Raw genomic sequence first — 280,780 nt, forward strand, 5'->3', positions numbered from 1 at the left:
TCTTGGGACAGCAAAAGAACATGTTTCTGCTTGTTATTTTTTTTCTTTTTTTCCTGTTGTTTCCACTGAGGTGCTTTCAGGTAAGTGTGGGTGGTGCTCCCAGCGTGGGAGGTGACACTCCACCACCCTGACTGGTACTCAGAGCATGCAGGGACATGAAAGGCATCTCGTCCTGTCTGTTGTGAAAGGAGTAAGGCAGGTCTGAGTAGGCAGGGTTTAGAGCCTGGTGTTCTGCTTTGTGGCAGTTCTGGTAGGATGTGTGGCTTGCTCAGAGCAGAGTCAGCTCAGTGGTAGTACCAGTCTGTCCTCTGGAAAGGCCTGTGGCAGGTCTGGTAGCTCAGGAGCATTTACCTGCCAGTCCTGCTCCAGGTGGGTGCTGTGCCTTTGTCCAGCCATGCTCCCCAGTCTCGCTCTGCTCTGATACCCTTGGATTGTGGCTGCAAAGTAAATGCCCCACTTCCAGCAGTCAGCTTAAATATTGTTTTTATAATCACCTCCATCTTGTAGACTTCAGAAGGAAACACTGTTCACATTGAGGGACACAAATGAAACTGAAGCGAGCCCCTCCTCCTCTCCTCAGGGATAAGGGAGGTGAGACATTCTCTGTCAGTGACTTGCAACAATGGAGCCCTCGAGATCCAGAAGCTGGTTAGATTGTGGAGAAGGACAGTTTCTAGCTTTGGAGAAGAGCCATAGTCCCTTCTGTGGCTGAACTCTTCAGTGTTTGCTCTGTGTGGGGTGTGGTGACTCTGTAACCTCTCTCCTTTCCCACAGGCACTGGCAGTAGGAGGCCTGGGCTCCATAATAAGAGTTCTCACAGCAAGAAAGACTGTGTAAAGACTTAACTTGGACAGAGGTGACGGTCAGGTTTGGACTCAGAAGAAGGAATGAGCTGAAATTACACTGGTCCATCTTTATTAGAGATTGCAATCTACTGAAATCCTACAGTAACCTCCTCTTGGAATGCTTTTAACCTTAAAGGTGGGGGAAGAGTAAAGGTATTCCTGCATATTCCGACTATCACATCTAGGAGCCAAGACATTCTCCTGCTCCCTTCTCTAACAGGCAGAGAGAAGGCACACTCCTGCCTCCTGTCCTGGAAGTGGGCAGGTATTTCAGATGCTGCTTTAGCCAGGGGTGGTGATACAAGCTCCCGTGTGTCCTGCTTAGTCCCAAGGTAGCTGTGTCCAGGCTGAGGTCCTGCAGCTGAGGGTGGGAGAAGGGCTCTCTGAACGGTGGCTGGGAACGTGGGGGTGAAGGACTCTTGGACTCTGGCCTTGGGTTCATGTAAAGTGAAGTGCCTGCTGCATCAATAAAGTTCTTAGATCACGTGAGTTAAATTTATTTTCAGCTAAACTGTAAGTCTGACACTTACTCCAAAGCAGGCCTGCAATAACCCAGTCCAACCCAGTGTCCACCTTTTAGGACTGCTCCTAACTCCAGCAACTTAGAGAATTTGTCCTCAAATCCAGCTCTGTCCTGGATGTAGGGAGTGAGACCAAGCTCAGCAGTCCCAATCAAGACTTAAAAGATGCAGTGAATAGAACACGTAGTAAGGACCCTGAGTTGGATTTTTATATTCTTGTCCACGCTGGAAAGTCAAGCAGATACTTCAGGACTTGTGATGTAAGTATTAGTGTGTCCTCTGCCCAGGCAGGACACACTCCTGGATCCATGGCTGTCCCCTCGTCCGTCTGGCAGGGCTCCCTGCCCTTTGGCACCAAGGAGCAGCTGCCTGGGGAGCCCCAGCTCCACCCAGTCCTCTCTTCCAGCAGCTGCTCAAAGTGCAGCAGCAGCTGGTCTGGTGGGAGGTGATTTTGGAAGCACAGTGGCACAACTCATTGTGGCACACCTCCCTGTGGGAGGCCTTGGTGGCACAGCTGGCACACCTGTCCTCACTCTGGGCAAAGGTGGGGTGTGGGTCATGGTTTAAAGGTCAATTTTAAATAGCTATAGCATCCTAAGGGAGATAACCAGAACTATAAAAACAAAGAAATCAAGATTAGGGGTTTGATCCAAAATGTATTGCACCACAAATTTCATAGTGTTTCATCATACAATCCATATTTACAGCATAGAAGGAAAGAAGTCCAATGGTGATAGAAAGGATTATGTATAACCACTGTTCTGAGACAAGGGAAAGTGCATTAGCTTTTTAATACATGTATACACACCAGTCTTGCTCTGATACCTAACGAAAACTCAACACTTAAGAAGTAGTTTATGGTAAGTTGATCCTTTATGAGCTTTGGGATCTGAAACCGAAGTTGTTAGTGAATATGTAACAGAAGATTTTACTTTGTCACTCTGTTCCAGGCTGCCTGTCCTGCTCTCCTTAGTGTTCAGCAGTAACCTTTGAAGCCAGGATCAGCATAAACCCAACAGTCATTCAGCAGGGAGCAGGGGAAGTGAGGGAGTCCTGATCCCTGGTCCCACAGAAACAGGGCAGGGCAAAGGGACATTACAAAGGAAAAGATTTCAGAGGATAAAATCCTCCCAGGGCTATTCCACCCCGCTGTATCTCAGAAGAGAAACAATTGAAATAAATGTACTTTTTGATTGTCTGTTTTCACAGCAGAGCAGGGCTGAACCCTCCCATGCTCTGTCCTGTCTGGAAGTGCCATGGATCTGGTTCCTGAAGACTGTTTGGACAAAAAAATACACTAAAGCTTTAGCATACCAAAAAATTCTGTTGGTTTTCTTAACTTCAGACAAATCCAACCTGGCTCTAAGTGAGGAGCAGCACCTGTGCCCAGTAACAGCTCCTGGCAGTACCTGTGTCAGGGGTGGGGCTGTCTGGGAGAGCAGCAGGCTCTGGATCCTCTGCATCTGCACATTCACCTCCTGCTGGAGCTCCACTGGAGAAAGCTTGAATTATCCTGAATGTATTTAACAGAAGCATCAACTTGTAAGAGATTTCCCAGAACTGCAGCATGCTCACTGAATTCCATACATGTGTAGATTTTTGGAAATAGGTCTCAGTTTTCAGGAATCAGACTTAGTGCTGCTTCCCGTGTGAATCCAGATTTTGCAGTAGTGTTAATAACTCTGGGCAAAATTGTGCTTCCAGGGAGGAAGTGCCACCTTGGTCCCCTGTCCTGATTAGGAAAACAAGCTGCTGGAACCACAACATGTTCACTAAGAGTTGAATTTTGCCCTCAAACCCCTGATGAGCAGCATTTCTTTTACTGTAATAGTCAGGACTTAACATATTCATAGCAGTTTTTAAGCATCAGTATTTGAAGTACAGAAAACCACAACCAAAGAGGCAGATCCTGGTTATAAGGATTTGTTGCTAGCACACTTGGAAGAAAAAAATGAAAAAATTAATCAAAATGTTTAGTACCAGCATTCTTCACCCTTTGTAACTAGATTTTTATTTTTTTAAATAAAAAGTATTTTTCAGTGTGGATTTACAATACCTGGAACTCAGCTTTAAAAATTTAAAATGGTTTCCTACCCCTTTTCCCACTGCTAACAACCCCTGGAACAGGCTAATGGATTAGTTGTAAAGGCGACTGAGGATTAGGTACTATAATTAAGACCATTTTAAATATTATTTTTCTTTAAGAAAAGTAAAATCAGACAACTCTAAAGTTGTGCTCTCAAATTAAATAATCATCAACATGCAGCCTTGATGGCTGCAGGCCAGGATAAATGCACCTTAAATTACACAGTGATATGAAAAAATGCCAACCATTAGTTAATGTCAGTATTAGAAGGCAAGGCAGAGTTCTTTTTTGGTTAAAGCTCCCGCTCCTGTCCTGTGAAAGGCTTTGCAAACCATTCCACTCTCAACACTGTTCTGCCAACACATGTTCCATTGCTGGCTTCCCACAGCCAGACAAGCAGCTTTCCTGTGCCCAGTCACTGGACTGCAGCACCTGCAACAGCAGCTGGAATCACCATCCCAAGAGCCTGCACTGGCAGCCCTGCTGCCAGTGAAGTGCTCAGAACCCTGTGGTGCCAGGAACCCAGGAGTGCTGGGCACAAGGAGCTGCTCCCATCACAGACACCGAGGGGTCCCCAACTCCAGCCCAGAGCTGTTCCAGCTGTAGTGAAAAGGTCTCCTTGCACAGCATTAGTTTTGTAAACAGAGCCAGAAGTTCTTGTACAAAATACTGCAATGACAGTGATTAAGACACACCTGGAGCAGTGTGTTCAGCATTCTTTTCACAGAAAGAAGTGCCTGGATACTGCCTGCCACCTTCAGGTTCCCTTAAGGCCACAGAGTCCTTGGGCTCGAGATGGACGGGCGGATGCTGCCTTTGGGGGATGGCTTTGACCCAAACCAGGACATCTAGGACACAACAGCACAGCACACGTCACACAGGGGTCACACTTCTAAGGTGTGGAAAGAAATAACATGGGACACAGCCATGTTCTCATCCTTTGATGGAAAGAGCTATTTATAAAATAATCACAATGCTCCAGACTCCAGACTGAAGAAGGGGAGGCAGCTTCACACAATCACATCTGGAAGGAACATCACTCACTTCCCACAGGTGAAAATTACTGAAGATCATACTTACATGTATTCCTTTAAAATAATTTCAAATTAGAACTCTACAGTCATTTAAACACAGTGCCTTTAGTCAATACAGCATTAGTGTTCCCTGAACCAGAGGGTGAGGAAATCTCTTCATCTGCAGACTGAACATCCCAGCTCCCTGGGTGGGCAGGGATGATGCAGGACCTGGAGCTGAGGCAGCACTCACTGTTGAACATTCCCTAACCACCACACAGCCAGGGCCATGCAGACCTCAGCCCATGGAAAGGAGACACAGATCTTGGTGTCTGAGCCCAATGTGAAAAGGACAAACCCAGAACTAGGCTCCTGCTGTTAAACACTGACCCTGGGGAAGGAGCTCCCAGCTTCTCCCTACAGATCAAGTCCACTGGGCAAAGCTGTGCTCCCAACTCCTCTGAGCACCAGAAAGCTGCTATTTCCCTCACTGAAAGGGACAATTCCTGGCATGCATGCAGCCCAGCTAACATTTTAATAATAAGTTACATTTATTACTGTAGCTAACATTTGGGAAAAAGACACTTTTCCTAATCTCCTAGCATCTAGGAATTTTCATTGTCTCATTAGAGGCCACGTATGGTACAGAACCCTTACCTTGTACTCCAGAGTTTCTTTGAGCATGTTTTCTTCCTCTTGTGAAAAATTCAGTAACACAGACACAGCTTTAATGAGATGGAATGCCTGAAAGAAACCACAGAGTTGTGTTCCAAACATGTTGCTGTCAGCAATTTTGTTTTATTGCCCCCACTGAACACTTTTTAATTGTAAAATTATGGAATTGGCATTAAGTGTCCTTAGGAGGTGACAGGTGGCAATTTCTAGAGAAAGACAGATGCAGAAAGAGAAGTAAGAGAAGTAAGTGGCACCTTTACCTCAGATTCCCTGCAGGACATGAACTTTAGTACAACATGTTTAAGGTACTCGAAGTTTATCTCCCTGGAGTCGTTCAAGTCAGAGTTGTTGGTGACAGTCACAGAAGCATTAGGCACTTCAGAATTTGCACGTAGCTCAGGTACCTCACTGTCAGGCCTTATTTTCTACAGAAAAATAAAAAATCCACAGAAGAAAAAGAGAAGTACATTGCAGATGCTGTTAGCTTGACACTGGGAGGGGTCTGGGTTCAGGATATCTAAAGAGGGTTGTACCCACAGGTGGGTACACACTGGGCATCAACAGCTCCCCATCCTTCATGGGGCCACAGCAGAGAAGTGTCTCCAGCTCTCCCTGCACTCCAGGACAGGAGCTGGTTGATGTCAGTGATCTGTGTGTGTTACCCAAACCAGCACAGAACTGCCTCCATGGTGGAAACTGTCCCCTGGTAATTTTCTCCTATCACTAACATGCTTTGAGCCTTTCAAATGTGGGCTTTCTTCAGAATAATTTTCAACATCAGAGCAAAACCAACATTTTTAAAACCTCTGTTAATTTTCTTTTAAATAGATTATTTTTTTCTTGGAGAGATAAACCATTGCAGAGGGATGCAATGGGAGTTAGCAGTCAAGCTTTTGGACTAACAGTGCAAGAACCTGCCAGTAAGTGCCATCTGAAGAGACTGAAAACACACAACCCTTACCAGCTCTTTCTGGAGAGTTTTCTTCAGTTCTGTCATTCTTTGCTGAAGTTGCTTTATCATCTGTAAGCACAGCAAAGGAGAGTTTAACACAGTACTCATTGTCAGGACCCCCAGGTATCTGGAAAAACCCAAGACAAACGAGTACTGAATGAAATAATAATTAACCAGCACTGACAGCTGTGAAGAAGCACCTGAAAGCCTTGCCTTGCCTTGCCAGCTGCACACAGCAGCAGGCATGTGACAGGACACTTGGGCTGTCCTGTGACAGCGCCATGGAGCTGAACCCAATTCACTCAGAGGGCTCTGCAGGAAAGCTGTAAATAGTATCACTGGATGCATCTTCTGCCAAAATAGATCAGGATCATGCAGCTCTTGCTGCAGTTTTTATTCATGGTTGGTAGATACTTGTGCAATCCAGAGAAAAGCATTTACTCACAGCATACTGGATTCAAATGGGACAGGCTTTTAAGGCTGCAGCACAGGCAGCACCAGCTACTTGGCTTCCTAATTAAAAAGGGAAAGACTACCAGCTGTTTCTGTTCACCTTGTTTTTCTCAGCAATTTGCTGTTCCAGCTCTCTGTTATCCTTCTGAAGTTGAACAACATCTGCAGCTGCCACCTCTCCGTTCTGTTCCACCACGGAGTTTTCTGGAGAAGGCAAATGCTCATTGCTCAAGGCCCTCGTTGATTCCTCCAGTTCTAAAACCTATAAAAATAAACATGGAGAGATATAATGACATTTGCAGCCCAAGACCATTCCCCAGGGAGAAAGGCAGACTTCTTTTTGGTTGTCCAGGCAGGACAGACCTGGGGGGCTCCTGCACACCTCCCTCTTTTTCCAGGAAGTCTGAGAATGGATTTGCAACTGCACTCACATTTTTCTCATGCTCTCTGGCCAACAGGCACTCCTGTACCTGCAGCTTCAGCTCATCAATTTCTTTTCTTGCTGTTTCCTCTATCTCCACTGCTTGGCTCTGCCTTGCTTCTATGTCCAGCTGTAGCTGATGCACCTGCAGCAAGACAGCTTCATGGTCTGGGAAAGGAGAGACCTGCTTAGTATCAGTGTTGCACATCAGATGGGAGATTCTAATCCATTTGGTCTGTCATGAAGACAGAAAGCCAGGGGAGAGACAGAAAGACAGATGAGAGACTGTCCAATTGTTAGTGCATTTTGAAAATGCTAAAAGATTAAATACGAAAGAGGAATCTAGAAAAATTACAATCTACCAGGCAAGGCCAGAACTAGAGACTCTACTTAAGTTGTCTGGGATGCAGTAGACTCATTTGGTCTAACCTTGACTGAGTTGGTTCAGTTCTTCCTTCTGTTTTAGCAGCAGATCACATTTTTCACCAATCAGCTGGTCTTTCTCCTTTACTAGGGTATTCAGATGTGAAACCTTCAAAGCAGGAAAACAATGAACAGAAGTCATTAAAGATATAAAACAGGAAGAAGGTTTTGAAAGATCCAACATCCTTCAGAGGCCCAGCAGGCATCACCTCCACAATGCTGCCCTCAGGAACAAGCACTGAAGTTATTACTGGAAGAGCTAAACCCCACTTGGCTTCTGTGCCACCATCAGATTGTCACAGCCAGCATGTGGCAGCTGCAAAAGCCTCTGAGCAAAACAGGAGATGGCCTTAAACCCCTTCCACACAGACCTGGCCCAGCAAGCACAGATCTACAGCAGTCCCAGAAGCATAAAGAAACCAAAAGATGGGACTAACTCAGTCAAACCTCCTCAGCTGACAGTTCTTACTTGAAGCAAGCACAAGCTCACATTATCCACCATTTTTTATACAGGAAGAGCAAAATAAGACTACCTAGAACTGACAGCTGGTACTGGATACAAGCTCCTCCCTGTGAGGAAATGTACAATTTCACAACTGCTCTGCTCTGGAGGAACCCAGATGGGACACAGGCACTGAAGGAACTAGCCAGAACAAACAGGTTTCTCTCAAAGAAGCTGCCAGATGTCAGAGGCTCCCCGTGGCCAGTGCACTGAGACAGTAACACCTCACAGGTGACAGGGCTCTGAAACAGTCTCAGGTTTACTGAGGCAACCACTGCTGTCTCACATGCTGTGCATAGGATTCTGACCAAGGGTCTTGAATGTTAGGATAAATACATCCAAATCTAGTCTGCTCTTTGAAAGGCTGGGATGTCTCAAATAGATTTTAAAACAGTCATCATTAACCAACCTGCTCTTGTAATTCCTCTCTCTGTTTCCTTGTTTCTTCCAATGCTTTGGCAATTTCCACACTGACAGTTTCTCTGCTGCTCATCTCATTCTGCAAAGCAGAATTAATTGAAAGGTTATGTGAGACAACTAAATCAAGTCAGTCTCTCATCTTGAACCCCAAATCTACTAGGACTACAATTAAAGTGTTCTGACACACTACAATTTCCAAATGAGTTAGGTTTGTTTTACTGACTGCTGCTTTCTGCATATGCAAAAGCAACACAGAACTGATGTAAGAACCCAAACAAACCCAATGCTAACAAGAACTTTCAGCCTGAAGCCTTTATTACAAAGAAGTAGCTCCTTGCTACAACAGATCTTTATTCCAATTGTGCATCCAGGAATAGCTATGAAAAAAATTTCAACCATCTAAAATCACAGTCAAAATTGGATAAACTGTCAACACCCAACTAATTTAGTTTAAACTTTTTGGTTAGAACACTGTGAGTGGAATCTGATGTTGACCCATTCTGTATTCACCACTGCTAACAGGATTTCCAAGCTCTTCACATCCCTGACAATATGGGAATGTATTATTTCTGCCTGATTTAGGCAGACCCAAACACTCTGGTTCAGGAAAGGGTCAGCCCTTTGTAATGCTTCTCAAACACATTTCTGCTGAGTACCAGAGATGATTTACAGCTCCAAGTACCTGCAACCTGAACAGAACAGGCCTCCAAGCACTGAATGTAACCCACTGTGCTGTTTACTGCTCCCCAGCCTCAGCTCTGTCCCAGGACAATGCCAGTTCCCATCCAGCCCTTACCTTTAGCCTGTTCAGTTCAGACTCTTGTTGTTTTAATGAACTCTCATACTCTTCTTTGCTTCCCTTGAGGTTTTCATTTTCCTTTTCCAATTGGCTCTGTAAAATAAAGAGTGTTTAAATACACAGCACAATTTTTCTAATACTTTGTTTGAACAATAACCTAATGTTTTGCTCATATTTAGTGCCTCAAAGTATGGTATCTTCTATTATAATGCCAGGAGTGCTGAATAAGAACATTCAGACAACAAGCAAGCTCTACAAGCTGTGTTGAAATCATGCTGTAAAGACTCTCACAACCCACCAGACAGTTCCTGTACTTACAATCCTGTGCTGAGTTGTTGTTTTATCCAATTCCCAAGCTTTTTCAAGAGCAGCAATCTGAGACTCCAGCCCAGTAACTTTCTCATCATACTGATGTTTTTCACTTAAAATCTGTTGCTGCAGCTGTTTTCTTTCATGCTCTAGATCAGTTTGCTTAAGAGAATAAAGAAAACCCCGTTAATAGAATGGTATTTTGACATCATTCTGACAAGATCAGACACCATTCCATGAGACACTCTCAAACTGAGGAACACTGTTCCTCTGGCAGCAGTGTCATGTACTCACAGACCAGAGTTCAGGAGACAAACAGCAAGAAAACAAACACTTGAATAACAAAACAGAGAAGTGATTGTCTCTGGGGATGCTGAAGACTGATCTGTTACTGGTCAGTGAAACATGCAGGAGACTCACCAGCTTCTGGACCTTCAGATCCTGGTCAGCAGCTGCTTCTCTGCTCTTTTTCAATGTTTCTGTTGCAATCCGTAGTTTCTCTTCCAGTTCTTTATTCTAAAATTACACCATTCATTAAATTCCTTATCCACTGGCATCTATGTTATTAAAAAAGTTTGCATAATACAGAGTGGCCCAGGAGGGGAAGGTAAACATTAAATCCAGAAGCCACAGAGATAGAGAGGCTGCCTATTTGAAACATACAGGTTTTAGAAATCCTTCCCCACAGCACTGCCCCAGCAGTGCTTGCACCTGAGTTATTTGTTTCTTACTACAGGGAGGATCTGCACAAAACCTCTGTCTTCACCTCCAGGCCCTCCTCCACCCATGGAGTGGGCAGATGTCCAGAGACACTGATCAGTTATTCTCCTTTCAAGACTAAATGTGATTAAATGTGCAGTCTCACCTTTGGCAGGGAGTGCAGTGAGGGGAGGAGGAGTAGGGCATAGAGGATGAAAAGAGTGGGAATCTGTGGTGAAATTAAAACTGCTCACCTGTGTTTCCAGCTGCTTCAGAGCCTGGCTGTGCTGTGTCCTGTCTGTCAGTACCTGCTGCCTGCTCTCCTCCAGCCTCTGCTCAAGAGCAGCTTTCTGAAGATAACATTGAGGTGAAGAACACGAGCAAGGATGGACAAAGACATAAGTTGGGGGAGTAATAAAGATTTTCCTTTTTATTTCATTTATAAGGTCAAACTAAAATGGGACAGAATGTTTTACTATCTCTAGATAACTTTAAACTGCCTTGAGTTTACTAAGCCAAGTCCTTTTGTCACAGCAACACAGGGGTGATGTGACTGTAGGCACCCTGACCAGGGAAAAGCAAACATCCCCAAGACCCATCTGGGGAAACATTGCTGATTCTGAGCAGGAGCATCAGTGCCTGAGAAAGAGATCAAGAAGCAATGAGAGAAAAGGGTTTAACCACAGTTAAGTTTCTGTTTCCAGCTGTTGTTTAGCACTTCTGAGGCTGAGGTTTCAGCATACAACATTCTGTTTGCACACCTATGTGCAAACAGTTCCCCTCCCTTGCCAAAGAACAAGGAAAAGCATTCACTGTGCTTGTGAGGATTAATTAGAAAAACTCCCAAATTGTTCCACTTCCTGTGGGGATGGCAGAAAGCTGCTCTCTTCCTTTTAAGCAGTCAGATGCAATGACCAAACAGACAATGCAGAAAGGCCAACACAGACATCTGTGCAGGACCTACACAAACAGGCTCAGTGCAGCCACCCAAATGTTCTGCCCAGCACAGTGTGCCAAAACACACTGCCAGGACAAATGTGGCTGTGTGACATCAGCAGCTTTCCTTCCATGGGTGAGAAGCAATGTAAGACCTAAAAAACCCAAAACAAACTAATACTGTACCTCTAAGCAGCCTTTAACTGTGTAATTACCTCTTTGAGCAGCTCCTGCACATGTTCATCTCCTGAGAGATTTCTTTCTAGCTTTTTCTCCAGGGAAGACACCTTTTCCTGCAGCTGTTCAGTAAGTCTATCTCTCTCAGCAAGTTCAAAAGTCATCTGTGAGAATGAGAAATCACAGCATCTTTTTTGTAATGAAGCTTTCAGCTGATCTGTTGTGGTCTGACTTTTGGAAATGCCAATAGAAAGGAAAGTCCTATTTAAAAAGACAATTTGATCCTGGAACACTTTCTGGACATCAAACTTCCAACTACACAAAGGTGTACATTACCCAAATGTGCACCCTTGTTGCACCAGAAGCAGCACATGCATCTGAAAGCACCTCACCTTTTGCTTCTGCTGCTCATACTCCACTTTCAGAGATTCATGCTCCACTTGTAACATTTCCAGTCTCTTCTCACAACCAGAACCAGCCACTCGAGCCTAAACATTTTGAGAAATTACTTACTTTGAAACCTAAATTTTCAACACCACATAACTGATATCTATTCTAACTTCTGCAGACATGGAGCTCTTTGAATCAAATCTCACTTGGCTCAAACTTACATTTTGCAAGTCTACAGAAAGCTGGTGAATGACAGTTTGTAGCTCCTGTTCTCTTAACTCCAGAGCAGTGATCTTATTTTCTGCATTTGTCTCAGCTGTCATTAGTTCATCTCTTCACAGAAAGAGAATAAAAACAAGTGACATACCATTCCAGAAAAATAATCTTTAGCAGATAATTCTGCCACTTATAAAAATGGACATCAACAAAGTTTTCTTGTCCTAAAACCAGCCACCATCATCAATCACTGCTTGATTACACATTTTCAAAAAATAGTGACAGTTAAGCATTCAAACTATGAAAAAAGGAAATAATTTACAAAAAAAGTATTACTATCATTGGCTTGGCATTTATATCCCCATGGCCATAGCAGAGGCAATAATTCAGTTCACTCACTACAAATATAAATTCTTCCAAAGAGACAGAAGTGAGCATGAAGTAAAAATACAGGGGAAACACTTCCACTGCTCCTGTGAAACACTCAGCTCCATACCTGTGAGCCTGCAGCTGGAGGAACTGCTGCTGGAGGTCCTGCAGGTCCCTGCTCAGCCCCGAGGCCTCGGCCCTGGCCTCCTGCAGCTCCACTCCAGCCTGGCTCAGCTCCCGGGCACGCGCCTCCAGCTCCTGCTCTGCTCTGCTCAGAGACTCTTCCTTTTTCAAAAGCTGAACATTAGAAGATCATCTTTGGCTTTACAGACAACCAGTAACACTGATAAACCTTTTCACTGAAACCTGCCTGTTTCACTAATTTGTGGGCTGAATTAAGTGAGATGATAGACTATGTAATATTGTGTTCAGTACCTACTGTTAGGATTTTGACACCAAATCTGTGTACAAGCATAAAGGGTGAAAAAATGTATGCTGGGATACCACTAACTTAATATCCTAGAAAAAATTTTCGGAAATAAAAAGTTTAAAATATTCTTACCATGTGTTTAACTTTGGCAATTTCCTGCTGCTGAAAGCCCTCCAGTTCATCAATTTCATCTCGTTTTTGGAAAAGATTCAAACTCTGCTCCCTCATTTCTTGTAACTGTGTTTGAAGCAATTTCTTTTCCTGATAAATGAACAGAACCAAAGGATATCAAATGATATCTGTATGCTCATGTCAGGATAATGTGAGTTCAGGCAAACTCTCTGGGAGAGAAATCTTGTCTTGCAGCCATACAGCTCCTGATTGTGCTCCATATACAACTAGAAATCCTTTCAGATTCATGTCACAATGAAAATTACCAAACTCCAAAAAACCATAAAAAGAAATCTGAATTCATTACAATGCCACCAATGACCATCTAAGCTAAACTCTTAAAAATGGACAATGTTCCACCTTACAGAAGGACCCATCGTTCTTTACCTCCCCGCTGAAAACCAAAACCAGAAAGACCTCCCCAGGCATTTGGGCTGGTAACAAAAAGCAAATGATTGGCCCCTCCCTCTGAACAAAGACCAAATAATAAAAAGGGCTAAACAGAGCTGAGTTCTGATGGAGCTGGAAGTGTGCAGGATGGTGTTTGCAAATGCACAGAGCTACCCTACACCCCCTGAGAAAAACACCCAAGGTTAATTACCTTTTCAACTTGACCAAGTTTTTCCATCCACTCCTGAACAAGGAAGAAAGAAAGGAGAAAAAAAGATATCAAAATCTATTTGCAGACTTTCAAGGACAGCAATTATGGTTAAAGAAAAAGAAGAATTTGTACTGTTAGCAGATACTAAGCTTTGGTAATGATTAAAAAATAATCAGCAGCAGTACAGTAACAGCCAGTGCTTGAATTAAGGCTGAGGAATCATTCATGCTACCCGAATACATGAGTTTTAGGCAAGTAAAATAAATGTGACAACAGGCCTACTGCCATTGAATCTTATCCAAGCACAAGCTTAACCTTTCATTAGGAATTTTTGTGGGCTCTTGTTCAAACCAGTCGGAACAGTCTGAGCAGTGACAAGTCCTGCACCACTCCTGGCGCCGAGCTCAGCACTCCCTCCTTCCCCCAGCGCTGGCACGCTCACACACAGGGCTGAACAATTATTTTAATTAATAGTAACACCTGCTTAAAACATCGGGGTCATGAGAGTCTCAATAGTCCTGCTCAAGCTCTCTTACCTTGTCCTTTTTTTCCAAGGCCAAAGCCATTCCTTCAGCCATCTTGGCTCGACTGGCCTGATGAGCTTCATTCTGCTCCTGAAACTTCCTCATGGAGGCTATCAACAGAGAACCACCAGCTATATTAAAAACTCATCTTTTAAAATTACTTCTCACTTTCCTGTAAGTTATTTATAACTTTAAAGAGCTTCTTCTGCAAGTAATTAGCCCCATCTTAACTGTAGCACTAGCGCTGTGCTCCTCATTCCCTCACACTGATTGCAGGCTGGCAAAGAGCCAAAGCTAACAGCAGACAGGAACACTGCTCCTTGCTGGATTAGAACAAAGTGCAGGTTTCCAAAAGGCTTTCCTGCATGTTAGCCCCAAATTTGGCAGAAGGAGCATAATAACAACTTCATTCAACACGCTGCTGCTGCTTTTTATACTGTAAATAAGGTAACAACTTGTGTTCTAATTGTTCACACTACAGAGGTGCACGGTTTGAAAGGGAATCATTAGCACACCTGTACACCAAACCTCTTTCCTTCCAACCACAGCAATTTTCAACTTAACTGAACAAAAAGGAAAAAAGAAAAATACGTACAATCCTGATGCTTTTCTAATGCATTTTCAAGCTTCTCTTTTATCTTCTGCAGATTTCGGATCTGATCAGCATAATCTTGTGTGAGGAGGGAGAAGAACAGACCAGGAATGGACAGACATTGGGGAAGGACATTTTTAGGGTAACACAAAAATAAAAAAGAAAAAGAAAGGAAAAAACAAAAGAAAAGAAAAAAGGATGAGTGGCAAATGACAATGATTTTCTTAATCAGAAAATCATTCCTGCTGAGGAAAACTTGGGTGACCACAACAATGAACACAAGCAAATAGCTCTGTACTGTCCACAGGGTTGGCACAAACAGAAGGGCCTGTCCCAGGGTGTCAGTCACACAGACAAGAGCAGGACCAGAGAATGAACAACTGTCCCTCCCTTTTACTTCATCCCAGACCAGGGATACATTTCACTCTGCTCAGGAAAGGTGTCTGGCACTGCAGGCTGCAGGGAAGGGTTAATTCATGGCCATTGCATCTATCTGCTCTTTGCTGCAGTCCCACAGCACTGCCCTCACCCTCGCTCTGCAGAACTGACACGGGAGGGAATATAAACCAAAGCAGAGTGGACACACACCCTGGAGAGGTTCCTGTACGATGGAGAAGAGGATTTACTCACTGGCTGCTTGCCTGCGTGAGACTCCTGGCACCCAGAGCCTCCCTCTCTTGTGTTAAGCCCCAGCCAGCACTTTTAAGTTTACCTTGTGCAAGCAGATGAGCACTTGGGCCTTTTGAATTCGATGTGAAATAATTTCTGAAGCCTGTAATTTTTTGAACTGAACAGAAGCCCAATAAGTCACCAGAATAAATCAAAACAATCCTTATCTGGCTGTAACCTTTCCTAATTTTCCAAGGCCTTCCCTGAGCTTTGGGAAGCAGCAGTGTAACACGGTTCAGCCCAGTCCCTGGTCCCCTCCCTACAACAGGGATGGGGAGCAGTGCCAGCCTTTACCACAGCCTTACAGAAAAAGGAATTAGAAAGAAAAAGTCCTCAGGACTGTTTTATGTTGAATTCTTAGTTTCTTCTTCATTTCCAAGCCCACTTCTTTAAGGATGGCACTGTGTTACTGTCAGAAAGCTCAGGCTCTATGTTAAACAAACCATACAAGTGGGGACAGATGCTGTTTGAAACATGGGACAGAAAACTATCCCAGCTGGTCCAAGCAATCACCTAAATTTATTGTTGAAATCAGCAGATACCCAGTTGCCTTCATAAAAAATTAATGATGCTGAATGCTCCCTTCTTGTCAATCAACAGGGCTGCTACAAATCAATTTTCAAAAGACCCTAACCCCACGAATTTTTAATAAATTAAACCATGTAAATTCAAAGGAAAATATTTCCTAAAATAACAAGTTTTATATGTATCACAGCACATACCAGATAGCTTCACCTCCAATTTTCTTATTTGTTCATTTCTTCTTAACAACTGGGATGAAAGATCCTCTCTGGAGCTGCTTCCATCAGAAGCCTTGGGAGAAAAGCAACACTCTGTAACTCACAAAATTCAGAAAGAGTGATCCTGCCATACATTAGGTCTGGGATAATAACCACTCTCCTGCCTAGGAACAGCACTTGTTTTTCCCACTGAGTGGAAAATTGTACTGGCACAGCAGAATGTGTTAAAAATGCTGAAAAAGAAAACCAGCAAGGGCTTAACAGTGCCAGGCTGCCTGCTCCCCAGAGCACAGGGCTTGGGAAGGAGCTGGGGCTGGGACCTGTTTGTCCCAGCTGTCACTGAGGACATGGGGCAATGGAATCACTGAGGGGGAGGAAATCAGGCTCCACAGCACAGGCACCAGGAAAGGTCAAAGAGCGAGTCCTGAAAATCAAAGCAATTAAAAGAGAAGCAGTGATACTTTTCAGGTGGGATAAACTCACCGAAGCCCTGATGCAGCAATCTGTCCACACAAAATCTGCTGCATAACTGACTGATGAGTGCTCTGGTGAGTTTTGCTCCATCAAAGCCAATAGCAAGAGCAGTTAAACGAATATTGATAAAACAAGTAACTCATGGAGGTTTTCTGAAGACCACTCAAATTCATTACTTGTTTTGCCATTTTATTATTGCATTATTTTGTTTTGCCAATTCATTATTTGTTTTCTGTTCTACAAACTTGCAAGATAGCAAACAGAATTTTGACATGAGAATTTCCTAAGTGCTAAAGAAAAAGAAAAAACTCAGAAAAACACAAAACTAATACATTTCCACTCTAACATGTATTTAAACATTAGGAGCTCCAACTTCCTGCTTAACACAACTGAAATTTCAGCTGAGCTTCAGAAATAATTATTTAAAGCCCAGCTGTGTAAACAACTTCTTCACTCTGCAGACACCAAACAGAGACTTGCTGCTGGCTCTGCAGTGGGTCCTGCTGGCTCCAGCAGTGGGGTGACACTGCCTTAATCCAGGCTTTCAGAAATGTGACAGCCAGCCATCCAGGGCAGAGGTGCCAGAGCATTCCAGGGTCTCACTTAACCCATGCGCTCCTGGAACTTTACCACTTGTTTAAACAATGCTTTATAGTGAAAGAGAGGAACTACAATGGCTTGGACTGCAACACCGCAGGCGTTTTCAGCAGAGACATATACAATGTCTCAGGTAGGAAGAGTCCCAGGAAGCCCAGAGGTAAAATGAAAACTGTTCACACGGGAATGAAAGCCTCCTGGCAACTACCATGCTTAACAAACGCTTTCTCTTCAATATTTAATTTCACTCAAGCTAATGATACATTTATGCATTAGGAGATACACTTACAAAGACACCACAGCACGTTTTCAAATCACACCCTAGACTTAAAATGGTTGTCTGCAAAACCATAATAAAAATACTGCCAGAGAAAGGAGATTTCAAAGCAAGGTGTAACTCACAAAGTCGTCTCCGGAGTCTGCTCCCACAGACGTGATCGATTCCTTGCTGACAGACCTGGGCATGCGGGCGCTTCCTCCGGGCCTGGGAGCCACCGCTGCCTCCTCGGCGATCTTCTTCTTCAATTTGGCAAACATTTTACTGCCCTACAGCCCTGAAATATCCAGGTCCTTTGGAAAGCCACGACCGCCAACGTTTAATACGCTGACACTCTTGTCTAAAGCTTCCAAACGCTGAGACTGAATTCTGAGCCTCATCCACTGGTTTACTGCATTTCCAGCGCCACTGAAGCCCTCAAGGCCTGGCAGTACCTACAAATCAAACAGAAATGGGTTCCACACCAAAAAATTCCACCGGCATGGACCATTTAAAGGTAACAGAAAGCCTTTTAACATCGCATCTGTTACAACACGTTAAAAAATCGGGTCTCCCGGAGCAGAATCCGTTAAAGTCCCAAACCAACGGCCCCAAACGGCGGCGGGGCCGGGCCCCGGGGAGCGGGCGGGTCCCCTCAGCCCGGCCCGGCCCGGCCCGCGGAAGCTGCTCTGCTCCGAGGGCCTATCACCGTCGCTCCCCCGCGGCCCCGGCCCGGCTGCCCCCTCCTCTCCAGGTCCTCCGTCCCCTCGCTCCTCACCGCTCATGCCCAGCCGGGCCTCGCCGGTCCCGCGGCCGCCGCCGCTTCCCCGGACACCGCCGACCCGGAAGCGCCGCGCGGGGCGGAAGCGGCGCCGGCCCCGCTCCGCCCCCGGCCCCGCTCCGCCCCCGGCCCCGCTCCGCCCCCGGCCGCGCTCCGCCCCCGGCCCCGCTCCGCCCCCGGCCCCGCTCCGCCCCCGGCCCCGCTCCGCCCCCGGCCCCGCTCCGCCCCCGGCCCCGCTCCGCCCCCGGCCGCGCTCCGCCTCCCGACCGCGCTCCGCCCCCGGCCGCGCTCCGCCCCCGGCCGCGCTCCGCCTCCCGACCGCGCTCCGCCCCCGGCCGCGCTCCGCCCCCGGCCCCGCTCCGCCCCCGGCCCCGCTCCTTGCCCGGCCCGGCTCGTCCCTCAGCCCCGCTCCTCCCGTTTCTCTCCCCGCCCGGCTTGTCCCTCATCGCCGCTCCTCCCGCTCCTTGCCCGGCCCGGCTCGTCCCTCAGCCCCGCTCCTCCCTCCCGCAGTCCCCGCCCGGAGCGGAGCAGGCGCCTCGGTACGAGCGTTTATCACAGTTTATTGACAGCACAGTCCGCCGGCGGGGCCGGGGCGGCGGCCGGGACAGGGACAGCGAACGGCTCGGACACGGCACAACCGCGAACACCGGGCGGGAGCGGCCCCGGCGCGGCGGGGACAAAAGCGAACGGAAATCTGCTCCAAAGTCTCTGGAAAGGCTGGAAAGGCGGTGACGAGCGGGACGCGGGGCTGGCGCCGGTCGGTGGTGCCCGGCCGGAGCGGGACAGGCGGTAGGGCCCGGCTCCATCGCGGCTTCGCTTCTCCCCGCAGTGTCCAGCAGTAACACAAACACGCTCCTTCCCTCCCCGAACAACGGCAGAGTCGCTTCTGGCATCACACTGCTTTGGCGATTACAGATCCCTTGCAAAAAAGTCCATTTGCTCCAAAAAAAGTTTATTTATATATCTCTATATATTTTAAGGAAAATATCCGTTTTTACCAAAATACGATATACAGGCACACAGCTGTAAAATAACTTTAAACCAATTCACTATAAAATTACTTTTGGTAATAAATAATTTGATTCTCAGAGAGGCAAAACGCTCCCTGTACCTCCGCAGCGGGGCTGCCCGAGGCACGGTCCCTCTGCATTCCCAGAACGCTCCCACCTGCGCTCCCCTCCTCTTCTCGCTGGGCCTGGCCCAGGGCAGAAGCCACTTGTGCTTTTCAGCCTGCATGAGGCAGAATCCTGCTCCCAACAAACCAGTTCAATGGCAGAACCATCACCAACACGTACCAAAAGCCATCTGTGAAGTCAGGGGGCAGATCCTCCCAGCAGGGTTTGTTCTGGAAGGAGCGGCTGCTGGGACCGGGCTGGTAAGATCTGTTCTGCTCTGGGGCTCCTGCAGGCCAGCCAGCTGTGCTGGGGTCTGCTCCCAGCGGGAATCAAACCAGGAACAAAACATCTGTGCGTGCCTCTGGGCAGAATTCAGAGACAGTCCTTAACCCCAAAAATTGTCAGATTCAGAAATCCTGAACTAACTCTCCTCAGTCTTGGCAATAGTTTAGACAGGAAAACAAGAAGTAGCTGTCACTCCTAAATCTGAAGGAGTTACGTGTGTCCTCTGCTCTAGTGAGCAGATCTCTATTGATCTTCAAAGCACCTGAATACATTTGGTCACAGAACAGTATTGCTCTAAAGTCCAACGTTACAAATACAGGAGAGCCCCTTCAGGAGTGTATCATCTGCTCTGCAGAGCTTAGCCCGGCTGCTCTGTCCAGTCTGACCTTACAAGGTGCACAGAGCAGTTTTCAGCTCTATTAAATTTTTTTCCCTTGTTCATATACGTGTTCCTGCCTGCAGAGCTCCCTCAGCCCCAGGAGCAGCCCCAGCCACCAGAGCAGCTCCCAGCACCACCACGACTGAGTGAGGCTCGGCTGCTCTGCACCACTGAGCTGCACTCGGACAGTTACTGAGGAATCAAACACAGGTAAAGCTTTTACAAAGAAACCTCAAGACAAAACAATTGTTCAGACAGATTCCAAGATTTTTAGCTTTGGGAAGAGCAGACTTGCAGCACAGCATGGTTACAGGACATGGGAGGCAGTGAGGCAGGGGAGATGCTTCCTAACTCATGCCAGGGTGGGCTATGGAACAGAGCACTTCCATCCCATTCTGAGGGGAGAAGCCTGACCAGAGCTACTCAAATTGTAACTTCTGAAGATGATTAATTGAAGCCAGATTTCCTGTTGCCCCCATCTATTTCCTATGATCCTTTAAAGACATCTCTGCACATCCCCCTGGGGAACAGTCTTGAGGGGTTTAGTCAGTCCTGACTTGACAGACATTATTTTGATGAACTGCTCAAAGAAAGGTCCTGCAACTTCTCAAGAAAGCACTCCAGGGAGCAAGTCCTGTTTGCGCAGCTCATGGAAGTTAGTGCTCCATTTAGCTGGTGCACTAAGCAAAATGACACATCACATCCCAGGAGGAATGAAAAAACAGAGCATTAAAGACTCATAACCCTGCATTGCCCTATCACTGTTACTTTGAGAAGTCAAAGGGGAAAAAAAGGCAACAGCATTACTTTGGCGAGATGTTCCAAAGCCAATTTGAGCAGGAGCACAAACCTACTGTGGGAGCAGGATTCATCTGAGCACACCACATGCAGGGAGCAGGGAGCCAGGCAGGAGCAGTCCTGTAAGGACACAGCTGGACCAGTTCACCTTGTCCTCTCAATGTTTTACATGCAGAATTTACCCCTTTAATTTGGCATTGCCTGGTGCTGGCAAGTCTTCTCCGCTAATATAAGCAATAAAGATACATGGAGAAAGGGAGAGCGAGACAAGAGGGAAGGCATCAGGCCTGAGAAGAAAAGGATTTGTACTCTTCTCACTTAAAAATGGTTCAGTCTTTGCTTGGCTTCCACACTGAGGACTGCGAGATACAAAACCAGATTTTCTTCAGTACACACAAGCATACACCGAGAGGTACCTACGACCATAGCACAGAGCACACAGTAGCACAAGTTCAGAATGACTTAGTTCAAACAAGACAAGCTTTTACTTGGAGGGAAAAATATCAACATTTTCATATTGAATGCAGTTCTTTGGGTGGGAAAGAAGGGGCTGGCTCAAAATCCAAGAGGAGACACTCGTCCTAGCTACAGCTAGAGCAGACAGAGGGTATGAGCCCTCTGCTTCCACAGTACAATTCCATACTCCTCCCAGCACAACAGGAGTGAAATCTTTATCTTTGAATGTCCCAGCACTGGACCTTCTAACAAAGATCAGCGGGTAAGAGGAGAATTAGGAACCTCAAAAATTAATTTTTCATTTGGACAGTCATTGCTGTTAAGTTCAGCTTCTGAACTAATTTTTAAGGCCTATATTCTCCTCCTACATTCCAACTTCTTTTAAAAAGTGCATTCTTCTCTGATGAGATCTACCTTGGCAAAAAGCAAACAGAACTTCCTCGAAGGGCTGCAAATGGTAGAAGCCTCTCAGGTCACAGCAAGGACTCCCCACTTGAGCCTGGCTAAATAAAGGTGAGGACCACCAAGGCTTTCCCAGTCAGTTCACAAGCAATGTCCCAGAGGCTCACCAGCTCACACGAGTGGAATCATCATCGTCATCATCATTATCATCACTCCTATGCTTGGAAACAACATACTCTTTTCCACAGAGATGGAACCAAAAAAGGAATAGCTTCATCAAAGCAAAAGCTAAAGCAAAGCAAAAGCATTTGGTTGGAAGACAGTGAGCTGGGGAAAACTCAATTCCTTTTTTCTATGCAAGCTGAATGCTGCTGGTAGAGGAACAGCAGGCAGGGAAACAGATAACCTGCCTCTCACTTGCTGCTGCATTAAAGGCTTCCTGCATCTTTAGCCTCCACATACAATCCCACATTTCAGCAACTGGGGACCTCCTACCAGGCAGAAAGGCCAGGATCAGCTTCACAGTAAATACAGGGATCTTATCACTGCAATACATACAGGGATACCCATGCCCTGGCTAACTAAGGGCTCCTGTACCTGCAATAATCAGTTATCAATTACTTCAAGGTCCAAGGTAAGTCCCTGGAAACAGCAAATTACAGTGGCAAAAGAGCCATAACCTTTAGTACAACCACAAATGATCTGCAGCACCTTGTGGAATCCACCCAACATGGCATATGTGTGTATATATAAATTTTGTATATAGACATCATAGTGGTTCATTCTTTTTAATACATATACAAGTACCTGTACATAGATACATATTTACAATTTACACCAGGCAGTAGATGCATGTGTACTGTACACACACACACAAACGCCGAGCACACACATGCACACACCAACACACACCCGTCAGAACAGACTCCACAGCCTGGCAGAGCAAGTCCTGCCAGGCTCCAAAGAGCAGCACCAAGGGGGGGTCTCAATGTACCAGCTTCACGACTGCTTAGGACAAACACAAGCATTCACAGGATTTTGTACACTTGGGAAATAAAGAATGGATGGTGCAAGCTTCAGCCCAGCTACAAAGAACCTTCATGCAAACTCCCCAGCTGCTATAACACCAGCTGTTCCTGCTGTTCCACACTGTGCTCCCTCAGCAGAATGGATCCACCAGGCTGCTCTGGGTGACCACATCACACCCTGGGTGATGCTCTGCACCCAGGATTGCCAGGACACTGCAACAGTCACCAAGTTCTGCACTGTTTCCACCTAAGCACACAGGCATGGCTGGGGTTAAACAAAGAGCACTGATTGGACTTGTCCTCTCACTTCTAGCAGCCCATGGAACAGTGACAACTGGCTCTTCCATTTAATAGGTAAAGTATGTCCATTCCCTCCTCCTTGCTCCCCCTGCACTGCCAGGAGCTGCCAGAGCTCCTCTAGCTCTGCAGGGCAGGCAGAGCAGTCCCAAATGAGGCAGCCAGCCCTCTTCCCAGCAGCCACAAGGGCTTCCTCCAGCCAGCCCCTTCCCAAGGGCACTGTCCTTCTGCAGACACCCATCCAGCTGAGCTCTGGGGCTGGGGAGTGATGGTGCTGCCACGTTACAGCCCCCTCGCTGCTCCTGAGGGCAGAACTGAGCCTGGGGGGGCATGGAAAACATCCAGGGGGCTCTGGCAGCTCCCACTCAGCTTCACCTGCAAGGGGAACAGCAGCACCTCCCTGGGGCTGTGGCACAGCGGGGTCAGACACACGAGGGACAGGAGGGGCTGGCACAGCACTGTCAGGCCATCCTCTGAGCTCTGCCAGGGACTGCTCATGCTGGGGGAGCACACACTCCATCCACACACCTGCTGGAAATGCTGGAATTTCTAACAGTACCTCAAACTGAAAAATGCCCCCTCCTCCTGTGGCAGGATGCCCCACGTGGCAGTGAGAGGTGGGGGCTGACCTTCAGGGTTTGCAGTTTGTTCACTACTGACCCCCTGCCCAACCAGGTCCTTGGCCAGCAGTACACAGTTCATACAGAAAACTGCTGCATCAAACTTAGAGGGAGCATTAAGTATCTTTATAAATTCACTTCAAAACACTGCTCCAAATGCCCCTTAAATTGCCCACAGTTTTGTCTCCTCACTTGCCTAAGACTGAAAAAATATATTTGTTATGAAGGAATCTGTGTTATTGCTATTGTTGGTTTGCACTGTGTGGTTCCATCTTTACCATTTCAAATCCAAACTCTTTGGGGATAAAATATTGGGTTTTTTCTGTTGATTTTTTTTCTTTCCAATTTCTTAAAATTGTATAAAAATAAAGGATTTCCACAAATGTGGGCTAAAGGTAACCAATAATACTTCTATGCTTAGGATCAGCTGTTGGAAATGTGGTTGACAGCCACAAGACCAGAAATAAACCTCTAGTGATTCTTTAGTTTAACATTTAAAAGACATGAAAACTTCTGCTTATAAAATTGACCCCATACAGAATGGAACAGCTCAACTAACAGCTGTTTATTATTACTTTTTAAAATAATGGTCCTAAATTTAAAAATAAAATCAAGTACTTCCTTTTATGATTTTCACATTATAAAACTGCACCATTCAAAATCTGTGGCCAGGGAATCCCCTTTGCAGTAAGACAGTTTCTTTTAATAGTCATCGAGTGTGTTTTCCAGGAAAACATTCCTAACATCCAGAATGGAAGCCAGCTCCAAAATGTGCTTTTGGAGGTGAGGGTTCTCCACCGTTTCATCTCTTGGCAGCTGAGGATAAGATTCGGGATAATTTCGAGTCTCCTGCTAGATGACAGTGAAAACAAAGAGAATCAGACACTCATTTCTTTCACACCCTCTAGGAAGAAGACTGCAAAAGGCCAATTTCACCCTAATCCATTCAGTATGGCACAGAGACAGAAAACATTCTAGAATTTTCACTTTGCTCTTTCCATTGATTCATAGATGGTCACAGTGGCAATACAAATGCCTGTTCATCTCAGATAGTTATTGGTATGTTCACTGAGGCTTTGCAGGAAAAAAAAAATGAAACCACTAAAAGAGGCAAAAAATATTCACCTGTACTTACCTACCAGGCTGGAGTTCATTTCTTGAAATTAGAGACATGTAAGCATCTCCAGTGGGAGATTCATCTCATCCTAAAACAAATATCTAAGACACTGGGGGCAAATCTCTCCCCACTGACACACACCTACTTCTTTTCCCTGGTATCAGAGCAGCCCAGGTAGCTGACTTAGGCTTGGGGAGCTGTTGGACATCTGCAGTTCCACAACTTAATACTGCACCTTTCAGTGCTCCAGTCCCACTTTCCCTGCAGTATTTAAAATGGAGCAGGCAGTTTGTATGCCAACACTCACATAAAATGGTGCAGATCCAGAGCAGACTTCTCTGCTGGCACAGCTTTAACCAACAGGGAGGCAAAAATACCATCTTCCTATTTAGTGTGTTCATTTACACTTCAAAGACCTTTCAAAACCCATTCACATGAACACATTCCAGAAATAATGACCCACTCCTCCCCACTTCCCTTTATATTCTTGCTCTATACCTTTTTGGCTGTGTAGAAATAATAATCTTAAGTTCTAAAGAGGAATTTTTCTAGCAGACAAGGCTGTCCAGAGTGACATAATTGAACTGGAGTGTGCCTGCTGTGTTACGTGCAGGGTGAGGCTCCTGCAAGCCAAAGGCTCCGTGCCTTTGGAGAGACACAAAGGCACAGCCTCAGTGCAGGCTGCAGGAACAGCCTGTGAGCATCAGTCCCCTTCTGAGGTCACCCTGGCCCTCCCACCTGACCAGGGCAGCTCTGCAGGCCGGGAGCTCCCCCAAAGGCACAGACATCCCTGCATACCCGGAAGATTTTGTGCATCCTCATCGTGGCCGAACAGAAGATAAATCTTGTGAGAAGCAAGCGAAGGAATTCATCCCCGAAAAACTGAAGGAAGGACTGATCTGTACAGAAGGCAAAGAAAGGCCAGTTTAGAAAGGCTCAGACCCCCGGGGGGCTGAGCTGGGCCTGGCCAGGCCATACCTATGGATCGGGAGTGGGTCAGCAGCTGGGCAATGTCCCGGTTGATTTTCCGGAGGTAATCCTGACACTTCTCCCACAGCCCTCGGCGCATGCTTGATAATCCAGAGACAAACAGGAATGCCATTAAGGGATTGTTCAGAAAGAGTGTGAAGAGGCTACCCCGCTGAGACTGATCTAAAAGGAAAAATAAATCAATAGACAAAGGGATACATTTGGCACATGAAACAGAAACGCTGTCCCTGCCACACAACGCAGTCGCTCACCCGCTAAATTCTGTCACAGAGGAGCTACTCCTGTGTGCTAGCTACACCTTCCCTCGTGCAGACCTGACCCAGGACTGGCAGTAAAGGCTTCCTGGAGACATGCCTTAACACCACGAGACCAAAACTCACTCTGCTCCCTTTCTGGGAGCAATAATGCTGCCCAGAGCTGTAACTACCGCCGTCACCCACGCTGGGCTGGCCATGCCTCAGTCTCCCTGCAGGAGAGCCTTGGCTCCAGCCCTTCTTGGAGCCATCTGCAGAAATGTCACCAGCACTGGAACAAATTATTTACCACATACACTAGCTAAACTTTATCACACTACTTCAGGGACTGGTAACCTGATTTAGGGGTTACACAGTAGTGGAAAGCTGTCTCTTCCTGAGGAATCCACGTTCTGTTTGGGGCAGATACAGGAACTGCAGCTTGTTGGGAAATGCAATACTGCACATACCTTGTAATGCTTTTGGATATGCTGTTGGAGAAAGCAAGCACACCAATGGCTGTCCAAATAAGTTTGTGAAATTCTGTAACAGATAAGAATTTTGAAGTATTGATGGTCACTTTGCTTGCCTTGAATATTCAGCAAGTCAAGGGTACAAATCATATTAATGACAGAAGACACTAATGCCCCTCACACAGCTCAGCATTGGCAATGAGCCTGACCAATTCACTTACTCAGGGATCACAGCACAGAAGGAATATAAGCAACTACATTTTAAATTAACTACAATTCTCTCATTTGATTGCTACTGATGGCAGACCCTAATTTCATGGAAATATGGCTTTCAGTACTAACACATTACTTGAAAATAAAAAAATCATGTTCTGCAGTAAAAGTGAAAGCAATTGGGTTTAACATCTTCCCTCAACACCAACTGAACTGCCCAGTCAAAACCATTTCTTTGCCCTTTTCTTTCTAGCAGGAGGAGCTATGACTGATGAAACAGCAGGGCCCAGAGAAAAGTTTTAAAGTAAGTTTCCTTTAAAGCAAGTATGTCACAACCTGGGAAAAAAAGCCAAAAATCATGCACACAACCTCATTAGCTGTCACCAGAAGAGCTTTCTTAAACAGAAGGCTTGCAAAGCTATAAAAAATGTGATTGTGCCTGCATCCTTTCAGAGCACAGACTCAAACCCTGCCTCCAGAGCATACAAGTGTCACGCACACATCTGCAGGTCAGATTCTTAAAACTGCAGTTTACAAGTGTAAGACATACAACACCACAAGCATTTGCTTGTGAAGAATCCTCAAAAAGTTATTTTTTAAATTCCTTTTGGCATCTGCATAATTCAAATGAACTTTCCCTTCCAGGCAGTATATTTCAGTTATATTAGTTTTACAGAATTAATTTGATCTAAATCTGCTAAATACTAGAGACAGAAATCTAGTCTAATCAAAATACAACATTTCCCATCTCTGACAGAGTGCTGAGTAGTGCTAGAAACCCTTCTAGCTCATTAGGAGCCCAGGGAAGACTGATAATGCTGGATACTAAGGTTTGGTCTCTAAGGAAGAAACAAAGATAACTCCCTTGCAGACAGTGACAACAGGTCAGCTCAGGAATTGCTGAAAGAAACATTTCAACCTCCAGGAGCCAGCCCAGACACTGCTGGTTTGAACTGTACACACACTGGCAAGGTTCCACCTTCTCCAGCAATGAGTGTTCTCAGTAGCAGGAGCAGACTGACCAGTTTAATGAATTCCTCCATGTGTCACTTTCCAGGCCAGCAGTGACCACAGCCCTGCAGTCCCACAGCCAAGAGCACCCCTGGGTCACCTGTGGGTCTCAGGCACTGGCTGAGGGCACTCTGGACTCTGCCCCAGCAGAGGTTAAGCCAGGAGAACCTGCCCTGCAATCCAGATGTTGACAGGAGGTCTGGCTATGGAATGCCCTACCCTTCAGTGCATGGACAACTCCAAAAAGGATAAACTCCATTTTGTTTCAAATTTGACTGGTTTTTTACTTCAGTGTTCAAGGTTTCCAACAGAAGTATTACTGATTTTTACAATGTGTGTCATGTACATCTCCTTCCAAGAAAGAACTGCCCATCATCTCCAAAAGAAGTCCCTTCACATTTAAGCTTTGCTAAGCTGAGTATTTCTACCATATCACTGACAAAGGCCTTGCATTCCCACTGGCTGGAGGTTTTGGTTTGGTTTGGTTTTAAGACTTTGCATTTCACCATGATCCTAGACAACCACAGCTACAGGAAGATATTGATTTAAAAATATTATTTCATCCACACATGCAGTGGTAACCTTCAAGAACACACAGACAGCTATATTTAAATGGAAGTGTTAAAAAAAAAATTCACGGCTTTCAGCAGATATGCTCGATTTGCAGTTATCTTCCACTTTCAGCTAAATATACAGGGGAGGAAGCTGTTCAAGTGCTGCTGATTTGACAAACTGGCAAGTCACTTCCTGGCAGGACTTACTTTCAGTCATCACCATTTAAGTCCTGCAGAGAGAGGGAGAGGATGGGGATGCGTGCAGGAGAGCAGGGACGGGCTGCAGAAAAGGATGTGTGAGCATTTGCTGTTCCTGCTGGTACTGCTGGCAGTGACATTTAAATGTCAGGAAAGCTCCTGTCCTATCAGGGAGGATCAGAGCAGCCACGGGGAAAAAAGGCAGTATTGACTTCAATTCCTCACACGGTTGCTCTTTGTTCATGCCAGCACTCGAGCCCCCAGACACCTCCCAGCCCACAGGGGACAGTCACAGGACAGTCTGTCAGGGCTCCCTGGGGACAAGGACCCCAGCACAGCCACAGGCAGGAGTGTACAAGGGCTGAAGCACTGACCTTGAGAGCTCTGCCATGAACCTTCACTGGAAAACAACACAAGAGACCTAAACCAGTCCCCTCGCACGCCTGCCTATGCTCAGTGGCAAGAGATGGGGAAGGTGAATGTCACTTCTGAAATGCTGAACATATTTCTTTGTAGGTTCCTCACAGTTCTGCCCACACTGTTCTGATCTGGGTCAGTGCTCCTAGCAGCCACTTCTATAATCCTGTCCTGAAATACTTCCCAAGCTCACATTTCTGAGCTCCTTCCACTCAGACAGAGCTGGATGCTCTCCACCAGCTGTGCTGAACAGACTGGTGGGTTTTACACCCCTGCCAGCTCACTGCAGACCAACGAAAAGAAACTCAGTGGAGGTTACAGAGTTGCTTACCGTGTGCCCACAAAACAAAGAAAACTTAATTATCAAATTTAAATGCAATACAAAAAGCAAATTCTACTGTAAACACTTGACTTTATTCTCACAAGACCTACAAATCTACGTGTGGAAATCCATTGCCCCAAACAGGTTCTTTGCTCTAAGCTTTGCACAGAACCCCAGTCTGTCCAGAGATGGAATCCTCTGCTCTCTTACAGAGCTGATCCATCTGACATCTTCTAACAATTCTGTTAGAGAGGAGGGCGGTTCAAAAACCAAAACCAAACCAAAAACCCAACACAAGCCATACCTTTTTCCCTGAAAGAAAACCAATCTTCCTGATGTTATACTGGAATGAAAGTCAGGAAAAAGCATAGGGAAATAAAACCCTTCCAAATGCTCACTTTCTCAGAAAGACAAGTAAATCACTCTAATTGTGTTTCCTTCCATTTAAATGGGGAAGTGAATTCAAGAAAAAAGCAGATTTGTTCTGAAACCAGTGCAGTGAATTTAAATAAAGTGGTGTTTTAAAGGCCCTCTGAGATACATTACACTAAAACAAACCAAAGAGCCAACAGAGAGGCCAGACCATTATCTGGCTGTCAGGCAGGAGTTCCCTGGCTCAATACAGAACTACCCTGACTCACACTGACCACTGATTTAGTACCTCTCCTTGGCCAGCACATGCTTTCAAAACAAACAGCACAGCCTGTGGACACTGAACAAGGCACAAGTTCCTCTGGCCACTAGACGTCCCTGTTCCTCCTCCGAAAGGCAGCTGTGGATGCTCCCTCCCTCACTGCACATAATGGAGCTATAAAAAGGAACACAGAAGAAGTGGCACTTTCCCCAGATATAGCACATTCTTATTACCCCATTCATGAATGAAATACATGTGTAATGCTCTCCAGATTCAACTGGCCACCACGAGTGCAATGCCTGCATCTGTATTACCCGAACTGCAGATTCCCAGAGGTGATTTGGCATGGAGCAATTCTACTGTAAGTCCAGAGCACCCTAGGAAGGAGGCTCAGTGTCCAAGCAAACACCACTCTACAGTAACACTGGATGCTAATTTGAGGCTTGTTACTTCCTTGGTTCAGACACTTTTCAGACACAGACACCCCGTGTTTTTTAAGATCAGGCTCAATGCTTTGACTCCTTTCTGTTGCTTTAAAGCAACTGAATGTTGGATGACTGGAAGAAAGAAAAGCACATTAGTTATCTCCCTCCCCCATGCACACACACCGAGATTTGTCTTTGGTATAAAACAAAAGTAAACCTCCCACCAGAGACCTTGGAAATCTTGAACCTTTTTTCCCTCCAGGAGGATTTATTACTTTCCAATGAGCGGCTGTTCATGTGCTTCTCCTTCTTGTTCCTATTCATAGGGTCAGATCCTGACTAGCATGCACAACCTCAAAAGAAAAGAAAGACTGAATACAAACTGTTTAAAAAAATAGCCTGTAAAAAGTGTAAGCTAACTAGGGGTTGGCACTGTATCCTACCACAGGAGGAACTGCCTCCAAGGGCCTTACCTTGTAGGCGACGCTGTTGGAAGAATCCACGATGATGAACAGGGGCTTTCTGGTGAAAGGGTAGAGATCTCCAGGGTGAAGGCTGCAAAGAGAAAGGGCCCCTTCAGAGCACCACAACTGCTGCACAGCTCTGACACTGCACAAGTGTCTCAGCCACAGAGCTGCCCACAGCCAGATAAAAAGCAGACAGATTTCCCATGCTGCAGTCCCCAGATTCATCCTCAGAGAGCAGCTGCACCATTGTCCATATTTGTCTATAATATGGGCTGTGGGACTTCTCATTAGTTCAAGAGAGGTTTAACTTCTTGAGAAGTCATCCACCACTGCTCTGAAGTTTGTCAGTAATCAAGAACTTATACTAACTTACATGAGTAAGGCTGAAGTGTTTAAATGATCACTTAAAGCTGCACATTCACTTCTGAGTGTTCAAGCCAATCCCCATCATGACATCCTGCACCGAGGAGTCTGAACTCCAGAGGTGTTGATGCATTTTTCCCTACTGAAGACCAGCTCCTGTGAATCTGCAGGCTGCAGCACACTCACCAGTGCATCTCCTTGTAGGACTGGTTGCGCTTGTGCAGGGCATCCCCGTTGATGATGTCGCGGTTGCTGTTGGTCAGCACGCCCCCGAAATCGTACGGACCTTCATGGGGAAAGGAAGCCCAAATCAGCAGGGGCAACTCACCTGCTGCACATTTACTGACCACGGGACAGGGAGAAGCAACAACAAACCCCAGAACACGAAGGGATTCTGAACTGCTGCACTTGTAAGGAGGGGAGAGAGCAATGTGGAGACTTCACTAACTGCATATGCCTTTTTATGCCTTTTTAGAAACTTCAGCATCTATCAAATAGGAGCAAGGAATGCAATTTCATAACTTCTAATTTAATTATTCACTATTAACCCATAAATTAATGCAAATTATCCCAATATTGGCTCTTGTTACACCACAGAGATAAAAGACTAAAACCCATTACACGTCTGATACAGGAAAATCAATACCTTTGTAGAATTACTGTATGAGTTGCATATTCCAGATTCAGAATTTGATAAAAAAATACAGTTAAATGAATCAAAAAGACTAGAACTACTACTGTCATTTGCAGCTCTAGCACTGCAAAGGGGAGAAGAGAGAACTCAGAGAATGACAAAGGGACACAATGGCTTTAACCAGATTTCAAATCTGTATCAAAGGTATTTCAAGATTTCAAAGTCAGAATTCACAATTTTCACATGCACATGCCCTGGACACGTGTTCCTACTGTAAGCTGAATATTCTGCTAAATTTGCAAAACTGAGCTACCCCCTGAGTGTCTGATGGAGAGCAAACACAAAAGCAATGGCTATAAAAAATATCAAATCCCACAGATACCAGGAAATATTTCTGCTGTTGGTATGGGTATGAAATGTCACTAACTTTAGTAAAATAAAGTATTAGAGTTTCCTCATTCTGTGATACATTTGCAGACTTGGCTGACCCACATTTGGCCACCAAATGCAATTTTTTCAGGTTTGGACACAAGGCGCCTTTCCATTTAAGGGAAGCTTTGGGGATACAAAATCAGGAACAGGACAAACATTAATTTAGCACTGTTACAAACACCTCACATGGTCTGCCAAACACACAGCTTGCAGGCAACGCGCAGTGCACCTTGCAGCTGCTCTCCCCTTTAATAAGGCAGGACTGTGTGCAGAGCACACCACCTTGTTAAAGGAATGCAGCTGTGATGGGCTCCTTGGTGAAAGCAGCACGCTGGTGAGCAGCTCCTCAGGTGACTGAGCCTGGATGCCTCTGCCACAAGCTCTTAGGCTGAAACAACACATGCAGAGAGGGGCACACACCACAGGCTCCAGAGGACACACTGCAGTTAGGACCTATCACCAAGCTGCAGCAAGAAGGAAAATGTTAAAAGCATTTTAAAAAAATCACTGCCACTGCCCAAAGCTGACAGGGATTTTTTTTTTCTTTTAACATTTTGAGAGCTCTATAAATCATGCACTGGGGTGGACAAAGCATGCATCTTATAAAGGAATGCAAGTCTCAAACAGATGAGGTTTGTTATAATATTTAGGATGTTAAAAAATTATTTTGATTTTTTTTTTTCTGGAATTATATAAACAGATCTTTGGACCGTGTTTACTCCAGCCAACCAGTTTTCAGCTTTTACATTGCAGCTGCATCCAAATATTCTGCTAGATTGAAAAGAACAGGAGGGTGAGGTGAGGGGAATTGTCAAAAATCATGAGAAGGGCTTGAATTGTCAGGTTAATGAGCGTGCAAATAGACCAGTCCCTGCAGCTGCTTGAGTCCTTCCACCACCCATGTCCTGGCCACACATTCTCCTGGTGCTGGGCCTTGGAAAGAATCACAGAGTGCCATGGAGCCATTTTATGAACTTTGTGCTGATGCATCAACTGAGCCACGTGGTCTTCAAAATTGGGAGGCTTTTAATACTTCAGATGCATCAAAAACTGGATGTGTCCTTTGAAAAGTTCTCAGGCTAATGCACACTAATTAGAACACAAAGATTTAATTATTGTTTGTGGAAAATAAAGGCTATCTTACTAAGCAGACAGGAGAATCAAATTGACTTGTCTTTTTAAAGGAGCTTTGTGACAGCTTTCTTGGTCACTTGTCCTGGAACATAAGGAGAATTCAAGCCCTGTTCATGACAGGGAGCATTCCTTTATTGTACCTTCACTATCCGAACGACCTGATGGGAACACGCCCGTGGCAGACAGGTAAATCAGCAGCACGCTGTTGGCAGGCAGCTCCTGCAATGCAAACAGGGCCACAGGGCCGAGGGAAGAAAGGTACAAGTCTATTTTAATACTGAATCATCACCTCCATAAACACACTGTCATTGTAAGTGGGCTACTCCTGCTTCTGGCTCCCCTCCACTCTGCTCTTGGTGCATGGACTGGCCCTGCCCCAGCACAGACAGCCCTTCCAACAGACCAAAATGTCACCTGATGAAACATCTGAACTTGTCTCCACACAAACCTCTAGGCTGGTATCAGAGCTCCAAGCAGCACTGACAAAGCACCTGCTTCCACACAGACTCTTTTACTATCCATGCAGATCTGAGGCTCTCCAAGACATGGGACCCAAAAGCTGCCAAGATCCACGCAGAGCCCAACTCCCAGACAATGCACAAGGGAAGCTTTGTTTACAGTTGGAATGGGATACAGGACTGGAGATTCAGTAGCTGTACAGTGCTCGAGAGCAACAATCTCCTGATGCACTTCCCCATTGTGGTTTGTGCTTGGCATGATATGAAACGAAAAAAACCTCTTAAGGTTTTTCTATTCTCCAGATCAGTGGAGACCTACATTTCATTCAGTCTCCCAAACAGTCCTGGACATATAAATTCAAATAAAGTCACCAATTTCACAAACCTTAAATGATGCTGCTAAAAATGTATATAGCTGGCTAAAAGTTGGTTTATAAAGTAGGTATTTATGGGGGTTTTCCCGCCTGGCTGGTTTCTCTGTTGACTCCTGTTAAAAGAAAGAAACAAAATTACTCAAAAAATCCCCAACAACCAGATGTTATCAAAGCAGTCTCATAACCCTCTAAATTTCTATTTATTAGAATGTTCCAACACACTACCCACACAAATGGTCTGCCCATTCTGCATTTCCTACTACATAGTAAAGCAAGATGCACAGTATTCAAACCATAACTTGGTATTATCCCTCACTGAAACTTGTGAACTAAGTCTTTCTTACTCTCAAGTATCATCCAATAAATGTGTGACAAAATTCACACTTCATCTCACCTAAATAAATGAAAAATCTTCATATTTTCTTTTGGCCCCAGATAGAAGACTTGATATTTTCTCTGAAGGGGACATTAACTTCCAGCTGACTCAGTAATCTGATGAGTCCATGGGTTTGAGCTACTCTTCACTAATTTCTAGTGGAAGTTACACCACCTTTACTAACCTGTTCTGCACAGTGACAATACTGAAGGAGTAGACTACTTAAAAGCAATCAATCAACACAAAACCCAGTTAAGATGTGCTGCCAGGTTTGTTACTGAAGTGGAACTGACCTGCATTCCAGGTTTGTTCATTTGTGATGCCAGGTTCATGGGTTCCCTCTCCAGAGCTTGCAGCATTCGGAACATGTCGATTGTCAGCTCACTGAACTTGACCTGCAAGAGAGTCACACAGTTTATTCTGCCAGATCCACATTAAACAGAATTTCTCTGGAATTATCCAGCTGAGAGACTCCACTGCACACCAGAGAGACCATTCTCTCCCAGGGATCTGTCAGTGTCATCTCTGAATCTCTGAAGAGCTGTGAAGGACTTCTAGAAGAGCTCACAGAAGACAAAGTCTATTTGTTACTGATCTGCCAGGCCAAGTCACTGCACTGCAGACTCCTGCTTCCAAATTACAGGCTTCTCTGGGATGTGGACTAATCAGGTGCTGAAATGGCTGTGTACTATGAATTCAGACAAAATCTGACAAAGACAGATGAAGTGTAGTTTAAATATAACTCCCTTGCTTACCTGAAAAGAGCTCAGAGAGAAGCCAAGAAATTTGTACAACTTCACTATCATTATAATCTAAAAACAGAACCTAGAATGTCTTTTGAAAACCTCTTACTGTTGCCACTGAAGTGTCAACAAGCTGGAGTGAGTCATATAAAAGCTCAAGTCAAGCTTTTTCTGGATGTATCTTAAAGGTCCCCCGTGCTTGAATGTTGTAACAAATAATCCAGTATATGAAAATCAATTGTGTCTACTTAATTGACATGTTGAATATAAACAATAAGAGGTCAGTAATAGAGATCTAATATCTAACATTTCATTTTGAGGTCTTATTTCTGTGAACCCTCTTCCTCTTGCTACCACTGCAACCACCACAACAAAAATATTTCAATGTTCTCCTCTGCTGGAATCTCTGTTGTACGATCAGGAGGGATGTCATGGGGGGGACTCCAAAGAAGCAAGCCCAGGTGCCCAGGATTTCCTTTACCTGGTTGTTGCAGTTCCCAATAATGAGCGCATCTGCAAGAGCAAGCTGTCCCACTATCATCCCCTGCTCCAGCAACGGAGCTCCCGTCTCAGAAAGCCTGTTAGAGGTGATTACAATGGTGTTGTCATCATTTAAAACCATGACAGGGTCTGCCTAAAAAAAGCAACCAGAATAAATCAAGAATTCAGGAAAGCATACAGATTTGCAGTCAGAGAGAAGTCCACAGGTCTCGGCACTTACAATAAACATCTCACAAATGAGGCAGACTTTTTAAATTACTTTGTCATGCATTTATTTATATATTTGTATGCAGGCTAGAGGGTAAAGCCTTCCTAGCTAGAAAAGCAAAGTTCTTAGGGACTGCAAGAAACACATGGGACAAGCACATGAAGGTACAGCAGTGAGAAAATCATACTGCCTCCAATGACATGGACTCTGCTTCAGCTTCACTGTACCTGAGGAGTCAATGTCATCAACAACCTTACAAATTCATGCAGAATAAACTAAATATGCCTACAGTCATAATCATTTTAGCTTGTTTTCTCGTTGTAGAAATTAATAGCAAAGGAGGAGAGTGAATGATAATGGTGCCACCCATTCTGGCAATGTTTAAATATTCCTGTGACCACGTGTCAGTGATTCATGGGACAGGCATCCTGTCCCTGCACTGGCACACCTGCTTCCCTCACAAATGTGGTGATACAGCAACACTTCCATCAACAAGACAGAAAACTCTGAAACAACTACAGGGGATGCTATTCTCACCTCAATAAATGCTGCCACTTCCTGAAGAACCAGGTTCCACTCCACCTGATCTTCAGTATTGAAACGATGCGTGTAGTCTTCAATTTCATCTGACAGCTCCTGATGTAAACAGTTCAGAGACAGACACAGTCACTCCTAAAACCAGACTTTAGCAGGCAGTCAGTAACCTTATATTTGGTTAGCTGTGCTGGCCTTTAAGAATAATAAATAAATAAATTCCTTGAGAACATATGCAGCACACTCCTGACTAACATGCCAGCCAAAACGCGCCCTTTCAGCAGACAGAATGCCAGTGCTACACTGAGTTCTGGCAATGCAAATTGTCTTCCACGTAGGTCCAAATGCAAAGAATATCTGGAGTTAAGTATAATTATCCCACTCACAGCTATGTCACTGGTTATTACCATAAGCTACGGATACCAGGGACTCAAATTTCAGCTTGCAAGTAACTTTAAATACCTTGAGAAAGGGGATGGTGTGGCTGGTTTAGCTGTGCTAAGTGAAGCCTGCAGTTCAAGGGAGCTGTGACACACACAGCAATGCAACCTACACAAAGCTGTCAGGCCCAGGAACTGCTTGAAGCGAGGTTGTCAGAGGGGCTGGGAAGCATATGCTGTGGGGAGCAGCTTGCTGTTCCTTTGCTGCACTTCCAGGGCACCTCCCTGTCTGGGCTGCAGCTATTGGAATATTTTTACTTGCTGTTCAAACAATGCAACCAAATCTTTTGCTCCTGAAGTGTCATTATTAAATGTCTGAATGACAGAAGGTATTCCTATGTTGGATGGCAGATCGACTAGAAAAGCAAGGATCAGCAACCTCCCACCCCTCAGCACCTTTATCCTGACTCTAGCATACCTTTACAAGGTCCTTTACAACATCCATCTTGTTGAGCAGGAGACAAACCACTATGAACCTTGCATAGTAACGCAGCTTCTTAACCACTAATTCAGGCCTAAACACAACAACAAAAACACCACAGCCAAATTTGAGATTAAAATAGAACAGAGGCAGGTAGCAGGGGTAAGGGAGAGGAGGAGTTTAAGACCACAGCAGGGCTGAACAGCTGCAGATTAAGAGTTCTGACTGAACTCATGTGGTGATGAATAGCCACCTGGCTGCTTGGAGGTTTAGTTAAAATTGAGTACAGGGACATAAAAAATAACTTAAGAAAGCAACAGCCTCCTTACTTGACGGGGCATGGGAGTCAGATATCATGGCTGGCTGTTCAAACCTTGCTGTGCTGCAGTATGAGCTGCTGTTCCCCTGAAAGGCCTGATGAGATTAACACATATTCCTCTGCTTCAGCCCAGCTGACCCATCTTCCACCCACAGCATTCCAGCTCCCAGCACTGATACTGCTCAGTATTTAAAATGACAAAACTTTGGGGCTAATAGCCTTCTATCCAGGACCAGGTAACAGAATGCTCTTCCAGTCATATAGCAAAGCTCTTATTTATCCTGCATTTTTCAATAGTGGCAGAAGGATTAAAAGAAACTTCCTTCAACAACATGGATTTTATCCTAGTTACGTTCCTAGTTTATAGCTCCCTGCTGCTTCCACACACCTTTCTAGTCTTGAAAAAACAAGGGCCTCCATTCAGACATACCTGTCTTCTTTGTTGACTTGGGAGTAGTAGGACCTCTGCCTGATGGCTGAGTAGAAGGAGAAAGCCTCGTTGAGATAGCTGGTTTCAGAGGTGCGCAGGCTGCGGGGAACAGGGGCATCAGCTCACGGCCTCACAGGGAAAGCCACACCAAACCCTCCCTTCCTGCCCCTCAGGCAGCCTGTGCCTCCCTGGCAGAGCTCCCTCCTCAAGTGCCATCCCAGGAGAGCCAGACTCTCACTGGGGGATGTGTCAGAGCGTGGATCCCATTTCAGGGAACAATCAAAGCTGCCCATCCTGCACCACACGCAAGGTGATGGGGTCACTGAACAGCAAAAAGGAACATTAAGCTCCCAAACTTGTAAATCACATTGTTCCACAACACTCCAATGCAGCACACGTGGAAGACACTTTGGAGGCAGGAGAGAAGTCCTTGGGCAGTACCAGTGGCACCGGGCTCACAGGAGCCCTTCCCTGCAGCACCCCATGCAGTCCCCAGGGCCCTCATTCACAAACAGGCACCATGACTCAGCCCAGTCACTGATTCCTCCTGACTGAGCATCCAGACATTTGGCAGGCAGCTGCCACTAACCCTGCATTGCCCACTGAATCCTCTTCTGTGCTTACTTACTAATAATGGTAATAGAGCTGCCCAATCTTGGAAGCAATTTCCCCAATTTGCCACCTCTTCAACCCATACCGATTGTCCAATACTTGTCTATGTCGCAAGAGAGAAAAGAAGGATTAAAAGGATTCCCAAATATCCCAGAACATCCCACCAGACAAGACAAAGAGCCATTGCAGGGCCAAAGTCAGCTTTCATTACTGGTGCAGCGTTGCCAGCAGCAGCCCCTCAGAGCCAGCAGCACACACACCCCACGAGAAGGGCCGTTTATCTGGCATAAACTTGCCAGAACCAGACAGAAGTGTGTTGCACAAAATACACACAACAAAAGGTCACCACTTCCCAGGAGAACACGCAGACTATGCAGCCAGAGGAAGGTGTGAAGGATCAGAGCCCACGCTGCAGCAAGAGACTTCACACCACTCCAGATTCTGCTCTGCAGAATCCATCACCTCCTCAGTAAGAAATTAAAGCACCACACACTCAGGTAGAGCAAAAGGGTTTGTTAAAAAGTCACACTGAACACTCTGCAACATTTTAATTCAATAGACTGTGAGCGCTGCAGGAAGCTGCTGTTCCCTCCCTTCATGCTTGAACAACACAGTGAAATCTCAATCTTAGCTGGGGCTCTGGGCATTCCAGAGATTAAAGCTGCACTTAAACCCACACAACACATCTGCCTACAACACTGCCTTACCGGTGCTGCTGTTGGAACTTCCAGAGCTTGGTGTAAACATCAAATGTTCGCCCAAAATAGGATTGCCACTGCTTCTGCCCATACTGAGGTAAATCCCTGCAAGAGACAGTGACAAAAGCAGAATTAGGAAGCAGAATCCAGTCAGCCCAACATGACAGGAGCACGTTTGTGTCAAAGTCAGAACTGCTTTGTTCAGGATTCATTCACATATTTTAGAATTTTGCCTGCACCCAGAACTACAAGAACCATGACTGCCAGAGTTTCTCAAAACCTGTTGTTACTGGATCTCTCCAAATAGGAAATTATCATGTAGGAACATGCAACAGGTGTTTGAAAGTATCTTTCAATTTTGCTAAAAGAGAAGTAACTATATGGTTATATGCACAGAAAGACAAATCACACTGTTAAAATATCCTAATACAGAAAAACCCTACCCAAGACCAAGCAGATGGAAATTAGCTAATACAGACTGATAAAATGTATTGTTACTGACAAAGGAAGGAATCTTTTTCAAATGGATATGGCTGTGTTTCAGAAACAGAGCCTATGGCATCACAACCAAAACCAGGGCTGCACTACCAGCAGGTCAGGCCAGCATATGGATGCTCACAGTTAGCACTCCCTGGGTTCTGCTGCACCATCACCACGTTTGTCACCCTCTCACTCACAGCTAGTGACACAACACAACCTGACAACTTCTGGTTTTTTCCTGTCAGTCTCCAGTGCTACAAGGTGAGCCAGCCACCCCAGCTCAGCTCTGCTCTCCTACCTCCCCTGGATTTCCACGCTGTGCTATATTTCCATCCCACAACTATGATGTATTCCTAAGGATTCTGGCTTTAAAGGTTCATGCTCTCAACCCTCACTCCTCCCATCTCCCAGGAGAGACCTGAATCTTGAAATAAATGCAACAGAGGGGACCAAATCCCTGAGTCCCACTGAGCACGTACTCCCTACACATCTACACCAAAGCTCATTCAGAGGAGGTGTACAGCTCTGCAAGTGGAAGTAGAGCAGCTTTTCCAAGACAGAATCCTCTTTTATTTGATTCAAGATTGATTTCCACAAGGAATGCTCTCTCAAATCACTGTGCTGGTTCATGTACCACCTTCAGCAGACAGAAAAGCAGCACATGCCACATCCAAGCCTGGAGGGGAGAGACCAAGCAAGCAGCACCTTTAGGAAACCTTGCCATGTCCTCTGAAGGAGCCAGAGAAGCAGAGCAGTACACACCATTTCAGAGCAGCGTTCTGGCCTGTTTCTGCTCATTGTAATTGCTTTAACAGCACCCGAGGTAGGAAAGGAAATTAATATTCCTCTGCTCGTCAGCCAACTGTACTTCCCACACAGCTTGAAGGGACCTAGCTCAGCTACTACAAGTAAAATTAATCCCTCACCAGCTACAGCTCTTACCAGCCTGGGAAAGCATTCCAGTACTTGGTGCTGCTATTCCATGAAGATGCCAAGGAATCTGGGCAGGATTTAACCAAATTCAAAAACAAAAAAAAATCCCTTCAAACTTGCAATGGGCTGCTCAAAATCTTGCAACGTATGTTGGTGTAGCAAGGGGTAAACAGGAATATAAATATGTGCTTCAGGGTACCAACATCTTCATTGAAATACAGCTTGATACAAACACATGCAAATTTAAAGCATTTTCTGCAAGGAACAATTCACCACCTTCTCTCGTTGTAATAGATGTAAACATTTTAGCTAAACAAAAGAAGCTAAGGCACTGTCCAAACACACACCCAAGATACAGCACAGACTCTGACACAGCAAGAGGTAGCTTTAATTTAATTTAATTAGCACACCCATAAGATTCAACGGTAAAGTATATATAAAAATATATATAATTACAAAACAACATTGAAATTGATAATTTTTTAAAAAACCATACAAATCAAAGTTCCCTGGCACTAACCTATAGAATGCTTGAATTAACAAGTTGACTTAAGAACCCCAGCCCAAGAAAGCACCCTTCTCTCAAACACCAGTACGTGCACAAACCAAGCATTAAGCAGGAAGGGTTATGGTGCAGGTATGGGCTGATGATGCCCATGCATCTATCCCTCATCAGTCAGCTAATTAACACACTCCCCTTCACCTCCCCATTCCACACCTTCCTCTGCACAAGCCTAAGCATTCCAACGCACCCTAGACACAAAGCCCAGCTGGACTCGCTGTGCTGCTCTAGATGTGAGTGGTGTTTGCAGAAGCCTCTGCCAGGGCAGTGCCCGTGTGTTTGGCACTGCTGTCTGCAGCCACTGCTGCCTGTCCACACGGATATTCCTCCTGCAGCCTGCCTGCCTAATTGCAGCTGGCATAGCTGCACAACACCATGGATTCCTCGGCTCCCCAGGGAACGGGAAGGATCTCCATGGAAACAGACAGTAGCACTTGTTCTTTTGATAGTATTCTGACATGGCTGTAATAAAACTTCATTTATGACAATACATTACTGTGCTTTCACTACAGCTTTTTGCAGACAAGAGCTGCCCTTCCTGCCATCCCTCTACTGCTCTCTGCTGAACATCACACATGCTGCTCCTGTGTACCAAGAAATTTTGCCATGAGAAGATGGGTACATAAGCAAAAGAGGACATTTAGTGCAGTTTTTTTAACAGAACATGGGGACGTGCATTATTTGGTGAGAATTAGCCCAAAAGAATCCCAAAGCCTCGGCTAATTGCAGAGTGGGCTTTTAGCACAGCTCCTCCCACCCAAGGAGACAGGGAATACATGACCCAGAAGCAATTATACACCCAACTTGAGAGCTCAAGACCTGTGTCATAGCAGGACTTATTGCTACTTCCAGATCTACAGCAGGACACCAGAGCAGTGAGGAGAGACAAAGGCAGCAGGTTTTCCTGTGGGGTGTGCCCAGCCCAGGCTGCTGGCTCAGCACTGCTCTGGCTGAACACCACTACAGGAGGGATAAAGGGGCAACCAAAGGAATCCAGACGTAGAGGAGGGACTGGAGATTTGATTTAGGACAGTACAATAGCCTGCAACAACGAGTGGAAACCATTTCCAATTCCTTGGCTTTCAGAACATTCCAAATGGGACAAGAAGACACAAACTGAGATGTTCTAGAATGATGGATTTTCACACTGGGCACACAAGACTGGCTCTCTTGCTGCACTAGTGTGGCTGGTGGATAAATTTCACAGACAGACCAGAATTTTATCCAATTCTTGCTGTACTCTTTGTCTCCACAAAGACCAGCACTACTTACGTGCTCATAATTAATTCTCTGTCAGGAGTTCATTTCAGCCATGCTGCCAGATAATACTGGCTGAAACCCAATTAAAGGTGCTGAGGTGTGCTTGGCCAGCGCCACATGGAAGTTGTCACACAGGGACATTAAAGATGCTGAGAAAGTCCCAGAGACTCAGCAGCATGCTTCAAAGAGGAAGGCTACAATAACTGTAAGTTTAACATTCAAAGCTTTAAAGACATTCACAGTTTTGACAGGTGATAAAAAGAGACAATTTCCTTTTATGTTCATGGGCTTGTAGTAGTTACAGGCTCCTGTTCCCAGAACCTGAGCAGCAGTGGGATAAAAGTGCTGTGGCACAGAGCCAGAAGGTACCTCCTGAGCCTCCTTTTCTCCAGGCTGAGCCCCCCAGCTCCCTCGGCTGCTCCTGGTGTTCCAGACCTTTCCCCAGCTTTGCTCCCATCCCTGGAAACACTCCAGCCCCTCAGTCTCTCTTGCCATGAGGGGCCCAGAACAGGACAAGTTGCCTCACCAGTGCCCAGTACAAAGGGACAATCACTTCCCTAAAATGCAGTTACTGAAAGTCTTTTAATTCCTTGAAGTTTCAGGCTTCTTTGTGATACTGAACACATTTAAGCACTTTTTAACATTTAAAAGAAAATAATAGCAGTGACAATACACCATGACAAACTGCTTCCTTACAGCCTCCCTCTTCCCAGCCTTTTTCAAGAAAAAAGCAAGTGGGAGTGGGGAAAGGGGAGAAGAGAGCCATTGCAACACACTTCATTAACAGTTTATTCTAACTTATAGCCCAGGGTAGAGACACCAGGAAGACAGCCCCCAGGGTCACCCTAGCAGGCACGGCCACAGGAGATGCTACCACTGGGAGCACCAGCACAAAGTACACTTGAGCAGCAACCTTGGCAGACCATCATATGTTTTCCTCAAATGCTGTATTTGGCATCTGCATTGGGAAGAGAGGAAGGAAATGCTACTGAAACAAAGACGTGGCAGGCTGAGCCCTTGCAATTTTTGGCAGCAGCAACAGCTAAGCAGCTGCCAACACAGCTATAGGCTCAGCTCCCTGTAGCTGAAGTGCCCAGAGGAGGTTTTGGGGAGGAAATCATTGCTCTCCTCTCCCTCCCCCACCACTTCTTTTCTATGAAAAATGGTAGGGGCCAGAGAATAGCAAAAAACACAGCAGCAAAGGCTGTCATCATCTTCAAAACAGAAGGTGTCAGGCACGAATCAAATGCATTTATTACCAAGCAAGTGGACTAAGAATTGGGATGCTTGCCAAGACATTTCCAGGTGAACTCCTCTGAGAACAAGCACTAACACAGCAGATACCTGAGAATTATAATGTTGCTTTATCCTGTCATTATGCCCATGGGAATCACAGGTCTTAGAGGTGAAATGGTGGTCAAGTGTAAGAAGTAACTGTGCCAGGTTACAGTAAGGACAGAGGTTCCTGTTCTGCAATATTCCTGTTTTCACACAGCAGCACTGGCTGCTTAATCCCATCTCTATTTTTATTTACCATACTTCATCCAAAGATATTCTCCATTTTCTTTTCATTTAGCTGGACAAGAAGGTTTCTTTCTGGAAAAGTACCATGGATACACTGAGAAACTCCATCTCTCATCTCAAAATCTTGCAGAAGCACTACATCCCTGCATGGCAAAGGAGGCACAAAATGGCTGGAGGTTCTCTGCCACCTCTCTGATCTCAACTGGAGCAGCACACAGCCACACATGAACTGCGTGCATTCCAGGCCAAAATTTCAAGCAAAACCTATCAGAAAGCCAGTGTAATGTCATATACAGTGCTGGAAATCCTGGTCTCAAGATCTCAGCCCTTTTGCTTTAGACTGTCTTTCATGGGGGGGTCAAACACAATCACCAAGAACCCCTTGTCTCCACTGCCCATTTGCCATTCAGATTTTGGAGCACAAAATGTTTGTTTTGGATTTGGTAATCAACTTCTAAAGCACATGAAAGGATTATCAATAGCGGGGGGAGGAGGAATTAAAAGCATCTTTGCTAACCATCTGTGTTTGACTAACAGCAAGCTATAAGGGCCCAAACATACAGCATTACTCAGAGACCAGGAAGAGGCTGAACTGCCAACCAGATATGAGCTCAAACCCCTGTTACTTAAGAGACTCTACAGCAAAGCTTAGAAATAAAGCAGCTTTGGATACATGCTGTTTAACTCAGCATATATTGACATAAACAGGATATCCATATTACTGTCCAAACGGGTGTTCCCCTGCAGACAAACCAGTTGGATTTTCCAGCTGTTGTTGCAGCTGCTTAGTGGATAAATGTAGATTTTACCTTTCTCCACAGTTCAGATTAAGCACTTGTTTCAGCAGACACATACAGGGTATGGTTTTGATGTTTCAGTTTATTGCTTCCTAAATTTTTTCCCCAAAGATATTCCCTCTCCTACTTTCCTCCCATCCAGAAAAATCCTCCTCATTCCTTTCTTTTTCCACAGAGACAGTAGTGGTTTGCATTTGCATGCTGTGAACTGCACACAGTCACACCTAATCCTTAACTGTGGCCCACAAAACACACCATTTCAGCAATAATCATGTCAATTTAATGGGATTTCCAAATTCTAGTTTACTATTAACTGGAACCTCTGCTCCTACAAACATTCTCACATGCATGGTTCAAAAGTACCCATACAGGGGTGCATTATTCTCTCCTAAAAAAACTTACTGCATTTGGGTTTGAAATGTTCAGTGCACTGACTTCAGCAGCACATACTGCAGTGTGTGTTCCCAGGCTTTTCTGAAGGAATACTGTCAAAAATCCACTAACCTTAAGCCATTGAAGAGCTGCTTAGATTTATCCAATAAGTAGCAAAAGTCTGTCACCGTTTTTCTCTCTGCTTGAGGAATATCATCTTCAGCTCCCCCTGATGACATGGTTTCTTTTAGGGCAAGCTCAGTCCTATGAAGATAAAAACAGCCATATTACCCAAAAATCAAGGGCTGCTATGAACTCATCCAGACTGAGATGCACGTTCAGTTCCATGGGGATGTAACACAGAGCATGCAGGTCTCCACAGGTTACCTTTCTCAAGACTCAGTTAAAAAAACAGCTGAGAATCAAGGCATGAGACTACTTATTGAACAATGCACTAGTTAACAGAGCAAAATTAAAAGTAACAGTGGTACAACAGTCACAAAATAAAATAGTTCTGAGGACTGTCTTCACAAACACAAAACTGACAATGAAAGGACTGTAGCACAAACAGCACTTGGGTTTCACACTTGGACAAAGAAATCCTCTCCAAATTTGCCTTCTGCAGAGGTATTTATCCTGCAGCTGTATTTAGAAACTAGCCTCAGTTCTCTTTACATTTCATTTTCTTCTGTTACTGCTGAAAACTGTAGCTCAATGGCTCCTATTGCTAAAAAAGGGCAAATTTAGCCAGAATGCTAAAAAGTACCCTACCATCCTTCCTCTCTGCATGCTCATGACTGTTTAATTCCATGGCCTGCATTGCTCACAAAGGTACCTGCAGATCCCTTTTTATTCTTCTTATGAGTAAAATGTTATATTGTACAATAATCACCTGAACAAAAAACTAAGATATAATGCAGCTAATTGTAGTATTGAGTAAGTAAGGGAATATGAAAGCTTACAGAGGCAGAGTGGCTTTTAAAAATCTTACTCCAAACATACACAGATATCAAATTATCCTTCTGAGCATAAAAAGATGAGCTACAGCTTTTGCAGCAGAAACAACAACAAAACATCTCTGGAAATGGCTGCTAGGTCTTCAGCTCTGCCCTGCTCAGGATTTTTGTGCAGCATAAACACACCTCTAACTGGGCACATGCAGGGCTTTTACTTCCACCAGCTTCTCTACCAGTTCTGGTGTGTTTCTGGTAAGCAACAGGTTTCCATTTGTGCAGTACCTCTGTTTGGATGCTATTTGCACAAATAATTACCTGCATGTCCCAGTGCAAGCCAGGAAATGGCAAAGCTCACTCTTTCCAGCCATCAGGAAGCACCCAGAAGCATTTCCAGCAACTGTCACAAAAAAATCCTTCACAATAACTGAAGAGGCTTCAGAAATGCTTCCCTGAACAAACACTCCATGCCTAACAAAGGCAGGAGAAACTGGCAGTTTCCACCCAGCTTCTGGGGTAAGTTAGAGGCCCATCCTGCCAACCAAGCAGTCTCATGATTCCCCAGTTTAGACAAGATGCAGCCCACACAGACTTGTTTTTACACACCCACATGACAGCCCACCAGAGCAAGGCCATGGGGGCATTGCACAAACCACTTGCTGAAGAGCTCCAGAAAAAGGTAAAAAGTGTCTCTATATTAATATAGTCAGGTAACTGCAATACAGGTGCCAGAGTCCAAAATACGGCACCCAGATGTCACAAGGTTTGGCATGAGCCTGGCAAGAAGGATGTGGAGACTGTGAGCACCAGCCTGGGCCTGAAACCTCTGAACATTCACATTTACACAGCACAGAACAAACAACACCAAGTACTTAGAGCACCAACATATGAGATTGGAGTGAACAGTGAGACCTGAAAAACAAATGTCAGAAGTAGCCAGGAGGTGATTCAGGAATTTCAGGAAGAGGGACAATACCCCAGGTCCTGTGTGCTCCACAGCAAGGGTGACCTAAATCCTGCAGCGAGCCCGAAGGTTCTGCGCTCCACCGTGGCAGTCCAGGCACTCCAGAGCAGCTTCAGACACTTGTGCAAAAATTGAGGAGCTTGCTTAAGTTGCAAAGTATGTTTCAGACAATCTAGATATCGATTTTTAATTTCATGACAGTGAATTTTATTTGACATCACCCTTAAGTTATACTACCCAACAACCCCAACCAGTGCCAACATAACCTGAGCCAGCCCTGGCACAGGCAAATAAAACCAGCTAGGCTTTGGGTTGTTTTTTAAAACCAAGTACTTCTCACATGCAAGGAGTTCATGAGACCCACTGTCAAGAGGCCATTTATGCAATCAATAAAAGATACACAAGAAAATCCATAGCCTGCCAATGTGAAAGGTATTGGAAGGCCAGAAAAATATGTGAAGCTGGCTTTTCCAGCTGACAGAGAAGGAAAATAAAGTTAGTTATTTCATGCACTGGTTTTGGCTTATCATGCTCTGGAGGGGGTGGTATTTGGTGCTGTACAAAGGAAGAGCTACTATCAGGAGCAGCTCGGGAGAGGAGGAGGTGCTCCTGCACTAAGGACTGTGTTGTAATGCAGCAGCAGTACAGACAGGAGGGAGAATTATTATTAGAACAGCAAGTGGGCACAGTAAAGGGAGGAATACAGCTCCTGACATGGCCCTTTCCTAAGGGACTGCTCAGCTCCAAATGAACAATGTAAATAAAAAGCAACCAGGAGCACATCCACAACGGGGACCCCTCCTTCCTTTGATACTAGAAGTTATCACATGGATCCTTGCTCATCTGCAGACAGACAGTTCTCCCAGTTTTGACAGCCAACTATATCAGGAATATCACCTACTTAATTTATTGTTCTCTGTTTGATGCTTTTTGCTTTCTTTCGTGCAAAAGAAACTGTTGGGATGTTTTGAATGACAATTTTTTTCTTAAGTAAAACATTAAAAAATGCTCTCCAGAGTCTGCAGAAAGAGACATTGAAACATTGGTTTAAAAGACTGTTAGAATAAGTCAGAAAATGGTGGCTTCCAGCAGAACTTATTATTCTCTCAAAGATTTTGCCAACTCCTCAGGCCATACAAGGCAGAAAGGCCGTGCTCGCCAAGCCCCACACTTGGTGTGCCAGGTTCTTCCCTACAAGCTCTCAGAACACACAATTCCAGGTTTGCTTAATGCAATACATTCCTGGATTTGACAAATTCATCCCGTTGCAGCACCCAAGGTAGCAGAGCTTCACAGACACCCCAAAGGATAAAGCTGGAGCTGAAGGGCAGCAGAGGAGGGGTATGGGACAGGGACAGAGGTTTCACAGTGCTGGACAGTATTTTTAAAGTCAGATGTCACTTACATCACACACGTCTCCACTTCCCTGTGGTTTGCTGTCTTTTGGCTAAGGTTTTCCAGGCTTAGCTGGAAGGGAAAAAGAGTGCTGAAGTTAATGGTATGCACTCCCCACTGGCCCTGCCCTGGGATTCAGGCAAGGCAGGCTTGGTGAGCCATGAGGGAATGCTCTGGGTCAGGGAAACCAAGCTGACAATGCAAGTCCAGCATGGATATGTTCAATAAGTGCATTACATCCTCCCAGATCTGCTCCCCAGCCAGCATCACTGTCAGCTGCCTGCTGGAAGGGGAGGATCACAACTGCCCACCCAAGGTGCAGGAGCAAAGGAAACCTCACACACTGAAGGTGCAGCCATGGTGTAACCTGAGGGCACAGGATGTCTGTCAGCTCATCTATCAGTGAGCACAGGCAGAATCAGGAGCAGTTTCCTGGATGTGGCACCTTGACCTCCTGACAGAGCACTTGGACAACTCAACTGCCTTTTTTTAAGCCATCACTTCTCAGTTATGGAACCTTCACTGGCTTTCAAATGCTTCCCACTCCCTGCTCAGAGGCACAAGCAGTAACCAAAAACCAAAGCAAACACACTTTGTTCATCTATCTTGTTGATATAGGATTTTCCCCAAATGAAGATGTTTCTAGATCAGCTCTCCACAGAAGCCAATGGTGGAAAACACATTCCAGTCTATCAGGATTTTAAAGCTGTCAAACCTTGAGTCAGAGACCAGCTCTCTTTCCACATTTCATCCTGACACATCTCCCACAGCATCACTGCCAAAAGGGGATGTGACACAAAGCCAGGAGCCCAGCTGGTATCTATTTCTTATCTGCAAATTACCAACACAGATAAAAGTAACCTCCTGGTCATCCATACACAAAGCCTGGAACCATCATGTCCCAAAGCTCTATCAAAAACCAGCCAATCTTACCTTCACCAAGCAGGATGCCTACCTTGGCTCCCTACTTGCCTGTCCTTTTCTTCTGCAGACTGGCACACTCGTGTCTCATGTTTTCTTTCAACGCTATACTGCACGTTTTGGGAAAACCATCTGTGTGTTTCCATGTGATCTGCTCAGAGTGCTAGTCCTGACAGAGCCTCAGACAACACAAAATGCATTAGAAACCAAATTCATTCCTCTTGCCAGAATACCTAACTCTCCATCACGAGCCACTGCCCTGAAGTTCCCAAGACACCACTCAGTTCTGCCCAAGAAACACTGAAATAAATAATTAGCAATTCCCCCAGACAGGCACTGAAAACCTCACAGCCTGCTGGAGTCAGAAATTCAGAGGGAATGGCAATGAGCAGTTATACATCAAACCATTTCTTCACAAAATGTAGGCGGGGGGGGAGGAGATTTCTTTATGATTCCAAGGTTTTTAGTAAAATTTGGAAGCGATCACAGACATTCCTCACCCCAACCACTGTTCACCTCAGGGCACGTCTGCACTGCAGTGGCTGCAGCTCTTCCAGACACATCCAGCTCCTATTCCAGCAGCTTGCTGGATGCTGCAGGAGGCATCTGGGAGCAGGCTGAGCCCACACCTGAGCTCCTGGCAAGGCTCAGTCCCGGGGGACAGCAATGCCCAGGGCCAGCTCAGAGAACAAGCGAGCGTTGTGTCCCAGCTCTGCTCAGTGCTCTTGGACATGCACAAGGAAAACGACACAGCCTGGGCTTAGGGGACACTTTTGTCTGAATGCCACAATGATAAGCAACTTTAACTTAAGAAACAGAAACAAGCAGCTGCTGTATCTAACTGATAATGTTGGTTAAATCACGTTCTCTCTGCCTGGATGTTTGTTTACTTCAAAGGGCACTAAAGAGAAATGAATTACTGACTTGATGTACAAGTTACAGCGTGGCTGACAAAATCACCTGCGAATGTAACTATGTCTAGCAACTACCTCCTATTGGGAATTCTCCAAGAAACTGGTTTTCCTACTAAAGTACACATTTTTAGAGCTAACTTGCAAAAATACTGCAACCTCTAAAGATTAGGGAATGAGGGAAGTCACTTAAAATAAATAATAAAACCACACAAACCCCAGTGAGCCCATGTAGTAACACACCCACACCCCAGTGCACGAGCAGTCAGGGCCAGCAGTTGCTCCTACAGGGACAGGGAGCCTGGTCCCACATTGATCTGGATTGATCCTTCCCTTTGCATCCCAATAAACCCAGCTCTCCCCAGCACAGGGCAAGCTGCCACTGCCCTGGGGCTCCACACGTTCTGAGGGGCTGGCCAGATGCTTCCTACAACACAACAACTTTCTTCTGTCTGTCCTTCCCTTTAATAGATGCACTGAACACATTACTTCAACTTCTTTTGAATTTTGTGAAAACTACTCACTAGATAATCTTCAGGGTTTTTCCCCTACAACAACAACAGTTACATCAGACAAGGGATTGAAAAGCTGCTTGGAGAAGAAAAAAGAGGAAGCCTGACCGTGCTACTGAATTCCTAAAAAAGGGAAAGGAGCGGGCAGGGGATAAATAAGAAAACAAGATAAACCCAGGCATGCACATTCCCCAGCTGCACACTGCTGTGGCCAGTGGAAGTGGCAGAGAGCAGGCACTCAGTTACACAAGAACTGTTATACAAGTTACACAAATTTTATTACTGCAAACTGAAAGTTTATTACCCTCACATGAATGCATCATTCCTTCCTCAGCACATCAGAGGATGAGAAGATCTGCAAGCAGCCTCACAATAAGAGCTCAGAGTTAAGGGGAGCTGCCACCTCTGCATTACCTGTGAAATCTCGTCAGGAACAGTGTCATGACTTCCTGTAGGAAAATAGGCAGCACCACAAATTCAACTCCATTCTGAGTCAAATGAGTCGGAAAATACAACATGCAGTGTCAATTCCATTCTTTTAACTTCAAGTAAGTGCTTTGTCGGTACAATCAGGCTTTACGTCTGTTTCAGACATATTCAAAAATCCTTTTATTGCTTAGAAGCACACCTGTCCGTATCCAGAACGGCAGTTTTGGCATCCTTCCTCTCCGAAACATGCGGAGGTGCTCATTAACATCATGCCATGGAAACCGTGTAGTCCCTTCCTGCCTCCTCCACTGAGATCATGGAAGCCACACCTCACCAGCAGGCTCCTCGGAATCCACTCCCTTTGAGCACAGGAGACATGATCTCACCATGGCATGCACGTGGCCTTCAATCGCCTTCAGAACACAAAACTTTCGCTTCTCTTCTTTATGCTTCTGCCACTGACAATTTGTTCCAGCTTTGTCTGTTCCGCGCCCTCTGTGATCCCTCTTTCACTGCAGTTCACGACCTTTTGTGTATAGGATGAACAAAGGGCACAGGCTAAAAATGTCATCACAGTTGGGCCTCTGCTCTTCTACTGACTTCACTGGTTTGCTATTAAAAACAGGCTCAAGCTCAAAGTCAGACCAAAGAAGAATTTCTGGGTCATCAGAGTCTAGGAATCTCCAGAAGATGGTGCAGAAGCAATGTGGAAGAGGACATAAGCGTTTCTTTTCATCCAAATTCAAATAATGAATCTGTCCTGGTGCCTGCATACCACCTACATGGCACTTAGCAGTCATTTGCTTTGTATGAAAGAGCAAGAGAAAAAAAAACCACCAGGCTGGCCCACTCTTGGCAGGGGTGGGAGGGTAGAAGGGAGACAGAAAAACACCATCAGCTGTAGCAGTGAGCTGTGTGTATTTACATTTCACAGGCTGAACTATTTAGTGGTTTATTTACACACAATGTTCTTGGAGCAGCTAAAATGCCAGTTGTGTTTTATCTCGATTTTGTGGCAATGAGCACAAGCCACAGAACCATAGCAAGAGTCTGCAAATGAGAGATGAAGCTCCTACATCTGGAAAAGCACATGAGCCACTGTGAGAAAGGAGGGAGATTTTGGGAGCACAGGCACAACGAGGGCTGAAATGCATTAGTTAGGACAAGACATCAAAATACAACCCAGGGACTCGAAAGCAACGACCCAGTCACAATGCAAGAGCTCGTGCTGCAGGGATTGCACATCCCAGGGTGACCCTCCCAGCCAAGCCAACCTACGGCACGGCACGGCAGCCTCGGGTCCCTCCGGCTGCCCCTCCATGTTAGAGTGAGGAGGGAATTGCAGTCAGCTCCATTTTATGCACATTTGATGGCAGGACGCCAACACAACTGTTGACTGAGCCAAATCTGGGCCCCCTTGAACTAAGCCATCACCTAAAGCAGGGTGGAAAAGCACATGCCTCTCGCCTTCCCAGCAGCCAAGTTCCTGAAAAGCATCCCAGTTACAAGAAAGATTTTTTTCTTTCGTCTGACAATAACTGATGTTTTAACTCTTTTATGTACACTCATTAATTTGCAATGAAACAGCTAGCATGGAGCTGCAGTGTACAGCAGTGGGATGGAGAGGCTTCCTTCCAGCCAGCCAAATGATTTACTGGCTGGCCCAAATGGCAGCTGAGGCCAGCGCCCGATCTGGAGGGCAGCTATCGTCACACTCTGCAGCCTGTTCCCATCCTCAGCCAAGGTGCCAGGGGCTGCCTTCCAACTGGAACTGAATTCTGACAAAAGGGAATGCAGGACAAGCTTGGGAAAGCTTTCTGATCCCTTCGGTTCACTTCTTCCCTCCAAACCAGCTTTGGTGGGAGCTGCCAGCACGCTTGGGAATTGCATGGAGAGCATCACCACTCTGGGAATTCACCTTCCTGGGCAAATACTGCTCCTGAGCCCTGCCTCTGCCTCACAGCAGAGAAATCCCTCTGCTGACTCCTGCTTTAATTATATTTCAAAAACTCAGCTCCTAGTCTGTGTTCCATTATATTAATAGCAATAATTAAAAATACTTCAAACAACAAGTCCTCTAAACCTGCAGATCCATCCAGGCTGTCTGGCAGCACACACTTCCTCTCCTGACTGACATCCTCAGGGAGCCAGATTGATGGTTACTCTGCTCCATCCCTGCTGCAGGGCTGTGCTGCGTTCTCTCAGCACATGTAAGCTGCAAGGTAATATTTGTGTTGGCAACTTCCTTACATACTTCACAGAACCAGACCTCCATTTGACCCTCAGCGCAGCTCCCACACACAACTTGGTCCACTCCTTTGAACTGTCTCCTCTTGCTGCAACACATGCTCCATACCATACCTCTCTTTCCAGCCTGTTTAAAAATTACACAGCCTGAACAGAGCTTTTGTGCTTCAACAGTGCACCTTAGCTATAAAAGCCAAGCCTGCAGAACGCTCTTATTCAAGAACACCAAACAAAACTATTTTATAAAATCTGTATTGGTTGCCCTTCTCCCAAGATTGCTCCGATGGAAGCAATGATTTTTATGAAAAAATGAGTACTGTGTAGAGTTCTGTGTAAAAAGACATCAACCCAGGTTTTTATGGTCAGAATCCAATAGCTGTACTGTGCTTTAGGGGACTAGTGGGGGTGTTGGGGGTTTTTGTTTAATATCAGCTCCATTGCAGCTCTTTAGGCAGTAACACCACCTCAGAACAGACTTTCACACCAGAGATCTTCCTTCCTTACCCAAAGCACACCAAGCAGAATAAAAGATAAGCCAACAAAGTAACGTGTCCAGCTAATCCAATGAATTCCCATTATCCATCTGTGCCGCAGCAGATCATCAACAGCTCCATTTAACGCCAACAGAGCTAAACCAGAATAAAAGTGATGCAAGAAGAGGAGAGATGTGAGTGGCACACGGCAGCGAGGCAGCTGCAGTGCGAGCAGGGGACTGTGCAGAGCATCATGTGACAGGAGCAGCAGCCGCGGGAGAGCTGCAGCCCCCGGCTCCCACCTCCCAAACCTGTGCCCTCCCTGCAAGGCCACGGACACCAGCACCTGATCCCAGTGCAGAACTGACTCGGGTCAGAAGCTTCTCAATGTTTTGAATCGTTACACTCCATTTTTATTACTTCCCTCCAGAAAATAAAACAGGGACACAGAAATGATTAACAATGAGCTTCATGTTCCTCCTGCTGGAATGCACTTTCAGCATCTTTATCACTTGTAGATCGACTTTCTCAAAAGAGCACAGAACATGGTATCATTCTCACACGTAGAGCAAAGCCCAACCGGACACCGTTGTGATAAAATATTCCCTTGTTTGTTAGGGACATGGATTGACGACTGAATTTTGATAGTGTATTGTAGCTACATTTCAAGACTGAACAATGATCACATTCTCCTCTGTAGAACAACAAAATATTCCCTCTCTCCATATAGTTTCTGTGAATGGATTTTCTATTTCCTGCAGTAAAGGACCTGGCCATCACATTCGTGACTGTCTGTACTGCTCTGGCAGCCCAGGATGACTGGAGAATAATGCTCTCTGCTCATGGTGAAGTGACTCACTTTCTTTCATTTAACATAAATCGTGGTCCAATTTATCCAAGCATCTTGAATAAGACTGTATTAATCTGATTTGAAAATGAAGCTTCTTTTTTCTACACATACAATCCCCAGCAGGGCACCAGGTTCCTAGAGTGCTTCCTCCACCATGCCAGGGACAGCACAACCACCACACCACAGGGTCAGGCGGGGTGAAGAGACCCCAGGCAGGAACTGCACCTGCAGATCCCACAGCAAGACCCATACCAGGATGATTTTCTACGATTTGCAAAGACTGCTACCACCACAGCAGTCCCACTGCCCGCGGGAGCAGAAGGAAGCACACACATTCTGGGAGACTCACTCACATTTTAGTCTTCATATGGTCCCACAGCGCAGCTTTGCATTAGCTGGACAAGATGCCACGAATTACAGGTTGCATTTGGATAGCTCGTGCAAAATCCAGATTAATTTTTTTTATATTAAAGGGTCCACTTTGCAGGTTGGAGGACCAGAAATTCTTGGCCCAGACAGAGCTAAATCATAGAAGCTTGGAGTCTGGTTATTAAATGAGATGTGCAACTCAGACACTGATGAAAACAGGTCCTATTCTGTGGTGGGAGATTAGATCTAGAGCTGAAAACCTGCAGTCTTGATCTTGAATGTTTTAACAGGTTGTGGACATTTTTATAAGGCAAGAAATTTGAGGGGATGACATAACATAACAACCATCCAGCTTCTGTCCCCAAGGGCATCTCATGTCACCTATTGTCCAAGACACCTCTCTGTACAAAAACAAATAAAAATTGGCGACAAGGGAACTGCTGCGATGGAAGTTTAAAATCAGAACGAACCCACGACGATTCCAGCAAACCGGCAGCTTGGATACCCAGCACTGCACAGACTGCTCCCGTAAAATCCTGCAACGTTCCATCCCGACGGGCTCGTCTGGCGATGCCGGACGCCGCTACCTGTCAGCGGCCGCTCCGCACCGACAGCCTCGCCCGCGGCGGGCGGGAAGGGAGCGGGAGCGGCGGCGGAGTTAATAACGAGGGGTCGCTCGGGTGATTATTCCGGCTAGGCTGCCAGCCCAGGCCTAAGCGTTAGACGTGTCACATCGTGTTCCGCCACTCCGTTAGCAGCAAAGACAGCGGCGAGCACGGCCCCGTGCCGCCGCCGGGCCTCGGCAGCTGCCGCCCCCGCCGCCCCTCTCCGCGGCACCGGGCACGGACCCGCCGCGCCGCCGGGGGATGCTCCGCGGGGCCCCCGCTCGCACCTGCCGCCTTACCTGGGCTCCCACGCGCGGCGGGGCTCTTCCGCCGGGCCCGGAGCTCTGCGGGGGCGAGACCGCGGTGAGGGGCGCGCCGCCGCCGGGCCTGCCCCGAGGCGCCCGCAGCCACCGCCGCTCCCGCCCGCCCCCGCCGCCGCCCCGCCCGCGTCCGCCCGCGCCGCCGCTCCGCCCCCCGCACCTGGAGGCCGGGCCGGAGCGGGGCAGGCGCTGCCGGGCGGTCCCGCTCACCGTCCGCACCCGCCGGTCCCGACCACGGTCCCGGTCCGGGCGCGGCCGCAGCGCCGCCGAGGTTCGGGGAGCGCGGCTGCCGCCTCGCGCCGGTCCGCGCCGGCCGGCCCCGCCCCCTTGCGCTCCTATTGGCCTCGCGCCCAGGCTAACGGCGAGAAGGCGTTCTGATTGGCTGTGCTGGCCGTCAATCGAGAGGCTCCGCCCTCCCGCGCGCTGCCGGTGAGGCACGGCGGCTGCTTGGATACGGTGGCGGTGGCGCCGCGGGGAGCGAGACCGGCCCGTCTGTCTTTCCGTCTGTCCGTCCGTCCCGCGCGGACGCCTGCGCGCACGGCCTTGCCCCTGCTCTTGCTCCGCGGTGGCGCGGCGGCCACTCCCGCCCCGCCCGCCATCACGTCCCCATCACTGCCGGTGTAAGAGTGCCGCACCTCGGCTAGCGTGAGAACACCGGCTGCGCTCTGACCGGGCTCCGGCGGCTGACAGAGAGCGGGGGCGGCAGCCGCAGCACCGAGCGGCTCCCGCGGGGCTGCAGCCCCAGAGCTCGGGGCCAGCCGTGCCTCCCGCCCTGCCTGTCAGCGCCCCGGCCGGGACCACCCTGCATCCCGCGGGGGGCGCGCGGCGCGCAGGCTCCTCCCCCCTCCCAGCGCGCGTTGGTACGGTCCGGCCGCGGCACCGCCCCCGTCCCTGCGCCGCTTCCGCCTTTCCGCTTCGCGCCGCCCGCCATGGTGAGAGAGCCGGGCCGCGCGTCGGGAATCCACCGGCATCCCGCGGGAACGCCACCGGGATCCACCGGCATCCCGCGGGAATGGCACTGGCATACCGCGGGAGCGCCACCCGGGCATCCACCGGCATCCCGCGGGAACGCCACCCGGGCATCCACCGGCATCCCGCGGGAACGCCACCCGGGCGTCCCCCCCGTCCCACCGGGCCCGGGAATCCCGGCAGTCCTGGGCCCGCATGTTCGCGCCGCGGGGGCTGAGGGTGGGCGGGATGCGGGCCCGGGGGTCGGGCGGGGGCACTGACGGCCTGTCCGCCGCCCGCAGGCCAAGATCAAGGCCCGAGACCTGCGCGGGAAGAAGAAGGAGGAGCTGCTGAAGCAGCTGGAGGATCTGAAGGTGGAGCTGTCGCAGCTGCGCGTGGCCAAAGTGACCGGCGGGGCCGCCTCCAAGCTGTCCAAGATGTGAGTGGGGCCGGGGGCGAGGGCAGCTGGGCAGGGGCCGCCGAGTCCCGCGGGCGCCGTGCCTGAGGGCCGCTCTCGCGGGCTGTGGTGGCTGTGTGCTGTGGAGAAGCAGCACATCTCAGTGGGCCTGGGGGCCGCTGCGTGTTTGTGCTCAGAGGAGCTGAGCCGGGCGCTGCCGGTGTTTGCTGCAGTGGGGCGCAGTGTAAGGGCTCCGGAGCACACGCGGGTTCTGCACCCCGCGTTCGGCCCCTGGAGCTGCTCCTGCACGGTGTGCTCAGATCCCTCTGTTTCCTACCTGCAGCCGTGTGGTGCGCAAATCCATCGCCAGAGTGTTGACTGTCATCAACCAGACCCAGAAGGAGAACTTGAGGAAGTTCTACAAGGTAAGGACAGGCATTTTCCGTAAGTGGCCTTTACACTCTTGCCATTAACAATTACAAAGCATGTGGGAAGGATTTCTACAGTTTACGTTCAGTTTAAAGTTCTTTGGTCATGGTCACTTTTTAAATATTAATGCAAGAGTTCTGCAAGTTTGGTGTGAGTCTGCTTTTGCAGAAGGGTCCTCTGGCAGCATCCCTTCTGTGGGGTGGGGTGGACTAGCTGGGAGACGTGGTTTGCAGAAATGCAGATACTCTTATTTTCAATTTAATCATCTCACAGGTGACCAGGAAATTCTTTAATTCTCTTTGGTTATGTAATTTTTAAAATTAGATCATATTGGGTGGGGAAAAAAGATCTTTTCAAGAGGTGCTGCATAAGTGGGGCTTGTAAGATTCGGCCTTACTTGAGCCTGAGTCAGAGCTGCTGCCAAAGTTACAATGCACTCGTGTTTCCCAGTGGAGAGGAGTCTCCTGAACTGCAGGCTGTAGTGGTAGTCCCGAGGAAAAGAGGCTGGGGAGGAGCTCAGCTCGGAGCAGTGTCTGAGCTCAGCTGCTGGGTGTCTTGGCAAACAGGGCAAGAAGTACAAGCCGCTGGACCTGCGGCCCAAGAAGACGCGAGCCATGCGGCGCAGGCTCAACAAGCACGAGGAGAACCTGAAGACCAAGAAGCAGCAGCGAAAGGAACGTTTATACCCAGCCCGGAAATTCGCCATCAAGGCATAGCCCTGGGCCAGCTGCAGGCTGGGCATGATGGCTCATTAAATGGAGTTTGCTTTGGAAGTGTCACTGGTGGTTTATTTGGGGGGGGTGGGTAAAGAGCTCACAAAGGAGTCATCAGCTTAATGGAGGGAAATGGGAGGATTCACAGAAAGTGTTTGAACTGAAACTGCTAATGAAAATACAGACCTGGCAGTTTATTTTCCTCTGAGGAACAGGCAGTGAATGGGTACAGATCTGTGAGGCTGGTTCATCCAAACATGTAAGAAGTATTTAACCTGAGATTGATGTAGAATGGAAGCTTTTCACAAATGTTCGTAGTCAGTCGATATTTATCACTAGCACAGCTTAAAATTTTATCTTGTGCCAGTGTAATAGAAATTAATTAGCTGAGGGATTTCACAGGACATCATGGAAACTTGTCAGCAGTTGGTTCAGATCCCTGGGCAGCTCAGGGGGGGATAGTGTCACACCAGGTGTTCTCTGTGTGGGTGTAGGTGCTGCTGAGGGCACGTGAGCTCCGGGTATGAAAAAGAACTGAACTCCAAGGATGGCACCTCTGAACTCCCAGGGCATCCATAGCCTCACAATTCCACACTTCTTCATACCTGCAAAGCACAGCACGGGTTAAATGGTTTGTCTTTGTCCCCCATGGAGTTCTTTGGGACTCGGAGATGGAGCTGCAATTCCAAAAGCCTTTTTTGGTCCTGATTGTGAGGAAGAGTTCCACAGTGCTGCTGGAGCGTGAGGGCTGCGGCACTCATGGTTTGTATTAGTGCAGCCAATGCATTCGAACATAAAAAAATTCCCTCTCCATTAGGGAGTTCCTAGATTGGATCCAGATTCTGTTTAGGAAAAATATCTTAATTCTGCTCCCTCAATTAAGGATTTTTAAGCCTCAAGCTAGTTTTATCCAGAGAGGCCCAATCACATGCAGTGCAGGGAATTTTCCCTACATGGTGGCATGGCGAGGGGTGGCTGTGCTGTGATGTCACCTGGGCTTTGCTGGCTTTGTCTCTGTTTGGATGGGGTGCATGGGACGTGTCTGGCAGCCAGAGGAGCGGGGCTGGCACAGTGTGGGAACGGCTGCTTGGCTGGGCTCTGCTCCCAGGCAGGCAGGCAGGGTCACAGGGGCTGTGTCTCCATGTCCGTGTGTCCTGCTGGGGCCGGCAGAGCTGCTCCAGGGGAGCATCAGCTGCTTGACCCCCAGGAGCAGGAGCACCCCCCGTGAGGATCCCAGAACTGCACACTCCTGTCCCAGGAGCCTGATGCCAGATGGAGACGGGAGAGGGGCTGGTCCCTGTGCTGGGAACGGGGCAGGCTGGGGCAGGTGGCTGCTGCCAGATCCTGCCTGGCTGCATTTGGGCTTCTCTTTGGAGAGCTGTGTGCCCTGTGCTGCCCCAGCAGCACAGCTGAGGGGAGCCTGGTGCCTCTGCCAGTGTTCCTGACAGCACAGCAAAGAAAAGACGGCCCAAACTCTGCACTGCAGAGACTGGTGAGTGTCAGGGTGTGCTCCAGGTGTCACCTTCCACCCCAGCCACAGGAGCACTGCTGAGAGAGGATCTGCTGTCTCAAGGATCCAGTCAGTACAGATCACTGGCATGCCAATCAGTAACAAGAGAGTGGGAAACACAAAAATGGGGAAAAACCCCAACTGAGCAGGCACTGATTATCCAAGAGCCATCCCCATGCTGAAGTGGGAGGCAGTACTGGAGAACAGCTCAGGCTTCAGTCTGTGCACAGCCCCCAGCAGCCATTTGAGGAGGAGGTGAACATGTTTCTGGCACTGCACTGAATCCTGGGGCTGAATTACTCCATCCACCCATAGCTGTGTGACACAACCAACCAGTCCGGCCCTTCCATCAGAACTGCCCTGTCCTGTCACAGGAGACATCCTGCAGACAAGCAGCCCTTTAAGTGACCAGGAACAACAGAGTGATTGAGAGGACACAGAGGTGAAGTGAGAACTTCCTTCAGGACACAGGTGGAGAACACTCTTGTTCCTGCTGTGAGAGCAAGGCAGAGCCTGTCCTGGCTGGGGTCTCGGTGGTCTGTGCTGGTTCCCTCTTTACCAGCCAGCCCCAGAGGGTGCCCAAGCTGCCCCAGCTCCCTGGCAGAAGCCACTGCTGTCAGGGCTGAGTGAACACTCTCTGGCCTTGCTGGTCCCCAGAGGGTGGCAGGAACCCCCAGTGAAGGGCCACCCACTCCCCAGAGCACCCCAGTGTCACACTGCCTCTGTGGGGACCACGCAGCGTGTCCCCTGTGTCCCTGCAGGCTGTGTGGCCCCTGTCCCCTGTGCTGCCTGGCTGTGGGGTCGGTGTGGGACCTCACCGTGCCGCAGCGCTGACCCCACAGCTGCCAACACCAGCCCTGGGTTAGCACCGGGGTTTGCAGAGCCTCGGAAGCTCAAACTGTTTATTTGCTCCTTGTAACTGAAGAAGTCCCTCAGCACTGGAGAGGTTTCCTGGGAAAAAACGTTCTTCAACAAATAAATAATTTCCCGGGTGGGGATGAGGACGGAGGAGCAGCTGCTGGCTGGCTGCAGGGCACGGCCCAGGGCTGGTGCTGCTGCAGAGGGAGCCCTGGCCCTGTGCCCTGGAACGCATCCAACAGGACCAGATGTTTCTGCCCAGCACAGCGGGACCGGCCCGGAGCGGATGGTGTCAGTGGGAGTTGGCAGCACCCACTCCCGGACCCGATTCTGCATCTGGGGCAGGCCTGGGGGAGGAGGGGCTGCAGAGAGGCAGAGGCAGATGTGAGCTGTATAATCACAGAGTCCTTTAGGATGGAAAACACCCTCAGACTGAGTCCAACTGTAAACCAAATATTGCCGAGGAAAGCCCAGGACCCACCTCCCTTGGCTGGCATTTGCTGCTATGGACAATCCCCAGGTCTCCTAACACTCCTGGCATTGCTCCTGTCACCACTCCTGTCACCTTCCTCCTTCAGGACAGTCCTTGGCTCCTGCCCTGAGCACTGCCACAGGGCTGGCCCTGGTTTCTGCACACAGTGGGACATGGAGGGACATGCCAAGCGCTTTGTGGGCAGGGAGCTTGGGAGCGACCACCCGGGCACACCCCGGTGCCCTCAGCCGTGCCATGCCCGGCACAGGCGTGCTGGGAGAGCTGGCCCTGCGTGGCTGCGTGCGAGCAGCGTGTCTGGTGCAGCTGGTGACCACAAGCCCCAGGCTGTGAGGCCTGGCAGGAAAATGCCGTGTCCCGCTGGCCTTGCAGATGGCCTGGGTCTGCCCGGGGCAGCGCCCGCGCCCGGCCCTGAATGCCCGTTTTGTTGGCCACGCCGGGGGAGGACTTGCCCCACGCTGCCCTGGTCCTGCTGCTCCATGAATACCAGCAGTGTCTGGACACAGGCGCAGTGCCGCAGGGCTTAGCTCCCGCCAGCCTGGGGGCTCCCAGGGCTGGGGGCTGCTGCCTGCTGGGGCTCCTGGCTCCCAGCCAGCCTGGCTGTGCATCCCTGGGGAGATGGAGAAAGCCCCTGCATCAGGCTGAGCAGAGCCCAGCCACGAGAGCTCCCCGCTCCCTGCCGTGCCGTGCCATGCCGTGCCCTGCCAGGGATGGGGTGTGTGCAGGTGCACCCTGCCAGCCCGAGGGGCTGCCATGGCAAGGCCGGGGTGCTGTGGAGCTGGTGCTGTGAGCCTGGGAAAGATTTCTGTTTCCACTGGTGAGTGAGTCAGCGGCGGCACCGCCAAGGCCCGTGGCTCCCCTCCCTTCCCTCCGGCCACCGCCACCGCCCACCACCCGCTGCCCAGCCCTTTCCCACAGCTGCTCGGGGTCGTCAGCCTTGGCACCTGTGTCCCCATGTCACACCATGTCCCCGCACCTCCCTGCAGCTCCGGGAGACTGACCAGAGGCCCTGGTGGCACCAACATTCTCCCACCAAACATGTCCCAGCATGGGCAGCAAGTGGGTGAGGGCACAGCATGAGGGCTGTGGCACTGGCACTGAGCCTTCTGCTCCCCAGGGATCACCTGGGGGCTACTGGCGTGCCTGGGCACCATGTCCTAAGTAGAGCCCTCTGCCAAGCCCCTGGTCCTGGAGCCTGGCAGTGCCCAGAGAGCTGAGCTGCAGGGGATCCAGGCGGAGGCAGCTCCTGGGGTGGAACAAGGACTGAAGTTTTGGTGCCAATAGATTGCAACCACGGGCAGGCTCTGGCCAGGTTGCCACCTGCCCACTGCACATCCTGCCCACCCAAAGACTGAGCACCCCCGGCTCAGCTCAGCTCCGAGACAGCTCAGCACCGTGGGGAGAGCAGGAGGCCAGCCTGGGCAGCAGGGCCAGGAAGGAGGCAAAACCACCACAAACAAACCAGCCCGGCCAGTAACTGAGAAGGGAGAGGGGGGATCAGGGCTCACTGCCCGGCTGCACTGAGGACAGGAGGAGATTTTGGGCACCAGAGCCACCTGCCCAGATGGCCTCAGCTGCCCTTCCCCAGGCGCCACATCGCTGTCACGGGGGCTTCGAGGACCACAGCCCCCCAGCATCCCTGTCTCAAGCTTCATTTGCTGCTTGCTGCTGAACGGAGAGATTTTAATCTCTTAATCACGTTATGAGCCGAGGTGGTGCCGGCCACGCACAGGAGGAATGTCTGGAAGTCAGCAGCTCCTGTCACAGTGGGAGCCCATCCTGCCCCCACCCACATGTCCCCACTTGGGGACCCCTGTCCTCCCCAGCCTGGCTTGTTCTGCGACTGAACTGGGACCAGGGGCAGAACATGGGACCAGAGACCGGGACCAGCCATCGGGGACCCGTGCCAGAACAAAGATCAGCTCACAAAGGGCTGCTGGGACTGAAACTCCCCACCACAGCCCGACGTAGGGCTCTGACCATGTGGGTTTCATTCCTCCCTTCCCATGTTTTCTGAGCGAGGGGAGCGGAGGGGTGTCCACAGCCCAGCCCAGCACAGCGCGGAGCCACGGCAGCCCCTGCGGAAGAACAACAAAGCCCTGGAATTAGAGATGTGCTGGGAGTTTACTTTACTACAAAAAAATGTCAGAAATCCGTATTGTTTGTACAGGGATTTGCTGGGGATCGCTAGATAAAAGCCTGGCAGGGACCAGTCGGGGGGAAAAGTCGGCCGGCTCCTTTTTGGTGGCGAGGACCCACGGCCAAGAGAGGGGGCAGTGCATGGCCAGCGCGGGGGCTCGGGGCAGAGCAGGGCAGGAGCAGAGCAGGGGCAGGGGCAGGAGCAGGGGCAGGAGCAGGGGCAGGGGCAGGGGCAGGGGCAGGGGCAGGGGCAGAAGCAGGGGCAGAAGCAGGGGCAGGGGCAGGGGCAGGGGCAGGGGCAGGGGCAGGAGCAGGAGCAGGGGCAGGAGCAGGGGCAGGGGCAGGGGCAGGGGCAGGAGCAGGAGCAGGGGCAGGGGCAGGGGCAGGGGCAGGGGCAGGGGCAGGGGCAGGAGCAGGGGCAGGGGCAGGGGCAGGGGCAGGGGCAGGAGCAGGGGCAGAAGCAGGGGCAGGGGCAGGGGTAGGGGCAGGGGCAGGAGCAGGAGCAGGGGCAGGAGCAGGGGCAGGGGTAGGGGCAGGAGCAGGGGCAGGAGCAGGAGCAGGGGCAGGAGCAGGGGCAGAAGCAGGGGCAGGGGCAGGGGCAGGGGCAGGAGCAGGGGCAGGAGCAGGGGCAGAAGCAGGGGCAGGGGCAGGGGCAGGGGCAGGGGCAGGGGCAGGAGCAGGAGCAGGGGCAGGAGCAGGGGCAGAAGCAGGGGCAGGGGCAGGGGCAGGAGCAGGGGCAGGGGCAGGGGCAGGAGCAGGAGCAGGGGCAGGGGCAGGAGCAGGGGCAGGGGCAGGGGCAGAGCAGGAGCAGGGGCAGGTGGTGCTGTGAGCCAGAGAAGGACCTGGGAGCAGCGTGGGGCCAGCAGAGGGGGAGCCAGGCTTCCCCGCGCCTGGCACCAGCTTCAGGTCTTCGCAGTGGGAAACCTTTCCGCATGCAGGGACACGGTCGGTGCCAGCTCCGCAGTACGAGGCGCCCGTGGCCAGCGGCCGGAGCGTGCGGGGCCCGGCGGGGCCGAGGGGCCGCACGCACGGACAGGAACGGGAGGGCGGTGCGGCGGGGGCTGCTCTCACCGGGACCCCCCGGCAGCTCCGCGCTTGCCAAGCTCGGAGCAGCGTCGGGGCAGCTGCTCGCCGTGCCCACGCTCAGCTGCTCCCGGCACCCGCCCCGGCTCCCTAAGGCTCCCGGCTGCAGCTCAGGCCGGACAATGCCAAAGCTGTCCCCAGGACCCGGCAGGGGCTCCTGTCCCGGCTCTGTCCCGGGACCCTCCTGCCCCTGCACTGCCGTGGCACCGTGCCGGTGCTGCTGGGAGAGCGCGGGGTGCCCGCTCTGGGCAGATGTGCCTGCAAGGTGTGCTACAGCTGCGACAGCAACCCGTGGCACACGGGGCCATGGAAGACAAGGATGGCGAGGGACAGGGACAGTGAGGGATGGGGATGGTGAGCACCCACCCTGCCCACTCCTCCCTGCCCAGCTCCAGGACAAATGACAACACACGCAGCCCGCTCTCACATCGGTTATGTTTTAGTACTGCTCATGTCTAAAATGACCAAAACCAAGCCAAGCGCTCTCAGCCCCTCACTCTGCCTCACACGGAGTGAGAGGCCCGAGGGCTGCCCTGTCCACCACTGGGTGCGGGCAGGTGAGAGGGCAGGTGAGAGGGCAGGTGAGAGGGCAGGTGAGAGGGCAGGTGTGCAGGTTGCTGTGCGGGCAGGACACCCTAGGCAGGCTCCTGCACGGCTCCAGTGAATGCATTTAAATAACAAACTCATGATCAGCCAAAGCAAAGGCATCTTAACCACACTTCCTAAAATAGCGACTGGCACCTGTTCGGGCGCCTGGCAGTGAGGGGGCCCGCCCGCCCCACGGGGCTGGGCGCAGGCGGGGCACGGGGCTGTCCCGGCCCTGGCACGGCTGGCAGCGATGGCACACCCGGTCCCGGTGGGCGTGCGGGGAGCGTGGCCGGGCTGCGGGCGGTGCGGGAGGCGCTCGGGGCGCTGCTGCAGGGCGGGCGGGCGGTGCCAGCAGCGGCAGAGGGATGCGGGGCTGGGCTCCTCTCTGTGTCCCGGGAGGGCGATGCTGGCCGAGCTGCCACGGCCCCAGGGGCCACGTTGTCACAGGGGTGTCTGCCCGCCGGGGGCTGCTCCTCCGGGCTCCCCCTGCCCTGCAGCACAGTGGGCACGGTGCAGGTGATGGCCATAGCAGATGGGGAAGGTTTTGGGGTGGAAGCCGGGCTCTTGCCACAGCCCTGTCTGGAGTTGGGGTGCCAGGGCCAGGCTGCGTCAGGGTGCCCCAGCCAGGCACGGCACAGGGTGGGTGCAGGAGTGCAGTGGGACCCGCCCGGGCACTCAGACCACGAAGCTGAGCCCGTAGGTCATCTGATGGCCGTTGTCCCAGGCATAGAGCACCTTCTCCTTGGGGTTGTAGTCGACCTGCGTGGTGAAGGAGTAGTGGTTGAGGAAGGGCAGTCGGAGCTCTGCCTCTGTGTCTGTGTGCGTGTCGAAGGCATAGGAGATCTGCCCTTCCTTCTGGCTGTAGGTGTCCACAGCATAGAGGATGCCACAGATGATGAAGCAGTTCCCGTAGGTGTTGCGCTTCAGCCCCGTCTTCCAGGTGGTTTCCTTGCGCACCGAGAGGTCCACGGGGTCCAGCCGGCTGAGGACGATCACCTCCTGCTGGGAGTAGTCATAGTCCACCGAGGGGTAGATGACCCAGAGCCCGCTCTCATCCACAGCGAAGTCGATGTCCGAGTGGCCCCTCCACTTCCAGGGCGTCGTGTCCTCGTACACCACGTCGTGGAGCTGCGCCCAGCCTGCCACGTAGCGCTCCTTCAGGTCATACTTGATGATGTTCTTGGTGAAGGCACGGTTGTAGTAGAAGGCCCCTCTGTACACCACGTGCCCCGTGCCAATCCAGTTGTAGGGCAGCTTATAGAGGTTGCTCCAGCGGCCTGCGGGTGGGTGGGAGAGGTGTTGGGACCCTCCATGGCACAGGGGTCCCATGCACGATGGCCAGAGGATGCTGGCACCAGCAGGGGCCTTGTGTCACCCTTGCTGCCCTCTGAATGCTTCCCTCAGCTGCCCACCGCCCCAGGGCCCAGCACAGCTGGTGTCACCCAGCACTGGACACCCACCTAGGAGGAGCCAGGGCCCCTGTGCCCACTCGGCTGCTTGCCCCTCACCCTGCTTGAAGCTGTCGAGGCTCCTGAACTCCACCAGGCTGTTGCCATAGTAGTAGTTGGTGACGTAGATGCGGTCATCCTTGGCTGCCGGGTCCTTCATCCAGGCCCCCTCGTTGCGCCCGTAGCTGTGGTGCTCCCTGGGGGGCTCCACGGACTCGATGGTGCCTTCGCACTCTGCCTCCTTCACTGCGTGCCAGGGGGAGGAAGAGGAAGGCTTATCCCTGCCCAGGCAGCTGAGCCCTCCCTGCTCCTTCCCCGTGGCAGATTCCTGCTGGCTTAGCTTGGCCAGGGCACTGGGAACACAGGGCTGGGTGCCCCCTGCCAGCTGCCCCCTCTCACCCACCTCTGTTCGGTGTCTCGGGGTCCCCGGTGCTGTCGGTGCCCTGCCCGAGGGCGGGGCCGGGGGGGCTGCGGGCGGTGCTGCGGGGGCCCGGGGTGGTGCTGGGCGCAGCCGTGCTGCTGGGCACGCTGGTCTCCGTCTGTGCAACAGCTTGGGCTGGGGTGCCCTCGGCTGAGGGGGGCAGGGGGCCCCTGTCCTCCTGCTGCTCTGACACAGCTGCCCCTCTCACAGGGCTCTCTGTGGGGGGACGAGCCGGGGGTCAGTGCGTTTGCAGGGGCAGGCCCTGGACCCCCCGGTGAGAGGTGCCCTCCCAGCCCCCATCCCTGCCCTGCTCCAGACTCACCGCGGCTGCCGGCTGGACCCTCCGCCGCTCCCGCCTGCCCGACCTTGTAGTATGTGATGCCTCGGACCACAGTCTGCTGCTGCGCCAGGGGCTTGGGCTTGGCCGTGGGCTGTGACCCTGCCCTGGCCTTGGTGTTCTCCTTTTTGGGCTTTTCGGGCTTCAGCGGCTTCTCCTTGGGCGCTCGGGGGCCTGCCCTGTCCCCCAGTGCCTTGCGGGTGCTGGGGTACCGTCCTGCCTCCTTCTCCTGGCCACCTGTCGTGTCCTGGGGGGCACAGCCTGGTCACACCCCCCTCCCTCCCATGCCCTCCTCTTCCCTGCCACCATGCCAGGCAGTGGGCACAGGCACCAGCCCAGGGGTTACCCCAAGGATCCTCCACAGCCTGGGGGAGCCTGGCCCTGCCTGGCAGCACCCACTGTGCCTGCATGGGGCTGGGCCCCGGGGGTACCTGTGCCTTGCTCTCGGGGATGGCAGCCGCGTCCTTCTGCAGCAGCTGGTAGCCCAGGTTGGAGATCTCCTTCTTGATGCTGATCATGATGTCAGAGTAGTTCTCGTAGCGTTTCATCTGGTCGGTGAGGTGCTGGACGCTCTCCTTCATGAAGTCATTCTCCCTGCTCAGGTTGGTCTTGATGGTCTGCAGGAGAGGAGAGGAGAGGCTGGAGCCCCATTCAGGGAGCTCTCACAGAGGGTCCTGAGCTGTGCAGTGGGGAGCACTGCGGGGATGGGGCTGCTGGAGCTCACTCACCTCCTCCAGTGTGTTCATCTGTGCCACCACCTTGCTGATGTAGGCGTGCACCTTCATCAGGTCCATGCTGTACAGCGTTCCCTCCAGCAGGTCCACCATGGCCTGCAGCTGCAGGGGGGACGCAGGGAAGGGGCCTGGGGTAAGGGCTGGGGCACGGGGAAGGGGCACGGCAGCACAGTGTGGGGAAGGGGTCTGGCCCCCAGTCCCACCACACCCCAGATACCTTGAAGAGCTCAGGGGCCTGTTTCTTCAGCTTCTCCATCTTCCACTCGTTCTCACAGGGGTTGAGCGAGGAGGGGGGTGCGGTGCAGGAGCACCTGCAGTCAGCCCCCGAGCTCACCGTCTCCACGGTGTAGAAATCCTCCACGCGCGCGCTGCCGCTCCTGACGCGGCTGCAGGCGTCCTTGCTCAGCGGCCGCAGGATGCACTTGCAGCGGCAGTCGGAGCCCTCGGACGTCATCCGGACCTGGTCCACATCACCCAGAGCCTGCGGGACACGTGATGAGCCCGGTGCCCATCCGGGTGTCCCGCAGGGCCTCGCCAACCCCAGCCGACCATCACAGCCAACTCCCTCCCTGCTGCCTGCCCAGAGATCTCCCACTGTTCCTGGGGCTCGTGGATGTGCCCAAAGGAGTGAGGCATTGCCTAGTCCAGAGCACCCTGTCCCACTGCTCTGCAGCCGGGCTGACAGTAACCAAGCCAAGGGAGCTGCTCATCCCTGCAGTGTTTGGTGGCCCAGGCACTTCAGTCTCATTTCTGTGGCTGCTTCCCAGCCTGCAGCAAGACCTCATTGAGCAGGGATGGTGGCAAGAACACCCAGCAGCGCCTCTGTGCCCCCACGGCCCGGCTCCGAGCCCACACAGGGTCTGTTGTTTGTGGTGACATGCAGCCACCTCGGGGTGAGCTCGGCCCCTCAGTCTGCCGCGATGGCCTGAGGCACAGGCTCAAGGACTCCCTTGTTTCCACACATGGCCCTGATTCACGCTGCAGAGCCCAGGGTGCTTTTCGGCTGCTTCAGCTCATTTCTCCCGCTGGGCTCAGGAACAGGGGAGCTGAGTCCCTCCCGCCCCTTGCCACTGGCTGTGCACCTGCGCGGGACCCCTGGGCTGGCAGGAGCATGGCCAGGCCGCTGTGGGTGTCCCACGGGTGGGGATGTGCCTGCTCCAAGCACCCCGGAGGGTGGGATAGCAGGGAGAGGCAGTGCGGTGACCCCGGAGGGAGAGGGCTCTGCCCACAGGGACTCTGACTCATCCTGGGAAACGGAACGGTGGCAGAGCTGGGAAACAAGTTGAGCTCTGGCTCCCGGTCCTCCCCGGACCACAGAGCAGCGTGGGAAAGGGCAGAGGCCCACGGGCTCCATGTCCTGCCCCAAGGCAGCACCCAGGGCCGCACAGGGATGGATCCTCCTTCCTGCGCCGCAGGGCTGGTGGCATCGGGCACTGCGGCTCCCTGAGCTGGGCACGGACCCCAGCTCCCCACAGCCCACACGGGCCAGGGGCTTCCTCCCCTTTCTGAAGGGCTGCAAAACTTCACACATTTTGCATTTCAAAAAACCCTCTTTCGTTCAAAGGGAAACCAGGTCCTGCTGGCTGAAGGGAAACACCAGGAAGCCAAAGGGCTGTAAATTGAGCAGAATCTAATCAAGCTCTCAGCAGGGAGCGGGGCAGGGACCCCCTCCCCAAACACCACCTCGCCAGGCTCGCACGTCCCCGCGGCCCCTGACCTCCCCCATGGCCACCGGCTCTTGTGCAAACAGGCAGGACGGTTCCCAGCCCCGCCACAGCTGCGGCCCCTCTGCACACACCCAGCTCCGGGGGAGCAGCGTCCATCCGTGCGCTGCCCGGCGAGCACACATCCCTGCGGGAATCCCGTGAGAGATCCTCCCCACTGGAGGCCCCCTTCAGTTCCGAACTGGGCTCCCCCGTTCCGGGCAGCCCCCAGAGCAGCAGCCCCGGTGAAGGTGGCACTGCTGCAGCACAGCCCGACCCCCGGCACAACTGCGACCCCGCCTGCTCCCAGCGCCTTCTGCAGGGCAGGGCTGCAGCCGCCCGCGCTGGAAGCTCGTTCTGAGCGAGCAGGGGACCCTGGGCTGTGCATCCCCTCCTGTGACACTGCACAGCGAAGAGGTGTCCGGCGCACAGAACCTCTCCCACGGCATGAAGGGTCAGCCCCTTCCCAGAGACCCGCCCGGCCCCGGCCACGTCCGTCCCGCGTGGGCAAACGCGCTGCGGGTGTCTGAACTGTGCCCGGGCCGCCGCCCACCTTCACGTGGGGCCGTAACACTAAACCTCGCTGTGCCGTCTGCCAGCTTCCCTAAACAGGAACTGCATGCTCTATTTATACAGAAAAGCCCATAAGCAAGGAAGTATTAAAACCAGGTTCCCACGCAGGGAGACTGTGAGGGTCGCCCACCGCGGCCCCTCGGCTGGTGCCCTCGGTCAGCCCCTGCCCGGCTGCGCCCGGCTCGGCAGGGGACAGCCCACACCAGGGCACACACAGAGCCCCTCCCCAGCAGCACACAGGTGGCTGGGGACGCGGGTGCAGAAGGCAGCCCGTGCTGCTCTGCTTTCTCCAGGTGGGAATCTGTGAGCTCACCAGGAAACCTGCGTGGGGAGCAGATGCAGCCCTGCAGGGGCTCTGGTGATTCGTCCCCTGGATCCCCCACTCGCTGCAGACCCCAGCCCAAGGTGCTGGCAGGTGGCTGCTGCCTCTCCTCCCGAGCGGGTCCCAGCTCCCCGGGGGCTGCACACCCATGGCTGGTGTGGGAGAGTGTCCCTGCACTTTGCTGAGGGTTTCCTCACTGCAAGTTTTATGAGCTGGGTAATTTTCCCGGTTTCCGGGACCTCTTGCAAGAGCATCCATGTGAGCACAGAGTTTGTGACATTATTTGGAGAAAGCGGGACCTTTGACAATGACCCTTGGCCAGCTTTTAAGCTGTCCCTTGGCTGCTGCCAGAGGACTCGTCTCTGAGGAAAACACGCTGTGTTGATAAGCTGCCGCACCACACGCCTCTGGCACAGCTGCTGGGAGGCATGTCCCCGTCATGGGAGGGAAACCATGTCACCCTCCTCTTCCTCCTCCTCCCAGGCTCGGCACAAGGTGTCAAACACGTCCTGCAGCTGAGGCAGAACAGTGCTGGCAGGGCTGGGCCGTGGCTGACAGCAGCCAGGCCCTGGGCGCTGGCTCTGCTCGGGTGTCCCGTGTCAGTCACGGGGACACGGCCATGCCAAGCGCTTGTGTGGCACACGCATGCCCACCGATGGGATCTCATTGAGAAAACACCTCGGAGCACAGCAGGCAGCACCTGCGGGGAGGGAGACGGCACCTCGTGGATCGCTGAGTCCTGCCAGCATCACCCCTGGCACCCTGCCGGGAAGCCAAGCAACAGGGCATTCCAGGCTTTGGATATCCATTCCAAGCTAAGTGCTGCCCGACAACAGCTGTGTTAGCGTCGTTTCCCACCAAATGTCTTGGAAAATCCTGTCTTTTTAACATTTGGTGATCCTAGCAGTAGCTGCTCCCACCATCATTCCTCTGGGCTGGGTCCCGGTGTCCCTGCTCCGGCCCCGCTACGGCCACTGACCCCATGGGAGACGTCTTCCAGCTGGAACCGAGGGCTCCTGGACGCACGGGGGAGGCTGGCTCCCCCCGCTCCCGGTCCCGCTCCCGCTCCCCATCCCCGCGGGGGAAGGCTTGTCTGGGCTGCTCTCCCTGGCACGGAGGCGCTCATTGCAGCGCCCATCACCGCAGCGCCGGGGCTTGGGCACCTTCCAACCGCTCGAACGCGCCCACAGCCGGGCTCGTTCCCTGCGCGGAACTCCGCCGCGCTGGGACCACCGGCAGCCGAACCCCGGCCCTTCCCGGGACCCGCGCTCGCTGCCCGTGCGGGCCGCGCCCCCGCCGCTGCGTCCGGGCACAGAGAGCAGCGACCGCCGGGGACATCGGGCCGGTCCCGCAGCGACGGGGCTGCCCCTGCCCGCTCCCGACCACCGCCGTGATCGCTCCCGGCCGCGATCGCGATCCCGGTCCCGAACCCAGTCGGTGCCGGTCCTTACCGTGGCGGCGCCGCGCACCGCGGCCAGCGCCGGGAGCAGGAGCGCGGGGAGCAGCAGCGCCCGCATGGCGAGAGCGGCGGTGACCGCCCGCACCGAGCGCCCGCTCCGCCCGGCCCGGCCCGTCCCGTCCCGGCGGCGGGGAGGAGCCGCCCGTCCCGTCCGCCCGTCCGTCCCGTCCCGCCCCGCCCCGTCCCGGCGGCGGCACCGGCCCCAGCAGCGGGGCCGCGGCGCGGGGGCGGCGCGTTCCCCTCGGGTGGAGCTGGCCGTGCCTGCACCGGGGCTCCCGCCGCACCGGGGCTGCCCGGTGCCCCGTGCGGGGCTGCCCGTCCCTCCCCGGGCTGGCCGGTTCCCCCCGAGGAGGAGGCGGTGTCCCCGGGCGAGCCCGCCCGGACCCTCGCCGGGGCTGTGCGGTTTCCCCGGGCTATGCCCCGTGCCCTGTGCCCGGTTTCGCCCTTGTCTCGGTGCCCCGTGCCCGGTGCCCGGTTCCCCTCTCCTGGTGCGCGATGTCGCGGGCAGCGCTCGGGGCTCGGCCGCCGGCTGCCCCCTGGCGCCCCGCCGCTCCCGGTGCACCGGCCCGGGGGAGCCCGCGGGGCGGGGCGGGCCGGGGGCTCGGGGCGGGCCGGGGGCGCGGCCGTCGGGGCCGGGCCGCGGCTCCCCGCGGGCGGCGCTCGGACTACGGCTCCCGTGGTGCCCCGGGGGGGCGGGGCGCGGCCGGCCCGGCCGAGCGCGGCGCGGCCCTGGCTGTCAGCAGCGCCCGAGCGGCCATGGGGCAGCGCGGCCGCCGGGGCCGCTGAGACCGCCGAGCCCCGGCCCGGTCCGGCCCGGCGCGGCCCCGGCGCCGCCATGGAGCTGGAGCCGCCCGCGGAGCTGCCGGAGCCCCGCGCCGCCAGCAAGGGGCCGCCCCGCAGCGGTGAGTGCAGCGCGAGGGGTCCGGGCGGGCCGGGGGCGCGGGGCCGGCGGTACCGGGGGCTCCGCCTGCCCGATGCGGGCCCGCAACTTTCCCCGGCCGCGGGGCGCAACAAAGGGCCGTGCCCGCCCTGCCCCGCTGCCCCGGGCCGGGGCCGGGACCCGCTCGGGGCTCGGGGGCACGCGGGGGTCGCCGCCCGCAGCGGGTGCCCTCGGCCGGGCCGGCGTGTCCTGCGGGTTCCGCTCGCCCCGCAGGAATCGCCTTTTCCCCGGCAGCCGCGGCGCTCCGGGGGCCCGCGGGGTGCGTGCGGCGGCGCGGGGCCGCTGCCGGCTCGGTCCGAGCGCGCCGGGGCTGCCCCACCGGTCCCGGTCCCGGCCGCCGTGTCCCGGCCGTGCCCCGCGGCTGCTCCCGGTGCCCTGCGGGTGTCTTGGCTCAGCCCCTGCGAGCCGGTCCCTGCCCGGGGTTTATGGGCACCATTTGGGACCCTTTTACACTTCCCGTATGCAGATGCCGCATCTGCACTTGAATGTCCCTGCCAATTTTTATGGTTTACAATTGCATTTTACCATCGTAAGGTACTCGGGTTCTCTACAAAGGGTTTGCTCAGACAAAAGAGGCTTTTTATCAGGCAGCATCCTCGGTTTTCGAGATACGGGCGGTACCGAAAGATAGGCAGTGTGGGAACCGCAGAAATGGGCAGTTCTGCAAGCGCCCTGATGTGTAATGTTGAGTTGTCCCTGGAAGCACTTTATTCCTCCTCACCTAATTAGATGTCCAATTGGATGAAAGACACTTAATACTCTTAGATACTTTAATAACACTCTTAATGCTTGAATATAGCCTTAATACGTTTTGAACTTTCTGGTTTAATTTGTGAAGTGTCTGTTGCTTCAGCGTCCCTAAGAACACAACAATATTAATGCTTTGTCCGCATTTGCTGTTTTTCCCACACATGTGGGATTTTGAGGGAAATCTCTTTTGATAAATCAGATTAGCTTTAAGAGTTTCTTGCATAGCTGTTTCTTGTGACAGACGTACCTGTGGCTGTGGTTAGTCTTTTGAATGGGTGATATAACAACCTTTTACTACTTTGCCTTCAAAAATGTGAAATACTGCTGCCGTGTTGAGACATTGCTTGACCTTCAGTCTTTCTAAAGCCTCTGGGGGAGGAGCAGGAAAGATTGGGCTGTTAATTCATGGTTTTATAAAATACCTGCAAATGATAATGGCAAATGAAGGCTCTGAATGTTTCGTTTTCTTAAGAACGATTCATAATACTTTTGATACCTTGAGGAACAGCATCTTAACGAAACCAGTGTAAATTGTACCAGGACAGAGGTATAAAACTCAGATTGTATTCTTGGTGTTAAAATGTTAATGTTAAAATCATTAATGAACTTAAGCTGTGCACGTGGCTTCTGTGTTACCCCGGAGTAAACTGCTGCAAGTTTATTGGCGCCTTCAGTGAGAGAAGCCTCAGGATAACTTTGAAATGCAGGGTGTAGTTTTATTTCAGCAGTTACAGGCAATTGCAGCCTCATTATTTGAGGGGACACTTGACGTTCTTAGAATATAAGATGATGGTTTTCCCTTGCCAATTTGAGTACTTCCTCTTCCATGTAAGAAACGTTTTGTCGTTGAGCAAATCAATAGCAACGCATAAAACCAGGGTTTTTTTAAAGCAATTTCATTAAGGCATTCATTTTTCCTGCAGTAGTAGCAATTATTTCTCAACAGGGTCCCATTTAAGAGCAGTCTTACTATACTTCAGTTGGCATCTTTTTCCTCTGTGAGTGAGACACGATGGCTTTTACATAGTTTTAATTATTTAATGTCTTAGCTAAAACAGGGACACAACAGATTAGCTAGAATTAAGGTAACTTTGGACACTTTGTTGTGTAGTGTGGTCTTGGAAAACAGATTTATCAGGAACTTAACAGAAAACTTGAATTTTGTGTTCCTGTAAAACTATCAGAGTTTCAGATGGGCAGATTACTGATCTGGATAAACTTCATACCAGAGAAGAGAGGAAAGTTGTCAGAGCACAAAGAATGTAAGGTTTTCAAAGAAAAGTCCCTTTGCCTGCATCCCTTCCCTTTTCCACAGCATTCCCAAACTTTACTGGCACACACTGACATTTTTAGTGGTTCTTTATGCTTGGTTGCTTTGCATCTGATGAGATAAGCCTTTGCTTAACAAAGACTATTTCATTGATATAGTTGGGTCTTAGTTTACTTGCTATAAACATTTCTTTGAAGATTTAGGAAGAAAAACAAATGGAGTTGTCGAATGGCAACGCTGCTGAAGTCAAATGTCTCTGAATAAACAAGAAGCTACAGTGTTATTTTAGCTCAGTGTTGGCTTGTTTAATGTGGATGTCTCTTGCTTTTGTAAATAATAATAGTTCAGAATCTTATGCATTATTTTCTCAGTTCTGTGATGGGAAGTGAAAGACTTGTAATTTAGGAACAACTTAATTCCTTTGTTTGATTTGATGGTAAAGATGGAAAAATACCTCTTGGTATAAAGTTGGAATTTGGTATTGATGGCTTCTGTAGATCATTAATCAGGAAAATGGGTTTATGCATGCCTTTTTGTGCTGAGCAGGACTAGTGCTGTATGTTGAGCAGATGCAGTGTGTGATGGGACACTGCAACAACAGGATTTTTTCCCCTGCTTTGCTATAAAACAATTTAAAGATATTGAGTTATAGAAAATGAGGGAACTTTCCCATCTGGGAGACTAACTCTTGATTGTTGTGAAGCAATAGCTGGCTTTCTGTCCTGCCTCTGGCAAGACCTTTGTGGTATTTCTTTTTTTGGTGGGGAAAACGTGCCAGTGGTTTATTGAATTACTGTTCAACTTCTACGTGGTAGAGCTTTGAACAGATGCATTTACACCAGCATTCTGTGAGAATGGGAGCACAGTTTATCCTGTTGATAAACTGCCTATTTAAATAAAGCCTTCAGCAGTGTAATCTGGTAATTCTAATTAAGTCATTTACATAGGGAATTGGCCCAGGGTTTCATCAGATGGCTGCTGGGGAGCTGAAATGCATTCTTTCCCTCCAGCTGTATTAAACCAGCCTTTTGATCCTGTCCTTTTTTTAGCCTTTAAGCCAAAGTGGTTATCACTGTGCAGAGTTAATTGAGAAGGGGAAGTTGGGGGACAAGGGGACCCTTCGAGCTTTAGCTTTGGTCTTAATTATTACAGTTCTAATTACATAATTAGAAGACTTCCAGATTTTATGTGTTGATAGAAATGGTTCTGTGCAGGTTTTGTTAGAAAGAGGAAATACTCCACGGAGAGGCTGGCTTCAGTGAAGTTCTTTATTGGTAAATGATTGCCAATAAGTTATCTTGGGAGCAGTATATGCCTGGGGTATCTGAGTTCTCCCCAGCACTTTGATAAGGAGGTTTCATTTACCCAGGGTGGACCTGCGTCCTTCAGAGAGCACAAGTTACATGTCCACCTTCCATTGCCTAATCATCCCAGCTGTAGCCTCGTAGAGGTGGGGAAATTTAAACTTAGGGAAATGTCTGCTCAGTGAGAAAGATTAATTTTTTAAGCCCTTTTTTCCTTTGTAAAAAAAACCCCAAAGAACAGTAAAAATCTATCACAGCTCTAATGCCAGGCTGACTGCAAACTGCTGTGATGTCCTTGTCTGGAAGTACCTCCCAGCTGAAACTTGAAGGGAAACCTTCAGGAGATTTTGTGGGAACATAATCTGGACTGTGATGTCCCTCACAGAATTCCCTGGTTGGATAAAGGCTCTGCAGCTGTCCCTGCAGGAAATGTGGGTGCAGTGTCTGCAGGTGCTCATCGTGGTGGGCTCCCTGCCCTGCTCCCCAGCCTGCAGGTGCTGTACCCCTGGGCTGTGGATGAGCACAGGGCTCCTGGCAATGCAGGGGTTATTCTGATAAACTGCTGCTCAGCAGCCCCGGGTTTACCTGTGGGAATTGCTGCAGAGCCCTCAGGTCCTGAATCCAAGTGATTGAATGATGGCTGTCGTGGTTGTAGTAAAAATTTGTAAAAGAACTCCGAGTCTCTGAACGTTCTGCCAAACACCAGCTTGTCCTCCAAAAGTCTCTTCATTCAGTCTCACAGCTGTAGTTTTATGTTGTTTGGCAATACTTACAAGGAATTATTCCTAAGTATGTTGTTTCAGATGTCTTGTGAGTGCTTTTGCCAGGAGACTCTCTATCCCCTGCCTGTTTTACCAACAGTGCTAAGGAAATGCCCTTTCTGTGGGTCTCAAGCAGGGGCTACTCACATTTATTGTGCCCGTGGTGCTGTACAATAAACAAAGCTGAAGGGAGCTGAGGAGAGGTGCCAGTGTTGGTACCAGTTTGCTGCTGTGCCAAGCTCAGGGTGTGGCTGCTCGGTGCCTCCTGTTTGCTGCTGCTTTGTGAAGCTTTTCTTTGCCCAGTTCTGTTCTCCTGCTTACCTGGCTCTGCCAGCTGGGTCCATCACCTTAACACTTGAGCTGACCTTTAGTATTTCACTTGGATTTACATAAGGCCTCTGCTCAGTGAACTGTCCCTATCACAGGATGATATCCATAAAAATGACACTTCCTAGTCTTGAAAAAAATCCCCAGGCCCATTGGAGACATGTGAAAAGGACACCCAGCAGGAAGAGAGGCCCATGGCCTGAAATATTCATCAATCATTTTCCGGCACCAGGAAACCAATCAACTCTTCTAAGGGGAGAGAGTGATCAATCACACAATGTGGGAAACAGGGACTGCCAGCCCTGCCAGAAATGTCCCTTCATGGGGACAGAGGGAAGGGGCTGTGTTGGTCCTTACTCACGAGTGGTAACTTACACCCAGCTTTTGAAAAAGGCAGTCTGTGCACACCACGGGCTGTGCTGCATCTCCAGCTCCAGCCTGCACTCAAGGTTTTGTTTTCACTAATGCTGAGTTGTTTTCTCAGATTTTTTATTCATTTACCATGAATAAAAAATCATGGCTGGTAGGTGAAGGGCTTGTTTCCTGTTCCCAAACCTCCGTGTTCTGAAGTGGCAGGTCCAGCAGCAGCATGTTTCTATCTAGAAGATCAGAATTTTAAGCTTTTGCTCTTTTTTTAATGAAACAACAAAAGTTTGAAACAGCTTCTATTGCAAACTGGTACTGGGGAAGAAATGCACCTCTGGGGGTTTGACCTCTTCTATCTTTGGGTTATGCTAAAAGAAGTATCTATAGATTGCCCAATAATAAGTGAACTGTAGTTGTCAACATCTGTAGGATATTTTATTGTAGGATAGGGATTATTTGAATTCCAGTAAGATTCGAATAATAATTTGAAATTCAAATAAGAAATACTACAAAATATTCTAGTAAGATGCTATAAATTGGGACAAGAGACCTGTTTGTAGCTTTTTTTTTTTCCCTACAAAACCTCTGCAATAGTTGCTACATAAGAAATGCCATAATCATGGCAAAATAAATGGCAGTGCCACAGCCTTTCTCATCTCCTTCAGCCCAGCAGACAGCAGATCACGCTGGGGTGATTTTTCCTGGGGACAGTGAGATGTTTCAGGCGTGGCCATGGTCCATGGCTGGGTGGGGTGCAGGGGGACCAGCCCTACCCACCACTGGCCAAGCAGAACACCACCATCTGTGGAGCACCAAAAGGAAGAATACAAATAGATTTCCTGTAGCAATGCATGTAACAATTGTAAAACTTGTAATCATGTCTTCCAAGATAGATTTTAAAAAGGACAAAACTGTGCACAGTCTTTTCATGGAAATCAGCAAACCATGAACTGCTGTATTATTTAACTTAGATTAAGAGTCAATTACGAGTCAGATTGTTCTTCAGAGCAGCAGTGTATACTAAATTCAATCCAAAATTAATTTCTCATTGAAAAGATTAGGAGCCTTCTCTTTAAAAATGTAAATATTTTTCTGCATTGAAGGTAATTTTCTAGTACAAGTGGAGACAAATATCCGAGTGTCAGGAAGGATGTTTCTATTCTGAACAGCATTTTTCTGTCTGTCAGACAGTTTCTGATGTGCTTTCTAAGATGCTTAGATGTGTTACCACAATTAAAAGCTACTAAGAGATGTGGCATCCTGCAAAATGAGATTGCAGCCATAGGCAGATGTGGCTGGCATGAGCCCCAAAGAGAAAGGGAAGTGTTTCTGGAATTGCAAGCAGCAGGAGCTAATGCGGTTTGCAAACATGGGAGACAGTAGGCACAGAGGTAGGTGGGGAGAAAGAATCCAATTTCCCCTGATGGCTGCCCTTTGGTAATCCCTGTCCCTGGGAGGCCAAATGCTCCACGTGAGCCTTTCACTGCAGCAAACCCGGGGTGCTGGTACTGCTGGGCTGAGAGGGAATGCTCCGGGCTCTGATTGCTGCAGTGCGTGAGCTGGAATCAGTGATGGAAGGGAAACCTCAACTCTCAAGGACTGGTCAGTTACTGCAGCCATAGCCAGCTCCAGGTGGCCTCACAAAGATGAGAGCCACAGCCATCTCTGTTCCCACACTGACAGGTGTCCAGCTACTGGGTGCTTCTAACCCAGTGCACTTGCCTCTGGGAATGCTGCCTAATTTGCACCACCATTTCTGCCATGTTCTGTGTATCATAACATGCTGTTATTTATCAGGAGATCAGTATTCATCTGTGTTGATGTTAACTCTTCAAAAAATGGCATCTCTTGTATAATATCAGTCAGTTCTGCGTTTTTTAATGGAGGTATTTCCAGAGCACTCTAGATGGATTTTGCTGAGGTGGTATTCCTTATGTTGGCCAACACTTTATCAGTGATCAAAAAGTCAATAAAGAATTTCCCCAGATTTACAGACTGATTATGCAATTGATCTTTCAATATTGGAGTAGGCTGGGCTGCCTGGTAGGCAAAACCCTAATAAACCAAAACGTCCTCCAGGTAGACAAGATGCAAAAATCTCATGCCCAGGGACAAAGGCAGTGTGCTTGTGGGCTGGGGTGCTGAGAGGTACTGGGTGTGAAACAGAGACATGATCACCTTCTAGGACAGGCTTTTTTCTTCATCATCATAATTTTTCTAAAAAGCATTGGTGCTTGACTGTATTTTCCCCTTTGGTAGCCTAAAAGTCTGAAATAAGATGCCAGATGTGTGTGAGTCCCCTTTAGAGGAGTGAGCTGGCTGAGAGCTGCTCTGAGTCTTGCTGTTACCACGAGCTGGCTCGGGGGGTCCTCCCTCCACAGCACCCCCTTTTCCAGGAGCAGAGCCTGCTGACCCTCTCAGGGAAGCAGCAGCTCTCCAGAAGAGCTCTGTGCCCTGTCCCAGAAATCACAGAGGCTTCTGGAAACCCATGAGGTATGTGGTCATGCTGATACCACAGCAAGATGCATCTCCTTTCTGCTTTGATTGTTGTGCCTCAGGAGGCACGTCAGGAATCCTGTGACTTTTGATGGCATCAATAAATCAGATAGCCTGCTGACAGAATTTTACTGGAATGTAAACAGGCATTTAAAATAACAGTGTTTGTAGAGACTTCATTGAAGAATACAGTGCAGGTACATGGAATATGCATCTCTCTGCAGGTTTCCTTTCGGTTTTGTTGGTAAGCAGGAACTGGGGTTGTTTTCCATGTAAATGAAAATAAGTAAAAATATTTATCAGGAGATGACCTTATTTCCCACTCCTCTGTGCAAACAGTTTGTGTTTTCAGCGCTGAGGTGAGACAAGCTCTACCCAATGTAGGGGAAAGGGGAGGAATGTCTCTGTATAGTAAAATTGAGCTGATAAGGGATAATGAATCACCTTTAGCTCAGCTCTGCTGAGTAGTAGCTGCTCTGGGGAACTGCAGGCTGGTCAGCCTTGTCTCAGCCCCTCAGTGGGAAGGGTAGGAGCAAATTCTCCCAAAAGGCATTTCCAGGCACTTGAAGGACAAGAAGGTAATTGGGAACATTCACTGTGGGTTTACCAAGGGGAGAGATCATGCCTGAGCAACCTCATTCCTTCTGTGATGAGATGGCTGGGTCCATGGATGAGGAGAGAGCAGTTCTGTCCTTAGCCTTAGCGTTGGGCAAGGCTTCTGATGCAGTCTCCCATGGCATGGGTGCAAACCTGGGCTGGTTTTTTGGGTGCAAACCTGGGTTGTTTTGTTCAGTTGAGTTCAAGCACTAACTGGTGGCCATTATGCTGGGTTTGTCCTTGGGAGTCAGTGTTGGGGCCAACACTATTGGGCCATTTCATCAACCATCAGGATGGTGGGATGGACCAACTCCTCAGGTTTGCAGATGACACCTGGCTCATTCTCTGGAGGACACAGCTGTTCAGAAGGACCTCAGTAACCTGAAGGAAAAGGTTGATTGAAACTTCAAAGTTAGAGACAGCCATCAAGTCCTGCACCTGGATAACCCCATGGCATGGTGCAGGCTGGGGAGCAGCTCAGCAGAGAGGGCCTGGGGTCCTGGAGAACCCCACACCCAGGTCAGGCTGGGCTTGTGACAGCTCATGGCCACGAGGCTGACAGGAGCACCTGGTGCCTTGTGTGGGACATGGCAGAGTCACCCTGGAGCATCCTGTCCCACACACATCTTCCTGCCTGCAGCCCCACAAACAGCACTGGGCTGTGCCACACAGATCCATGTGTGAGGCTGATCCTGGGCAGGGGGACATGGTGGCACTCCCTGAGTCAGCACCTTCTGCTGCTTCCCACCTCGGGAATCCCTGAGTGCTCAGGGTACCCTGTGCTACCTGCACTGTGTCACCTGCTGAGCTCCCCCCTGCTGGGGAGGGGGCACCACAACTCATCCTCAGAGTCCAGTGCTGAGTCCAGGTTCAGGCTAAGTTCATTTCTGGGAGTAGCCCATATACCCCTTCAATTAGCATGAACAGGGACAAGGGCAGGCAAAGGTCAAGAGAAGTTCAAAATAGCATCATCTCTTTTTGCTGGTGTTCCCAAATGTTCCTGATCCTGCAAAGCTCTCCATGCTGGCCTTGCCAGTGTGTTTACCAGACCATTGGAAAAGCCAAAGAACAAGGCCTGGCTTGATACAAGGGGAGATAGAAAGTGAGGGGTTGAGAATAGGTAGCATTGTTGCTTAAAACAGGAGAAATAATTGATTTATGTTATGGTGGCAAATTAGGCTGTAAAGTGAAAAACTCTTCAAAAGAAACCCTGTGGTTTCAAGGGAGCTTTTTGCTCTGATTCCTGCTCAGCAAATAGGGGTACCCCAATAAAAGTCATCAGCTTCATGAGCTGAATTATTAATTCCTTTCATACCACTCAGGGCTTGTAAACAGTATATAACAGAGGAAAACAATTGGCACTGTTCACTGAGTGGGCAGAGAGGTCAGGAGGTAAATACTTGTATTGGCAGCAGCAGCTCTTCAGAGCTGAGCAGGCTTCTGTCCTTTTCCTCTTTTAGAGCAATCCACTTTCCAAAATCTTAGTCTGCTTCTTAGTCCATATCTCCTCTCCCCTGGATGAATTTTTTTTAGGAATTTAATGGATTACATATAATTATGAAGATAAAAAGGGCTGGAGGGAAGGGTGGGGGATTATGGGTAAGAGAGCAAACCAGCACTGCCATGTTTCATAAACAGCTGTGTTTTTACACACAAAGAAATTTTTAAATCCATCTATTCAAGGACAGGTGTAGAATAAGCAGTTGTGCTTCTACGTACTTCAGAGTGTGATTTTGAGATTAATATGTTATAAATACCATCTGCCAGGAGCAGCACAAGACCAGAAGTGTTGCTGCTCTTGGATGCCACAGCTGTGCCGTGTTCCTGCACGGGCTGTGGGATTGCTGGGTTCCCAGCAGCACAGGGCACTGAGGGGATTCTGACTCCAACTTGAGCAGCTGGGTGGTGGTGAGCACGGTGTCTGCACTGGTGAACACACTACAAACAGTAAAACACATCATTTCAAGCATGAACTGAAATTTCCAAGTATGACTGGGAAGTAGTTACACTGCTGTTGTTTGCAGCCTGTAATGTGGCATTACAGTGAACAGTCTAAAATTTCAGGACTTGCAGAATTTGTGCTGCCTCTCTCTAAACACTTCCCACTCAGAAACCTCTCTTCAGAAGGCACATGCATTACTGAGTTGCTCTTTGAGTGATACTCGATGAGCTATTCCAGCTGTTGGCAGGTGTAGCTTACTGCCCTAAGTGCCTTTGCCCTCACAGCAGCTCCTTGAGTGCCTGCCCTGTGCCATCTGGCCAGGGCTGGGCAGTGACCCCTGTGCCAGAGCAGCAGGTAACCTCGCAGGGACCATCTGCTGGGCTGCTCCCTCAGCCTGCTGAGAGCCCCCTGTGCTCAGTGCTCACTCTGCACCTCTCTCCAGAGAGGCAGAGTAACTTCAGCCTGCACTTACTGCTTGGCTTAGCTTGGATGTATGTGAAAGCATATGTAGCTTTCAATAGGCAAAAGGACAAAACTCTTTCCAGGAACCTGAAATGGCTGTACTACATATGAAGAATGTATATATTTTTAAATTTACAAAACATGTACAGTATATGGCTTGCTACTTCTTAAGTTAGGGAGACTATAGTATTAAGGTGGAAAATAGGAAGATGCAAAATAATTTTTCTTCTCTGAGCACATCAGAGACCTGTGCAGTGTAATGCAGAGCCTGCTGGGAGGTCTGCAGCCAGCGTGTCACATGCAGCTTTCTGAGCAGTGCTGCAAGAGCCAAGCAAGATGATAAATTAATGTGTAGGTGTTCTAGGCAGTAAATGCTTTGGTAATCCAGTGGGGAGTAGGACAGGAACAAGCCAGGGCGTTGCTGAATAAATCTGTAATTGTGTTTGTTGCTGTTCTCAGCGATGGCTGGTGTTTAACAGGATGACCTAAAGCTGCTGCTTTGAGTAGCTACACCGAGGAGGCTCGGGGTGGTATCAAAGGATACCACAGGCAGCAGGATTTAGTCAGTGTGGTGCAGTGTCTGCTCTCACGTTCTGTAAAAATGGTCTGCTGAAGTGTTTACTTTTGTTTGTGGTTTGCCTAATTAGAGCAGAACTTTGCACTTTCAGTGTAAACAGTGGTCCTCAGGGAACTGCCTGCTGCCCCAGAAATGGGAATTGCAAGAATGTGAAAGGCAGGATTTGGGCTGGCAGCAAAGCCAGGCGTGGGCTGGAGTTGTGCTTCTGGGGCTATGTTCTGTGGTTAGGAATGCAAACTTGTAGTGTGCATTTATTGGGTCTTAGAGCTAAACAGGAGTTACAGAATATGTAATTATGTGGGACCTACCAGCATCAAAATCACAGAGATGGAGACTGAGCTGCTTGCTGTGGGTCTTGGTGGTGATGTGCTGAGAGGGGCTGTGGTCTTCTGAGAGAGAGCAAGCCCAAAGAATGCATCTTGGCTTTACCTAATCTTGGGTTAATACTGACCCTGTTAGTACAAGATGGTTTTCTCCTGGTTTGAGTCCTGGAAAGGTGGATCCTTTCCAAAACACAGAGGGCAATCTGGCATTTGTTTTTGATCACATTCTGACTTTGAGGGTTTTCACTGGCAGACGCAGGCAGGAAGTTCTGTTTCTTCTTTCAGCTGCTAGAAAATAAAACTTTGGAGTGTCTTGTGCTTAAAGACACTTGTTTCTGATGCTGCTCCAGATCAAATTCCAGCAGCTTGCCAGCCTTTGGAAGAGGATCTCTCTTCTGATCAGGAATCTTTTGAAGGTTCACTGGCCACAGATGGGAGATCATCATGTCCTTTCTTTCCACAGTAAGGCTCTGCATGCAGTTTGAACCTGATGTCATTTAGACTTTCTTTGTGCTGGAAGTTGCTCTGAATTGATATACTCAAACCATAACAAGTTATAAATTACTAATATGACTGCTGAGAAAAGTAGATCTACAGATAATGTGTATGACAGAAATACCTTGAGAGGGGGAAGCTGATGCTGTTAAAATTACCTGCTCCTCAGAGCAGCTTCCTCGGGTGACTGAAGACATGCGTATTCAATTTCAGTGTAAATGAAAGTTTTCAAAGTAAAACCTTCTCAGTAACATGCACATCACATCTTTCTCATTTTCACTTTCCCATTAGCTACAGATGTGGAGCAGATGAGTTCCTCCTCTCCTGTCCTCCCTGTGAACTCCGTGGGCAGTAAGTACCCCTTTTCTTGCCATGTGTGCCAAGGTAGAATTTCTCATTCTGAGGTAATCCAGAGATGTGAATTGATACTCCGTGGTAGAGACTTGGAGAAGTTTTACAGCTGATGGAAGTGGGGATTCCCATAGCTGAGAGCTGATGAGGTATTTCTCACTGAAATAGCACAGACCAGGTCTGTACATCACTATTTACACCAGCAGAATCCAGGCTCGGTAAGATCTGTTGCCACCAGAGATATCTCAGTGAAGGAGATACCTGCATGAGTGATAGAAACCCCTGAGGTGATGTAAATTATGTTGACATGGGAGTCTTTTTCTGTAGTGTTTCATTTTAACACTTGAAAATCTGTAGCCTGAAATTTCTCGTGAAACTGAGAGCAGTTGGTGAAATGCTCCTCAATTTCAGGGTAATTCTGGGCTTGTAACTTCTTGAGACTTTGAAAAGTTGAGCTGCTGGACACCTAAAAAAGTAGGAATTCAGAATTCCTTCTTAACACTCCATCTAGTGGCATTTGCTGTGCGGAGGGACCAGTCGATGGGAATCCACTAGATGGCAACAGGCCCTTGTCAGACTGGTGGGACTGGGAAACCCTGTCCTTCACAGGGCTCAGAACCCCTCACTGAGAGCAACTTTTCATCTTATTGTTTGGGAACTCTGTGGATTTTTCAAATGTGGCAGACTTTTAACTGGCAGCTCATTTCAAAGGAATGCTCAGATGTTCACAACTGCTAAAAGCCTCCCAGAGCCAGGACATGGTCCTTTCCACGTGCCTTTGTGCTGGTGGACTTGCACTTGCTTTTATTGGAGAACTGTGGTTCCCGTGTGATGGGAGTGAAAATCTGCTTCCTTCCTTTATAGTAAGAGCAGCCCTGTGGAGTGCATGCATGGTAGGCTCTGAGTTGTGAACATGTGTGCAGTTACTTGCCTGGTGATTAATAAAACACATCTTTGTTGGTATCTAGCTAGATTTTCGTGCAGTTTATCACTTTTATAAGGAAACAGGTAATTTCACATGCATATATAGAATAATTTGTCATCTAGAAACATGTATAGTTCATGATGATATATTGGCTGATGCTCTGTTGAACCTTTGTGGCCTGATATAGCTCATATTTACTCTTGTGCATTGCCAGGTATTAAAACATAACTGAGTTTCCCATAGTACTGTCCCAGCAGAATGTATCTGCAGAAAAAGGGCAGGGCTGTCCAACGGGAGCTGACTGACCCTCTCTCCCCCTTAAATAACTGTATGTTACTGCCAGTGTGCATTTGTCTAGCTACAGCTTTCATGTCTGTTATCTTTTGCTAAACTGAAAAATGCTTGTCTGTTCCCTATGAAGATATTTATATAAACTTTTGCTAAACTAAATAAACCGAGCTCCTCGAGTTCTTTTGATGTCTTCCTGTCTCTCGATCACCGCTCAGCGCTGGTGGCCACTGCTCAGTCAGCACCACGAGCCAGCCCTGTGGCCTCTGGTGGGGATGGGGGAGCCCTGGAGGGGCTGGGCAGGTCCCCACGGTCCCCAGCCCCAGCTGTCCCCTGGCTGCAGTGGCAGCACTGAGTGTGCTGGTGCTCAGTGTCACCCTGATGTGCCCCGGGGCAGGCGGATCTGTGGGGTGGTGCCTCTGCTAGGCAGCAAACAGTTGCTGACACAAACATCTGAAGCTTCCCAAGCATGGATTTAAAAACATTCTGAACGTGCCTGTCTTTCCTTAGTTTTTTCCCTTGCTGTCTTCCTTACCAAAATTAAAGCAAAAAAAAAAATTCTGGAGGATTTTTTACAGCCAAGTAGGAACCCAAATTTTAATCCTATTTGTACATGCAGAGCATTTGAGAGGTGTGGAATGTGTGCTCAAGCCTTTGGCTTGTCGTGCATTGGCAAACTGGGCTAAGGGCCCCTTTACTGTAATTTTGTCTAAATATCTTATTCAGAGTAATTGCAGTGATTATTTTCACATGTCCTTGCAGTAAAGAAGAACAACTCTGTCAGGACTTCTGTATTTTCTACTTTCATGCAGGTATACATGAGGAAAAACAGTTGGCTGAAATGTCTGTTTAAAATAACATAAAAGTGCTTTCTTGTATATCATGTAAGATGTCTCTGGAAAAAATCCAAATTGTGCACTCTCACTTCCGAATGAGTCTGCCAAGCATGCTGAAAATTTTGAGATTTCAAAGGCAGAATGTCAAACTGCATCAAAAATGAGTCATTTGTCTTGTTTTCATAATGTTAAAACAATCTGGCAGGCATGCTTTTGGGCTGGTCACTGTTCCACTGCTGTGGTAAATTCCCTGTACCAACCAGCACACTTACCCGGGCTGTCGGTGCTCACTGTGGGGGACTGAATAGGGCTCTTTGCTATCAGACCCACGGAGAGGGCACATTTTTCCTAAAATTCCACTTTTGCAAAGTTCAGTCTGTTTAGTGTGTAGCTGTTGAACTTGGGGTAGCTGTTCCTGTGTAAAATTGAACAAGTTTAAGTCTTTGAACAGAGCAAGCAGATATATTTTGAATATTCACCAAAGTTGAGTTTGGTCCTTGGTGAGTTGTTCTGACTTGAGCTGTACAGAGGGACACGGTTCCTGTGGGACAGCAGCACAGCATGTCTGAACAGGCTCCTTCAGGATAATCCTGTGAGCAACTGGAGGAGCAAACAGGGTGTAGAAGTGCTTGGAGCCTTTACTGCCCAGGGAAGTGACTGACACCACTGCTGAGCAGAGGGAGATGCACCATCCCTGCTCTGAGTGCTGTGGGGGGCCTCCTCCCTTTCCTGCCCACACTGTCCAGAGACAGGGCATTTCTGGAACAGGGATGTCATGCCAGTCATGTAGAAATACTTGGAGGGCAGCTCGAGAGGCTGCTCCTCTGTCTCAGGGCAGTGTCAGTTTGCCTGCCATGCAGAGATGTGTCTGCTGCTCCCTGCACAGCCACAGAGCAGGAAGGTCCCTGCCTGCCCCAGGCACTCAGCTCCAGCTCCTCACCTTTCCAGTAGAACTGAAGCTGGCCCTGCCCACCACAGCCCTGAAGAATGTTCTCTGCAGCAGTACCTTAAATGACTATTTTCTGCTTTGCTTCCTCCCATTCTCACCCCTGTCAATCCAAAGCCCCACAGTTCAGTCCCTTTTCATCTCTCACTGGTCACTCTGTGGGACCAGTGCTGTTCCATAGCTTGGCTGCCTCAGGAGGAAGTTTAATTTCCTATAACCTGGTAAAGCTGTAGGTTTATGCTTTACTGATAGATTTACCAACTGGGTGTCACTTTTATTAAAGCTGAACTAGTTCCTCAACTGTTGTGCTCCTTTAAAAATCCCAGTGCATTTCTTAATTAGCACTCAGATTTGCTCATGAAGGAGCTGGATGATGTCCTGAACTCCTCTGGTGGGACAATGGCTCAGTCTTACAGAGTTTTGGGAGGCAGAACTTGGACAGGGCACTTCTTTGGCAAAGGTGTCCCTTTTCCTGCTGGCCAGGCCAGCTGCCCATCAGAGTGGTGGTCCTTGGCTGGCTGGTCCGCAGTTTGCATTCATTGATCAGTGAGTTGATAGCAGTGAAAACCCACCGACAGCAATGAATGTTGATTGCAGCCATTAATGCTGAAGATGCCACAGCAAGGCGATGGTGCTGTTGCTCCAGAGCAGCCCAAGACAAAATTCCCTGGCATGTGCTTTGGGTCTTCCCTTATTTCACGGATTCTGCAGTCCCTGTACAGGCTGAACAAGTGCCCGCACCCTTGTGAAGGCACCTGCTGCCAGAGCCTGCAGTCCTGGTCAGCCAGCTGCGCTGGAGAGGGCTCCACATGGGTACCACTGAGGTGCCCAAGCCCCTGGCTTGTGTCCCTTGGAAAGGAAGGCTGTTTCCTTGCTTGCCTGGCTGCAGGGTGACAGCCTGAGCCGTGGGAGCAGCTGGACCTGCCCGGGAGGGAGCCGCTCCTCGCCCGGTGAGCAGCTGCTGAAATCAACTGCAGGTTCCTGGGAGCAAATGAACTGACATTCCAAAACTTTTTCCAGCAAAGCTCAAGTTGCCAGCCCAAATGGAAAGGTTTTCCTCCTGACCTGGCCTATATTCTGCTATTTTGAATATATACCACGCTCAGATTTGTTTCCAAGTGTCCCATATGGTGTGGATACGTTCCTGCTTTTGTGCTGCCCATACAAAACCTTCCATTGATCTCTTATACTCTGCTCTGCAGAAATTCTGTGCTAGTATAAAGCTTTAATTCTTTTTTTTTTTTTTTAAGAGAAAACAAGCATTTCTTATACACCAATTCACTTTTAGAGAAAGCAGAACTGGAAAAACTCAACCTCCGTAGCTCTTAATATAATCTGTAAATCATGACCTGCTAATGGCAACCACATGTGAAATCTCTGAAGGTTCAGGCTCTCCATTGAACAGGGGTTTGTGATAAACCTCAAGGTACAGTCAACGGTCGATGGTTTTTTCTAGTTCTCAAACTCACCGACAGCGTTGAATGTTCACTGAAGCTATCCAAAGATGGCTGTACACATGCACTGTACAGATTTTCCATGCATATGTTTTCCATAGACTGGCAGTGGAAACACTGCTGAGGACTGCACATTCTTTATTGTAAAGCCTTAAACTGCAAAGCATTTTAATTACGGAATGGAACCTCGAGGACTAATGAATTGCAGAAGTGTAACACTCTGGTTGGGGATGCTGAGTTCACTTAGTATTTCTTAAACCAGCTTTGAATATATTGGAGTTGCAGTTGTGGAAAAGCCTTTCCTCTTGTGGAGATGCATGTTCTCAACAGGAGCACTAAGGATGGTTATAATGATTCAGATTTCTTTATAAAGCTCACTTGGAAAAAAAACTGGGGGTGAGGGTTCCCCCATAGTGCTAGAACAACAGAAGTGAGAGAAGGGGATCTACTTAGTGGAGTAACAATGTCTGTATTTCCACAGCTCCCATACCCGCTCTTCTTTCCCCTAAAAAGAGGAAAAAGGGGTTTAGTCTCTTTAAATCTCTATATTGCATCTAATTATCTTCACCTTTTCCACTTGGCTTGCATGGTTCCAGAGGGATGACTTATTTGCAGTTTGTTTGTTAAAAAGTACATCTGCTGCTGTATCTGAAATAACTTTGCTATGAGTGCAGTGGAGCCTACAGAGTCAGTGGGGATAATTTACTGCTTAAATGCTGGAAACTTGCTTTAAATTCGGAGTATTTTCTCTTGTTGTAGGGTTTTAACAGTTTCTCTCAGAATATCCTGAGCTGATACATATAATTTAACAGTGAGTGTATTGTCTAATAAAGTACTTGAAGCAATCTTGCTCAGGAATACAGATTGTAGCCTGCACTTAAACTGATTGATTTTAATGGAATCATTAAACATCAGCTGATACTGAAAATCAAAAGAATTCTCCAAAAATTAGTCTCACCTTTTTCTTGCCATCATTTGGAGTAGGAGCTGGTGGAAAGAACAAAGACAGTTTGAATTAATCACAAGCAGTGCTCAGCCTGGGGTGTTAAGCCTCAGGAGTGTCCCAGTGTGAAGGGTGGCTACATGTGGTAGGTACAACATAAATCAAGGAAACTCAGTTCAAGTCAAGCATGAAATTTTGGTTTTAACAAACCAAAACAGTGTGTTTATATTTAAATGACATTGTGAGAGAGGCTTTTTTCTCAATTCACTACTTCTTCCTCCTTTATCCTTCCAGTGACCTTCGAGGTAGGAACTTTCATCTTCTTGTTTCACAATTTCAGAGCCTGAATTTCTTCTGTAAGTTAAACTGCACACGTTATTTCTATATCCTGGCTGCACACTCCTTCCCCTTTGCAAAGTTCAAAGCTCTCCATCAGATTTTTTGGACAAACTCTGAAATGATAAAATAGCTCTCTGGAAACTGTAATGGGCAATATGTGCAAGGCACACTCCAAAAGTGATGGTCTGCACTGAACCTTCAACAATACCTTCCTTTCCCTCAGACTTCTTTCACTTAGGAGGCACTGAAACTAGACCTGACAGCTGCCACCTCTATTGTAATTCCTTAATTATTAATTTTTGTTGTGAAAAAGCATGAAGTGGACCCTCCCCAGATGCTGACAGGGGTCCCAGCTCTGTTCTCTGAGTGAACACCTTTAAGCTGGGATCCCTGTAAGGCCAGCAGGCAGGAGGCAGTGACTGCTGAACAAGTTCAGTACTTCCATTCCCTTTTCTAGGAATGGAAGCACTGAGCACTGGGAGCACACGGGGGCTCATTAGATCACACTGGAGAATGGGTTGCTGTATAAAGAAAATGGTTTCCTCAAAATCTGCATACAAACTCTGAAACACAGTGGTTAACCTGTCTGGAAGAGGAAGCTGTTCAGGATTGAGTGTATTTGGTGCATGATTCTTGTGCTCTTTGTATTTATGGTGCCTGAACAATTCTTACACCCTAATCCAATCACTCTACTGGCTCCTCACAATAAGGCTTTTATGTAGCAGGGCAGGAATCCCAACAGCACTGCCCTAAAGTATCACTAAATAAATTTCACATATGCATCTGGTAGTAAAACAGCTTCCCTTTTCCCCCCACCCCTGTGCTGTAGCTGTGACTCTCATGAGGGAGGTGTGTGACCCCAGTGAAGGAAACTGGGGCCAGGATTGTCCTCAGCACATGACAGAGTCTTCCTGCCTGCCTGGAGCATCCACAGAAGTGCCATGTGCAAGCACATTTGCCTTGTCCTGGAACAAGCTTTAATTGAATTATAAAAATGTGTTTTCTTTGTTGAGGTAAATTACTTCAGCAGGGTAAGCATGCAAATACCCCTTGGGGAGACAAGAGCAAGGAATTGCTGCCAGTAATTTTACTTTTTGCTGTTTCACTGAAATTGGGGTGAGTGTTTAACTAGCAATGCCATGGCCAAACACTTCAGATTCAGCAGTCTTCTACAGTGAGCACTGGAGGTTATTTTTAACTGTCCAAAAATTCCTTGGGACTACTACTTGACAAGTCTGGGGGACAAAGTCATTAGTCTGTTCCATTTGCCCTTTTAGAACACAGTGCTGTGATGATGATCCTAGGGAAAAGAGATGCAGAGCTCTTCTGGGACCTGGGAGAAATGCTGTTAGTACCAGTTTCCAGCAATTTAGGGAGCACTGATCAAGTTCTTTTAATCTCATTCTAAGCTGACAAGCCTGCTTGTGGATGCAGCATACCCTGGACTTCTGTAAGGTGTTGACTTAATAGTGAATGACAATTTAAACTGGTATGATACAAATTTGCTGTGGCAAATGTTAAAAGGATTAACAAATGACAAATGGGGAGGTCTAAATGCAATTCCAAGTGGGAACTTGATCCAGTTGGCGCAGCCTTAGAATGACTTGGCCACGTCCTAGAGCATGGCTTTAGGCCTGGGGGAAACACAGTCTGTCCCAGATTAGCAGGTTTGGGGTTTTTAGGCAGAAGAGTGACACAGATTTGGATCTCTAGCAAAATCAAGTGCAAGTGAATGCTTTGGTGCAGCTGAATGCAAAGTTCCATGTTTGGGAACAAGGCATACAGACTGTGTGTGAGGATACAGGGCTGGGCCCATGAAGCAGTTCTTGCCACAGAGATAATTGACTGCATGTGTGTGCACAATCTGACTCCTACTACTGTGCAAACAATGAAATATTGAACAGCTGCACAGGCTGGTGCATCTGCACTTAGTTCTCCTGAAACTGCTGAAAGGATGGATGCTGTAGCCAGTTCTGGCACAGGCTGCCCTGAAGACATCACTGAGCTGAGCAGGTTTCTCAGTTTTCACTGGAGAGCAATTAAAGACTGTCACCAGGAAAATAAAGTTCTCTGAGGTCAACTAGTGAAGGTTCAGGAGTTCTGTCCTGTCTCCTGACATCTTTACCTGCACAACTGAGCCAGTTAGAGCACAGCAACCCTGCCCTGGCTTTGGGAATGGGTCTGGCTTCACAGCAGGGAAACAGAACCTTAGCAGTGGGTGTTAGCAGGGAAAAATGGTTTGAGTCTTCAGAAACTCAAGGCACCAGCTTGTGTTTCAAGAGCATATGAAAAAGTGGAAAGCTTTTTTGACCTGTTGGGATGTGATTTTGCAAGAAAATTAGACACTCAGGCTTGAAAAATGCTAGGCTAAGACTCAGCAAGTGGTAAAGTAAAATTATTTTGGTTATTATTTTTTTCCCAAAATATTTTAAAATAAGGCATTTGTGAATGAGGTACTCTGAAAGTTCTTGCAGTCTGCCATCCCAGCTTGAGTAATGTGATGCCCTGTGGTTTTTTAGGTGCTTCACCAAACTCTTCCTGAGCTATCAAAACAGTGAAATAGATGTATTTCTGAAGTGAAACTTGTTTTATGTTTCTAGAACAAACACACAAGCTCTCAGAATCAAACTCTCCATCTCCTGTGACCTCCTAAAGGAAAGAGTTGTCCAGTTTGCTTGCTGGGGGGGATGGAAGGCACAACCATGGGCAGGGGCTTCCTGGCTGACCTACTTAGCCAGGAGTGACAGAACTAGAGCCCCGTTCACTGTGCTGTCTCCAGAGTTGTGCTGTGCAAGGTGAAGGATCAGCACGTGATGTCTGCAGCCCTGCCTGTCCCCACACCCATATCCCCAAGGACTGAGCCCAGTCCCACCCAGGCAGGCTAGGGAGGGCATCAGGAGCTTCTTCAGCACTGCAGGAGCTTCCCAGCACCCCAAGGGTGGTGGCAGGGATGGGTCTGGAGGGAGCTCCATTTATGAACTGTTTGTACCTGGACTGGAACAAAGTGACCTCAGCCCAGGATGTCTCAGTAATGATGTCATCATCTTATTTCACAGAACTTCAGAAATTGTCTTTGTTGTGAAAAAACTACTTTGGATGTCTGGGACCACTACTGAATTGCAGCTGTTGGCTGCAATCAATAAAGCAGTTCTGACTCTTAAAATAAAATCAAACCAGTGGCTAATGGATGTTTGGAGAACGCTACAAGGAGGAGAAGCTTGCATATTTCCTGCTAATCATCTCCTGTCTTCCAGACGTTTTTCAACACACAGACTCCTGGAGACAGACTTCTGTGTGTTCAGTCACCAGGAATGCATCTTTCTTTTCATGAATTTGCACAGCTTCCCTGTGAACTTTTATCCCCTGTCTTTTAAGATAACATTTGTTGCCATGAGGATGATTGGCTGTGTTAGATCCATCACTTTTAATGGAGAGGAATCTCAGGTGTCCTCCTGATGGATTCCTGCAGCTGCACTATGGCTGGGCACATCTAAGGCTGGGTAAGCAGCTTTGTGAGATATAAATAACCTTGTCTTTTCCGCTGTATTAAACATGCTCACAGGTCTTCATCACTGAGGACTGCGCTGCTCCAGACCCAGGATGTGCCACACTTGTGGTGGTGGTGGTGAATTCAGGATAAGTGCTTCTTCAGAAGGTCCCCCTGTGCTGACTGCTCTTCTTGGCTGGCAGCTTTGTGTCTGTGAAGATCAAAAGATTTCCCATTAGCTGTGAATTCAGGCATAGTTCCTGTGCCTGTTTTGGGCAGGAGAGAGATGATCCTAACTGCAGATGATTCTGTTACTGGGATTGTTTTCCTCATTTTAGCTTCTTAGAAATTGCTGGCAGCATCATCAGTCTGACAGTTTTCACAAAAATTAGTTCCTGTGTGGCAGAGAATCAGAAATTAGTTCCTGTGTGGCAGCCTTGTTGTGCTGAGGTTGGAAGGAGCTGGACTTGCTGGTCTTTGCCAGGGCAGGGAGGGCAGGAGGCACCACTGGTTCTCCTGCAGCTCCCACGAGTCCAGCTGAGGTTCCCTTGTCATTGTTTCTGGGTGGATAATGGAGGTGGGTGATGTCAGAGAACCCTGGGTTTGGAGTGAAGGTCTCCTTGGCTTTGGTGGGCACTGCATTGGGCTCACCCAGCACACCTGCCCCTGGGTGTGTTTCACAGCAATCACTTTAGATGTGCCCAGAACCTGCACTTGTAATGGGCAAACATGGGGAAAATATGGTTCAAAGTACTTGGGAGAAAAATCTGAGGTCTGTTTTGTTGAGATGGCTTCCTGTGACTTCAGAGCAGGGACGTGACCCCCATGAAACTGCTGCCACGTGTCTCTGTTCACACACTGATCATACACAACTCTAAAAAAATAGAGTGTTTAAAAAAATATGCTAATTAGGACTTCTAAATTTGATTCCCTGTTTGGAATATTAGCAATTCCATATGGATAAAGCTTAGGTTATCTACTTGAGAAGCAGTATGGATGGAGAGGGATCAAATGGAGGATTTGCTTTTCATAATCATAATGTCTCCTCGTGATTTGTTGATAACTGTCCCTTTGAAGATAATTAGTTCCTGGTTTTCATCTTTATAATCCAGCAATTCTCATCTGATAGACTTCAAGATCTGAAGTTCTTCTCAGAAGAAATACCTGTATAATCTCACTTTTTGGCTCAGTTTTGGCACCTCCGGGTCAGTTTTATGCTGCCACCTTGTAAGACTCCATTTCACAATACACTCACTGCAATAAAGATTTTACTTCTAGTAACTGTATAGAACTGAAGCAAAGAAAATGACATTATGATGACATTGTAATGAGCAGGAAAATGAATCCTTAAGTGGCTTCCTCCCCATCCTCCTCACAAAGGTTATGAGACTTCTTATCCCTTGCCAACATCTGGCTTAGCTGGAAGTGTGTTCTTTGCCTGAGGAGTGTCCTCCTCGAGCTGAGTGGGTGCCCCACAGGACAAGTGCCCTGATCTCACGGAGCCTCTGCAAGGTCCTGCTCCCATCCTCTGGCCGTGGTCACTCCCAGTCAGCTCCAGCAGTACCACAAGGCCTGGATGGATGTGCTCTGGGCTGACAGGGAGACATCACACCCTCAGCACGGTCCCATCCACACCACAGATGGATTTCCACTGTGCTTCCTTGCTCTTTTTTCCCATTCTCACACCAAATTCATTCAGCTTTGTTTACTGACTGGTGGTCTGAACGTGCAGTGTTGGCTTCAGAGCTTCAGCTGTGTTTCTGTGAGACTTTCCTCCCACTGTGTGTGGCTCAGCCACAGCAGCACATCTTGAACTGCTCCTTCAGGTGTTAACATTTAAAATAGAAGTGTCTTCAAAGACTTGTAGAACTAACTGTGATTTGGGGGTAAAAAAAGAGGCTCTCTCTTCTATCTGGTTACCAGGCAAATATTCCGTTGGAAGAAAAGACTTCCTCCCCCACCTCTTATATAGTTAATTTCTTTGCTTGTGTGTGCTTTTAAATATTGGATGGATGTGAATATGACCCCCAGGTGGTCAGGACTCTGCCATTCTTCTCTGAATTATAGATTTAGCCTATTTAAATGCAGCCATCATGTGAAACAAAAAGGAGAAATTGTACTTATGTTCATTTAGAAGAATGATCTTTGGATAACGTCACCAAATATTGCAGGGTTTTATCTTGCCTATAAAATAAATTGGTCCCAGTGTGCTGTGAGATGCACATAAAAGTTTGAATATGAAAGTAGTATAAAATTCAGATGAGTTGGTAGAACTGGCTTTGGAATTTTGAAAAAATGGGAACAGATTTCCTAAGATCGATGTGTGAGGGAGGGAGGGACGTACTGCAGATTTTCATTTGTGAATCTCAACCTATTGGCATATTTTCTTTTCTGGTGCCCTTTCTCCTGATGTTTGGTTGTATGACTGCCCTTTTGTCCTGGGGTGTGATGGGAGCACAGGTGTTCCAGGTGTGCTTTGTACCCCAGCACAATAAAGCCACAGAGACTGATGAAGATGGCAGTGCTCAAATTTGGCTGGTGGTCTTTGGATTGCAAGTTCTGCAAACACTTCAAAATTCTTATAGTTTTTCTATTACACTGAGCTCACTGGTGTTTAGAAAATGGTTTCTAGCATTTTAAGATAGACCTTCTTGTCTTCCCTCTCCCCAGTACTTACTCCACCAGCACGGGGTTTGCATGGGCTCTGTTCTAGTAATTGCTTTCTACCGGAACAATTAAGAGCTGTGAGAGGAGAGGAAATTTGGCTAAAATGTTCCAAATGGAAATCTGCTTTTATGTGGTTTCAGAATGGCGACCCAGCAAGCACAGGTGGATGTACTGTGAAGTGTCAGGACTCAGACAGCGCCATCCTTATCCCCAGTAACAGGCGGGGTTGGGAGGGATGTCTGCATGTGGGCAATCCACACCAACTCTCCTCCCAGGGCATCACAAAGCCACACAGGTACACACAAAACAGCCTCACTCACATATTTCAGTACTTCCTTCTTTTCCAAAGTAGACTGCAGAAATATTGCATCTACACACTGGTTACTGAAGGCAAAAAAATGAATTAAATAGGGCAAACAAAGCTGGAGCTAAGCTATTATGTATTTCAGACTGCTTAGTATTTGGCATGTGGACCAAATGCTTTAGATTATAAGGCATAAGCCTTTCAGAACCTTAAGTTATTTTAAAATTAAATGGATGACAGGCACAGGTCTGCTGCATGGATTTGATTTTCTTTGTGTCTTAGCAGAAGTAGTAAGCAATGTCTCTAAGTATTTAATAAAGCTATTTTCTGCTATTACAGAAAGGTTTGCTATGAGAAACAGAACTGAGAAAGGATCACATTTTCAATAAAACAAATTGAACAGATTCTCAGAAATCTAGGTCACAGTAACAGATGACCTATACATGGTCCTAGTTTTTGATGCAACTGTCTAATCTGCTCTGAGAGTACTAGCCAGACATCATTCCTAATTGACCTTGATATTCAGTGAACAGAAAGAAAGCTAAAGCCACATGATATTTAAATCTTTAGCAGAAAATAATATATGGCAAACTTGAGTGTATTCTATTTTGTAACTAGGACCATTTTAATGTGAACCTTGTCTGCAAAAGTGCTGATCATCTTAACAGTCTGAATTTGAGGCTCTACCTAAAGAGATAAATCTGAGTAGGAAGAGCCACTCATCAGAGCCAGTTGCAGGGGAGGGTTTTCTGTCCATCACATAAGCACCCTCTGTACCCTGGCTGCCCTGGTGGGCTTCCCCAGCCTCCCCAGGGAGGAGCAGCCTTCTCAGAGAGGAGCAGCTCTCTCCTGGCCTGCACTGAGAGGCTCAGCTCCAGCACGAGCCCCCGGGGTACCCAGCCCTGGTTATGTAAATGGAGCTGCTGCCACTCCAGGGCACTGGCGTGCGTGCAGCTGGAAATGTAAGTAAATATGGGAGACTGGGGATTGCAGTGCATGGTGAAACCCTGACCACTTCTGCTCCCAGACCAGATGAATCCTTTTTATTCATGACACCAGACTCAAGATGTAGCACTATTTACAGAGGCACTGTGGACTTGTACATGGGAACAGAGGGATGGATGTGTGCTCTAATGCTCAAGTAATGTGTGCTCAAAGCTTGGAAAAAGCCAAGTAGAAAGCCTTGAATACTCATAAGACAAGGTACTTTCTAAGAGAACTATAAACTGATTTGGTTACCAAATTAAGAATCAGTAAATGTATTGACAGAATTTTGGGGATTGATGCCTTGCTGGACTCACTGTGTTCCAATGTGCCTGCACTGGACAAGCAGTGCCTGTGCCATGGCTGGGCTCACCCTGCCCGGGCTGGAGCCAGCCCAGGGCACACAGCCCCTGTCCCCTGCCTGGGCTGGAGCCAGCCCAGGGCACACAGCCCCTGTCCCCTGCCTGGGCTGGAGCCAGCCCAGGGCACACAGCCCCTGTCCCCTGCCTGGGCTGGAGCCAGCCCAGGGCACACAGCCCCTGTCCCCAGTGCTGCCCGTGCCCACCCATCCCACAGAGCCTGGCCTTTCTGAGGGGAGCACAGGGGAACTGCAGGGCTGAGCAAACCCAAACTGTGCAGGATCCCAAAGCTGCTACGGTGCAAAGGGATGTGCTACTGGGCAGCAGAATTCCCATTCCCTGGCTTCCTGCAATATTCATTCCCACACAACTAACTGCTAATGCAGGAGGGTTCCTGGGTTTGAGATGCAGCACTGAGCACTCAGAAATGTGCAGTTTTACCCAGGTCATTGCTGGCAGTGGGTTCATTTCTTTGTGTTATGGTACAGGGCAGCTGCAGATGGTTTGAGCTACTCTCAGGCAGAACAGGGAGGGCAGGAATGACTGAAGTCTGTTTGAAAAGGTGATGTCATCCGTCTGTAAGTCCGTGCTGCTTCTTAGGGAAACACATGCTTCCGTGTTATCCTTATATCAAAACACCCAATTGTTATCTTTTGAGTTCTTAACATTTGAAACTGTTGAGCACTATTAATCAACACTGTGGGTCTGAAACGATTACAGCATCTGCTGACTATTATTAAGATAAAATGAAATTCTTAGGATTCCACATTTTTTGTTAAATTGCCAAGTGCACTGTGAGATCTCAGCATACCTGACGCATTTTTATTGGCAACCAACCCTGTAATGCAATACCATCTATTAATGGTTGGATTATGCACGCGCTGGTCTTCTGCATCTGCTGCAACTTCCAAGGCTGTTAGTGGTTGTGACAGTGCTTCAGGCTTTATAAGCTTTCCCTCAGAATAGCTGTAGCTGGAGTTGTGCAAACTGACTTTGGAATGATCTGTTATTTCTATGTGCAGTTTAAATAAACCCTGAGCACATGAGAGGAGCCATCAGCATCCTTTTCTTATGTGCCTGATGGGATTATTGCCGTGTCCAGGCTGAGTCTGCGGATGCTGCTGGGGGCAGGCAATGCCCAGACATTCCCCTTGTGGCTGTTTCAATTCAGCAGAAGTGCTTTTTGCCTACCTATAATGGTCTGGTTTCCATTCAGAACTATGTGCTTAACAGGTACTCAAAATCTTACAACCCAATTGCAAGGACTGAATTTAACTTTTCAGCACTTTTTTTTTTTAGACAGCACTTTCAAGGAGTAGGTTTTAACACTAGCATCTGGATGAATATTAAGTACCAGCAGTCATACAGGTAACAGAAAAGGTTGCTGCACATTAAGAATACTATGGAATTTTGTCTAAAAGTGTGTTGTAGATAGAACCATCAATATCCTTAACATTTATTAAAAATAAAAATGTTTTTGTTCAAAGGCCTATTTTAGGTAGGTCCTTCTGGGCTTGTCAGTACCAGCAAGAAAAAAAAAATCAAAATAAGTGATAAGAATTGGGCTAGATTACAATCAAGTTAAGTTCTACTGAGAAGTAATACACCCAAGGCATTGTACTCCATAAGGAAGAGAATTCAAGGAAGTTATATAATTACTCAGACAAAACTGACTCCTGTGAAAAGTATTTACATTCATTCACATTTATATTTTTAATGTTCTGAAATAACAGCTGAAAATTCCATGAGCTGGCCCCTCACATGTACGAGTGCTTGTCAGTCGTACAAGAAGCACATTTTTTAGAGTTGTGTTCTTTTAGTCATCCAGCCTTTTTTTGCCCTTCTTTGCTCAGAGGACCAGTGGAAGCAGGTCCACCATGTGCCTCGTGGGCTGGTGCAGAGCCTTAGCACTGCTCTCTCAGGTGTCTCCCTGAACATGGACCTTCCCTACTTTAAAACTCTTCCCCTTTTCCTGAGCTCCACACCAGGACTGTGTTGATAAAAACATGCTTAAGGGCAGCAAAGAGCCCAACCTCTGTTTCTGTACTTTAAGACGCTTTGTAGGGCTGCAGCTCATGCCAAACACACACACGTCCCAGCTGCAGTACACAACTCTCACTTGCATTGTTTTTCCTGGGTGAAGAAGAGCCAAGTCATCCCACTCGAGCTGCAGCGAGGCTCACACCTAGAGACACCCTCACACGGCGTGCCTGGCAGAATCCTAACAGTCCAAAAACCCGCTGGACTGGGAATTTCATCTGGCTCTGAGGTGGTAGGGGAGGTAGGATTTTTGGAAAAACACAGAAAGAGAGGAGGAGCAGCCCCAAGGCTGCCGCTCTTGGGGCGAGGAGTGCCCCGAGCCCCGCGCGCGGCGCCGCGCACAGCGAGGGGCTGGCTTCTCAGCTAATAAAACCTGCTGGTTGGTTTTCTAATCTCGATAATTTCTGCTCATTGGCTCCAATCAGCAGATTAAAGCCCAGTCTCCAAGCAGTTCTCATTTTAACTCCAGACTGGGGGGAAAGTAGGGAAAATGGGAGGTACCAGACACTGAGCGGTTTGGTTTTTCTTATTTATTTTCGTGTTTGCCAAGTTGACACAACTGAACAATGTTCTTCTCCACAGCTGGTACTAGAGCTGCATGGAGTAAATTTACTGGACCTTTTAAGATGAAATAAGCTGCCCGGCCACGTCCCCTTACAGCCACCACTAAACCAAGTCCGTTAGAACACCACCCCATCTCAGGCTGGACATCAGCTGCCTCGGTAACAAATCTCAGCTTTTTTAAACACTTTGAGGTTTTTTTGTTCTCAAATTCTAATTCTTCCCCCATGCCCCCCCCCAAATTAAAATCTCCAGCCAAATCATGCTTCTGCCTTCCAGACTAGGGCAGCTGAAAAGTAACCATATGGACTTCATGATTTTATGTACTGCGACAATAAAGCTTTTATGACATTCTAGGTGGTTAAAAATGGCAGTCAGGAGCTCTTAAACATGGCACAGGCATGTTGCTGTTCTGAACCGACAGACCTGCCAACAGTGCATCAAAAGCTGTAATTTCCTGTGCAGTGAAGCCCCTATCTCTGCTGCCTCCAGCTTTGTGTCCCAGGGCTTGTGCCTGTGTGCTAACAAATCTCTATTGTCCAGCGGGGCGAATAGTGGCTGGGACCAAAGAATTGCTGTCTGGTTTCTATTCAAATCCAGGTAGTCAGAGATATGAATGGAGTTTCTGGAACAGCCATGTGAATAACCTCTGCTCTGCGTGGAGCTGCAGGCGCTGCGCGGCTGCTCTGCTCGCGCCGCGGCCGGCACGCTGCTTGGAAATACACTTTTGATGCTCCTCGTGGCTTTTAATACTTATTAACTTTTAAAACACGCTATCTCGCATTCCTGGGCAAAACAAGGAGGGCAAATCGTCCCCTTCTCAACTTGCTAAACTTGTGGAAGAATTCGACTTAGAGCTTTCATAATGGGTTGTTTTGGCTGAGGAAACGATAGGAAAAGTTTATGAAAATTATTTTCTTAGAAAATACCAGATTTTTTTTCTGTACGCTGAACATCTTTTATCATGCACAGAAGCCCAAGCACCACTGCAGAGGATTTTGGTGGAAAATAAGTTAAATTTCTTTTAGATATCGTATATACAGCCCATTACAATCGTCACAGTAAATCAGTGCAGATGGTTTGGGGGAGCAAATACATTAAATTTCTTTTAGATATTGTATTGAGTTGACTGCAATCGGCACAGCTAATCACTGTCGACAGCCTGGGAGCAAATATGTTAAATTTCTTTCAGAGCAAGTTACGTTAAAAATTCCGCGTGTGATAGAGCAAGAATTGGTGGAATACTGCACGTCGGGGCTCATTTTATTGCAGTTCTTGTATTTTTAATGATTTTGTTAATTAACATGAGGCTTATAGAACCAAGCCCTGCACGGCCACAGTACCAAACCGCCGAGACCGGGGCTGTCTCAGCCCTCCCCGACCACAACTGTCGCTAATCCGTCGCCGGTCGCGATACGGTCCGCGGGCGGGGCGGCCGAGCGCTCGCCCCCGCAGGTGCCACCGGAGCCAGACAAAAGGGGGGACCGGGGGCATCCTCTCCCTGCTCGCCGTCCCCGCCCGGGTCTCGGCGGTGCCGGGCGCTGCCGCCGCGGGGCGGGGACGGCGTGTCTGGGGCTGCCCCCCTCCTTTGTGTCCCCGTCTGGCTCAGTTCCTCCCCGCCAGCCCTCGGGCGACACGCGTGTCTGGTTACCGACCCGGACCCGCGAGCAACTTCCAGCGCCGCGGAATCGCTCGAGTTTCTCCTTCTTCTTCGGGGGAGGAGGGAATAAAGCAGGGAAGGGGGGGGGGGGTAAGGGGGAGCTGCTGCCTGTTCCCCCTCCCCCGGTACCGGCGGGGAGCGGCTGCTCCAGCTGCGTTACATTAACGGATATATATATATACACACATATATGAAAAAAAAAAAAAAGCGCTTCTGTTGGAGAACAAAGGAGCACGTGCAGAAATGAGACTGGAAAAATAAAATATAAATAATAAAAAAAAACCCAACTGGCGGCAGGTCGGGGCGCAGCGCGACCCCCGCCCCCCCGGCGGCTCCCCCCGGCCCGCCGGGACTCGGATTAACGCCTTACCTGGCGGGGCGCTCCCGGGTTCGGCTCCGCGCTGGGCTCGCTCTCCCCAAAGTTGGCGGCGGTGCGGACGGCCCGGCGGCTCCCGCCGCTGACCGACGGCCCCAGCGCGGCGCGGGCGGGGCGCGAGCGGCGGCCGGACCCGCCGAGCCCCCGCGGCCGCCGCCGCCCGCGCCCCCGCCCCGATATATAGCGCCCGCTGACGGGCGGCCGCGCGCGCCGTCACGTGCGCGCCGCCGCCGCGCCCATTGGCTGCGGCGGCGCGGGGCCGGCCGGCGATTGGGCCGCGCCCGCGCCCCGGAGGGTCCGTCCCGCCCCGGCGGCGGGCGCAGGGCCGCGGTTGTTTGGGTGCCGGGCGGGCCCGGCCCGCACCTGCCCCGCGGCCCCGCCGCCCCACCGCCCCCCCGGCCGCACCGCGGGGCCCAGCCCCGGCCGCGCCCGCAGCCGGCCGCGCCGCGGGGCTGTCACCCGGCCCCGGCGGGCGGTGGCCGGGCCTGGTCCGCCAGCCCCCGCCCGGGTTATCCCCGGGCGCTCCGGGCCACTGGGAAACTGGGTCACGGCGCGGGCCCGCCACCGGCGCGGGCAATAGCGCGGGGCCGCTTCGCGTTCGCACTTCCAGGCACCTAAAAGGTGTCGGAGAGCGGCTCCAGCGCCTTTGAGGAACGCGGTGGGCTCCTGGAAGAGCTCGGGATTGTGCCCTCGGGCGGCAGGACAGCCCCTCCGAATCCCTTCGGCTGCGTTGCCCTGAACCACACGTAGCATCGAGGAGATTTTCCACTTGTGTTTGTTTCCTTTCCATTCTTCAGCACAGTGAGAGCAGCCGTTGCCGTTTCTGTGGCAGGACAGAATAAAACACTTTAAAGCACGTTCTCAATGAGACCACCTGATGATGAATGAACTGCGCTACCTTGCCAGTTCCAGTGGTTTGACAGTGACAAAACTCAGAGCTGCTCCCACAACTGGTCTGCATCCCTTCCCTGTGCTAGGACAGTGAAACAAGACACTGGGATGTCTCTGGAGTTGCAGTAAGATGCACTAACTTTGTTTCTGTCAAGTGTTCTCAGAGGGAACCCAGGGCTGAGCAGTGGGGAGAAATCAATGTCTCTGTTTTATTTTCTCTTCTCATTCTCTTCCAGGTTTCTTAGCCTTTTTTTCTCTGTTTTTTTTTTTTTTCAGTCACTGACCTTTTCCTCTTCTCTGAGTACATTTTGAGAGGGGAGACCAAAGCCCTGGACACCCTCCTTGGAGGGAGTTTGGAGTGGGTGACTCCTGAGCTCCCTTCTGACCCACGGTCCTGTCCCACAGGACAGATTCTCATTCTCTCACACTGCACGTCTGTTCCTGCTCTGTGTTTTGCTGCTGTTAAAATGCTTTCAGTAACCACTGCAGGAACCACTGCTAGTTCTGGGTTCCTGTGCTTTGGTGGTCTGGCAGCCCCAGCACCCTGGGACAGGGCACGAGGGCAGCAGCAGGTGAGGGATGAAGGGAAGGAGCCACGGTGGTAATTCCTGCCCTTTGCTGGTCAAGTTTGTTGAGTTTTTCAGCTGTGCCATGATGTCATTAGCAAGGACACAGAGGACTGGGAGGGGTGGGTCAGAGGGCCCTTGTGGGCATTCTTGACACGGATTTCTGTAGAATTCCCCCTCAAGGGCTGGATGAATGCATAAATGGAAAATGAAAATGGAATGAGGAAACAAATGACAGTTACATGGAATTCATCCAAAAAGAAGCAATTTGGAAAGAAAAAGAAAAAAAAAAAAAAGCTTGACATGCTGCTTTAATGGTGACCCAGGCTCGTATCACTGTCATGCAGCTGCATTGATGTGGATGAAGAGGTTCCCTCCTCCCTGGCATGAGTGTGAAGGAGATAACTCCTATCTGCTGTCCATTCTGCCCACAATCACCCTTGTAGTACCTTCTCCAGCTCCCAGACAGCTTCCTGTCTGCCTCCTCTTTTGAGGATTGCCTTTCATTTCTTGAGTCATTTAGTTACACTCCTGAAGCATAGTTGATGCATTGTTAAAATATGTATTTTGGTGCTTGCTGAGGTAAGAGTGGGGTTCTGACTGAAAAGCACATAGTATCTTTGATCGTATTTATGAAAAATAAAAATTAATCCATAAGATTGTTTTTGAGGATAATATGGGCTTTACAAGGTATCTGGACAGCTGTGGAACCCATTTTAAGATTAGCAGAAATGCTGTAGAAGTCCTCAAATATGAAATGTTAGGGTCTGGAAAAGAGAGCAGGGTTTTGGCACAGTGTATAAACACAACCACATGTCAATCTCCAGGTGCCTCCTTCTGTCCCCACATCAGAGGTGATCTTCAGGTGTTTGAGTCGCTTGAATATTTTGAGGCTCGTCCTAATTATTTTGCTCTCATTCTCAAAACACTCAGTCCTGCTCAGTAGGATGAACATGGCGATTGCTAAATTAGAACCGTGTTTCACTAAATCCGTGGCAAACATCATTTCCCATTGGGAAGTGAGCTGCTGGAGCAGCCGTGGAGAGCAGGTTCCCCAGGCAAGGGTGCTGCGGCCGCTGTGCCGTGGCCGTTCCTCCGAGCCGGAGCTGGGCCCTGCAGGACCCTGTCAGTGCTGATGGGGCTGGGGGCAGGAGGTGGGGGTTGACCCACTTTGCAGCCTTTCAGCCATTTTGCAGTGCTGTCGTCAACTTTGTGTGACATTTTGCTGCTCAGAATTTACCCAAGTCGAAATGAAAAAGCGATGGAGATCCGTTGAGGCATCTAAAGGAGAGGCAATGCCAGTGCTCCCTTGTGCTTCCCCCGGTTATCCTCGAGTCTTTCTGGCAGTTCCAATCCTGAAGAAAGGCTGTGAAAAATTAGTGGAGGGACAAAGGAAGACTTCCCATGAGTCTGGTCAGATCCAATGTGCTGATCCAGACAAGCAGTACCTGGGGCAGATGGGTCTCATTTCTCTTCATACCACAAAGACCAGCAGCTGAAGAAGTGGGGACTTAAAGGACACATGTCTTTTGTCCCTCCTGTGTCATCTTTATTGAGAAATAAAGAGAAATCCAGAGTGTTAATCTGAACCTCCCCTCTTCCCCACCACCCCAATGTGGCAGGACAGAATAAAACAATTTAAAGCACGTTCTCAATGAGACTGTGCTGCTCAGACCAACTAAATTATCTTCTTATCCCTCCCAATTGCTGTTCTCTTCCTTTCCTTGGGAGACTGAGATGTGCCTATTGTCAAGTTAGTTCAGGCAAGACTATAAAGAAATTATTTAAGAAAATAGTTTGGGAAAAGTTAATTTGGGTCAAGGAGGGATTAAGTGAGGAAATTGTTTCTTTACATCCTCTGCTAAGAAGTAAGCAAGGGAAGAGATTGAAAATAAACCTTGTTGAGCCCATTTTTGGAGTTATTTTGTATGTGCCCTGTCCTTTTTGTAGCTGTCATTGCTTAAATCCATCTAACTTGATGAGGAAGGAAAGAGATTCAGCTTGAGAGCAAATTCAAAGTGAAAAGATTTGGCCAGTGACATGATGAAAGGGATAAGTGTAGGTAGAATGGGATTAAACAGAAGTATTCTTGGTATTGAACACATGGCTCAGAGGCCTCTACTCTTGGCAGCCTTATTTGTGGCCAAATTTGTATCCCTTTTGCATGAAAAAGGAAGGATAAAATTAATTTAAAAAATCAATGTGAAACTGAGTGAGATAGAAATTGTTTGATAGAATTGATAGGCATTTATGAAGCCTCACTGCAAAACATCAGGAGCAGCATCAGGGAGCAGCTGTGGCAGGAGGGACGCCTGGGTTTGGAGGGGCTGGTCCGAAGGAGCTGTGGCTGCAGCTCTGCCCAGGAGGGGCCTGGCTGCACATTCCCCCTGACAGACAGCGTGCTGCATTCCTGCTCATCCTCCTGGCTTTGAAACCTCAGAGGAACAGAGTGGCCTGTGAGAGTGGAACTCCCTGGGCCTGCTGAAGTATTGCCTTTGCTCCTGAGAGCTGTATGCACCTCAGGACAGTGGCTGGCACCACAGTGTGGCACAGGCACGCTCTGCTGGGCAAAGCCAGTTGTCCTCAGCACTCTGAGAGTGAGGGAGCAGCTCCAATTCTCTCTCCTGGGGAGTAAACACGAGGGGGAAATTAAGGCACAAGACCAAAACTGAGTAAGAAGTCAGTAGTAGAGCCAGAAACAGGGTCTGCTAACTCTGTGCAGTATTTGTTTTTTAGGGTATGCTGCCAGTATTAATAACAAAAGAATTGGCTCAGTTTCCACACTTGGGCTATGAAATATGCATGCCTGTGTTCCTGCAATCAGGGGAGCGCTGTCCTCCGAGGAGCAGCGCTGCAGGTTAGCACTCTGGCAGGGTCCCCGTGGCTGGCTGCTTCTCGGTGCCTGTCACCTTCTGTAGTCATCAAGTGGATAAAGAATTTTTGTCATGCTGCTTCATGAATGAAGCCTGTGCTCCTAAAGAGCATAAGAATTAGCTCTGAAGTGTGCATTAGCACAAAGCCGAGGATGTTGAAAATCATAAAAACTAAAATACACATGCACTCCATTTTCCCTTTCCCTTATCCTGACTCTGAGTGGGGATGGAGTCTGGGTTTAGTTTGTCACGGTTTTTTTTCACCCCGGCTGCCGCTAAAATGCTTGGGACTCTGGAGAGCTACCAGCCCTTTGCTTTTAGCATCATTCAAAAATCTTCCATTTAGAGACCATTCTGATATCTTGGTGGTTTTTTTTCTTCGTCGTCTTTTTTTAACTACTAAGGAAATTTGCATGAAAATGGAATCATTGTTTCTGAAGAGTTCCATCTGCTCCTGCTGCTTATTCTGGAGCTGAAGTCATAATCCTCCGTTTGTGAAATTTCCCATTGAAGAGATTTTTGGCTTGTTATAGTTTCAGCGCAAAATTTCAGAACAGAGGAAATAAAGATGCTTCACCTAGGAAAAAAAAATTAAAAAGAAAAAGCCTGGAGATGACATCAGAACTGCCAGCATATCTGCAGTCAATACACTGTAATTCCATAGGGACTGAGGGAGTAGGAAATAGGGCAGTACGTGAGGGGTGTGGGGCTTGGGGTGGGAAAATGCATTTCCTCACAGCATCAGAGCTTTGGCTGGGGGTAATGAAGGAATTGTAATCTTCTGGGTGGCTCAATAAATAGGATTCCTTTTGGTGGAAGTGAAAGGGCAGGAATGGTTCAGGGCAACAGGAATGCTCAGATGAGCCAGAAACGAGCAAAGTCCTTTTAAAAGAGCTTTGGCCAGAATGGCACTGCCAGGCTTCTCCCAAGGAGGATCCGTGGGATGGATGTTCACGTAGCCACTCTCACAGCCCTGTATCTACTTCCGAGGGGTATTCTGTGAACGAGAACAGGGTTTTTGTCGTTGTTCTAATTCCTTCTTTTCCTGTGTTTACTGACACTTATGTGCAACGCCTGCGTGTAAAGGCTGGGCACATCCAGTGCGAGCGCTGGGACGCGGAGAATCCCGTGGGCTGGGAGCGCCGCTTGTCCCGCCCGGACCTCTGTCGCCATGCAGAAATGCTGCGGGAAACTGGGTCAGGGCGAGCGGCGCTGGCAGCGGGCGGGGATCGCGTGCGGTGCGGTGCGGGGCTCCCTCCGCTCCCGGAGACATTCCCGCAGAGTTGTGACCTCCTTCTGCATCCTCACTTGGGGATCGTTCCCCGCACCACGCGCGGGGCTTGTGAAGAACATCGCGTAGGTATGCACCGGGCTGTGCTTAGAGCGGGTAGTACCTAGGTCTGCTCAGGAAAGGCGATTCATCTGCACTGGGCATTCCCCTGTTCATTGCATGGTGGTGTGCCCGTGTGCCCCGGCGTGCAGCGCTGTGCCCGGGAGCTGCCCCGTTAACCCTTCTCGGTGCCGGCAGTTCCCAGAAGAGCTCTCCTCCATCACTGCGGGCTGCTTTCACACACCCCTGCTGCTCCTCCGCGCTGCTGTGTCTCCTGCCCTTGTGATTCTATCACGGTGCATTCCTCCTTCTCCCGAGCACAGCTCTGGAACTCCAGCAGGAGCTGGGTCATAGAATCATGGAACAGCTCGGGTTGGAACGGACCTTAGCGATCGTCTGGCCGCATTGCTGTGGGCAGGGCTGGCACTCACCAGCCAGACCAAGGGGCGCACGGGTCCCGGCCCACCGAGCCCGCTCCCCCAGCCGGACCCCACCAGGCTGCCCCTGCACATCCCTCCCTGGCTTGTTCTCACTTCTCCCTGTCTCCTGCCTGCTGAACTCTCCCCCTTTGTAAAATCTCTTAATATACTAACCCTTCATAGGAATTGACTCCTGGAGATGTCAGCCCACAGCTCTGTCTGCAGCTCAAGCACAGCCATTAGCAGCTATTGAACTTTATACACAAATCAGAGGTATAATTTACCTCTTTAGGGACAAAGGAGGGCTGATACCAACACACCAGCTTTGAGTGCAGCCCTGCTCTGTGAGCTCCACAGGAAATACACTTAGCTAAACACAGTTGTAATTACATGCAGCTTCCAACCTCTGTTTTCTTGCTGTTGTGTAGCACAGTACTGCTCAAGTACCAGGGATTTAGGAAAGCCTGGCTATCTACACCTCATCCCAATCAGTCTTGCTCCCTTGTTGCCAGCTGCTTTATCTCCTGTCTTCTCTCTTATCTGTCCCTGGCCTTCAGAGCCTTTTAAAGAGGTAATTTTGCTGGTCAGGTAAAGCCTGCTCTCTTGTGGGGCGAGGCACTGCTCGGCTGCTCCAAGGGTCCAGGTTGGGCCAGGAGAGCCCCTCCTGCTCTGCCTAAAGGTCAGCTTTTCATCCAGGGACTCCATGGAATCCACAGTCCTGCCATCAAACCCCTCTGTGCTGGTCTCTGCCACGGTGCCTTCCGGAGCAGAGAAGCTCTGGAGCTGGGGGAAGGCACTGGGGAGGGCACCAAGCTCCTGGCTCGGGGCACAGACCCTGATATCCCAAAAATTCATTAGCTGGACACAGATTGAGATAGTAGATATTGTCAGAGGATAATAGACTGTATTCTGTTGGATATTGAATGCTTTCAGAGGAGAAGCTGGTGCTGGACTTCAAGGATAAATAAATATTGGCAAATTTATATCTATATACTGTTCTGAGAAATGTAACATCTTCAAGGGGAAAAGCCTATGCTAAAGTTTGTTATCACTTTTCATACCTTCAATTTTGAGGAAGGGTCCCTTTCACTTATCTGGCAACTGTAGGAAAACTGGCATTTTTCAGATTTGCCTGATCATTTTGCCTTTGTTTTGTGCTGCAGGTGAGGCTGTGTCACAGGCTGGTCTGGGGCTTAGCTGTCTGGCCTCCAGAGCTGCCCACAGAACTGTGTGTGAGCTGCAGTAGCATGTACATAGCATAGCTTCCAAACATAGCTGTTTGTGTTACTGCGGCATTCTACTCCTTTGTTTTTTCTTTTTAAATTAATTTCATGCTTTATTTCTGTGTGCAGAAGCACAGAGACTCACATGTATGACCCGAGCACCAATTCTGCACAGCTACAGCAAAGTTCCAAATGAGACTAGAAATTACATGTAGCTCTGTGATTTAATTTTCTCTGACATATTGAGTCTATGTTTTAGCCTACAGAACTCCACAGCTGTGCCCTAATTCTCTTTTCCTTGTGATCTCAACATCGCTGCCTTTTAAGGCATTGCTATTCTTGGATCTCAGCAGGACACCATGTTAGACTGTCACCCTGCTCGCTGTACTGCCAGTGCAGAAAGCAGCTTCTCCCTGGACTTGCAGAGAATATGTGCAAGCAAACTTTGGAGCAATTGAGTGGGTGGATGAGACTAGATCAGAGTGCTTTATATCCTGCTCGGTAGCGTGTATTGAGGTGATGGTGTACGGGTTCCTCTGGCACTGCTCTCTCAGGGCATAAGGAAAATGTTTATGTTTTGTGGCAAATAACAAGCAATAATGTAATTAGTCTTTGGGAAGACTCACACAGGAAAAGCTGGATGTCTTTTCCTTTAAAGAAGAGGGTCGCTGCCCTGTGGGTGTTTATGTTCTGTTTGGTTAAGTGACATTCATATCTCTGGAACTCCTAAGTCTAATTCCTGATTTAACCAAATACTGAGTGTGTCTAACCCCAGTGTGGCCCTTGTCTAACATCTTACGTTTGCTCCTGCAGACGTAGTGCAAGTGCAATTTGCTAAATCTGGTGTAGGAGCTCTCTCAGCGTGATTTGGGCTGTTCTGACACAGGATGAGATGTGTCTCTCACCGTGAGATCTGTGGGGCTGAGCATCCAGGGTGTCTCCTGTGAGTAGCAGGGGCTGTTTTCAGGAGTACGTGCGCTGCAAAGTCATCACAGCACAGCACAAAGAGCCCTGCAGTTTTGCTGATAAGATGCCTGGTGGTGAGCACTGGGAGTTTTCTATTTGCCTTGTTTCCAAGATGTATGATAAAAACCCTAATGCAGATTTTAATTTTTAACTCCTAAAAAAACGCGTGGGATTATCTTGGGTGAGCAGCTCAAACGTATCATGCCATTGGAATGTCAAAAATTTAATGCAGAAATCCAGGCGCTGTTGTCGGGCAGATCATTTTAATTTCAAATCTGAATCTTACATGTTTCCTCTCAAACCCTCTCACATTTCTTGCAGCACCTCTCTGTTGCAGAGGATCCCTCAGGCTAAACCCGCTGTGCTGCACTGGGGAGGATTTATGGCCGCCAGCGGGGCTGCAGAGAGCAGGGCAGCTGTCTGTCTGTCTGTCTGTCCTGCACACACAGACATGCTGTGAGTGGGGCTCTGCTGCACTGCTCCTGGGCCCCGAGAGCAAGCTGGAGAATCAGTTTGGTTTGGCCAAGCTGCCATTTCCCCTCCCAAAGCCAGGAAGAGCAGCCGTGCCGGGGTCTGGAGCTCCAGCCTGTCTCTGGAGCTGCAGTGGGAGCTGTGGCCAGGCTGGTTCCCGCAGAGAGCAGCTCAGGACAGGCTTAATGAGGGGAAATCAACCCCCCTAATTCGGGGCCGCGTCCCCAGGCAGTCAGGGGAGAGGTGGATTCCTCCAGCAGGCAATTCAGAGGCGTCTGTGAAGGACTAATCACCGTCCTAGCACGGGGCTGCTCCGAGCACGAGGTTCCTGCCCAAGGAATTAGGGCCCCGACTTGTGCTGGCAGCTGCTCCAGAGGAGATGCTGCTCTGTGCCCTGGACACAGGAGCTTGGTGCCTCTTCACACACAAGACATGAAATTTGGGAATCCCTATGGCCTTGGTTCCTTGCTGTCTGTAGCTGTTGGTGCCCTAAATCCTCCCTGTTTCAGCAGCTCCTGTGGGCATGATCTGCTCCTGCTGTTGGATGTCCTGTGGAAAACCATCACTGAAAAACCTTTCCATCACTGTGCTCCAGCACAGCATCGTCTCACACTCCTGCTGTCCCAGCAGACTGCTCTGGTCCCTTCTGTGCAGCCACGGGTCCCTTCTCTGTTTAGATGCCTTAATGAGGCCAAGGTTTGTGGTCAGGGCTGCTGACAGGAAAGGGGAAAATAAAACTGAGCATAGGGAAGTGTTGTGGGAAGAGCTTTCCACAGCATTTGTGGGATTTAATGTCCTGAGGACACAGTCAGAAGGATTCAAAGGAATAAAATCTCTATGACAAATCATAGAATTGTTGCATTGCATTTAATGTATTTTAATTGGCTCTGGTTTTGTCCCCCGTCGGTTTTATAGTGCTGTCATCTGTAAGACAAAGTGTAGAGCTGTGCTTTCCCAGCAGAGCTGTGCCTGTGTCTGCACTGGTTGGATCTAGAAGGCCAGACTTGGTGTGAGCTGGATAATTACCCTGTAAATGAACCAGAGCAAATGTAGGTTTGAGGAATCTCTTGAAATGTGAGTAAAATATTGATTAGATACCAATTAAGTGAGCACGAGGCTGGATCATTGAGAAAATAGCATGTGAAGATGTAGTTGGACTGTATAGTGAGACATACATACAACGGGATCAACTTGATATCCAAAAAATTAGTTCCACCACGTGGAAAAGTTCTTGACTCCAAAGCAGACACTTGGCACAGAGCAGATCCTCCTCTGCTTCAGCTGGGGAAGTAGCTGGTAATTAGAGGCTCATCTTCTGTGAATCACCACAAAAGAAAATGAGGGCACAGTTTTTGAATGGGCTTGATGAAAACAGAGGGATATTGGGATTAGAGACTCATGGTTTCTTCTCTGGGTTTGAAGAAGAGCGTGATTTGTCATGGGTTGCACTGTTGGTGCACCCTGCCTGATCCTCTTCCTGTCTGTTCAATTTGACTGGAGGTTGTTTGGGTTCTCTTGTGCAGGATGACCACTTTTCTCAGTTTCTCCTGCTTTCCTCCCCGTTTGTGAAATCAAGTTCCTCAGTACATAGAAAACCCCGTTTATCTTTGAGCAGCTTCCTTATGTAGAACAGTTTTATGACTATAGAAATTTCATCCTGAAAATGTGCTGCAATCCTGGGGGCTCGTGTTGTGAGCAGCCAGTTGTAGCTGTTACCACTATGCCGTGGCTTTCCTCCTCAAGTACATGATCGTATTACCGCAGATTTAAATATCTGATTTACAAAATGTCGCTGCCTGATACTCCAGCACTATCATGTAAGGCACACCACAATAGATACCGAGAGTAAAGATTGTTTTAAATGGCTTTAATACAGGCAGAGGTCAGAAAAGGCAAGATAACAGCAGAAGAGGCTATGTCAAAAAGTAATTAGAGCAGGACAAATGGATTGTGCAGGCATGTCGAAGGCTGTTATTTCTGTAGGCAGTGAGTAGGAAAGGTGTTAATGTAATGTGACAGATCTGGAGCAAAAATGAGGGTGCAGGGAAAACAAATAGGAGCTGACCAATGGAATGGTTTAAATTATGAGGTTTGCTTTAACATAATTTGATTACACATGAAAGAAATGTTTAGTGTAGTTTCTTTGAAAACCTAATTGTCTTAAATACTGCATGTTCAATTCAGTCTTTACACCCAAAGCAGCAGCCCCTGTGCTGGGGCAGCCTTGCTCCCTGTCAGGAATAGGCATGGGAATACTTTTGCCCTGTGTGGCTTCACAAATGAGAGGAGGATGGAAGATTTTTTTTCCCTCAGTGTTTGTCTAATAAAATTGGCTCTTTGCAGTCACGTACATCTTAATTTGGAACCTCGTGCTAACTGGGGTGGGTGGTATCTGGGCCTGGGAGCTGCTGGTGCAGGTGATGCATAAATTATCCAGTTTATCAGAAGGAAAGCATGAGGATCAGGTTTAGCAGGAGGAAGACAGGGAAGTAACATATGTTTTTTTCAGAATTCAGCTCTTGCCCCGCTCAAATTGGAACCAACATTAGTAGGAGGGGGGAGCAGTGCAGAAATGCCCCAGATTTCCAGGCTGCTCCAAAGCACTGAACAGGACACAAAGAACTTCCCCAGCTCCATTCTGCTGTGCAGTGTTGAGTTGAAATCACACAGCCTGGTGGACACACAAAGATTTGACCTTGCAGGCAGGACAGCCTGTGTAGCTCATGGGGGCATTTTCCTCACATTTACAACAGCAGAAACTTAAAATGATGAAAGCATTTTTCTAGAGGAGCCACAAGGATTTTTTGAATATAGGGATTTCTCCTGTGCTGTTGTCCTCAATTGCCCTTGCCTTTCTAATAAATATATTTTCCATAGATTTTGACATTTCACAATTTGATTCAAGCTTGAATTCATCTTAATAAGTAAATGTTGTTTAGGTGGTTGTAGATGGTGAATCACTCAGTCTCCAAGCTGAGGTGTTGGCAGGAGGTTCTTACAGAAGCTGGGAGTTCAGGTGATGTGAGTTTTTTTAGTGGAATATGTTGTTTTCTGCACGGATGTATTCTTGGCTGGTTACATGGGTACAAAGAGGAAGTCTGAGGATTCCTCAGATAGTTCCTCCATAATTTTGTTCCTGTTTTTGTTAATTTTGGAAGGACTTTTCAGGTCAGCTTTTCCTTTTCGTGTAAAAGAGGAAAATAGGATTGCAAACTTCAACAAGTTAAATTGAATACTTAAAGATGATTGGCAGCGGAAAGGGACATTCTAAATAGCTGCTCCTACTGACAGCACAGCTAATTGCAGGAAGACTGGACCCGAAGCTCAGCCGGTGAGCGGGGCCTTCCAGTGCGGCCCCGGGAGGGGAGGGTGCAGCGGGCTGCTCGGGCAGCGCCGGGGCCCGAGCGAGGGAACAAAAACTGCGGCTGAAACCGAGCCCGCATCGGTACCGGGCCCGCATCGGTACCGGGCCCGCATCTGTGCCGGGCCCGCATCGGTGCCGGGCCCGCATCGGTACCGGGCCCGCATCGGTGCCGGGCCCGCATCGGTGCCGTGCTCGGGCCGGCCTGGGCAGAGCCGGGTGAGACTCCGGGGGTGTCCCGGGAGGGGCCCGGCCCCGCTCCGGGTCTGTGCCCGGCCCCCTGTGTGTGCCCGGCCCCGCTCCGCTGTGCTGTCCCCGTTCCCGGTGTGCCCGGTCCTGTTCCCGGTGTGCTGTCCCGTTCCCGGTGTCCCGTTCCCGGTGTGTCCAGCCCCGTTCCCGGTGTGCTGTCCCCGTTCGCGGTGTCCCGTTCCCGGTGTGCCCAGTCCCGTTCCCGGTGTGTCCAGCCCCGTTCCCGGTGTGCTGTCCCCGTTCGCGGTGTCCCGTTCCCGGTGTGCCCAGTCCCGTTCCCGGTGTGTCCAGCCCCGTTCCCGGTGTGCTGTCCCCGTTCGCGGTGTCCCGTTCCCGGTGTGCCCAGTCCCGTTCCCGGTGTGTCCAGCCCCGTTCCCGGTGTGCCGTTCCCGGTGTGTCCAGCCCCGTTCCCGGTGTGCCGTTCCCGGTGTGTCCAGCCCCGTTCCCGGTGTGCCGTTCCCGGTGTGTCCAGCCCCGTTCCCGGTGTCCCGTTCCCGGTGTGCTGTTCCCGTTCGCGGTGTCCCGTTCCCGGTGTGCCCAGTCCCGTTCCCGGTGTGTCCAGCCCCGTTCCCGGTGTGCCGTTCCCGGTGTGTCCAGCCCCGTTCCCGGTGTCCCGTTCCCGGTGTCCCGTCCCGCCGTGCCGCCCGCCGTGTCCCCGGTCGGGTGCTGCCCTCTCCCGTCCAGCGGCGGCCGCACGGAGCGCAGGGACCCCGCACGGGGCCGGGCCCGTGTCCCCGAGCCACCGGAGCCCTGGAGCGCAGCGCGGTCACACCGGCTGTAAAGCCGTGGGCGCGGGCCCGCCGGTGTTTCCCGACACGGTCCAAGCGCTGCTCCGTGCCTGCCCAGCCCGGCTACTCGGCGTCCCGCGGGTCTCTCTGTGCTGTCACCGTGTGCCACCTCCCCGTCCCTCTGCCGAGTCTCACCGCTGCGTAAGGGGCATGGAGCAGCCGGGATGTTCCCAAGCAGGACTTTCCCCAACGCCAAAGAAACTCCCAAGCTGCTGCAGTTCCAACAACATGTTGGCTGCAGTTGTAATTCTGAAGGTTTTTCTTCTTTGTTTTGCCATCTGACCTGAAATTTGAGGAAATGTCCTCACTGTTTGTTTGTTTGTTTTTCCCTGGGCATACAAAAAGTTGCTGCTCACCAGCAAGCTGGAATTTGTAAATACTGTTCAGGACTATAGTAACTACAGTTATAATAACAAACTTGTTCTGTTGTTGCTGTTATTAAAAACACCAGCAACTGCAGCAGGCCGGTGTGTTTGTGTGGTTGCAGTTTGTGTAAGTCTGGCATAAACTCATCTTTTTCAGCTGATCATTTTAATACACAGAATTTTCCCACCTCTTCAAATCTGGGGGATACTCTCTGCCTCCTGGCCTAAAGGCCTCTGCTCTGTCCCTGCACCCTGCTGAACATCATCTTCTGCCTGGGTTTGGAGGAAGAGCTTGGGCTCATTGTGTCCACGCTGGCTGCTGGGTGCACTGGTTCTGTAGGTGGGACCCACCAGGACAAAGCCCCACTGCTGCATCACTGTGGGCTCTCAATATCGACCCCTGGCAGAAACAGCTGCCCACAGGAGGAGGTGCAAGGCTCACACCTTGCCTCGGGCCCGCTGCTGCTCCTGCCATGCAGTGCTTGGGGCTCTGTGAGGCTCTCCTGGTGCCAGGACCCAGCCCAAAGACCTCCCCGTGCTTTCCAGTGTGCTCTGAGGCTGTGTGACCTGATTTGGTTACTGGGAGCTACAGGAGATGCACTCTTAGAATGGATGGAGCCATCCCATAGGAAGGGAATGGAGCTCGATTGCCTCCTCATAGAAATGTAAAGCTTCTCCCTTTGCAATTCCCCTTTCTTGTACTTTCCCAGTAAGGCAGTAAAACCATATACTTCCCGTGCCTACAATCCCATTTGTTTTCCCTTTTTCCTCTGAAGGCGACCTCTCTGAGGAGCCCTTAACCTCCCCCCTGCCTTTCCCTCTGTTACACAGAGCTGCTCTCTGCTGTGTGTCACCCACCAAGCGAGGTGCAATGAAACGCTTCTTGTAACCACTCAGTTGTCTGGGATGGCAAATTCAGATAAAACCAGAAATTGATAGAAGCATTCAATTTACACAACAACTTATCAAACAAGTAAGAAGGAGAAAATAGTTTTATGTGCACTAAGTCACCACCTTCACTAGAATTATTAACACCACACTCCTGGTGTGTTTAACACCCGGGAGGAGAGGAATTACCTGATCTGTTGTTAAACCATTATCAAGACCAGCTCAGACATCAGGTGGATGTTTATTATCATTCCTTGCAGTTTCTTCCATAGCTCCTCTAAGCAATTTAATATTAATTTTTAATTTTTTTCTCTGAAATAGCTGCATACATAATGAGTGGAATAGATCTTTTGGGGAAAGCACACGCTGTGTTTACCTCCAACCAGCTCCCTCACTGCAGTGCCTGAAAGCAGTAATGTCCACAGTACCGAGGCTGTTGAGATGTGCTAATCTGAATTTTTATCAATTTTTCAGCCACATTTGCAAACCAGGCTGGTTCTGGCTGTGGGTGCTGGGTCTCGTTCCCCAGGTTCCTGCCGACCCGTGCAGGCTCAGGCACTGCGGAGGTGCTGCCGGCAGCACCATTGTGGATAACGTGAGAACTGAGCCGGGATCGGGTATTTCCTTAGGATCTGTTCGTTGCTTGAAATCAAATCCCCTTCGGTGTTGTCGTTTGGTCCGTGGCCGGCTCAGTGGTGTGGGGGCAGCCCTGGGTTTGTCGCCTTCAGCGCCGAGATGTGCTGGGTTTTGTTGTCACAGCCCGGACTTTGTTCCTGCCACAAAGGGGCTGATGGCTCAAACTGCGGGGACACAACAGAGCCCCGATTGTCATGAAAATGGGCAGAGCCCCTCTGCTGCACGGGGAATTATGAAACTGTGGCCGTGGGTGGGAGAGCAAGAGCTCAAGGAAGGGCTGCCCCTGTCCTGGGGCCACACAGCTCTGCCAACCCTGCTCTGCCCAGATTCGGGGTTTTCATCGAAGTTTTTGGGATTGGCTGTGGCAAGTGATGCTACTGGCAAAGAGTGTCCTGGGAGAGCTGTGCTGGCCTGGCCTGGCACTGGTCAATCCATTCTGATGGCTCATATGCCATATTTCTGAAAAAAGTCACATCTTTTGAGAATTCCTTCTCTTTGGAATGGTGATCTCATGGCACGTCACCAGGGAGCAGGGGGAGAGGGGCAGGACCTCCTCTTGCTTCCTGTGCCTGTCCCTTATGGCTTTAACATCAGGACAATAAACCCCTTGCAGGCAACAGTGCCACTTGCCCACTTTTTGGCAACACTTTTGGCTTTTACTGTTGTGAACTGGTGTCGTTGTAAATTCTTAGATGTTGGTTACAGTAAGATCAGGCTTTTCTGTCTGGGGTGGGAATTGGCTGATACAGGCTAAAATAAGAACCAGCTACTTTATTTTCCTTTTGCCCAGACTTACTGCATGGCTGTTTGGGTCAGACAACAGAACTCATTTTTCCTGTCTCTTTGCCCATTCCCAGCTGGACTGTGATTTTACAGAATAGTTTTGGATCTTTGCAATTATTTTCTGCCCGTAAGGATTTTGCTTGATAAACTGCCATGTGCATTTAGTGTGAGTTTTGAATAATTTGGAAGATTTGAGTTGTTTGGACAATTATAATTTTTCCCAGCCAGGTTTGGTCTATAATTGCAGCTTCAGAATTGGGGGGTTGTGGGAGTGGGTTTGTTTTGGGGCTTTTTTGGTGTGTCTGTGTTTTGGGTCTGAACAGCAGTTGTGGGTGCAACTTTGTGTTATCTGGAGATTAAGTTTCTTCATTTCAGCCTGCTGTGTCCACACCACGCTGCAGCTTTACAAAATAAGCACTCTGCATTCTGGTCACACTCCTCCGAGGGGTGCCGGGAGCTGGCTCAGGGCTCGCAGGGGATGAAGAATGTGGAGCTCTGGGAGCAGCACAATTGCAAACAGCTGTGTCAATAGTGCAGCCAGGGCTGCCTTACCTTGGCCATGCGCTGCCAGGGTGGTGCCAGCTCCTCAGCCAGCCTGGGTTTGGTGGCTCGGGACAAGGGGACATCAGTCCCATGAGGGTCTCACTGACACAGAATTGCACAAATGTACAGCATCAGCAAAGCTTGGAGAGTTTGCTCCTGCAAATGCACCTGCTGTGCAGAAATGCTGGGTTAAAAACAGGATTATGAGTAGAGAGAATCATGGAAGAGTTGGAGTTGGGGCTGGGGTTGGTGGCCAGATCCCTTGCCCAAGCAGGGTCAGCTGGAGCAGGGGGGCCAGGCTGCCAGGAGGACACCACTGAGCTCTGCCCTGCATGCTCACGAGGTTACTTGCATTGCTGGATGTCACCAGAAAGCAATAAAATTTCAGGCTTGGGATGGAGTGAAATATGACCTCTTTTGTTGCCTCTGAGCCTTGTTTATTCTAAGCCAGGCATTTCTCAGAGCGCAGTTGGGTGCTGCAGTCCTCAGGATGAGGAACAGAAGCAAACTGGCTTTTTTAGCAGAGACAGTTTTGAGACATCCAGACATCTGGATGACAGGTTGGATTGGGCATCAGCAGAAATGCTCTTGGGCCTTCTCTTAAACACTGTGGTGTGGTGAGCATTGGTTTGGGCTGGTCAAACACATCTGAGCACCAGGACAGTTTATTGGGCACTAAGGACACATGAGCTGCTCTGTAACCCAGGCTGAGTTCACCCCAGAGGGAGAATGAAGGGGCAGAAGAGCTTCATGAGAATATTTTCTGGTGCAGACACATGGGGCTGTGTCTGATGAAGAGCTCACCATGACCAGTGTTGCCAGTGGTACCTGTTTGGAGATGGGCAGCTAAATCAGTGATGGATTTATTGTGCTCCATTTAAACTCCAGTGTCTCACTTGTGCAGACTTGTGCAGACCTCACCTTGAACAGGTCCAGGGATGGAGCAGCTACAGCTGCTCAGAGCAACTTTTATCTTCATGCTGGGGGTCCCTGGGTTTTGTTGATGTGTGTGTCAGTGGTATCTGTTTCACACGCAGTGAACAGCTCCCAGCTTCCCTGCCGAGCTGCTGGAAGGGCTGTGCCAAGTGGTGGCCAGTAGGGATGGCTGGTGGCCAACAGCGGGTGGCCAATGGCCAGTGCTTGGTGGTCATGGCCAGTATCTGATACCTCCTGGCAACTGCCCAGGCCATGCCTCACGGCGGTGGCAGCGGTCTGTCTGTCAGTCTGTCGGTCGGAAGATCGGTCTGTCAGCCGGTCGCTCGGGCCGTCTGTTGGTCGGTCTGTCAGTCGCTCAGTCTGTCAGTCGCTCTGTCTGTCGGTCGGTCTGTCTGTCGGTCTGTCTGTCGGTCGGTCTGTCAGTCCCTCGGTCGCTCGGTCGGTCTGTCGGTCGGTCTCGGCCGATCGCTCTGTCAGTCGGTCTGTCTGTCGGTCGGTCTGTCTGTCGGTCTGTCGGTCTGTCTGTCAGTCGGTCTGTCTGTCGGTCGGTCTGTCGGTCGGTCTGTCGGTCGCTCGGTCTGTCGGTCGGTCTGTCGGTCGGTCTCGGCCGGTCGCTCAGTCGCTCTGCCGGGCGGGCGGGGGCGCGGCCCCCCCGCGGGCCGGTGCGGCGGGGGCGGCGCTGACATCACGTCGTTAGCATAGGGCCGCCCGCGGCGGCGGCGATGGCCGAGCCGGGCTGCCCGCCCGCCGCCGCCATGAGGCGGCCCTAGGAGCCGGCCGGGGATGAAGCGGGACTCGACCTGCATGGAAGGTGAGCGGGGCCGGGCCTTTGTCCGGGCGGTGCCGCCGGAGGCTGCGCGGGCCCGGGGCCGCCGCCCCCCGCCGCTACCTGGCCGGGGCCGCCCCGTCCCGGCGCCCGCGGGGTGCGGCGTGCGGGGCTCGGACCGCGGGGCTCGGACCGCCCGGGACCGCGGGGACAAGGAGCCGTGAGGGTTTTCCCCTTTTTCTGCCTTTTCACGGCTCCCGGCGCGCGGGGCCGGGCAGCGTAGCCCTGGGCTGCGAGCAGGATTATGCAATTAAAAAAAAAAAAAAGGGGGCATTAGTTTGTTTTGTGGCTTAATTTGTTTATATTTTAAACTTCCTAATCCCTCCGACCATCTGGAGGAGCTTTTTTTAGTATCGTTAATTATGGATAGTATCGGGGTCACGGAGGCGCTCGGTAGCGCCCGTCCGCCCTCCCGGGACCGGCGCTGGCCCCCGGTATTTGCAGCCTTTTTTCCCCTCTGTGACTGAAGACAGCGGTAAAGTTCACCTTCAGAGTAAGGACGAAATATTTCAGGAGAGAGCATGGCGTGTTTGGTAACACACGTTGGAGAAGTCGCTGTTCCTGTTGTGCCCAGGCCCTGCTCCCGCAGCCCGGACTGCTGGGGGTGGGGTTAGTTTCAGATTTTCTTAATTCAGCATCCTTCTCAGTGGTTGCACATCTAGACAGCTTCAGCAGGGCCAAGAGAATAGGTTTTAGGGCAGGTAAGTCAGGGCTTCATCCGAGCGCTTTGTAATGTACCAATTAAATAACCCAACCGGTGTAACGCAGTGGTTAATTCAGAGCGTGCGGCCGCGCCGGAGCCAGGGCAGGGGCCGCGAACGGAGCTTTATTTTGCTAAAATTGGATCAGCGAAAGTTGATCACTTGAGAGAGCGACTGAGCCCGGGGTCGGCCTGTGAGCATGGGCAGCGCGACCGAGACCCTCGTGCGCGTCCCCAGCTGCGGTCCCGGCCATCGGGCACATTTTGGTGTGAGGGCTTTTGTTCCAAACTCTTTGTGCAACAACTGGCTGGGGTGAAGGATCCGTCCTCTCCCCGTCCCGCACAATGGAGCGGGGCGGGGGTCCCGCAGCGCCCCGTGTCCCTCGGCAGCCCCCGCCCGCCGGGACGTGCGGTCCGTGGGGCGCGGGGCTGGGGTCGGGGCTCCCCTGCCCGGGAGAAGTTGCATTTCACAGATGAGTTTTTGATATGCAAATGGAGATGTGTCCCGGGAAGGGTGATGGGTTTCATCAGCTGCACGCTCTTGATTTATACCGAGCCGAAAAGGAGCAGCTGATGATTTCTGGGTGTTTTAATGGGGGTTTTCCTTTGATTGAACTCTGCTTGGGCGGAATAAGACTGTGAGTTCGGGATTTCATTACTGGAAAGGGAGACCAGAGATGCACTGGCCATTCCCCTAGTGCAGCATTTCTCCTCTTTTCTTTCCAGTAGTCACTTGCTGCTTTTTAAAATGAGACTGTGAGTAGAACATCTTTTTACAGTACAAGGAATAAGGTTGCAGGCTTCCTCTTTCTTTCCCCTCTATTTTTTTTTTTTTCTTTTTTACAGGAGGGTTGTCCATTTAAATTAACCTTTCTCCCAGCTGGGCAGACAAATGTTTTTGTTTTAGTTCACAGAGGGTTAATTCTATTCAGCTCTCCCCGCGACCGGCCTGATCCGGGGCAGCACAATCTGCTCTTTGAGCCGGGCTGGCCAGGCAGGACGCGGTGCCTTCGCCGCCTCCAGCGTGGGGTGGGACCCCCATCTGCGGGGTCGGTGGGGAGCACGAGAGGGACGCCCCGGCCCTTTGTGCGCCCGGCTCTGCCGTCCCGAGCAGGGGCCAACGCGCAGAAAATTTAATCCCTGTGTTCATCGATTATAAGTTAAAAAAAAAAAAAAAAAAAAAGGCCCCTGAAGCAAAGGCGCCTGGTTTGGGGGTGGGCTTGTTTGGACAATGCAGCGCTCCGCACTGAGGGGGGAGTTCCTCCAGTTCGGGGGCTTGAATTTCACAGGATGGTTTTCTTGAAACTAAAAATTGACAACGAAAAACATCGTTAGGAAAAGTAAAGGGGAAAAGAAACCCCAACACGTTTGTTTCTGTTCGAGGCATCACCAGAGGCGAGAGGAGAGTGAGATGCGGTTGGGATTTAAGTAACACATGTGTGAGATCTCCCCCTCCCCAAACAGCTGGTATTTAGCAGCTTGAGATTTAAACCCAGCTAAAGGGTGCTGCAGGGGGCTTCGAGAGGGTCAGTTAATCAAGAAACAAATAACTGGCACACAGCTGAAAAGAGGTTAAATGTATTAATGAATTGCAGTGCTGAGTGTTGCCTGTAATTTTTTTTTTTCAGCTGTAAAAGATTTTCTTAGCTGTAAATTCATGTTCTGTTATATAAATGGGAAGTTTTGCCTGTGGCAGCTTTTCTTGTTCTCCCTCTTGCTTTCTAGCCAGGCCAAATCCCAGCACTGTCTGCTCTGGGGTTTGGGTGAGGGGTTGTGCTTTCACTTTTGGCCTTACTTTTGGAAATTAGGTCTTTGTTTCTCTTCCATCGTAAAGCCCCACTGTGGAGAATCCCCCAGGCCGGCTGCACCAGCACGCTGCCAGGTTTCCAAGGTAAATCTCACAGCGAGCTGTAGTTGCTGTAGAGTTTTCAGTCGGGTCTCCAGAGCTGGGTGTGAGCCCCTGGCAGCTGGGGACCTGCAGCCAGCTCCTGGTCCCCTCTGGGAATGCGGCAGTGCCGCTCCCCACTCCCAGCACAGGGCTGGCACAGGTGGGAGCAGTGACAGGGCTGTGCTGGGTGTGTGTCCCCATGCTTTAATTCATTTGCTGTGTAGTTTAGAATCTCATCCACGTGCTGTAGTGCTTTCTGTTTGGGTCTTTGCTATGTGTTTCAGCAGGATTGTAAGATATTTCCTTTTGGAAATTCACAGGAATTTTGTTAAAAAAAATATCAAGACTGCTCATTTTGCTGAGGGCAGTTTCTTGAAAAATTTAACGTATCGCTTTTAAAATTTAATGTATTGTCTTATAAAACACACATAAGGAGAGCTTTTTTCCTCTTTTTTACTCAGTTTTCTGTGGTTCTTGTGTAACATCATCATATTCTTGGAGAATTTACATTGTATGTGGTATGAAACCTACCATGACCTCTGAAAACAATACATCCTTTAATGTGGCTTCGGGGAGGGGCTAGCGAGGGAGTAGCCATAAAAATCTTCAGGGTTCAAGATGAGGTTGAGATTTTTGTGAGTGCTTTTGTCGTAGCAGCAACTGTTTGATTTAGTGGCCCCTGCTACAATGGGTTGGGAGAACAAAGCCGGAATATCCCGTGTATGAGTTTGTTAAATGTAAGACCCGTCAGGAAAATTGGGGAGGGGGTAGAGGGAAGCTTCCTCAGCTCTCTCTCTGAAATAAAACAGGTATTTGGAAAAATTTCTTACCAATTGCTTTGTGTCCTAATCTCTGTTGTCTTGTGTAGCATTTGAAACCAGAGCAATCAGTGAGATGAGAAGTGACAGGGACAGGGAGGAGGGAGGGCTTATTCACTTAAAAATTGCTGTTCTTCTTATGTGTTTTGATATTCTAGTGAAATTTCAAGGTTAAGGGAGTTCAGAGCACCCTCAGTGCAAAACTGCTTTAGATTTGCTGGCGCTTTACCATTCCTGTGAAGTTGCCTGTGGTTCTGCCCCATCTCTCCCATCCTTCACCCACACCAGGCGCTGCATTTCGTGGGGTGAAAACTGGCAAAGGTCAGGAGCAGCAAACCCGTGGGTACAGGGCAGCAGTGTGGGCCTGGCCGTGGTCCCTGAGGATTTTTTAAAAGATCTAAATCTCCAAGACTTTCTGTAGACCATCATTTTTCATCTCCCATTTTGTTTGTGGGGAGCACGGCCACCTCTGTGGTCCCTGGGGTCTGTCTTTGTTCCCGGTGTGTGCCGCTGCTGTTTCTGGGTCTAACCTGCAAACCCAGGAGCAGTTTTTGCCGGAGGTGAGTGCAGTTCCTGTGGCCAGGGACCATTCACACCATCTCCCCTTCTGCTGGGGAGATGGAGATGGCGAGGGAAGGGTTCCGATCCCTCCTCGCTTTAATCATCCGGGCTTCCCACACTGGCTGGGTGACGGCCCTATTCTTCCCACAACAAAAAAAGCTGTGCCTGGAAATGAGCCCTCATTGACATGGTCAGCCGGGGCTGCCCGGCTGAGGAGGGAGCCCTGGGGCTGGAGCAGCCTGTGTCCTGCCTTTGGCCGTGTGTGGGAGCCGCTGCCATTCCCGGCGCTGCCCCCCGAGCCCGGGCACTGCTGCTGAGCCCGGGATTTATGGCACTGCTCTGCGAGCAGGGGGAGGGCCGCGAGTTAAGCTGAGCCTGAGCTAAGCCCTGCAGATAGAGGACTCCTCTGTCCTGGCTAATCCCCGGCCCCCTCCCCGCGTTTATCAGATTGCTGAAGGTGGAGATTATGCACTTGGTGGCTACAAAGTCATGTTTAGCTGTCTCCCTTCAGAGATGCTCAGATAGCCCCACTCTTGGTTGTACCCACATTCCTTTGGGTGCAGCACATACCTGAGGTGGTCTGTCATGTGAAACTGAGAATGTTTTGGTGCAAATCAGGAATGTTTCTTCGCTTAAAGTTTGTATTTCCTTTGTTCATCCCTTTATTTTAATGTTTTAGAACAATGAAATTTGCAGAACAGTGCAAATGTGCATGCTGTGCATAGCAAACCTTTTGGAGATTAACACAGATTGGTTCTGGTTTCTACTGGGTTTAAGCTCTAGAGAAAGCTGCTTGTGAGTAGGAGCAGCTGGTTTAGATTTTTACTTGGCTTGTGTAACTGAAAACTGGTTTAATTTCTGGTCCCAAAACATTTGGCTCATTCATTTCTCTTGCATTCACATGTGCTGCAGCAGTAAGAAGCTACACCCTGGTTTGTCAGCTTGCTTGGGCTTTATTGAGGCTGGAGAAGACTTCCCTGTGACTCTTACCTCCTGCTGCTCCAAAAATCCGTCCTGTGGATAATCACCTTTGTCTCAGAAAACTCCCTGGTCAGATCTAAATGAGGAAAATCAGCTTGGTGTTGTGCTGGAGCGAGTTTGACCCAGCTCATCTCCACAAGCCAGTGCTGCCCAGAGGCTGGGGAAGGTCTGTGTGCAGGCAGGAGCAGTGGGTGTGGGCAGCACCCCAGGCATGGCATGGGTTTGTGAGTGCCCAGTGCCAGCTCCCCGTTGGCTCCCAGTGTGGGTGGTGGGCACGGGGAGATGCTGTGCCCTGCTCCGTGCCCTGCTCTGTCCGCAGGCAGCCACAGAGCCCCTGCCACCTCCTGGGTCCTCCTGGGCCGTGGGTGTTTCTGTCCCTGTGGGCAATGGCACTGTCCTGCCTTCAGGCCAAGGAGCACCAGAGACAGCCTGGTTTAACATCCCTAGGAAGGCTGTGATGGAGTGAGAAGCAGCAGAGTTTGGTTCCTTTCTCTTCCCGGTGCCTGGCTCAGCCAGGGTGATCTAGTCACCTGGGTAATGTTTGACAGCTGGGAAAGCAGCCCCATGGAGGGTACTGGAATACTGCAGATCTGTGTGTCCCTGAATGTATTTGAATGGATCCCACCTTTGCAGTGAAGATCTGTTTGCAACTGTTGGGATTTTAGTGGGTTAAAACACGAGGTGGGGGCTGGGGCATCTTGACCTGGCATGCAAGGGGTTAACCTGTTGAGCTGTGGAACATCTGCTACAGGAAGAGCTGCTGGTGCAACTTGCTGGCATTATTTTAAGCATAGCTGACTTGGTTGAAGTGAGGTGCAGGCCTCCCTGTGCAGTAGGAGGTGATGGGATTCTGGGGGCAATACCTGGGTCTCTTCACCATCGTTTTCTTCTTCCTTTCCGTTTGACATCCCTGTCTGGACCGAGCCGAGCATCATCTCTGCTCTCTCCCTCAGGCAGTGTTACTGAATTTAATGTGACAGCTCCTGTTGTGGAGAGGCCTGAAATTTACATTTTTAGTCATCCAAAGGCTTTTCAAAGATTTGGAAAAGGACCAGTGAAATCTCGTCACTGTGGCTCAGCTGTATGATGGTTTCTGTAACGATGTTCTCTCAGGTTCTGGGATGTTCTCTCAGGTTCTGGGCGGTGGCTCATGAGGGCAGCGAGGCTTTTGAAGGCCAGAGGTGCCCCTGGAGTCTGAGATGTGGCAGGATTTCACAGTCACTGCTCTCTGCCAGGTTTCTGTATTTGCACACCCTGCTCTGGGCAGTTGAGGTGGGATGTTTCAGAAGCCTTTTTTCCCCACTGGAGTTTCTGTTCCTCTCTGCTAAGAGCAGCAGGAAGGTCGATGCAGGCTGCAGGGGAGAGCCCCAAGGGCCCTGCCTGGCAGTGGGGAAGGGAAGGATGGAGCTGTCCCTGCGGGATGGATCCTGTGGCCGCCCCTCAGTCAGAGCCGCCCGCCAGAACCCAGGCCAGGCTCTCCTCAAAGCTCCCTTTGCCTTGCAGATGAGCGGGTGGATCAGCGAACCTGCCTGATCTGCGGGGACAGGGCCACGGGGCTGCACTATGGCATCATCTCCTGCGAGGGCTGCAAGGGCTTCTTCAAGAGGAGCATCTGCAACAAGCGCGTGTACCGCTGCAGCCGCGACAAGAACTGCGTCATGTCCCGCAAGCAGCGCAACCGCTGCCAGTACTGCCGGCTGCTCAAGTGCCTGCAGATGGGCATGAACCGCAAAGGTAACGCCAGGGGCTGCCACGGGGAGCGGGGACACTGCCACCGTGGGGACTGCCATGGGGCACGGGGCACTGCCACTGTGGGGGCTGCCACGGGGAGTGGGGACACTGCCACCGTGGGGACTGCCATGGGGCACGGGGCACTGCCACTGTGGGGGCTGCCACGGGGAGTGGGGACACTGCCACCGTGGGGACTGCCATGGGGCACGGGGCACTGCCACTGTGGGGGCTGCCACGGGGAGTGGGGACACTGCCACTGTGGGGGCTGCCACGGGGAGCGGGGCACTGCCACCGTGGGACTGCCATGGGGCATGGGGACACTGCCACCGTGGGGGCTGCCACGGGGAGCGGGGACACTGCCACTGTGGGGACTGCCATGGGGAGCGGGGACACTGCCACCGTGGGGGCTGCCATGGGGCATGGGGCACTGCCACCGTGGGGGCTGCCATGGGGCACGGGGACACTGCCACTGTGGGACCCGCTGCCATGGGGCACGGGGCACTGCCACCGTGGGGGCTGCCATGGGGCACGGGGCACTGCCACCGTGGGGGCTGCCATGGGGCACGGGGCACTGCCACCGTGGGGGCTGCCACGGGGAGCGGGGACACTGCCACCGTGGGGACTGCCATGGGGCATGGGGACCCTGCCACTGTGGGGGCTGCCACGGGGAACGGGGACACTGCCACCATGGGGGCTGCCGCAGGGAGCGGGGGACACTGCCGCTGTGGGACTGCATGGCCACAGGGAGCGGGGACACTGCCACCGTGGGGACTGCCATGGGGCACGGGGCACTGCCACCGTGGGGGCTGCCATGGGGAGTGGGGACACTGCCACCATGGGGGCTGCCATGGGGCATGGGGGCACTGCCACCGTGGGACTGCCAGGGACTGCCACAGGGAACAGGGACACTGCCATGGCCATGGGGAGGCAGAGAGAGGGGACGCTGCCACCGTGGGGTCCGCCCTTCCCTTGGTTGCCATCTTGTACTGCAATTCTGCCTCCCAAACTCCCTGCAAAAAAACCCCCAAAACTTCAGCAAAATCGTGCATGGATTAAAAATTATGCACAGATACTAAGTTCTGATCTACTTCATTCCTATGTAGAGGAACAATCTGTGTTAACTGAAAGCATGTTTAAATATTTTGAGAATATTTGTATTTATGCTGAGCAAAGTGGTCTCTATTTCCATGCTTCAATCTACTAACAAGGCAAAAATTAAAGCACTTAAACAGGCTTTTAGAGTCCAAGAGATCTTACCTGTTTGCTGTCACGGGTGCTTAGACCAGCAGCTGCTGCCCACGGTGAGGTGTGAGGGTTTTCCCTGAGCACCTGCTCTGGTTGGAACAGCTGTGGTCTGGGTGAGGGACAGCCACCCCTGGTCCCTACGTGGGCACAGGTGAGGGACAGCCACCCCTGGTCCCCACGTGTGCACAGGTGAGGGAGGGACAGCCACCCCTGGTCCCCACGTGGGCACAGGTGAGGGAGGGACAGCCACCCCTGGTCCCCACGTGGGCACAGGTGAGGGAGGGACAGCCACCCCTGGTCCCCACGTGGGCACAGATGAGGGACAGCCACTCCTGATCCCCACGTGGGCACAGATGAGGGACAGCCACCCCTGGTCCCCATGTGGGCACAGGTGAGGGAGGGACAGCCGCCCCTGGTCCCCATGTGTGCCCAGGTGAGGGAGGGACAGCCACCCCTGGTGCCCACGTGTGCACAGGTGAGGGAGGGACAGCCACCCCTGGTCCCCACGTGGGCACAGGTGAGGGAGGGACAGCCACCCCTGGTGCCCACGTGGGCACAGGTGAGGGAGGGACAGCCACCCCTGGTCCCCACGTGGGCACAGGTGAGGGAATGCCGTGGTATCACTTTCAGGATGGCCAGTCTGAAGTAACTCAGAAATTAGTAATTAAAGAAGGGGCTGTGGTTGATTTCAGTGCCACATCTCTACTCCTCGCTCCAGGTTTGAGTGTGTTTAACCTCTGGAGTGGCTGTTACCTGCTAAAAGCAGCGATTCCTTGGTTTGATGGCACAGGTGGGAGCTGGCTCTGCTGCCCTGGCCGTGCAGTGACCATCCCGTTTGCCACCCCCCAGTGTCCCCACATGGTTTAGATGTGGCTGCTGCTGGCCTCTGGGCCATTGCTCATGGGAAAGCGCCTGTCAGAGGCACTGAAACTTCATAAATTCACTGCAAATCCACCGGGATCTTCCTTGGAAAACACACTGGGGCCGAGATGGGGGAGTTGGGATCAGGGGTGTGCTGTGGGTCTGGGGGCAGCGCGGGTCCCTCACCTGGGGGTCCGGGGTGTACTGGGGGTCTGGGGGGTATCAGGGGTGTGCTGTGGGTCTGGGGGTGGCTCAGAGCCCCTCACCTGGGGGTCCGGGGTGTGCTGTGGGTCTGGGGTAGGCTCAGAGCCCCTCACCTGGGGGTCCGGGGTGTGCTGTGGGTCTGGGGGTGGCTCAGAGCCCCTCACCTGGGGGTCCGGGGTGTGCTGTGGGTCTGGGGGGTATCAGGGGTGTGCTGTGGGTCTGGGGGTGGCTCAGAGCCCCTCACCTGGGGGTCCGGGGTGTGCTGGGGGTCTGGGGTAGGCTCAGAGCCCCTCACCTGGGGGTCCGGGGTGTGCTGTGGGTCTGGGGGGTATCAGGGGTGTGCTGTGGGTCTGGGGGTGGCTCAGAGCCCCTCACCTGGGGGTCCGGGGTGTGCTGTGGGTCTGGGGGTGGCTCAGAGCCCCTCACCTGGGGGTCCGGGGTGTGCTGTGGGTCTGGGGGTGGCTCAGAGCCCCTCACCTGGGGGTCCGGGGTGTGCTGTGGGTCTGGGGGTGGCTCAGAGCCCCTCACCTGGGGGTCCGGGGTGTGCTGTGGGTCTGGGGGTGGCTCAGAGCCCCTCACCTGGGGGTCCGGGGTGTGCTGTGGGTCTGGGGACAGCGCGGGTCCCTCACCTGGGGGCGGCTCTCACCTGCGGGGGCGCAGCGCCACCTGCCGGCCGCACGCCCGCCCTCCCTGTCCCCTCCTTCCCTTCCTTTTCCTCCTTTCCCCTTCCCGTCCTTTTCCTCCTTTCCTCTTATCTTAATTTTCTCCTTTCCTTTTTCTTCCTTCCCCCAACAACCGTGTACATTTCGCTCCCCACTGGTGTCTCTGCCAAGGCCCGGGGGGCTGCAGGCAGCCCTGAATGTCCTCAGTGCTGGGTTCTGGAGCTTTCTCTTCCTGCCCTGTGCCCAAGTTATGGCACTGTTGGGTTGGAAAGTCCCTTCAATATTAGGTCTAAATACAATAATTTTTAAGTTCAGATAAGGTGCAGAGCATAGCATTGGTAGGAAAGCCAGCTTTGAGGAGACTGGCTGTCATGCAACCCAGGACCAGGATGATATTCCAGAGAGTCCATCTGTATTTGGGAACCATTCTTGAGGCCTTTTTGATGGACCACCAGCAAAAACATTCCTGCATTTTGTTGCAGGTGTAAGCTATTGTCTGCTAAAATTATGCTTTGAAATCAAAATACCAAGGCAATTTGGGAAGCTTCTGAATCACAGTTAGTGGTAAAATATCTTGGAAATGTGAAAAATTCCCCCAGAATTCCTGTAATTCCAGTAAGTTAAAAAACCCTAAAGGGAGTAACAGCTAACTATGACAGCTTTTTTACATAATTTTTTTTTTTTTTTTAAAGTGAGAAGCTGATTTATTTTTAAGGGCTGTCATAGGAAATAAACAGCCAGTGCTGTGCCTTGCTCAGGTCAGTGGTTGGGGTTTGGGCAGGCACAGCTCAGGTCCTGTGGCCCTCTCCTGTGCCCTGCTGAGGCACTCCCTGAGCTGCAGGAGCAGCCTCGAGGCACACGGGGAGGATTCCAGCTGAGGATATCTCAAACCAAGCAGCAGCGGGGCTTTTCTGGGACAGAAATTTTTGCTCAAATTTTGTGTCACTTTCTGCTCTGGGAGGGCCTCCTGCAGCCCCTGTGCCAAGCAGGGTGAGGCTGTGCAGCAGCAAGGTCACCGTGCAGCTGGGCAGAGCCTCCTGCCAAGTCTGGCCAGGTCGTGGTGGGAAAGAGATCAGGCCCTGATAAACAGGGAGCAGCCTGGGAGGGGGACACGGGAGCAGGGCTGCCACTGGCCTCTGCAGGGAGAGACAGAGGGAAGAGCAAGGTACAGGAACTGCTGCAGGTTTATCCCCTTAGCTGGATTACACTGCACCTCCCTGGAAATTGATTAAAGAGCCTTAAAAATGCGGCTGAGAAATGATGCTGCCCCTCTGAAGTGCAGCTGTGCAGCTCGGGTGGTAACTTGAGTTTTAACCAGCAGCTTTGCAAGCAGCCAGCAGGGTCAGACATCTCCCCTGTGTTTTCTGTGGTGGCTGTGGGAGATGTGACCCTCTGAAGGGACAGCAGGGCAAGCAGGCAGCAGTGCAGTGCTTTGTGTCTGCGCTGGTGGCTGCACTGGGAGTGTCTCTCTGGAGCTTCACGGGGCTGTGGGTGGTGCAGTTGGGCGTGCTGGCCTCACATCTCATTTTCCAGCAGTCCTGGGCATTCACTGGGTTATTTCCAGAGGTCAGAAAGGGTTCCTTACCCTGTCCCACTTCTCAAATTATGCTGAAATCAGTTGTGATAAAGGATTGCTATTTCTTCATTGCCTGTCACTCGAGGAGCACATGGAGAAGGTAAAATCCTTGAGTAATGCTTGTAGCCCCATTGATGTGTCTGTGCCTTTTGGGGTGAGAACCATGCTGTGTGCTGCTCAAGCACTGGAGGTGTCTCTGTAAACTTCTTTAATGAAAAAAATGAATCTTTTAAGGTATAAAAACTTCTTTCAACATAAATAAGTATCTGCCTAATACCCTGCAGTAGTGTTCCTCACTAAGGTTTGGTTGTATCTTTCAGCAATCAGGGAGGATGGCATGCCAGGAGGCAGAAACAAAAGCATTGGACCTGTCCAGGTGAGCACGTGTGGCTGTCCCTCGTGGTTCCCTCCAGGTTTTGGTCTCCTGGGCTGGGCTGGGCTCACAGCACAGCAGCAGCTCAGCCAGAGCTGGGGCTGGCTTGGTTGAGCCTGCATCACCCCTGGCCGTGCCTCCTGCTGGTGTGGCAGGGCTCTGGCTCTGTCAGAAACACATCAGGAGCTGTGGACTGGTAAACAGAGCTGTGTGCTGCCTGGACACACGGACAGGCTCACTGCAGCCTGTCCTTTGTGAGCCACACAAGGACGTCTGTCCCTCCCTGACTGCCAGTAAATCCCATCTGCCTGCTGCAATGCCTTCAGCTGTGCAAGCAGGGCACCAGTCAATGTCTGTCTGATTGATGGCCCAGCTTGTCCAGAGATGCCTTGTAAAGAGCGAGGGAATTCAGCACAGCAGCTTGTGCCACAGCCTGAGGAATGATGGCCATTTCCAGCTTGCTCCTGGAAGAGAGGTCTTTTAAAAGTTTACTGTTTATTTTAGCAAAATAGAAATAACACTGAAAGCAATTTCTGTGGGTCTGAGTGCCTGGGAAGGAGCCCTCAGCCCAGCCCAAAGCGTGGGGAGCCAAGCAAGCTCTGCCCTGCTGGGTGGTGTCAGACACAGCCTGCCTGCAACCACACAAACCTCTTTCCAGCTGTTCACATTAAGGGACATACACAGAATTAAAAATAAAAAAGATGCCTCTAAATTTTTGTTGCATTTTCTGCGTTAGTGGTGGAACATTCCTCCAGTAGCATGCCCAGCACTTTCTTGAAACTTTATATTACAGTGAACTCAATTTAAAAGATTTTTACTCTATTTTAGCTTTGTATATGTTACTCTCTAGAACTGAAGTATTAGATGCTCAATTGCTACTTCAGGTGCCACCTGGTTCCTATCTGGAGGAAAATAGGGAGCACTGTCTCCCTGTAAATGCATTCCTGAATGATTTTATATGAGTCACCTTGTCTCTCTTGATTGCTTTATCAAAGCAGAGCCTGCCCCACCTCCTGTTTGCCATTCCCTCTGCCAGTCCTGAGTGATGTTCCCAATGCCCTGGCCTCAATTTCTGCCAGGTTTTTCAGGGTGTGACAGTGGCTGATTTACAGCTCGTTGCCATGTCCATCTGACATCATCTTTTCATGTGTCAGTTCCTGTCTGCTGTGCTACCCTCACTTGAACGGTGCTGCTGGAGGTCACCACGATTACCTGTAAATAGAATTTTCCCTGTGTGTTGGTAAATGCAGAGGAAGGATTTGGTACCTGCAGGGGGGCGGGAGGGCCAGCCCTGTCGGATGTGCCCACAAACAGAGGCTCTGCTGTTCTGTTCCCAACCATTGTGTCCTGTATTTGACAGATATCAGAGGAAGAGATTGAGAGAATTATGTCTGGGCAAGAATTTGAGGGAGAGGCAAACATGTCATGGAGCAACAACGGAGACAGTGACCATAGTTCCCCTGGAAATGGAGTTTCTGAGAGCAACCAGCCTTCACCTGTTTCTACTCCATCTTCAAGGTGGGAATGACCCCTGGAAGAATTTGGTGTTACAGGAATCTTGGATTTCTTTCCCTGAGTGATACTTGGGGTCAGTGTAGGGAAAACATGTGGGTGCATCTTTGTGTAAACTGCTCATGCAGCAGGTTCTTACTTCACTGATTGTGTTCTAAGACAAACAGGAACCAGGTTGAAAAGAATTGAACTGGGAAATGAGAAGTTTGTGAGCAAAGGAAGGTAATCTTGAGTTAAAATTATATTTAAAATGTACCTCAGTTTGTATTGTTTGTGTTTTCTGCAGATCTTGAGAACTTGATTGCCTTTCATTGCTCATTCTGCACAAGCTCTTTCTCTGCATTCTGCTCAGATTCTGAAAAAGAACCCATTTATGTTAGTAATTGGTGGTGTTATGTTAAAGTTGGCTGCTGTGAGTGCAAACCTCCTGATGCAGCCTTTGATTGTGAACACTGCAAGAATCTCAGACCTGGTCCCATCTACTTTCAGTTGCAGCCTAAGCTTGGCCTTGTTTGTGTTCACTGGCTGTGAGAGTACTTAATGTACAGTCCTAAATTCTGGCCCTGTGAGGAGGCCGGGGTGGAAGGGCTGGGAACAGGTGGGTTTTGGGTTTCTGCTTTGCTCCCTGAATGGCAGCTCAGCAGCAGCTCCCAGATCTCCATCACGTGGAGCCAGTGCCCAGCCAGCTGGGTGTGCAGTCACTGAACTCAGAGGCATTTCCATTCTGTTTGCTTTCCCTATTTCTGTTCACATTTCTGGTGACGCTGCACTGAATCAGGCAGAGTTTTGGGGCTGTACTGAAGAGCTTTTCCTTCTGCAGTAGGTCCGTGGAGCTGAACGGCTTCGCTGCACTCAGGGATCAGTACCTGGGCACGCCGGTGTCCACGCACTACCAGTACCTGCCGCACCTTTTCAGCTACTCGGCGCACTCGGCGCTGGTGGCGCCGCAGCCGCGCAGCCTGGAGCCGCAGTCGCAGGGCCTCATCAGCCAGCTGCTGTGTGCCGAGGACCTGGAGCCCCTCAGCACCCCCATGCTCATCGAGGACGGGTGCGTGTGACAGGGACAGCCCCGGGGCGAGCAGCAAACCTCACCAACCTCACCTGGGGCTGCGGCTGGGCTGCGTGGGCCTGGCAGGGGCTCCGGGCTGCATGCTCTGGCCAGGCTGGGTGCTGGGCAGATGGGTGACCCCAAGGGCTGTGAGGACTCCCCTCAGCCCCTGCCCGGGCTGGGTGGGTGCTGACCAGCGTGGCTCCTGTCACCAGGTGACACCTAATTCCTTTGGCATTTGCCTTGTTTCCAAGTTCCCTGTCAGATGATGTCATTCAATGGTTTTAATGGTTTTTCTGCCTTTGTACTAACTGTGCCTGCAGGTACAAAGTGACTCAGGCAGAGCTGTTTGCGTTGCTGTGTCGTCTGGCGGATGAATTGCTTTTCAGGCAGATTGCTTGGATCAAGAAGCTGCCGTTCTTCTGCGAACTCTCCATCAAGGACTATACCTGCCTGCTCAGCTCTACGTGGCAGGAGCTGATCCTGCTCTCCTCGCTGACTGTTTACAGCAAGCAGATCTTTGGTGACCTTGCAGATGTCACCTCCAAGTACTCTCCCTCTGACGACGAGCTGCACAGGTGAGATGGGCGGAGCTCAGGGTGAGACAGCGAGGTCTGGGGATGAGGAGCCATGGGAGCCCAACAGACAGATGTCCTGACCACCTCCTGGGACAGGTCACTGTACCTGTGGCCGTTGTCCCCTTCTGTTTTTTAGGGAACAGTTGTTCCAGGCTTAGAAAGTACATCATGGTTAGTCAGTGCTGGATCACAGCTCCCTTCTGCAGGGAAGGGCACGGTGATGTGTGGGGCTGTTTGAATTCCACGTGGCAATGCTGTTGTCCTCTAACAGAGCCTTACAAGCCACCTTTTTATGAGGAGGGTAAAACTGACCAGCACTTTGGGTAACCCTGACACACAGGGAAGAAAGTCTTATTTAAAAACCCTTCTGGCCAGTGGAAAGGTTGTTCACATAGCTGGTTGTCTGTATTATCAAAGTGTTCATTATTAATTGCTATTTCATTGTTTTGATTAGATAAATTTAAAGATGTTGCAACTTAGCTCTTGTTTTTTCCATGGTACAGACTATCTGATGCTCTGAGGAACCTGCCTTTCATTCATCATGTTGATCAGGGTGTTGTTTTTTGGTTTGGATATTTTCTTTTGTAGTCTTGGTGCCAGACAGATTCTTCTTTTGGTAGTAGAGTCCCAGTCTCACCATACTTTGGCAGAACAAGTAGGATTTAGAGAAAGTGCTGCCCATCCTCCCTTTAAACACCTGCCCTTTGCTCTCTGCCCTTGCTGGGCTCACAAGGCTGCCGGGGTCGCCAGGGGATGTCTGATGAGCAGAGATTTAAAACAGTGCTGTGGTCCTCGGCCATTGCAGTGTCTCATGGTTCTTGGGGCTCCTTTGTGCATCTGTTGTGACAAGCAGAGGCGCTGGCTGGCTGAGCCCACGCCGGGGAGCAGGGAGCTGGCCCCAGGTGTCTCATTTCCTGGGACAGGTTGCTCTCTGGTGCTGCTCTGCACAGCCATTCATCGTGCATCTGGTGCAGCTCCTGCGAGGAGCACTGAGGTTCATAGAAAACCACAATGACACTTGTTCTTGCATTCAGCTGTCCTTTTGTTCCTGCTGTCCTGGTCAGAGCCTCACAAGAGAAGTGTTTGTTTCATTTAGAGTTTGTGATAAATACAAGCGAGAGGTAAGACAACGAGACAAAGGAGGAATCCTCGCCCTGCAGAAACCGGCAATTCAGAGCTGGTCGCCTTGAAGGTCCTTCAGAGAAGATCTGTGCACATGGATGAAAATAGGTGTTCTTGGGAGAGGAATGCTTCTGCAGTCTCCTCTTGTGATTTAGCTTTTCAAGTGTCATTAATTGTCATTAGTAACCTGGGAGAATGCACACCCAAAAAGCCATTTGCGGGAGGCTGTGCAGATGAGGGGACTGGAGCTGTGCTGCTCCCTCCCACTGGTCTTCATGGTCCTTCAGCCATGGCTTGATTGTCTCCAGCAGCAGTGGGATAGCTCATGGGTATCAGTCTCACTGCCCAGAGCACTCGTGGAATATCTGGTCACTTTGGACTTGAGAGGGGCCGTTTTGGAGAGGTGTCCCATTTGTGGGTGTTCTCAAAGAGCCCCTGGCTCCCCTGGCATTGATCAGGAATGACTGCAAAGGGAACTTCATTAGAGCTCACACCTGGCTGGAGAAATGTCACTGAGCAGGGATGGTCTGGCACTTCAGGGTTAATTTCTGCTCTTAACAAAATGGCAAGAGCAGTGCTAAAGCATAGGTGACAAACAAAGGCATAGAATGAGCTCCCCAGCTCCTTTGTTTTAATTGCTTCTAACAACTGGCTAAATGTTCTGTTTGCCTGCTAGATCAAATGTTTTCTTTTATTGTGCTGTTTTTCTGAGGATGAATATGAAATGAATAGACTCCTGACCTCCCCCAGCACTCCTGATAGCGCTTCCCTTCCCCCTCCTCCCCAGCTGATGCCGACAACTCCCAACCAGAAACTTGCCTGGTGTAAACTGTGAGGAAAAGTGTGTGGAGGAGTCAGTCCTCGAGAAGAAATAGGGCTGTGAAAAACAGAACAGCTTTGTTTGAAAGGGGGAGGAAAGTATGTGCAGAAAAGTAAGACAGTTCAACTGCAGGAATGAGAGAAGAGCTCTCCTGGATTTATGAAGTGATGAGTGGCTGGTAAAAATGTGCATGCTCTAAAAACAATTAAACCCCACAGATGACTGAGTGGTCTTTGTGCTCATTAACTTCTTGAGCTTTGCAATCTTGCACCTGCAAGATTTTTAATGTCAACTGGAGAGCAAGAAAACTTGTACAACTTTAGATTAGCCGACAAGGCTTTCATCACTTACAATATTACTTTCTTGAAGAACTGACCTGGAGTTCAGACAGCTTGTTTTCACTTCACAGAGGTCAAACCCCACCATGCATTTTACAAATAACTTTGAAGTAAACAAACACACATGCCAAAATAAGGTATTATTCAGTGAAAAAGGTTCTATTTCTGTTCTATTCAGAGATGCCTTGCTGGCTGTGCTCTTATTCTTTGTGCTGCACAATGCCAGAGCACGCTGAAGCTTCCCGAAACACTTCTGTCCCACTTCTGAGCGCTTCTGCAATATGTGCCTGCTTTGAAGCCGGGGCTGTTGCTGTGAGATGTGTTGCCAAGAGGCTGTTCTGGCCCTGGGCAGGCATGGGATGGTCTGGAGGTGCCTGCAGACACCCACACCCTCCCACTCTGCTCTAGCCTGGTCCTTCCCCATGGCTTTTTTGTGGTGCACATGTGGGGTATTTCTCCTGATGAAGCGTGGCACCCTCTTTAGCAGGAGGACCTCATTCTGCACCCACAAAATCTCCATCAGGCAATTTTCCAGGAGGCTTTGGGGTGTTCCCTGTGCATCCCTGTGTGCCCTGTGCTGCCCATCTCTGTCACTGGCTTTGCTGCAGATTCCTGGCTCTGTGAAACCTTCTCTGCTGTTAAAACAGGCTGGTGGGGAACTGAATCACCAAGAGGTTTTTTTTTCCTAAAAATATCTGTAGATTGTGGACTCCCCATCCCTGAGCCAGACAGGGGCTCTGAGTAACATGGTCTAGTGGAAGGTGTCCCTGCCCTCGGCAAGGGAATGGGACTGGATGAGCTTTGAGGTCATTTCCACCCAAATCACTCCATGATTCTATGATTCTGCATTTGTAACTGAGACATTTTCTCCCTTATTTTTGGTGCCAGCAGACTTCAGGCAGTTTTGATCACTTTTTTTAAAAAATTCTCTTGCAAGGTGTTAAAATCTCTGAAGTTACTTTAATGAGCTCCATGCCTTCAGTGTCCAGTCCATGTGCTGATGTGGTGTCTGTCCTGCAGGTTCAGTGAAGAGGGGATGGAGGTGATGGAGCGCTTGATCTACCTCTTCCGCAAATTCAACCAGCTGAAGGTCAGCAACGAGGAGTATGCCTGCATGAAAGCCATCAACTTCCTAAACCAAGGTGAGGCAAAGAGCAGCTACCAGCCACTCTTGCTCATTTTCATGCCTCAAAGGGTGAATTTTAAGACTGGTTCCTCTCTTTTTAGAGTTTTTTAGACTCATTAAAATGTTTATATTCAGGATATATCCTTAGGTTTCTTAGCTGGGTTCCTGCTTTTTAGGTTCTATACCTAAATCTGACTCTTCCCAGTGAAAGGTAATCACAAATGAAGTATTTACATGCAGGCCATGAATTCATCCTAGGAAGGGGCTGTATCCTCCTGTTGATTAAGCAGCATATTAAAGCTGGCAGTTCAGGCTTCTCCAAGACCCTGGGCATTTCAAAATCCATGCAGAGACAAATGCTCAGTGAATAGTGTTCAGCTGTAATTTTGGAAATAAATGTCCCCCAAGTCTTTTGTACTGTGAAAGATAGTTGCAGTCTGTAAAAATGTGCTGCAGGCTCCCTCCTCCCCCGCTCATTTCCAGAGGGAGATAATGCTGACACTTCAATCTGTGCCGGGCTGAGGTTCCGGTTTGCTTCCCTGGGCAGTTTCCTGACACTGGATAATGCACTTCTCGAGCTGTCTCCATTGTTTTCCAAAATGTATTTTCATTAACTTCCTGTCTTCTTTTATTTTTAGTTGAAGTTTGCAATTTTTTATGTGAAATACCTGAGACTTATTTTTAAAAGTCAGCTTTTGGGCAGTAGATCAATGCCTCTTCCGTCAGATGGTCTCCCAGCACCGAGCCCGCTCCGCAGCTTCCTCGCTGCTGTGCTGGATCCTCCCCAGGACCCGCCAGTGCCGCTGCTCACACTGCCAGTGGGACTTCCTGCCTGTCCCCTCTTCCTTTGTGTGTGTGTTGCCTGACACTGGCAAAGCTAAATTTAAATATGAGAACTTCACAAGTTTATAAAGCTCCTGTAACATAATGCATAAGCAGACAGGGAGGAATGTGATGATATCTTTAGTTATAGAGCTGAGCGCTGTCCTCAGCCAAGATGATACACCTAAAACCAGTGTGTTCCTGTCTGAGGAGGTGTTGCACTGATCTGCTGGGAGGACCAAACCCTGACATCTGACTCTGTTGTGCCAGGCAGGGATTTCAGGTTGCTGAGGCTGTTCTCTCCAAGAGCATTCACTGAGCTGCAGGTGAGCAGTGTAGGACATTAGCTGTTCTCTTCCCAGCCTTTTGTGGAGGGAAATCCTGGATCCAGACACACATATAAAGACACATCCGTGATGCAGGCACAGCAGGAGGGGAGATGGGAATTTTAGGATTGGTCTAACGGGGAAGCCAGTCTCCAAAGCAGGGGCCCAGATCAGAGTGCCAGAAATCAGTCTGTCATGAAAAGTGGCAGTAAGTGCGAGGCTGCTGCTCTTCCGAGATGTTTTTGTTGTGTTTTCATTGCTCTGATTGTATTCCTTTGCAGATATCAGGGGTCTGACCAACGCCTCCCAGCTGGAGCAGCTGAACAAGCGGTACTGGTACGTTTGCCAGGACTTCACAGAGTACAAATACCCCCACCAGCCAAACCGCTTCCCGGATTTAATGATGTGTTTGCCAGAGATCCGCTACATTGCAGGTAACTCTGAGTGCTTCTGAAAGATACTTACCTTACTGCAGTGAAATTCTTGTGGACTTTGGTCAAGGATGTTTGTGTGGGACCATTTCCTATCAGAGCTTCTGCCCATCTTTAAGCCCATCCCGTTGCCCTGAGCTCATCCAGTCTGAGGGGCTCTTGCCAAGGTGTCTTGGTGATGCTGGTGGGCACAGGGTTAGTCCCACTTGCAGAAGAGGTGCCTTGCTTCAACCTGACACCCTTTAAGTACATTGTTCAGTCTCCCCTTATTCTTCTTTCACTCCCAGATGGGGTGTATTTTGTCTCAAAAGGGTGTAATCCTGGTTTGAGTAGTTATCTCGTCAGAGTTAGGGAGATCCCTGAGCAGAAAGTGATCAGCAGAGTTCAACCAGAGCAGTGTAACCCTCAGGGTTCCTCATCTGGACCTCGGAAATCCGCAGGTGAATTCTCAGCTGCAGTTGCATTGCTAATTAGATCTCCAAGGCCTAGTGTTACTAAAACTGTTCCTGAATGTTGTGGCAAAGGGAGATGCTTGCCTCCCTGTGTCAAGGCTTCATATGCTTCATCCTACTCTGTCATAATGAATTAGATAATAATCTCAGAGTAGCTCTTGTAATTTACTCACGTAGATCAACAAGGGGCTTTGAGGTGAGATGGGATTTAGCCTTTCTCACTTTCTATAAATACTTCTCCATTGTGGAGAAATCATTTTCATCTGACTTTGCCCATTTATTTTGCTTTCTATTCAGTAAATAAATCATATTGTGTCCAAATGCATATCAAATGTCTAATGTAGCTGCAGGATGATTAACTGTTTCTGTGAAAGGTTCAAGGTAAAACCGTCTCCAGTGCTGCTGGCTTAGGTGTCTCTGAAATCTGATTCAGATGTGGCTGCTAATTCTGGTTTCTTTCTTACCAGGAAAAATGGTGAATGTCCCTCTGGAGCAGCTGCCTCTCCTTTTTAAGGCCGTTCTACATTCCTGCAAGACGAGTGTGAGCAAAGAGTGAGCGCAGCTGGCCCCGGCCGGTGCCATACGCTGAGCCTGGGGCTGGGCCCGGCTCACCCGGGAGAGGGGCAAAGGCCATCCAGGCAGGAGACAGGGCACTGGGCCTCCCTGCCCTTGTAGCAAGAATCTTTTTTGTTTGTTTTTTGTTTTTTAACTCGTTTTCCTATATATTTATTTCACGACAGAGTTGAATGTATGATCTTCAACACGATGCACATGGTTCTGTAAGAATGCAGCAGATGCATTCTCCAGCAGTTTACAGAATGTGAAGATGTTTAATGTTACAGTGTTTGTTAGGGTTAGTTCTTTTGTATTTGGGGCTGGGGACCGAGATGACTAAGACTACCTCAAGGAGAAGATGCTGTTCACGCACTGCTCTTTCCATGATTTGCATCCAAAGCATTTGTCACAGAGAGCAAATGTTGACAGAGCTGTTAGTATCCCAAAGGGACGACTTTGGAGAAGTGGGTGCTAGAGAAGTGCCAAGCTTTTTCTTTAATTATAAAAAGGCAGGAGTGGAGAAGGAGAAGTCTGTCTAGGCAGTTGGTTTCTTTTCCCCTGGCAGTTTCCAGATGCAAGTTTCCAGTGGGGTGGCTGTGCTCTGAGGGGCTCCCTGGCCCTGTCCTGTCTGGGGAGCTGCAGGTGGGGTCTGTCCCAGCCCCTCCTGGCCAGCTGCCCTCTTACTGTTGCCACAGCACCTGCCAGTTCCTCTGAATTTGTGTTTCTGCAGTTCATAACAGGCTTCTGGTATTACACAAAGGTGCTTTTCTTGCTAGAGGATGGCAAGGACTTTATCATCACTTCCTTAAAATCCATTCTAGGTTTACAAAAGCAGGAAAAACCTACTTAGAGAAGAGGCAGGATTGCCCCTGTTAAATGTGTTCCTCCAACATGGTACCTGGCTCGTGAGACTTCTGCATTGCAGCAATCCCCATTTTGAGAGCAGTTAATGTATCCTGTGTTAATGGGGCCTGTGTGGTGGGGTGAGGTACTCCAGTGTCCTCTGGCATGGCTTTCTCTGCTGGACTCAGGGAATAGGTGTTCCATAGTTATATCCTGCCAACACTGCCCTGTTCCTTGTGAAATCCCAGGAAAAACTACATTACTGCTGTACTTGGTTACCTGTCATGTTCTAGGTGTTGCCAGGCTTGGATTTTCCGTCTCACAGGCTCTCCACAGCTCCAGATGGAGAACTGCTTTAATGACAGCTGATTAGCTGATTGAGTGATTGCTAAGTGCTGATGTTTAGCTAAACTTGGGCATTCTCATGAGTGACCTCATGATTTCCTGCTCATGGTGGGGAGGTTTGGATGAGATGCTCTTGATCTCATCTCCTTCATTAGGAATTAATACTCAAAGAATCTGTCGCTCTCCTAGACAGCCTTGTCTGGATTTCCTTCCCTGCATCCTTAGATATAAATCTGACATTCACGTAGCAAAGTGGCTCCTTGATAAGTGTTTGAATGCTGATTTAACAATACTTGTGGAAACAACTTTTGTTCCCTCAGGGTAGGAGGGACGAGTCACTACCTTCTTGTCTTTCCCGGTGGCAGCTGCGTGGCACAGAGCAAGCACAGCTCAGCAGGGCTGCAGCTGCTGTGCATGAATGTGATGGTGAGCAGGAGGAAAAGCCCATTCCCCAAAGTTGTCCTTCCTTCCTTCCCTCCCTCCCTGCCTGGCCCAGCGGGTGCTGCTGGTGCAGCCCGAGGGGGGCTGTGCCCTGCTGCTCTGGCACGCCCCAGTCACACCACACCAGGGTCCTGCCTCTCCACGGGCATCCTGCTTGGGCATCTCCCAGCTCAACGTTCTCCTCTCCTCAAAGTCCATAGCTGTTCATTTTTCATTATTTAAACAGGAGGTTACGGGTACCAGCTGCTGGGCACAGCAGTGGCTCAGCTCGGTGGAGCTTCGCACCCAAAGGTGGTTCCACAAATCTCATTTACTTTCTGACAGTACAATGAGACACGTGTGCATTCTCAGGAAAGCCTTCTGCATACAGCCAATACCTCATGTGTTCAGGGGAAAATTTTAGTGTATCTGTTTGTGAGTTAGAATGTATTTCTCAGCTTTTGAGTTTAATTTCCAAATAGCTTGATATGATCTTTTTATTACGGGTTATTTCTGGCTTGCTGTTCTATACACTCAAGGAATTGTTAAAATTGCATAGGAGTGATTTTATTCTACAGTTACTGAATTATTATAATCTGTTGATGAATAAGTGTTTTAATTAGTGTACATAAAAACAGTCATCTTGTTGCCAGCTACGCAACAAAAATAATCTATTGGGTAATCTGTGGTTTTCTAGAATAGCCTCCCAAAACTAATGCTGTACCAACAACAACCAAAAACCTAAATTCAGTTATGATGACAAACAGACATGAATGTTCTACTTTCTGTTGTAGAAAGCAAATTTTACAAAAGGTTGATTGGCAGCAGTATCCGTTCCCAAATACACATTTGCCATAGGGAGTAGAAAATCCTTCCTGAACTGACAGGTAAGGAAGCAGCAAACAGACCAGATGGAATCACGGGACAGTCATTCCTGATATCTTCTGCACCAAGTCCTCGAATGACTTGTATTTTTTAAACAGGGTAATGTGAATGTGTTGCATTGCAAACTCAGGTATTATGAGAAGGTAGGAATGTAGCTAGAGACGTAGAGACGTTAGGTAGATGTATTTGTGAATTTGGTTTGAAGGACACCCTGGAAAGGTTGGAATTTTTGTTCCATTCTTCATGTAACATTCAGTTTACAGGGACTCATATTTTATTTGTGCTTAATGCTACTAGGGGGAAGTTCATTATCTTTGGTATCTCTCTGCTCTTGCTTATCTGACCTTCTGTCATAGAGAAATCTATCAACAATAATAGTCTTTGGTAGAATTTTCTGCCATGACAAGTCAATTTTTATCCCCGATTTGAAAGATAGATTGGCTGGCTGACCCCCTCTTCTCCTTCCAAGCGTCTGTGCAGATAGAAAGCTGAAGAGTTACTTTTAATCCAAGCAGAGATTTGGGACATAAATTTGAAGTGCTCAGGGGAGGCTGCTGAGGAGCAGCAGGAAGGGTCCTGCTCTCAGGGCTCCATCCCAGGCGAATGCCAGACCCCAGGGCCTCGACAGAACCTTCTGGAAAGTGAGTGAGTTTTCTTCCCCTTCAGCTCAGGCTCCTGCCAGGGGCTGAGCCTTGACCCTCAGTGTGGCTGCTCTCACTTGCTGGGGGGACCTTGGTGGCCCTGTCCCCAGCCATGCAAAGGCTCAAGTGGCTCTGCTGCTGTCCCTCCCCTGTGCCAGCAGGACCTGCCCTTGCTCCTCAGGCTTCTGCACAGACCCACAGCCACTTCAGGTAAAGGAGTGTAAGTCTTGTCCTTCAAACCAACTTTAAAAAAAAAAAAAAACAACACTTGAATTTCTTTTATCTTTACTACATTTTTTAAAAGGAAAAAAAGAAAAAAAAAAAAAGATTCTCCTGTGAATGTGCTATTTCCCATTCATTCTTTCTTCTTTCTTGGTTTTGATTTGAAGCTATGAAGCTCAGTGTCTGTGAAAATGTTGTTATTTCTCAGGATAATAAGCGGCAATCATCCCTGCCACATGAAAGGCAGGAGAAAGGGGGAAACTTGGGGAACTAGTTAAAGTATGAAACTAATTTTTAAGTTGTAGATGATGTGTAAATGAAGGGGAGTGCATAGCTGTCAGTATCAAGCTGTGGTGTTTCTCTGGGTTCACGGTGTGTTGTTTCAATGCACAGAAGCTCAGGGATAAGTATTTAAAATGTGACCCAGAGAAATCCTAGTTTTGATGTTGCAACAGTTGCTTCTTTCCTGACTTGTCTGGAGGACCCTGAAGAGCTGACAAAGCCCCATATGGGGATTTTTGGGGAAAAGCTTTGGGTTTGGCTGTGGGAAGTTTGCCTGCTGAAGGCTCAGAGGTGGTGCTGTGGGCAGAGCATCCCAAAGGTGCACGGGGCTGTACGAGGCTGTGCCCTTGCACCACCCAGCAGCTGGGCACCAGCTCTGTCTGTGGGGCTCTGTTTCTGCATTCCCTCATAGCTAAATGTTAAATGTTTGACTGTTCATGGAAAGGGGGAAACAGGAGTTTTTCATTGTGTCCCTGGCAGCCAGTTGCAGGGCTCTGTACTCTGTTGCTTATGAATTCTTAATTTTCATCAGTACAACTTTCTCACTGTGGTTGTAGGAACAGTCAGACAACTTGAGAAGGGCACTGCTGTGTCACTCTGATTGGGTTACAGCTGCTATGAGTGTCCAAACAGCCACATCCAGCCACAGACAGAGCCAGCACTGAGAGTCAGCGAAAGTTTGAGGTGTGAAACCCCCTCCCAGCACCCTCAGCCAGAGTCTGCAAATCCAGCCTTGCAAAAAGCTGGGGAGGCCAATCCAGGCAGTGTCTTTCCCCTGGAAAGAAAATAAAATTAAAAATAGCTCCTGTGAGCTGCCCTCTGACAAGTCTGTGAAAGAAGCAACATGGATCAGTGGAAGAAATGCCCCCAAGGGCAAAAAGAAACAGAAATTGAGACCAGATGACGATCAACCTTAACAAAGCCTTTTGTGATTCATTGTTTCTTTCAATTTATAAAATGTCTTGTAATAGTTGATAACATTATTGACTCAATTTCCATAACTAAACTACCTCGTGTGACATCCTGTTTATCATCTCAAAGGGATTGTGTGAAAAACTAAACACTGCCAGTGTCTGTTGCCAGCGAGGAGCAGGGGCTGTGATTGCTGGAGTTGCGTTTCCCTTCCTGCGGGCTGGGGTTGGCTCCTGTCACTGCTGAGTGTCCTGTGCCTGAGCTCCGCTGTCCCTCCCTGGGGACACTCTGGGTTTTGTCGGTGCCCATGCAGCCACAGGCCTGGCTCCAGCTCAGTCCTGGTCAGAGGCTGCCTGTGTCACCCGGCAGTGTGTCCGTCCTGGGCAGCTCGGGGAGGCAGCAGTCAGCTTTGCTGCTCGTGTCGGCCCCTTGCTGGTGTGAGGGATGCTCCCAAGAGGGTCAGTCCCAGGTGTTGGCTCCTTGGTGACGTTCCCAGGGATGGTTTCTCCCGTTCATTTTTCCCACAATCCCTTGTGTAAATCAGGGAAGCAGGATGTTGCCTCGACATGACACACGGTGAGCATTGGCACACTCGGAGCCAGGGTGGGGCAGGAGGGCATGCCTGGCCCGGTGTCACCGCGGGGCACGGGCACCGGGAGCTGCCCCCTCCCCGCAATGCGACCAAATGAATGTTTCTGCCGGCTCCGCCTCGGCCCGGCCCTCCCCTGCTCCGCTCTGGGACTTGACTACCTGTGGAAATGTGACCAATAAGTGTTGAATGCATGTTTAGTGAGTGTTTAGCTGTATGAACTAATAAATGTGAAATGTTCTGCACCGCTGGTGTCTCCAGGCCGTTTGTGCCTTCCTCGTTGGGTGGTGGCTCTCTCTCAGGGTGACCCTGCCCTGCCTGCTGCTGTGCTTCTGGAATGGGCTCTGGGTGTGGGGAAGGCCTTGGGGCTGCTGCTGGGGCTGGGAACTGGGATAAGGGCACTGGGCCACACGGGATTTATTCCCAGTGAGGGGGCCCTGAAGATCAGCAGTGGTGGGGCTCCTTGGGCGGTGGCAGAGGGTGCTCTGTGCACGTGGGCTGCCAGGTTTGTCCTCACCTTCAAAGGAAGCTGGAGCCGTGCAGAGGTGACGAGGCAGCCTCTCCCCTCAGCCCGCGCTCGCACGAGGCGCTGCCTGGAAAGCCAGGCTGGAGTGGGAAAACTACCAGCACCTTTTAATTTTCAGCTCAACCCCTACTGACCACTGTATTTTGATTAGAGCTCTGCTTCCTTTTCATCTCGGTGCTCCGGCGGGTGACAACTGCCGCAGCCCCGCGTGCACGGCGCAATAGTTTATCACCGAAGGCCAGCGGCTCTATGAATTCAGAGCCAGCGCGGAACAAATCACGCTGTCACTAACGTCAAACTTGTTAACCTGATCTTTGGTGGATCACTAGTGTCAACATTGCATGGGACATACATTATCGGGCCCAAGGACTTAGGGAGATGTGTTTGTCAGGCTGCTCTGTCACAGTCCCACTCTTGACCTTCGCAAAGTAACTTTCAAGGGTAAGCTGCTTTCCTCTTGACAGGAGTGGCTGTTCCCAGGAGTGTGTCACCCCATGGGCACTGGCTGGGACAGGGCTGTGGGGTCAGCTGGGTCACCTCCCTGCAGCGGCGCAGTCAGTCCAGCAGTGGGTGAAAGATCTGCTGGGATGGTCCTGGGGGGCCTCTTCCAGAGCTGGGGAAGGTTCTCCATTGATGTCCACCCTGCCCATGTCTATTATGAGCTCTCCCCATCTTGTCAACAACTGGTCCCACATCCCTCCTCATCCCTTTCCCCAGTCACAGTCTGTTTGGAGTTCACATCTGAAAACCAGAGTTCTGAGTGCAGCAGACTAGTGGGTCTCCATTGTCTGGTCCATCACAAGTCTCTCACATCTCAGTTTGCCAGGTGTGGACACTTCCAATGGGGTTGGTCACCACTCCAGAGGTCAGATAAAGGATAGGTCACCATGGGTGGGCTGGTAAGACTGTGGAGGGGAGCTGTGTGCTCCAGGTAAGCTCCTGTCCAAGCTTCTGGGGTCGGTTGGGATTTTCAGTACCTTTATTGGGTGGGGGATCCCCTCCCTGCAGCCTGCCGTGAGTAGGAGGGGAGCAGTGCCGTGGGCTGGGTGCTGGGGGCCAGCAGGCTGGCGCTGTGCTGGAGAAGGTGCCCCATGGCTGGGGGGGACCCTGAGACGAATGCTGGGTCTGTGCTCCACATCACTGTCCTCATGGGCCGACCCTGCTAATCAGCTGTGAAAGAGAGAGAGAAAGCTGGAGAGAAATCCTTCTCTCTGCTAACCTCATCACAATAAAGATTCCTATAAAGAGCTCTTATCCTTGAAGAAAATGAGGCACATAAGCAGGAATAGTAAACAAAAGGCTGTCATTTTGACCCAGGAGTGCTTCATGTTGTTGGCAACTTCCAAGAGGAAACATAAAGAGAGGCTGCATCCAAGTCCCAATTATGCAGAACTATGTGACTGATATGTCAATGAGTCCCCCCGGGAGGAGACCACCAGCACTTCCCAGTGCTGCCTGCACAGCATCTGCACCCGCCGCCACGGCCGGGCCGCCCGCGCCCCGAGCGCAGGCGTGTGTGGCATCGGAAGAATGCGGGGGACAAGGTAATGTCATGGGGAACGCTATCGCCAACGTCCTCGCCGCACGCGCATTATCAGCGCGGGCCCTGGAGTCAGGGACTGCGGGCAGGCAGCGGCGTTTGGCAAACAGTAGTGCTGGCCACACCTGCTGCAGGCACGCTCCGGGAACGTGGCGCAGGCAGGAGGGCTGCCCCGCGCCGATAAGCTGAGTGGATGGAGATAAAATCCGAGCAGGAGATATGCTTTGCTGAGCATCAAGGCTAAGCACCAGCAAGGAGCCAAAGCACGCTGTGGCCCACTGCGGGTGGTGTGGATCCACGGGCTCCGGCTGCGCCGCGTCGTGAGGGAAGGAGATGGGACCAGGCAGACTCCAAACCAACAGCGGGAGCTTTGGTGACAGATGTGCCAGCGCTTGGGCCCATCGAGGGCACAGAGCTGTGCTGCTCCCATGGCCAGGACAGCACTGCTCAGGGCAGCAGCTTTGGGGCCTGTCCCCAGCACTGAACATCCCCTCCCCAGCACGTCCCGTGCTGCTGGAAGCCAGACCCGCGTCATCCTTCCCTCCCAGGTGCTGTGGCTTCCAAAATGTCGCCTGTCTGTGCTTCCTTGCTGTCCCCAAGAACCCCTAAGGCTGCTGGGAGCCGGCCCTACCTGGTGCCTGTGCAGCCACTCCAGCGTGGCCTTCCCAAATCCACCCTCAGGAATCCACCCTGAGGCCACGGGCAGGCCCCGCCGGGCCGCGCCGGGCCCACACGCTGGCCCTGACCGTGGCCGCGCGCCCGCTGCAGGAGCCAGGCCACAGCCTTGGCCAGGGCCCGCGCAGAGGAAAGTGCCCAAGGCCGGCAGGGACGTATTTACCCCCGAAAGCACCTTGCTGCAAAAATAGCAAGTGGCCGGTGTGAGGCCGGGGCTTCCCAGGGGAACAATGCCTGGCAGGAGGAAGCGGCCGCGGCCGGCCCGCGGCTCTGTCCCGCCTCGCGCAGCGCTGAGCCGCGAGCCGCTGTGTGCCGGCCGGCAGGGACCTTGAACCTGACACAGATTTATTTTCTCTGACATTGGCATCGCATCGGAACATCTGGCATGTGGCTGATAATTGCTGGGGATCAGGGCGGAAGCCACTCCAGGCCTGGCGCTTCTTCCAGAGCTCTGTTTTCATTAGTTTTTCTCCTCTCTTCAGCTGCAAAGCAAGGAAAAAACAAGCAGGGCTGTGCAGCCCGCACTCCCACTCCTCTCCCCTCAGCACCCGGCGCTCGCTGCTTCCCTCACTCTGCATGGGAATACTGCGGGGCACCTCACTGTCACACCGTGTCGGGGCTGTGCTGATACAGAGAGAGGACGAAGCTTTCCCTGAGCCAGGGCTGTGGGTCCTGCCGTTCCACCCTGGTTGCCAGCAGCCACTTGGCCAGAGCAGAGCTGTGGCACAGCCTTTGCTGGACTGGTGTGGGGCTCGAGGCAGCCACCCCTTCTCAAGGCTGTGGTCACTGTGGGATGAAGTAGAGAGCAGGACACTGTGCAAACATGTGGGGAGACACCGTGGTGATGGATGGATGGATGGAGCATGGGGCTGGCAGTGAGAGCAAATCCCCTCTCTGGCAGGATGGGTTTCTCATGCAGCCTCTTGCCTTGGCACTGCAGTTCCTGTGTTGCACAGGGCAATTGGAAGCCGAGATCTGCCAGCACAGTGCCTGTGGGTAGAATGGAGCATGGCCGTGAAATGTGGGGAATCACACACGGCAAAAACACAGCCAAGGTGTGGCTGCCTAGGCCCAGGAGAGGCACTGGCTTTCGGTGAGTGCTGTTCTGGCAAATGAAGAGCTGCTGGCCACGGGCGCTGTGAGCCCCAGGGACCTGGGAGTGGGGCCCTGAGTGTGGAGGAGCCTCCTCCCATCCTCCCCTGCAGAGGAGACCTCTCAGGGCCAAGGAGGCCGTGGCTGCATCCCGGTGCTGGGTGGGTGAGGTGAGCTCGCGTTCCTCCCAGAGGTGTCCTGCCCCGTGCCCTCGGCCGCCTCCCTCCTGCCCTGGGCCATAAATCAGGGTGGCCGTGGGTGCTGGGGCACTCTGGTGCCCCCCACCTCCCTGCAGGGTCTCCCTCCCAGGGCACCTTATCTGCTGCAGGGGTTCCACTTATCTTCGCTGTCACTTTCTAATGCTAGTTTATGGGCAGCGTTTTGTAGCTTAATTATGATGTTTTTCAGCATGGTCACGTGGCTCCAGAAGCCAATAAGGCACCGAAGTGGGTCCATCCTGGCTGAGCCTGGCCCCCATGGGGAGGAGATTGGCCGGTGTCCTGCCCGGGGCGGCGTGTGCGCAGCCAGAGCCCCAACACCTTCCCAAGAGACGCAGGTCCCCATAAATCCCCCACCCTGCCGTGGACAGGGCACGGTACCCACAGCCCACGGAGGCTCCTCGGGTCGCAGCTCCTGGCCGGTGGCCGAGAGAGGCTCTCCCACCCGCCGGCCCCACGCGCAGCAGCCGTGCAGCCGCCTCGCGGTGAGTACGTGTCCGTGGGGGGATCCCGGTCCCCGTCCCGGCCATCTCCCAGCCACGGCCGCCATTCCCCACCATGGTGGCAGCCAAGGCCGGAGCTGGGGATGCGGCAGGGCTTGATGAGGAAGCGGGAGTCGTGTGTGGGCCTCCGCTTCCCGTCCCGTCCCCTCGGCGGGCGTGGGGATGGCGGCTCTGCAGATCGTGGGCAGCAGAGCGAGGCCTCACACAGCCTTGTCCCCGCGGCCATGCTGCTGCTGGGAAGTGACAGATTGGGCTGCTGAGGGGCTCTGAGAGCCCAGCTGGCGGTGCCTGGGGGTCCCTGGTCACCCAAGGGTTGGGTGTTGCCCATTGGAGCACAGGCAGCCTCCACACCCTGGAGCAGGCATGGGAGGCATCCAGGACCCCTTGACTCCTGGGCTTGGCTGAGCCCGTGTCCTGTCCCCAGCCCACACTGGCAGGGATCACAGCCTTCAGCCCTGAGTTGCTTTTGTTTCTTGCAATGTTTGCTCAGTTCTCTCAGCTCAGAGCCCCTCCTGGGCTCCTTTTCCAGGATGGCAGGTCCTGCTCCGTGGCCTGGCAGCTCCCCCCTGGAGCCCGTGGTGACTGTGGGGGCCCTAGCCGAGGGGCTGTGCCGGCGGTGGGAGCGCTCCTTCCCCGCCGAGCAGCGGCTGACCCGTGCTGCAGAGCGCTCTGCTGCTATTCTTAGCCTGGGCTCCATTCCTGGTGGCTCTGGAGTGATGCTCCACTGAGCCCATTTCCTGCTCGCCACTCTCCCTGCCAGCACCGCTTCCTCCCCGCTGCACCCGTGGGGAGCTGGTGTGTGGGGTGAGATGGGTGGGTTGAGATCTGTGGGATGAGTCCTTCAAGACAAACCATGCAGGGTCAGCCTGGCAGGATCAGCCGTGTGGGGCCATCAGCCATGCCCTTCCTTTGCGGGGCACTGCCAGCAGCTCAGTCCTCAGCTGTGCCGGGCTCCAGGCCCCCAGAGCCTCGGGTCCCAGTGCTTCTGTGCTGGCAGCAGGCTCCCACCATGCTGGGACAGACTCTGCACCAGCCACAAAGGGTCCCTGACTCGGTGGGTCAGCCCTGCAGGACGGGCTCAGCTCCAGTGCCCAGCTCAGAGCTGGAGCCTGGAGCTCCCCATAGCCAAGTCCCAGGCAAGGTGTGTGGCCCGGGGGCATCCTGATAAACAGGACATGCCGGGAGCCCGTGTGCTCCTATGCTGGTCTGGAACTTTCATCAAGAAACCCTAATTGTGAAGCACGGATTCAATACCTGCTGTCTGACAGGCAGACCAGGACACCATTGGGTGCTCCTGATGGGGTGGCCAGTGCTAGGTCCAAACTCATCTCCTCAGTGGTGGCCCCAGAGGAGATTTCAGGAGCTGCTGCACACCCCAGTGTTCCCCACACAGCTCTCCCTGGGCTAGCAGGGACAGCTGGTGAGGAATGATTTTTTTCTCACAAAGCTGGTGGTCCAGGTCTGTGCACCAAGCAGAGCAGGCTCTTGCCCAGACATGGTGAATTTTGCTCCAGCCCTGAGACTCCTGGTTCTCAGGAGGTCCTGCCACTCTCAGGCCGGACCCTCCAGAGAGGTTGGGGGACTTTTTGCTCCCCGCAGACGGTGTGAGTGAGCAAGGAGGGTCTCGCGCCCCTTTCCGCAGAGCGGTGCCCCTTGCCTGTCCCTGGGGGAGTCCCTGGGGGGATCCCTGATGCTGCCGAGGCCTGGCCGAGCCGCTCCCCAGCCCGGGCGCGGTGTCCCCGCTCCCCGGGCCGCCGGGTCCCTCCGCCCCCGCCCCGTCTCTGCCGCCGCGAGCCGCCCGCTCTCCCAGAGGAGGTTCCCCAGCCCCGGGGGGCTGGCCGTGAGCCCGCACCAACATGGAGATGCTCTTCCAGGCGCTATAAAGAGCTCCGGCTCCCGCACCTGCCGCTCGGTCTCCACCGCGCCCACTCCCGGTCCGCACCCAGCGCCGGGGCTGGGGTCGCCGTCCGTCCCCTTCCCCGTCCCATCCCGTCCCGCTGACCGCGGCTCGTCCCGCAGCAGGGCCGCTGGAGGGGATGGACTATTCCTATGATGAGGACCTGGACGAGCTGTGTCCGGTCTGCGGGGACAAGGTCTCCGGGTACCACTACGGGCTGCTCACCTGCGAGAGCTGCAAGGTAGGACCGGCCGGGGCGCGCGAGGTCGGGGCTGCGGAGCCGGGGCTGTGCGGGGCTGGGGAAACGCAGCTGGGGCCGTGCGGGGCCGGGGGAGCGGGGCCGGGGCTCTGCGTGACAGGCGCCTTGTGGGGCCGGGGCTGTGAGGGGAGCGCTGCACGGGGACGAGGGGTCCGGGGCTGTGTAGGGAGCGGGGAGGGGGCTCTGCAGGGGCCGGGGCAGCGGGACCGGCCGAGGGGCTTCTCTCGCCCGTTTTCGTTAGCCGCGGATTCGCGCCCGGTGGCGGGAGGGGAGCGCGGCCGCGACGGGAGCCCCGAGCGCGGCCGGAACCTCTCCCGAAGGCGGTGCCGGGGACGGGGTACCGGTGCCGGGATGCCGGTGTCGGTGACCACCGCATCGCCGCCGCCCGCCGCCGCAGGGCTTCTTCAAGCGCACGGTGCAGAACAACAAGCACTACACCTGCACCGAGAGCCAGAGCTGCAAGATCGACAAGACCCAGCGCAAGCGCTGCCCCTACTGCCGCTTCCAGAAGTGCCTCACCGTGGGGATGCGTCTGGAAGGTAGGGACGGCACGGCACGGCACGGCGGGGCGGGGGGCCGCGGGGGCCGGGGACTGGGTCGGGGCTGTGCGGGGACTGTGCCGTTGCCGGGACCGGTCGCGTTGTCCCCGTCGCCGCCACCTCCCCGGGCCGGTCAGTCCCGCCGCCGCTTCGATTCCGTTTTTCCGTCCCAAGTTATGAAAAAAATCGTTTTTTCGCGTCGTCCCCTTCTTTTCCTTGTTTCATTTTGTTTGTTTCCCCGGGGTTCCTGCTGCTACGGCTTCAACTTTCCAGGATTTTTTTTTTTTTTTTTGCTGGCAGGAAGGTTGGGAAATAGCAAATAAATTACTGTTTTCCTTAAGCACATAATTCCAGAAGCCGAGACTTAAGGAAAAACGTTACAAATTATGGGGATCGCAATAAAACTGCCGCAGACCCACCACGAATTATATTTTTCCTCTCGGCGACATTTAGTTTAACGGATTTCTGACCCTCGGGGGGACGATTCCAGCCCCACAGCCGCCGCCTCTCTCTGATGTCGGCGCAGAGGATCCCGACATCAGAGTCGGGCCCCGACAGCCCGTGCTGCGGGTCTGCAATGTTCAGCATCCGGCAACGAAATGTATTTGAGGGGACAGCTCATCGGCACGGGATGGCAGAGCAAAAGCGGAGGCAGAGGAGCCCCCCACCCCCGAGTCAGCCGCCCCCTCCCCACATCTCCCTTGAAATCGTTTGCGTTTTGCAGCGGGTGGGAGTGGGCTGAGTCCTCCTGCCTGGCCCCGGCGGGGCTGAGCCCTCGCCCGCCGGGCTCGCTGCTCGGGACACAGCGCGGTTAATCGGAAAGTCCTTCGTGTTCTGGCAGGGCGGCCGCTCGCTCCGGGAGCGGGGCGGGAGCCTGCGAGCAGAAGCGCAGGAGTAAGACACAACATCGAGCTGCAGATTCAGCCCCTGCAAACTCCCGGCGTCGGCTGGCTTCCAAAACAGATCCCAGTTCCAGTCTCCTCCCAGGGCTGGGGTTACTGGTGCCCTAAATCCCTCGGTGCATGCTCTGGCTGTGTTGATCGATGTCGCAAGGGGATTTGGGCGCTGGGCAGGGGCTGGAGACCCTACGGCAGACTGGCAGGGACAGTGCTTGGGGTGCCCGGGGGAAAAAGGCATGGTCTCAATTTGTCCCTTTCCAGCAGTTTCTGTCGTGTACGTGTGGAGGTGCTTTAGTCCTAGAGCTGTCCCAACAGCCTTTTTGTGTGTGTTTTCTTGCTACTGGCTCCTTAGCAGAGCTGAGCAGATGAGGCAATCACCAAGCCAAGGCAATATTCCATGGAACCATCTCTTTTGTAGTAAAAAAGAGACCACCTTTTTCAGTTCCGAGTATTTTTGGGGAAAGCATCTGAGGTGATGCTTTGGAAGTGAGTCTAGAGGTCCACACAACAGGAGCAAGGCCGAGGTGATTGATTTTGGGAACACAGTGTTGACACAGGCACCCCTCAAAGTGCTGAAGGGAGGTGGCAGTGGATCTTGCCCAGGAGGAGCACAGCCCTGGCCGAAGGCTGCCCACAGCCCTGGGGACTCTACCCATGGCACCTTCCATATCTCTGCCCAGGCAAAGAAAGGTGGCCAAGGGGAGGCAGAGCCTGGCCAGCAGCCTGCCCCAGCCAAGGCTCTGCACTGGGATGAGAGCAGGCAAGGCAGTGCAAAGGGAAGGGGGGCTGCAGTGTGCTGGAGACCCCTCCTGCCACCGTCTGGGTGTGTGGCTCAGGGGTCATCTGCAGATGGTTTTGGGGTTGTTGCTCGGGGTGCAGGCACTTCACGGGTGGCTCCACTTGAGCCCCCTTGCCTGGAGGTCAGGATTCATCATCTTCCTCTCGGCTGTCAGCTGGGACACAGCAAATGGCAAGTTGCTCCCAATCCCAAGTGTAGCACAAATGGCAGGGAAAGCAGAGCAGGAGGGAATTAGAAGGCCTTTTCTCCCTTTGTGCTCTTGCTGGGAGAGGGGAGGAGGTGTATGCAGTTGCCTCTGGAGGGCTTGTGAGACCAGGCTGTGAGCACCTCTTGCTGTGTGTGGGAGTGCAGGCAGCCCTAGGAGGGTCTCTGCCTGTGCACCCTTGCCAGGGTCACAGGGATTTGCTTTAGGATATGATCCCTGGGCGTCACTGTGCCCGACCTCGAGCAGCAGTGGGATAACTTTGAGTGGGTGTGAGGTTTGGTTTTTGGTGTGCTCTGAGGTTTGTGACCAGGGCTACCAGACCTGCCTGTGCCAGCTCGGGCTGACAGCCTGTCTGCCTGTGTGGGACCCCAGCTGGGGTGTGCACGTCCGAGTGTGACCACCTCCTTCAGACCCGAGCCGGGAGCTGCCCCGGGACAGCTCTCTGCTGCCCAGAGGGGCGTGGGCCGGCTCTCGGGAGGGGGGACACAGCACCCCTCTCTTCAGAGGCTGCCGCTGGCAGCCCGCTCCCAGTGAGATGCTGTTTTCATGAATAAAGAATGAGGGAGGAAGCCAGGGCGGCTCTCCTGGGAGCGCATTCCTGCTCGTCCTGGAAATGCTGCTGCTCCCGGCCACCCTCCGCCTTTCCAGCCTGCCTTGGGAGCGTTGGGGAGGTGCTCCAGCTCTCAGGGGGGGCTGGCTGTCAGCCCCAGGATAAGTAGGCGAAAGAAAGGCAGAGGTAACAGCTGAGAGGCAAAGCAAGACCCGCTGGCTGTCAGCAGGAACACAAGATAGCAGAGGGGTTTTTCCTTTGATGCTCTCTGCGGGCTGTTCTCGCCGGCGCACTCCTCCGCTGCCGTCCAGCCCCCCGCTCCTGCCTTCCAGCGATCTGGGGCTCTTCCGAGGGAATGCCCGGGCAGCAGCCCCCGGAGCACGGCAGGGCAGTGCAGCAGGACAGGCTCCTTCTGCAGAGAAGCACCTGCTCCCTTGCATGCTGGCAGATCCTTGGCGTTTTGTGGTTTGGTGGGAACACCTGCTTTGCTGCAGCCGTCCGAGGCACTCTGCCGGCGGGATGCTCCAGCAGAGCCCTCGCCAGGGCTGGGACCCCCAGGGATGGCAGCCTCCTGCCTGAGGCCGGTGGGGTGAAGTGCATCCACGGGGACCTGCCAGCCGTGCTGCCCTAAAAAGGGGCAGAGATGTGCTGAGAAGTAGCACGTGCAGCCTGGATGGAGGGAACCAGGGTCTTGAGGGGACTGTGGGGTCCTAGGCTCTGCAGAGACAAAGAAATCCCAGGGCTGGTCCGGTGACACAGGTCGTTAAAAGTAGAGTGTGAAATCCCCTCCTCTGCTCAGGCTTTAAGGGCTGTCCCCTCAACCCATTGGGAATGAAAGCTGCTTTTTCCCCCAGCTTGTTTTGCAGTGAAAGCCCAACCTCTCTTCCTTTCCTGCAATCCCCAGAGGCTCTGAGGATGACATTGGCTGGGCTGGGAGTGACACAAACTTTCTGGGAAGGTTTCCCCAGTGCTCCCCAAACTCTTTTTGCCACTAAGTCGTGTCCCCCAGCATTTTCTCTGTGCTCCGTGGAAGCCCTGGTCTCTCTCCATGTGGGTTCACTGCAGCCTCGGCCCTCTCTCTGTCTCCAGCTGTCCGTGCAGACCGGATGCGTGGAGGGAGGAACAAGTTTGGACCCATGTACAAGCGGGACCGTGCCTTAAAGCAGCAGAAGAAAGCTCTGATCCGAGCCAACGGCTTCAAGCTGGAGACCGTGCCTCAGATCATGTCCCCAGTGCAGAGCGACTACAGCCTGTCCTCCACCATCCACAGCATCCACGCCATGTCCAAGACCCTGCCGCCCAACCCGGCCGCCCTGACGCCCGTGGACTACGAGCGCAGCCCCTACGGGACGCCGTCCCTGGGCATGGCCGTGCCCGGCCACGCGCCGCTGCCCGGCTACCACTACCCCTCCTTCCCCAACCGCACCATCAAGTCCGAGTACCCCGACCACTACACAAACGCCCACGAGGCCGTGCCTGCCTACATGTACCCAGAGACCTACCCCAGCAGCTCCCCTCCCGACATCCCCGAGGTCATCCTGAAGCTGCTGCAGCTGGAGCCCGACGAGGCCCAGGTGAAGGCACGGATACTGTCCTGCCTGCAGCAGGAGCAGGGCAAAGGCCGGCACGAGAAGCTCAGCACCTTCGGCCTCATGTGCAAGATGGCCGACCAGACCCTCTTCTCCATCGTGGAGTGGGCACGGAGCTGCATCTTCTTCAAGGAGCTGGAGGTAGGACCTGTCAGTGGGATGGGCGCTGCTCCGGGGGGACGGTGGGGGACGGGCAGGACTGCGGCTGCGGTGATGTGAGGATGGGATGTGGCTGTGGGCAGGATTGAGGGTAAAATGTTGTGAGGACAGGGAAACACCTGTGGGCACAGGCCTGGGGCCATCCCTGCAGATCTGCTGACACGTGCCAGTCCTGCTCCCAGCTCCCTGCAGGGCTGGTAGTGCCCGGGCCCAGCTGCGATGCCAGAGCGATTCCCACTGTGCGTGGGGCTGATGATTTCAGATTCATCACGGCGGGGGCAGCTGTTGAGGCAATCGCCGGCAGAGTGACTGTGGTGTCAAGCTCAAGACATAATTGAAAAATGTAACGTTGAGGAATTATAGTTGAGACAATTCTCTCCCCTGCCTTTAGGAGGAAAATCGATGTGGTCAGGTGGGTGCTATTAGCAGCAGGCAGCAGGGGCAGCCCGAGCTTGCTCCAGAGCTGTGGCTGCTGCCAGCAGCCCACGAGTGTGCCTGGCTGGGGGACATGGAGCTGACCTCCATCCTGCCAAGACATCCCCTCTAGCAAATACCCCTGAACATTTACTGTGGCCAGGGGAGGGTTAGCAGGGCTGCAGCAGCTTCTGCCATCCCACACACCTTGCCAAGCTTTCAGAAATTTTCCATTCATGTTCTTAGCTGACCTAAGATCCCAAACTGATGCAAAAGTAGGAGAGAAAATTTTGCAACAGGGCCAAAACCCAGAGAGCAACATCCTGGGGCAGCTGTGATGGGACTCAGGTGGTTTCTTGTGTTTCCAGCAGGAGATTGTGCTGCCTGGCTCTGGCCAAAATCATCTTCTTCCAGTGGGACTGTGGTGTAGGACAGGACCAGGCTCTTCCCTATGCCAGGGGTGCTATTGGGCTGAATGTGGCCAAGCCTCGTGGCTCAAAATAGCCCCCATCATCCAGAACAGTGTCAGGAAATGGCATTGTGGGGGTGGGTTGGGCTTGTTTCAATCATATCAGTGTCCAGCCTGGATTTTGGGAACAGGGTGGTTGTTGTTTTGCAGGAGATATTGTAAACAGTGTAAATTCAGTTCCCAGCTGTATAGCTGTGTAGCCTTGTAACTCCATTGTCAGCATGATTGTGCCACCAAAATAGGCTGTTCCTGTGTGAATCGGTGTTGGCGGGTGCTCCTTCTGCCGTGGGACTCTGGGGGGGATGGCAGTGCCACAGGCCTCACCTGGGCAGAGCTACCAGTGTCCTGCTGGGAGCAGAGCACGTGCTCTGCCATGCTCAGGACAGGGGGTTTGGTGCTCAGTGGGTGCCCACAGCCGTCACTGCCATCCTGGGGGCTCAAGTTTTTGCCTCATCCACATGGTGATTGTGGGGTGCATTCCCAGCATTTCCCAGGGCTGGGGACTGCAGGACCCACAGCCCACCCTGGCTCCAGTGGCAGAGGGAGAATGAGGCATGGCCACCCGTGGCTCCCTCCTGTGCACAGAGCCCCGGGCAGCTCCGAGCCCAGCACAGAGCGGGGGTGCCCGGTATCCTCAGTGCCCCCACCTGAGGCTGCCCCTGCCCACCCCACATGGCTCATCCTCCCTGGCCAGGGCGGAGGCTTTTCCTCAGGCATGGGAGAGCAGCCAGAGGGAAGCAGGAGCAGGTCTGAGAACTTGAATCCCCATTCCTGCTCCTGCCTGGCACATAAAAGCCAGTAGCGCTGGGGCAGTAAATGAACTCCTGCTAGTGCAGGGTTTATGGCTCTGCCCTAAAGCCAGCACGGAGGAACATCAAAATCTCCGGGATCGATGGCACGGGCAGTCCCTGCTGGGGGCTCGGGGCTCCTCAGGGCAGGGCTGCAGCAGCCCTCTCCATCCCCTGGGAAGGTCTGTGTGAAGGTGACAGTCCCCAGCCCCAGCAGGGAAGGGCTGTTGGCTGAGGCCAGAGCAGGGATCCAGGCTGGAAAGGCACCGTGCTGGGACACCACTCCAGGGCATCATGCCAGGCTGGCACTACATGGGAGGAGGTGCAGGCAGGTGAGAAGGGGGGGGCTGTGGGCAGATTACCCCATCATGGATTGCTCTATCTGAGCTTGCCCAGCACTGCCGTGCTCCTTCCACAGGGCTGTTAGCAGAGACCTGGCTTCTCCCTGGGGCCTCACAGGGAGCCTGGAGAGGAAGGAGCAAATCTTCAGGGGCACGGGGAGCTGCTGGCTGACGTTTGGTTACGACAAGCCTTTAGTGCCTGCCCAGAGAGAGTGGGAGCAGTTTCCCCTGGAGCTTGCCAATCTAGTTCCCATTCCCATTCCCACTTTAGCAAGCTGCTGAGGGCCAGAATGGCTGCTTTGCTGTCTCCACACTCCCGGCATGGTGGCTGGGCTGGGTGACATCAGGGAGAGCCCCCCTGGCTCCACCGCTGAGCCCGGGGAAGGAGGGGGGCCACGGGCTAATGGCCTCTTGACATCGGCTCACACGCCACGTCCGCCCGCAGGCGCGGGGCAGTCAGATTGAAAACAGATTTAACTTCCCAGATATATCGTTTCATTTAAGGGCCAGTAATTCTGTCAGTCTGCCACTGACAAACGAGGGTCCCCATGCCAATCCGCCGGGAGACTGATGTCGCGGCGCTCATCCCGTGTCACCAGGAGGAGAATTACGGACTGCGCTGGCCTTCGGAGGCAAGACTAATAACGCTGCTGGGCAGAGGGGGATTTGGGGGCCCGCTTGTTTATCGAGGGCCGGCCAGGCAGCCGCGGCGCGAGGCCGCGCGGGCGGAGGGGGAAGAGGTCAGCGCTGACGCCCATAAATACGAACTTTAACTGAGTCTAGATGAGATGTGTCAGGACTGAGGGAAGATTTGCAGCATCTTTTCAGGAAGAAAAATATAGGCCGGGGGTGAAATATATTTTGTTGGGTTGTGAGTCTCAGGCAACTTTGTCCTTTCAGATGTAATTTTTTTATATGTATATGGAGAGAGAGACAGAGGGATGTGCACATACGCAGGCGCTTTTGCACACTCACATTGTGTCTGGTTTTGGTGAGGCTTATACACACGTGTCTTGCACAGCCTGGTTTATATAGGTGTCACTGCCATACCTACATATCAATATCGTGAACACAGGGTTGCAGTGACCTTTAGATTGGGATGAGCAGCCAGGAATGTTAAACAAATTGCCACGGTTTCAGCCCGAAGGCCGGGCTGGGCTGGGCTGGGTGTGCAGTGGGTCCCTGCGGCGCTGGAGGGGCACAGTGCAGCCACAGGGTAGTGGGATGGTGCCGGCCCCTTCCTCAGCCCTTTTGTGCCAAGGGCCTGGGGAAAACCACCCTCCATTCACAGGCAAGCTCCAAGGATGGGGGGCATGCTGAAGGCAGCACTGTTCCCACAGACCCAGGGGTCCCTGAGGTCACTGGGTCTGTCTGCTGGGCTGCCCTCCCTCAGCTGTGCTCAGAGATCTCAGAGCCACGACAAAGCCTATTTGCAGTCAATTGCTCCTCTGCCTTTAACATGTGGGTCATCTTGACCCCATCTCCTGGCCAACAGCCAGAGCGTTTTTGGCAGATTTAAAATCTCCTTCTGGTGGTGGATGCTGCAGCAATGTTCAGCATCCCATGCACTGGGGGAAATGTGACACTGCCCTGCCTGCAGAGCTGGGGTGCCCGTGCAGCCAGGGCTGCAGCAGCCTGGGAGCCAGCAGGGAGATGGGATCCTGGCCTAGCCCCACTGGTGTGGGTGGGTATTTGTTTTAAGATGCACATTGTGGTGGTATCTGGGCAGGGCAATGGGGACCTGCACTGACCATTAGCACCTTGGACGTGTGTGGGTTTTCCATTGCGGGTGGCTGGTGGACACCAATCCCCATTCACACTTCTCAGTAGCCAAGGTGATGGGTCCTGCTTGCACTCAGGAATTGCTGGGGCTGCTCAGGGTGCTGGCATGTGCCACGCACCTGCCAGAGGGCTGTGGGGCAAATCTTGCACCTGAGATCTGGGAGGAGGCCTGGAGGGCATCTGTGTGGTGGGGACAGGTCAGGGACAGCCGAGTGCTGCTTGGGCCTGTGGCTGGGGATGGATGTCCTGGCACCAGCTCAGGGCTTCCTGCCAAAGAAGGGCTGCTGGTGGGTCACTCTCCTTCCCAAAGCCATGGTACCTGGGCTGGGTCTGCCCTGAACCAGCTGTGCAGGGAGCAGTGAGCGCTGCGGGGCTGCACCGTCCCTGCATGGCCTGGGCACATTCTGGGAGCCCCAACACTTGCAGGGGCTCCCTCACCTTGTACCTGTGAACCCACAGGGAAGGCTGTAAAAGATTTAAACTACACCCACATGCAGGTCCTGCATTCCTGTTCCTGGGCAGCACCATCCCTGTCTCTGCATGCCCTGCCTCCCCTCCAGCATCATCCCAGCACCTTTCCCACAGAGAACTGCATTTTCTGTGGGTTGCAGCCCATCAGGGATTGCTCTTCCAGGGTGGGGAGGGTTTCACCACGTGTTTTGTGAATGGGTTAAATGCTCGCTTCAAAAAAAGATAAGGATTGCCTCTCAAAGACAGCTTGCATCAGGCCTTTGATAAAGCACTCTGAGGAAAAGCCTTGACATTAAAAGAGGAAAATCCTTTGCTTAACTTTTAACGGGAGCGTGTGTGCTGCCGCCTCGCTGGGAGGATTGATTGCCCCTGAGTGCCCTCCATTAGCAGCCCCTGCTCCTCAGGCCAGGCCAGGGTGGGGTGCCCCCGGTGACCCCCAGCCTGAGCCCCCTGCAGCAGAGCCTGAGTGCCAGAGCGGGGCCATGGGGGCAGCCTGCTGCCACCCAGCCTGGGCATGGGCACACCCTGCTTGGTGCTGGGGACAACTCCACGGACCCCAGCCAGCTCTGACTGGCCCATGGAGCCCCCAGCCCACCCCATCATGTGCCCAGGCACATTCCCCCACGCCATGGCCATGTGGCTCTGGTGCACTGCGACAGCACCGCGGCACGTCGGAGCGTGCTGGTAAAGGAACAGCCCTGCAGCAGCCATGAAGGGTGAAGTGTGCTGCTGAGGGTCTTCAGGCTTCAGCCAAACACCCTCAGAGAATCTGATTAGTAATTTTTAAAGGAAGAAAATAAGATTTCAAAATTGTTGAAGTGCTTTCCATGGAAAAGCTAACTTTTTAAAATGGTTTTCAGGGCAAAACCTTCTGTATGTCTCCTCTGGAGCTCATCCCACTCAGGAATGAGGCACAGGAAAGAACTTCCAAAACAACGCCCTGACTGAGCCAGAGCGGAGGCGCTCAGCACCGGCCAGGACTGAGCAGCTGGGCTGGCCCCAGCTCCCTGCTCGGGCTGGCCACTGCTACAGCCAGCCACTCGCCTTCTAGCAGGGGGCACCAGGGGTTGCAGAAAGTCTCTTTTTTGGTTTAGTGCACAATGAGCTTTTCCCCAGGGTTTTGTTGAGCAGCTGACCAGGAGCCTCATGCTCTGAAGTGCTGGGCCATGAACAGCAGCTGCTGCACTGGCTGGGGAATGAGGGACAGCCCCACAGGTGGGCAGGAGCAGTGCCACAGCCCTGTCACAGTGCCCACGGCCCCACAGGTGGGCAGGAGCGGTGCCACAGCCCAGCCACCATCACTGCCTTCCCACCCCACCTCGTTCCCTGTGCTGCCACACTCCCAGCTCTGGCCACCCACCACACTCGAGAGACAAATCCCGGCGGCTCGCGGGGAGCGCCGGCTCTGAGACCATAAAGCTCTTTCTCATCTGGCTTCTATTCCTTTTGCAATCTCCCAGAGTGGGTTTATTGCAGCCTCTTCAGCAGAACGAGGGCATTATCCAGCCCTGTGATGCTGCATCTGTCTTCCCTCTATTAACGGGGGAGCACAATGGCCCTGCAGAGCTCGGCTGCTGGCACTGGGTTTGCTCCTCGGGGCGGTGGTGGAGGCAGTACTGTGATCCCAACCCTTTCCCTACAGTGGCCCTCAGCAGAGGGGAGTCCAGGCAGGGCAGGAGCTCAGCTCTTTGTGGGAAGGAGTTGGGGTTCAGTGGAGACCAGTGCTGAGGGGATGAAGCTGGTGACCTGTGGTGTTTTTTGTCAGGACAGTGGGGAGGGCAGCGTGCCCTGCATCCTGCCACAGCTCCAGGGGCTTTTAGTCCTTCCAAATGCAGTTGCTGGCTCTGGCAGCTCATCCCACCAGTCAGTGCTGCTGCCTGCAGTCCCAGTGCCCTGAGAGACCTTTGGGGACCCTTCCAGGTGGTGTCCTGGCTCCAGCCCCTCTCAGGGACAGTCCCATGTGTTTCTCTGGGCACACAGAGTGGCACATGTGCACCAGTGCACGTGGTCACAAGTGCGTGTGTTGGTGCGTGGGTAGGGCTGGGCTGGCAGCTGCAGGGCACAGCGATGTCCCGCGCCCGGCGGCTCCCCCATGGCCCTGCTGCCCCCCCAGCCTGCCATCCTGGCCAGGACTCGGATGGGCACTGCCTTCTTTAGTTTTAAAGTATCCAGAGGGGCTGTGTGGACACACAGGCCCTTTGTGCAGCCACCGCGTGTCCCTCCCGCAGTCATTTTGTTAAAATTTGTGTGCGATTTGAGGAGGTTGTGCCTGCTGGGGGAAGACCCGTGCTGATAAGAGCCAGCAAGTGCCACTGAAACATGTTGAGCTGCTTTGAAGCCAGCTCTGCAAAGCCACCTGCCCAGGGTCCCCCTTTCTGGGGTGCAGCTCCAGCTCTCCATGCTCCTCCCAGGGGATGCCCCCTCCCATGGGATGCCTGCCAGGCACAAGGTGGGTGCTGTGCACTGCAGCACGGTGGGTGTCAGCCGTGCTGCTCCCGCTCTTTTTCAGGTGGGTGACCAGATGAAGCTGCTGCAGAACTGCTGGAGTGAGCTGCTGGTGTTTGACCACATCTACCGGCAGCTGCAGCATGGCAAGGAGCACAGTGTGCTGCTGGTCACGGGCCAGGAGGTGAGAAATGGCCTCTGGGACTGTGGTGGTGCTGTGGAGGGGCAGTGGGGACAGGCAGGGGCTGCTGGGGAAATGGAGTGACTTCTTTCTTTCTTTTGTCCCAGTGTGGCCAGCTCGGCATAGGGCAGGCAGGTGGTGTTACACTCTGGGTCAGCTTGTGCAGAAGGCCCCATGCTGTCCCATCCTGTCCCATCCTGCCACCAGCTCCTGGTTCTGGAGAATAATGTTTCTTAAGGAGAGACCAACACCCCACCTGTACTGTCAGCAGTAGGATGGGAGAAGGAGCCTCTTCCCTTCCTGGAGGTGGCTTTTGGAGATGTGGTTCCTACAATTCCAGCATCCTGTGAGGGCCCCCGTTTTAAATGGTGTTCCCATTTCACCCATCAGTCTTTTTTTTGACTCTCCTAATTCTCAGTCAGTGCTCAGGGCTGGACCCAGCTCCTGGCCCGGGTGAGGTGCCCTGCAGCAGGTTGTGGGGGGACTGGGGCTGCCAAAGCTGATGCCACCCCCTCCTCGCAGGTGGACATGTCGGCCATCGCAGCCCAGGCCGGCTCCATCCTGAACACGCTGGTGCTGCGGGCGCAGGAGCTCGTCCTGCACTTGCACTCGCTCCAGGTGGACCGGCACGAATTCGTCTGCCTCAAGTTCCTCATCCTCTTCAGCCTCGGTGAGTGCAGCTGGGGGGCACTGGGGCGGGGGGCAGCGCTCCGGGGTCCCGGCCGTGCTGCTGCGTGCGAAGCTTGGGGCGGGGGCCCGCACGGCGCGGGGTCCGGCTGTGCCGCAAAGGGGCTCTTAACGAGGAGCCGGGAGCGAGAGCCGGCACCTGCCTGTCCCCCTCTCTTGTCCCGGGACCCAAAACATCTCCCGCCGCGGGGCCGGGTTCTGCTCCAGCTGCAGGGGACGTTGTCACCCCGCTGGCCGAGCAGAGCCTGTTTTGGTCGCTCGCCCATCGCAGCGGGCAGGGAAACAAGCGCTGATACGGCTGCGGAAAACAGGCGTGTTGACAGAGGCGGCCGGGCCGGGCCGGCCCTATCAGCCGGGATTTGCGTCAGAGAGCCCGTGCAGAGCCGCTGGGCTCGGCTCCGCGCTCTGATTAGGCTCAGCCTGGAGCCTGCGGTCGGGCACCGCCGGCACGCTCACACCTCCCACCTCACCCAGACTAAATAACTCCGGAGCCGGGCGCGCCGCCGGCAGAGCCCGAAACGCGCCTGGGGCGGCAGAGCCCGCTCCTGCCCCTGGGATCCCCGTGTCAGCCGAGTGCTGGTGCTGGCACGGTGAGCTTGGTGGGCATGGTGAGCCCAGCGCCGTCCGTGGCAGACCTGTCTCCATCCCCATCCCTGTCCCCATCCCTGTCCCCGTGCCCGCCCTGTCCCTGTTCCAGTGCCTTGGCTCTGTGCTTGCGCCTCTGCACTCGCGGGGTCTCGTGCAGGGACCGGCGGTGGGAGCTGCGCCGCTGTCCCGTCCTGCACCTGCAGCATCTCCTCCCTCGGCTTTCCTTTCCTCTGGAGCTGTTTAGAAACCCAGAGAAACGAGAGACGATAATTCGCTGCTCAAGCAGTGATAAGGTGTGGCACAAACAGTGCCCAGGCTGGGAAATGAACGAGCCGGGGGGGGCTCGTACCCCGAGCCAGGACCTTCCCCGGCTGCTGCCCCGCGGGCTCAGCGCCAGCAGGGCCGGGTCCCCCCGTGCTGCCCCGGTCCCCCTGTGCCCCCTGGCAGGGCACAGCACAGCGAGCAGGAGCAGTGTCCCCCCCGATGGCTTCCCCAGAGCAGCGGCTTTCAAGGAGGGCGTGGAATGCAATAGCCGTGTTTTCCCATACATCATTTTGCCCCAAATGCAACTTTTTCTCTCCATATTGCAGAGCTCACTTGGAGTAATTTGCCCTTCGTAGGCTCAGCTGTAGAGGACGGGATTGTGTATTATGTGCAGGATGTAATTGCCTTTAACAAGAGAATTTCCACATTTACCACTCTGCCACAGCACAGTCAAAGCCAAGCCCTGTTCACAAGAGCTGCCATTTGAGTTCTAAATAGATTTCTCTCCTGAGCAGGTAAAGAGATTTAATTAAAATTAGGGCTTCTCAAAATAGCAATATTTATGAGGACGGCACAGGTTAGCTTTGTTCTACAGAAGGGCTTAATAGAGCCTTAATGGATTGACCTATCATTCGATTTCATGACTTACATTCATGAAGCAGCTACTCTTGGGGAGGGGAGGAAGAGAGGCTTTTATAGCCCACATTCCCTTAAGCGTTTGCAATTTATCAGCAGCTTCTCCCAAACAAAAGGAGCTGTGAATAGGAAGAACACTTGAGGGCATAGAAATAATCCCAGGCATATCTGTATGTGTGATGGGAGGCTTTGTCACAGGACAGTCTTTGCAACTGCTGCAGTGTCTCTAAATGAAGTGAGTCAATGTTATTTGGACAACATTCTTTATTCCTTGCAGGAATGAAAAGATTATTCAAATATTCAATTAAACAGTGAATAGGGTCTTTCAGAGAACCAGGTGAGTTCATCGAGTAGAACTAGCTATTGTTGAGCCAACTCAGGGGATAGATTTGACATTTATCAATATAACTTCTTTTTTTTAATGACATGCACAATAACCTTATGCAGATAAAGAGATTTCATAACAACAACCCGGGTAGCAGGAGACAATAGGAGCAAATGTGCTGTCAGAGTGAAAAGGGAAGGGTGATCTGATCCACTGCATCTTGGCACAACCTGTGCCCTTTGTGCCTGCCCCCGCAGTGCCCGTGGCCGTGGGCATGGCCGGGGGCTGGGGCTCCCCGGGGGCTCACGGCCCCCCGCTTGCTGTGCCTCCCCCCCTGCGGCCCCGCAGGCCCCCCGGCCACACCTCTGCTCACGGCTCTGACCCCGGCCTGGGCTGCAGCAGCCTTGGGTGCCACGGTCCCTTACAGGGACCCCAAACTCCCAGCTGCTTGGCCAGACCCTGAGCCCAGATTTCCCCGTTTGCAGCCGGTGAGTGGGAATTTGGCACATCAGGCTCTGTGTGCAGCACAGCCAGAGGGGCTGTGAGCCAGGCAGTGCTCCCAAGTACCTCGTCCTGCACAGTGAATCCACTAAATCCACTTGTCCTGGATGGACTGTGCCAGGGTTCTTGAGGTCTCTGCTGGGCAGGTGTGTGTGACCATGGCTGTGTGCAGCTGCAGGTGGGGATGGGGCAGTGCCCAGCACTGGTTCCTAAAGCCACCAAAATCTGTGTGCAGGGATGACTGACCCTGCCTGCACCTCGGTGCTGCTGCCTGCTGAGCTGTCACTGCCCTGCTGGCACCAGAACTGGCAGCAGGATTATGGGAAGCTGCTGTGGCCCTGGAGAGGCGTGGAGGATTAGGGTTTCCAGGCTGGTGAGCCTGGTTGCCACATGGGAAAGACCAGGTTTATCAGGGAATTAATTCAGCCGCTTCCTCGACCTTCAGGAATTAAAGAGGGCTGACGGCAGCAGCTCCCAATGTGTTGGCACAGCTGGCAGCACCTTCTGGCTTTGCAGCTTCCTGGGCAGTGAGGGCAGGGAGACACCCGTCCTACTGCCAGGGGGTTTGGAATCTGCCCTCAGCTTCAGGGAAGACCTGGGCAGTAGGGTAGGGATGGAGAGCCCATGGCTGGGTAGGGATGGGGTGTGGGACCTCTCCTGCACTGTTTTCAGGCAGGAGTGTGGCTCCCTCCTGGCTCACCCAGCACAGCGTGTCACAGAGGGGGCAGACCCGTGAGTTTGGCACCATTTCATGCCCATCCTCCCCCCTGCAGACGTGAAGTACCTGGAGAACCACACGCTGGCCAAGGACGCTCAGGAGAAGGCCAACGCGGCGCTGCTGGAGTACACGGTGTGCCACTACCCCCACTCCACGGACAAGTTCCGCCAGCTACTGCTCTGGCTGGCCGAGGTGCGGGCGCTGAGCCTGCAGGCCGAGGAGTACCTGTACCACAAGCACCTCAGCGGGGAGGTGCCCTGCAACAACCTCCTCATCGAGATGCTGCACGCCAAGCGGACTTGAGTGGCCACGGCAGGACCCGGCAGCACCCCAGTGCCTCCAGCAGGGGCAGGACCGGTGCCCGGGGCTGGCAGGCGCCTCCCACCCTGCCTCCCTCAGCGATGCTATTTAACCTCTGCTATTGCAAACGCCCCAGAAGGTCTCGAACACAGCAAGGACAGTTGAGGCTGCAGGGCCGTGGCTTGGCACTGCCCCGTTGGCAGTGCTGACCTCCAGCTCCACTGCACACCTGGTGCCCAAACCTGTCGCTTGCCAACCCGGCTCAGCAGCACCAAGGAAGGGGAAAGCCTGTCCCGGTTTTTCTCCTGTTTCTGCTCCTCCTGCTGCCCCCACCAGCTGTTTCTTGACTGACGCCATCCCTCCCCGACCCTGCCCATGTCTCAGGGCCCCTCGTGCACAGGGCAGGAGAGAGGGGAGGTGAAACCCCTCCAGGCTGTGGTTTTATGGCGGCTGAGGTGTCTCCAGGCACCAGGGAACACACAGAGGTGCTGGATTTCTGCAGGAAATCCACACAGGATACAGGGGCTGGGCTGAGATATCAGCCCCATGCAGGAGTGCCAGGACCCCACGGTGCAGATGCCGGGTCCCAGTTGCTGCCAGCTCTGTCCTGAAGCTGCCCTGGCCAAGACAGGGCAGGCAGGGCTGGGCAGTGCTGAACCCTCAGCTGAGGTGTGTTTTCCTAGTGCCTGCTGGTGGTGGAGGCAGCAGCTCTGTGCCAGCCACAGTGCCCAGAGCCCAGAGCTGCCCACGGGCAGCACAGCTCAGTCCTGCCCACAGCTGTGGTGGCAGAGCAGCCAGGCTGGAGGGAGGCGCAAGCTCCAGCATGTGCTCAGGATCTTGGGGAAACTTGGGGAGCTCTGCAGTGCCCTCATGCATTTATCTGCTGAGTGAGTGGGTAAGGAGGGATAGGGATTGACCTGCACTTCATGCTGGGCCTCCTGGCCCCCTCCTTTGCTCTGCCATGTCCCCAGGGGACAGCAAATGCTGGGCCAAAGCCACAGGCAAAGAGCTCTCTGTTCCTCCCCCATGCCGGGATTGGGGCTCACAGACAGGACTGGGAGCACTGGGGGTCTCAACCCCCCCAAGCTGGGCTGTGCTGGACTCTCACTGTTGCTTTCTCTCGGTCCCAGCTGTGCTCTCTCTCCTCTGCCCCACCACTGGGGCTGGCTCTGCCCCACAGACCCCCAGCCCTGGGGGTCCTGCAGCGTGGCTGGGGCTGGTCAGGGCTGTTCCCAGGGCAGGGCTGTCCTGGTGCCCGGGGCCACTGCAGCTCTGCAGAGCCGGTGCCTTGAGGAGCCACAGGGGCTGCCTGGAGCCGTTTGTGAAGCTTGTTAGACACAGAAGAAAGAGCATGTTTGTCTCTGCTTTAACACGTTTGTGCATTTTCCTCCTGAAGTCTGTGGTTTGGTTTCACCTTCTTTTTGTGAACTTAACTGGAGAAAATGTTTTGGGAGGTAAAAGACATTTTATTTTCAGAAAATGAAAAGTGTCCTTAAGTGTCTCTCTCTGTCTCTTACATCCTTTCCTCCCTCTCATCCCTGCCCTTCCCCACTCCCCCCCCCTTCCTTCCCAGGCAGAAGGTTACCAACTTCCTTGTCAGGAGCAAACCACTGTAATAAACTTTGCAGTTCATTTAAAACGGGAAACTTTGTATTTTTTGGCTGTCTTTCTAACCCTCGTGGTTGGTGCTCAGCATGGGGAGGGCTGGGTGTTTGTGGGTGCACTCCTGGGGGGTCACCTGCCCTCGTGGGACCGGGACAGCGTGGCTGTGGCAGGGGGCTGCTGCTGCTGCCTTTGCTTCTGGGCATTGGGGACCCCAGACTGGTTCAAAGTGCTGCTGGGAATTGCCACAGTGACTCTCACAGTGTTTTGCAAGTGAGTGCAGGAACAGCAGCATTTGTGGGCCATTAGTGGGCAGTGCCCTGGTCCTTGCACTGTGGCCAAGCCCCCATCTCTGGGCTCAGCCACACAGAGCTGGACATGAGCCCCTTCCCTTGGACACACTGCAACAAGGAGAGGAGGTTGTCTTTAAAATCAGCATTTACTGTTGTCATAATCAGCAAAACCCACCACATTTTCTGTGTTCTAAACACTACAGAGGTAATAGGAGAAGAGGGAAGGAAAGCAGCCCCCAGCTGGAGAGGGGCCAGCCGGGCAGGAGCCCAAGCAGGAGCAGGGAGAGGATTTTTGTCCTAAGCAGCAGAAGATGCTGTTGGTGTCAGCTGGTTCAGAAAAGGCTTGAAGCCAGCTGCTGGCCTCCCTGGTGCATGTGCTTCGTACCCAGCCCGTCCCAGCCCTGCCCCAGCTCAGGGTGCTCCCATCCCCACCACCTCGGGAGCGTGGGCACTGCCTGGGCACGGCTGCCCTGGGCAAAGCTGGGCTTGTCCCCATCCCACTGCTCCAGCTCCCCCAGGCAGCAGCAGCCAGAGCCACAGCCCTGCAGCACCAGTGCTGCCAGCAGGGACGGGGGCAGTGGGGGCAGCACTGCCCAGGCCAGCCCTGGCTGCCCTGCCAGGGGCTGCAGGAGCCGTGGGGACCCCAGAGCACAGATACCCACCCGGGGGAGGAGCAGGGCACTTGTCAGCAGCAGACAAAGCCTCATGAGACCCCACAGTGCCCCCGCCTTGGTTTGGCACGTGGTGCTGGGAAGGAGTGCAGGGTGACAGCTCTGCCCAGGCTGGAAGCTCTCCAAGGGAAGGCAGCTCCTCCAACCTGCCATCCTTCCTGCTGGAGGACCCTCTGCATTGCAGGCTCATCACCCAGAAACTTCTCAGAAACCTAAAGCAAAAGAGAGAAGGTCTCAGCTCTGCTGGCAGCAGGGGAGGGCAGGGGTCCCTCCCAGGGCCAGGGGAGAACTGGAGAGACCCCACAGCCCAAACCTGCCATAGGACAGGGCTGTGGGTGCAGCTGGCATGGGCTGGCACAGCCAGTGGTAGAGCTCTGCCAGCCCAGAGAACCCCTGTCCCTTTGGGGGTCTCTGAACCATGGTCCTTGTGACAGGGAGCCAAAGCGGTCTCCATGCACAGGGCCATGGCTGCAGGCAAACCTCTTCTCCCCTGGCAGCCTGAGCACAGCACCCAGGGCTGGGAGCATGGAACAATCAGCTTTAAAGGGCACTGAAGGCAAACACCAGCTCTGCCATGGCAGGAAGCACCAGTGCCCTGTGGGCTGCACCTCCTGCACAGGGTACACGAGGGACTCCCCAGGCAGGGCCGTGGCACCAGGGCTGATCCCACCACGTCAGCCCAGCAGGGCTGGCATGGATGGGCTCTGCACTTCTCCCATGACACTCAGGTGCTTCTCTGGCTTTGAATCCCAAAGACTCACAGATTCCTTATTATTTCAAAGCAAGCTTATGGAACACAATATGGTGAGAGTTGCAGAATTACTCAGTATTGATCAGTGGAAGGCTGGGCTGTGCAGACAAGATCCATGTTGCTATGTGTGGCTTAGCAACATATAAATGTATTCAAACAGAATAATGAAATTATCGTGGGGAAACAAAGCAGCCATCACTTGAGGAGATGAAGGATGTGGAGGCCTCTTGGAGCCCTTGTTTGTCATGACAAGGAAGATGGGACTTATTGTTTGTGCAAATATGTGAACCGCCCCAGCCATGCCCTGCTGACAAAATGTGTGTAATGAAGGCAGGCAGGGCTCGCTGCACAGAGCAGCTCCCTGCAGCTGGGCTGGAGCTCATTACTGCAGAGCTGCTCCACGGACTGAGCTCTTGTGGGGGGAGGCCCTGCCTGGCTCTTGCCACAGCCACGCTGCAGAACTCCCCGTTTCTCTGGTTCTGGCCTGGAACTCACCTGGATTTTATCCACACTTATCCTCACCCATCCCACCTCCCACCTCCCCATGGACCCACTGTCTCTTGCACTTGGAGCCACTGCAACACCCAGAGTTCTCACAGGAGTGTGGCTGAGGCCCTGCAGCAGACAGGTGCTGGACCCCACCCCAGATCCAGCACAGCTTTCCTGGGAGACACAGGTGGAGCAGAGAACACCTCTCCTGTCTCTGCCACAGCTCCTGCTGGCAGCAGCACCAATCTCATCAGCTGCCTGGCAGCTTTCAAATAAAGGCATCTGGGGCTAAACACATCTCTTTCATTTCATTTCACATCTCTTTAAACTGTTTGGGAGAGAGCAAACGGAAAGGGGACAGTGTCTGTGCTGGAATGATCTGTCCCCACCCTGGCATCCAAGGGCTCTGCAGAGCTTTGCTCTGTGAGCAGGCTGTGAAGGCACAGGCTGGTGTGAGGCTGAGCTGCCCTGGCTCCCCAGCACGCCTGCAGCTGGGCATTGCAGCCTTTTACTGTCTGCTCCCAGGGCTGGGGGCTCTCTGGCAGAGCCTGGAGCAGCGGGGGCAGCGCCAGCACTGTGCACTGCACGAACACAAGAGCCAGAGGAGAGCTCTTCTGCTTCCAGACCTCCTCGTTCACCCCGGCCTCGAGGATTGCCCAGCCACGGGGGCAGCCTGGGGGGCTCAGGGGTGCACAGCACTCCTTCCACCCCTGCCACCCCCATGGCACTGAGCCCAGCCTGGTGTTCCATCACCCTCTGTGCAGACCCGGGCTTCTAAAAGCACACTGAGGGCTCACCTGAGGAAACAAACCCAAACTGAACAACCCACTTTGCACAGCTGCAGTTTAATAACACACGTGGGCTATAAGACACGCAGAAGAAGGTGAGGGTGGGTGCAGGTCTTGCTGCCTCTGAGACCCACTCCTGCCTGAAATGCTGCTGCAACATGGTAATATTGCAATAGCTGCACAGCTGCTCCTGGATGCCACCGTTTCTGCCTTGCCCACGTGTCCAGTGTGGGGAGGAAAGCTGCACTGCTTCTGGGGGGCATCGTCTCGAAAATAGTCTGAGGAGGCCCTGCCTAGGCACTTCATGTGGAGCAAAATCAGACACCTGCTAATGCACTGCTTGCCTCGACAGAAGAAAATGTCTCAATGCAGAAAAAATATGATCACTGCACCCCTGGTGTGTCCTCACTGCACTGTCCACCTGAGGGTCCCCATCCAGAAGCTGCACTGGGAGTACCCAGCAGTGGCTTTTAAAGAAAATAGGGTGAAATATGCTGAATTTGTATTCTGAGGAGCTGGGGACTTGCCCAAAGCCAGGCTGGGAAGCTGAGGAGGTAGCAGGGAGCTGCCATCCAGCAGAGGCCTGGGGCTTAGGAGGGATTTCTGGTTTTAATTCTACCCACCTCCATGGTGACATTGGCCTTTCTACAACCTGAAACAGAAGAAGCCAAATGGCTGCTTTTAAGCTCATAAATCCAGCCCTGTCTGAATACCCACCCTCACCAGCTTCCCTTCTTTGGGATCATGGCACTCCCAGCACCCAGCAGTGCTTTCTGCCACAGCTGCTGGTTTAAAATAGCCCAGGGCAGAAAGAGCTGCTGCCCCCTGGGAGCAGCCCAGGCCCTGCCACAGAGCAGTGGGGCTGGGGGCAGGCACAGACTCAGCACCAGGAACCTGCAGGGCCCCTCTGCCACCTGGCCCTGCCTGTGCCCCCCAGGAGCTGGAGCAGACAAGGATGGGCAGCAAGAACGGGGCAGAGACATGGGGAGAAACCAGGCAGGTGCCCTGGGATGGGACCTTTGGCTGATCCATGCGTGCTGCCAGGAGAGGCAGTGCCACTGGCAGGGCTGCTGGGGCTCCACAGCCCCCACCTGTCCCTCCTCTGTTCAGGGGACAGGGATTTCCCACAGCCTGGCCAGGGCAGCACCCACCAGGGCAGTTTGGAAATAATACTACCCTGAAGCCTGAGCAGAAAGCAGCTGCCCTCTGGGCAGCCCCCACCACCCAACACAGGAACCAGCAGCCCCAAAATCTGCAGAGCATGATGCAGGCAAAGGTTACCTGAGCATTTGAAGGCTGTCAGCTCCACGGCCTGGAAGAGGGGAGAAGGTGTGTTAGCAGAGGGTGTGGCTCTGCTGGCTTTGCCCCCAACACACTCCCTGGGGCCAGGCAGGGCTTCCCAGAGCCCACCCACCCACTGTCCCTGCACAGGCTGGGAACCAGAGCCTTCATGCCAGCCCCAGGGACGGGCACCTGGCACAGGGTCCCTGGACACAGCTGCCCCTCTCCTGATGCCCCCTCTGGGGACCCGTCCAGCCCCGTGGGCACCCACAGGCTGGATGCCATGCTGGACACCACAGGAAAAGCCAGGAAAGGACGAGAGCACCCCTGAGCTGTGGTGGGAAGAGCCCACACAGTCTGCACTCTGTGCTCAGAGGGTGTTAATGCTCGGGGAGATGTGAAATTCCTACTCCCAGTCCAACAACAACAAAGATCACCAAACAACATTTAAAAAAGCTGAAACACGAAGAACATCTTGTCTGTGTTTGTATCTCCATTCGCTCAGTGTTTTGTCATTTTAAGTGTTTTCAAACGCCTTTAAGTAGCATCTTCTCTTCATCCAAACTATTGTGCAGCTGCCAGTGACATTCTGAATGTGCTGCTCGCCGTGACTCAGCCAGGGAGCAGGGAAACAGCCTGGCTTACATAACTGGGGGCACTGACAGCAGCCCCTGCACAGCACGGCACAGGGCACACCGAGAGGGCACAGGCGTGCCCAGCCCTGTGCCATGCCCAGCACTGTGCTGTGCCCAGCCCTGTGCCATGCCCAGCCCTGTGCCATGCCCAGCACTGTGCTGTGCCCAGCCCTGTGCTGTGCCCAGCCCTGTGCCCAGCCCTGTGCCATGCCCAGCCCTGCTATGCCCAGCCCTGTGCCCGGCCCTGCCATGCCCAGCACTCTCCCATGCCCAGCCCTGTTATGCCCAGCCCTGTGCCCAGCCCTGCCATGCCCAGCCCTGCCATGCTCAGCCCTGCTGTTCCCAGCCCTGGGCCATGCCCAGCACCCTGTGTGCCCAGCCCTGTGCCCAGCCCTGCCATGCCCAGGGCTCACAGGCCCTGCCAGCTCTGCCCCAGGAGCTGCAGGCACCGGGAGCAGCCTCAGCCCTGCTGCACCCGCCTTGGCCAGGAAGGGAGCCAGCACAGTAAAAATGCAGTGTTTATGCACAGCAAAGCTCTCAGAGACCCTCCCAGGAGGGAAGCACTTTCTGTCTTTGCCTGCTGGGAAATGCCACGGCCTTGGCATTCAGGGATCTGCTGCCCCCTGATGCCCCTGCCTCGGGGATCTCGGGTCCTTGAGCTCATCCCCGTGGCCCACGTCCTGTGCCTGGTGCCAGGAGCTCAGCCCTGACCCTGGCTCACACAGCCAGCACCTGGCTGCCTGAGAAAAGCATGCCCTGCCAGGGAGGCCTGGTGCTGCACAGCACAGGGGGCCTGGTGCTGCAGCATTAACCACAATATAGATCACAAGAGATGGAAATATGGATTTTACTGAGCGGCTTCAGAACGATATGCCAGCTGTAGAAGTATTATCTATTGGATAAATAAGAGCTGTCTATGTGACATAGGTTTTCAAAGGATAAATATTAGAGAGGGAAAGAGAGATCCTTCAGTGAGAGACTCATGAAAGTAGTGCTGGATTTTATTCTGAGGGAATTACAGCACTTGTATGTCAAGTACACGAGGACTGATGATCATTTCAAAAGCAGGAGATGGAAGTGGGAGCAGAGTGGTCAAATTTAAATTGTTCCCTGCTTTAGGCCGTGCCCTGCTGAGCTCTCCATCCCAGTGCAGGCAGCACAGCCCTCCTGGGAGAGGTGAGGCTTGCCCATGGCACCTGCCCCACCGCCTGATTCAACCTGCTGGCCTTGGGAAAGCCTCCTGCTCGACCCATACCAACCTCAGCCTGGGGCTTTATGGCCCAGATTCAGCAGCACCTCGTGTTCCTGTAGGGCCCTGCTCTAAGCACCCTCCTGGCTCCCCATGGGCCCAGGGTGAGCCTTTGCCTTGGAATTCAGCTGTTCTGGGACCACTCCTGGCCTTGGGCAGGTGCCCTGCCCTGCTGTGCCCCTGCCCAGGCTCAGGTGGTGTCCCACAGAAGTGCTGTGCTCTGGGTGAAGGTGGATAGCAGGAGCTGTTACATACCTGTCTCTCAGGTGACATAATAGATGAAATGCCCATGGGAATTTTGGCTCCAAAATTTCCTAAAGGGTGAAGCAGCACAATGAGTTCATAGACCAGAGAACAGAAATATTCATGCTTTCCCAAGGACCTGGTGCTTTGTGTCCCCCACTGAAGCAAAGGGACCAAATGGGTTTTCTGCATCACTGCACCCACAAACTGGTTGGAGAATGCAAAACCTTTTTTCCCCAAAGCCAAAATCCCTATTTTCTACTGTCACCTTTGCCTCTCCTCCAGCAAATTAATTTTAAGACACTGAGGTGGATTTTTGCCTCAGGAGAATGCAATGCTGCCTAAGATGCTGATGAGACCACCCAGCCTGGGCTCACAGCAGCAGCAATGCTCTTACCTTTGCTGGTGATGTTCTTCACTGGAGGGCCTCTCTGCACAGGGCTTGGCAGGGCAGGCTCAGCTGCAGGACTCGGCCTCCCTGTGTCCCAGGAGGTCGTGTTCCTTGGGCTGGATAAGTAGTTGATGGGATGAGAGCAGTTCTGGAATGACAGGCAAGAGATACAGGACAGTGAAAACTGCAACGAGTCTTTGCTACAGCCAGATCTGACTTGCAAGATGGATTTCATCATCACTGCTTTGGCTCCCATCCCACCCTGGCAGAGCAGGCTGCTGCCTCATAGGGGTAGGCTGTCTTTGGGTCTGTGGTGTCCAACAAGACCACAAAGAAGGCAGACAAAAATAAAAAAATAGGATTTCTTTCCATCATCATCTCCCCAAAGCAGACCCACAGTCCAGCTGGGACCCTCCTCTGATGGAGGAAGGGGCAGCAGGGATTCCTCCCAACTTACTGTGAATGAGAGGGCTTTCTTCTTGTCCTTCATCCTCTGGATGGCATTCCTCACCTGCAGCAGAGCAAGGACATGAGAGAGGGCCACAGCAGCCCCAGCACAGCTGGAGATGCTCCAGCAAGTCCTGCAGAAAAAGCAGCCAGGGTCCAGCAGCTCCGTGGGGCTGTGCTGCCTGTTGCAGCTGCCAGCACCCAGCTCCCCCTGATGCCAGCACAGAGCTGCTGTGAGCAGGGACTGAACCCATCTCTTACCTCACTGTTGTAGACAGCATAGACCAGGAATATGTACAGGCCCTGGAGGGAGAGAGCAGAGGAAGGGTCAGAGATTACGGCTGGTTTGTGCTCCTTGCACGGAGCAAAGGGGCTGAGGAGCCCTGGCATGGGTGAGACTGGCACGGAGGGTGGGCACAGCCCAGCAGGGACAGCCAGGCAGGAAAACCCTCCCACCCTTGAGACCAGGCTGTTCACAGAGCCTGCTGCTCTCACACGCCAGGAGAGGACCAGAGAGCAGCAGCAGCCCGGGCACCGCTGGGCACAGCTGTGTGAGGGACGTGCCCAGGCCAGGCATTGCCTGGGGGCCACAGCCTGGGGCTAATTACAGCTCCAGACCCACGGGTTTGGCCTTAAGGCAGCCCTATCTGGCCCACCAGATTTATGTTATATCTGTGGGTGTTTTGTTATCGCAGCTAGATAAATCAGCTGCAGCAAGAGATGCAATCCATCTTGTCTCCAACGAGCCCTGCTCTCATCTGCGAGCTCCTGGCAATGGCAGCAGCCCCTGGCACCGTGCCCTGACCTGTCCTTCAGCCAGCAATGCTGGTCACTCCCCCAGACCAGATTTCTGGCCAGGCTTCCAAGGCAGGTCTTCCTTGAAAGAATCATTCTGGATGAGTCTGGGGAGGGGGAGCGGGGAGGGAGGAGGGCGAGGAGGGAGAGGAGGCCCAGCTGCAGCAGTGGGTGGGAGCAGGGATGCAGCTCTGGGGGAGCCCGTCCTGCCCCCTCCCCTTCCACCCTGCTCCTGCCCCTGCCCCACAGCACCACGGGCTCCCTCCTGCTGTTCAGGCTCTGCCCGGGTTCCTGCACTGCCTGGCTGCAGAAGGAGCTGTCATGTTTGGTGCCAGCACACAGAGCAGCCCTGAAGACAGGCTTGGGCTGCTGCAGACAAACAGAGTCAAACAGAAAACAACCCCAGCAAGAGAGCAACTGCGCAGGACCCACACGTGAAGGAACACTCTGGCCTCAAAGGAAATTCCAAGTGATCCATAGGAAGTAAGCAAAGGGGCTGAAACAGGATGGCTTTCTCTCAACTCTGCAGCTTCTCACCAGCATTTTTTTCTCCTCTAGGGCAATCTGCAGATTGTCCTGAACTTGGGACAGAGGCAAACGAGTACAGCACAGCCAGGACTGTCCACACGGCTCAGAGCCTGCAGTTCTCTCCTCTCAATAACCCAAGCATGGCATCAGGAGACACAGAGAACTGATGCTGCTTAATTATGATCAAGACAGGCCTCCTGCCATCCTCCTGATATCCTTAAGAGCAGAGATGTGGAGAGGCAGCCCTGGTCTGGCCTTGGAGCCTCCCACCGGGGCCTGACGGATGTGCCTGAGCAGCACCCAGCCCTGGAGCAGAGCCAGAACAGAACATCCCTGAGCAGGCACCCATCCCTGAGCATCCCTGAGCATCCCTGAGCAGGCACCCATCCCTGAGCATCCCTGAGCAGGCACCCATCCCTGAGCATCCCTGGCATCCCTGAGCATCCCTGGCATCCCTGAGCAGGCACCCATCCCTGAGCATCCCTGGCATCCCTGAGCAGGCACCCATCCCTGAGCATCCCTGAGCAGGCACCCATCCCTGAGCATCCCTGAGCATCCCTGGCATCCCTGAGCAGCCCTGAGCAGGCACCCCTCGTGTGCAGGTGGTGACAGGGCCACCACGGGCCAGGAGTCACCCAGGAGAGCAGGGCTGGCGCTGGGCTGGAGACAGCCAAGGGGGCCAGAGGGAAGCACTGCAGACCTGAGTGCAGCAGGAGCCAACTTCTATTGAAACAGAAGCAAAATGGGAGATGGGCTGCAAAACTCTCTGATCCCAGGGGTTTGGAGGGCAGTGCCCAGTTTGTCCCTTGGCTTGGATCCCGTGGAGAAGGATTTGTCCTCAAGCACCGGGCAAGGGACCCTGAATATGCAGTGCCGAGGGCTGGGACTGTCCAGGGAGTGCCCGTGGGCACCTCTGGTGGGGCACAGCCCCAGCCCCAGGGCTGGGCTGCCCCATGCTCACCCCTCCCTGCTCCCACCTGCCTGCTGAGAACTCCCCCCTCCCCTCAGGGCCGTGCTGTGCAGGGCTGTGCAGGGCTGTGCAGTGCTTCTCTAGCTCCATCTACAGCTGCCTTCTCTCCAGGTTTGCAGGCCTCTGTTGATGCTTTGGGTCGTGGCAAGCACGTGTTCCAGGCGGTTTTGTCACCGTGTGTCCCTGAGTTCCAGATTTCCCCAGGTCCTGGGAGCAGCCCCAGGGCCAGCCCTGTCCTGCAGCAGAGGCTCATTTCCCAGGTGCAAACAGCAGGAGGGATGTCTGCCCCATTTGGCTGCACAGGTACCATTTTAATTACCCATTATACGGGCAAATAAAAACTCTAATGAGTTTGTAATTGCCATTTTGGAAGCACACTGATGTGAGAAAAACCAGCCCAAGAAACAAGATCCCAACTGGGAACCTGTGGCACCAGCAGGACCCTGCCAGAGACTGGTGCTGAGGGCCATGCAGGGTCTCCAGAGTTATATTTTGTATCTTGGAAGGATGAAATGAGTTTCCTCAGACAAAATGGCCCAGTGGCTTGGGAAGGCTGGGCTGGCTTCAGAGCTAAAGAGTCCCTGGCTACAAGGACAGGCAGAGTGCCCTGCAGGCGCCAGCCTGGCCGTGCCCCGGGCACCCACGTGGTGCAGGACTCACCTGGAGGGAGTTGAGCACAATGAAGACATAGGCCCAGACGATGCTGAGGTGCACCAGGAGCCCACAGAGCCAGGTGAGCCCCAGCACGGGCAGCAGCACCAGCACGGGCTTGGCCGTGGCCCTGGAGGGAGGAAGAGCTCAGGGTTACCCGGGCACACTTCAGGGATGAAACACTAGCAAGACAGGAGCTGTGGAACAAATTCCTCTGCAAACAAAATAAGTTAAGACAGGAACAACCAAATATTTCACCTCCCAGACCCCAGTGTGCCAGCCCTGCTCTTCATTTATCACTGCAAGTTAGCGAGAAGGGAGCTCTTTGACGTCATCAGCCATGAGAAAACAGCTATTTCCCCCCAATTTCTGCTGCAAGGAGGGTTTCTCTATTTGTTTTCCTTGCACATGGATGTCACCCTGCCCTCCAGCAATGCCCTATCTTTGTGCTTCTGTAAATTTGGGAAAATTTATTTATGCTACAGGGGAACAATGCGTGTCTAGCAGGGGTATCCGGCGCCAGCTAACAACAATAAAAATTCACAGAGCATGATAAAGTAATGACTCAGGCAGCAGTTTTTTAGAGGTCTCTCAGTATTGACTGATTACAGAAGTCCCCACTGCCTCTCCCCCTGTGTGTGTAACCCTCACCAGCCTTCCTTTCAACCCACCAAGCCCCAGGCCTGGATTTCTGCAGGCACTGCCAAGGGTCTCCTGTCCCACAGGGGTGAGATTTAGGAGTGTGAGTGCAGATGGAGACCAGCACCCCAAGCTGAAGGTGCTGGCTGGGCTTCTCAGCTGGGGTTAGAGACTGTCTGTCTTTGGGTGAGACCCAGCTGCCCTGGGGAGAGGACCCCTTCTGCCCCTGCTGCTCTGACTCTCACAGCTCACTGTCTTTCACTCGGCCGAGCTCCTCCGGCCAACCTGTGCCAGTGCCTCAGCAGCTTCACTGGGAAGCATTTCTTCCACGTAACTCACACCACCCCACAGATTTCCACAGCTGGGGGAGCCAGGCCCTCCCTGCTCACCAGAGCTGAGCTCCAATCTGGTTCTCCAGGCTGCTGTTGGGGGTCAGCATCTTGGATCTCCTGCGGGCGCTGGCCACGGTCACCGTCACCACCCGGAGCAGCACCCAGCTGTTCACCTGCCAGGGCACAGGGCTGGGCTCACTGACATCCTGCAGCCTCAGCTCCACAGGGTGACACCCCTCTGCTGGAAACTAGGGTCAGAACTTGGGGACAAATAGCACTACCAGGAAAGCAATCGAAACACTTCACAGAGCTCTCTGCACAGGCATAAAATCAAGGAAACTTATCCCAAAACTGCTCCTACAGAACCTCTTCCCTGTTTAAGGTCTATTCTGGACCCCATAAACATTGGACCTTTTCTGCTGCTGTGTTTTGTACAATGATATTTCAGGATGCTGATCAGACCCTTAGCTAAGGCAATGTCACACACCACACTCCCAACTGAACAGCCAACCAAACACTGGTCAGCAAAATTTTCTTAAAGCCCTTTTTCCTATCAAAAAGCTTTTGTGATTAAAGAGATTTACTTGTGTTGCAGTAGCCTATATAAAGTAAAACAACATGTTTCCTCTAAAAGCAGCAGGCAGAATGAGCTGCAGCCCTGACTCTGCATTGCTTTTCTGGGAGCAGACCCCAGGGACCCCCACCCTCCCAGCAGGGTTTGGCACTCACAGCCAGGATGAGGAGCACAGGCCCCACGAAGGCCCAGATGACGTTGGTCTGCACGTTCAGCCAGCAGTGGTTGGCTGCCACATACTTGTTAAAGGAAGCTGCAAGGGTCACCCCCACGATAAGGACTGGAAGCCCTGCAGAAAAACCCACAGGTTAAACCCTGGGAAAAGCAGACATGCCCCAAGCAGGGCACTGTGCACCAGACAATGGCTTCAAAACCCCCCTGACCAGCCAGACTTCAGCGTGAGCCTCCAAAACCCCACGAGCAATATCAATCCTCTGCAGCTGAAATCTGTCCTGGCTCAACACAGCCAGATTTACAAGCTGTCAGCATCTTTCTCTGAGGTATAAAGCACTCCAAGTCCTGAGTCCTGACCAAAGCAATTTATTCCTCAGATTGCTTTTTTAACAAAATAGAAAATCAAAGACATAAACCAACCCAAAACACTTGAAGTGGTTGCCCAGTGTCCAACGAGGTGTGTGCTCCTTGAGCAGCACATCCCTAAAGAGGCTCCTCTTTGACACAAAACTCAGCTTATTCAAATCATTCCATGTCCCTAAGGGGCTCCCTCAGAATAAAAGGTGCTTAGTGAGGAACACATTTATATTTAATTACTATCAGACAGCGCTGATGCTCTCCAAGAACAAGAACTTACCATTAATCTCCTCCTCTATCTTTTTTTGCTGAACTCCTGGATTTAGAAGTATAACAGAAATGCTGCTCAACCTATATTCTGAGACTAGCAATTTGACAAATAGTTCAAGAGAGCCAGTTCTCATATTAAATTAAATCAAACGATTGTGCATCTCTCCTATCAAAACTTTCACTAGAAAAGAAAAGCAATATTTTCCTGAGGAGCCAAGGCAGAGGAGTGTGCAGATACCCCAGCCTGTCACGTAGTAGAACTTCATTCTCCTGCCTTCACTCATGTTGACTGCCACCACTTTGCTCCAGAGGAGAAGCCCCTCCACCAGCATCCATGAGAAGGCTGCCATGAAGAAGAGGTGCAGGAAGGCAGTGACCATGAAACACAGCACCTGGAGGGGACAGAAACCACACTGACAAGGGATATTTGTGCATCTCCAAACAGAGGGACAATTCTACCCCCAGTGCCAGCTACAAATCTACCCTCAATGCCAGGTAATTAATAAAAGGTAAGGTAATTAATTTAAGGGAATTAATAAATGCTTCTGTTCTGTTGCTCTGACAGAGATGCTGGAGCCTGGCCATGTGGGCTGAAGGGGCCATTCCTGCTGAGCTCACCTGGCTGGGCTTGGCCAACTCACTGAACATGAGCAGAGCTTCTCCTGCAGCCAGGGCCAGGATCAGGTTCTTGTGCACAGTTGTTCTTTCACTCTTGGGGACGCTGGGGGGGAGAGAGGGACCCCTGAGCTGCAGCCACACAAAAGGGTCCTCCCTGTACCCTCAGGCTGTGCAGGCCTGCCTGGGCAACTTGTGGTCTCTCTGCCACTCCCTGCAAAGATGAGAGTCAGAGGGGCAGAGGGCAGCCCTGCTGTGCAAGCCCTTGGTGCTGGGGACACTCTTGGGTACAGCTGCTCAGCCCTTGGCCACCATTCCAGGGCACAGGTGGGGGGCAGGTGGAGGGAGCCCCTGCCACGCTCACAAGGCAGATCTCTGTGCTTGCCAAGTGACACAGAAGGGTTGATATCAAAGAAATAGTCCTTGCTCCATTTATTTTATAAAAATTAATTCTAGCAGAGCAGCTTTTATAGTAAATATCGTTAGCAATTGATAGAAACCTTGCCACAGACACGCAGGAGTGTGCACAGATCAGTGAGCATCTCCACAGAAACAAGCAGGGCCGAGCCCCTCTCCAGCCAACAACAAGCACTCCCCTCTGCCACGGAGCACAGGGCAGCTCCCACCTCTTCCCACGCCCCTGCCCCACCCCACGCTGACAAAGGACACTCTGAGAAAGGCTCTGAGGGAAAATACCAAGTAGAAAATACAGAGAAGGCTGCAAGTGCCCAGGCTTTTCTTACCCAACTACCAGGAACAAAATGAAGGTGACCATCAAGGCACAGAAGGAAACTCCACATCCAATAAAAGTCAAAGTCTGCAGGGTGAACTCCTCTGTGGTGGTCCTCTGCTCCAGACATGAAACAGCAAAAGACTCAAATCCCTCCTGGATTAACCCCACCAGCTGGCAGTGCCAGCACCCACCCAGAGCCAGGCTCCTCACCTACCTCCAGCTCGTACACCTGCAGCAGGATGGCAAAATTGGTGGTGTGGTTGCAAAAACAGGCAGTGGAGTCTGGGAGAGACTTGGCCACAGAGCAGCCAGCTGTGGACCACATCCCACCAGCATCTGGGCTAACGTGCAGCAGAACCAGAGAAAACACAGGGAAATTACCTTTCACTTCCACAGAAACCAGGGCACGATGGAATTTCACTGTCCCAGAAAAAGCAGAGTTTAAAGGAGGAAGATGAGGATATCAGAAACAGGTCTTCACAGGGACTTCCCTCTGGTTCACCCTTTGTCCCAGCCATCCTGCAATGCTCCCATCTGAATTCCCTGGGCAGGGACCACGGCTGCAGCTCTGTCCCCCTGCCCCCTGAGCTCCCAGTAGCCCAGGAAGGTCAGGATCAGAGCAGGGCTGCTGGATCCTTTGGACAATAACCAGCTCTTTCCAACATCACCCTTCCCACCTTCCCCTACCTGATTCATGCCTGCTGCAAGTCTGGGACTCTAAGTAAAGTTTTTTTTCACTCAAATGACTTAATTACCAATTTATAATATATCACAGCCTCAGTGTTCTCACCACAGTGACATTCAGCACAAACACATCCCAGTGCCAGGATTTATGAGGCTTGGAGTCCTGCATGTCTTTGGGGTGTGTATCTTGGGCTAACTCTTCTTTGTCACAGGCAACGACCATAATTAACTGGGGCTTTCCATTTGAGTTGTATATACCTCATTAAAGGTCACTTGCTTGTCAGTGACTTCTCCAAAGGAAATCTTCCCAGGAAAGCATTCTGCTCCAGCAGACAGGGGATGTCAGCATGCAGAGGAGGCAAACCCCCCCAGATCTCTACTCTTACCATTACATTTATATTGAGATGTTTGATTTTCCAGTGGAAATAAAAAGCTCATGAATCTGGGGACCTGAACTGAAACAAGGCACCTGAGGCTGAAGTTCCAGAAGGCACAGACGGGCCCCAGCAGAGTATCGGGCAGGTCCTGCAGGCAGAGAGGGGAGAGGAGAGGTCACACAGGCACTCCCTGCTGGGCACGGGCTGCCGGTCACCGCCCTGGCTGGGACAGGGTCTGTCAGGGCAGGACAAACACAGGAGTCAGGGCAGGGCCGGCCCCACCCCAGAGCCCCGGGGCTGAGCCGTGCCTGGGCAGAGCCGGGTGGGGCCGGGCGGTGCCGCTGGGCACAGCCCGGGGTACCTGGGCGCGGTGCTGCAGGCGGTAGCGCACGGACGCGCTGATCTCCTGGTGCTCGCTGAGCAGGGTGGCAGAGATCACCGCTGTGCCCACCGTGGTGCTCGGGTACCTGCCGGGGAAGGAGGCTGCTCACAGGGGCAGGGGGCACAGCACGGGCTCGGGAACGGGATCTCCGGGGTACGGGACGGCTGCGGGGATCCGGGTCCTGCGGCGGGCCGGGCACGGGGCAGAGCGGACCTTGGGGTACCGGGCACAGCCCCAGCACTGCCCGTGGCTGAGGCGGGCACCGGAGCATCCCGAGGGTTCGGGAGGAGCGGCTGAGCCGTGCGGGAGATGCGCGGGCGGCCATCCCCACCTAGTGTTCGGTGCTGCGGGAGCGCGGCCAGCCCGGCCCCGGAGCCACCGTGCCAGGGACACCGGTGCCCGGCCGGAGGGCACCTGCCCAGCCCCTGCGGGCTCTGTGCCCTGTAACCCGCGGGACCCAGAGGCACACGGGACACCCACGGGGCAGCCCCAGGGCCAGGGCTGAGATGGATCGGGATGAAGGTGACCCCAAAACCGAGGCATCGGCTCAATGCAGATTTGAAAACGAGCTCTTCCGCGGCGCTGAGGGCAGCCCTGGCTGCGGGGGGCTCTGTTTCACTCACTTCTGTCCCCCGTCAGGGGCAGCCGTGTCCCGGGAGGCAGCACTGCTGGACAGGCAGCGCTGCAGGGAGCCGTAGCCAAACCACATGTTCTTCACTGTGACTCTGTGCAGACCTGCAGGGACACGGCACAGGGACAGGGACAGAGCACAGGGCAGCGCTGGACACGCTGCCCTCCCCTGGGGGGTGATGCTGGGGGTCCAGACCCCCTCAGCTCCGAGCTGTGTCTCTAGAGGGGCAGAACAGATCCTCTCCCCCACGGCCCATCCCCCTTTCACCGAGGGTGTCCCCTCCCCACGCTTCTCCAGACCTCACGTGGCCAAGGTAAGGAGCTTGTGGCACTAAGGAAGGCCATGCAGAGGTACCAGGGGAAGCTCAGGTGTGGGAACAAACCTCTGGATTTCAGCCTTTGCATTTCTTCCACGGGAACTTCGATGAGGTCGTGTGTGCCTTTCTCGAGGGTCTGGACCATGTATGCCTCACCACTCAGCTGCTGCTCGCTCAGCTCCAGCTCCCTCACCTCCACCCCTGTGCACAGGTAAAACCAGGTGCTGAAGCAGGGTTCAGCCTTCCTCCAGAGCTACAGCTACAGCAAAGTACCCCAGGGACACAGTAATCCCAGCCAAGGCCAGCCAGGACCCACAGCAGCAGCAGACAGGTCCCTTTCTGTGCAAACCAAGAGCATCTGGGCTCAGCTTCCCCCGTGCCCCAAGGGTTCTTGCAATGCTCCTGCAATCCACAGCCTGAGAGGTGCCCTCACACTGTGACACTCTGCACAGAGGAAATGGGGAGCAGGCTGCAGGGCTGGCAAGAGGTGAGCCAGAGGAGCAGAGGACCCAGGAGTGGATTTGGGCTGAGAACCAGACAGGGTGACTGATCTGGGTCTCGGTGAGATGCCCTCCAATATTGGTGCCACTCACCAATATTCCCATGCTGGATCGTGATCTTTGTCCTCTCTGTGGTCAGCAGTGGGACCAAGAGTGACACCATTCTGTCACAGAGCTCAACCACAGCCATGGGCCCCCTGATAACCTGCAAAGACAGGGAGAGTGATGGCAGCCAGCACGTGCACCGTCAGCCCTCCCTTCCCACAGCTCACAAGAGCTTCCTTAAATGTTTGGTCCTTGGCAGAAAGAAAAAGAGAAGTTGAGACTCAAGGACAGCAGGACAGCCTGTGTGGTGCAGCAGGCCAAGGAGGAGCAGGTGAGGCACACACCATTACCTGGCTGATCAATGACCATGTCCCAGTGTTCTGCTCTTCCAGAATTAACTCAGTTACTTCCATGTAATACTGGCCCAACTGCTCCAACATCTCCAGCTCATCTCCCTCCTGGACTTCCAAATCTGAAACTTGCTTTAGTAATTGAAGGACTGCAAGGAGGTCAGATGGCTCAAGCACAGGCACTTCTCCTTCTCTCAGAACAGTTGCCAAGACATCCAGAGCATTGAGAGCCACAGAGAGGTTCATGACTTGCACGCCACTTGTGAAGACACTGTCAGGAATCTGTCATGGAATAGAGGGTTTAGTTCAGTGCAGAGCCCTGACTCTCCCTGATCCTCAGCTGTGCCTTGGCAGTGTCCTGCAGGCCTCTGCTGGCATCAGGGCCTGTCTGGCCAACCAGGAATATCCCAGGGGAAGGGATCTCTTGTCCTCAGTGCAATGAGTCAATCTGAAGAAATGCTGCTTGCTTGATCACAGCAGAAGTTACAGCTGTGTTGGTCTCAGGAAAGGTCCCAGGCAGAACTGCTGGCAAAGTGACCTCAAAGAGCTCTAGGTGCCAACACGGCCAGCCCAGCAGCTCCTGCCTGCCCCAGGTGCCAGCTGCCACTGCTGGGGCTGCAGGACTCACCACAGTCCTCACTGCAAGGGTGTTCACACGGCTGGCGAGCGAGTGGCTGGACTCCAGCTGAGCTCTTTTCAGTTGCCAGTATGCATCTGGGGACAAACCAGAACCAGAACCACTGCTGGGGTGTCCCACAGCATGGTTAACACATGCCACGTTCAAAGCCTGGGCAATGGTCCTCAGATGGTGGCTAAGTCTGCAGGACAGGCAGGACAAGGAGGTTTCACAGCTGTATTTTATTTTTAGCACAAGATCCCATCTGGAGAGACAGTTTCACACTCCTTTTCTGCCTCTCCCCATGCTCCCCTGGCCAACGAGCCTGGGGATGCCTGGGTTGGGAGGCACACACAGCCCTGCACCCAGAAGCCATGCAGGGTGCACCACCACTGCCCAGCTCAGCTGGGGAAGAGCCAAACCCCCTGCCAGAGTGCAGGCAGCTGGAGCAAAGTGCCAGCCCCCCAGGGTTTTGAATGTGACCCCTGCAGAGCAGGGCCCCCCCATCCCTGGCCAGCAGCCCAGCCAGGACCTCCAGGAGTGTGTGTTCGAAGCAATGCGTGAATAACCAACAGATGCTGTACCCTTGCTGTAGTGACAGATGAAAGGCAAAGGCTGCAAACAAGATGCATAACTGAATCCAGGGCTGCCAACTTCCAGAACTCTGCATTCCTCCACAGGCCCTGTGGAAACACACACGGACAGAAGGGTCTCCCAGGGACACGCCATCCCCAGCAGCTACTGCCTTTCCTGCAAGCCCTGGCACAACAAACTCTGTGGTTTGTGCCTCAAGAGCCAGGGGAGGGGCCACCAGGACACTGAGACTTACCTGGGCACAGAAGCTGTGTGGCCACTGCCTGCACAGTGCTCTCCACTTCCAGGGCGTTTGAGCTCCACCCAAAGACCAGGTCCTGCTCCACCACCCAGCAGGAGCGAACTCTCTCGATGTGCTCGGGGCTGAGGACTTTCTGCCAGATGTGCAAGTCAGTGATGTTCCCACTGAAGGACTCCTTTGCCCTGAAGGTGCCCCCCAGGGAATCTTGATCCTGCCCAACGATGAAGGTGCCCTGGCCAGAGATGGCCTGGGGGGCAGCGGGCCCCCCAGAGCACAAACCACTGGCTGCTGCCCTCCTCTTCCCATCGGCGTACATGGCCCAGGTCCCGTTCTCCCGCTGCCAGGTGACACAGAAGTGATGCCACTGGCCATCAGCACGGAACACGGGCAGGTAAGGGGAATGGTGCCCGTGGACAATGAGAGCAAAGCGAACAAAGCCCTCCTCGTCCACAAAGCCACGCAGCTGGAACTCGTTGATGAAAGCAGGCACGGCGTAGGAGAAGATGGTGGCGATCTCCTGGCTCCTGGTGTCCCACTGCAGGTGGGCACAGGCTGTGACAGCAGGCAGGGCCGGGAAGTCAGACAGCACCTTCACATACTTTGTGTCTGTTTTGTCCCTGAATACCAGGACTGGCACAGTGTGGCCACCTAGAAGGAAGAATTTCAGTCAGCAGAAAGGAAGAAGCATAGGCAAATAAAGTGACAATAAAAACACAAGGGACAACTTCTCCAATCATATTTTTCAGTATGAAAGCATGTCTTATACTCACGTCTCCTCTTTGTTTTGTGCAGGACACTGTCCCTTTCCTTTAGCCAGACAGAGCCTCTGATGTGGTGGGCCTGCAGCAGTTTGCTGAAGGAGCCCTGCTCACTGTCCTGGGGTTCAAGGAGCAGCTGGGCAAAGTGCTGCTCACAGTACCTGTCAGCTTGCCACCAGTCCAGAGCAGTGGCCACATATTCATACGTGTGTCTTGGGGTCTCAATTGTGACAGGAGCCAGATCTGGAGAAAGACACACATAGCCTGGGGAAACAGAAAGCCTGTCCAGCCCACGGTTAAAAGCACTGCCTCGTGCACCTTGGGGGAGCTGCTGGCAGGAGCTCATGTCCCCATGCAGCCCTTGGGCATAGTGTGACAGAGCTCAGACCTCATGGGAGCTGAACTGGGGGGGCTGTGACTGCCCTCGGGCCCAGGGCTGGAGATGGGAACACTCCTGTGGGACACACAGCCCATGCTAAGCTCAGCACAAAGGAAAAGCTCACTCTGCTCTGCTGTGCCTAGGGATGGCCCTCAGAAAAGCCTGTTCAAAGCAGCTATGCAAAAACAACTTTAGTTGCTTTATCCCTAAAAAGCTCATCCCAGCTTCTGTGCTTGCAGATGCAATTTTCAGGCACAAAATAATCTGTTTGGTTTGCACTTGCAGTGGGGCACAGAGCAGCAGCTGAGCAAACAGCCTGGCAATACCAGCTCTGCAAACAGCATTTCAGGCACAAAACAAGGCAACAGAAAAAGTTTCTTTACTTTTGTTTGGACCACCAGACACTTTTTGTTTCTCTGTGCTGGATATTGCTTGTAAAACACATAGAGAGTGCTGATAAAAACACTAACCTTTGGAAGTCTGGTTCTTGGCAAGGGCTGCAAAGGCAAGGAGACTCCTGGACAGACCGACCTGGTGGAGAGGATGTGTTGTAACATGCAGAGAAACATTAATATTGTCTCAAATACCCAGAATAAAAAAAAACCCAAACAGTAGTACTCACCAGAAAGCTGAAGAAGCAAGAATCAAGTCTCAAGTCTCTCCTAAACATGCTGATGAGGTGGGAAGATTTCACCCTTTGCTAGAATAAATAAAGTATTACTGGAGATGCATCACGGAGTCAGAAGCACTCTGCAGAAATTCCCTGGCAATGCTGCCTTCCTCAGAAAGACTCGAAACAAAAAGGAGAAAATGACTCCCTCTGAAATACCTGATCCAAATAGTACCTTATCCAAAGAATTCCCAGATCTTCTTGAAGACCTTAAGGTCTCAGTTTAACATATGTTTGCAGGATACAAAATAATTAAGCATAAAACGTAGAAATGTGCAATATTAAGGAACAGGCAAGATCACAGAGCCTCTTCATCCGCATTAACTAAATAAAAAAGCCACCATAAATGGCATCATTAAACTGTGTTGCATCATTGTCGGCTTTTCTCGTTGCTTTTAAAACCTGCAGGACCAGAGCACCAGAGCAGACCCCGCAGAGCAGCAAATCCAGCCTCCGTGAGTCCAAACACCGAGCCCAGCACCGCGGAGCCATCCCAGGGAGCTCAGGGCTGGGCAGTGATCCCCCATCTCCCCACCTCTGCCCCAGGGGGAGGAAACTCTGAGTGCAGACAGTAAAAAGCCTAGTAAAATCATAGATGAGGGCACGTAAAGACACACGATGGAAACTGACAACTCCAATGCAAACAAGCCCCAGAGCTCTGGGCGCTGGCATCGCCGGCTGCGAGGGATCTCTGCTCCCCGCGGGCGCTCCCGGGCGCGCTGGAAAAGCACATTGGAGCACTTTGCTGCTAAGGGACTCAGAGGAGATCCGCTCTGCAGCCCGGGCTCTGCGCTCACAGGCTTCCAAAGCTCGGCAGAGACTTTGGAAACACCCAGCGCAGCTCTTGGCCCTCCAGGGAAAAGTATAAATCTGATGGGTGAGAGGGAACCATGGCACGGCCAATGTCCCGCTCCTCAGCCTGCACCTGTAGCCTCAGGTGCCCGCTTCTCCAAGGAGGGCCCTGGAGATGGTGCGGGCAGAACCTGGAACCCGCTTTGGGCAGAAAAACGGGGCCGTGGGGAGCCCGCGGTGACCCAGCTGGGAGAGCCCGGTGTCCCTGTGGGGCGAGCCCGGTGGCTCCGGGCACCCCGGGGCTGGGGCCGCCCTGGGGAGCCCGGGCAGGGCCGAGCTCCGGCACGGCCACGGCGGGACAAGCGCGACAGGACAGCCCTGTCCCGGTGGCTCCGGCGGGACAAGAGCGACAGGACAGCCCTGTCCCGGTGGCCCCGGCGGGACAAGCGCGACAGGACAGCCCTGTCCCGGTGGCCACGGCGGGACAAGCGCGACAGGACAGCCCTGTCCCGGTGGCCACGGCGGGACAAGCGCGACAGGACAGCCCTGTCCCGGTGGCTCCGGCGGGACAAGCGCGACAGGACAGCCCTGTCCCGGTGGCCACGGCGGGACAAACGCGACAGGACAGCCCTGTCCCGGTGCCACGGCGGGACAAGCGCGACAGGACAGCCCTGTCCCGGTGCCACGGCGGGACAAGCGCGACCGGACAGCCCTGTCCCGGTGGCTCCGGCGGGACAAGCGCGACAGGACAGCCCGGCGGGCGCGGCGGCGGGGGCCGGAGCGGCCGAGAGAGGGAGCGGCGGCCGCTCCGCGGGAGCTCGGCCCCGCACCCCGCCCCGCACATCTCCCCGCTCCCCGCACGCCGCCCCGCTGGGCTCCGCCGCAGCTCCGCACACAGACGGTGCCGCCGCTCCCCGCACCGGGCCCGCCGGGCAGCGGGACCGCGACTCCGAGTGCCCGGGGCGCTGCTGGGTGCCCGCACCCCACTGCCCACGTCCTCACCCCAGGTCGCCCCCCGGGACCCCCCTCCAGCCCACCCCATCGCCGACGGCAAAGCACTCACAGCCCTCCCCGCTCCGCTGTGCCAGCAGCACCGGGATCTTCCCGGGCAGTCACTGCTCCATAGAAGTGTCCAATAAACCTTCCCAGAAAACCTGGTGCGTGATCTTGGCAAAGAAATCAGGGAGTGGGGCAGTGGCTGGGGATGCTCAGAGCAGAGAGAGCCCAGAACAGCCCAGGAGTGCAGCTGAAGAGGGACAGCCCTGGAGATGCCCAGAGGGCTCCCGGTGCGATGTCCTCCCCCAGCAGCTTCAGCGTTCCGGCGTTTCCTCCCACCAGGGCCTGCAGCTGCCCCGGGGGGAATGCCAAGGCTGGAGGGTCCCGGTCACCCCCATGGCTGTGGCACTCCTCACCCCACCAGCCAGAGCTGCTCCTTTGGTGGATGCCCACTCACTTTTGCTACAGCAACAGGCACACAGCTCCCACTCCTCCCATCCCAGGAAATGCTTGAATCACACCATGGATTCACCAGCAACTGCCTTTTGTTCTTCAGGGTCTTTGCCTGGGAATGAAGGCAATTTTCCCATCCCAACGCCCCTGCTCTTGGCAATAAATCTCCCACAGAAGAATGGCCCTTGGAGGCAGCTGCTCTGGAGCTTAGGTGCCAGTTGAGAAGTGGCCTGGCACTCCTGGCAGAGCGGCACAGAGTGCCAAGGGCCTGCCAACAGCATGGCAGCCCTGCAGGAGGCTCTGCTGCCCACCGAGGCTTGGCCAGCACTGGGTCCTGCTTCCCTTGGGATGGAGGGAGCAAAGGGCACGAGACAGAGCCCAGCTTCACGCCAAAGAACTTCTGAGGGAAACTGCAAAATTATTTCAAATTTAGGGCTGGATTATGTTTAATGAGAGTTTCCCAGCAGACAGCAAAACCGTGGTCTTTGTGCCTGTGTCTTAGAATGAATCACCTTTTGTAAGAGCACAAAGTAAAGTTTTCTGGTAGCTGTAGAAAAGGGATCAAGCCCTCAGCCTCACTCTTCTCTCTATACTCAAAAAGCCTTCCTTCTGTGCACATGCAGGGAGGTGAAGGGAAGTTTCCTGTGATCACTGAATGCCACCCAAGTTTCCAACCTCACCTATACCAGTTACCTGGATTTAAACATGAACTGATTTCCATAAGTATACCCTGGACTTTCAAATAAGACTTGATGCTTTGGCTGGCATCAAGGGTGGCTCTAGAGACCCTGGCAAGAGACCATCACTGCCATTTCAAAGGAAAGGTCACAGCCAGCAAGTGGAAACCAACAGCTGGCATCTCACTGGCTTCACCAAAAATCCCACTGAAAAGGGCCCAGAGAGTACAGCCCAGGAAGTGTGGTTCCTTTGGACCTCCTGGCTCTCCAGACGATTTCTGTGCACAATGGGCACTGCCAGCTGTTTGCTCCCTGCCATGCAGCAGATTCGTTGCCATCAGTGCTGGCAGTGCCTCACTGTATCAGCACTAATTCCCACAAAGCCAGCCAGCTGTCTCCTTGGGGCAACTGCAGCTCCTGGAATCACCTTCATTCATACATCTTAGCAAAAATCAGAAATGACAGAGTTCCTGGAGTTAAGAGGTGTCTGTCCAGCACATGAAGACCTTGGCAAGCAGACATACGACCTTGGGATGGTTGAATGGCAAAACCCCAAAGCACTTTTAATGCTGGTAAATCTCTCTAACAAGCAGCTGAGCAAAGGGCAAGTTGTTTTGTGCCATTTGGGTGATGCTGTCACTCTGGGTTAGCTTGGTTTGGGATAGGTTGCAGTTCTGTTTACACTCAGTCAATTTAAAAAATCAGCTCAGGTGCATTTTAAGGAATGTGTCCTTAGCAGTGAGTAAACCCTGGGCTGCCATCCTCAAGGCACATCTTTGACACAAGCCTTCCCAGCACATGGACGAGCAACATGTTAATCTTTATAAATCAAATATTTGCCAAATGGGGTAGAAGCCGTGCGTCTGAGCAAGATGCACTGAGAAATGGAACAAAGCACAGAGCGTGTCAGGGATCACTCAGTCATGTGCAAGTCTGTCCCTTGCAGAGTTACCCTTCAAAACAGCATTCCCCTCACCCAGCTGTACACATTATTCTCCTGCAGCCTTTTTCTGTCCTGCTGCTTACTGCTCAGAACTGACACTCTCTAACCCAACTCCTCCTCACTCGGTTTAGTGTCACCCAAACTCTCATCAGAATCAGCTTTGACCCAAGGAAGGGTTTCCCAAGGGCTGACTCAGGAGGCACCCCTGGAAGAGGTGCAGACTCACCTCCCTCCCCAGTACTGGGGCTGTGGAAGTGTGTCACACCACTGCTTATCACAATTATTTCACCCTTTCACACCTGTGAATGTTTCACAAGCTGCTGCTGCGGGTTCTGCAGGCCAGCTCTCCCAAAAGGAGTCATCAGCACTCAGGAGGCAATTCACCCTGCCTTGCAGTGCTCAGGTCGTGGCACAGCTCCTGCTCCTGCTCCCAGGGAGCCCTCAGGGCAGGACACCCCATCTCTGACACTGCAAGCCAGCTCCCACATGGCCCAAGCTGGCAGAAGCAGCAGTGCCTGGGAAAACCCAGACAGCTCTCCCAGCCCCTCTGGACACGGGGTCAGCCCCTGGCCCCACGCTCCCCCTGCCTGGAGAACAGGTCTGTACCTGCACAGCCACCTCTGGCTGGCCAGGGGCAGCCATCAAGGGCACAGCTGGCACTTGGGATGGCAGCTGCCATTTCCCATCCACAGCTCAGCAGGGCAGGGACAGAGAGGACACGTGCTCAAGCTCTTTCTTCAGGTATCCGAACAAGTTCCTCACCCTGCACGCTGAAGGTCTGCACTGATGTGATTTCATGGCCAGACACACAGATCGTTTGCAATGCCATTATTTGTCTATTTCTCTTCGTTTCCTCTCCCCTTCTCCTTCCAAGTCTGTCACATCAGGCCTGCCCAAACTTCCTGATGCTACAGGCTTCCCATCAAGAGCCTGGTAGGTGATGGACAGGTCCCCAGGAAGCTGAGGGGAGAGGGCACAAGGTCACAGGCAGAGCAATACCTCCCCAAGGGGACAGAGTGACCCGTGGAGGTCTCAAGAGCCTGCCTGTACCAACCACCTCCTCACAGAGAACATGTACAGCTCTCTGCAGTCCTGACTTACATCCGGGGGATGTGGAGCTGATACCAAGGAAACGATTTTCCTAATTTCCCTCTGGCTTTCCTGATTCCTGTGTTTTGGAAGAACACCTGCACCAGGAGAAAAAAAACCATTTGAGACTTGCTGACCAGGTGAGTTCCTTTCTAACAGCTGCTCCCTTCCAGGCTCAGGACTGGTCACAAGCAGCCACTGACACTACTTGTGTCACACCCTGCTTGTGTCAGGGCACTGCTGCTGCTTTGCTTTCAGGGCCTTTGTAGGGCCACTCATTTGGGAGACCTTTAAACATTCAGAGTGCAAGGTATGGAGTCCCCAGGTGTGGAACTTGCGTTAGTCAGGTAAAAAATCTTGTCTGTGGAGGTTGCTGCTTAGTCCTGGTCCTGGCTGAGCAATGCAGAGCTCCCAGAACTCTGCAGCCCTTGAGTGCAGAGCCTCCCTTGGTTTCATTTCCTATGATTCACTGACAAGGACAAGACTCTCAGCTGAGAAGAAAGTTTCCTCTGCCACCCCAGACTCACATGTCTAATGCAAAGGATCCTGTTCCAGGGCTATTTTGCTTTCTAACTTGTTTGTTTCTAACTTGTTTGTAGAGTTAGATTTAACCAGGGTTTTATTTTCTTGTTTTTGCTTCTTAATTGCCCCCAAGTCTCAGTGAGGTTTGTTTCAGCAATCTCATGTGGACATGCCAGCCCTAATCTCACTCTTCCAGGCCCTTCCCATTGTGTGGGATGAAAGCCCAGCTCAGAGCCTCCCCGTTAATTGCCAGCTTTCTGTTCCCAGTGACAGGTGTATTGTCTGGAGGAACAGACCCAATTGTGTCCCTGCTCTGTGGGACATCAGCTGCTGATATTCCAGAGCCTTTCAGGGAGCCTGGGCACGGCTGCTTATTTAGTGCCATCATTTACAAATCTGTGTAGCCCAGAAACTTAATAGAAAAAACAGGAGCTGCCTGTATTACTCATCTTTTTGGTGCTTTTTTTTCCTCAAGCTAACTACTCCTAAATCTCCCATCCTCCTACCAGCAAGACAGGGCATTTGGGTCTGATCCTCTTTGAAACCCTAAATCTTTCTGATACCTTTTTTCCACACTTTTCTAATGAAGGGGTTTTGCTGGCTTAACCACACACCCACTGTGCACTACTCGAACCTGGAATGACAGCCAGGAAAACCTCTGCAAACAGCCATTTCTGTGAGGTGTCAATGTGCACAGGCTGATGTCCCAACCATCGTGGGGAGATGGTTCCTATCCTCTGGAGGCCCTGAGGAACACCCTCAGCAGGGATCTGGGCTTGGGGGACAGTGACTGTGCCTGCTCCATCGAGTAAAAAGAGGAGCTCTGGTGCCCAGAGTGAGGAAAGGCAGCAGCAAGAGAGCTCCTGAGAGATGAGAGGAAACATACAAGAGCAATATCAGCCCCAGATTGCATCTGTCTTTCCCGTTTTCCACATGAAAGGCTAAAGCTTTCCATACGTGGCTGTTGCACAGCAGCAGAGCTGCAGCCACCAGCGGCCAGAAACACAGCAGACCATTCAGCAGATGGCCCAAGCCTCCTCTGCAGGAGCCTGGCAGAGAGAAACCATCTCTTTGCTGGCTTTAATCACGCCAGGCACCAGACAGGAGGGTCTACAAACAACTGGCAGAAGCAGTTCCACATCAGTTTACAGGAGCACAGATGTTGAGAAAGAGGAGGCACGCCGTGTCCAGCTGAGCCCGGGGCTCTCCACAGTTCTGGAGCTCAGATAACTCAAGTGTACATTCCCTGCCTGGGCTGGGAATCCCCCCTCACATCCCTTTTGTGACATCCTGTCCCAAGGAGGGAGACAGCCTGTTCTCCCATCTACACCTCTGCCAGGAGCTGCTCCCAGCCAGGAAATGGCTTTTCCAGAAGCTCTGTGGAACTTCCTTCACGTCTCACTTCATCCCCTTGCCTGCACCACTTGTCTGCTCCAGCTTCAACCTCTTCTTTCAGTTTCAAAGTAATGAAGGCATCCTCTTGGACTCAAATCAACACTCCATTTCCTCTGATGAATTTAGATATGCCAAATAAATCTGCTTTTGGGAGTTTCAGTTGCAGTGAAGAAGATCCCAGTAAGCTCACCTTCTGTCCTGCCTGGGCAAACACTTACTCCACTAGCTTTGGTTTAGCCACAGGTTGGTAAAGTTTGAGTCTATCTAGTTCTGATCCTGTCAGAATTGTATTGAAATTCTTCTGACAGATTCTTGGCTTGCAGCTCGCTAACAGATCGTTGTTGAGGCGAGATGTTTGAGATCAGAGCGGTTTGGAACAGGAGAGACACATGGTGCCTTTATTCTCCAGTTCAGCCATTATCTCCCTGCCTGGCTCCTCTCCTGACACAGGTTCACCTTGGGACATTACAGGAGCTGCTCTTTGGAGCTGGGAATACACACCAAGCAGGAGTGTGCTGGAATATGCACCAGACACAGCCGTGGTGAGGGCTCGGGAGCACCACCCGTGCCATCACCATCCCCTCCTGGCCAGCTTGCCTTGCCTCTGACCAGCTCCAATGAGAGCCTGTCCTGGGCAGGGCTGGGAGGTGGTGCAGAGCCCAGCCTCACCCTGTAAGACTTGGCTTTTTCTAACTCCTTCATCCTAGAGAGCAAAAAATTGCCTGGTGACTTCCTCTAGTTACCCTGCAACAGCATGTTTGCCTCTCACACTGCGAGAGCAGGTGCACTCTGAAAATTCTGTTAAACATTCCAAGGTACCCAATGTGTCTTCAGAAGGCCCAAGAATTCAAGATGTCATTTGTCATTCACACTTTGAGAAAGCACTGAACACAAACTGGGAAAGCAGGCAGGTGTCAGTGCAGACACCAAAATACCTGGGAGTCTGTACCTGACACACACAGTGAAGAGAGAGCTCAGCTCCTGCACCCACCTGCTGAGATAGCACCAAACATTCCTCCCATCCCAAGCAAGTTCTAAAAAACGTGTCTGGAGTGCTATTTAACTTCCCTGTCAGATGTCTTGTAGGATGACAGACCTGGATTGCAGCTTGGTTAAGGCTAGAAACAGATTTCAGGACTGCTTTAAAAAAAATAAAGAAAAAAGTTTGTGTTTTTCAGGCGTGAGTGCAGTTCATTGTAGCAAGCTGAGGTGAGCTCTGAGGTGTGCAGCCCTCTGAGGTGTTCCCAGGTGTATAACAAGCACTTCTTTAGAGGTGGGACCACAGCATTAACAATTAATTAAACCTGGCACTCTCCTCCCCAGTGTTTATTCTTCTTTCGGACTTTTTGACATCCCCAGCTCGTCAGAACAGCCCCATCCTCCAGCCCTGCACAGTGGGACACCTCCTGTCACCCAGCACTGCTGCCAGGGCTCAGGGACACCCCAGGGCTCTCGAGGCCACCAGCAGGCACTGGGGTCTGCAGGGCACTCCAGCCTTGCTGTGTACAATATAAACACAGCAGGTGGGGCAAAGCCCACGGCAGGGGCTCAGAGATTTTATCCTTTAGACCTCCAGTTGTATCTCCATTAATGGCACTGGAAATCGGCATCCCAGCGAGCTGAGGGAGAGGCAAGGCTGTGCCTGACCCTCAGCCAGGCCATGTGTCTCTCCTGTTCCCAGCAATAGATGGAGCTGGTGGTGCACCGAGGTGGCTCTGGAGCAGGGAGGAGAGGCACCTGCACATCTGCACAGGGCCAGCCCGTGGACCTGGGAGGGTGGGAGAAGGCACTGTGTTTCTGGAAGGTAAAACAATAATTGTGGGACATCTGCTTAGTTGTCAAGGACCAAAAGGGAAATAAAGCTGTTGTCCCCTCTAGCTAAAACCTGCTGTTTCCTTTTCCCCAGACTCCCCACCACCAACTGCTCCACAGTTTACATGCCAATCCAATTTTGATGCCTGTAATTCACCCCAGAGACTGTTTATTTTAACTTTATCAAGTGAAGAGAAAAACAACTGTGTTAGAATGAAAAAAGAGCATCTGGCAGCAGGGTATTCTGTCTCTCAGACACTTTCCCAGCTTTCCTGGTGCACAAGAACATGGGATTTCAGTTACCCAAGGGCTGAAAGAAGGGGAGGAGAGCGTGCAGAGCGCAGGTTCTCTGGGTGTTTACTTTAAGGATGGTCTTGCCTGGTCTGGTGGCTTTTTTCTGCAAGACTGGCACAACCAAGAGAGAGGCTGGTGTTTGGATTTCTTCCCCGTTTTTGTTCTCTCCCGTTGGCAAGTGTTTTGAGCATTGGAGGAAAAAGTAGGCATTGCCCAGTAGCTTTGCCCACCCATTGTTCATCTGAAAAACACCCTGATGGAGAACAGTAAATTTCAATAATTAGAAGGGACAGTGCAGACATGCAGGTCTGGTTGGACACAGGGGACCCCGGGGTCATTTTCCTGCAAGAGAAGGGGTGTCAAGTAATTAATATTTAATGATTTGAACAAATGGCACTATATTTGTTTAATCAATGAGCTTTTTAATTTCAGGCACTTATAATATTTAGAAAGAAACTATATGTGAACTTTGGAAAAATCTCACTCTGCCTTGCTTTTTCAACATCCTTTCTGCAGATGTTCCAGATGTTCTGCTCTCTGTGGATACATTTGAGCATTCCTTTAACGGTTCGGGACACTGGAGGAAAAGCTAAATTGAAGGCTGGATGTAGTTTACTCAGAAAGCACTAAACAAATTTTAGTGACATGCAGCGGAACTCCTGCAACTTTGAAAACGGTTTTATGTTTGGGTTTTTTTGTTTAGTTGGTTTTTTTCTGGTTTGTTTTTTTTTTTTTTTTGCCACATAACCATTCCATTGCCAGCACGTCGGTATGGGGTCGGTATGGGGTCGGTTTTGGGTCGGTTTGGGGTCGGTTTGGGGTCGGTTTGGGGTCGGTTTGGGGTCCGTTTCACGCAATTTGTAGGGGCGGAACCCAACGCTCGGGCCGGGCCCCGCAGCGCCCCCCTGCGGCAGCCCCGCCCGGCCCCGCCCTGCCCCGCCCCGCCAGGCCCCGCCCCTCCCTGCCCGGCCCCGCCCCCCAGCGCGCGGCCCCGCCGCCATTTCGCTGCCCCGGAAGCGCTCGCGCGTCCCCCCCCCCCCCATCCCGTGCCCGGCGGAACATGGCGGCCGTGTCTGTGCTGCGCGCGCCCGCCGGCGGCTTCAGCTTCGACAACTGCGCTCGGTGAGGCCGGGGGGAGCGGCACGGGACCCGGGGGGAGCGGCACGGGGCCCGGGGGGAGCGGCGAGGGCCGCGGGGCCGGGCCGGGCCGGGCGGCGGCAAGGGCAGCGTTCCGCCCGGCCCCACCGGCCCGCTGTGTTGCAGGAACTCGCTCCTGGAGGCCGAGCTCGCCCAGAAGGGGCTGCGGGTGCCCGCGCCGCGCAAGACCGGCACCACCATCGCCGGCGTCATCTTCAAGGTGAGGCGGGCGGCGGCGAGGCCGCGCCGGGCCCGCGGCGGAGGCTCCGCGCTGCTGAGTCAGCCCCGGTGGGCCCGGCCCGGCCCGGCCCGGCCCCCGAGCTGCCCCGGGAGCGTCCCTGAGGGGGCCGCGGCCTTGGGAATAATTCTCCCTTCCTGCAGGATGGCGTCGTCCTCGGAGCGGACACGAGAGCGACTGAGGGGATGGTTGTTGCTGACAAGAACTGTTCGAAAATACACTTCATTTCCCCTAATATCTAGTAAGTGTTACAGTGTTTTGTTGGGTAGTGAATTGTTTATTGGGTACGTTATTGCATATTGTTGGTATTGGGGCTTTTAGTGGTGTTCTTTACTAAGGGCAAATACTAAGCTCTTTCGAAATTATATTTTATTAGCAAGGCTTGGGAGTTTGTGGCATTCCATTTACACATTTACTCTTTGTGCTAGAACTTAATTCCCTCAATTTTGCAATTTGAAAATTTCAAATCTGTTGCCTGAAGCGTGAAGGTTTCTGCCTCCTTTTCCTCACTTGCTGATCACGTTCCTCAGCTGCTGCGGTGCAGGCACAGCTGCAGACACTGAGATGACAACTCAGCTGATCTCCTCCAACCTGGAGCTGCACTCCCTGTCCACGGGCCGGCTCCCACGAGTGGTCACCGCCAACAGAATGCTCAAGCAGATGCTGTTCAGGTAACTGGGGGGGTTTCTTGTTTATTATCCATGCTGGTATAACCACCAAATAATGCTTAAGGAGTGTCCTGTCTCAGCCTGCTTGACCTGCATAACTTCAGGAAAGATTTCATAATTGCTCTGCTTCATGGGCTTGTTAACTGAGATGGAAGAGAAGTGGAGTCTGTGGTGTTTTACAGAATTATGTACCAATCACACAACAAGAACAGAGGGGAATTCATTTAATACATAATCACACCCATGAAAACTGCTCTGTATCCTTGTGGTGAGAAGGCTGGACCAGTAACAGAGAAATGTGCAAGCTTATAAAACTGGGAGTGATTTGCAATAGAATTGCTGCCTCAGAAAGTCTGCTGGACGCTGAAATAAGCCATATTCTAGTACATTTCTTGCTTGATTGCTGCCAGCTGGTGGAAGCAGCCTGCTCAGTGCAGAGCTGTACCTGCTAGCTGGGGAGCAGTTGCCAGCCCCTGTGTGGTGTTGAACAGCCCCAGCTGAGCCCTGGGCCCCAGACTCACAGACAAACGTTGCTCCCAGGTACCAGGGCTACATCGGGGCCGCGCTGGTGCTGGGGGGAGTGGACGTGACGGGCCCCCACCTGTACAGCATCCACCCCCACGGATCCACCGACAAGCTGCCCTACGTCACCATGGGTGAGTGCTGCTCCCGGGCCCGGGCACGGCAATGCTTCACACTGGTACCTAAAGGGCTTTCAGCTCGAGCCCCTTGTGTGCTGGGAGCTGGGTGGGCATCAGACCACAAAGATAAAGTTGTACCTGCATTTATAAGGCGGGTGCACTGTTGTGTTTCTTCACAAACCTAGGCTGGGATAAAGCTCAGCTGCCAGGAAACTGATATGGGGACCTTTGCTGTGTGTGTTCCACACCTTAAAGCACAAGAATTGTGGGGGTCCCAAAATCTTGGTGAAAGAAAAAAAAAATTCCTCAGAAACTTGATTTACAGATTGTCCCAACTCTTGGTTTGTACAAATTTCACTTGGGGAACTTGTGTATTGTTTGGAAGACTTGGGTTATTTTAAAAGGAACCTTATGTTTGGTAGAGCCATGGAAGTGTAAGGGAAAGTTCAAATAAATGTATCAGAGGACTGATCTGAAAATGAAGTGTCAGATTAGTAAATTAGCCAGTGCCTGGTGCAGCTTTTGAGCTGCTTCTGTGGTGGGAAAATACACATTTATGGATTCTCATTAACATTTTCTGTTTCTGGCTGGCACTTTTGGCGAGAACACCCGCTCAGGAGGCGGCAGAGGTTCCCGTTTCCGCGGTGGTAGCGGCTCCGGGCGGGTTCACGCCCGCCCTTAGCGGGGCCGGGCCGGGCCGGGCCGGGCGCTGCGGCGGCGCGCGGCCGCTGGGTGGCGCCGGCGGGCCGGGCACGGCGGGCCGCCCCGTGACGTCATCGGGGGCGCGGAGGGCCGCGGGGAAGGAGAGCGCTTTTGTCAGCCAACAGGTCTCTGTAGAGGGGGAGAAATGTCACGGCTTTTACATCAAACCCACCAGGGACTCGTATATACCATCAGTGACTGTCCCGCGTGGGTGGGAAATGGATCCCCCCTGAACATGATCGACCCAGCGAGCTCAGAAAAATATCTTGGCACGTGGGTCGATCCCTGGACTGGTTTTGCTGATTCTGGATTACCAGAGAAACTGGCAGATTGGCTCCAACGGATTGGGTCTTCACCCCTGAAGCCTCTTCAGAAGGTCAATACACTCAGGACCTGTACCATCCCTAGACTGATATATCTGGCCGACCATACAGAGGTCAATGTGGGCTTACTGTTACTGTGGCCACGCTGTCACACAAAGCCCTTCTCACCCCTGGTGCACTGACACTTCCTCCAGTGACCAGGATCTGTCTTAGTAAAAAATTAGGAAATTCATATAGGTGAAAGATAGAATCAAGACAGCAGAGGTACTATGACAAGTCAAATTTAAGTTAACAGTTGGAAATGTATTTCAGTCTTACTTAGACTAATCTATTGTTTTTTGAGGTATTTTATCCCAAATGTTCGAAAGAAGGTTTATTAAATCAGGGGAGGTGTGTTTGGCCAATTAACTTCTGGAAATTAAATAGGAAAGGTGGTTGAGAAGTTGAGTTTTATTTTGGTGTGCTGGTCTGTCTGGATGGACAGTGGTGTCCCGCCTTGCAGGAGAGATTTAAAAGGTACACAGTGCTTACTCAGGAGTGAGAACATCAAATTAAACTGTTTATGCTGACAAAGGACAAAATTGGATTTCAGCAAACGATGCAAGATTGTCTGATTGCTTGGCTTGTCTAGGAAAGCTTCTGGCCAAGGCTTATAATGAAATGCATGCATAAAATTAAAGCACTTGAAGTGTGTAGTTGAGCTTTTGGAAGCAGGCGGAGTGCTCAGGAGTCTCTGGTGGCCGGAGCTGCTCCCCTGGTGCCAGTGGTGCTTCATATTCATAAATCAGCTCTTCATTGCAGTGGCAGTGTCGTGCTGCAGAGCAAGAACTCCCACTGCTGGGAGCCAGCCCCCAGCCAGGAGCCAGGCTGAAAAATGATCCCAGTCCAAGGGGCTGCCGAGATCACGGAGTTCTTACCTGGGATGAGCAGCAAATTGAATAACAATGAGTGCCTGTGAATAAATGCCCTGTCAGGGAGCCTTGGCAGTGATGGATGAGGAAGTGCTAAATGTTGCTCTCCAAGCTCTGCACATCCTCTGGTGTGGCAGCAAACAGGTCCTTGGGTGAGGAGGTGGACTGTACCTGGCAATGAGAACTTCGGTGAAGGTTCAGCTGAAAAGATCCCGTGCATCTGCTTTAGAAAAGCTCCTGCAGTTTTAATTCACAGTGAAAATTACTGTGAGCTGCACTTTTTTCTATCAGTAATTATCTTTCACTTAAAATCAATACTGAAGTGGTACAACTGCTCGAGTGAAGATCAGATGGTATTTTTAAAGTCACTTTATTAGATCCACATGCAGAAAATTTAACACCTTGTTTGGGAAAAATCAAGAAATGACCAGTGTTACTCAAAGAAGAGAACAGTAAATTCTCTTATTGTTTCATAACTTACCTCATTCATATTGAAAAACATTTACCTCAGAGTACTTCAGCTTCCATAGTTCTGCAGAATTTGTTTGCAGTCAATATTTTTATGTATGTAGATATTAGATCAATTCTTTCTGAGTATTTGCTTCTGAAGTGTAGCTTACTGGAAATATATGCAAACTAAATTCTTTGGAATAGAGATGGCATTTTTTACTTGATGTTAGTGTAAGCATTCTTAGCAGATAGTGGGTTTTAAAGATCTGAAGGGGGTTCTTCCTGAATGCTATATAATACAAATAAATTATGACTTTGCTAATTATCCTTATGACACATTATCACATGGCTTTCCTGGAGGTTTTAATGGATTTGAGGTTGAACTGCTGCTGAATCTGAGCTGGTAGTGACTCAAATCAGTTACCATGTGTGTGAGGTGGGGAATCCATCCCAAGTTAATGGATGGTGTTCTGCTGTGTTTGGATTTTATCCTTCTCCAGACTTTATGTTTGGGAATTGTGAAGCTTGTTTCTGCATAAAGGCAAAGCATGCTTGTTAAAAATGAATTATTGGTGGGCACTGAGTGCACGGACAAGAGAGCAGCTGTTTCCCCACACACAAACAAGTTCTCCATAGACCCTTAATATCCAAGTTTTCTGTGGTTTTATAGGAGCTGCAATAAGAAAACCATGCTTGCAGTGTTTATTTAAGTTCCCAGTTTTATTGCCCACTCTCCTGTCACAATGCAGCTTTCAGGAGGCAGCTGGAGTGGCTGGAGCATTGTGGGGCTGTTTGGAAGGCCAGTGGGCTGTGACAGGGACAGGGAGGGGGGTGCAGTGGGTGCAGTGGGACAGGGGGGTGGGTGCAGTGGGACAGGGACAGGGAGGGGGGTGCAGTGGGACAGGGACAGGGAGGTGGGTGCAGTGGGTGGGTGGGACAGGGAGGTGGGTGCAGTGGGACAGGGACAGGGAGGTGAGTGCAGTGGGTGGGTGCAGTGGGACAGGGACAGGGACAGGGGGGTGGGTGCAGTGGGACAGGGAGGTGGGTGCAGTGGGACAGGGACAGGGGGGTGGGTGCAGTGGGACAGGGACAGGGAGGTGGGTGCAGTGGGACAGGGGGGTGGGTGCAGTGGGTGGGTGCAGTGGGAAGGGGAAGCTCCCACCACGGCTGTCTGTGGCTGCGTGTCCAGGCCAGTCCAGCAGTGCAGGTGGCCTTTGCTCAGCTCAGTGCTCCAGGGGGTGTCTGCATGCCAGGAGGGGTTCCCCCAGCAGCTCCTGGTGCTCTTGTCAAACATGCCTTGTTCTGAGGGAGACACTCAGATGTGTGCATTGACTGGTGTTTCTGAAAACAAGGGGCTTACATCTGGTGCTAGGAAGAGTAAAGAATTTTCATTGTGCCATTTAAGGTCAGGAAATTCTGTTCCTTCAGAGAATGCTTAGCTGTGCTGGGAGGCTTTTGCTAAGGGAAATTTTAAATGTAAGCTTGTTTAGGATTTGTAAGCACTAGAGAAAAAAATGAAGCGAATCTATTCAGCTTCTCCAGCTTCCTGTTCTGCTAGAGCCTCTTTAGCATCTTGGTTTTCAGATGTAAATGTCTACATGTAGGTTTAATTAAGTTAAGACTTTAAACAACTCTTTGAAAATTTACATTATAGGACTGTCTGGATTTATTTATTTGAGGTTGATAGTACATTTGGCATTTATTTGTGTCTTGGTAACACAGTGAGATAAATAATTAAGTGTAATTCTTTATGTATAAAGGATTTCATGTACTGTAACATAAAATTCCCCCTGTCTTTTTCCTTTTTCTGTTTTTCGTTTTTAAGTTACTGATTTCCTGCCTATAGTTCTTTTGGGAACTTCTTTTTAAAAGGAGCTGGAAGAATCCAGTGTGAGCCATTTATGCAATTGTGTTATTGACAATTTTTTATTTGTCACTAGAAGTTTTAAGAAATTAAGATCACTTTTTCCCAACTAAATTGCTAATGTAGTTATTTTGTTCCGATACTACATTTTATACTTTTTTTTTTTTTGCACTTTTTATATCTTTGTACTCTGATTTTGTCAACCTTTCCCCAAGAATAGGGTTGTTTTCCAGCTTTGAGGCTTCCCACTCAGCTCATGGTCAGCCTTCATTTGGGAATAGCAGGAATGTGGGCTTGGTTTGAGACCATAGCCTAGGTTTTTTTTTCCCCCTCTCATTAGAACTATTCCTATATAATTCCAGAAGAATTATTTTTTTGTGGTTCAGGTTCCTTTATTTGTTTTGGCACATGCTTTATTTTGACCTTGTTTGAAGGGTCAGTAAAATTCCTTTTATTTGTGATTTGTTCTGTGATATCAGCTGTTTGCATCAGCAGTTCAGTTTTGCTATTAGTTGCTTAAAAATCTTCTTTATTCTCAGTTTCAGCATTTAAAAAATGGAGTTGTGTATTGCTCCAAGGTGTAAATGAATAGTCATTGTCTGCAATAGAAGTGCATGCTTAGAGTGTCCTACTGCTTTTAGATGTGATGTATTTGGTACTGTAAAGGTAATGATCCTCAACCACAGCAATATTCTGTAACAGCAATATCTGTCATATTCATCAGGATTACCATGTTCATTGATTTGTGTCTGTAAATCTGCTGTTTCAACCCTTTAAATTTGATCTATAATTGGACCTCCTTAAATGGTTCAGCTAAGGTAGTCTGTATTTTCTCCACAGTGTCACTGTCAGCTTCTCCTTTTTCATTATACATTCAGCAGACTTGATAAAATCAGCAGGACACCTCATTTGAAACTGTTTAATCGCTGCCTTTTGCTTTCACTAAACCATTGAGGTGGTCAAGCGATATACACAAATCATTTTAAATAGGAAATATGGCTTTCTCTGTGACCCAGCTAAACAGATAGCACTATGCAAAACAAGTTAAAAAGTAATAAATGCCAAAAAATCTTCTAATTGGAGTAAAAAATTGCAGGTAACTTTATTCACTCCCCAAAAGTAGTGCTCTCTGAAATATGGGTAGGGCCACCGACAGACAAGAAAATCTTCCTGAAGGCTCACTCTTTCTGAACAAAGCAAGTTTACAGTTTCAAATAGTACCATCCTGGTTTTTGTGTATAACTGTGACAAAACCCACATTTATAACCCTGCAGTCACAGTGCTTTGGGCAGAGATGGCTCCTGTTCCATCACTGCACTTGTACTTCATCCTTTCTGGAGAGGAACGTAACTCGTGGCTTTGTCTCTGGCACTTTGTTCAGCTGTTATTGCCCATTATTGTAAAAATAATGGCACAGAGCAGGAGCACAATTAACTGTTTAACTACAGGGGAAATCTGCTGGTGGCAGCAGCTCCCTGCCCTGTTCCCCCTGCTGGGCTGCTCATCCCCAGGCTTGGAGTCATCTCCTCTCTCCAGCACCTCTGTAAGAGGGGCAGGCACGGACGTGGGGCGGGAGGGATGGAGGAGTAGGGACTGCAAACTGTGGCATTCCCCTAACTCTCTGATTCTTACCCCGTTTTTGTACCCTGTGTTCAAGATGGTAAGAAGGAAAGGCTGTCAGGATGGGCCTGTGCTGAGTCTGTGCCCAGAGCTGTGCTCCCAGGATTAAATTGGGCTCTGACTTAGTGTAGACACTGTGCAGTGCAGAGGAAGCTATGGTGGGCTTGGCTTGGTTTGTGCTGATGAGATGTACTGTATTTTTCTCTAAAAAATTGCCATACCCAAATGCACTGGCTGAAGGGGTGTCCTGTTGTCACCACAGGTTCTGGATCGCTCGCGGCCATGGCAGTGTTTGAAGATAAATACAAGCCAGACATGGAGGTAAGTCCTGGGCTTTTAAACCTCAGTCTTTCTTCTCTCAGCAATCCTCGTCATCTTAAGAATTTAGGAGGTGTGGAACTTTAAAAAAGGTAAATATGCTCTAGTTTTGCTGTACTTAAAATGTACTAATGTCAGCTTTCTGCAAAGCTGTAAAAATTGATGGGTAAAATAAATTTGCAAGAAGTTGTATTTATGTGTGGGAAACTGTGTGATTTGAATGTAGGTGAAGGCTTTAAAAAGATACAGCTTTCTTGTTATAGTTTACTTCAGCAATTTACCAGCCTCTGCACAGTCAATGTTTTTGTTTTTCTGTCCCTCTGTCCTTCTCTCTCAGTCTCGAACAGAGAATGCAACTAAAAGTCTTCATATGCTCCTCATTTTTGTAATGCAGCTGCTGTGGGTCCTTTCCTCCCCTGAAGTGCACTGTGGTTTCAGGTGATAGTCCTCTAAATCCACAGTTCTTCTCTACAAAGCTGGTAAATGAAGTTTAAAATGTGAGATGATCTCTTGTACCTTGGTACATCTCCTGACAAATCACAGTCTGCAATTCCAGCAGATTTTTGAAAAAGCAGTCAGCTGCCCCGCCTTGTTTTGAGAAGTTTGCCATTACTTAATTGCTTCAGCATTAGTAAAAAGCAGTTTAGTTATCCCTGGCCCTCTCCTGTCAGTAGCTAAGCAAGAGTTGGAGGTGTGCAAAGTTAGGGGCACACAGTGGGACCGGGATCGCTGTGATTTGGGCAGCATCTGAAGATGCTGGACTTCTGGCCTCAAGTATATTTACAATTGTTATCAGAAATACTGGAATATGTTTAATGGGCTCCCAAGTGTCTCTGGGAAGGATCCTCACGCCAGATGGCTGATAGAGAGAGAGGGGGAGAGGAAGACTCTGTTTTTCCCTCTCCCCTCGTGCTGCTGTAAGAATGAGAGTCTCCTTTTCCAGCCTCCTGTGTGACTGTGCACTTGGCATGTGTGCCATCCATGAAAACATGGACTGCAAATCCCTGGAAGCAGCAGCTCCAGCACAATAGTCCTCTCTCCAAGATACAAATGGCAAAGAGCTGTGCTGTGGGACTAAAGTTTTCATTTATTCCCAGCTAGCTTTCAAGCTTAGATTTTAAGTCATTTCTTGTGTAAGAGCAACCGAAAAAGGCACCAAAAACTGGTAAATCTCTAAATTTTCCTATTTAGAAAGGTCATCCTCATTAAACTGTCTTCACACACAACCATAAGTGGCAGCAGATAGTCACTTATAACAAGCATGTAGAAATGCAGCCTACCAATTTGTTGAAATAGATATTTAGATCTTTGGGACTTGCATGCACCTTAACCCTTCCAGGTTTTCCTGGATAATCTGTTATCTAATAACAGTTCAGGAATTGTGTTAACCAAACCAGCAAAGTTTCATGTGATAAAGTTCAACGGTACTCTTAAACACTTCCTCATATTCTGTTATGGCTGGGAGTTTGTATTTACATTCTAAGTCAGATGTGGGATTTTTTTTCTCCAATAAATAAATAAAATAACAAATATTTCTATTGAAATTAATCCAAATTAAATCTGAAACATGCTATGTATATTTTACATAAAGCTGGCTACGAAATGGCAATGAAGATAAAATTGCTGGAGATTCAGTTAATAAAATTGGTAGAAAATTATTATTTTTCTGTCAAGATCAATGCTTCTTTCTTTTGCACTAATTGTCAGAATAGCTTGCTAGGGCTACTGGAGGGTAGTGGTGTGCTTCAAGACCATCACATCACAGAAAGATGATTCAAAGGCAAACTGTCCTGCACCCTCTGGTATCAACTTGCAAATTAGCATCTGGAATGTAATTAAACAAGCTTAATGAAAGTAGCAGCTGAATGCTACTGGAAAAGACAATCAGCTTTTTTGCCTCTGATATATATTCTGTACTATTGAAGCTGATCACCAAACGCATCGTGTGAGCACAGTTAAAAAAAAATTAGCATTTATTTGAAGAATAGGAACTGTTTTTCATTCTGTTATGCTTTTGGCATGCACTGGTGTCCCAGGAGAGCCATGCCACAGCAGATAGTGCACAATATTTATAAATCCATGACAGGCAATAATAGCAACTTGAAAAATTCTTTTGCTAGAATTTCAAGTTGAGAGCTGCCAAAAGCTGAGAGGATCAAATCTGCAGTGGCAGCTGCTGTGCCCTACAGTTAGAATCGTAGACTTTGAAGATGCTCAACTAAAAAAAAATAAAAAAATAATAAAATAAAAAAAGACTGCAGGCTTAGCCAATTTTTGCAGGTTTCTAGAGCCCTGGCTCTCTGCCTTTTGAAGATGAGTTGCTGAAGCTTCTCCCAGTGCCTGAGGCATGCTAACACCAGCAGGATGTGTTTTTTTCCATAGACTTAGTGTGTCTTCAGATTTAAGTAGCACATGCTTTATCAGTGCCAGCTGTGATGGTCCTTTCCCTGGCTGCAGTGCTGGAGAGGATCTTTACCCACTGTCCTTCAGGGGAGCTCTGGAGATGGATGGTGACGTCCCCGAGTGCCACTTGTGCAGCCTGATTTATGGAGGCAGGGTTTGTGGGGAAGGAGTGCTGGCCTCTAGAGGAACCATTATAGATCGCTGAGGATGGGAACACTTTCAGCCCTGAAGGCCTCTAGATGCTTCAAAAATGTAATGCCAAGCACCTAACTGCTGTGGAACAATATTAATCTGTCATGTGGGCAGCTATAGATCTGCTTTAAAAAACGTAAGTGGAAGAGCAGCACATCTAATGGAGTGGTTTGAGCTTAGATCTTTCATTGGAGCCAGTTTTTCTTGCAATAGAGTCGCCACTGGTTTTAAACCTTGCAGTCATTTTGTAAATGCATTTGTGCCTTCTGGTGCTAAACAATAGCAAAGAAATACTTTGAGTCAGTGGATATGGAAAGCATTGTGAGCTGGGAAGAAAAATGTCTACAGTATTATATGCTGGAATTCTGCATTTATCTATCCTGTGGTGGTTGAATTCCTCAGGAGATGGGGAGGGGGGTACATTTTCTTCTGATACTTGATTTCTGGTGTTTGAAAAGTAGAAGCATTTTGTCTGTAGAATTACTTGATGCTCAGTGGAGCTATGTTGTAGACTTCTTGTTTAAGCAAGGAAAGGCTGCTTGTAACTTCATTTCTTTTCTGTATTTCCTCAAAACAGCCAGGTTTAATAAAAAGAGAGTCCAAAAGGAAGAGAATCAGAAGCGGCAGAAAACAGAAGTTTTTTAAAGAAAAGAAAGTAAATCTTGGAGTAGCAAGTTAGGAGCAGAACAGGTTGGAAGACAGGAGATAAGATACAGTCTGGCATATACTTAATAATTATTTCTGGGATAGATCACCACAAAGGTGTGAGATTATACTTACAGTCATATATTGTACCATTTCTTAAGTGTGGCAAGAAATCAAGCGATACTGAATAAAAACAAAAATACCCTGGAGGGTAAGAAAGATGAGTAAGAGAGGACTGCTCTGAGTGTGTTCCACATGGAGCACAGACCTCGCGGTGCTGCAGCAGCTGTGCTGTCCCAAAACCTGCAGCTTGCTGTCCCCTGGTGTGCTTCAGTGACACCCCCCCCCCCTTCAGTGGGGGCTTTGGCTCACCTGTTTGGGTGGGACCTGCGTGGGCTGGGAGCCATCTGGTGAGCAGTTTGGCGGGCACGTTTGGGAGGAGAGGTTTTTGAGGCACTTCTGAGTAGCCCCTAATCCATAAGTGAAGTAGCTGAGGAACGGAGAGCTTTCCTCAGGATGCTGCATGTGCTCTGGGATCTTTGCAGTATCGAAATGCAAAGTAGCCTGAATGCAGCTTTTACTGTACACCTCTAATTTCAGTAAAAAAATGCATCAGGCACCCTACAAAATACAGAAACATGTAACTTTCTTCCATTTTTAAGCAACTGACACATAGATCCTTCAAACGTTCCTGTGCTCACATTTCCTACTGTCCCTCAATATGGTAGAATTATTTTTGTTTATTAACTACTGACAACAATGCTGAGCTATTTTTGGAATCTGTCAAAAGTCTCTAATCTCCAGCCATAGTTGTCTCCCCGGCCCTGCTGCCGTGTGTGTGACAGGGTGGGAGCAGTGACAGGCTGCAGATGAGCCCGGTTCATTAGCCATGGTGATCAGCTCTGGGCTCAGGTGTGGCAGCCGCGCCGATCCCGCAGCTGCCAGCGCCGCTTTAATGACTCTGCAGGACGGTCACCACTTGCTGGGAGGTTTGTGGGCTCCTCTCTGGCAGCAGACAATGGAGATCAAGCCAGACTATGGGAGTTAGGCTGGAGAGCCTGCCTGAGATACTTGAACCCCTGTTGGTGTCAAACACGGAATTAAGTAAATGGGGGGGGAGATGAGACAAATCTGACTTGGTGAGCAAAAATCAGGACTTTGTGTTTCTGTGCCTGTGTATTTCATTATCCAGTGACAGCAACTGAGGCTGTTAGTGGCATATCTTCACTCCTTGCTGCCAGAGCTTGTGGCACTGCAGTTTTCAGCTTTCCTGACATAGCTGTGTTCGTGTCTCCTGGAGACAGGGATTTCCATGGGTAAATATCAGGTCTTAGTGCATACAGTCAGCCAGAAAATAAAGGCTTATCATACCTGTTTCTTATTCTTGGGTTAGATCACAATTATCCTGTGGCAGCCTGGTTTCTGCCTGACACGTTGGACAGTTTGTACTGTTTTCATCATCTTTCACAGAACTGTGCCGTGGATCGATTTCCTTTGTAGAACTAGTGTTAAACAGGAAATCTGGGCTGATTTGGAATATGCCAGCTAGGTGTGCTCTGGCATGGCTGGGATTGCAGGAGGGGTGCTTTGTGGGGTGCTTTCTGAAGGAAAGAAAGCCTGGTTGTGTGCTGAAATCAGCGGGACGCAGCCAGCAGCGCCAGTCTGAGATCCCTGAGATACCCAGCAGTGCTGCCTTCCAGTTTGCTGATTGCAGACTGTATCAAGGGAAATAAATGTTACCTTTGTGTAAATTGGGCCTTGCTGCATGTCAAAGAGCAACAATTTCTTCACCTTTCTGAAAGTAACACTTAAACTTTGTCCGTAATAATGTAGACAAGCTGGCCAGAAGCAGGGCTCTGTGTTAAGAGATCATTTCACTGCACAGGGTAGGGGGAGGACAGGTAATTATTTTTGATGCATTTCTCAGGAGCAGGTGTTCCAGTTTAAATTGTTCCAGTTTGTATATCTCCCATAACTGCAGAACACAGGCAAAATGTACTGGAAGATATTTCACATGGCACTCAGCCCGAGCGCTGCTCCCGCGGCGAGGGCCGGCGGGGCTCAGGGCAATTGCTGTGAGGGAGTGGGGAGGAGGAGGAGGAGGAGGGAGCCAGCCTGGCCTTTATGGAGCATTTTGGTGTATTAGGAAGGATATATTACCAGAGGGCCCAAGGCTTCTTTTCCAAATAAAACATTGACCTTCATTCCCTTCCATCCTTTTGTCAGAGGTAAAGCAATGGTCAGATGGGCAGAGTTTGCTTTATTTGAAGTCAGACATGTTATTGCTTGATATAAATTTTTTTATATGCAGTACCATAAAGTAACTTTAACTGTAGTCTTTTGCAGGGTTTGCATATCTGGGTGGCTGAGGGTCGGTGTGTTACTGCAGAGCAGCACAGAGGGGCCAGAGGAGGAGCTGCAGCCTGGCAGGATTTACAGCTCTGGTGCTGTTAAGCCAGTTCCCATTTTGAGAATCAGTTCCCTAAAAACCCATGAACTTTACTAAGTGATGGATTGAATGAGTTTTTGTAATCATTCTTAGTTCAGAGAATGGGAATAGTGTTGAAAGAAATCCCATAGTTGTGAGAAGAGCTTGTAATTTAATTCTGTGCCATCGGAAATATGGATTGTACTAATCCCCGTGTAGGGAATGACATACAGCAACTAATGTTATTGAAGAGTAGTTCCGAATCATAGCAGTTTCTTGTCTTGGCAGGTAATTTGGCATAAATTGTTAATGTAAATCCAGGTTAGTGGGGAAGACATTATTTTACTAAAAAAGATAAACTGCTGATTAATTCAGTATAGAACTCAATTACAAATTGAAAGTGTCTCTGCGGGACGCCAGTACCCTAAAGACAGCAGATGTTGAATTGATACTCCAGCATATTTCACCCTGGTATGAAATATTAACGTGGTTTATTATACTGGTGCTGGATGATATCAGAGAGGGGGTGGGGATGAGCCTGAGCTCACAGGCAGCTTCCTCAGAACAGGAGAAAACTGTTATCTCGAATAATTACTGGGGACTACTGAGCAGTTTATTTGAAAGTTCTTAGCAGAAGATGGTTAGAAAAATAAACATTCACTGACAGTGAATCCAAACATAAAACACATAGGTCTAATTTTAAAAAGTTTTAAAAAGAGACAAGTTGTGTAATTCCTTATTCTAAGGCAGCACTGGAAATGCTCTTTTTGAGAGGAGACTTGTTAAACCTGAGTGCTTTAAAGGACACATGGCAGCCTCTTTCCTGACAGCCAGATAAAATCTATTCTTGGAGGCTGTTGGAGCCTTCCAGCCTCCCCTTACAAGAAATAGAAAGTCCTTTGCTTCTCAGATTTGTTCTCTTTGGACTTAGAGCAGACTTCAGCATCTCTTCCAGGGGCAGACTGATCTCCACCCCAGCCCCTCACTCCCCATACACTGCTGATTCTCTTCCAGACTCTAATTGTGTTCCTGTAGGTGGTTATGTCCTTCAAGAGGTATTGCTTTCTACCCCCAAATTCCCAACACTCCTTTATCGATTTAGTTTTTGTTGCCATTGTCCTTCCTGAAGCTTCTGGTTTTTTTCTTCCCTTCCCACACAAGTCTTGGGGATTCTCGTTTTAAGTAGTATCAACTTTTTATATGATATTATTTGGAAAAAAACTCATTTTAAAAGACAATTATGGTAAGTATTTGCATTTGTTTATTTTTACAAAAATACTTGTTTATGTTGATATTGTACTTATTGTGCATTGCATTTCAAATCCTTTTAAGAATTGCTTTGGAGAACTGCACAATGTATTGCATCTCTAACAGCATCCTGGTGACCTGCAGAAGGGATTAATTTTATTTTGGTAAGAGAAAAAAAAAATCAGGAATTTCTAAAGTTTTAAAGTCTGGAAAAGACATCTCCTTTTTAACTTGCTTGTGAAGTTAAAAAATGTGAGGAAATAGTGTTCACAAAGCCATTCCAGCTGCTCCCTTTGCTGCTGGAGCATAATGATAAACTTGTTTACAGGTTATTAGTGGAGACAGTATTAATACAATGTAGAAGTAGCCTCATCTCCTGTAGGAAAGTCTCTGTTTTCCTTCAGTAGCACCTGAAATTTGGAAATTGCTTAAGTTAGAAGAGAAAGTTGATCCAAGTCATATACAAGAATAATGTGTAAAAGTTGCTCCTTGGTGCTGTTTGGGACTCGTGGCACAGCAGCTGTGAGAGGCAATCCATCAGCTCTGAGTGTCTGCAAACTGCAACTCTCCAGATAACAGGTTTAAAGTAAAGATTTAATACAGGCTCTATCTACTATGATGTTGCAGTGACAGTTTAAAACTCATTCTCTAAATCTCAGCAGACTTTATAGCCAGCAGTGGGCCCATATAAAGCTTAATGGCATTACAACACATAAATCATCTTTTAAAGATGCTACCAGTAGCGCCAATATTAAATGCAGACAATTGTCTGCGTTATAAATAATTTATCAAACAGCGTTTCAGATGAGCCTTCCATGCCGAGTTATTTATTTTAGCCTTTGCTGCCCTGTTCCTCAGGCAGCCTCTGGCAGTGCCTGCAATGCTGTGGTCAGTGTAATGAAGCTCAGTCCCAGGGCTCAGCCGTGCTGACCATTAGAGCGGCTCTGCCGCGCCTCCGCCAAGCGCTGCCGTTGGTCGCGCGCGGGTAAATGGAGCTGCACATTGCAGCCAGGGGACACATCGTGGGCTCCAGGATGGGGACAGACAGATCACCCCATAAAGTGCTGCTTGTCAGCGCTGCCTCGCCACGCACTTCATCACTCGCCTGTAATCTCATTTAAGGAGCCCCGGGGGCCCCAGAGGAGGATATTCCCAGTTAGCTTGGTCTTTGCAGCCATAAAGCAGGAAGTGCTCCTTTTATATACTCTGAACTTTTAGGGTTTTTTAAGATTAATTATTATAGTGACTCATTGAGGGCCCTGTACTTGAGACTGTGTCAGCACTTTCCTGCTAACCCCTTATTTTGTGACTGTAAGTAGCAGTCCTTGCTGAGCTCCATGCAGGATCTCTGTAAGGAACACTTGGGGTTTTTCTTGTGGCTATTCTGTTCGGCTTTCCAGATTGTCAGAAGAGCAGGAAGCAGCACGGAGGCAGGGTTTTCTAATGACAGTTATTCCATGGTCACAGACTGAGCTGCACTGTGTCAGTGAAGGAGCTGGGCTCTCTGTGCAGTGGCTGCCTCAGCGCAGTTACAGCTCAGCTCTTCCAACTGCACTTTATTGGTATTTTTTGAACTATTTTGATAACAGTAGGGTGATAGAGTACAATTTTAAAGCAAGTCAGATTTAAATTAGAGGAGTCTGTGAGGTTTGCAGTGTTGACTTAAAAGGAATAGAATGGAACAAATTCCACCTATCTGCAGTAGTTTTCCTAAGCTGCTTTTCTTACACCTAACCTTCATATAGCTTAAAATTACTCTGCTTTTGCTACCACTTAGTTCTTAGACCTACACATACTTCTTCGGTTTATTTAATTTCACTATAGTACTAAAATAACCTTTGTCTGCAACAAATTATTGACAGTCTTATGTCAGTTAAGTGAAGAATTACTTGCTTATCAGGATTTTATTGCCCAAAACACTGAAGGAAAGGTACAGGAATTATTTTTGCAGCATGGCTGTATTGTTCTAGTCAGCTTGGTAGGAAGAGTAATTCAATTTCTTTTTTATAAAGAGTAATAGTTGTGAAGCTGGGAGTGAAGTAAGAATTGCTGCTGTTCCTGTCGTTCAGCAGAGGCTGTGCCCTGCTGCAGTGGCTGCTGGCACAGGAATGCTGTCATTGCCACTGTCCAGAGGGGCAGCAGGGAGTGCAGGGCAGGCCCAGGGCAGGCAGGTGGCAGCTGAGCTAATTTTGGGCTCCTTGAGCTGCGCTCGGGGCAGGAGCAGCTGCAGTCAGGGCTGCAGCTCCTGGCACTGCTGCTGTCACGTGGCAGGGGCCTGGCACACGCAGGCTGTGAAAATGAGGCACACTGGAAAAAGCTGCATTTATCAAATGCAGCATTGACCCCATCTCTTGTTCCTGGTGTCTGGTGGCAGAAGATTATTCCAAGGTGTGAAATAGCAGCAAAGCAGTGAGAGGGAGCCTGGGAGCCTCAGCATTCCAGCAGGGTCTGCTGGGTGAGCTGAGCAGCCACTGCTGCACAACCTGGGGACAAAACGAGTCCACACCTCTGTGTCCATGGATGTGTGCCAGCCTTACTATTCCTGTTCTGAACAGGCAGCTCTAGTTTTCAAGTCAGTAACGCACCTTTGGGAGAAAGTGGGGCGTCTGCATTCTGGGGTTTGTACTTTCTAGGCTGCCAAAAAGATTTGTGTATGTATATGATGTATGCATATGTCCATATATATATTGATATGGACTCAACTGGTTTCCTTGCATTCTGACCCTTTGGCCAGGTCACAGGGGCACAGGCTCAGTGGAGCTGAGGGTACAGGGCTGGACTGAGGGGCTCTGGCAGTGAAAATGTGTCTTTGACACAATTTAAAATGATACATCAGGAAAGTTGGTTTGTGGCATTTCTTCCTGCTCCCCAGACTGGCTTACAGCAGGAGCTGAGGCCATGTCAGATGGTTCCTGCTGGCCCTGAGCTGAGCGTGGCTACTTTGTCCATCAGCTCATTTGGAATAGCTCCAGCCCTGCCCGGGAGCTGCAGAGGGAGCCAGTGCTGCTGGAGAGGCTGCCAGTCCCATCACTGCTCCTGAGGCCTCCGGAGCAGCACCAGTCGTGTGGTACTGGTGGGGGAATGTGACCTCACAGGTCTCGTGTAATATTCTCATGGATATTTTGATGGCTTTGAAATGTTTCTGTGTAAAAGATACTCCTGACTGCTGTTGTGTAATACTGGCACTGTTGCACTCGGGTTCCTCCAACTAGTAACTGTGTCTTAGTTAATCCATTACTGTAGCTAAAGTTCCTCTTCTGTTTCATTCAGTGGTACAAACGTAACCAAGCTCAGCATTTTGACTGCAGTACTGGTGATTGGAGGCTTTGGTGGATCATTTATAGTCCCAAGCTCGGCCTCCACAGGCACAGGGATGCACAGTCCTGGGAAAAGCCTCACTGGGGCAGTGACAGCTTTTCACCCTTCCCAGGAGGAGCAGGCCAAGCAGCTCGTGCGAGACGCCATCGCGGCCGGCATCTACAACGACCTGGGCTCGGGCAGCAACATCGACATCTGTGTCATCAGCAAGAGCAAGCTGGACTTCCTGCGGCCCTACGACGTGGCCAACAGGAAGGGGGACAGGTCAGTGAGCCTGAAGCTCCTGAAACTCTGTCAGTTAGTGCAGTCAGTATGGATTTTGCAGTAAGCACAGCTTCTTTACTTTGGACTTTTACAGGCAGTGTCTAAAGCTGATCAGTTCTAAAATTTTAAATGCAAGTTTTCCTCTGTACCATCTTCACTCATTTTGCCCCATTTCTTTACTAGGTTTGGTAGGTACAAGTGTGAAAAAGGAACAACTGCTGTTCTCACAGAGAATGTGGCACACCTGGAGCTCGAGGTGGTGGATGAGACCGTGCAAACCATGGACACATCCTGAGCCTGGTGGGTGCTCAGAGAGCAGCTGGTGCAGAATAAAGAGGCTCTGCCCAATCTCTGTGTGTGTCTGTACCTGGTGCTGTTGCTGCTGCTTCTCCCTTCCTCTAGAGCAGGTGAGGCGTGAGCAGGCCTGAAGGGCTCTGGGACTGACCCCAAGGGGAATGAGCAGGTGAGAGCTGTGCTCCCCCCCAGGCACCGCCTGGCACTGGGGGCAGAAAGGGAGCTACTTTGTTACCTCACTCCAGGAACAAAACAGCAGGAGTAAAAGTGCTCTGCAGAATCTAATTTGGTAAGTTTTGATTTAATAGAACGTTAAGAAAACAGTGAGCATTGGTGGTTCTGCATTGCTGCCCTTGCCCCTCCAACTGCTCTCCTGCTACCTCACAGCAGGGTATCACTGCTCACCAGGGGATGTGGCTGTTCCTGCTTCCCTGTTTGCTGTAGATACAGGGCAGATCCAGCATCGTTTCAACTCTGATTGTCTTGTTATTCACCTCCACTTGGACTTTTAATACTGGACTTTTTAGTTTTTTAAACAAAGGTGTTTATTTTGGAAATAATTTTTTATTTATCTAAAAAGGCACAGTTGCAAAAAATTACCTTTTGAAATACATTTCTTTATAAGCACTACGAAATTTCATGTAGCAAGAAAGTGACCAGACTTCTCCAGATACTCATATTTGAGCTGAGCTTCCCTGGAAGCCATGGCTCCAAGGAAACCTGCAGTGGAACCAGAGAGGTTCAGGCTGAACTCTTGGAAGTGCTAAAGAAGCTGGTATAAATAACCAGGCTGGTTGGCATGGAAATGGTGGGAGCAATTTGGTGCCTCCAAGACGTCCTCCTGCTGATTTAAATTTCCCACATCCCTCCCGAGAGCAGCAGCCTCAACTTTCTGCTGAGAAGCCTCAGTAAATGGCACCTTCCATCAGTGATACCAACCATAATCATAGCAATTAATGGCTTTTCTTGGTACCCCATACAAACATTCCCAAATTTTACAGGAAGTAGTTGAAGATGACACTGCAGTTTTCCTTTAAGTAGAGAAAAGTAGGTTAAAAAAATCCACTAAAAGCATATATATGTATGTAACCCCCTAACCCTAATCTTAGTTCAAAAAAGTTAAGGATTGTAAGCTTTCCTTAAGAAAAGAAACCAGGCACAGGCTGCATTTGAACTGTCACACACAAATGTATCCATTGGCACGAGCCCCTGTCCCACGTGGCAGCGGCACCGGAGCAGCACAGGCTGAAGGGTTTCCTCTGGAGCACCGAGGGCAGCCCTGCTCCTCCTGACAGGCACATGGAATGGAGACACTGGAACGTGAATCCACGGCTCTTCCTAAAGCAGTGAGTATTTCCAGTGACAGTAATGAAACAGTCATTGATTCAATCAATGAATTTAGCTGGTTGACAATTTTCATGCAGTTAAAGACGATGACTCCTTCAGATCACGTTGAGATTTTATAAACATTCACATTCTGTAATGAGCTTTCACAGTTTGAGAGAAGGGGCTGATCCTATGCAGAATTCCATACACAAAGCATTTAATTTACTTTTTTTAAATTTTCCAAGTGTTTAAAACACTGCTGAAGTTCCACCAATAGTACCCAATGTACTACTGAACATGTAAAAGTCTCTGCACCAAAACTGAGTCGGCTTTGATAAACACTGGTTTTAAACAGGAACCTGGAGGTGAAGAAGAACCATTCCAAAAGCAAAAAATGAGGGAAAAGAGCAATTCTCTGCAGGAGCAAGGCTGGTAGGGGTTTGCTTGGCATGTTTATCTTTTCCCCAGGCTCATGTTTAACTAGTCTCTGACAAATGCATCAGCAAAATACCCTAAAGTTTTCAATTAAAAAAAAAAGAAATCATGAAACAAAAGGGTTTCCCACCCCCCCAACCCTTCCCAGTTCCTAAGTCTGAAGAGGAGGAAATTAATAAAAACATAAATGGCTGCTTTAAAATATACCAAGTAAAAACTGAATTTGCTATTAACCATTTGCAGAAAAGGCAAAGTAGCAGTTATACAAATTACACAAAATCTATGGTAATCCTTACATTAGTATAAAGTGATTTCACTGAAGGAATTATTTCAATATTTCACATTACAGTTAAGATAGAAGGTCTGGCAAACGCTGAGCCCTTGGTAATAGCTGCTACCCTAGATTACACACGACAGTTTTAAGAAAGGACCCTTAAATGATCTACATCCGTAACATTATTTGCCTTAAAAATAAAAAAGAATCACTTGCAATACCTCACAGAGTCTTCACGTTAAAGCACAACCACCTGTAAGAGTCCTTGTCAAATAACCTGCAAATGATGGAGCCTCTGCTGCGAGTGCTCCACCTCCCACCTGTGACCTGGCACCAGTCGCTTTCAGCTGAGACAAAGAATTCAAGTAAGACTGAGCTGTGCTGGCTCCCGCCTCATGTGCTCGAGGTCCACACGTGCATTTGTTTGGCTATTTGGTGCACGTAGCTGATGTCAGGCCTTTGATCTGGGTCGGGGTATATGCACATGCTGACCAGCTCCCGCAGCTGCAAGACAGCAGAACAGGCACACGTGAGTGAATCCTCTGCTGCCTTCCTGGAAGAGGCCGTGGGAACGTCTGCCCGAGCTCCCGAGCCAGGAGAGGGGAACCTCTTCTGTGCACATGCTGCTGGGCACAATCCAGGCATGTGTCTGTCTCACGTCTGTGTGTCCCACCTCCAAAGAGCCAGGAAGAATCTTTTCCACCAATTCTTCACTAAAGATTTAAATCTTCCCCAACCCCAGAATATTTTACATCCCAGAGCAGGACCCAGCCTGTGCACCCAGGGCTGGGGAGAGCATGGGACAGAGGGAGGCACCGTGGCACAAACAGAACAAAGAGAAAGGAAGGAAGGAAACCCGAGATCACTTCCAAGATGTGACTGAGGTGGGAGGTGAGGAGGGACCTGCCAGTGAAAGGAAACTGAGGGAAGGGGGAGCCTGAGCAGAGCTCTCAGGAGCTGCAGTTGTGCTGCCCTTCCTGTACCACCCCCAGCACCCAGCACTGAAGAGTCTGACCAGCACTTGTGGATCCTAAGCTACTGGACACAGCTTTGAGACCCTGGTGCTTCCTAAAAAACCTTTATGTGGAAGAGAAACTGGTCATTGATTATGTCTAATAAATAAAATGCAGAAGGGCTGCAGTCTCCCCACCTCCCAGCCCTCTTTATTGTGCACATGAAAGATTGTAGCTTTTAATTATACAGACACTGAAAGCTGCTGGTACCCCTGAGGCACCAGGAAAAACAGCCTTGAGCCTCTGATCTTCTCACATCCTCCCAGTAGCCACAGTGCCAATTATTTTACCGGTAATTAAAGCGTGGCCATAGCGCTATCAAGCACACGGCTCCAGCTGCATTAACGAACGTTCCCGAGGTTTCCAGCTCTGCATGGAGCCAGGCCCAGTCCTTGCTCCCAGCCCTGACCTGCTGCCTGGCCCTGCCCCATTCCCTGGTGACTTTGACCAGCTCAGGGCAGGGACACTGCAGCCATCACAACCCTGAGACCCCAAAGACTGAACACATCAGCCCTGACCACAAGACTCCCACAAACAACTGAAAATGCTTCTAGAGCTCTGCCCGGGGCCTGTGCTACCTGGACCATTTGTCCAAACAGCAGCTGTGCCCCCCTGTGCACGGAGCACTGAAACACAGCCTGGGCAGTTGTGTCCTCACAGGCATTCACCAGCACCTACAGGAACCACGGGCCGAGCCTGGATCAGCACTGCCAGCCAGCATCTCCAGTTACCAGCAAATCTGCTCCCAATATAGAAAACCAATCCTGGCTGGATCCCAGCTCCTCCTCCTGCTTCCAGCAGCGTGAAGTTGCTCACAGGGGGATCTGGACTGGTGAGGCACAAAAAGCCACAGAGGAGAGGAACATCCCTGAAAGGAAACTAAAACTTAAAAAACACTGCCTTACTCCTTTCTTGTTCCAAGGAAGTACACACTGGAGCCCTGTTCTAACTCCCTGTTTGTGCTGTTCCACTGAGCAGCAGCAGCAGCTGAGGAGCTGCAGCCACAGGCACAGCCTCCCCAGCATCCTGTTAATAGTGCATGAACCATCTGCAGTTCTCTGGGACCCGGCGCCTTTGAGCTCTACACCATCCTTCTCACCCCGACTGTATCACTGCACTACACACACGCTTCAGCACTGCCAGAGGGAAGCAAACAGACAGTAATTGTAAAGACAGGAAACACATCTGTCAACTTACACTAATTCCTGCTGCCAACAGGCATATCCTGAAATGCAAGCTGCAGCAGCACAGCAAAGGGATGCATGGAGCCGGGTGCTGCTACGGAGCCTGGGGCAAAAAAATTTTTAAATTCACTTCTACAGACTAGTTCTCAAAGCATCGTTTTGCACGAGTTACTTGGCAAGGAAAAATAAAGCAGAAAGTGAAGTGTGGGGCAGGGTCCCTCCCAGGGCAGAGGCCAGAGCGGCTGTGCTCGTACTTCCCAGCTTCCTGCTCCTCCTCAGGATGCTGGGGTAGAGTGAAACAAAAGAAAAACCCCATAGGATACAGTGAACATTCAGAATGCCATTAGCCATTTCCTTTCAAATAGAAGGCAACTGTAAGAAATGAGGAGGTTAAGGAAAACCAGCTGCTTTGTCTAGGTGAGGCAGAAAAAAGTCAAGCTGATCTCAAGAGGCCCTGAGGAAAGCCAGCACACATGTCTGCAGCTGGGCCAGCAGGAACTGGGACACTGGGTTTATGCACTGGTTCAGATGCTGCTGCCCATCCCTCATGTGCAGACACACAAACCTGGAGAGCTGCTGTAGAGCTGCTTATTGCATTGAACTAAATGGCTTTTCTTTTTTTCTTCAAATGACTCCTTCCCCACTTTGTCACACACTGAAGACTTCACAAACAAACATATCAGTGCTCTTTCATGAGATGTTTTATGGGAAAGGAGACAAGGAGAGGGCTTTCCTACAGCTCACTGCTGGTTTCTGCCAGCATCATAGACTTTCACTTTCACAATATTCCCCACATTAAGAAATCTTTTTTGTCTTGATTTAGCTTGTCAGTATCCAGACACCACAAAAGTCATTTGCTCAGCCAAGTATCCAGGACCCCCTGGCCATCCTCTGTTCTTCCCTAGATGTGGGGGGGTTCTCCTCCTGGGTTCCCTTTCCCTGTGCCTGCAGAAAATTCACTGCTCCTCCCCATTCCCCTGCAACCACACTCCCAATTTACCTTTTCAGAATAATGTTCAGCTGGAAGAGGTGGGTAGTCACATTGCTCTATTTTTTGGCAAAGAGAAAACAGGTTCATTTTATCTCCATAGAAGGGACTTTGCAGAGCTGCCATCTGGAGAGAAAAAAACGGAAAACGTTTCAGAAACACAAAGGATTTGAGAGCCCTTGGTGCTGCCAGTTTGCAAGAGCCAATTCTGTTCTCTGCCAGTGAGCAGAGCAAGGGATGCTGCTGCTCCCCAGCCCAGGCTGCTCCAAGGCCCCAACAGCTCTGCAGCCCCTGTAGGGCTGGTGCCAGGCTCTGCCAGGGCTCCCAAGGAAAAAAACCCAAGAAATAGGATGCTCAGACCACCAGCCCATTAGCAAGAACTCACCTGGCTCTAAGACAACTCTGCAACCCTCTCAGACACAATCTTCTCTATCTTTGAACATTTAGCTGCTTAGAAGATGAAGAACTTGTAAGCAGGAACAATGTACTTCATCTTTTAAAAAACCCCTTAACAACCTCAAAACAAATGTATCTCCTGCCAGAAATCTGCTATTTAGAAAAGAGTATCCCAGACAGGTATGAGAACAAAACTACTGAAAATTGTTCTTCATCAATCTGCTCCTTTCCCTCTCTCAGTTTCATCCCGAGGCCAGCTGAAGCTGATGCTTCTCACTGCACATTAAGGGGGTTATTTGATGATTTATGGCAGTGGAAGTGTCTGGAGAACTCTGGCCCTTCCTGACCCACAGTGAGCTCCCAGCAGGACTGAAGAGAGCCAAGACCAAACCCTCCAATCTCTTACCCCACAGTGAGGAGCCAAGACTGATGCATTATTAGTGATTTGGTGACAGAGAAGCAGCTCTGTCTGGGCTGGATTCCCAGAGGCACTGAAGGAAGGGGCTGCAGCCAGGGGGTCTCACCAAAACCTCACCACCACTAACACACATCCAAGTGCTGAGCAATGCAGAACACACCAAGTTAAACCACCCTGGCTTTAAAACATACACCTGTCTTTTAAAGAACCTGGGGAAGAAACCTGTTTCTTCCTCACTCCTCACCACTACTATCAGGAGTAACACTAAGTTACTCCTCACAAACCCACAGACCTGAGGGTGAAGAGCCTCCTGACAGGATCCCAAAGACCCCAGCACTGGGCAAGAGCGTTTGGAAGATTTTTGGGGGCAAGAGGTGAAGTGTCCCTGTCCCTTCATGACTGTCATGACAGCAGTAGGCAATTCAGTAGGAGAAAAATGACACAGTCCACTTAGAGACTCTACTCCCCAAGCAGGAGTGATAGCAAACTGCTCTCAATCAGCTAAAACAAACTGGAGAACCCAGCACAGACTGTTCCAGGGAGAGCACTAATGGGGCATTAGGGAAAACAGAAGGCAAGCAAGGGTTAAACAGGGTCTCCAAGATCTCAATACATCAGTAATGCCAAGGAGGTTGAGAGGGGTTTTCCAATTCCCATTAACTTTTCATTCCAGGTTTAGTTAAGTGCTCATGTGCAAAAGGGAAGGAATGAAAAGGACACGCTGTGGGGCTCGGGTAAATGCAGGGAACTGAAGTGGAAAGAGAGCACCCAGTTGTGACCACAGCAGTCAGGGCTGCAGGGCCATGACCACAGGCACTCCAAGTATCTCACTAACTACAGCTTGTGATGCTACACCGGGGTTTGCTCCTGACATTTTGATTAGAGCAATTACCCCAGGCCAGGCAGATCTGCATGGCAAACGCCCACCACGCAGCAGGACTGGTTCAAACATCCAGAGATGGGAATCCCTGTTAGTGCTTAAATTGATCATCTTGCCAGAACTGCTGAAGTCATTGCTTGTAGCTACATTCGGGAATTAACAACTTATTTTTATCCCCTGCAAGTTATCTGGCTGACAGATATCTACAGGAAGTGAGGGATGAAGACAGTTACTACTATATTGATAAGATTTAATAAAAATCACTATTATTATCAATGTCAAAGTTAAGTGGTGCTATGTGGCATCATGTCCCAAAGCCCTCAATGTTCCCTAAGTGGATTCCAGTGGACACACATGTCTCTGAAGGCAATTTGTACATTAAATCTCTCTGCAGCTTATCTACACAATCTATCTGGAGAAATATCAGAAGTGACTCATACCCAAACAAGCATCCTTCCCTTACTTCTAAGCCAAATGGAAAAACATTCTCCTTACAAGACATTAAAGCAGATAAAACAGTTCCTTCAAAGACACGCAGATCTGATGCTTAATTTTCAAAATTCTAGAAAGTTAAAGAAGACAAGTAGTTGTTTAACTACTAAACATAAAATTGGTACCTGTCCAGTCCTCCCTGGAATCTGCAATATCTCACAGCTCCTGTTCCCTAAGTTAAGGTTTACCTACGTAGGAAGGAAATTTAAAAATGCTTCACATGCCAAATCTTTCAGATGTTACTGTAGTACTGCTACTCCTACCAGAGAATTATGTTTAGTGTGCAATTAATTCAGCTTCTTGAAATACAAGGAGTACCAAGACTCCTGTGCCATAAGGGGACCATATTGCCTGCAACAAAAACATATCTTAGCACAAAGCTAAATATTTCTCTCTGCATAAATCTGGAATCCCATCTCTGGGAGCTCAGCCTGGAGTGACTCAGAGCACCCTGGCCCTGCAGCAGCAGCCAGGCCCTGAGTCCAACTGGGCCCACTCCCACTGCTCCCACTGCCCCCACTGCTCCCTGGCCAGCCCAACACCCCAGGGCAGGGCCACTGGCCCAGCTCTGAGCCTTACAGATGTCATGGGAAAATTTACTTTCATCCTGTCACGTCCTACAATGTTTGTTTAATCAACCAGCTGAAGTACATGCTCAGCTACAGCAGTTTTCACATCTGATGTGCTCACAAAATGAATTACATTTCTGTTTATTCTCTAATTTCATGGGATTACCAGAAGTTGTGTTGAGAAGCAAAATGTCATCAGTTCCCATAATTTCTTAACCAAAGAGGATGTGAGCAATATTCTTGACTATATATCCCAGGGATTTTTAACTCTCTGGGTGGGGATGAAAGCTTTCTAAATGCTGGCATGCACTGTCACTTGAATTGGAAGAAGCATCCATCTAAAGAAGATTTAGATTAGATTATAAAGAAGCACAGCACTCTTTGATACCCTTTGATCCCTGCTAAAAATGAAATCACAAAACCAAAAGCACAGTTACAAAATCATAACACTTCCTTTCAAAATACATGTAACAGCTTTTAGAACAAGTTGCACACTGGGCAGTGCATCCAAATGTATCTGCTCTGAGTCTGTGCCTCAAGCTGTAAGACAATGCACAATTAGAAAAGCTTCCAGCCATAATACACCAGTTAGAGACACTGAGTTCACATTACATAAAACCTCTGTTTTTCCTTATTGGATGCTCCCAAGATTAAAATACTGCAATTGGTCAGAATCCCATCTAAGAAACTAGTACCTTGCATTCAAATGAATTTGCTATTTTCAAAACAAATGCAGTCAGGAAAAACTCTGGCTGTGCTGCCCTAACAGAGCTCTGCTCCCAGCAGGAAGGGGGATGCAGTGAGCTGGCTTTTCATGGCTCCATCCTCCACATCTCCTGTGACCCAAACTCACTTTGGGTGGCACAGCCCCTTGCTCAGGCTCGGAGGGGCACAACGAACACCCCATGCTTCTTCTAAGGATTCTCAACAAGTTGACTACAGGCAGTCTGACCACTCAATCTCTGTCCCAGACTGTTTGGTTATGACAAACCCAGGGGAGAAAAGTGAGAAGATACTTGCCTCATACAATAAACAGCCCAAAGACCAGATATCAGACTTAAAGTTATAGCCGTTCTCGTGTATTCGCTCTGGGGACATATAGTAGGGAGTTCCCACTGCAAAACAAACAAACCAGGAGTTATTGTCTCACAAGTGACCCTGCAACCTGTGTCATACCCACAGACCTCACTCAGGGGTCAGGTGGAGCACAAAGAGCTGATTAGAACCAAATACCATCATAAACAGAGTAGAGAATGGTGAACACGGCTGAAAATATTTTCTGGATTTCTGACATTTGGGAAAAGTTTTGTTTCCCTTCCAGGCTCCCAAGAACCTTCATTGTGTCTTGGATGGACAGAGCCACAGGAAGGGATCATCCCCTTGGTTCACCAGAGTGCACTGGGTGCTCACCTGGCAGGGCACAGAGTGTCACAGGTGACCCAGGCCCCAGAGGGACCTCTGACAGGTCACCAGGCACTGCAGGGGACACTAAGCCCAGCACCAGCCAGGAATGCAAAACCTGTCTGAAAAAAACCAAGATAATAATTCCAGCTTGCAGTTATGTCAGAAGCTGGGGGATTTCTGTGTACTTCCACAAGTCTGTATTTTATCAAAAGAAATTTACTCAGTATTTTGGACAGAAGTTACAGGAAATTATTAATAAATTCCTTACCTCAAAAAGGTTCTTTTTAAAATCCTAAATAAGTTTCAGTTGTGGTACTGAAAATACAAGACATTCTGGCAGTCTCAACTACATCAAATAATCCTCAGATACATCATTTATTAAAACATCCAAGGACTGTAGATGCTCTTTTCTCCTGCTTCCCCTTGCTTGTCCGTCCCCTGTCAATTTTTTTTCCTTTTGGCATTCCAGTCTATCCTTCTCCTAATTAAAGACCTTTTCTCACAAGATGGCAAATGCTTAATTTGCCTGTAATATTCAGTTTACAATTTCTCTGTTTGAAATGCTGCCTGAAGACAGCTGCAGGACTAATAAGCTGAAGGATGGTGCTAGAGGTGGAAGAACAGCCAGCACCTTCCCCAGCATTCCCACAGAGGGATCAGCACACTGTGGGAAACAGATGAGTTCTGGGGCACAAAGAACAACCTTGAGAGGCAAAACCAGGCCCTGGCACCTGCACATGTGACCCAGCACAGAGAAGGTAATTTATTTGGACCCTCAAGATGTTCAGCAATCAGCTGCCCTGTGTGATGAACTCAGCTCATGCTTCCAGCTCTTTCACTTTAGAAATTACATCCCTTTCAATGTGAAGAATATCCTAATGAGAAGTTATATTTTTGCAAATTCTATAAAAACCACAACACAGGAAAAGTATCACAGGGACATTACTCTGTTTCCGTGCTCAGGAGGTGCAGGTCAGACTGGCACAGCCCCAGACCTGGCTGGGTTGAATTGCCTGAGAAAGGCCCCTGTGTGGGGAGGAGACCAGAGCCCTGGCAGCAGTTCAGGATTTTTACTGGACTACCCAGAGTAACTTCCTGGGACACCAGGGGCAGACAGGACTCATTCAGAGGCTTTCCATGGCTCTGTCCCATGTGCATGCAACATCCCCACGATGGACAGTACAGCTCTCCAAGTAATCCCCACACATCTGCCAGGTTTCTGTACAAGAACTGACTTGGCTGGGATTGCACTGATTCATTTTCCTGCTTAAAAATATGCAGCTGCAGAAGAAATGGTGACTCATTCCAGGAAGTTGTGGAAGACACTTCTGGAAGTCCCCACTGAGCAGCAATGTAAGACCCTTCCCCACCTGCAACTCCTCCTTGCTGCTGCTCTGCCAGCTGTGCCAGGAGCTCTGGGAGCTGCGGAGCAGGGGGCTGGCAGGAGGAGCAGGGGGCTGCAGGAGGAGCCAGGGGCTGCAGGAGGAGCAGGGGGCTGGCAGGAGGAGCAGGGGGCTGGCAGGAGGAGCAGGGGGCTGCAGGAGGAGCAGGGGGCTGGCAGGAGGAGCAGGGGGCTGGCAGGAGGAGCAGGGGGCTGCAGGAGGAGCAGGGGGCTGGCAGGAGGAGCAGGGGGCTGGCAGGAGGAGCAGGGGGCTGGCAGGAGGAGCAGGGGGCTGCAGGAGGAGCAGGGGGCTGGCAGGAGGAGCAGGGGGCTGCAGGAGGAGCAGGGGGCTGCAGGAGGAGCACAGCAGCAGCCCCTGCTGCCCCTGCAGTGCCCGGGCCGGGCGGTGCCCGGAGCTGCTCTGGCACTCCACTACTCCAGGTCACAGCGTGTGACCAGAGCCAGGCAGCTCTGCTGGGCCCCACTGTCGGTTCAGATCTCTCCTCCCTGGCCGTGCCAGCAGTGACAGGGCTGTGACAGGGCCGTGGCAGGGAGGTGACAGGGCTGTGGCACGGCTCAGCGCGTCACCGGCCCCGCTGCAGCCCATTAACGGCTCGGCAGCGCTCCACGCCTGAGCTCACCTCGTGGAGCCCACCTTGCACATTTACCTATCATTACTGCAGTCTTGTCAGCAAATGTACAAACAAGCAGGGCCCTGCGTTTCAAAACTGATGCATTAATTTTTAAATAACTGTCATGATAAAAGTCTGACAAGGCCAATTCTCTTTATGGCCAGCCCAACATTACGTGGGGATCTCCTGTAATGAGCATCTTCTAGAAAGCTGCACAAGGCTTCCAGAGCAATCAGTCGGGGCTCGCCCTTGCATCCCATTAGTCAATTTGACAGGAACAGTCTAATCGGAGACGACTCATCAGAAACTTTCTTCAGCATCTGCCCTGCTGAAAATACAAAATATTGCTCAGATTCAACATTACTCAGCAGGTGGTAGAGCAATGCATTTGAAGTTATAAAGGTCGCAAAACCACAGGGAAGATCATGGTTAAGGAAGGAGCTTCCTGCTCTGTTTCTGCAAGTTGGAGCCCTTCACTGGAACATCAGCCACGTCAGGGATGCCAGAGCATTCCTGCTCTCCCAGCACTACCCATGGGCAGCTACAACAGCCCTGGCATAGCTGCAACATCCAAGGTAGGGAAATGCTAATTATTCCCAGTTAAGATTAGGATGAGAGTCTCTTCTTTCACAAGGAAAGCACAAAGGCAAAGGTGGCAAAGTTATTCCAAGAATGAAATTCAAATTCCTTTCCTCTCACATCTGCAAACATGGCTCAGCCATGAGCGATGCTTCCTCAGAAACTCATCCCTAGCTGCAGATGAAATCTACTTACTCTTCGAGAAAAACAAGAAATATTTTGTGCCTAGTATTGCAGCTGTTGGTACAAGACCTGTTGTCCTAAGCTCTTTTTTTTTTTTTTCATTTTTTAAATTTCATTCATATCATTGAATCACACAACCCTACCAAACTCCTTACGGTTCTGTGGCTGGGTTGGGTTTTTGGGTTGGCTGGCTGGGTTTTTCACATGTAAATAGTACAATCTACCTGCAGCAATTCTGCAGCTCTCTTTTCTTCCACAAATACTGAACTAGAGGCAAACCAAGAAGGCCAAACACACTTGGCTGGTGACGTTTTCAGTGCATTGCTTGTGTTCATTTTTTTCTTACCAAGTCTTGATTACCAGCCCCTCCAAGCCCTGGGATTTTGTTTCAGATGGCAAACTGGCTTGGCAAGCAAAAGAAAGAAAAGAAGGCAGACAAATGGTCCATTTATTGAAGAGCTCTTCAGTTCCTCCCTGCTCACCCTGACATCCAAGCAGGAACCAGAAGGAACGTGTAACAGCCCACAGACTCCAATCCAGGGCTATTGGCATGTTCTAAACTGGGAAGATTTGACTTATGTGAATCTCCCATAAGGAAAATCTGCTCCAAGTATATTCTTGTCCAAGAATAAATAATAAATCATCTGCTCCAAAACAAGACTATTCTGTGTAAAATTGGTTTCTTTTGGGGTTTGGTTGGATGTTTTTCTTATTCCTCTTGTTTCTTCAAAATGTAAAGCCAGTCAGAAGTTCTAGATAATGCCAAGTTTATTTGGCTAAAAATGGACATTATACCACTTCTCAAAAAAGTTATCCATTGTATTATTAATGAAAATTCTCTGTATTTATTAGAGCTGCTATTAAAACAAGATCTACCAGCTTAATGTTAAGTTTGCCAAGTCTAAAATTAGGGAAGGAAGGTGAACCACCATGTTGTAACATGTAGTAAAATTCACCTGAGCTACACCCAGTACCTTTAAAACATGAATATGCTGGTAAGGCTTGTACAGGAAGAGCTCTTCCCTATGGAAGAGCATCTCCTGTCTTCTCTCCAGGGAGAAGTGGCAGTGGCAGTCAAGGTGTCACCCTGTGAACTCCTGCAGCCCCAGCTGGTTCCTGTGGCTGTCCCTGCACTGTGAGAGGCTGGAGGTGTCCACGCTGCCCTGTGGCAGGTGTGCCCATGGAGGTTTTCCAGGGGCCAGGGCTCTCCCTGCCCCGTGGTCTCTCTGCCCCGGCGCTGCTCCCGCTCCCGCCGGCGCTCGGAGCACGGCGCTCGCCGGCATCTCACGAGCTGTGTACAGGCAAATCTTTCATTTTTCTTTCATTACCTCGGCATGTACTGTCACTTAATTTTTATGTATGCAATCCTTCCTGACAAATATGATCTGCTGCCTGGTAATTCATCTGACGTTCATTCTGTTCCTTGCTCTAATTACGGCTCCGGTCCCGCCGCGGCGGCGGGCGCTGCCGAGCCCCTGCTACACCTGTCAGCCGGGTCGGGGCTGCCTGATGCCCTTTCATGCCAGTCTGCTGCTAGCAAATACGAGCAAAGGGAGAAATGAGATGAATATATTTGCATAAGCCTCACGTTCAATTCATGGGTCAGCAGCCAGAGAAATGATGGCTCAGGGTGGTTGCCAGGGCAACGCAGCACCGGGAAGCGCCCGGGCTGCGCGTCGCGCCCGGCCCGCGCGGGTGCCCTGCTCTGGTGTGGGGTGTCTGTCCCTCACAGCTCCTTCAGCAAATGTCTTCATTAAACCAAACCCCACACCAGTCCATTTCCTGCTGCTACAAAACCTCTATCTCTGGCAAATTATCAGAAAAATAGAAAGAAGCTTCACGTCTCATATTTTCTGATTGTTAAAATTTTCTTTTTCACTTGGATCCAAGAACCGCTGGAAATGGTGATGTGTCCATCCCTCCCACAACACCTCCAGTCTCACTCACTGCTCTGTCCTGCACCTCTCACCTGTTTGCAGGACACTGGTGATGTGAGGAAGGGCAGGGTTTGTGCACCAGGGGCTGAGCTCTTCCTACTCCAGCTTTCTCATTTAAGAGAGAGCAGCCCTGCTAAAGGTCACAAGCTTGGCTTACATGTGCAGCCAGTTTCCAAGCCCCAATTTATTCTTATTAATATAATAAGTGCAGCAGTCAAACTGGATAAGATCATATAATTAGACATGATCATATTTTGGCCTGTTCAGATGATGTGATTGTAACTTCCTGTGAAGAGGATTTATTTTCATCTATTAAGTATGGTGGGGATATATCCTTGGACAGCTTTTGATACAAAGGAAAATCGATTTTATGAAAGTAAACTATAGAAATACCTCCTATTTTTTAAGCACACACTAAACAAGGCAGGTATTTTCCTTCCTTGTGCACTGAAAAGCCCAGTGCTGCTGACCAGTATTAGCAATGAAATTTGTTCACATCCAAGAAAGGATTCAGCGAGACACATTCAGCGGAGGAAATTGCACAAACAAAAACGTGAAACAAATATTGTGTGTTCCAAAGTCAACTGAGAGACATTAGTTTAAAAGAGCTTAAATATTGCACCAAAAGGCAAAGTTCCTTCACTGCTGTAATACAGAAGCACCTTCGGGACTCAAAAAATTCAGATCCCTTAATAAAAATTGAAAATCAGCCACCTCTCAAGAGGTTACAGACACAATTATGAAATACTTTATACTGTAAGACTTGAAGAATGAACGGCATAACTATGCAATTTCCTATAGCACTAGAATTAATGTTAAAACTAAAAATGAGGAAGACAACCTTGAGATTATGTGGAAGGTATGAAGAAAAGCTGGATGTTTAAGGCATAGGCAAGTGAAGTCCCTTTTTGGGACAGACGAGCCATGAGGGCTCACTCACCCCAGGCAGACCCAGCCCCCGTCAGGGCAGAGCCCTGACCAAAGGTAAAAAGGTAAAAGGTGCTGGGGGAGAGCACTGGATTCCAGCAAGCACCGTGCAGCCAAAGTGCTGTCAGAGTGGAAAAGCTGCATTTGCCACGTGTGCTGTAAAACACACAGCAGTCCAGGCCTTCCAGAAAAAAATACCAGGTTTTTAAACAGCAGACACCTATTAATGCCTCCAAAGAGCATTCAAAATGCAGTCCCCAGGCCCTGACTCCCACTCGTGTCACCACGGGGGGATGGACACCCTGCATTTGAACATCAGAGCTGACAGCGCACGCCAGGCCCTGCTTAACGAGTACCAGCTTACCTAAGGAATGTGCTGCCGTGGTTTTAGAACTAAAAAACCGGCCTAATCCAAGATCTCCCAGCTTCACCACCCCTGTGGCTGTTATAAACACGTTGGCTGGTTTTATGTCTGCAAGAAGAAAAAGGTAAAAGGTCAAAGCCACAAAAGGTTATTTGGTTCTAATGCTGCAATAGAAGCATCGCCTGGAGCGCTCGCGGTACAAAGGGGCTCGAGCAGAACCTGCTTCTTTAGAGCTTTGATAGGCTCAGCCTTCCAAGGCTTCGAGCTCTGCACAGACACAAAAATCAGAGTGTACTTCCCAGCACACAAGAAATACCAATGAGGGAAAATGTAGGAAACAGCTCAACAGAACAGAGGCAACCTCTTTAACTGCTGGAAATCAAAGACGTGAGCCCTGTTCTCTTTGGGAATGATCACTTTGCACAGGAAACTGCACTGCCCACCACCATCCCCTCATGAAAAGGGCAATTACTGTTCCACATATACATAAATTCTGGGCTCTACACAGCCCAGCTGGTTCATGGAGGGTAGATATCACTACAACCCCAGTTTCCCAAGCAGTCACGTCAGAACTGAGTGAGAGGCTCTTTCCTCATGTTAGAGCAGACCCAATGGGAGAGGCTCCCCATTTCAGCCATCACAGACCTAATTCAGGTCCAAGTGATTCACTGCATCAGGGGATGTGTAATGGAGCAAAAATGGTATCACATTGCTGAAAAGTACAGTGAAGAATTCCTCCTTCAAAGGAGCAAGGAAATAACAAGCAGCCAAGATGGGTGCTGGTACCTTTTGGGAAATTTGCATTTCCTGAGTCCAGTCCTTCCCAAAGCACCTCACTGAAAGCAACAGTGTAATTTTTGGATAGAGCTCAAAGGTATAAGATGTTCTGAGACAAGAGATTCAAAAATAATTAATGAAAATAGGGAACAGGTTATGAGAGTGTGGGACATATTTGTATTAATATTTCAGAAAAGCCCGCAAGACAGGAAAACTCTTCTCAACTCTCTGAGGTCACAGCTAATATAATGAAGACTATTTCTTAGAGTTCACTGTATTCAGGAGTCTCAGCATTTTATTTCTGACACTTTTCTAATGGCAAGTTTGACACTTCTACTTAATATCAGTGTCTGGAATACAAAGCAGCTCATCTTCCTAATACCACCCTCACTTCGGCCTGAATGCTTTAACGATGAGGCAGAGACAGAAGGAGAAATCCATCTCGCAGGCTCCAGCCTCTCGAAACATGCATTGGCTGAACATCAGCATAATTGTTTTTGAATGTAGGCGCTTACTAATTGGAACATTATATTATTATTCAGTGAAAAGAGACTGAATTAATGTTACCTCTGTGCATCACCCTGCGGGAGTGCATGTGTTCCACTGCACTGCATAACTGCACAAAATATTTCCACACCGTCCTTTCCGGGATTAACCGTTTCTGCTTTTTAAAATACTGTGGGAGGAAATAAATAAAAGATCAGTGAAAAAGCAACATATTTGACTCGTTCCTGGAATTGTGTTCATCAGCTGCAGGTTGCTCGTGTCTTCCAGATCTGCAGCTGCATGACTTTTCTTCTGATTAGCTTTTAACTCCTCCTCTCTGTGTGGAAACTTCGATGCACTTCGCTAATTAACAACTATTATGAAAAATATGCTTAAATAGGTTTGACATTTTTGAATGGACACAATTATGATTAGCATTAATCTCCTTAATTACCTTGCAAAACATATTTAATGCCTCAAAACAACAAATGTCTCAAATATTTTGCCTTAAGAAACAAAAGGCCATTAAGCAACCCCCCTGTAAAGATTCGTTATTGCATTGTCTACTAACAAGACTAAGGAAATCTGCTTTCCTTTTCTAAAAGATGGCCAGAGCATCAATAAAGTATCCATGCTCCTTCTGTGATCAGGTAGAATAATATATTCTATTTCATGCATAATAGGAATACGAAATGACCTGCACTCTGCAGTGAGACAGAGGCTCTCCTGATCAGCTGGGAGTGCTCAGGCAGCGCCGAGCGCAGCCGGGCCCCGTTCCAGGCACCTCTGGTGCCTCCGAGCTCTCGGGATAACGGGCAGCACAAAGCAGCACCACCGAGGGCAGCGTGGCCCTGGCTCCCTGCAATACTGGAGTCTTCTTCAAGCCACTACAGGAATAAAGAGCCAGCTGCACACTTCAGCAAAGGGCAAGCACTACAGACCTTCAGCTGCTCTCCCTCCTTTGCAGGGGGCACACCAGCCGTGTCTGGCACTGCACCCAGGCATCCCAAACCTGCAGCGTTCAGATCGTGGGTCCCTGGCTTCTCACTGAGCCAGCTCTACAGCCAGAGCACCAACAAAACACCCTTCAACACTCCCAGAGGTTTCCCATTGCTCCTCGAGCCCTGCCACACAGGGTGGCACTGGGAGCACCACGCACCCTCCTGCCTCACCACAGCTGCACTTCCCTTGCATGGCACCCCTGAGAATTCCCACCTGCAGCAGGAATAAAGGGAGGGAATGGCTCGCTGCCCCTTTCTGCATCTCATGTTTTCCCCCTCAGCACTGACATCTGATGTCCGTTGTCACATTCCCTATTTCATGTGAAATGCTGTTACCAGTTCGTGTTTGACTCGAGCAATGGCAAATTTTCTTTTGCAGATCAGCTGTGAAGGGGCACGACTGTGCAATTCCCCAGGCAGCAAATCTGACAGATTGCAACAGTCTCAACCCAAAACTGGAGAGAGAGCATAGAGGAATTACAGAGGGTGAGGGAGAAAGTGTTATATACACAATAAAATTATTTAATTCTCATTAAAATATTTAAGAGTGGATATGCAAGACCACAAGTGATAATTTTCTAAATGTCATGTCCAATAAGGTTCGCCTGACATTTACAAGGAAGTCCCAACTCTCCAGTGGGTTTTCCTGCAGCTCTACATCCCTCATAAATAATGCAGGCACCGGGGCATGACAGAGACAGGCCCTGGGTTTATCACCCTCACACCTTGCCAGGGTTGTCACTGCTGCTCCACCAAAAATCCACACAGGAGCTTCATCTCCTGGGGAGGGGAGAGGGTGACACGGAGAAGCTGGTGGGGAAACTGCCCTGCTGCAGTGCAGCTGCATTTAGGAGGCAGCTTTTGTTCCCTCTTGGGTGTAGGGCTTGGTTTTGGTTTTTTTACCTCTGTTAGAAATTTTTTACAACTGAATTCCTAGATTTGCACCAGTTGAAAAACTTTGTTTATATGACCTTGAAAAAAAGAAATGCATTTTCTTCATGTCTGAAATACAGAGGGAACACAGAGCTGTGGGCACTGGAAGCCAGGACAATCCAGAACTGGGCAAGGCACCAATCCGAGACTCTACCAGTTATGTTTTGGAAAATGTAACTCTTATTATAATGACACAGAAAGTTATTTTAAAAAATTAAATAGCCAACCCTGATAAGCAAATGAACATATTTGTCAGTATTTTTAAACCACAAACTACAAATGACTAAAAATACAAATATTTCATATCATGAAATCTTATAATTCTGTAGGTAAAACTTTTGTAAGCCAAGATTGCAAAGTCAAGCAGCACCCTTGCACAGCCCAGGAAGGCCTCACACAGCCCTAAGTTCTGCTCTCACAATCCTTGGGCTTTTTCCATCTTCAACCACAACCACAACAGGCCTGAGATGAGCTGCAAGTTTCCCAGGAAATGGTGGGGAGAGGGCAGAACGCAGCAGAAGCCCCAAGGAAAGAGGGAGGCCAAAGGCAGAGCTGCTGTGTCCCCCAGCTCCCCAAGGGGCAGATCCCCCTTCCCCCCTCAGGTGAGGCTGGGCTGGAGCTCCAGGGCCCTCCCAGGATGACTCTGCCAACTGCTGCTCCCAGCTCTGGCCCAGGGGCTCTCCTGTCAGACCTAGCAGATCTTCCTGGATCCTGCAAATTTAGCCACTGGCTGTGGACTGAATGGGGAACTTGTTTGACAGCCTTTGGCCTAGTGCCTCATGGCTCTGCTGGCAAAGAAAACAAATCTGTTAATAAGATATTTTAACTGTGACAACAAGGAGGAGGAGAACTTTCCAAACATTCATTTATGATAATTACATAATAATGATGGCAAAAACCAGGTAAAACATGGAGAGAAGGTTGAGAGCACTAACAAACATGATATAACACATCTGTTCTCACAAGGGATGTATGTCTAAAGATTAACATGTCAAAGAAAATATAAAAGCAGGTGGTAACAGCTTAACTAAAGCTGGTTTGCAGCAATACAAGTATTCCTAAGAGCAACATAAAAGAAGAACAAGTACTTGAAACATTTTCTCAAGCCCAAATCCCCGTTGCAAAGGAAGTCAATAGACTTCCTTGAATGTCTTCAGAGTGGCAGACAGGCCACATGAATAGTGAACCCAACAGTAATTAAATGTCCCCATCAATCATGGGCTGAGTAAATCAACCCTGCAGTAACACACGTGTCCCACCAGATCACAGACACTTCCCTCTGCAGCAGTGACCAGAAACTCAGGGCGTGGCTTGGGGTATTTAAAATGCCACCAGCCACTCGGGTTCAGGTCTGGAGGCAACCATGGGTGTGCAAAACTGCAAGAGGAGTAAAAAAGTGCTTCTAACCCAGCTGTGCTCACCCCACTGCCTCAGGTCTGCCTAATCCTGGAAGTCTGCAGCACCTCCAGGACAGACACATCCTTACCTTAATCATCTGAGAGAGATCCCCAGCATCAGCCAGCTCCAGGACAATGTTGAGTTCATTGTCTTCAATGAAAGAATCCAAATACTTAATTATGTTGGGATGGTTCAGTTGCTGCAGAGGGAGGGAATGCAAGAGGAGCAGTTACAACGTGGTCAGGACAGCTCCCAGACACAGCACCTGCACCTCCTGTGAGCCACGAGCAAAACCCCCCACTGGGGGCACCCACAGCCTGGGCCAGACTGCTCCAGACAAAATCCTGGGAGAAACAGCCTTGCCCACAGGCACAGCATCCTGGGATGTCCTTGGCAAAGAGCAACTCCACCCAAACAGGGTGAAACCATCTCTTCCATTGCAAACTGGTGAAGCATTTAAAAGCCATGTCCTGAAGGATGCCTTGCTAAGCAAGAACCAACTTCCCCCCCACTAAATGGAAACAAACCCCCAGATGCTGGTGACAGTACTCAAGGTCTCTTTACCCCATAAAAGAACAACAAAACAAAACTAAAACTTTGAAGTAGGACAAAACCACACACACTGTACATGTCAGTATATTATCTGATTACTTATGCTGGCTTTTTCACTAATTCCTCTCTTTCATTTCAGTATATCTCATTCTTACATTCACAACTGCTGCTTGAATTTTTTTTTTCCTAGAACCCAAAAATATCACAGATCCTCTTTCTGAATGTAAACCTCAGCATTATTTTCCTCCTTAATATTGAGCAACTGGCTCATGTTTATCCTTCCCTACAGCCTACAGACCCAGGCTACAACTGCATGAATTTGAACAGAAATCCCTAAAATCACAGACATAGAAGTAATTGTTTAATACTTTCAGGATGAAATTTGACTAGCTAAACTAAATTTTTAGCCTTTTGCAGTCTGTTACATTTACTAAAAATAGGTACTTAAAGTGCAACACATCTATGTTTTTAACCACCAATTTAAAATAAGCTACTAAGGCATCAAAACCACTTGTTTTAATCACTTAAACACTCTGATTTCAGAGCTTTTATCTAAATTATCATTTTTCATATGTGATATTTATTCACACACATACATGAGATGCACAGCCAAAACTGCTTTCTCCTTTACTGTGTAAGCTTTTTTGCCAACCTGAAAACAATTTTTTCCACAAACCAAAAAAACAAACAAACAACAAAACCCCAAGAAAAGAAAAAGAAAAAAAAAAGTTATAATAAAAATTCTTACCTTCAAGAGGTCAATTTCTTTAATGCAGTCTTGCCTTGCCTTGGCATCCATCATTTCAAAAATCTTCAAACACAAAAGCATAGAAGATAAAAATGAAGCAACAAAAAAAAGTACTTTAACAAGCAGTTGGTGTTTCCTTCCCCAGTTTGTACATCCTCTACTGTAATGAGTATTCACACAATCCCCAGATCAAAGAAAGATCAATGTTTTCTTTATTTTGAAACCACCACAGGGATAACATTGGGGTAAAACTAATTTTAAAACCCATAGGCAATATTCTAACCAGCACAAAAAAGAAACATACAAGTTTGTGAATTTGCTGCTGTGATTTTCCTTGGTTTAATTATTATTAATTTCATATAGTAAATAAAGAACAAAATGTTTACTTTTCTCTTTTAAACAGTAGCACTTCCACTGATTTCTCTGTAATAATTAACAATAACTTTGAGCATTAATATTCGTTCTGCAACGATCAGTAAATCACTGGAAATGAGAGCGTGGAGGATTTGTTGAAGGATTAAAGGCAAATTTCTTCAAACAAAATGCTGTTCTGAATACTGCCCAATACTTTCAGCCAAGTTTAAACAAATCTACACTTCTGACATCCAAGTTCTCACACATTCTTCTCCAACTCCACCAGTAAGCCCCAGCCTTTCTCCCTTGCACGTTCCCATGGTTCAGCTGTGTTGGGATGACAGCTCCTCATGGCACCAGCACAGCCACAGGCTCCCGCTGTCTCACACATTTAATAACAATCCAAACCCTCTTCATAAAGTAAAAGGTGAAATTTGAAAGAACTACGGGATGGCAGCAGTGCTGTGCAGTCCTGGGTGCTGAGGGAGCAGACCCCGCAGGGCAGAGCTGGCAGCCCCCAGGTCAGCAGGCAGGCCTGGGATCGTTCCCACCCCACCCCAAAGCAGGGACTGCACGAAAAGCTCACCTGCACCTTCTTCAGTGCCACAGGTTTCCTGTCCAGCAGACAAGTAGCTCTGTAAACTTCGCTGAACTGGCCTCGCCCGATCTTTTTCTCAATCTGAAAATCTGCCAAGGTGCAGCGATACGGGTACGCCGTCAAATGTCTCTGTGGAAGGAAAGGCAGTCAGGGACCCCGGGAGCCACTCGGCCCCTCCTGCTGCCCCTGCTCGGGGGCGAGGGCTCAGCCTCGGCATCCCACAAACCAGCTCCTGGCACGTGCAGCAGCAACACAGGCTGGAGGAAGCCAAACGACTTCTTTACAAAGGGAATTAAAGTCTTGCCTTCCGTGTAAGTAACTAATTAATCCCAAACTGCTCTGGCTCCTTCCACAGCCTCTCAGCAGCTCTGCCTGCCTGTGCCACCGGGGAGACGCGGATGCTGCAGCAGAGCAGTCCCAGGTAAACAGCCAGGCAGGCAGGGAGGCACAGCCCAACGAGGAGCACGGACCCCACGGACTGCCAGGGCTCCCCGGAGCCCCGCTCGGCCCCTCTGCCCTTAGCACGGCTGCCAAACAATGCTTCAAGAAGAAATTATGAAAATTAATTACTCCAAGTTAGCACACGTGCCAAGGAGAATGTTTGCGAGTTTCAGCATCTTGAGCCATTTCAGAGTTTGCATCAAAACCCACAAAAAGAGAAGTTCCCAGCACAGGCTGGGGGTGGGGAAGGGCTTCCCAGGGATGAGCCAGGCCTGCAGCCCCACCACGCCCAGCACAAGAGTCCCGGGAGGGCTGTGTGGTTTAAGGAGTGACTATTGCCATCACTGCCATTTCCCATTAAGCAGGAGCGAGCTGGAATTGAGATTTGAAATGCAGGAAAAGCTTTCAGCCCAGCGTTAGGACCTGCAGCTCTTTCTGAAGGCAAGTCCCACAGAAAGAGGAAGGTCATTTCTCCAAGTGTTTCCTTCAAGCAAGTCAGGGCATGGCTCCCTTTAAGGACCCTCCAGTCTCCCCTACACTCTGGAACAAGTCACCAGCTATTAACTGCAATCAAAGTTTGGGTCAGCTCTCAGTGCTTGTGCCGTGCTTGGAATCATGCTGCATTCACAGAGAGAACAAAAACCAAACCAAGATTCAAGTCTAAGGATTCATGTCTCCAAGTTTGGCAGTGTACACCACCCAATAAACTGGGAGCATCCTCTCAGGGAGGAGGGAACAGGCATCCTACAGTCACCAGCTAAAGGGCAGAAGGCCACGACTGCTTTGCTTTATAGCTTACATACATTCTCTAAGTTCCTGAATGATCACCAGAGTAAGGCAACACAGGATGAAACAGACACAAATTCCAATTAATCAGCCCCTGCTGCCTTCTCAGTTCAAACTGGTTGCAGCCTCCCTTTGCAGGGGTCTGATAAACAGAACCACTGCTCAATCCCATCCCAGTGGATGGGAGGGCTCAGTTCACCCAGTGTAACAAACATCAGTGCCCTGCACTGTCTGCCTGACAAAGCCAGCAGAGCCTGCACACAGGGATCTGTCCCCTTTGCCTGGCTCCCACCAGGAACATCTCTGCTTCCCAGCTGTTTTACACACCAGCTGCCAAGTGAATTCCCTGACCGGTACAAACAAACCACTTTCCCCAGACAAAACAAAGGTGTCAGCACATAAACCTACAAAGTACTTTTTCCTAATTTAAAAATAGAAAGGAATCACAGCACTTCCTTCACTGTGTCCATGTGCCTCCTGAGCTGTTCTTGAGCAGTAAGAAAGGCTGAGCAAAAGCTTTTCTAACTTGCAGTCACCATTCACAATAGAAGCAGCACTTCTAACAACATTTTATCAGGCAACTACTACAAAACTTTATTTTTCAGAAAGAAATCCACACTGAAATCAAGGACAGTTTCTACTGGCCTTTCCTAAATCGTTAAAGTGTGTGTTTACACCAAGAGTGCTTACGTGTAAATTAATATTTCAAGCATGTGCCCAGAAACATCTACCAACTTCTGAACTTGGAGCATAAATAAATGTTAGGCAGGTGTGAGGGGAATGTGCCCCAGCCCCTTGGCCACGGAGAGCCCCAGAGCCTGCTGGTGCTGGGGGTGATGCTGCCCATGCCTGGACACCTCTGCTGATGTGTTCTGGCACCTCCAGGACTGCAGCTGCACGTTTACATATGCAATGACCTAGATTTGCATGGGCTATCACAACCTATCAGACCTAATTAAAGTAACAGAGCTTTCAGAGAGGGCAGGAGATGTTTGATTATGGAACAAACCAGGAATCCTCCTCAGGTGAGCCCAAAGTGCACCAGAAAGCTCCCTCTGATCGCAGCCACCTTCCCTTCTGCCTTGCTGCAGCTGAAGGTGAGCAGGAACCTGCTGAGCACCCCTGCAAGGACAGACAGACACCCAGAACCAGCTGCCTCCTCAGAGCCACAGCCCTGCCCTGGCCTGACACACACTGCACTTATTCAGGACTTGTCACATGGGGCTCTCCATTGCTTTCTAGTCCTCCCACAATTTTTCAGAAAGCTGGCAAAGAACCAATCCCTATTCATTCAAACAACCTCTGATCTTTATTCCTGCAAACCTCAGAGTTTTCATGTACAGATATCAATTGTGTGGAGTAAGAAACCACCATCATCTTCTAACTTGTCCATTAAAAATACATTTTCTCAGTTTTAGGACAGATTTAGGCTCAGGTTTCCAGAAGTGCAGTAAAGTCAAGCCCCTGCCTCTACAGATCAGGTGTCAAGGTCAACTATGGAGCTTGAATTAAAAAAAAACCAAAACAAATGAAAAGAAGAAAAGGGGAGAAAAAAAACAAGCAAGCAAAAGGAACCCCAACCCTGGACACTACAAAAACTGGGCTGTGTGCACATTTCTGTTCCCAGGGCAGCTGTAGGAAGGGCACAGTCTGGGAAGAACTTGTTTTCAGACAAAGGCTGTTCTCTTCATGCACACAAGGAAGTCTCATTCTTCTCCTACTCCATGGAAAAAAAAAAGCGCCAAAGAATTCCTCATGCAAATAAAAAAACCATTCATTTTGAAGAAGAAATGCAGAGATCATTCCAAGAACAAGCTCTTCTGGACATCTCCTCTGCCATACATGTGCTCTGTGAGATGGAACCACTGGTGCCAGAGCACAAATTCCAAAGCTGACAAAAGCAGGCAAGGGCAGCCCTTGTCAGAAGCTCAGGAGGAATTCTGCCAGGGCTTTTAGCCTCCAGTTTTGAGGTGCTACAAGATTGTCTGCAGAACAGAATTTGTAAGGTTTCTAAGGACAGGCAGGTAGGATGCCTACACACCCTGAACACATTTGTTATGTCCTATTTGTCTTCATGAGTAGTTGTCCAGATTCTGTGTTTTGGGATGGGGAAGAATAAGAAAAAACTCTTCTGTAGAAAGACTTTCAATCTCCAGAACAATTAGTGTTTGGCCAATACATTTACCTCTTTGTAATTACTTAAGATCCAGGGAAAACCTGAACAGCCCCAAGAGAACTGTGGGAGCAGCTCTGCCTGCAGCCTCTAAGCCCTTGTTTTGAGCAAGGAGCAAAACTCTCCCAAACACAGCCCCAGTGCAGAGCCAGGCCTGCCCCCTGCTCGCCCAGAGGCACAAGGAACCCAAGGGCTGACAAAGGGGATTGCTCACTGCTAATTCCACAATACAGAAACCCAGAGTGCTAATGTCAATTAATAACCAAGTCAGTTGTTTTCCTGCTGATTGGCATGTGGAAAACAGGCACCAGTCAGCCCTGCACAAAGGGCTGCAGGCATTTAGAGTATTTGTAATCAGCCTAAAAACTGTTAGGATTAGTTAACCAACAGTTAAAAAGTCAGACAGTCCAATCTTCAGATGCCAATAAAAGCATCTTTCCTGTAGAGCCATGAAATGAAATATTCTTTAGAAGAGTAAAAACATACTCGCCCAATTAATTTTCTGAAATCTCATTAAAAAATTTAGCCCGACTAAGTCATACACTTCTGACCTGAATTTTAATTATCTTTACGCTGGATAGAAGGTTTTTTCTGATATTTGCAATGCATCATTAATTTTAAAGGAACGGTTTCCTTGCTTCTAAAGTGCATACTTCATCTGAGTGACATTTACTGTAACTAATTTCACCTTTAAAAGACATCTGCAGTGGTACTGGGGGAGCTGCAGCCCCTCCTGCAGAACGTGCACACATTACAAGCAATGATTTACTATCAGCAGCAGTATTTCAAACCCTTTTAGGATGTCCAAAATGATACACCTGCCTCCATTCAGTAATGCCTACCTGAAAAGAATTTTGCATACTTTGAGGCTGAAATTCCAGTGTGAATTTATGAGAACACATTAGAACAGATTGATTAAAGAAGGAACTTCTAAGCTTGCAAGAGATGAGGAAACTTTTAAAATATGGATTATCCTTCAAACAGGTAGCCAAGTAATTATTGAAGAATACATCAGGTTTTTCAATTTGAGCTTCAAAATTAGACTACACAGCCATAAAATATCCTTCACCTGACCTGTTACCTGGAATTTAAAGTTTGCTGAAGAACTTGGCTAAAGTTTCAAAGTTTCAGCATCCCTGTCAGCATGACTGGGATCCATCCTGCTATCCAGATATCCTGTGCCTATTTAGACATTTGTCCTACGACACCACAAAGGAAGAGAAAAATACCAGCTCGGAAATAGTGGGACAAGGTGACATTCACAAAGAAATTAAAATTACCATAGAAATAATCTCTTAACAGCTCTGCTGCTAAAATGTGAGTATATAAAAGAGCTATTTAAAAGTGAGTTACTGTGTTTATTTAGTATGAAAACTAAGTGAAAAATTACAACTCTATATTTTTATATCACTGATATACTCCTAAATAATTTTTATTACTTACTGCTACTTAGTGTTTACACACTAAGTAATCTGGAGACTTAAATAATTAACACCTTCATTCTGGAACATTACTAGAAAATGTTCTCCCTCTGGCTAATGAACTTCCTTGGGGTATTTCTGGGCAGGTATGAGAGCCAAAAGCCAAAACTGACATTTTATTGGACATTTAAAAAAATGTTTGTATTACAGATAACTTCTCAGTATCCAGCATTACTCAAAGGTTTCATCTTATTAGCCAAACTACAGCAGTTAAAGACAGAAAAGCAAAGCCTGGCTCATATTCTGTACTGATGAGCTCTAAAGCAGAAACAACACCTCTGTCAGAACTGACAGAAAAAGAAGCTTTAGGAAGCAGCACAATTATAGGAGAAGCTTCTGGGAGAGGAGCACGTTGCTGCTCTGGTCTTTGGGGGGCTGGCACAGTAGATTGTAATGAAGGGGCTGTGAGGAAGAGAAGGCTGCTCCATACAGAGCTCCCTCCTCATCCAAGGCTCTAAGAACTCATGTTCTGCTTTTTTCTGCTTAAGTTTTTATCTCTGCCATTAATGACATTTCTCATAAGACCAGCTTGGTCAATTTTATCTTCCCAAACCTCCCTCCCACAAACCATTACACAGCATGTCTGCATTACTCAGATTTTCCAGAAGAAAGGAAGGATGTAATTTCAGATTCTCCAGGTAAAAAGTATCAGAGATTTGAAAAAAATTATATAAATATATTCCTGAAAAATGGAAAAACAGAAATATGTCATCAGCAACCCTATCATGCCACCAGTGTAAGGCTTCTAAACAGTACCTTTTTTATATGCATTTTTCCAGTTCCTTGGTAGACTGTATATTTTTGTTTTCAGGTCTTTTAATGTTATTTTGACAGCAAAACCAAAGGCAGTCTTCCTGCAAGTCTAATTCCAAATTAGACCATTCTCAGAACAGTTTACTAGAGCCCCCCATTAACAGAACTTGGGTATTACCAGAGTTGAGGGGAGGTTTCACTGAACAATGACCATACAGCAAAATGAGCCCACTCAGCATCAGCATCACAGCAGAACACAGATTATTAGCTACTAATTACACTTAACTATGTCATTACAAATTCTAACATGTGCTCCAAGATGCCATGAATGTATCTGCTGCACAGGAACACTTCCTAATCTTGTTCATGAAATAATTACAGGGGCACTATCCTGCCAAATGAGGCAGTAATTAACCCTAATTGCTCAAATGCAACTGGCTAATTCTAGGAGATTAATCAAGGGGATTCAATTATTATTAAATGACTTAATATGACAAATTGCTACATTAGGAGAGGGGGCTTTGCTCCACACCATGGTACTTTCCCAGCAGTGCCTTCACAGAGCTCCCCCAGCAGAGGCTGAGCTGGGCACTGGCAGAGCTTTCCCAAGGACAGCTGCTGGCTCAGGGGCCCTGGCTCACCCCTGCACTGCCCGTGGGAAAGCACAGGCTCACCCCAGCCCTCCCCACACCCACATCCCACCCCTGCTGCAATTCTCCTCCTTCTGACAGCTTTCCAGGCTGCTTTTGGTTTATTCCCAAATACAACACAGGGGCAAAACTGAATTGCTCTGATCAACAGGAAACAGGCTGAAAAGTCAAGCAGCCAGAATTCACAAAATCCAAGTTTCATAATTACACAGACTGTGGGCTAATCCTGGTTTTAGCTCCCTTCTGCAGAAAGAGAGAGGAGCTGCTACAGTGAAACTTCATTATAGTGTGGACAAAATACATTGCAGGATGAGTTCCAGAGACTCACAGGGAGCCTACAGTTCCATGTAGGATGAGCTTTTTCTTTTATCTGGTAATTACTTCTCCAGGACTTACTATAAAAAGAGATAAAATACATTTATTCACTTACACAATAATCTATTTTACTTTGGCTTTTTCTTCAAAGAATCAAAGACATGAGAAAACCAACTCAGTATGTTTTCATAAGATGATTTAAAAACACTTGCTTTAAGCAAAATTCGAACTATTTCCTTTTTCTCTTATTATAATCAAAAAGTGGGTTCAGGAAACTGGCTGGCTGGCAGAATCCCAAACTGGATATTCCCTAAAACTGCTATAACTGCACTAAAAACAAAAGGAAGGGGACAAAAGCAGCGAAATGCTAAGAAATCAGGAGATTTATTGAACCAAGGTGAGAAAAGACAGAGGGAGACGGATCAGACACCCACGCTTACCTGAGGATCATGCTGGAATTCCTGCCCTGGCAGCTTGCACAGAGGGTTGTTCTGGTCCCCTAGATGATGAGGATGGTTGTGCTGCCCTTCCATGGTATCATACCAAACTCTGCCTCTCGGCTCTGCTGAGGCAAAAGAAAGGGGAGAGGTTGGTGGCTGCCTGCCCGGCCGCACTCAGGGCTGTGCCCAGGGGGCTGCAGCAGCAGCAGGAGCTGAGCCCTCCTGCCCAGCCTGACTCACACAGCCATGCCCCTTCCCCAGAAAAGGCCATTCACAGGTTTTGGTGAGCCCTCACCCACACCCCGCCATTCCTGGTGGCATCATTCCTGTCCTTGGCACTGACTGAAGCCTCACGGAGACAAGGGAAGATTTAGGGGCCAACACAAGCATTTGCAGAAACTTATTTCAAGAGTTTTGGCAAGTATTCACTCAGTGAAAGAACACAACCTGACCTCATCAGTGTATTAATAGTGCGTGCCTGGCACTTGGGCAATGACTAAGTCTTAGTTTAAAATACAAAGGTATTTTAAATATTTGTGGGAGTGGGGGAGAAAATATGATGAAGAAGAATTTCTGCAGCAAGTAGTGCTCAATTCTTTTAACATTTGTCTGTGAAATAAACCCTTAGCTCTGGCAGATCTTTCCCAACACCAGCTACCATAACACAGGGGGAAAGCAGAGAGAGGCTCTCCTCATGTCCCAAGCAAATGAACCTTCACTCTGACAAAAGAGCTGCAGCTCCTGCTACATTACACAGGTGAACACATGGCTTGCTCTCAATAAAAACAGTTTTTCAAAGCCAGTACCATGAAACTCCAGTGGGGGAAGGCAAATGACTGCTAGTATGAAGAAATTTGATTTTTAAGATCTTTTCAGTCTCAAGCATTTGTAGGTTTATTAGTAACCATGCGAAAATACCTGGATAAAACTATGCCTCAATATTGACAATTAAGTGCCCTATGAAATTCCTATCTTCTGTTATACTGCTGGAACTATCTTAATTATTTTATTATTCAAGATTTGGAGAAAGGCAGTTTACTTGAAGGGAGAGCCACATGCTCTCTCTTCCAAGCCCACACAGGCACACACAGAGCAAACCCTGGCTCCAGCACAGGAACCTGGACACGCCACGTTCCCAGCACAGAGACACGTCCAGGCAGTGCCACTGACGTGTCTGCAGCCTAACACTGATCAAACTGGGCACCCACTGTGTCCTGCCTTCCAAAGGACTAACGCTCAACACCAGGGAAGGAACTGACTCCTGGACATGGGAACCTGAGTGACCTGATCACAGCCCAGCCTGAGCAGTCCCAAGGGGCCCTAAGGAAACTCAAGGAGCAGTCCCTTGCTGTGAGGGAGCAGCAGGGGCAGGCAGCTCACAGCCCAGGAGAGCCCACCTGCCCCCAGCAGGGACGGGCCAGGGCAGGACCTGCACTCGGGCACTGCCTGTCTGAAGTGCTGCAGCTGGAAGCAGAGGAAGGAGTGAGAACAGAACAGCAGCTTTGAAAAGAGATCCAGCAGAGCTCACATGACAGCACTGACACCTCGGGACAGCGTGTCCTGCCCAGGCTGCCAGCTGGGCTATTCCAGGCTTTGGCACTGCACAGGGAGAGAGAAGGGGAATCCCCGGGAAGGGGCTTCACAGAGGATCTTCAAATAGCAGCCGACAACACACAGACACTGCACTGCATCAGAAAAGGTACAAGGTACCCTCTTAACACTGGCCCATTTTTACTTGGCATTGTCTTAACTCCACACTTTTCCTTTTATTTCTGCTTCCAAATTTCCTACAGAGTTCTGCAGTATCACACATTTTCACACTGAGTCTTGACTATGATTGTAAATCAAAACACCTTTAAATTGCATGAAGCATCACACACCTTTCCAGAAAGTGAACAAAAGAACAGAATCATCATTACCATCACAGGAAAAATGGCCACAACCCACATGGGATGAACAGCTCCTTTTCTCCCACACTACTGTCACCTTAATGCTGTACAGCTATTACTCCATGCAGCAGCAGGTAACTCCAGGTTACCTGCGAGCAGCACTCACAGGTAACCTGGAGTTTTTCCAAATACAGGGAAAACAAAAACCCTCTTGTGCAGTCAGCTCCCCTGCCACATCCCCAGCTGCAATTCCTCTCTGGGTACCAGTGTCCATACACCTAATCAGTAGAGAGCAAAACACCAAATCCCATCAAACCCCTGATACCTTGAAGGTACCTGACAGGTGGGATTCTCAGGGCAGAACAGCCCAGGGCACTTGGTAGCAAAGGCCAGGATCATTAGTTACAAGGCACTCATTAAGGAGCAGAACCTCATCAGCATCCTGGCATTCAGTCCCAGCCGCCCCGGTGCCCCGGGTGCTCCTCGGTGAAGCAGCTGTGACCAGTCTGATCGGGTATCACCATGTGTCTCAGGATGCCTCCAACTCAACTGCAGGCCAAATTATTTGCTCCCAGATGCATAATCAACATGACAGGACCATGCACCTCTCGAGCAGGCAGCAAAGCAGCAGCTTGTGCTCAGTGTTACAACCGCTCTCTGTACCAGCACTTTTCACCTTCCTGCAAGACACACCAGCTGCTCTGCGTGCCCGTGCTCAGCCCTGCTGCTGCCCACCACACACTCACACACACACAACTGAGTGTTAAAGCACAGATATGTCACAGACACAAATCTGCTTTCCCCCTCAGTTACTGTATGCCTCTCTCATCCTCCTACACAGGGACTTGGGGGGGCAGCCAAGCAGGTCTGTTTGGGTACCTTGTGTAAAACAAACAGAAACAAAACAGCAAGTCACATCTGCAGAAATCCACAAGGTGATTAAAACCAGTCAAGTACACGACTTAACCTAGTGCACCAATGTCCATCTTTTATCACACACAGGGAGTTGCCAGAGACTGAAATGCAGCAGGGCACACCCAGCAGGCCCCCAGCTGGCAGCAACACCCGCAGGGACCCGCTGCCCTGGGAGCCAGGCTGCCACTCCTCCTGGAGCCACTGTGCTGCTCACTGCAGGCTCCCCAAAGGCTGGAGCAATGCAAACTGTTTTACAGAATAAACACAACCACATCAGCACCACTTTCTTCCTCTCTACTGCCCAATAATATTCTTCCTCTTCCTTGCTCATAAAATAAATCTGCCAGGATACTCGATGAGATTACCTATATATTTAAATGATGATCTGGGCTTATGATTACATTATGGCTGTGGTTCAGGGTATGTGCTCTGGGGAAGGCAGCCCAATCCTAGGAGAGTATTATTTTCGAGTGACTTATTGTCCATTACTTTACACCATTTCTGTCACAGCTATGATGCCTGGTAGGAATAGTTCACAACAGAAATATCTTTGTCGTTAGTATTCTCATTGCAATTTAGTCAGATCAACCTTTAAATCTCATCCATCATACTGAAGAGCTTTGGCAAAGCGAGCACAGTAATATATGCTTCCATGCAAAACCTAATTACAGGCTAGGTTAAAAAGCCTACCCTGTTCCTTCTGCAGTGCAAGGTGACAGGAAATCCTGAGCATCCCTTGGTTTCTCACTCTCCCTTTTTGCTGGTGAAGTGCGTAACCCGTTCATTACAGCAGACTGATTCTGTCTGGCACATGACAAACTTACTTGAACCTAACAATTAAACTTCTGACAGCGTTTCCAAAAGCAGAGAGTATTTACTGTAAATGCCTGACAATTTTTTTCCTCTCTGCTCATCTCTCTCAACAGTCACCTTATGATGACTGGAAATTACCATAAGCAAATAGCAGTCTAACATCCAAAAAACCCCTCATGTTAATGTGAAATACACACCTGCCAACACTGAAAAAAAAAAAGAATATGAATGTTAAATGAAACAACACGAGGAATGGCACTGAAATGCTTGAGGAGAGAACACTGCAAGAGCACAGTTAGAGAATGTGATTTGGTAAAAAACTGCCCAGCAAGAGCTGCCTGTGGAGGGTGGTGGTCACAGCATGGCCATCCCTGCCCTGTGGGAGGGACTGGAGCCCCTCTCACCAACAGCTCTGGCTGCACTGAGGGAATTCAAGCAAAAACTGTTAAAGAGAGTCTGGTAAATCACCCAGAAACAGCTTCTGAATTTCAGGCCTAGCATCACGATGAAACTGCATCTATACAGTCACACACACAAACATTACAGAGTGAGTTACCTGCAGCCTGTAACCCCCTGGGAAGGATGAGGGTCCTTGTAACAAACTGACCACTGAAGAGAAGAATGGTGGTTTAGTCACCCCTCACATTTCAGAGGGTTGGATTTACCCTGATGCAGATAGGTTTCTGTTAAGACTTTGTGCAAACCAGATTTTCAACAGCCAGTAAGGGATGGGCTCCTCAAAGACCCCAAATCCCTTAACTGAGAATGTTTTAGTGAAATGGCTGAAAAGCCCTGGAGCTTTTTCATACCCTGTCAACAACTGATACTCATTAAACAAATGCTGTGACAGACACCATAATTCACTGTTCCATACCTAGAAGCAAAATGACATTAAGTCAACTATTTAAAGCTACGCAGAGTCATCTCTCTGTGGATGTCAATAAAACAAATGCTTCCTGCCAATAATTAACTGTATGAAACATCCCACTCTGTTTCAAATCACTACCTACACCCAGCTCAGGTCCATATTCCCATCCTAAACAAGCAACATTATAACTTCAAATACTCTGTCTTCTAGTTTGGGGGGAAAATCTAGTACAATGGCTTGAAAATAGCAAGGTTGGGCAGAGTGTGCTTGCCTGGATCACAGTGTTTGAGGATGCCACTGGAGCTAATACAACACTTTTGAGAGAACATTTCAAGTGCCCATCTCTCACCAGGTAGGCAGGCAGCTGACTTCTAATTTTAGTTTTAAGTTTTAAAAGTTTTAACTCAGTTAAGGGTTGGGTTTTGTTTGGCTGTTTTTTTCCTGTGTTGTAGTACCAGCTCCCTAGAACTTGGTCCTAAACCAAAAAACATAATTGTCTAAGTCTTCTGGACACAGTTCAGATGCTCTGCAGATCCATCCATTCCAAGGGATGGTTTCACAGGGCTCCTATTAAACAGCTCCAGGATCAGTGCCAAGAGCACTTGGTGATTCATATTTTAAGGTAAATGTTCCTTCTCACCAGCTTAACTGGACTATTCCCACCCCTTCTTTCACTGCACACAATTTCCTAGTAAACACTACATGTAAATATTTATGTGTGATGTTTGTGTAGGATGTAAATATCAAATACATAGTCACATCCAAAACTCAGGATGGATAGCAGTCAGCAGCATTTACAGGGACAATACTTCCTGTGAAGAGAGGTGACACTGTGACCATGGTACAGCAACAGCAGGTTGCATTCTTCCCCTACCAGTTTTCACTTGGTGAGTTTCAGTAAAGTAACAAGCCAACCTTGATTTATATTCTTGCAGTTGCAATTTTGAGGACTCCAGAAAATTCACGGTATTCATTTTTATCACCTTTGAACCATTAGAGCCAGATCTCTCAGGCCACCACTGCTGGTAATGAAACACATGTCAAACATAAACACATACCAAATCTACCTGGAATTTTACAGTACTGCTTCCCAAGCACGCTACAACATGCTCACGTTTTAATTTCTAATGCAATAAAGCTTTCAAACACGAAGCCAAATCATTTAAGAACACTTCTGTTATCCTTCTTGGAATTCATTCATTTCTGATGAAGGGAAGATTAAATATAGCCTGGAAATATATTCATAACGTAAATGTTCACAGAAACTGCCAGACATTTTCACATCATTAAATGCTAACTGAAACGAGTCCCATCCCATGGAACACACACTGTCTGTACCAGCACCACCCCCTCCGTTCCAGGCTGGCTCCTGGCACAGGAGGGAAGCACCTCACTGCACCCCCAGCCAGGTGACAATGACAGCTGAAATACAGCTCCACTCTCCTGCAACATCTGAAAAACCCTTGTCAAGAAGAAGAGCCAACACCAACCCCTAAAATAAGTTTCTACCAGACACAACAAAGAATCCAAACTGCTTCCACAGCTGGTTCCTATCAGACACCTTTAGTGACCACCCTTCCCACACAGGAGCACAAGTGAACAGACCATCTTAAGCCACTAAGACAAAACCAGAACTAAAACCCAAAGTAAAAAAAAAAAAAAAAAAAAAAAAAAAAAAAAAAAATTGAATCAGCTCTGCTGCTACAGGGCCAAACCCTGAACGTGGCATCCATTCAGCCCAGCCCGTCCTCAGAAAGTTTAACAAAGTTTTCTATAAATCTTTATGTACATATATGATTGGAAACACCACCACTTAGCACTTACAAATATCTTTTAATTAGAATACTTCCAAGCACTCAAGAAGTACTAAGCAAACCTCACAAAAATACTTCTGAAATACTGCTGTAATTTCTGAAATGTTTGAGAAAGGTAGATCAAAGTACGAGAGCAAGCTCATGTCAGATGGGCTCAAAATCCACAAAACCTGCTGGAACCAACTCTGCTCATGCAGCTTCTCTCCACAGCCGTGCTGCTGGCTATTAAAGGCTGAAATTATATCTCTAATCCTGGGAAAAGGAATGGAGGAAAATAGAGATGCATGTCCCCCAACTTCAAAACATCAGAACAACAGCTTGAAGTATTTACATTTCCCATAATCAGAAGGAAAAGGAAATTATGCCGAGAATTGCACAGCCCAGACAATCCAAAGATTCATGTGATTCAAATCCAAAAGCAACTTCAAAGCTACCTCATAAAACTCTACCCAAAATGTGCAGGCAGCCAGATGTTGGCATCTCAGGAACTGCTTTCACAGCATCTGGATCCTGCAAGCAGCAGCCAAACGGAAGCAGAAACTCTTCTCCAAGTAAAAATATTTAACATTTCTCTACTTACAAAAATAACGACACTAGAAATAGAGGCTCTGGGTTTTCTGCCCCAACATAACTGGGGCAGAAAAGTGAGTGAGACTGCATTATCAATATTGCTGCTAAATAAAAGTCAGCTTCCCTGCCCATTCCTGAGTACCTGGAACCCACGGCACAAGTTTTCCAAACACTAAGGCAGCTCTCTAGTTCATATCCCCACTTCTGTATCCCTGCATGCAGCACATCTCCATCTCCCTTCCCACACGGGCACAGCTGTCCCCAAAGAACAGGATTCATTCACCAGCACCTTGCAGACCAAGGCCACAGGGTAAAACAAAGAAGATCTGTTCTTTACAATGTCTGCAGAGCTACTTTTATTACTTATTTTGATGACAGACAGGGTTAATGAAGTTCTTGCAGAGAACTCTCCCTTTCCTGGGCTAAATGCCCAAATTCTTTCAGGATTCACAAGACTTGTCTATTTAAATTGGGGCCAATTTTTTTCCTTACAGAAAGGCCTGCACAGAATGTTCTGAAGAGAAGCTGGGAATTAACCTTTCAAGAAAATTATAACTAAATGTGCAAGCTCTGTATAAGAGACAAATCACATTTCCCACTGTATTCTGCCCCCTGTAACAATTTTCTATTGCTCTAATAAGCTTCAGTGTTGAAGCATAAACTCAGTAGTATCAGATTATTAAAAACCATGAGCTTACTCATGGAAACAAGAGTCCTGCCCAGCCTGCATTTCTTTCCCAGTCTCCCCAGTGCTGACACCTTATTAATACCTGTGAATAACACACTACAACTCATCAAAAGAAATTTTTCAAGTAAAGCAAAATCCAAGTGCAGCTATGCCTGACCAGGGAAGTTGGAAGCCACATGGCAAAGCAAGTGCAAAGCAGAACAGTCTCTCTTCCTGCATTAGTGATGAAGCAGAAAAGCTAAAATAAGACATTACAGTCACTTCAAAACACAAACCAGGGGAACTAAAAGGAATCCCAATAAGTCAGTCACAGAATAAGTTATGGCATACCTTAATATACAAAGAACTAAGTGCAAACACAGGTAGAGAACCATCCCCAACACTGTTTACTCTTGGATGGTAAAGTTCTTACATCTGACACAATGTTATAAATTGAGTAATTGACCCACAAGGAAGTAAAGAGCTCAAGAGAGTTAAAAATTACCCTATAAATACCATAAAGATTAACAGGTTTGTAATACCCACCCAAGAAGCGCTTACTCTAAGTAGAATGATTATGAACACACAGCAAGAATATTTACTCCCCGGCCCTGAGTTCAGTATACACAGACTCCACAAAAGGCAGCACTGCTTCTTAATACAGTGACAGCTGAGAGTCACTCCTTCGGTTTCCCAGCTGATTACAGGGTGGCACACAGACACTCGGTGGTTGTGACTTGCTTGGTTCCTTAAAATAAGTCATAGTTTTTAAAACCTTTTAAGGGTTTTGTTACAATTTAATATTTCTGAGACTCTTATTTTTTTACAACTCTGATAGAAGAGCTAATGAAACACCAGCAGCACAAAGAATTAATCAGAATCTCCATGAAGGAGGAAGGAATTTTTGTGTTCATGTTTGGTATCTGTGTACCCTGAAACCCTACCCTGGGGGAAAGAAATTTAAAATACCTACAGCTTTTCTCCCCATCTCCTCACTGCAATGACAGGAGATTCGCTTCAAGAAGCAGAGCCCACCACAAACCCTCCAAGAAAGGTTTCACATTCAGAGTGTTCCTATGCAGGAAACAAAATGTTCCAACAAGGAGAAAACTCATGTCTGTTCAGGATGGCAGCAACAAGTGTCCACAAGGTTAAGAACAGGACAGACACTTCAACTGAAATTCCTGAAAGGATTGTATTGAATGTACTTTGAAGCAGCCATCCGTGCTGTAGGTGGGCATTCCCCAACTACTGCACCCTCTGCAGGGACTTTCCAACTCCACAGTTTAAAAATCACCAAGTTAAGAAAAAAGTTACTCTCTCAAGTCAAAGGGGACAGTTGGCTCTAAGGAAAGAAGAAAAATGGAACTTACATTATCCTGGACCACTTGAGGCAGGAGACAGTGGCAGTGTGGGGAGTGAGCACCACCGAGCAGGGCTAAGAGCCCGGGCTGTGCCACCCCCCAGCACCCCAGCTCTCGAGGCAGCAGTCCCAACTACCCAGCACCCACTTTTCCTGTCAGCAGGGACTTAAAACTCCACTCCACACACACCAAGAGTTTTTAACAGGCTGGTGGATACTTCCCACCTGACAGCAAGCGGGCTTCCCAAAGACCCAATGACAAAAGTAACTGGAGAACAGGATCTGTCACTGAGCTCTGCAAAATGAAAGACTTGCAAATCCTCCCAGGGTGTGGAGCAACACCTGCTCTGTCAGCAGGCTGAGCTGGGACCGGGTCACAGCCCTTATCAGAGCAGTTTCTGGTCTCTGCAATACCACCCACGTGGTGAGGAGATGGTGGTGAGGAGATCGTGATTCATCTGGAGACACTGCGTGGAGGAGCAGGATGGCAACAGCCTCCCCCAAAGGGGCAGCACAACCAGTCCCAGAGAGTCCCACCACATCAAACAGAGAAGGGTGTTTGGGCTGAAAGGTGGGAGGATGCACTGAAACAAGACACTGAAACGTCCCCTGGAAGGTCCCTCAGGTCTGCTGGCAGTGCTGCCCTGGCTGGAGGGAACACTCTGACAGCACTCGTTTTGGAAGGTGCTGTGCAGTGCAAAATGTTATCACCCTGCTCTGAGGGGAATCTCTGCCCTTTTCTCCAGCACTGCCACAAGGGTTTTCACCCTTGGTTCCTCCAGCTTGGCTGGTTTGGGAGAGGTTTGAGTTCATACACCCCCATATGTCCTCCTGCCACCAACACCACCACATCAGGAGTGGTCCCTGCCCACTAAGAGGGCTCACTTTCAAAGGGGGTTTCTGGAGCAGCAGCAGCATCTCCACACTTGGGAAATCAACATTTCAACAGCATTTCCAACTGATGTTACACAAACAATCCATCCATCCATCTGCTGAATTCAGAAAAAAGTCTGTTACACCTTGGGCTGGGATGAAGCCAGCCAGAGGTGCAGCCTTGGGGAGCTGAGGTGAGCAGGGACCACTGCTCCCAACAGGGAAAGCTCAACAGCTTCACAGAGAGAACTGCACCAGACTACAACCCAAACCAGTCAGTACTTTGATAAAAAACCACAATTAACTGCCTTCCTAAATCAAATGCATTCATCTGTCCAGACTGGTGCCCAAGGTCTGTCCAAGGGCAGGGGATGGACTGGAACATACTTTGATTCATCATGTGAAGCACAATTCAAAGGTTGGAGTCCAGAACTAGGGACCAAAGTCACTCAAAACAAATAAACACAAAAACTTTAAGAAGTGATTAAGAACTGTAAAATGCCTATAAATAGTCCAGAGGGGTTAAAACAAGAAAGCAAGGAAATCACCATAAAGGAGACAGCTGGACACCAACAGCAGCAACAACTTTGTCATTTAGAAAGAATAATCTTACCATCTTTTGCACTTTGTGATTTGATGTGTCACAACTGTTTTAATAAGTTTATAATTGCCATGGTGATCTAGCTCATAGAACAATGAACTAGCACATCCAATTTATAATCCCAAACTTCATGCAGTTCTGTGCAAAACCTCAATTTCTACCATCTCAAAATCTCAATAGAAAACATTCAACCTTAAACCTACTTTTTTCAGACTTACTTATACCTGGACTCGACTAAAAATGTGGATTTGCTGATAGTTTCTAAGCTACCTGATTTTCTTGGGTGAAAGACAGTGCAAGCACAGGACAGACAATACCACCTGATCTTACCAAAACACAGCAGACTACAGAAGTCATGAACTACCTGCAAGGCCTTTTTTTTTTTTTAAAGATGCAATAAATAATACATCTGACTGCTCAACAAGCATCTGTGAGGTTTCAAGAATGCTTTGGAGTACAAAATTCCCAAGGTTGCATTCACTTACACCACTTGGTTTCAAATAGATACGAGTCTGCTGTCGGTTCACTTAAACGTGTAACAGGAAACTCAAATTTGACTAAAAGGTTGTATTACATTACTACAGGGTTTATATGGAAACCTTTTTAGAAGGAAGAAGCTAAGGGTTTTTTCCTCTCCCATCTGCGACAGACAGCTGTTCACTGCCTGGAATCTCTGATAGCAGACACTTAAAGTAGCACCAAGCTGAAGTAAATAATTTAGAAATTTAATTTCTTTAATTGTACTGACACTGTAAAATTATTTACACTTTATTGTATCATGCCATGTTATAAGCCATGTCACAAGATTTAACACTGGAAACTACATATACTGTTTTAACAGAATAGAAAATACAGCTTTTTGCTGAAATATTTTAAAATGTTAAAAAACAATCCAAGAGACTCCTCATGTCTGGAGAGCAATGGTGCTTACAGTGAGTCCAGATGTTTAAATACTTAGAACAGGTTGGAACTTGAAGTAATCTTGATTCAATTCAAGGTGCATATAAAAAATATGTCAAGATAGAAAAATACTTATCTACCTGTAAAAAGATCTGACAGCTTCACAGTCTTCTGAATTTGAACTACTAAAAATAACTCCTTGTGCTTTTCTGGTTTTAAACAAAACTTAACTTCCAGGCTCTAGAACTGCCACTTGGTCACACACTCAGAACCTCAGTTCTACCCGTCCTACATTTCAGCCAACTCCAGCCTACCTCTAGAAACACACACCTCCTCACCACCCCCCAAACCTGTGAGAAAAAAATTCTGAAGAACTTTATGCAGTTTAATTTTCTATGTAATTTAGACACACTGCAGCAATTCCAAAAGCACTACGACGTTCAAGTCAGACCTAAATCTAGACTTTGCATGCAAATGTTTTGGCTTCTGGGTTTTTTTCCTCAAAAAGAAAAATACTGACTGGGCTAACATCACCTCTCTGTTTGAACACTCTGAACTCTTCTTTCACCTCCTAGATACTACATTTTCCTCAACTTTAGAGACACAGCTCTGCAGTGAAACATGGAATTCCCAAGTGGAGAGCCCCAGGGTCCAGCCTGCTCCCAGGGCACACATCCCAGTCCCCAAAAGCAGGCTTGGATCCCTCAGTGCACCAGTCCCACCAAGGGAAAGGCAAGGGCACAACCTGGGAAAGCATCACCTGCCCTTGCAGCAGCCACAAAGAGCCAAGCCTTCAACTCTGTTATTTAATCAAGCTCCTTTTGGTTCCTTGGTTTTACAGCAGTTCACTGGGAGCTGAGCCAGCCTGCAGGATGGGGAATGCCAGTCTGGGAACACCAGGGGAACCCTCCAGCCCAGCAGCAGCACCCGAGTGACATGAGCCCAGCCACCCAGACTGCCTGGTGCTGACACACCAAACCCTCCCCACTGCTCCCATCAGCTGGAGAGAAGCTGCTCTTATCTCCCAGAGTGATCCCTGAGCTGCCAGGGGAGAGCAGCAGGGTCCCTGCCGAGTACTGGCATGTGCTAGTACTGACAGCTTTACAAAGGGTGAGTACAACAAACACAGCTTAACACGGCTGGGAACAGAAAAAACTATTTTCAAGGCCCCGCCTTTAACAGGACAGTGTTCACTTTGCCCATTTGAGACAACCTTTAACTTCCACGTGATTCTGTCCTGGGAAAGGCCACTCTGTCCAGTCCATGGAGTGTGGCACAGGCACAGAGCCTCCTCTGCTACCATGCCTGTCCCACAACCAGGAGCAGAGCAGCTCACCATTCTCTTGCTAGATTTTCAGCATCTTCAGTGACAAGTGGTATCAAGGCCATCACAAACTATATTTCAGCTGCATGACTATTAAGTTTTTGCCTTCAATATTACAAGATTTTTTCCGGCATCTTGTATTTATACTGGCTACAAGGACACATAACACACAATTTCCTACAAACACCCCAGTCAAGCACCTGGGGAGGTGTACAGGGTTAGTCACCATCTGCCCATAAAAGGTAAAACAGACTGGTTCAGTGAGTTTCCAAGGCAAATGCAGGAGTGTGTGTCATGGGCAGAATGGCCATTCATGACTTCCAGAACCATAATTCTTTGCTCAAACCATACCAAGCACCATGACCACTCTCTGCCTGTACAGGTGCTGAGCTGTAGTAAAACCGTGGAAGTTGCAATTAGAAACAGGTTTGCTCAGTGGTGAAGGTGAGCCCAGCTTCTAAAATGAGGTTCCATGTACTTACTGTTCTCATTGCTGAAGATCACCGTGAACAACCTCCTTTGCAACAAGAACCCCTAATGAAAGCAAGTCAGAATGACAAAAACTAAAGCACAAGTTGGGCTATTAAATTCATTTTCCCTAAGGACCCATCTAAGCTTTCATTTAGGACAAAGCAAATGTCCTGCAAGGCCCAGATTTCCACTTTCGTCATTTCAGTTTTGAAATCTTCCTGCAAGCACTTCCTCTGCTCCTCCAGCCACAGTTCCTCTTTTTCTTGCTTTAAATTCGGACTGAATACATTTGATTTCTCCCACCTGCCCCAGCTGTTGGCTGCAGCAGCCACAGAGGCTGGGCTCTTCTGCAAGGTTGGTTGTTACACATTTTTCATAGCCTTGAGGTCAAATACATTTCACATCACATAAAGGAAGAAAAGATGCTAAAATACATCCACTAATTAATCCTTTACACAGCTAGAAAGCTGCAGGTGTTCAGGAAGGGGACTTGTTGGTAACCACCCCCATTTTACAGCTAAGAGAGCAGAGGCAGAGCAGGAGAAAAGCCCACATGGGCATTTCTAGATCCTACCCCCATTCCAACAAAAATACTCATTTTATTCTGAGTAAACAACAGCTCATTCAATATGTAAAAACCTCTTTCAAGCCATTGCAAGAGCCCTTCAGACCAACAGGTAGGTGTGAATAAAGCCCAAAAACTGCATGAGAAGCCTCAGAATCTCTATTTTCTCCAGTACAGCCTCAATAACTGCAAGAAATGAGAAAAAGCCAGTGTAGGCTCAATATTTTCAATGTATAATTCAGTGTTATAGACTGACATAAAACTTTTCAGGCAGGATCATAGAGGGAAAGTACTGCAAAAAAAAACCTGCTTCCCAATATGGGCTTAGGGTTCAAGTTATTCATCTTCATCTGGTTTTCTCCCAACAAAATGAACAGTGAAGAATTTGAAAAGGTATATAGAAACATTCCTACTATGCATCCATCCTCTCTCACAAAATACCTAGTTGTCAAAAGACCGAATTCCAGAGGAAGGAGGGGAAAATTAAACAAGCAGAACCATTTTATACATCACAGGTGTTAAGAAAGAAAAAGTTTGGTTCTGCTCTGACAACTCCTTTGGGGTGACAGCAGTCACTCACATTCCATCTACAATCTCACTTCCCACAGAAGATGCTCATTTTCCATCACAATGAAAGTTTCTCACAGCTCCCATTTTTTTAGGTCTCAAAGACTCAGAGCCAGAGGAAACAGGCAGCAACAGTCTTATCTAAGAGCAGTTCCTTCTTTTTTTCTGTTATTGCTTAACAGAATATGACTGTTATAAAGAATGTCTACAGGAAAAAAATAACAGTGGAAAGAGTTTGACTCAATGTCAAGAGACGTCTCAAATGTGAAAGCTGTAGAAATGCTGCAGAAGTTAAACGGTTGCTTACAGTGATTCACAAAAAAATGAACTTTTAAAGGAGACACAGAACTGACAGCAAGACAGTCACAATGTGTCAGGAACTTGCATCACTGGACTTCTAATTGCTACAATATTTCCTATCAAACTACTTCTCCTGCAATAATGCCATAGGCAATCACCATGGGCAGAGCTTTTCCATGTGTGCGAACAGGCAGACAAACAGATGGGCTCAGAAATTCACCGTTATTCTAACCAACCATAAATCACACTTTGGAGGGAAAAGATGGTATTTGATAGTTCAGCTCTACCATGTGCTCTCTCCAAAGCCATGTGTAATCCTCCGGCACTGGGGTTCCCGCGGGTTCCCACCTTTGGAGAGAGCGCGGCAGAGCGCACCCGGGAGCGGCAACGGGACCAGGGAATCGCCAGGATCGGTCTCAGGAGACCCCAGCGTGAAGCAGCCGGGCAGGGTCTCGGGGCCTCCCGCACACCCCGGGGTTCTCTGCGCCAACCCCGGGAGCCCCACCGAGGAGACAAACGAGCACATCCCGGGCTCGGTGGGGCAGCGGCGCTCGGAGGGGCGCGGAGCAGGAACGGCTCCTGCGGGGAGCGTGGGCTCGGAGCAGAACTGCTGAAATGGAAACCCCCCAAACCTCCCCAAGCCCTCCGAGCGACACCGAAGCGCGCAAACGCTGCTGTTTGTGTCACGGTCTCAACTTTGCTCAAGTCGCAAGGCCGCCGCTCGGCCCGTCCGGCGGCGGCGGGGCTGACCCGCCCGGGGCCGCTCCCGGCCGCTTGCCGCTCCCGCCCGGGCACGTGCGGGCCCCGCGGCCCGGACCCCCCGCTCCCGCACGGCCCCCGCCGGCGCGGCCGCTCGATCCCCCCGCCGCCCCTCGCTCGGTCCCGCGGCCCAGCCGGGGCTGCCCGGAGGCGCCGCGCGGCGCCGGGGCCCGCGGCGGGCGGGCGCACACCCCCGGCCCGGCGCGGCCCAGCCCGGCCCGGCGGAGCGCAGGGCCCCGCGTGCTCACCTGCGGCGCGGCGGAGGCGCGGCGGTGCCGGCGCGGGGGCGCGGGAGCCCCGCAGGACCGAGCGAGCAGCGCCGCGTCCCGCACGGAACTTCGCCGCGCGCGCGCCCGCCCCGCGCTCCCGCGCACGCGCCGCCGCTCGGGCGCGCGCGCCGCCGCTGCCACGCAGGCCGGGCGGGGGCCGCGCGCGGGGGGCGGCGCGTGCGCGCTCGGCGCCACCTGCGGCCCCGCACCTGGGGCGGCCCCGGGGGCTCCGGCACCGGCACCGGCACCGCCCGCCGCGCCCCGGGCCGCAATGCGGCGCTGCCCCGCGGGACGGAAGGGGTGCCGGCGACTCTTCCCCGCCCCGGCTCCCCGGGCCCGGGATCCCCTCCCGCCGGGGCTGCGGGAGGGCGGCCGGGGCCGCTCGGCTGGGAGCGGGACCCCATCGCGGGTCCGGCCCAGGCCTTTCGCTGCCGCGGGCCTCAAGCGCGGCGCAGCCGAGTTCCTGCACGAACCGGCCTGAACGGGTTTGGCTCCAAAATCTGTCCAGCTTTTGGGATAGAAAATCCTCAATCTGCAAAATAAGACATGTATGAGTACTCGACATAGATTGAATTAGAACTTCAAATTCAACAGGTTTTTTTTTTTCACAAGTGAACGTGAACGTGGCAATAATCACAAAGCAAACGAGCGAGGCTCAGCAGTGGCCCTGTGCAGCGGCGGGGCTCGGGACCAAGGCAATCGCTCCTATTTTGTCAACTATTGTCACTTTCGTCAAACTTTCATGGAGATGTTTGCTGGTACAACTGGAAATTCCCAGCGCTGGCACAGCACAGTGCTAACAGCAGCCCTAGAGCAGCTCACAAATGAAACACGCTGTGCCAGCAAAAGCACCTTTGCCACTCCAAACATTTCCATGCAGCCCTTTGCTAGTAAAAACACTACTTTAAAGTGCTTTTTCTTCTTTTCAATCACTCCTGTAAGGCAGACGAGTTGAGGTGCCCGAGCAGTGAGCAAGCAGCCAGTCCCAGCAGGAAGGGGAAGGTCAGGCCAGCCTTGGGCTCAGGCCGGGCACCCGCGAGGGAGCCGCGCTCACGGGGCCCCGTCCTTCGGGACAGGACTGTGGTTTCCCCGCGGTGTTCCGTGCCCTGGCCTGGCTGTTTCCCAATCCCCCCAGGTGTGCTGCAGCTGTCTGGAGCAGGCAGTGGCACACAGTGCCGCCCTGCCCCGCAGCGCCGGGGATTTGCTGCGCACGTTCCCTGGGAGCAGCGGGAAAGGCCCCACTGCATTCTCTGCGCCACCTTCCCAAGGCGCAGCTTCCAAGGAAATGCCTGCAGCCCTCGTGGCGTGTTGCTGTTCTGTCCCCTCTCTCTCGACTGATTGCATCACCTCCACCTACACCAGAGCTGTGGGGAACCTGCTGCCCAAGACATTTTGGTTCAAATAAGTCACTTTTTCCAGCAGGCTCCACTTACATACTTCAAAATAATTCTGTGTTTTACAGGACCTGAAACATGATGGCAGATCTTTGCTCAAATGGCTTTTATCCATAGAAATTCATACTTTTAGGAAAACCTTCTTGCTAAAGCAGTGCCACCTCCAGCATCCAGAGAGATGAGAAACTGCCGTGGTTTTTTGGGAAGATTTTGACTGTTTCTTCTGGAAACGTCACTCAGTTTTGGTTTTGTTATAAAGCTGTTTACACCTAGCTAATAGAAATTCACTGTGTTTAGTTTGGGTTAATATAAACAAGATCCAGGGCTTGAGTTTCTGATACATTTAAGAGACAGTGAAGTGGATTCTCTCTCCTGGAGCATTTCTGATGGCGCAGTTTCTCTCCGGGGTGCAGATGCCTGCACAGCTCTGCAATGCTTCTCACTAGAGACAGAGCAATAGACACAACAGATGGAAACTAAGAGGCCACCTGGTTTTAAAGCAAATCATATCATCAATCTATCAGTACAAAATCTGAAACATGGGAAAGTGCTTAGAGAAACAAAATTAATTCAATTTTTTTTCTCCAAACTCAATTTTCCCAAAGTCTGTTGATGTACCATTTGCAAAAATGCATTTCTTTCTCTTAAAATGAGAATGTCAGTGGACTGAGGTGGAAGAACTTAAGTGCTTTACATCAAACCAACAAACAAAAAATAATCTATAGTTAGGCTGCCATAAGTTACGGTCTTTCAATTCAGTAAAGCTGGTTTTAAAAATCTGCTACATTCTTGTGCACAGCTCCAAGATCCAGGTTTTTCATGGCTAAATTAGACAGACCAGACAGAATTAATTTAAATTATCAACAGCAATTCAATTAAGAAAGAAAATGAAATTTCCTCAATTAAGTCTTGACAGAAATAGACTTTTGTTCATATCTGTGCTACAGTTCTGTGTGAAATTCTCTTTCAAACAATCCCTGAAGTGAGAACTTTCAGATGTTTACGTTACTTCATATGTGTTTCAGGGTCTATAGGAACAGCCACAGATCAAGTCTCCTGAAGTGTAAAAAATGTATTTTATACACACACATCTAAATGAGGGTTGCATCATTCACAGATCCCAGCTAATCATTTCATTTAATCAGTTAATTATTTTATACAGCTCAAGGAGGGGTTGATGTACATCTTAATCTGCACTTCTTAAAATCACACTAATTCAATTGTCCAAAGGAATTTTTAGTTGTTACTGTAAGTCTGTAAGGAATGGAGAATTACCTAAATAAAAGTATTTTAAATAACTTCTTTTTTAACCTAAAATACAAAGAAATAGGTTTTTTATGCCTCTAATGCATTTATAGCCAATTCTCACAAGGTTGCAGAGCACCCACGGCCTCCTCACTATTTTCAGCCCAATGTTGTAGCACTGACCCACTGGGAGTGAGGCCACTTCATGATAATGGATCCAACAGAGCCAAGCACACCAAGGCAGCACTGTAATATCAGGGGCTGAGAACATTAAACCAGGAACATTCCTGTGTTACTTGTGGGTAGGGAGATCCACAAATCCGTTTTGGGAAAACTAGAATGATCTTGCCCCAAATCTTTAAGGATTTTAAATCAACATACAGTCGATTCGATTGATTTATTTAATTCTGAGAGCTAAATGCGACTGTCACTGCATCCTTCATCCTCAGTCTGTTATTGAAAAATTCCTGGCCTTACTGACTTAATATATGCCTATTGACTTATTTATTTTCCATTCCTAACAGCACACAGAGAGCTGACTGCTAGAAGTTATTTTTCAGGGGAGGAAAAGCAACACATAAAACCAACCAACCAACCAAACAAACAAAAATAAAGACAATCCCAAAATAACCTTCTTCTTCCAATGTAAATTGTAGAGTTTAAGGAGAGCCAGTCTTCCAGCAGTAGCTGGAGAAGCCAGGCTGTGGATTCCTCTTTCCACAGGCAGGGCTGCAGCTCCCTCCACGCAGGCTGAGTTCCACAGAGCGGCTGCAGCCTGCAAGCTCCAGCTCAGATTTCCATAAGGTTGGGTCCCAGAGGAAGCATTAATGCTGAAGGAATGCATACCAGCGTGGAACGAGGCGAAAAGGCAGCACAAAATCTCTCCAACAGATTGCTCACAGAAACACCTCTTTTGTACCATATTTAAGATCTGTAGATTGATCTCATGAGCATTTGTGCAGCAGTTTAGTCTCAAACTGATAAGCGTGCTCCGAAAGGAGAGAAACAGAATCAAGGGAGATTAAAAAGCGTTGGTGTTGGGAAGATAAGGAACTGAGAGCCACCACGTGACTCAGAAAGCTCCAGCCTGGCCGCCTGCAGATCTCATCAGGGAACCAGATGTGACCAGTGGCAGAATATCCTTCTCAGCGTGAGATCTGGAGGATGTGATTGCCATCCAGGAAAGGGGAGATGGGAAAGTATGATGGGGAAAATGGCCTTTTTTATAGAGTTTAATTGCTTAGAAGAAAGACACATTTTCCTTTAAAGAAGAAGGGATGCTCAAAAACAGGCTCAGGAAGGTGTCTGGAGGAAGGAGCAGAAAGATTTTTCACATGGACAGAAAACTGAAAATCACTTCCTCTTTTCTGGTGGTTGTGTGTTTGAAATGATGAGTTGGCAGCAAACAGTTCTCATTCATTTCTTTGGTCACTCGAAACCTGGGTGGGGCAGTGCAGAAAAAGTGGAAGAGGCCTGTTGTCCTCTTCTCATAGAGCAGGAAATCGTGCATTTCATTCATGAATTTGTGCATTGTCCTGCATGGAGAGGACAGCTGGGAGAGATGTTCCATCCCAGCGGAGGGAACACCTTGGCCTTAACACACTCTCCTTGTCACACCCAGGCCGGCTGCAGGGTGGTGCCTACACCACCCCAAGGGCTGACAGCTTTCAGCAGGAGCTCCACTTTGCCTCACAGGGGCTGTGGGGCAGCTGTTACTGTTGCTTTTGTGGAAGGACAAGTGGAAGATGGAGTTTTTCAAGCGCCCGGTCTTGTGGTTGCAGCTCATTTTGGGCTGCAACCACAAGGAGGAGGAGGAAGAAGAGGAGGAGGAGGAGGAGGAGGAGGAGGAAGTTTGCTGTACAGAGTTGGAGCTGAGACACAGAGTAAGCTATGTGTCTTGCACATACAGGTAGCACTCACTGTGCTCTTGAGAGAGAAAGAGTTGTGGATGCCTTGTCTCAGCCCCAGCAAAAGGTTTGGAGATGAAGCCTGTGCCCTCGAATCAGTATTCCAGCAGAGCAGAGAAGCAGTGCAGGGAGCAGCATGCTGGGGTGAGGCCCCCAGCAGCCTGTGCTGCCAAGCAGATGGGCTGCCGTGTTCTCAATCAAGTGCAGTTTTTAAGGTCATGCCTAGATAATGAGCATCACAGCACCCAAGCCTACAGATCATGAATATATGGATGAATATTGACTCACTGTTTTCCTTTCTGCAGCTCCGTCCCTGGAGCTGCCCCTCTGCTCCAGCTGTGCGAGTCTGGAGCTGCCACTAACCACTGGTGTTAGAGCTCACCCTGCCCTTGCTGCTGGGCTCTGGAGCACCTTCATTCAGGGGCCTCCCTCTCACTTCTCCAGGCAGGGTGTGAATGTGGCTCTCTGGGCTGGGGCCACAGAGCAGCAGGATAACTGCAGAGCCTGGGCTCAGGTGTGAACTCAAACCATATGTTAAGCTGATAGTGAAGATAAACCCTTCTAACTACTTCATTATTGTGTAAGCAAGATACAAGCTTTATTGCTCTGTCTCCCTGTTTTCTTAATGAACTGCCTTAAGTTGATCCCTGTTTATGCAGTTTATATAGTTTATATAGTGTCCCTGGTCATTAGTGAGACTCAAATGCCTCCCCTTGAGCAGCCAGAGAAGAGGAGAGAAGAAAGAAAGAGAAAAAAGAGAAGGAGAAAAGCAATTGAAGCCAGATTGAGCAGCTCTGGCTGTAACAGTCCTAGGCCCTGCCCCTGTTTTTGCTGACATTCCTCCTGGTGACCCTTTCCAAGTGTTCTGGGCGAGTTTCTCAGGAATGCTCAGCTCTGTCTCCGTGAGCTGCCTTGTTATTCCAAAGGAGCTGGCACAGCTCCCCTGCTTTCACAGCCAGATGTTACGAGGGTGACCCTGCCAGACACTGCAGGCATGCACCTTCCCATTCCCAGCCCCTTGCATGGGGAATAGTTTCTGAGGAATCTATTCTGGGTGATACTTTTCTTTTGTGACTTGTTCTCTTCCTTTGCTCTGAAGATTGATTCATAGCACCAAGGCTGTATCATTTCACAGCTAAGGAAAGTGGGATAAATTTTGCTATAAACTTTAATGGCAGCAGGACAGATTGGTAACTGAAGGATTTTTGGGTCCTACTCATGAGTCAGGACCCAAGCTGTGCTTGTTGTTGTGAAAAAAAAAAAAAAAAAAAAAAAAAAAAACCAGGACAAAAGGAGACTCCTGCCCAGAGAAAGCTGTGGGTGGTTTTACATTTCAGACTAATCATATGGATCCACAGAGACAAAAGAATGCAAATGAAAAATGAGGCACTATTGGTAGCAGAACACACAGGGATCATACAACACCAACAGCTCTTCTTCCATCTCTTCTTTGCCTGTCCTAGGTATTCCTGTAGCTTGGGGACAGTTCTGGGGAGGCCCACACCAAGGTGCAAAGGCAGGGCCCATCCTTTGGCAGAGCAGCAACACATCACTGCACACTGACTGACAGCACAACAACTTTATGATCATAACCTCGTGTCCTGTGCTGTGGGACAGCCCCCGACCATTTCAACCTCCAATCTTCTTTCTCTTCTACTGCTGCTCATAAATTATATATATTTATATATTATATTATATATTTATTCCTGACCACTGATATGCTTTCCAAGAGCTACTGCACTGCAAATACTTAAAGTATGTCTCAGAACTAATGATTTGTAACTTCACTTAATTCATCAAGATGTCAAATGGAGATTGCACTTTAGCTCAAAATGAGCTGGGGTGGAGGTGGAAATAATGTCATTTAAATTTAATACCATCTTATGATGGTAACATTCAAACAAATTACAAATTTAACCTTTAAAATAGTATTTTGAAAGGAAGTTAAAATAATTGCAGAGCGTAGCTCTTAAAGTTGAAGTGCTTTCTGCTCCTGCACTGAAAGGTGCTGCAGAAATGCAGAGCATTATGTTTATTTATTAATAATCCCACAAAGACATTTTCATGATCGCCACTGGGGACTGTCTGACAGGTGACACAGGCGACCTTCTGCCAGGAGTGACATCTCTCCCCTACAATTTACATTCTCTAAATGATTTGCGATCAAATTACTTACAGCACAAATTAGTTTCTCTCCCCACTGTTCACTCCCACTGCACCATATTCAACTGTTTGTTCCACAGGGCCATAAAAATAATAATATGGAAAGTCAGTGCCTCTGCTTCCAACATGGAAAGAGTGCATTGGCCAAGAGATCGATTCCTGCACTCATTTTCTCAGTCACTGGGATTTGCATCTGGGGGAGATGCAGGTCATTGGCTGGAAAAGAGCATCCTGGGTTCACATTTTGATTGCACAACCAGATAAACAAACCAAGTGTCCCAATTAGAGGGAAGAAAATAATCAGCTTTCGGTGGTAAAGGAATGGAGCAGACTAAGGAACAGCTCTGGAACAGCCAAAGAACAAACCCCAGACATTTACTGGGAGTTAGGGAGACTGTAACAATCAGTGGCAGGGAAATGGTTAAATAATGGTTAATATATTAAAGGTGCAAAGGGTCTCCTGACCTCTGCCACTGTCAGTTCTGTCAATGGGCCAACAGACACCAGCAGAATAATTATGGCCTATATTTAGATTATGGATGCATCGGACAGGGTGAAGGTTGAACATGGGGAACATGGTTGTTTGCAGTTCATTAGTGATAGGAGCAGCCAAGGGTGGGAGGAGGGCACTGAACTGGATTCATCCCACCTGGAGTACTTGTGCTGAGCTGCATAATGTCAGGGAAAGAGATCTGATTAGATGGGGAAACGAAAGCAATAAACAACTGTGTTCAGCCTGTCACACCCAGCAAGGCCAAGGAAGGAAGGAAGGAGGGAAGGAAAGAGCAGAGAAAGCAAGAGCAGGCTCTGGCTCTCAGCCATGCTGATCCTGCAGCAAGGAATGCAGCTGAGACACAGGGTGGAAATGCAGAGCTGGGATCTCCGTGCGTGTGGTTGTGGGGTGTGTTTGCACACGCGTGTGTCACACGGAACATCAGGAGTGCTCTGCAGCTGTACCCTGTGCATCCTGTACCCCGTCCCAGCCCGTGTCCCTGGGAGTGGGGAGGGTGCTGTGGGCTGGCATGGGCTGCTCTCCACGGAGCACAGGCAGGCACCCAGCAGTGAGATGTGATGACCCTGCTGACAAAGGCCTGTGGGGTGCTGCTGCACAGCTCTCCATCCACTGATCGGCCAACACAACCATCAGAAAATGGCAAGTCAGGTAAAGAAGAGGCTGCAGGGAATGTAAAATGGAAACCAGATGCCACAGCATCACATTATTCCTTCGATGCAGACTACAAATGACTGACAGTTTCCTATCATATTGACTACACAGGGCCCCAGTCAAATGGCTGGCAAAGTTTCTTTTGAGGCACTGGGGATAATGAATTCAGAAGTTTCTGAACAGCTGCCTTTCATGGATCATTTGGAATTTGCGATGCAAATATGAAAAATCCATGTTAAATGCCCTCAACTAATTGAGTGGAGAACAGCAAATACAAAAGAATAGATCGCTGACCTTGGTAAAAACAGCACAAAAGCCTTAATCTGCCCAGAGAGACCAAGAGGGGAACTGAGGAGTAGGAGAAAGCAGAAGCCTGTATACTCTCCCTCAGGCTCCTAATTCTGCTTGCCAAGAGATAAATACAGACTTTCCTTTTGGGACTATACAACAGCACCTACCTCCCTTCCCTACAACCCACAGCAGCGGAGAAGGAGCGGGTGGGAGTTTTGACAAACTGCCAGTATCAAACTTGACAATTCAAGGCAGAATCTGACACTGAGGGAAAAGACACAACTGTTAAAGGGTAGCTGTTAGCAAAGGTGGGGACGTGGGTTTTAACAGCTGAGAAGGCACAAGATAAAAGGAGAAAAAGGCAGGGCTGGGTGGGAGTGAAGCAGGTGAGAGGCAGGACAGCTCAGACCCCAGGGGTTGCAACACCGCTGCTCATAGGCAAGGATGACAGAAAATGCAACACTAGCAAAACTGAAAACAAGTGACAACTGTGGCTTTTTAGGATGAAATGGTAGAGCTGTTCACCTTAGAAAAACAAATTCATGTTGCCTGGCTGTACATTGCAAATCCCTAACAGTATTCACTAGCTAGGTGTATGCTCCAAAGGTATTAATTGATGACCATCAGCTGCCTGGATGAGGGGCTGTTTCTGCTGAGCAGGCTGGACGGACAAGACATTGCTCTCCCGAGGCTCCCTGTATGGAAAACAGCAGCAAGGTCCAGTGAGCTAGCAAGTCTCCCCAGCTGCAGTTTTCCAAAATTGGAACGTCATGTCCGCTGGGCTGCACATACCAGCTCTGGTCCTGTCAGCTGTTTCTCACTTTATCATCGTGCTTCTTCGAGGGAGACCAGATAACTGCTCTGGTGCTGCTGCAGGCACCGCCACACCTTTCCAGGTTGTGTCTGTGAGGAGCAGCAGAACAGAAACATTGGAGACAGAAGAGGCCAATCTATTATTTATACTCAGCTACTCCCTTTGGGCCTGAACAAGCAAAAAGCTCTCTTTAAAGGCTTATAGTTCTTGGTCAGGTTCCAAGAGAGACAAAGGGATGTTGTAAAAAGAGTTTCATATGAGCTTGGTAAAACACTCTCCTAGGGAAGAGGCAGCAGGTTTCCTTTGTGTGGGAAGGCAGGAGGTAGACGATTTTGTTTAAATTTACATTCACAATGAAAGATTTTCCTGTGTGTTTCAATGGCTCTTATTCAAATTTACATTTCTTTGAGCAGTTTTCTGCATTTGTAGGGTTTCTGTGCCATTTCTAAAGCAGCAGCCCTGTTTCATGCCCTCTTAAGTCTGTACCACTCAGGAAGTTGAAAGTGCTGACTCAGCTCTCTGGAGAGACTGTGAACATCGCTGTCCTCACTGTTTGCAGTTCTCAGATGTGAATAACCACAGAACAAAAATGTTTTGGTGCCCCTGGCTTAAATGCTGGGCAGATATGTGGCTTTCTTTTAAACCGGAAGGAAACAGGGAGGTACCACAGGGGTGCCACTGCTGCTGAAAGAAGAGCAAAGACAACTGAAGCAATCAAGAATTGGGAATAAAGCAGCGTTGCAGTCAGGTGTTGTGCTAGAGGCCTGGGAAAATACTTGGAACGTGCTTTTGCTCCACTAGTTTCAGCCAAGATTTAAATGCCCAGAAAGGATCTGGAAGGTTGCCAAGACAACAGCGTTTTTGAAAACCGCAATGTTCAGGTTTGGGTGGGGATGAGGCACATGTTCAAGTCATTCCTCACTATCTGGAGTCACAAGGCAGCAAGAGAGCACATGCGGTCGGTAATGCCCAGCAGGAACCGACGCAGCCGGCACAAAGTTCTATTATTCCTTTTACTCTGCACAAACCACATGTTTTTCATTAGGTCCAAATTGTAAAAGAAAATATATACATATTAAACCAAATACCAGAGTTGTGTGAACGTGTGTTTGGCAGTTTGCGTTCAGGTTACAAATGCTCCCAGTGTATTTTACAAAAATGCTGTTTTACAAGGTTGCGATCCGCAGTCAATAATGCGAGACGTGCCATAGTCTCAACCATCATTTTGGCCCACACTTCCTCAAAAAGCAAATAAACAAAGTAAACTAAATCATCCTGCACTTCAACAGCTTGCTTGGTTGGGCAGATTAGTGCCTCGGAACAAAAGGGTTCATGGATCAGAGACCTCTTTGGTTTCCTGAATGTTTTAAGCCTGGCTTCCTAAGGACGCAAGACTCCTGCATTCACACCATCCATCTGTCATCTCCCCCCAGCTCCTCCACCCCCATCTTTTTAGCTCACTGGCCAATTTTAAATAATTTTATGTAATTTGGCAGGCAGCTGAAAGAGGCTCCAACACCGAATTCAGTTTGCCAAAGTTTGTAAAAGGTCAGTGGACTAGAAAGCGATGAGATGAGTGTCCGTGCTGAGCCCTGGGCCAGCCCCGCGCACGGCCGGGAGGGCACGGTCTGGACCCCGGCCCCAGGGAACAGGGCACCCGTTGTGCCCAGCAGGGCGGTGTCACACGCACACATCAGGGCACTTGTCACTGGAACAGCAGCTCCCGCCACTGGCTTTGGATGTGAGATGCTGCCGGCCCTTCCTCCCAGCCTGCTGTTCCCTGGCATTGTGCACGGCCTGGATTTCACTGTTGAGAAATCGCTGAGAACAAGCAGTAACTGTTGAGCTGCAGTATAAGCGAAGGTGGTGTTTATGCTGTAAAAGTATGCTGTGCTGGTGAGACATGTATAGAAGGAAGCAGGATCTGGGAAGTGATTGTTTTATGAGGGACTGACTTTAAAATGACTCATTTAGCACAGAGCGGCAATTGTAACTTTATTAAAAATCACCATGTTCTGGAGTGAACTCCTTGGCTTGGTTACATGTGCTGCCAACTTCAGCTTCATCAGAAAATAGGTCTTGCTGAATTCCCATGGAAAAGTCCTGGAGTGGCTCCCAACTCTGTCTCCCTCCGCGGGGATGGTGCTGGCATCCCCACTGCGGGGCAGCAGGGCCGGAGCCTGATCCTGCCCTGGTGCAATCACATCTCCTGCTGCTTTTGTAACAGCTTTCTGTTGTTACTTTTGTTCCTCCGCATTCTTTAGGTACATTTGGTGCAGTGCTCAGACACTTCAAAGTGCTGGTATTAAATAAAGCAAAAAACACTTACTTGAGATAAAAATCAGAAAATCAGACTTCTCAGAGTTTCGGGATTTCAAACTGCAGCCCCTTCCCCACCACTGCCAGCGGCTGTGGCACACGCCAGGGCAGGGTGCTCAGAGAACAGGGAACCCAGGGAAAGCAAGTGTGGGAGAAAGGGGACTTCTTGTAGTTAAGGTCCCACAGCCTTTAAGAGGATCCAACAAATTCCAATATAAAACAGACATCTTCACAGCTTAAGTGTATGGACTTTGCATGGCCAATTTAGAACTCTATGTCAAACGGCTTTCTTCTCTCCCTTCCCCCCAAAACAGGTTTTGGGGATGGAAATCCTGATCCAAACTAAATCCCAGGAGCCTGACAATCTTTCTGCAGAACTTCCCTGAGACTCTGGGATGTTGCCAGCTTCAAGAGATGGAAAGGAAGATTGCCAGGTCACAGGGCATGCCACAGATGGGATTTGACTTCTGAGCAGTCATTTAATTTAGGTCTGGAACAAGATTTATTTCTGTCTGAAATCACAGAGAAAGAAAAAGATAGAGGGCTGTGGGGATGAGGCAGGGAGATGTGAATTCAGATAAGACAAACTTCATCTGAAGTGTGTAGAATATTCCTGTGAGGCTTCTAGTTTCCATCTCTGTTTTACAGATTGAGAAACTAATGCTTCAAGTTAAAAATCCACACTAGCAGAGAGAATATTAGCAGAGGGAAGACTAAAAGACATGCAAGTCCTGCCATCCAGCTTTATGGTCTGAGCCTTCTCCTCCTCTGTGCAGGGAGGATGGGCTAAAAAGGAAGAAATTTTGTGTTATCTTCCGCTTGTACCAAACAAGGTCTCCACAACTGGAGATGCACCATGGGGTTGGCCTTGCACACACATTAGGCAGGAGAGGTCCAAGCAGCAGCCACAGAGAAGCTTGCCCAGCACAATCCCTTTTGCAAATGAGGCCTTAGCTCAGAGAGAGGGACGAGTATGTCAGTCCTGTCCCCTGGAACAGTTTCACCCGCTACCTCCGAGGCATTGTTGCTCCTGTTGGGCAGCACCTCACCCAGAACAAGCTGGTCTTCCAAAGTACTTGTCATTTTCTCTCTTTGGTCTCCTCCCCTCTCAAACCAAACCCAACCAAATCGAACCAAACCAAACCAAGAAACAAAATTGTTTCTCCATAGGCTGCAGACATAAGTGCAGGCTGCAGGCTGTACAAAGCTCATGAGTTCAAACCCCAGCTCCCCACACACCCGCCTAGGAGATGCCCAGCCCTTTGAAGAGTGAAAATGAAAAGAGAAGGAGCACCAGTGGGTGCACCTCTAGGAGCTGGTGGCCACTCCTGTTCCAGTGGTGTTGGTGGCAGGACCCTGCTCCAGGATGCCACACTCACTTCACAGCAATGTGTTGCCCTGAAGCACTTAAAAGTACAAGTCAAACATCAGCCTTTGCAGCAGTGCAGTGCAGATGGTCATTGCTGTCCCCATATTACAGCTGTACAAACCAGGAGCTGGGTGCTACTGGGAACTTGTCTGTGCAGATCATGAGGTTTGTCAGGGCAAAGACACGGGGTGGCTGCGCCCACCCTGCTTTGCTGCTCCCTTCTCTGTCAGCTGCAGCCCCTGAGGTTCCAAAGCTCTGCCAAGGAACTCAGCTCCCTCCTTCTGTTAGTGGCAGTGGCTGGTCACCATGGCAAATTTAATGCAGAGGGAGGAAATTAAAATGGCTTCTTTCCATTTTGGAATAGCAGGAGCCATGTGAGACTCAAATTATGCCAGGGTAGCAACGTGCCACCACCTGCCCTGTGAACAGCTCAGCTCACGGGTGCTTTCCACACCAGAACCCACAGAGCTCCCCATGGGAGAGACACCCAAGCCAGGACCAGCCGTGGATGGAGCCAGGGACCAACACCTCATCTCCTATCTCACCTCAGATCCCTGTGAAGTCCTGTACCTCACCCTGTCCCACAGGGAAACCACCTAAGAGCAGCTTTACAGAGGAGTCCTGGCAGTGATGTGTCTTAATCACTGCACAGCTCTGAAAGTCAGTGGGAGGGGAAACATGTTCCTACAGCTTTAGATGGTGCTTTCCAGAAGTGTCTCTCACTTTTCTGCTGGCAGCTTAGATTCCTATTATTTTGCCTGTTTGGCACACCTGGAGAGGAGGGGAAGCTGCCTCCTTCCCCTGCCCTTGACTGGCCAAGCGGCTGCCAAGCCCTGCACACCACTGGAGTGACCAGAGGAACGAGGGGCTCACACTGCCCTTGCAGAGACCCAGCTCCACGTCCGAGTTGTTCAGTTGCCCTCCCTGCCCTCCCAAGGGTCACCTTTCCCCACTCCTCAGCCCCAAGGCCGACACATGTCATACTGCAACTTGGCAAACTTCACAGAACGCTGGAGCACCTCTCCCACACCCCAGGCTGACAGGGACATTTTTCTGCTCCACAACATTCCCAGTCATGTCCCACAGAGCTCTGCTGTTGTGATGCTTCCTATTCAGAGACTGCAAACATGCAAACCCCAGGAACAAAGACACAACACCCACACCCACATGCCAGTGCCTGGATTAAGACTGAACCCATTCGATCCTGCAGCCAAGAGTGGATGAGTGCTGAAATTCCCTGGAGTGCCACACATGAACCACTTAACAGGAACAGAGCAGCCCCCAGTGTCCTTGAGACACAGGGCTGGGAGATCCAGTAACCCATTGGATAGATTCCCCTTGGCTGGTCTGCCCTGAGAGCAGGACACTGCTCCTCGCTTCTTGCTGGGAGCAGCTGGTACTGGTGGGAGTTAAGCCTTTCCTCCACATGCCACCAGTGTCACCTCTGCAGCTGGTGGGGCACCGCAGGCCGGGGCTCTCCGGGTGCCACGGGCCGGGACTCTCCGTGGCTGCGGGCTGGGGAAGCCCCTGTCCGTGCCAGCCAAGCAGTGTCTCCCCCAACGTTCCTGCCCGGGCAGCGTTCCCCAGCTTGGCTGCTCTGCACTTACTCACCAGGAAATGTTTGAGCTTCACGGAGCTGCAAAGCTCTTTCTGCCGCTGGTTGTTAACCAGGGCAGGGCTGCGAGGGGGGGCAGAAGACGAGCCGGGAGCAGGGGGTGTTCACCCAGGACCTGGGCACATTCAGCCCACTGCTACAAGGGGCTAAAAAATTCTCGATGCAAACAAGTGGGACTCACAGCCAGCCCCAAAAGCCAGCACAAGGCCTGGCAGGAGCTGGACCCCATGGGGTGGCACGATGCAGCGCCCAGAGCTCAGAGCAGCTGCCTGTTTCCTCAGGGAGCTGAGCTGGAGCTCTGGCCAATGTGCCTGATTTCCCTCTCATTTATTTTAGATTTTCAGCAAGACATTTCCACAGCTACTCCCGATTTACACCAGTGGGAATAAACGATGGTCCAGGCCCCTCCTCCCAGAAGCCTGGCCGGGGTTCCTCAGATTTCTTCCTTACAGAAAAGCATTGAGGGTCCATTTTTTCCCTGTTAAATCATCCGATTTTTTTGGCTTCCCTTTTGAGAGGAATTCTTTCTTTCTTTTGAATTAATTTTGCTCAGTTCCAGCACTGACCCATGTTTATGAAAGGGGCTTATGAGCTGTAATGTTAACTAGCCTCAGTTTGCTGATTCAGCAGCAGAGTAAATAGGTAATTACACTCTGCCATATGTGTCTCTAATTCCAAATAGGTGGTGTCCAAAAGGCACTGTGCATTACCAGTGGATGACTGGAGTTGGGACTGTAAAAATGAGTAAATTGGTCCCCAAGGCCAGAAAAAGCTCTGTCAAATCCCACTGTTTATATCATACTGAGTGGCTGACTTGTGGTTATTTTGTAATTTAATACTGCTAAATGTCAACGGGAAATCCTTTCAACTGCAGTTTGATACCTAGTGACAGAAAATCATTCAAGACTTAGACAAAGCAGCAAGCTCAGAGAGGAGCACTTTTTTCTTTTAATCTATGCATAAAGAGTGATCCTGCAGCAGCTGCCCTGCCCCGGGGGGGACAGGGCAAACACAGTGCTGCCCCCAAAGATGCCCCTGTCTCTGCTGTGTCTGTGGCAGTGACTGCCAGGCACTGGGCAGGGCTGCCTGTGCCTCCACCTGGAGCAGCAGTTAGCTGGGCTCTGTGTTCTCAGTGCCTCCCCAGTCAAGCCCAACTAGACAAGTTTCTTTAGTCCTTGTCTTGCAAAGCTCAGTGTATGAGCCCAACAATTCTGGCTGCATGTTAGTTTTTAAAAAAACAGAAAACCCAGAATTGCTGCATTGTAAAAATACTTTCTGTAAATAAATCCAAACATTCAAGCAAGGGCTGCTCAAGCTCTGCTGGTGGAGAAGCTGCAGAGGAGACTACAAATGACTTGCAGTGTCTCCTTCAAACGCTGAACTGAGTCTC

General features: G+C 50.2%; 10 protein-coding genes and 1 long non-coding RNA gene across 18 annotated transcripts in view; 5 read left to right on the forward strand and 6 right to left on the reverse strand.

Moving 5' to 3' along the window:
- The window catches only part of ARPC5L (actin related protein 2/3 complex subunit 5 like), a 3,000-nt gene extending 1,660 nt beyond the window's left edge, over positions 1–1,340 (forward strand). Inside the window, exon 4 of the mRNA XM_059865425.1 lies at positions 775–1,340. Coding sequence (XP_059721408.1) covers positions 775–837 — 63 coding nt within the window. The 3' untranslated portion in view covers positions 838–1,340. The remainder of the gene's footprint in view (positions 1–774) is intronic.
- A 662-nt stretch (positions 1,341–2,002) lies between these two features.
- GOLGA1 (golgin A1) lies at positions 2,003–18,148 on the reverse strand. Of its 2 annotated transcripts, none has more exons than XM_059865422.1 (23): positions 18,039–18,148; positions 17,407–17,715; positions 15,916–16,006; positions 14,528–14,602; positions 13,945–14,042; positions 13,409–13,441; positions 12,769–12,897; positions 12,334–12,491; positions 11,843–11,954; positions 11,624–11,719; positions 11,270–11,395; positions 10,373–10,468; positions 9,840–9,935; positions 9,429–9,581; positions 9,108–9,203; positions 8,301–8,390; positions 7,396–7,498; positions 6,977–7,134; positions 6,646–6,807; positions 6,102–6,161; positions 5,401–5,565; positions 5,123–5,209; positions 2,003–4,300 (listed from the first exon to the last, which is right to left on the reverse strand). In XM_059865422.1, exons 2-23 carry the CDS (start codon positions 17,539–17,541, stop codon positions 4,220–4,222), a joined length of 2,400 nt encoding a protein of 799 aa, XP_059721405.1. In that variant the 5' UTR covers positions 17,542–17,715; positions 18,039–18,148; the 3' UTR covers positions 2,003–4,219. The 2 variants fall into 2 exon arrangements, with proteins under 2 accessions (XP_059721405.1, XP_059721403.1); XM_059865420.1 differs by having other exon boundaries at positions 12,334–12,503.
- Positions 18,149–18,581: 433 nt separating this feature from the next.
- On the reverse strand, positions 18,582–56,635 carry SCAI (suppressor of cancer cell invasion; the record flags this gene model as incomplete). The annotated part of the gene is made up of 18 exons (XM_059865459.1): positions 18,582–24,273; positions 25,337–25,437; positions 25,517–25,690; positions 26,232–26,304; positions 30,482–30,563; positions 31,025–31,124; positions 33,179–33,257; positions 33,882–33,983; positions 34,540–34,641; positions 35,471–35,623; positions 36,236–36,334; positions 37,091–37,187; positions 37,843–37,941; positions 38,471–38,557; positions 39,162–39,257; positions 45,213–45,344; positions 56,009–56,053; positions 56,190–56,635. Coding segments are annotated over 18 exons (2,217 nt in total), but the record flags the coding sequence as incomplete, so codon positions are not given.
- Positions 56,636–56,678: 43 nt separating this feature from the next.
- Positions 56,679–58,576, forward strand: RPL35 (ribosomal protein L35). Its single transcript, XM_059865460.1, has 4 exons — positions 56,679–56,961; positions 57,280–57,416; positions 57,718–57,799; positions 58,370–58,576. The coding sequence occupies exons 1-4, from the start codon at positions 56,959–56,961 to the stop codon at positions 58,517–58,519; spliced, it is 372 nt and encodes a 123-aa protein (XP_059721443.1). The 5' UTR covers positions 56,679–56,958; the 3' UTR covers positions 58,520–58,576.
- Positions 58,577–65,019: 6,443 nt separating this feature from the next.
- On the reverse strand, positions 65,020–72,321 carry OLFML2A (olfactomedin like 2A). Its single transcript, XM_059865013.1, has 8 exons — positions 72,174–72,321; positions 68,342–68,605; positions 68,119–68,226; positions 67,822–68,007; positions 67,376–67,637; positions 67,036–67,269; positions 66,693–66,878; positions 65,020–66,461 (listed from the first exon to the last, which is right to left on the reverse strand). The coding sequence occupies exons 1-8, from the start codon at positions 72,237–72,239 to the stop codon at positions 65,860–65,862; spliced, it is 1,908 nt and encodes a 635-aa protein (XP_059720996.1). The 5' UTR covers positions 72,240–72,321; the 3' UTR covers positions 65,020–65,859.
- Positions 72,322–72,959: 638 nt separating this feature from the next.
- Positions 72,960–147,539, forward strand: NR6A1 (nuclear receptor subfamily 6 group A member 1). 4 transcript variants are annotated; one of them, XM_059865035.1, is made up of 10 exons: positions 72,960–73,083; positions 85,083–85,142; positions 127,877–128,107; positions 132,973–133,028; positions 134,386–134,543; positions 135,361–135,585; positions 135,909–136,163; positions 139,464–139,585; positions 140,999–141,151; positions 142,068–147,539. In XM_059865035.1, exons 1-10 carry the CDS (start codon positions 73,017–73,019, stop codon positions 142,154–142,156), a joined length of 1,416 nt encoding a protein of 471 aa, XP_059721018.1. In that variant the 5' UTR covers positions 72,960–73,016; the 3' UTR covers positions 142,157–147,539. The 4 variants fall into 4 exon arrangements, with proteins under 4 accessions (XP_059721018.1, XP_059721017.1, XP_059721019.1 ...); XM_059865034.1 differs by having other exon boundaries at positions 72,962–73,083; positions 135,358–135,585; XM_059865036.1 differs by lacking the exon at positions 85,083–85,142 and having other exon boundaries at positions 72,972–73,083; positions 135,358–135,585.
- Positions 101,230–103,408, reverse strand: LOC132337097 (uncharacterized). Its single transcript, XR_009489067.1, has 2 exons — positions 103,306–103,408; positions 101,230–102,984 (listed from the first exon to the last, which is right to left on the reverse strand). It is a non-coding gene; the product is annotated as an uncharacterized LOC132337097 (long non-coding RNA).
- Positions 147,540–151,587: 4,048 nt separating the features above from the next.
- NR5A1 (nuclear receptor subfamily 5 group A member 1) lies at positions 151,588–171,293 on the forward strand. 2 transcript variants are annotated; one of them, XM_059865231.1, is made up of 7 exons: positions 151,588–151,830; positions 153,868–153,986; positions 154,402–154,543; positions 158,086–158,726; positions 165,519–165,638; positions 166,158–166,305; positions 169,410–171,293. In XM_059865231.1, exons 2-7 carry the CDS (start codon positions 153,885–153,887, stop codon positions 169,655–169,657), a joined length of 1,401 nt encoding a protein of 466 aa, XP_059721214.1. In that variant the 5' UTR covers positions 151,588–151,830; positions 153,868–153,884; the 3' UTR covers positions 169,658–171,293. The 2 variants fall into 2 exon arrangements, with proteins under 2 accessions (XP_059721214.1, XP_059721215.1); XM_059865232.1 differs by having other exon boundaries at positions 153,871–153,986.
- Positions 171,294–173,773: 2,480 nt separating this feature from the next.
- On the reverse strand, positions 173,774–190,972 carry ADGRD2 (adhesion G protein-coupled receptor D2). The gene is made up of 26 exons (XM_059865526.1): positions 190,945–190,972; positions 190,639–190,869; positions 189,863–190,516; positions 189,618–189,716; positions 189,046–189,131; positions 188,418–188,699; positions 188,116–188,227; positions 187,589–187,723; positions 187,199–187,310; positions 186,555–186,660; positions 186,286–186,341; positions 185,347–185,473; positions 185,143–185,246; positions 184,403–184,505; positions 184,023–184,176; positions 183,139–183,272; positions 182,467–182,582; positions 181,448–181,568; positions 178,756–178,797; positions 178,505–178,558; positions 178,054–178,195; positions 177,669–177,727; positions 175,530–175,560; positions 174,318–174,548; positions 173,973–174,133; positions 173,774–173,788 (listed from the first exon to the last, which is right to left on the reverse strand). The coding sequence occupies exons 1-26, from the start codon at positions 190,970–190,972 to the stop codon at positions 173,774–173,776; spliced, it is 3,495 nt and encodes a 1,164-aa protein (XP_059721509.1).
- Positions 190,973–201,628: 10,656 nt separating this feature from the next.
- PSMB7 (proteasome 20S subunit beta 7) lies at positions 201,629–220,366 on the forward strand. Of its 2 annotated transcripts, none has more exons than XM_059865149.1 (8): positions 201,629–201,770; positions 201,912–202,005; positions 202,167–202,264; positions 202,554–202,694; positions 203,232–203,347; positions 209,465–209,523; positions 219,867–220,018; positions 220,202–220,366. In XM_059865149.1, exons 1-8 carry the CDS (start codon positions 201,709–201,711, stop codon positions 220,311–220,313), a joined length of 834 nt encoding a protein of 277 aa, XP_059721132.1. In that variant the 5' UTR covers positions 201,629–201,708; the 3' UTR covers positions 220,314–220,366. The 2 variants fall into 2 exon arrangements, with proteins under 2 accessions (XP_059721132.1, XP_059721133.1); XM_059865150.1 differs by lacking the exons at positions 219,867–220,018; positions 220,202–220,366 and adding exons at positions 209,858–209,958; positions 210,464–211,178.
- Positions 220,367–220,832: 466 nt separating this feature from the next.
- NEK6 (NIMA related kinase 6) lies at positions 220,833–265,208 on the reverse strand. 2 transcript variants are annotated; one of them, XM_059865147.1, is made up of 10 exons: positions 265,088–265,208; positions 249,581–249,702; positions 242,530–242,670; positions 241,590–241,652; positions 240,378–240,488; positions 237,039–237,147; positions 235,695–235,802; positions 229,308–229,402; positions 225,545–225,658; positions 220,833–222,851 (listed from the first exon to the last, which is right to left on the reverse strand). In XM_059865147.1, the coding sequence occupies exons 2-10, from the start codon at positions 249,671–249,673 to the stop codon at positions 222,741–222,743; spliced, it is 945 nt and encodes a 314-aa protein (XP_059721130.1). In that variant the 5' UTR covers positions 249,674–249,702; positions 265,088–265,208; the 3' UTR covers positions 220,833–222,740. The 2 variants fall into 2 exon arrangements, with proteins under 2 accessions (XP_059721130.1, XP_059721131.1); XM_059865148.1 differs by having other exon boundaries at positions 249,581–249,705; positions 265,088–265,158.
- Positions 265,209–280,780: the final 15,572 nt, after the last annotated feature.

The sequence above is a fragment of the Haemorhous mexicanus genome, chromosome 21 (assembly GCF_027477595.1).
Source record: "Haemorhous mexicanus isolate bHaeMex1 chromosome 21, bHaeMex1.pri, whole genome shotgun sequence".
Lineage (NCBI taxonomy): Eukaryota > Metazoa > Chordata > Aves > Passeriformes > Fringillidae > Haemorhous > Haemorhous mexicanus.

Bases quoted from the DNA above. Each gene is read 5' to 3' on its own strand.
- NR5A1 (XM_059865231.1), top strand. From the start codon at position 153,885: ATGGACTATTCCTATGATGAGGACCTGGACGAGCTGTGTCCGGTCTGC. The intron at 154,544-158,085 runs GTAGGGACGGCA...CTCTGTCTCCAG, and splicing joins CGTGGGGATGCGTCTGGAAG to CTGTCCGTGCAGACCGGATG. The intron at 165,639-166,157 runs GTGAGAAATGGC...CCCTCCTCGCAG, and splicing joins TGCTGGTCACGGGCCAGGAG to GTGGACATGTCGGCCATCGC.
- ADGRD2 (XM_059865526.1), bottom strand. From the start codon at position 190,972: ATGAGCTCCTGCCAGCAGCTCCCCCAAG. The intron at 189,132-189,617 runs GTACAGCATCTG...GTTTGTCCCCAG, and splicing joins CATCTGTCACTACAGCAAGG to ATGCATACTGGCAACTGAAA. The intron at 187,311-187,588 runs GTTTGTTCCCAC...GTGTCCCTGCAG, and splicing joins GCAAAGGCTGAAATCCAGAG to GTCTGCACAGAGTCACAGTG.
- PSMB7 (XM_059865149.1), top strand. From the start codon at position 201,709: ATGGCGGCCGTGTCTGTGCTGCGCGCGCCCGCCGGCGGCTTCAGCTTC. The intron at 202,265-202,553 runs GTAAGTGTTACA...CACGTTCCTCAG, and splicing joins TTCATTTCCCCTAATATCTA to CTGCTGCGGTGCAGGCACAG. The intron at 220,019-220,201 runs GTCAGTGAGCCT...TTTCTTTACTAG, and splicing joins GCCAACAGGAAGGGGGACAG to GTTTGGTAGGTACAAGTGTG.
- RPL35 (XM_059865460.1), top strand. The intron at 57,417-57,717 runs GTGAGTGGGGCC...TCCTACCTGCAG, and splicing joins GCCTCCAAGCTGTCCAAGAT to CCGTGTGGTGCGCAAATCCA. The intron at 57,800-58,369 runs GTAAGGACAGGC...CTTGGCAAACAG, and splicing joins ACTTGAGGAAGTTCTACAAG to GGCAAGAAGTACAAGCCGCT.
- NR6A1 (XM_059865034.1), top strand. From the start codon at position 73,017: ATGGAGCTGGAGCCGCCCGCGGAGCTGCCGGAGCCCCGCGCCGCCAGC. The intron at 139,586-140,998 runs GTGAGGCAAAGA...ATTCCTTTGCAG, and splicing joins CATCAACTTCCTAAACCAAG to ATATCAGGGGTCTGACCAAC. The intron at 141,152-142,067 runs GTAACTCTGAGT...CTTTCTTACCAG, and splicing joins AGAGATCCGCTACATTGCAG to GAAAAATGGTGAATGTCCCT.
- GOLGA1 (XM_059865420.1), bottom strand. From the start codon at position 17,541: ATGTTTGCCAAATTGAAGAAGAAGATCGCCGAGGAGGCAGCGGTGGCT. The intron at 16,007-17,406 runs GTGAGTTACACC...TTTTCTCCCAAG, and splicing joins CAGACTCCGGAGACGACTTT to GCTTCTGATGGAAGCAGCTC. The intron at 6,162-6,645 runs GTGAACAGAAAC...CTGTGCTTACAG, and splicing joins AAATTGCTGAGAAAAACAAG to ATGATAAAGCAACTTCAGCA.
- NEK6 (XM_059865147.1), bottom strand. From the start codon at position 249,673: ATGGAAGGGCAGCACAACCATCCTCATCATCTAGGGGACCAGAACAAC. The intron at 242,671-249,580 runs GTAAGCGTGGGT...TTCCTTCCACAG, and splicing joins AATTCCAGCATGATCCTCAG to AGACATTTGACGGCGTACCC. The intron at 240,489-241,589 runs GTAAGAATTTTT...CTCCCTCTGCAG, and splicing joins AAGAAATTGACCTCTTGAAG to CAACTGAACCATCCCAACAT.
- OLFML2A (XM_059865013.1), bottom strand. From the start codon at position 72,239: ATGCGGGCGCTGCTGCTCCCCGCGCTCCTGCTCCCGGCGCTGGCCGCG. The intron at 68,227-68,341 runs GTATCTGGGGTG...TCCCCCCTGCAG, and splicing joins AGGCCCCTGAGCTCTTCAAG to CTGCAGGCCATGGTGGACCT. The intron at 67,638-67,821 runs GTACCCCCGGGG...TGTGCCCCCCAG, and splicing joins TCCCCGAGAGCAAGGCACAG to GACACGACAGGTGGCCAGGA.